Source organism: Furipterus horrens, unplaced genomic scaffold, assembly GCF_987537825.1.
Source record: "Furipterus horrens unplaced genomic scaffold, mFurHor1.1.pri manual_scaffold_3, whole genome shotgun sequence".
Taxonomy (NCBI): Eukaryota; Metazoa; Chordata; class Mammalia; order Chiroptera; family Furipteridae; genus Furipterus; species Furipterus horrens.
Window position 1 is genome coordinate 122,780,735 of NW_028327173.1, and position 243,793 is coordinate 123,024,527.

A 243,793-nucleotide genomic window follows, 5' to 3' on the forward strand; every position below is an offset into this window, starting at 1 on the left:
TCACTTCTCGTTCCGCTGCTGACAGCACGGAACGCTGTAAACTAAAGGCTCCTTCACATTTATTCATGCAGCTCAGCCCCTGCCCTGTTGATGTTTCTAAGCGGGCCCAAAGACAATTAAATGATGATTCATTCTCTGGGACTCCTGCTAAGGCAGGCTGCCTGGTGTGAGTGAAAACATCACTTAGCAGTAGCTGATCTTTCCCTTTGGTTGAGGCCCAAGCCAGACCAGGCATGGCTTTGAAGTTATTTCTGTCTCGGTGGATTAGAGGTATCAAAAGGAGCAGCTACACAAACCTTTTAACAAATATTTACAATCCTGCGCTAAACAACCTCCACCGTACCCTAACCTTTACAGTCTTGTGAAATGCTTGCCAACCTCCCTGCCAGACTTGTGCACTTGCCAGAATAGGAGAGGGCAGCAGCTCAAAGGAATCGCGGTACAAGCGGTAAGGCATCCACGTCCTTTGCTGCAGAGGAGACAGGCCTCTTGATGCTGGACTACCTGCAGCGGTGGACTCGCTTTCCCAGTCCTGTCCCTCCCGAGGGGAGTCCTCTGACCTAAGTGATGCTTCGCTTCCTCCAACTGTGCCAAAAGCTGGGCCAGAGGGCAAGCAGTGCAGGAGGGACTCCAAACAACAGGTTAAACTGCAAAAGAGTGCTTTTGTCAGTCAGAAGACTGCAATGCTTTGCATAGCATAGCTTCGCAAATGCTGTAGGGATTAAATGGATGATGCTAATGTGTTTTATATTTTTTCTTTTTTCAATTATCATTTATTCCCCTTATACTCTCTTCCACCTCCAACCACCCCCCTCAAAGACTCCTCACTGAGAGCACAAACATCTCATAAGAAAAATAGATAGAGAATAAAAGGGTAAATGAAAGAAGCCAGCAGATGAGATACCATGTTGATGGGGCAGAGAAGAGCAGTGGTCCAGCCCCTGACTCCTCTCCAACCCCCTCCCAGGTCCCCACTGCCCAGGACCGCCATACTTTACCCATGGAGCTTGCCCATGATGAGATACGTGAAGGGGACTCCTAGCAGTGGTCAGCATCGGTGATTCCCCCAAGTGACGCTAATCAGAAACAGAGGCCTCTAGCAGAGAAGTTACCAAAGGCAGAATTTTACAGGAACAGATGACAGCTGCTGACATAACAGGTTTGTTTATGAAGCCTTATGACATGGTACCCAGGGTCCCCCTAAACTTACCACGAGACCCTGAGGGGACCCAGATAGAAGCCCCACAGCAATGGCAGAGACACGAGCCAAAAGTTCGTGCTACACTGTTAACAGGACTAGCTGTTCCCTCTTGCAGGTGGGGCCCAGGAAATGCAAAGTATAAGTAGATGAACTAGGGATTTGGTGCCTAAGGTTGTGGTCAGGCACTTCATTCATTCATTCATTTATTCAACAGAAGTTGGTATTACAAAGCACTGGATTAAATGCCTTGCGAAACAAAAATAAATTAAACACAGGTCCTGCTTACAGTAGTCACTACTGTAAGTACACAAATATTTATAATACAGGTTATAAATGGATCATTATATAGTCACAGATAAAGTCTATGTTGGCTCAGGTCAGGGAGAGAGACGATCTCCATATTTGGGGAAAGATTTTGAGTTGGAGCCAAAAGCTGAGGTATAATTAATTGGGGCAAGAAGGCACAGGAGGTATTCTCAAGGAGAAGCAGGGAAAGATTGGACATGCTTAAAAATAAAAGCAGAGTGTTCCATATGACTTGGAGAGACTAGAAAACGTGATCAGAAAAGTGGGGTAGTCAGGAAATGGAGGGAGAACTGTGCCAGTTTGAGGAGTCTGATTTTCAGGTTATATATTAATTGGAAGTCATAAAAAGATTCAATAGCAAAATAATGACTTGATAAGATGGCTGCTTCACGAAGATCAATCTTTGTTGAACAGTCAAGAAAACTCATGTTTACCAGGCCCAGTTCATGATCAAAGTTCATAGCAACTCCTATTACAGAAATATTCAGTGGCATGAACAAGCAAGAAGATCATCAGTTATTAATCCCACACTTTTATCTTCCTACTGCTCAGAATACTCTATTGGGCCACTAAGTTTTCTGTATGTTCAAGAATAGCCTATGCCAATCATAATCAGGGAGCTCTGTCCTCTGGAGGGAGAGGCAGAGCAGAACACAATGCAACGAATAGCTAATTATTATGTATAAAATGATTCTCACACATGTACACTCTCTGGAAAGCCTTTCTGGATGCCCCACAATCTCTTCTCGCCTCAAATGGATGGGGGAGCTCTATTTCATGGCCCACAACCACCAGGTACACTATTTTAATTTACTCACTTTATAAAGTTATGAAGTCATTAATGCAGACCCTCATTCCTGAAAATTGGTGAAAATATATTTTCCTACAGGGGTATTTTCCTTGTTAATTGTGTAAAAATATTAGTAATAGCACATAGACATTGTAAGTCTTATTTTGAGACATTAAACATATGATTAACTCAATATACTTTATTTAACACATTTTAAGAATATAAAACAGGAACAATGATCATCACTCCATAAATTCCAGCCAACACCTATTAGTTGTACTCAGGCATAATAATCTCTACTTATAGGAAATGCTTCCTACAACCATTCATGAATTTTTTTTTTTAATTTCAACTGTACCCTATCTGCATATGGGTTGACCAGAAGTGAGAGAAAAGTTTACTTTAATCAGGTTTACTGTACTGCTGGATTAAGCTCTTTAAAAAATAAATTTTAAAACATTTTCAAGTTAAAAAAATAAAAAAGACAAAAATTAAGTGTAAAGATTTTTCTCTTTTCAAAAATGTAGAAACTATATCTTTATTTAGAAAATTAGAAAAATATATATATAAGCAAAATAAGGAAAAATATTTAATCCCTTCCCATTCAAAGATAATGACTAGTAATCCAATATTATATATATTCTTCTGGATACATATGTAAGTAAACAGGAGCATGTTGCACATTATCTTGTAAGTATATATTAAACAACATATTGTGAACATTTTTCTATAGAAAAATGTTCAGTTATGATATACAGTACTTTTTAATAGAGAAATAACATTTTATTGTATAAATATGCCATAATTTATTTAATGTACATGCTTTTGAACATTTAGAGTAGTCCCAATATTTTCATTTTAAAAGTTAAGCTTTTATGAGCATGCTATCAGTCATTAATCATTTCTTAGAACACATTCATTGAAGTCTACTCATTGAGGTCAAAGGCCAGGCATATTTTAAAGGGTTTTGATGAATATTGAGAAATCTTCCAGAAATCTTAGACCAATTTAATTCTCTTCTTACAGTAAACAAAACTGGCCATTTTCTTGAACACTGAATATTATTATTATATTTTATTCTTTATTTGAATATTTTATAATGGATATCATTCATGTAATATTTTCCTTTTAGAGTTACATCTGTCACCTATTTCAAAATTTGGATATTTAGAAATTTTCACTCATGTTTAACTACTCTTAATATATATGCTTCAAACATATTTTTAACAAGTTTTATCTTGTCATGTTTGCACAGTTTTTGGTACAGAGTAATTTCAATTTGTACATGGTCAAATCTATCCACCTTTCTCTCTTATGATTTCTGAAGTGTTTGTCAGTTTTAGAAAATCTAGCACCCACAAGATTAAATACACACTTATCAATTTATTTTATACTCTTCTATGAATTTTTGACATTTAAATTTCTTTAATTCATTTGGAATTTATTTTGGTATGTGGTGGCAAAGTAGTGTTTGTCCCTCTGTGTTTTGCAAGTAGCTCTCTAGTTGCCTCAACACTATTTGGTAAAAATTCCATCCCTTTTCGCTGTCTCCATTTAATTATGTACCAAATTTCTATAAATAAATGGACCAGTCTGAGGATTTCCTATGTTTTTCTTTTAATCAGGATTCTATCCCTCAGCCAGAACTGTGGGCTTGAATTTCATTCGGCTTTATAAAACCTTGTAAGAGCTGCTATGGTTTGGTGAAGTCTTCATGGCTGGCTTTGCTCTGTTCCAATAGAAGTTGTGCTAGTCTCACACACTTATCTTTTAACATGTTTCAATACGTTGTGAATTTTTCCAACCATTTAAAAAGGCATACAGATTAATAAAAGGAACACCCCTGTACCCACCATGCATGGAAAGACTTTTCTGAGTTTATTAATATCCTTACAGAGTATGTCAATATATACATTTGTTCAACGTTGATGGTGTTCAATATTATGTTTGTGAAGTTTATTCAGTTGGTTTATGTATCTCTAGTCTTTCATTTTCACTGATTCCTAATCCGTTGTATGAATGAAATGTATCATTTAAATTATTTATCCATTGCTTCATAAATGAAGTTGTGTTTTTCTTTTTTCTTTCTTTTTTTTTAACCCATGAACTTTCTTGTCCCTATCTGTATATCTACGTGTAGGAATTTGTCAAGGATGCATACTTATAAGTAGAATTGCTGAGTGTGGGATGTACACATCTTAAACTTGGCACTAGGTATTGTGCCATTGTTCTCCAGATCAGTGGTACATTTACTCTGCGAAACCGTGTATTTCCATGGCTCCACAGCCTCACCAGATTCTAGTGTTTTCACACTTTTCAACTTTTACCAATCTGATCAATTTATTTTCCTAGATGAACTTTAGAACTGTGTTGTCAAGTTCCAACAGAATTTGTAACTTTATATATTTATTTGAAAAAATTAGCACCTATTAATATTAATATGAACTCTTCCTAATTCAGAACATGATTCTTCTTTCCAATATTTGTTGCCTCTTTGTAAATTTTTGCACTTTTTAATAGTCTTGAACATTGCTTAAGTTAATTCATATGCTTTGAATATTTTGTTGCTATTGTGAATAAAATTTTTCAAAAGTTGATTTTTAAGTCAAAAATTTACTTTATTCTTTTATTGACTTTAAATTTAAGTAGATTAGTGTCCCCAAAAAGATGGAAAATAACTAAGAACAAATAGCTGAGCACATCCATAGCATTATCTAAAATGTCAAATAAAAGGTCAGCACTGAAATTAAATTTCAATACCATTATAAATGCTGCTGGTCCCCTTCGTTTGGTTTGACCCTCTCTCCAAAAGCCCTATTTTTTTTTAAAAACAAAAGTCACTTTTAATGGCTTCTTCTCCTAACATGTTTTTTTTTTTAATTCCCCTTATACCTTCTTCCACCTCCAGCCACCCCCTCCCCACAATCGCCACACTGTTGTTCATGTCCGTGAATCCTTTTTGTTTTTTGCTCAACCCTAACAGGTTTCTAACCTTGAGGTGACCCAGAATTCATCACAAGGAGGAGTGGGCAAAGGGTGGAAATTCCTGTGGGACCCCATCCCCAGGGCATTTCACATGACTTTGCAACCCCTTCCCAAGTTTTGCTAGCAGTTATAAAGATGGTGTTTAACTCTTAGCTTTAACCATACGCTCAAAACTCAAGGGCACAAAGAGAGCAAGAGTAAGAATAGGGGCTTCTACCTCTGCCCTTCCCTTCCTCTCTGGACATCCTCCCCTCATCAATAGGAGTCACCGAGCCCCTGTTATGGGCTGAGCGCTCAGTCTCATGCTCTTAGGTAAGGGAGGGAATATGAAAAGAGTCTACGATGTGGTTCCTGTTCTTAAGGTGCACTCTGTGTAGTTGGGAAGAGGATCAATGTACATGCAGAATTAGAGAACAAATCAGCAACTCTAAAGAGTGCTCTTTTTTTTCTATACTACTTTCAGCTGCGTCCAATTATAGATAAATAGATGTTTGATAGATACCTAGATAGATAGATGATACATGGATGGGATGTAGAAAAATAAATGAGAGGTAGATAGATGATGATAATGATGATGATAGATTAGATAGATGATAGACAAATAGATATCATAGATATATACATATAAGATAGATACATGATAAATAGATTAGATAATACATCAATGAAATAGAGGTGATGGATATAGAGAGATAATAGATGGGATACAGATATAAACACTATTTGGCAAACAGTTTCTGTCATTCTGTGATTTAAAATAATAGAAAATATCCTTTTAATACCATAAATGCACAGGGGACCTAATTTAATGCCACTGTGTCTCAACAGTGACAGCCAGGTATGAACATTACTTCCCTTTGGGCACAGAGTGTGTCCCTCCTGCAATCAGCACTCATTGCCCCCCAGCTGTGAGTGGTTCTGGACCACAGCACTTTCTTCTCCAAAGCTGTGTTGAGTCCCAAGCTCTGTTTAAGCAACCTCTGGTGAAGCAGGAAACTAACCTGCTTCTTGAAACTTTGAAAGGAGTAAAAGAAAAAAAAGTCCAGAATCCTGTGTACCTGGGATTAATTTTACCTCTGTTCAAAAAAAAAAATGATAATAATTCTTCCCTCCAGCCCATTGCTTTAGAATAATACTTGGAGTAACATCTACTGTGAGAGAGATTAGTCTGTTCATTTGTCTTGCATTATGTTGTACCTTGTGAAAGACCCAAATACAAAAAATATATACATAGTCTTGAAGATTAAAAGTAAATTGCAAGCTATTTTGATTCTTCAGAGGGACTTAATAGTATCACGTTCCCTAATCTTTTGTAGAGGATTTACAAAGTAGTTTCATAAATATGATCTCCTTTAATTCCCCAACAGCCCAGTCAGGTAGGCTGAACAGGTAATATTATTCCCACCAAATCCATAGGCCTTAAGGCTAGATGAAACTTGCAGACCTACCCTACAGATGAGAAAATAGTTCAGAGCCGGCGAGCGGGCACAACTGGTAGAGATAGGACTAGAAAAGCTAGTTCTGACACCCAGACCTTTCTGCTACATCATGATGCCTCATCTGTTTCAAGTAGAGAAGGCTAAAAAGGGATCACTCAGTCTGTAGATGACCACAAGGGAAGGAAGGCTAGTGATGTGCTTGGGGGTTTTCATAGAAGAATGTCTGTTTTGTGATCCCATGAGCTGACACCCTCACATTGAAGACCCCCACCGTGTGAGGTATAGAACTCTTAAATCTGTGCTTCATGTGCCAATCTGCAGCCGACGAAAAAGTGAAAGGCCCCTTTCCAACTTGCAGGGAACATTGGCTCCCAGTCAATGAATCCCACTGGCTTTCGCAGGGGATGCTTAGGTCTGGAATTTCAGCATCTGAGAAAAAAGGATTATCTCTGGGCTGACTGTGATGTATAGGGCCCAAACTTAGTCCAAAATCTTGAAACCTCATTAGAACAAATTCCACACATAAAGGAACCAAATTTTACAGTTGTCTTCCAGAATCAAAGCCACAGAATAGTTCCAAAATGGAGATTACTTTCTATCCCCTGACTCCTTCGACTAACTAACCCTGTGTAAACCCACTAATGAACTGACAAGGTGACAAACAAGCTAGGAAGGGAATGAGGACCATTTATTTTATCAGGAGACCTCTGAGTCTACCTTCATATTAAACAGCTGCCGTGAGAGATGCAAAGGTGAGACCAGCCACATTTAAGGCTTATACTGCAAACTCCTTCCTTTTCCGAGGTGGGGTGGTGTGTAGCCACCTAACTAAGCTCTTTACTTGGCAAGATACCAGGCTTTTGGAACAGACAACTGGGTCACCATGCCCTCGTGACATCAACACTGTTCAGACACTAGAGCGAGTAAGACCGGAATTTGATCTAAAGATTGGTTTTGGAGTGAACCACACTCAGACTGGAAGGCTGAGCCCTGAAAAAGATCTGTCTCGCCAGCTGGCCAAAATAAATATGTGCAAAAATAAAAGAAAGGGGGAGAAAAGCAGATTATGAATAGTTTTTCCAGACATGCAATTCTAAACCTAAGTCTAGATATGTACTTTAGAAAAAAAAAGCGCTTCAGTCTTTTGAACAATTTTATCTCTGGGAACAACCTTATTTTACTTTAAATTCACTTTGATTTTTAAAAATACAGAGTGAGATTAAGGAATTTATATGCATTTATGTAGAAGTTTATTATTCTGAACATCAAAGCACATTAATATAAGAATGAAACGCATGCCAGTTGATTATTACCAATATAAAACATACATGACTACCTTCTATATCCTGGCAGTTAACACAGATGTATTGTTGTGAATTATTGAAATTCATGTTCACGTTTGAAATTCCCCTTCCTCTTTGAGAGGTCAAATTTCCCCCCAAATAGTAAGTTCATTGATCACAAACATGTCTCAGATGCCTGGTATGTGCTATGTAATCCATTACTGATTCAAGACGTCTTGGTTCTTATGTTGAGGAAAGGAAGAAATGAAATAAAGTGAAATTCTCCTTAAGAAAATAAAGCTTGTAATAGAACTGACTGTTGACAACACTAATGTTTATGTGACTTAGAAAAGTGCACATCAAGTTTGAAGAGGTTTCGATGCTTTCATTAAGAAGAGGTGAGTAGCACACCTTCTTACAAAGAAGTCCTTTTTTTTTTTTTCTTTCTCCTAATATGGAACATTGAAAAATTAATCCCTGCCTTTGGTCATCTAGTAGTTATGGATTGAATGATGTCTTTTAACCCTATTGCCAAATCTGTTGCCCCCAGAATACAACAAGGATGCCAGCCTGTTAAACCAAGCATGCCATTGTCCGGGGACAGCCAACTGACCTGGAGTCTGCAAGATCCTTCCCCATGTGGGAAGGCCACCCTCCCCCCAACACCCCCACTCTTATTAGGGATTTCTGGACCCAAGGGTAGGTAGGACGACGACCATGTCCAGCTTGAAGCAGCTAGAGGAGCTTGAGACCTTCACCCATTGTCCTTTACAAGATTACAAAGGGTCTTAATATTTGGGGGGGGTAGTTATTTTTTACGAACCAGGGGTATGGACTTGGGGGGGATTGCTGGGGGAGGGAGATGCTGGGTGGAGGGGAGCAAAGGGGAGAAAATTGGAACTGTTGTAACAATATAATCAATAAAAAACATTAAAAAAAAAGAAGAGGTGAGTATTATTTTGTTTCTGCTCGTAATGAAAATGATCATCTCACTATACTTTGAAGTGGTAGCATGCATTGTTTGTTTTCAATATCACAGTCTCAAATAAAGACAACATCAGTGAAACAAAATCATCATGAATAATATATTATAATATGCTAGAAGTTTAACTGCAGTGATATAACTAATAAGTAGACCATTTAAAAGTAAAGTCTTCAATAGTAAAGAAATAATTCCTCTATATACCATATCATGTAAAATGCAAAAAGATAAAATGAACTACTCTCTTCCTCTGTTCCGATACTTTGGGACTAAGAGAGAAGAATGTTTACAAACATTCTATATCCTAAATAGCTTTTTAACAACACTGTTCATGTTTGGTTAAATTATGTCATATAAAGCCTCCCGGAGAAATGGAAAAGAACACGGTAATGAACAAGACATATCAAGTTCCCAAACTCCTTCTATGACCTTGTTGATAATGCTCATCCGTTACTGACCACACTTTCAAAGCAGCCATTCTGACCTTTTTAACGAGCATCTTTTGAGACTCACAACTGTCATAAGAGAAAAGAGATCTTAATAACCAAGAAAGTTAAGCCTCACACATTTAATATTGCATAATCCATTTACTGGGGAGTAGGAAAGATCAATATTCTAAATATGATCATCTCAAATAAGCTTAAATGAATGTTTTTATATTGGGATAAAAATGATTGAACCCTAAATTATTTTTAATACAAAGCACATAAACACTTCCTATTTTTGACAATCTATTTTAAAATGTTTGATTATGCCTTTGATGCCTGATGCATTTATTCATGAGTTATACTGTACATGAGAGTCTAAGAGACTATGTGGGTCCCACATACTATCACTAATTTTCCATATCAAAGGATATTTTTCTTCTCCATTACAAATTGAGATAGATTGAAAAGTACTCAGGAATATCAATCGTTATATAATCTGTCCAGCTTACTGTTGAATACCAAATTTCTGTACCCAAATAGCTAAAATAAATAAATAAATATATATATATATATATATATATATATATATATATATTTACTTATCTTGTTTTAAAAACTCAAATCAAAGAGATGTGGATTATAGGGATGAATATTAAAAACTTTTCAAAAACAAATCCATTCATGTTGTATTGATGTCACATCTCTATGCTTCATAGGTTTACTTATGTCTTAATTTGTGCTTACCCACATCAATGATGCCAGGTATTGTGGTAAAGCTCAGGTTCATGATGTTTCTTTAACAGTGTCTAGCACAATACAGCGCCCATTTAAGAAGATCCTTTGATGATGGTTACAAACCCCAGCAGAACTCCCAGCTACCACTAGGATATATTGTAAAAAAAATAATGTAAACAAACATAATCACCAATAACAAAGATTCTAGCACTAACTTGCCACTAGTTTTAAGTACTTTTTTTTTTTTCAGTAAAAAGGCAACTTCTGAGTCATGCAGAGCTTCTCAAATGTGAATGCACAGACACAAAGCACCTGCAGATTCTGATTCAGATTCAGATTCTTATTCCGATTCCGGGGTGGGGGAGGAGGTTGAGATTCTGCTTCTAACGTGCTACCAGGTGAGGCCAGTGATGCTGGTCCAGAAAAAACACTTTGTGGAGCCAGAGAGGACACGTATTTCTAGGAAACCAATAAAAAGCCCCAGCACCTTGCTGTAGTGTTCCTTGCATTTTAGTAAGTTTTACTGTAAGGGTGCTCATCCCAGACACTTCCTACTGTCTCAGCTGAATTAATGATCATCATTGCTCTGAAGACAGAAACTTCAAATGGAAAATATAAAGCACTAACAGCTTAGCTCTAATTTAAAGGAATTAAATCTATCCTTTTCCCACCAAAACATTCATTCGTTAATCAAACATCGGATCTGTTGAACATAAACCAAGTACTGTTGTCAGGCAAGACAAAATTTTAAAAGGAACAAACTTTGTATTTAAGAAAAGATGACATATCCTCCCCAAACACAAATAACTGTACCTCAATATGGAAAGGAATCATGTCCTCAAACAAGTGAAAAGCAGGGCCGGGGGCGGGGGCGGGGCGCTGAGGGACGCGCAGCCCTGTGACTCAAGGCTTCCCGAGGGGAGGGGCCCCACTCTGAAGGACGAGCTGGGTTGAGTAGGACAGATGCAGAAAGGGGTGGTCCACACGGTCCTCTAGATAGAAATGTGGGTGTTTTGTTAACATTTTTACTTCTACCAGCAAAACGCTTAACATTTAACATCTTAAGGCATGCTTTATTAAAAGGGTTTTCAGAACTTGAACCATTAGAGATTTTCAAAAAGCTCTCGAGTTCTCAAAGCGGAGTTTTCGAACCAGCAGCAACTCCATAAAAATGCAGGTTCTCAGTCCCCACCCGGACCTGCTGAATGAGAAACTCTGGGTCAGGCACGACCTAGGGTTCTGTTGTAAAAAGCCCTGAACAATTAAGTTGGAAAACAAGTGTACTAGGTCTTCTCTGCTTCAATATGAGTAGGCATTTCCTCAGGATCCTGGATTCCCCTCTTCCACCCCGGATAAACTGATTTAGTACCGTTGAGGTAAGGACTGAAGTATGCATTTTTATTGAATTTGTTGGGGTGACATTGGTTCACAAAACCATATGAAATATGCATTTTTAAAAAGCATCCCAGCCTCTCCTCTTCTGATACAGGTGGACTGCAGACCCACTTCTAAGAAACACTGAGTTTGAGTCTCAGAACAGGGATGAAAGAAAGAAAAAAAGGATGTGAAGAGAGTCAACAGAAACAGATAGGAAAGGAAGAGAAAGAAAGCAAAACTGCTCTGTGTTTATCCATATGAAACCAGGCAGAGAGTAAAGGGTTTGATTCTGAACGCTCTGGAAAGAATATTAGATCCAAAAAGCTGATACCTCAGTAACTCATGCATTTCATAAAGTTTGATGGACAGTTCCACAAGCATTTCTCAATAGCCATAAACAATTCTTCTTCTATAACAGAGGTCTCTGAGTGTGGCTCCTCTTGACATTACAAGTGTAGAGAAATCACTCGAGTTCTTCCCTGCCCGATGCCCAAGAATTTGATAAGCCATTGCGGTTTTTAAAGGACTGTCGTTTATTGCTTGTGGGTCACAAGAGAGCTTAATGGCAGAAATTACTCTTAAAGCCTCATCCTGTTTAGAGAGCTAGGTCAGCATTAGTCATTTCCTCTCAGAGGTTCCTTTCTGTTTCCTATAAACTTTTAAGTCAGAGAGACTTGGTATGTACAAAATCAAGTTCTGACTCAGTAGAAGCTACTTTATAGCATAGTGAGGTTAATTACTAGGTTTTAAGGTTGAATTTTATCTTCTAATCCTTCACATTTTAAAACAAAATTGAATTGCCAAAGAGAGGATAAAACATGGAGTTCCTGAAGTCCGTGAGGAGGCGTTTAATTTCTGGGGCACGAAGAAAAACAGGTCTGCTGAACATGCAGGCTGCCTCTGGAGGACGCCATTATTGAGCCAGGCTTTGGCGTCTGTCCGCCCTTCTGCGCTTTGGAGTCCGGGGTGAAGAGCAAAGGCCCGGGAGCCAGACTCCACCACCGCATAAGGAATGTGTGACTTCGGGCAAGTCACCTCATCTCTCTCCGCTTCAGTTTTCTCACCTATAAAACGGGCACGTAGGTCATAATAACTTCATGGAGTGGTTCTAACAATTAGAGAGGTAATACAGCATGTAGAAAATGTCTTGACACTTGGTAAGCCTTTAAATGTTTTTATTATTCCACATAGTTTATATAGCATAGAATGGATCTAAGTAGACATGAAGCTGGCACTTAAAATATTATATAAAAACACGTGTATTATTGAAAGTACTTTGAGAAGTGAATCATTCTTCACATAGTCAAGAATTCATTAGATTCGAATTCTAAAAAACTTCAGAGGAGCTTCAGCCCTTTTTCCCCCAGCTTTAATAGTATTTCCATTCCAAAGTATTCCTAAAACAGCGTTTTTCAATTTCTCAGGTTGCTTGGGTTTGTATTGTGGCTCCTGCCTTAAATGTAGGACCTTGAGAGGCTACCTAATCTCTCTGCACTCACTTCCCAATCTGTAAAATGGGCTCATGAGCAAGCACCTGCTGCAGAGGGAGCCTCGGGAACAGAGCTGTTGTGTCACTTGCTGTGGGAGGCGGCTGCTCCTGCCTCAGGGTCCTCGGCACAGAGGGATGTGAGTACTGACACCTCTGGGTCTGGGGCGCCTCCCAAAGCAGCTACTCAAAAGGGGCAAATGTCTCCCAAAGCTTGTTTTTTACTTTTCAGATTCATGAGAACTTTAATAGTTCTATTCCATGACATAACTCTCTCTCTCTATCCAATGTATAAAAATTGCTTTCTAGTTAAATTACTTAAATTTCTCCCTCCTCTCTTCCTCTAATACTCCTTGGATCCCCACTTACTCCCCAACAAGTAAGGACATCCCTTTAAGAAACCCTAGAGGAAAGTGCTATGCAAAAATACATTTTCACAACCAAGCTACAGTGCAAAATGTAGTGAAGTAAACTATTCAATTCTCAAATATTCTCTCCTCACCTTTCTACTCACCATCAAAGATCCAATATAGGATCTTTGTGTGTAAAAGCACAGCATAGAAATTGAAAGCAGGAGAAGCAATTCTAGGGAAGCCAGCATTCCGTGGAGGTGAGAATACTCCATGAAACTATTACATGACTCATACATAAACTATTCGGCATAAAATATCCCCAGGAGCATTGTGGTGAGATGTCTCCCACATTTCAAAAGCACAGAGTTGTACTACGGAATTTATAAAATTTCAGAAGAGGGTTCCAAGACTTTAATGAAAGCATTGCTCTATCATTTTTAAGGAAAGAAGAACTCATTTCTAGATTTTTGGGGAATGAAACACCTTAATGTGGACACTAAAATTTTTATCTTGGTCTTCAAATTTAAAAGAGAAATTTAGATTTGTTCATAGCTTATAATAAATGGTGGTCTCCCAGTCTAATAAATTCAGAAGCCTGTGATTTACAACAAGCTTTTAAAATAAACTTTCTACTATATAACCATAATACCATAAAACATTAAGTTAAACTCTCAATTATTTTTCTTTCTCTAAACATGAGTCAAGCTAAGTCGATTTATAGACTTCATAGCTCTCCTATGGGAAGGTTACAGAGAAAAAATAAATTCTTCCTGCAATGTCATCCGAGATCTATTCCTTAGGTATTAGAACCACATAAAGTAAAAATTGTACTTTAAAGTGTCCAATCGTTAAATGCATATACATTGTAACAATAAATGGAATTTTATAATTTATTAACCAATTGAAGTAAAATTAAGGAGCATTTTTATATTTGGAATGTACATGATTTTTTTCTACTTAATGATTTATTTATTTCTCTTACATGATAGTTATAAATTATACATGTCAGCATAAACCACTTGTCTCTTAAGATTCTTTTTTCTCTTAAAATGTGTGTCATGAACTTGATAGAAATGTTAACTAAAGTTTTCAGTGATTATTTTTTTCTTTTCATCAGAAGCTTTGGAGATCTTTATACTTTCGAAGAAGCAGAGCTTTAAAGTACAGTACAGCATAATCATTGCGCGAACATATGCAAACTAGTATCTTCTCCTTCAGCAAATAACATAAAATGTACTGCTGGGAAGATAAAAGACCTCAATTGACTTGCAGGTTTAAACAGCAAATTTTATATTTTCCTTGGAAATTTAACTATGCTTTTTACCCTATGTATTTTTTTAAAAGCTTTTTAAGGTTCACTTTTCCAGCCCTGACAATATCGCTTGTCCCACAAAGCGAAAGGTCTCTGGCTGGATGGCTGGATGGCTGGATTCCCCGTTAGGGCAAATGCGTGGGCTGCAGGCCAGATTCTCAGTTGCAGGCATGCAGCTGGAGCTGTGGGAAAGGCTACCCATCAATGTTTCTCTCTCACATCAATGTTTCTCTCCCTCTCTTTCTCCCTCCCTTCTCCACTCACTAAAAGTAAATAAATAAATTGCTTTTCTTTTTTTTTTTGAAGGCTAAGCTTTCTGAAGAGATGGTCTGGGTTCGTGTACCTGCGAAGCTTTGTGGGTGAGACCTGCCTGAATCAGGCTGTTACATGAGCACTGCTCACTGGCTTGAGGTCAGAGTTCACTGTAAGCACCCAGAGAAGAAGACTGCATCTTTTATAATCTTAAATGTTGCCTCAGATAAACTATTTAACTTAGAGGCAGGGGAGACATGTTTATATTTTTCCTATTAAAAAACTAAGACATGCTCAATGATTAAAAAATAAATCAATCAGAGAATGCAAAAGTGCCAAAAAAGTAAAAACAAAACAAAACAAACAAACAAAAAAAAAAAACTGAGGTTCTCTTACACCTTCCTCACTACCTCCACCAAAAAACTCTACACCAGCTGTATATTCTCCACAGGTACTCACTGTTAAAGGCTGGCATATAAAAGTTATTTAAGACTTTCCATGCAAATATAACAGGTATATTTTATATATGCAAAATTTTACAATAAGATAAAATTATATTATAAATATTGTTCTACATGTTCCCATAGAAAATTAATTTTTTATTAGATTTCTTGGCTAAAATAGAATCAAGAAGGCAAGAAGTGGATGAATTGACTAATGATTTAGTGGCTTAAAGCTATGATAATGGTATGCTCAATTTACCTTATGGGAATTTACCAACTAACAAGAGGTCAGAGGGGCAGAGTGTTCCTTCTACTCTTTAGAGCACCAGCTCAGCAGACAGAGCCAGGATCCTGCATATACATGTTTGCACTCTGACTATTCCCTCCTCCTGACCCCCATTCTAGGTTCAATACAAACCATGTCCCCTTGATGAGTGCAATCTCTAAAACAGGGTAGTAAATTAAAAATTTTTTAGGGTTTTTTATTTACCGTACTTGATTGGGTTACAGCTTAATTATGTCATAGCATCATCCAGTTATAAAAATGACAATAATTAGCTTGAGATGTTGATACATCATGATTTCAGGCATTTCATCCTCATCACCTTGACAGAGTTGTTTTTTAGCTAACTACTTGTTTTTATAGCTGACTGCTCTTGTTTGTTACATTTTTCTTTTTCCTAATTTCATTTTTTAAGCTTATTCATCTCATGTTGTGGTCCTAATGGGTGTGAGAGAGAGAGAGAGAGAGAGAGAGAGAGAGGGAGAGGGAGAGAGAGAGAGAGAGAGAGAGAGAGAGAGAGAGAGAGAGAGAGAGAGTTAGGCATCATGAAAGCTGTGTGGATGCTAAGGAACTCTTTACTCACAAGAAATGTGAAATAAAATAAAATTTAGGATTCATGTTGTCATTGCTTTGATCTTTGAAGATTCTGGGTTTGCATGGGTTCTCACAGGATGCTCACTTCATTGTAGAAGTGAATAGTATAAAACATAGCTGCAGTGTGTTGGGTCGTATTGTCTTGCATTATGAGTATCCAGATCCATATTTTATTTAAGTAAATTTATCAAATATTTATGAAGCTCCTGCTATGTGTCATGACTTATAGTAAGCATTGGTATAGAAGACAGATCTAATTCTGGCCCTCCTAAAGTTTTTAGTCCAGTGGGGAAGACAGCTGTGGAACAAGGGTATATAGACATGAAAGGTATTCCAAAAGTGTAGGCAGTAGTGCCTTGGAAGTGTGGAGTGAAATTATCTAAGCCACCCTCCCGGAAATGACTATTTTCAAGGATAAAGTAGCCAGCAAAGATGGGTGAGGATAAGAAATGTTGACTATTGGGACCACCTAGTGAATGGTCAGAAAGTGGCTGTTGTTTTTGGAAATCAATGATTGTAAGATATTGACTAACAAAGCCTTTTTTATGCTATTGGAGAACCTCTAAGGCATATGATCTTGTTCCAACATGCTAAGAATGTAGACCAAGACTCTCAAAGCACAGGATTATTGTTTCTGGTTCTGATCTACCAGTCCAAGTCCCAATCATCTTCTGTTTTTTGTTCATTCTCTTTCCATCACCCATCTCAACAGCCATTATATGTTTTTCCCTTCCTCATCCTAACTCTCTTCCAGCTACACCCATCAAGCAATAATACTATAGAATACAACGCTTCCCAAAATATGGTATAAGTAACTGGTATAAAAAGGTATTTAGGTAGAACAAGGACAAACTTTTTGACAATTATGCATTTATTTTTACAAATTCCTTCCTTTTAGATAAATTAAATTAATACTCACAAGTCAATTTAAAGAAATATATTGAATAAATAAAAGTAAAGCAACATTTAGGTAACATTGTTATAGTAGGAGTGCTCAAACTGATGATTTCACCTTTCTGTAACACATATTTCTTCTGTTAAATGTGAGTAATAAGACCTGCCTCACTGATATTGGTGAAATTAACATGTCTTTAATCCATAGCTGATTTCTGATGCGTGGTAAGTTTTTAACAAATGATAATTTCCTCTTTCTTCCCTTTCTTACTGTCTACATGCTGCCAGTTCTTAATTAGCTTTTACTATTAAGGATAAAATGTAAGATATTTCCTATTGACTATATTTCAAAATAGAAGCTTGAAATTATCATATAGTATATTTTCTGAGGTTAGATTAGATACATATATATACATATATCCATAGAAATAGACACAGATATACACATATACAAGTCAGTATAAAAAATGTGTTAAAAGACTGGAAATCCTTTTCTATACTAATGATCATTAGGCAGAGAGCTTTAATATTATTGTGATAAAAACTCCTTGATAGACTATGAGTTTATCTTGTTTTATTTCTCTCTAGGTGCAAAAGGAGGAGGAGGAGCAGAGGCTTTTAAACTAGGAAAGAGGTGGACTCTCAGCTCCACCATCTCCTAGCTGTGTGGCCCTGACTGTAAACTTGCCCTTCCAGGCCTTGGTGTTTTCATCTAATGATGCCCACTATCCTTCATAGCTGAAAGTAGACAATGTGTGTGAGGTATGGAACACCATACTTCGCTTAAAATAAGTGCTAAAAAGTGATTAGTATAGTTGTTAGTTTCAAGATTATCTATTGCTCATGACAAAACTATATGAATATCTCATTGCAGAAAAGACTCTATTAACTACTCATGAGAGAAGCCTTCAATTAATTTTTTTGAATCTTTGAAACAGTATCAGTCGGAGTTCATTATAGATAACAGAAGCCATTATTATTATTTTAAGCAGAAAGATATTTTACACAAAGTATAAATGCAAAGGTGTTATATACATCATCACTGGAAGGTCTAGAGAAGCAAGCTAGTACTAGACTGGGCCATCAGAAAAACAAAGCAAAAGAGGCCAGACTAGGGGAGAGGCTGTTCTTACATAAAGAAGAAACAGGAAGTCAAGAAATGGGCCCAGCAGCTATTGGTTCTGGGGAAATGTACAATCTGTCCAGGGTCAGGAAGCCAGGGCCATCATGCCTCACTCCAGAGTAGGGTTGCTACATAAAACAGAAGACACCAATTTAAATTTGAATTTCAGATCAACAACAAATAATTTTTGGTATAAGTGTGTCCCAGGCAAAATGATAGACTTATACAGAAAAAAAATTGTTGCTCTGAAATTCAGATTTAACTGGGTGCCCTGTATTTTTATTGCTAAACCTGACAGCTACACTCTGGAGCCACCCAGAGCCTACTGTTGTAACAGCAGCAGAGCGTGGCTTTGCATGATGCTGCCTCTTGTCAGTCTCAGGCTTGTATCAAATTGGCAGAAACTAAATCACATTGGGAATTCTGGCTGCAGAGATATTTGGGTGACACCACTCTTAGCTTTTCATTCTCTGTATTATATTAGAAGACACATAAGAGTTACAAAAGAACATATGAAAAACAGACAATTCAGCACAATAGTTACACAATAATATTGAGTAGTTGTATTTGTAGCTTGTTTTGTATTTAACAGATACATGTATCTTGAACATCTGTTACTTTTCAGGTATTGTTAAATGCCTGTAAACAAAAAAGGAGGAATTCTAAACAAAAAAGACAAGCTTCTCACAGAGCTTATATTTTAGTGAAGAAAAACATTAAATTAATACAACTAAACACAATTAATATAATTAACATAAAAACCTATAAATTACAGAAATGCATAAAATTGAAAGTAAAAGGCATTTATAATCGTACCATTCCTTCTTCAATCTTGATGCAAAAATAAAAAATAAAAATCCCCTTATCTTTTTCTTCTTCTAATTTTACCTACAGAAAAAATCATTAGTAAAAGGGGTGTGTGTGTGTGTGTGTGTGTGTGTGTGTGTGTGTGTGTTTGCACATACATATACTGTACATAAACTGAATCTGGTCACTAAGTCCTACAATGTTGGAAAGTACAAAGGCTCACCTCATCTGCTGAAAGGCCAATACTCACAAAGCTAATTAGAAAAAGATGAAATCCACATATCTCTTTCCTCTTCCCTTGGGGTCCTTGGAGCCTGATTCTGGGAGTCACTGCTTGGTCTCCATCCCCAGTCCAGGCACCTTCATCCCGCTGTTTGCCCCTTTACCTGTGCGATCTTCTCCATCAGAGAAGACTGGCATGGTCTGCATCAGAATGGAGCACATACAGGACACAGCAAACCTCTTCCTGGAGAGCACTGATCAAGCATTGATCAGTTTCCATATATCCAATTTTTATTTGCTGATGCTCAAATATCTCCAGTCCATTAAGGTGATGATGGAGGGAGACAACGAAAATAAAGGGGATAGAAACTTCCCTTTGTGTCTCTCTCCCTGCCCCATGCTCACCTTCTCTCTCTCACACAGTTAAGTCTTAACTACTTGAGTGGTAACTCCTAGTCTTCCGTGTCTGACTCTGACTACATGACCATGTTTTCCACCCATTTCCTCACAAAAACTCTGCTCCAGCCTCTCTCTAAACATGCTTTTTTACTTTCCCCTTCTGTCTCTCTGTCCCAACACCAGTATGCATGGGAGGCCTTATTGTTCAATACCCCTGCCCATGGGCCTGCACGCGGCTCAGGACCCAGCTTCTGTGCCCCTTCCTTGGTGTGAGAAAGCGGGGTGTGAGGTGGCAGAGGGAAAAGCTAGCAAAAGGTGTGTCTGGAGGAGGTTTCACAGTGGGCAGCTGAGGGGTCAGAGTTACCCTAGATGTTACACTAAATAAAAACTTTATACTGCTCTGACTCTCCATGGAATAGAATTAGAATAAAATGTACTAATAAACTGATAAAAAGAACTCATAAACTGACGGTTTCTTTATAAGTGTATTGCAGGCACCAGCAGTTCCAGTTCCTGCTTGTACAAGAAACAGCCCTGACCATGACTTCAGGTGATGCAGGTCCCCCAACTGCTGGAACTGGCGCTGACCATATCGGGACCAGCAAGGATGCTGCTCTCACGTCCACAGCCTCTCCCCAAATCTCTTTGTTCTGCTTTCCTGCTCCCTCCCTACAAAAGCCTCTGCCTGCTCTGAGATGTTAAGGTGGGTTTTTGAGGACATGAGTCTTCCTAAGCCATTGGCACTTGAATAAACCACTTTCCTTCTCATCAGCACCTGTCCCACAAGCTTGGCTTTTGTTCAGCAGGCAACCGGAACTGGGGCTGTGTTTCATAGAGAGCAGAGCCATAGGCAAATGCTTCTGTGCTGTGATTATATAAAGAAATACAAACCCGGGTGCAGGAGCAGAAACAAAAGGGAAAAATGCAGGAAAGAAAGAAGCACTAACACGAGGTAAGTTTTGAAACCGGCCACCAGTAAGTGCAGACTGATTGTGTAATCTCCCAGTAACATCCTCCAGGAGGCTGTATAAGCCACCTGTCCCAGGGCGCTCCACCAGAGATGCAAGGGAGAAGAGTCTCTCCACTAGTTCCTTTCTCCCAGCATCAAGTTCACTTGACAGGGACTTAGTTCTGCTGCATGGCCACAGTGCACATGGCTGGGCACCAGCAGAATCCCACAGCGTCCTACACCTCAGCACTGAGCAATGCCCAGGGCAATGGGTGAGGCACGTGTGGCTGTACGTGAGGTGAGGGGCTGTCTGTGGGTGTGTGAGGTTGGTCTGAATCTCGTCTGTGGCTAGGGCTGGGATCAAAGACTCCGGAGGTGAGTGAGGGCAAAAGGATCTGAGCAGCTTATTAAATGTGTTTGATTCACCATTGAAGTAACTCACTAATGATGACCTTATCCTCACATGGACACACATATCATGCCAAGAAAAATTTCCCCAAAGTGTGAAGCATTTTCACAGCATCTTATAAATGAATGCACCTTCCCTTGTGATTATCTAGCATGTCAAACTAAAATCAAAGGAAGCTGAGTGAATAGAGGTATATATTTTTTTCCATAATGCTTGATCTTGGTGAAAACAGGTCTCTGAGGACCTTGATAGGTACTGGAAGAATGAAACAAAGAAGGACAATAAATTGAGTGAAGTAAGCCTGAATGAGTTAAAAGTTAGGAGATCTTGTTACTATCAGTGAGATGAAGGAAAGGGGTTCTCTGGTTCACTCAGGGGATAGTCGAAAGGACTTCCAGTCAAGATGGCAGTGTAGGCAGATACCGCTCGCCTGCTCCCACAACCACATCAAAATTACAACTAAAATATAGAAAAACCACCACTTAGAACCATCAGAAAACAAGTTGAATGGAAGCCTGACAACCACTGAATTAAAGAAACCACATCCATCCGGGCTGGTAGGAGGGGCGCAGATGTGGAATGGGCTGGCCCCTCAGGTACCTGTGATGGATAAAAATTTGGGAGGGATATCTCGGGAGTGAGGAGTCTCATCCCCACACCAGGACCCCAGCCCAGGGTTCCAGTGCCAGGAAAATAAGTCCCTACAACTTCTGGCTGCAAAATACAGTGGGGATTGATTCAGTGGCAGAAACTGCTGGAGACCCAAGCAATTCCTCTTAAAGAGCCCACACATGGACTCACCTACTCAGACTCACTCCCTCTGAGCTCCAGCACTGGGGTAGCAGCTTGAAAGGCACCAGTGGTATACAGGGAGGAAATGAAGTGGCTGGCATCAGGGCAAGCAGAGGCCATTGTCCCTTTTCTAAAACCTCCACACACAGAGCTAGCAAGCTGGTGCCATATCTGAGACTTGATCAACTTGCTAACACTGTTTGACCCACCTTGAAGATCCCCAGAGACTCAGCCCCACCCAATTTATGGGCCCACCCAAGCTGCTTTTCCATATGAATGACTGGTCTGGCTTCTGCTTCACAACTTTCCAAATCCTGTCAAACAAGCAATAGCTGACCTCAGTGAACCCCAGGCCAGGCACTAGCAGTAGCCAGATCCCACAGCTTGGCTTCACCTGTGAATCTCCAAGCCCAGCACAAGTAGCGGCCATCTTAGATTGCTTTATAGCTCAGGCAGGGTGGACCCAGGTAAAACACAGGTGGGAGCTGACCTTGGCCTGCACCGCCCAGGAAACCCCATGGCCAGCACACTGAGCAGACAGCTACAGACCACGTCATAGCACCATCAGCCTGCTCCTGCACAGCTGATGCTCCCCAGAGGGTGGAGATTGGTGGTCAGTGGTGATAGCCTATCCTTACAACTGACTGGCCTGGGTAAATCTATCCCATTGATCTATCAACAGCAACCAAGGCTCAACAACAAGAGGAGGGTGTACTCATCCCACATGAAGGGCACACCTTGAGTGTCCAGCTTGGGTGAGAGAGGAGGCCGTGCCACTGGACCATACAGGACACCTACTATATTAGGCCATGCTACTGAGACAAAGTCAAAGCAGCTCTACCTAATACATACAAACAAACACAGGGAAGCTGCCAAAATCAGGAGACAAAGAAACATGGCCCAAATGAAAGGAGAGATCAAAACTCCAAAAAAAGAGCTGAACAAAATGGAGATAAGCAAGCTATCAGATGCAGAGTTCAAAACACTGATTATAAGGATGCTCAAGAAACTTAGTGAGAACCTCAGCAGCATAAAAAAGATCTGGTCAGAAATGAAGGATACACTAATTTAAATAAAGAACAATTTACAGGGAAACAACAGTAGAGTGGATGGAGCTGATAATCAAATCAATGATATGGAACATAAAGAAGCAAAAAAGAAAACAACAACAACCAATAGAACAACAAGAAGAAAAAGAACCCCCCCCCCAAAATGAGGATAGTATAAGCAGTCCCTGGAACAACTTCAAGAGGTCTAACACTCACATCATAGGAGTGCCAGAAAAAGAAGAGAAAAAGAAAGAAATTGGAAATCAATTTGAAAAAACCATGAAAGAAAACTTTCCTAATATGGTGAAGGAAGTAGACATCCAAGTACAGGTAGCACAGAGTCCCAAACAAGATGGATGCAAAGAGACCCACTCCAAGACACATCATAATTAAAATGGCAAAGGTTAAAGATAAAGAGATAATCTTAAAAGCAGCAAGAAAAATGTTAGTTACCTACAAGGGAGTTCCCACAAGACTGTCAGCTGATTTCTCAAAAGAAACTTTGCAGGCTTGGAGGTACTGGTGAGCAATATTCAGTCATAAAAAGCAGGAACTTACAGCCAAGATTGCTCTATCTAGCAAAGCTATCATTTTGAATCAAAGGGAAGATAAAGAGCTTACCAGACAAGAAAAAACCAAAGGAGTTCATCATCACAAATTCACTATTTTATGAAATGTTTAAGGGTCTTATTTAAGAAAAAGAAGATGAAAACTATGAACAATAAAAGGGCAAAAATACAAATCTATCAACAGTTGAATCTAAAAAACAAACTAAGCAAACAAGAAGAATAGAGACAGATTCATGGATGCAGAGAGCATTTTGATCATTGCCAGATGGGAGGGGGTGCGGGAATGAGTGAGGAGGTGAGGGGATTAAAAAATACAAATAGGTAGTTACAGAATAGCCATGGTGATGCAAAGTACAGTATAGGAAATGGAATAGCCAAAGAATTTATATGTATGACCCATGAACATGAACTATGGGGTTGAGGGAGGAATTGCCTGAGGGAGTGGGGTTGCTGAGTGGATGGGAGGCAAAGGGGGAAAATAAGGACAACTGTAAAAGCATAATCAGTAAAATATAATTTTAAAAAGAGGAAAACAAAAAAGTACTAATAAAAAAGATATTCTCTAAAGACTTTTTAGCTGTTTTAATTTACTTTTATTTGCCAACATGTATGAAGCACTAATCACAAGTGTATACAGATTTTTTAAATTTATGTTTATAAAATTACATTAAAGAGGCAGAGGAAGTAATCTCAAGGAATCAGATGTTCAGAATCTTTATAGGTGCTATCCTGGAAGAGAGCCAACTTGAAAAAAATGAGCATGTTTATCTGTTGGAAGAATATGAGTAACAGGAAGAATACAGGCCTGAATAGACATTGTTTAAAGAAGGAGAAAGGAGACATGTGTGACTTCAATTTCCTGATAGTCATCAGCTCTAAATTTATTTTTTAAAATATGGATAATGTTGAACACATTTTGAGTAGATATTGATAAAAAGGTTATTGATGTTTTTTCTACAATCATGCAGTACTATTTCAAAAGGAATTATTTTACTTCAAAGAAAATATTTCAAATGTTAATATTCCTTAAGAAACATTCTCATTTAAATTCTGCACCCTATGAAGAAATTCAATTATTGAGTTTTCCAAATATGCATAAAATGATCTAAATGTTTTAAAATTAATATGTAACATAAATGTTGTTAAACTGCATTAAAGGGTTATAGAGAAGACTAAACATAATGGATACAATAAGGAAGATAGCACAACCTTTGTTTGAAGCAATGAATACACATCCATTTCTGGTTTCACAGCTGTGTAAACTGCTATAGAAACCGCAGTCTATGTAACCTATTATTGGGCATATTCTTGAAGATATAGTGCTTGTTTATAGTCAGCCATGGCTTCCTCAATCACACCTATTTTGCCATGAACTTCTGCTCTAAGTTTATATATCAGAGCATCATTAGGCTTCAAAGATAGAGCTGAAAAGGAAAAAAAAATCAAGTTATGTTTTATGCTAACACTCAAAAAGTCTCATTTTTTTAAATAAAAATTTTATAATATAACATTAATATTATTTGTTTGAAAACATTTTTCTTCATTTGAACCTAATTTTTTAGTTATATTTAAAATATTGACTCTTTCTAAGGCAATACATTGGGGAAAGAGTACAATGTTTTTCTTTAAAAGACTGGCAGTGCTTGTGTATAGTTTTCCTAATAATATTCTGCATCTTAGCTTATCAATACTGTAAGTTATTACATAAAGGAACCCAGATTGATTACATTAAAAATATGATATATAAATTACTCGTTCTAATGTATACTTATCTGGACAAATAGACTTGATGAGTTTATTCTTTTGTTACTTAAAAATAAATACATCAACCACTTTAATCTTTCCCAAAACATCATAAAACAATACCTTTACTTAAGTCTTCCTCAGCTAGTTCATATTGCTTTAAACAGCAGTAGAACTGTGCTCTGTTAAAATATACTGCAGCCCAAAAGGGACAGCTTTCAATCACATTTGCAAAATCTTCTTTTGCTTCTTCATACTTCTTTAATATCATATTTATAATAGCTCGATTCATGGCAGCACATTCATTTTCTGGATCAAACTTTAAAGCCTTTGAGAAGTAGTCACTGGCCTATAAAATGTGAAGATGGTGGTAACTTGAATATATTTTAATTGGCAGCTATACAGCAATTTGAATTACTTTTACTCCTGATATAAAATTAAGGCCAATGGCATTTCCAGGGGCTCATGGAAGGATTTTATCCCAGATACAGATGGCAAGGAGGTGCACTGTCTGTAGAGAATGCAAAAAGCAGCAATAAAACTGACCGATAGTTGGTCTGCTTTTTGTTATCACCAGGTGTAGTCAACTCTAGGCAATGTCAGTAATAAAAATGAAAGGAGACTCAACCACACAATGTAATATGTAGATGATGTATTATAGAACTATATACTCAAAACCTCCATAAACTTATTAGCCACTGTCACTCTAATAAATTTAATAAATTAAAGAAAAATAAAATAAATACTCCTCTCTGTGAAAGTACCCTAGTGCACTGTTGGTGCAAATGCAGACTGATGCAGCCACTATGGAAAACAGTGTGGAGTCTCCTCAAAGAATTAAAAATGGAACTGCCTTCTGACCCAGTGATTCCAATTCTGGGAATATATCCTAAGAATCCTGAAACACCAATTCAAAAGAACATATGCACCCCTACATTCATAGCAGCATTATTTATACTAGCCAAGATTTGGAAACAGCCTAAATGCCCATCAGTAAATGAGTGGATCAAAAAACTATGGTACATTTACACAATGGAATACTATGCAGCAGTATAAAAGAAGGAATTCTTACCTTTTGTGACAGCATGAATGGAGCTGGAGACTATTATGCTAAGTGAAATAAATCAGTCAATGAAAGACAAATACCATGTGATCTCACTTACAAGTGGAAACTCATGAACCAACAAACTAACAACCAAAATAGAACCAGAGGCATAGAAACATGGAACACACAGACCACTATAAGAGGGAAGGGGGAAGGTGGGGACTGGTTGAAGGAAGGTGGGGACTGGTTGAAAGAAGGTGAGAGGATTAATCAAAGAACACATATGCATGACCTATGAACATGGACAACAGTGTGGGGCAGCCTGGGTGGAGGGGAACAAAGGCAGGAAAATTGGGATAACTGTAATAGCATAAACGATAAAATATTTTTTAAGAAGTAAAATGCTTCACTACTCTACCACCATCCCACAAATCCCACAGCCCTGTACAGCACTAGAAAAAGGTGAAAAGAAAAGAAAAAAGGGTCAAAATAAGATAAAATATAAGTTAGAAAATTAACACTTTTCATAGAAAAGCAGAGCTAAAGAGATAAGTAAACTTTGAAAACAAGGTTCTAAACCATACCAAAGAGGGATAAAAACTCAGTTATACTATGAAAAGCTATAAGGAAAGATAGGAGAAAATAAGTCCACTTGTCAAGAAGATCAAAGACTCTAGATATTCACAGCTCATCATGAAAATGGAAGGGACCCCTTCTAAGTGTGGTCCACAGACCAGTACTGAGGTCTTGATCAACAACAAATTAGAATTTTAAAAAAACCTGATCCTTCACCACAAATGGCTTGAGATGCTGATCAGACACCCTACTACTCAAGTCATGAACCGCTTCTCTAACTCCATGAGGAATGAAAATTTGGCTCCTACTTTAAAACTTCCCTAAAGGAAAAAATCATTTTCCACAATAGAGCTTGCTCTCTCCAGTTCCTTGCCACTTGGTTTTTCTCCAATACACCATGATCTGGCTTCTACCTACCTCCCCCTATTCTGTGAGTTCTGCTCTTTGTTAAGGTTGAAGGTGTCCTCAAGCCCAATGGACATTTTCTAGTTATTTTCTTCCATGACATTTCTGTGGCATGAACACTCTTGATCTTGCCTTCCTTCTTAAAACTCTCTCTGTTCTTGTAACAGGATGTCTCCCTGGATTTTCTCCTATCTCTCTGATCATTTTTTATCAATGTCCTTCACTGAACTATTTTTCTCTGTTTCTCAGGGATTTTTGTTTTTCAGTTCATGTCTATCACTGGTGAAATGAAACTCTGATAACATGGTAGCCAGGAGCCCTGACCATGGAGCCAGATTTCCGGGTTCAAATCCTGGCTTTCCCACTTACTGTTTCTGTGTCTTCAGGTGAGTAACTAAAGTTCTCTTTGCCTCAATTTTCTCATCTGTAAAATGGAGTTAACAAATAGAACTCAGTGTTGTTATGAGGATTAAGTAAAGTACTGAGAATGCTATGCAGAAGTTAGGAAGAACTCAATTATTATTGATATGTCATTTTTCCCAGTGTCTACAAATGAAGATACATCATGGCCCTCAGGCAGTATTTTGTAAACCTAGCTGTCTATGGCTTTTGAGAAACAATTAGCCTTTGTAACCCATCTCATTCCAGAGTGGCAGCTATTCTATGCTGCAGTTGAAGTGCAGGCAAAGAATCTGTTAAGATGGCAGCAGGACCGACCTCCTTCTGTTATGAGCTCAAAGAGAATTTACTCCTGCACAGAGGCCTGAACTCACAATCATCAGAAATGAGGCAAGAAAATAACTCTAAGCAGGGACAAGACTTCCTTCAAAAAGCAATTTAGACTTCATTTTAATTCACTAATACATGATTAACAAAGGTGACACAATAATACATCACAAAAGCATGACTACAATCAGGTAAGAGTAAATGTCTACCTCAGCTGAAAAGAATAGATCTTAGTGAAGCACAATAGTGTGCCTAACTTTGAACAATTTAACTTTCTATTAAAACTTCTGCAATATGTTACTTAGAAATGAAAGTGTATATATATGCAGCAATTACAAGCCAAAGACACTAACCACAATGGATGATGTTGATTTTTTAACAATTGGTCAAATGTCCTCATATTTGTAATTAATTAGAAAGCAGATTCAATTATTTTTAAAGTCTCCTGCAGTCACAATGCAAACACATAGCTCATCAAAATGTGGTTTAAAATCATCAAGTCACTAATTAATGATATAAGAAACCAAAACTCATAGGTGTTTTAACCCTCTAGAGATTATTTGCTCTGACCCTTTCTCCCGACCATAAATCTTTGTTCTGGTATAATCAAAAACAAAGCTGAGTGAAACAGAAGATAAAGAATTTTCCTTACAAAGAGGCCTAGAGCATACTAATACAACTGAATAACTATTCTTAAAGTCTGTCTGTCTCTGGAAGGAGTTTGCACTGTGAAACCCAAGGACAGAGGACAAAATACATTTTTGATAAAAATATTTGCATAGCTAATGTATCCCCAGTTGTGAAGACATAGAACCATACTTAAGAAAAAAATCAAACTACACCTTAGACTTAACTGAAGTTTCATGGATGATATCCAGAGTTAATGAAGACAAATATGTTGAAAATGTGAAGGTTTCCTTCTCATGTGGATGTGAAACATTTATGGGAACAGAATGTTGCCCTGGGCATCACATTTGTCTCCATTTCGTTAACTAACTCTATAGTGCAGGGAAGCATTGCTAGGACCCAGAGAGACAGCGGGCCTAAGTCTGATAAATTTTAAAGCAATTGACCCTGGCTTGTCAGCTGAGAGGAATATTAGCCTCCCACTGTCCACTGAGATCTGAACTACGACAGTCTCAGGCCTCACAGAATTATACCTCCAATAATTCTTTGTCCCAGCATGTAGCCTCACCACTAAGGTCAACCAGGCTCATCACAGGGATCAGCAGACTGCTCAGGGTCATGCTCTTACTTGGGAGAGAATAAGAGCTAAATGAAGGCACCAGAAGAAGACACAGAATGGAAGGGACATATTTGAGAAAAAATAAGAAGCAAAACTGACAGGATTAGATGAAGGAGGAGACACAAAGGAAGTTATGGTTGACACTGATGTTTTAACTCAGGTGACTATGGAAGATGACATCTTGAACTGAGAGACAGTTTAGTTTGTGTGAAGAAGCACTGGACTGGGGGTAGATGATACAGAAATTCTGTTTGGGCCCTCATGCACTTGTAAAATATCCCATTTTAGCAACTGGGGGGGGGGGTTAGGAGCTCAGATGAAAGGTGGAGGCTGACCTGTAGTTTAAACCTGGGTAGAGACAGGCTTTCTGAGTAAGGAAATCTACAGAGAAGAGGAGTAAAGAGCTGACAATCTAATTAGAGTGAGGAGATAAGAGATCAGCACAGACTTTCTGCCGAGATGGAGGCGTAGACAGACACGCTGCGTCTCCCTCCACAACTAAGAAGGAATACAGCTACCTCAAAACTAGAGACAACCAGAAGTTCCAGAAAATCAAACTGCATGGAAGTCCAGCAAACAAATATATAAAAAAGAAATACTCATCCAGAGAGGTAGGAGGGGTGGAGCTGGGGCGGAGAGGACGTGGTGTGCTTGCGGCGGGCAGCAGCGGTAGGCTGGCAGAAAGCGCAGTCACATATTTTAAAGTCACGAGGGACACCAGGGGAGCATTCCCAGCTCCTCACCAGACCTCACAGCTCACCGTCCCAACACTGGGGAAAATCAAGCCTCATTGCTTCTAACTGTGCAAACCAGTGGGGGTTCACGCGGAGGAAGAAACTGCCAGTCTTTCAGCAGAGTCTGCTTGTTTAAAGGGTCCCCACAGTCTTAGAATGTCCGCAGACCCACCCACTCTTGGAATGACGGCCAGGGCAGCAGCTAGAGGGGCGCCAGTCTGGTGTGGAGCTTGGAGAGGTGCTGGGAAAAAAGGCAAGTGCTGGGCAGGCGGCATTGTTCCCTCTCAGACCCCTCCCCCACATACAGTGCCACAACGTGGTGAAACAGGTCACCCTGTACTGACCAATCCCAAATTTTGTGAAGGAGATGAACATACAGGTCCGGGAAGCACAGAGGGTCCTGGGCAAGCTGGACCCAGAGGGGACCACACCAGGACGCATCATGACTGAGATGCCAAAGGTGAAAGATAAAGAGAGAGTCCTGGGGGCATAAAGAGAGAGGCAGAGAGTTGCTTACAGGGGGGTGCCCATAGGACTATCAGCTGATTTCTCAGAGGACACTTTGCAGGCAGGCAGGGACTGGCAAGCAGTATTCAATGTGATGAAAAGCAATCTACAACCAAGATTACTCTATCCAGCAAAGCTATCGTTTGGAATGGAAGAGCAGATGAAGTGCTTTCCAGACAAGGTGAAGCTAAAGGAGTTCATCGTCACCAAGCTATTATTATATGAAATGTCAAAGGGACTTAAGAAAAAGAAGATCAAAACTATGAACACTAAAATGACAACAAACTCACAACTATCAACAACTGAATCAAAAAAATAAAAACAAAATCCAACTAAGCAAACCAGAATAGGAACAGAATCATAGGTATAGGGATCATTTGGAGAATTATCAGCTGTGTTGGGGGAGGGGGTGAAATGGGGAAATGGTGCAAGGACTAAGAAGCATAATTGGTTGGTACAAAATAGACAGGGGGGTATTAAGAATAATATAGGAAAGAGTGAAGCCAAAGAAGTTATACACAGGACCCATGGGCATGAACTAAGGGAGGTGGGATTGCTGGAGGGAAGGGGGGTACTGGATGGAGAGGAGCAAAGGGGAAAAATATTGGGACTCCTGTAACAACATAATCAATAAAATATACTTAAAAAAAGAAGAGATCAGCACAGAGACAGCTGTAGAGTGATACAAAATAGCATTAAATTTGTGTAGAAAGGATTGTACACAAAGCAGTGTACAGTCAAGATCTCAATTTAGATTCATAACCACAAACCTCAAATGAGAGGTTAATGTTGTTCAATATCTATGTACAGTGCCAGGTGGGAGGGATTGCTGCGGGAATTAAAGGAATGTCTAACCAGTATACTGGATACTTAAAAGTTAATAGAAAATATTGATTTTGAACTGTAATTTAAAATTTTTTAAAAGAAGAAAATAAAGAATTGTGCAGTGAGAGACAAAAACAAAAACAAACAAACAAACAAAAACATTTTCTGCCACAGTTCCCTAGCATGTTCAGTCTTTAAACAAGCATTTCACATTTTCTCTTTTCTTCTCAAAAGTTCAACACCCTGTTCTCTTTTTAATTGTCTACCCTTAACTGATAACTGATACTAGTATTCCATAGAGAAAATACAAATAATAGAAGTGCCTACTGTCAGTATTTACCAAACTATAACTAACTGTTCCCTGACTCTCAGCTTTCCCTCACACCATAAAGCAGTGTGTCCTGCTCCAAGCAAAGGCCACCCCTGCAACTTCACACTCTAACTCCACCAAATTCTCAAAGATTTTGATCCTAATTATCCCTGCCACTCTCTCCTGCAATAACAATTTCTCCCTTTCTACTAGATCCTTGTCATTAACATAGGACCACAAATCAATTAGCCCTCATCTTAAAAATAAAAACAACAAGGACAAAAAAGCACTTATTAACCCACTCTAGTTATCACCCCATTTCATTACTCCTCTTCACAGAAGGATTTCTTGAACCAGTTGAACTGCCTCAAATTCTTCCCCTCACATTTTCTCCACAACCCTTCCCAGTCAAGCTGCTGCTCCACTGCTATTCCAATGATGTTCTTGCCCACATCATCAATGACCTCTTCCAAGCTCTTCTTCCTTGACATCTCAGCAGCATTCAACACAGGACACTTCTCCCTTCTTACAGCCCTCATGCTAAAGAGTGATATGCTCTCCAGCTTTTCATATCATCTTGGATAAATGCTCCCTTCTAAGTCTGCTTTCTGGCATCTCCTCTCTGCTTCACTTCTAAACATGGCTGCTGCCCGGGGCTTGCTCCTAAACCCCCACTCTCCACCTATACAGTACTATCTACCTGGGCAGATAAGTAGATGTAAGTTACATCATAAAAGAAGGCTTCTTTACCTTGTTCAGCTCTGTATTCTCAGGGTGTTTATAAATGCCAAGCACACAGCAGGTACATCACAAATATGTGGAGACAGAAAGAATGAAGAGCCAAGTGGAAACAGGAAATATTTGCTGAATTTTTCCAGCAAAATATAGACAAGAAACATAGCCTCTTCACACTTAAAGAAGCCCTAAAGATAATTTTATTAAGGAGTATGGTGACAATATTGGGTAGTGAAAGAAAATATAGAGGTGGCAGGTCTCAAAAAATGTAAACAATAAAAACAACTATTAAAATGAGTACATTTTCTCTGGCCAGTGTGTCTCAATTGGTTGGAGCATCATCTTGTAGACCAAAAGATCATGGGTTCAATTCCTGGTCAGGGGATATACTCAGGTTGCAGGTTTGATACTCAATCGGAGCGCATACAAGAAGGCAACCAATGGATGGTTCACATCTATGTTTCTCCTCTCTCAATCACTCTCTCTCTCTCCCTCTCTCTCTCTCTCTCTCTCTCTCTCTCTCTCTCTCTCTCTCTCTCTCTCTCTCTCTCTCCCTCCCCCACTCCCTCTCTAAAAGCAATGGGGGGAAAATGAGTACATCATTTTAGAAAACAAGGGCTGTGGAAAGCTTAGAGAAGCACAGAGCTCGTGATAGCCTTCCAAATCAGGGTAGGCTAGAGAGGACATATTGTAAAGCACTACAGCATGAGAGTGCCCACTAGGAAAGTTATGATGGCCACCCCCCTGTTTCCCACAAGAATGTCTGCTATCAGAATAGGAAAATAATTTATTACATTCAAACATGAATAACAGAAAAGTAGTTCACCTGTTTTTTGGTAAAAACAAGAATGAAAAATAACAACTTAGTTTTTGGAAAAATAAAAGCTCTTCAGAAAAAAGATTTCTACAATCTAGATAAAAAATTATAAAATTTCAAAATAAACTAGAAAAAAATTATTGTAGAAGCAATTGCATTTAAGAAAAAATAATTCAGAAATAAAGAATCTCAGGAAAGAGGTGTCCAGGAAAGTATGACATGGAAATGGTATGGGACTAGAAAAAATATTAAAAGAAACTCAAATTATAAGGTCTACAAGAGGACAATAAATATCTCAAAAAACACAGTAAATACAGATGTGAAGAAGGCAACAAAAATGAAAAACATTAAGAGATTAAGAAATGATAAAAATGAAGGAAAATGTTAAAAAGAGAAAAATAGTTGATATATAGAAGTCAAAGGATATATATATATAGAGAGAGAGAGAGAGAGAATTCTCAGTGAAGAAAATCAAAACTATGAAACAGAAAAACATTTTCCACTGAATTCAATAAAACTTTTTTGAAATCTACATATTAAAAACACACACTGTGTACTTGTTAAGTCTGACCTCAACAGTAAAGTCTAAGACGTACTTTGAAATAAAACCCTTGGTTATCCTAAGAAAAGTCACAAATAACAAAAATTGGATTTGCATCCAGCTGCTTGATATCAACAAGCAACACCAGAAAACAGTGAAACAACACAAGATATTCACACAAAGAAAGAAAAAGTGAGCTAAGGATTTTAAACCCAGGCATGCCTCTTTAGGATATAAAGGCTCTAGGCAAACAGTGATGACCACGAAAAAATTCAAGGAATAATTGTTTGCATGAGCCCTTTCTCAGGACTACACTAAAGGACTAATTTCAGACAACGAAGAAATTATTGGTTGGGAAGGAAACTGGCAAAAGGTCTGCTGATGAGAATTGAATATACTTAACTGGAGAACTAAGATGAAATTTTAAATGAGTAACAAAATAATATACAAATATTAAGTCCTCTGGGACTCACAACAAAATGGGAGAACAGAGACAGACAGTGGAAAGTATGTTGATACAATAAGCTCAAGCATATTTAATAATACAAATAGAAAAACATTTTTTAAAGAGAATACCATTAACTAAAATTGAATAATAGATGAGAGGGAGGGTAATTTATTATTGTTCATAGTAAAGATATTAAAGCACAGGAAATGAGGGTATAAAAGTACTTTTATAAAGGTAATCAGTAAAGAAAAACTGTAAACCTTCCTCAGTATCAGAAAAACTGAAAAAAATTAAACATACCACAGAACAAAATATCTTTAAAATACATGAAAATAAAAATATATGACATAAAATAACAGAACTAAGACCAAACATACTGATTATGACAAAACATAAGTATGTTAGGTAGCAGCTAGGAATGAGTGGCCAGAGGGGAAACAAAGGCCGGGCCCTCCCCATTACAATCTAACAAAGAACTTAATACAGGAGGCTGGAAGCTAAAGGAAGACATGGCTCACCAATTAACTCAGCAGGTCCCAAGCTCAATTTGATAAGATTGCTGGGTGTCCCAAGCATTGCAAGCAAAATAGCACAGAAGGAGTGGAAAGTCCTTGAGACAGTGCTGAGAAATGGGAACTCTGTAACTATCTTACTAAGATTGCTGGGTATTTTGAACATCAGAAGTGGGAATGCACAGGAGAAAGAGGGCGGACCTATTCTGTGAAAGAGGGGCATCTGTAACAATTTTGCTAAGACAAAGAACATTTACTTGTTTCCAAGATTTAGAAGGGGAAGAAGGAGGAATACCTCTGGAAGCCAGCTGAGGTATATAACCCCTGAACCCCAATAGTCAGTGTACTTAGATTAGCTAAGTGCCCACCTGTAGTCTCAGCTCAAGTGTACAAAACAAACTTACTAAAAACTTGTTTTCCTCTATATGCGGGGCACTAGACTAGCTGAGTGCCTGCTTACAGCTTTGTGCTCATATGTCTTTCATAAATAAACTTGCTTTCTCATTTCCACTACAGTAGTCCCTCGCTATATCATGGTTCACTTACTGTGGCCTCACTGTATTGAGGGGTTTTTAAAAATATTATATTTAATTATTTATTGCAGATTTTTTACTATATCGTGGGATTTTGCTGTACTCTATACGTATGTTGTTAAAGTTACGTAGGTTTAAGTGTGTAAAATAAATGTAAGCTTCCTACTTTGCACGGGGGTCTGGAACATAATACCCGCAATAAGTGAGAGAATATTGTATTCATGTTGTCTCTTGCTTGAATTCAACTTTTGGAGTGAGACAAGAACTGAAGCAGGAATAAAGACCTCCTGATTCTAGTCTCTATCTTTCCATAACAAATGGGCTTAACCTACCTATTAAAAGATAAATATTTTCAGCACACATTCATGATAAAAACACAAAGCAAAGTGGCAATAGAGGGAGCATACCTCAATATAATAAAGACCATATACGTAAAACCCATAGCCAACATTATACTCAACAGGCAAAAATGAAAAGCTTTTTCTCCTAATATTGGGAACAAGACAAAGGTGCCCACTTTCACCACTTCTATTCAACATAATATTGGAAGTTCTAGCCACAGTGATCAGAAAAGAAAAAGAAATAAAAGGCATCCAAATTGGAAAGGAGGAAGTAAAACTGTCATTATTTGCAGTTGGCATGATAGTGTACATAGAAAACCCTAAAGACTCCACTAAAAAACTACTCAACCTAATAAATGAATTTGGCAAAATAGTGGGATACAAAGTCAATAATCCAAAATCAAAGGCATTTTTGTATACTAACAATGAAATATCAGGAACAGAAACTAAGGAAAAAATCCCATTTACTATAGTAACATAAATAAATAAATAAATAAAGTACCTAGGAATAAATTTAACCAAGGAGGTAAAATACCTGTACTCAGAAAACTACAGAACACCGAGGAAAGAAATTAATGCAGATACAAATAAATGGAAGCATATACTATATTCATGGATTGGAAGAATTAACATAATTAAAATGTCCATACTACCCAATGCAATCTATAGATTCAGTGCAATCCATATTAAAATGACAATGACATATTTCATGGATATAGAAAAAAATTTCAAAAATTTATGAAACTAAAAATGACTCCGAATAGTCTTAGCAATCTTGAGAATGAATAACAAAGTAGGAGGGATCACAATACCTGGTATCAAACTGTATTACAAGGCCACTGTAATCAGAACAGCCTGGTACTGGCATAAGATCAGACACATGGGTCAATGGAACAGAATAGAGAGCCCAGAAATAAACCCACATCTCTATGGTCAATTAATACTTGACAACGGAGGGCAGGAGCATAAAATGGAGTAAAAATAGCCTCTTCAATAAATGGTGCTGGGTCCCTGGACAGATACATGGAAAAAAAATGGAACTAGACCACCAACTTACACCACACACCAAAATAAACACAAGATGAATAAATGACTTAAATGTAAGACATGACAACATAAAAGTCCTAGAGGAAAACACAGGCAGTAAAATCTCAGATATCCCACACAGCAATATTTTCACCAATACACCCTCTAGGGCAAGGGAAATAAAGTGAAGAATAAACAAATGGGACTTCACCAAATTAAAGTTTCTGCATGGCTAAAGAAAACATCAAAATGTAAAGTGAACCAACCATATGGGAGAACATATTTGCCAATGATTCCTTGGACAAGGGTTTGACCCCCAACATATATAAAGAATTCATACAACTTAACACCAGGAAGACAAACAACCCAACTAAAAAATGGGGAAAGGATCTAAACAGACACTTCTCCAAGGAGGACATACACAGGGCCCATAGGCATATGAAAGGATGCTCAACATCACTGGTCATCAGAGAGATTCAAATTAAAACAACAATGAGACACCACTTCACACCTGTCAGAATGGTCATCATTAATAACTCAACAAACAACAAGTGCTGGTGAGAATGTAGAAAAAAAGGAACGCTGGTGCACTTTTGGTAGGAATGCAGACTGGTGCAGCCACTGTGGCAAACAGTATGGAATTTCCTCAAAAAACTAAAAATGGAACTGCCTTTTGACCCAGTGATCCCACTGCTGGGATTATATCCTAATAACCCCAAAGCACCCATTCAAAAGAACCTATGCATCCCAATGTTCACAGCAGGGTTATTTACAATAGCCAAGTGCTGGAAACAGCCTATGTGCCCATCAGTAAATGAGTGCATCAAAAACTGTGGAAATTTACACAATTAAATACTAGGCAGCAGAAAGAAAGAAGCAACTCCTATGCTTTGGGACTGCATGGATGGAAATGCAGAGTATTATGCTAAGTGAAATAAGCCAGGCAGCAAAAGACAAATACCAAATGATCTCACCTATAAGTGGAACCTAATGAACAAAACAAATGAGCAAAATAGAACCAGAGGCATGGAAATGAGGAACAGACTGACAGTGAACAGAGGGGAGGGGGAAGGGGTATAGAGGGGTAAAGAAGAAGAAGGGTCTAGTCAAAGAACATGTATAAAGGATCCATGGATATGAACTCTGTGGGGGCGGGGGCAGGTGGGGGGGATGGGAGAACAACAGGGGAAAATTGGGACAACTGTAATTGAACTATAAAATTATATATATATTTTTTAAAGATAAATATTTTCAAATTGGTTTCTAATGCAAAACCCAACTCTATATAAGAATTACATCTAAAATAAAGGATTTTAAATGTTGGCTATTAAAGGAAGGGCAAAGGAAGACCAAGCAAAAACAAACCATGGAATCAGAGGATACAATGTTCATATCAGATAAAGTAAAATTTATTCTAACAGCCTTAAAGAAACAAAAAAGGGCATTTATAATGCTGAAGGCTCCAATATATAATGCATATGTAATATATATGAATATTTAAACATGAAGTAATGTAGCAGCAATTTTCATAAAGCAGAAATTACAAGAAATATAAAGAAAACTATATAGGACCAAACCAACAACAGGATATTTAAATTTTTTCAGTCCAAGATCAACCAAATGAAAAAAACCCAAAAGAATGGATATTGACTAATTAAAAATACAATTAATGCCTTAGATCTTATACATATATATTAACTCTATCCTGATAGCAGAAACTCTTCTTTGAAGAGGATCTGGAATATTTTTTTAAAGTTGCTATATATGAGACCACATTAAAACTCAATAAATATCAAAATTAGAAAATACAAAAGCCCTTCCACCTAGACATTTTAAATGTCCTATTAATTTATTTCTGAATCAAAGGGAAAATAAAATTACAGGTGCAAAATTTGGGGAAAACAAAAATTAAAGTTTCAAAGACCAAAATATCTGGGACAGTGCTTAAAGCAGCACTGGGGGATAAGGAATAACCTTACTCACAACAGAAATAACAGGGTGACAATAAATGAATTAAGCTTCTGACTCAACAAGATAGACAAAGAATAGGATGAACTGAAGGAAAACAGAACAAAAGAGTAAATATAGATTTGTAAAAATTAATGTTGAGTTTGAATCATGTTACTGCATTACAGTTCAAATAAAATAAATTTAAAATATAAAGTAATATCATCTAATGACCCCATGCTTTTATTTCAGACATTATGAATCAAGGTCCAAATAGACTGAGCTATCATATTATAAAACCAGAACATCCAAATCTCATTACCTCCAGTAAGTAACTGAAATACATAAAAGGTAGAAAGTAAGATGAGTTAATGATAATCAAGTAATCACATCATGAAAGAGGGTCTTAAAGGAAATCTAAGATCTGGCTCAGTAGCGGCAAAGAGCAGAGGATTCCAGGCCGGAAGCTGTCACAATGCACAGCAAGACAATTGCTGAGACCTGGGAAGTCCAAAATAATGTTTGCGGGACCAGTATTGAACTGGTGATAATGAGGAAAATAAATCCATAGAGGTTAAACCTGTAATAAATAATTATAAACTTTCTATGAAAGAGAACATTTTTTAAAGAGCTAATGAATGATTAGCCTAGAATATAAAGATTGCATTTTGAAACTATATATTTCAAAGAAAGCATTTAGTGTCAAAAAGAAAATGTTACGGAAACTCACATTACCTGGGAAAACTGCTTGTGGTGCAAGTAGATATTTCCTGCATTAAAGTAGGCCAGTGAGTATGTGGGGCTGAAAGAGATTGCTGCTTGGTAATCTTTCATTGCGTTTTGTTGCTGACCCATAAACTCATGAATCACACCACGGTTTGTTAAAAATTCTGCTGTAGTTTTGATCTGCAATGCAATGGTATGGTTATTTAGCATCTGGGAATAGTATTTATCTCCAATTTCATGTCCACAAAAAGGAACGTTATGAAATCTACTGTGGGAAACTAGTCACTTTATAGTGCAGGGGAAGCCGCATTAGAGCAAATATTTTGAGAAAGGGCTGGGTACGAAGCTGGTTCAATGGCAACACTTCGTTGATTTGATTGTTATGAAACAAATAATCTCAGTGCTTTATTCAGTTCCTTTCCAAAGAACAGACACAGGAAAAAGCTTGTCTGTTTAGCTCTGTTAAAGCTGGAAAAGAAATTAAATAGTTAACATGTTTATCTGTCCTACATAGTAGCAATTATCTTTCAGGTCGTTCCTTTTTGTCATCTCAAAGATTACAGCAGCTACCCAAATCTACGGACACAGAATCCAAAAATCTAGGGAAAAAAGAGAAAGGTTTTCTGTCATTGTATACAAAACCTGTGATTTTTATTTGCCATTTCTCCACAGAAGAACCTGGGGATTTATATTGTTCTTTCTCCAGCTTCTTCAAACCCAGAACATTATTTTATTTTTTGCATTCATTTTTATTACAAAATAATGTTGATGTCCCATGAAACTATAAACTGCATTTACTGAGAGAATCAACATATATCAGGAATTTGTTTTTTGAATTTTAAATGCATTCAGATTATGAAACTGACAAGCCATAGTAACTCTTTACTCTAGGAATCTCCTGGAAATACAAATATTATTTTCTCTACAAATTTTTTTTTAAGTAACAGAATTTTTTTACTTCACTCTATTCATTATGATGTTGATTTATGCTGATGATAATAATATTATCCAAGTAGATTTTTACCTTTATGGCAGTATTAATATCCTGAATTGCAGCAAAATTATTACCCATCTGAAGACAGACCACAGCTCTTCCATCATAGGCTAGGTAGCTCTTTGGATCAACTTCTATGGCAATGGTAAAGTGGTTCCAAGCTTTCTGGAATTTTTCTTGGGTCTGAAATAATTTTCCATTTACAGGAAATAGGAAATCATCCATAACATGGCAAATGTTTGATTCCAAATTAATCAAATAAAACCTTTAGAAAGGGTATATTTATACAGTGCTAAATCTAAGATATTTAAACAAGAAGTAGGGTATACTGTGAGAACATTCAATTGACTAATTACCTCTGAGTATTTACACTGAAATTTTAATTAATTAAAATAAATCTAATTGTCAGAGTCATCTCATACCATCTTGGACAACACACAGCCACCATGTGGAACATCTGTGATTTGGACTATCACCACAAAATTTAAATTTAGCTCTGCACTAACAGGCAGAAATTGTATTTATTTGCTTGTCATTGAATCTCCAGTTATACATAATATACCTAATATAATATGGGTTGAATACATAAGTGCATAAACTACTGATGTAAAACCTACTTTGATAAATTGTACCAGCATCTGGAATTTTAGGATCACTACACATAATCCATGGAATCTACCAAGTATCTATTTATACCAACCTTGGTGACAACTGGAAAACAAGAAAAAATGTCAAGAGAAGGGTATTGTGAATAGAATGATATCAGAATACTTCCTAACAAAGACCAACTGGCAACTAAATACCTATCACGGGAAGGCAGTGAGTTGATGAATTCAGTATGGTCTAGGACCTGTCCTTTATTCCTATGGGCTTAACAACCCAAATTGCCAGAATCTCAGAGGCTGACTCGCATTAACCAAGCTGAAATCAGTGACTCTTGCGTAATAAGACATACAACTAGTAAGATGCTCTTCTTTAACCAGCACATCTCCCTCTTTGCAAATTATGTGGAATTCACCATCATCAAGTTTATTTAATAAACAAAAAATCAGGCAAATTGAAATTGTTATTAAAATATTAAATTGCAAACAGCCTCACAATAGGATTACATCTGCCGTTTGTTCCAGACAATGTCTGCTTTGCTCACTTTCTTATCCCTAGTGTAAGCACACAGTAGGGGAATCTGTATTTGTTGAACAAATGGTCGCTCTTTTCCCTGAGCAGGATTTGGATGGGCCTCTAACACTCCCTTTTCAGTCTTACCTTCCCTGCGTCACTCCTTCCTCATACTGATGTGTTTTTCAATCCTCTTTCAGGTTGATATATACCCAGTGAAATCTTCATATCATAAAACATGAACGTGATGTCACTGCTTTGGTTGGTGATACTCACATTTCTAACTGGCTTGCAAGGCATTCGCCTCCAGCCATTATTCAATTCCCTGGCTTCACATCACTCTGCCTGTCCATAACATCCCATCCCCTGGACCCTCCAACACTGTATCCTACCCCCAACTTCTACCCCTGACTAATTACTAGTCTTTCATACCTCACTTTAAGTGTAAATTTCTTTAAAACACTACTTTACCCCTCAAACAAAGCTAGGTTTCCTTGTTACAAGTTTTCCTAAAACCCATCTTTTTCCTTTGTCGCACTTACCCTCCCTATAACTATATAATGAATCATATGATTGTGTGATGCTCATTTCTCCAACAGGTAGCAAACTCTACAGGAAGAACCAAGTATAGTTTGTTCATCATGTATACCTAGGCCTAGATCAGTTCCTGTCCTATATTGGGTGCTCAGTAAATGTCTATTAAATGCAGTAAATGATAATACATTTCATTGGATTGCAGTCAGTTCTAGATGTTTTGGGAGTCATCATGTCTCTTTAAATTGACTTTGCAAATTTCTAATGGCTAATTTTATGTTTAATTCTCAGAGGGCAATCTTATTTCCCTTATTAAGTTCTTGGGTGTACCTCAACATAACCACCAATCCCAACAACCTCTTCCAATATTATTAGTCTTGAATCAGCCAAACTCATTTATTTTTAAATGAAAAAAAAATCAACTTAATGGCAGATTATATATAAACAGAAATTTCTGCAATCTACAATAATTTGAACATACTTTTTACCTTGTTTAAATTTTTAAGTATTAAAAGGGATAAAAACAGTATTTAAGATGACTCAGTCATTTTCATGGAGAATACATAACTTTTAGCACTTTATTCTAAGACTGTCACTACCTCTTTTATTAGTGCAAAGAATTTGGTGAGTGTGTGGGTCAGGCCCAAGTGTTCCAGACAGCATGCAGAGAACTGATTGGCCTCACATAGCCTAGCACTCTTCCACCTTGCTGGAAAGACAAACGCCTTGTGTGTTGCCTTCCCAGTATGTTCTAATTCACTGCCATTTGGAAGATGATCTGAATTCACAAGTCCCTATACAGTGGTTGTCCGACTCACTGCACGGCTGAAGCCCACTTCAGAACTTTCACACATTGTTGGTTCCCTTTAGCTTTCCACTAATTCAATAGACAAAACCTATGAAGCCCAGGTATGAGCTAGTGAAACAAATGTTAGCCAGGTTCTTATCAGGCAAAATTTAAAGGTTGTCTCTTATGTATGGAGGTAAGGTAGAAAGGGGTGAAGGAATTAATACACTCGGATGCAAAAGCTTTTCATCTCACTGGCATAGCAAGACCTCAGATTGCTCCCCAGGTAGGCTCCCTGCAACTGCTTCCCACCACTGCTCTGGATACTAATAGTAAGGGAAAGGTAAAATGTCCCTAACCAAAGAAATAGAATGTACCCCCGTCACCAGTAAAGAGCCAAAAATGTTCTTTCCCTTGTCCAAAAGGTGCTTTCATGGTCCAAACTGTTCTTATATAATATTACCTGCAAATTATAGCCTAAACTAATTCTGGCTTTTGTATATGTTGGATTGAAATGCAACGCTCTCAGAAAGTCCTTCTGTGCTTCTTTGATGCCTTCATCATGACCATATTCCATGTAAGAATTTCCCCGTCCAATGTAAGCATCCACAAAACAAGGATTAATTTTAACAGCCTGGGTGAAGAAATTGACAGCTTCTTCGAACTCTTTGTTTCTGAAAATAAGTAAAATTATTGGTGCTTTCTAATGAGTTATCTAAGTGCTTTCCTGTATATAAAGTTTTCTTAAAGATTTGCACTGACCCTTATTAAAACTTTTTCAGTTTTATTGTCCATCACAGGAAGTACATGAGTCCATATGACCTAAGGAAGGCTGAAGGGTGTTTTTGAAGATTGTAGTAAAAGGAAAGAAGGGAGGTAAGAGCCATTTTCATGGCAGACTAAGCTGGGAGGATATTCTAGAGCTCTTTTTTCAGCATTATAAAAGGCTGAATGACATTCCCGAACCTGTATTTAATAGTTATCAGTGCCCGATACAGAAAAATATAAATACTATTATTGATGGAATACACTATTTAAATCAGATTATAATGAATATATGTGTATTTAATATTGTCTCATACAACAAGAGGAAACGAATTTTATACATGGGAGTCCTTACTTCAGATCTTCTAGAGAGGCAGGCCCTTTCTTTCTGGACACCAACAAAGAGAAAAAGAAGGAAAAGGAATATTTTTTATTAATTTGTAAATATATGTGACTAAATAATAACTTGGTTTTTCTTCCCTATTTACTCTCCTGTGGTGGGGTGAAGGCTTGTGAGACATATTTTTCATAAAGGAGTCATTTTCCATCTAATAGGCAAATCTAATCATTATATTTAATCTCAATTAACAAGGAGAAAGCTATGTTTTTATACCTATCTAGTTATTAGCACTGGCATTTATTGAGCATTTAGTCTGTTTCAACTGAATTAGCACTGGAAAGGGACCTTGAAAGCTACCAATCAAGCTCCTCAAAGCAGATGATAACCAAAAATGAAGTCCAGAGGAGGTGACAGTGTCAAAGCCAGAGACTCCCCAGCTCCCTGCATCAATAGGGAAAAAATGAAACAGACACCACTATAAAAACAGCAATTTCACTTTTCACGAGATGTGGACACCACACAGTGTCCTGGACATGGAAGCTCTTGTTAAATGATCCCATGGCCATGAGACGATGGGACAATGTGGCAGAGAATCTGTGTTCTGTCGGGATACATGTTCATCAACACATAAATTGTTAAGTATCAGTAACCAAAATATAAAAGTGTATTAAATTAGTTTTGATAAAATGAAATGTATTTGTAGAAAATAATGTGATCACTGACAGGGTGCGTGCATCTCTCATCAGCGCCCACTGACTACAGATCATGTGCTGAGCTAGCAGCCTGGGCCACAGACACAAAGGCCCACCACATTTTCTAAATCATTCATATACATGACCAGATGTGCCCTACTGAGTTGTACAAATAAATCATAAGTACCTCCCAAAACTAAAAAATGTGGCTTGCAGAGTTAAGCATTCAAAAATATCTTACATAAATATAAGAATAGTAAAATCAATGTGAAGTAATGAGGCTCTCCCTCTGTGACATTTTTTTTCATCTGAAGGTGCCTTTCCCAAAGAGATCTAAAAATTAACTCTAACACAACACTCTTAGTGACCAAATTGGGCAACAAGTAGGATATTCAGCCTAAGGAATGTTGTCTCTTAGCAACCACAAGAGTGAGAACCAAAGATATACAAAGGCATACTTTAAAAGTCTGCAACCCCATGAGTTCAAAGATCAAAGCCCTAAAATTTAAATATTTATTTCTTTTTAAAATTTTTTCCAACTGGGAAAATTCTTACTTTCCCCACTATAAGCCCCAGTAATGAACCTCCAATACTGAAAAACCATGCTGCTGTGATATCAGTATTTTATAGACTATCTTGAAAAGCAAAAATATTTTCCCTGAAATAAACATAACCAATCACTAAACACTTATTATTGTTAAATTCGGTAAAACCGTTTAAACTCAAAACACATGGAATTGGGACTGTGAGTTATGAGGGCTTTACTGTTGAATTAAATTCTACTTTTATTAAAGGACAATAGGGATTCTAGTCGACTGATGAAAGTTGGTTATTTGGAATTGCAAAGCAGTGTCAGCTTAAGAAGGCTCCGCCATATAGTATATCTAGTGATTACATTTCATGAAAGAGATTGGGAACTGACACACAGAGAAATTTACTGACTCTAATAGTTGCTAAACATAGGAATGGGGTTGAGAGAAATTTCGGAGTCTGTTTTTAATTGTATGAGAATGCAAGGACCTCAGACATTTTCAATCTGTACTCACCACCAAAGCAAACACATCAGTCATCATTATTCCATCTCTTTTTAAGAATGACAATTACTTAAAGAGATGGTTTGCACAAAGGTTGCTGGATTAAAATGGACAATGGTGTGACTATGTTTTGCTACCTATATAAAAATAAAGGTTCCAGTTTAGGCCTTTGAAACCAAAGACAACATCACGATTATGATATTATGATGTTGATAAAATAAAACAAAATCTAAATCTTACAGGGAAATATAGCTGTGCTATATCCCAAAAGGGGAAAAAAGGTTAATTTCCTAAATAATTCAAAATTTAATATTTATACACCCTAGTCTATATAGTTTATGAACTATTCTAATTTCCCCCTCCAGTTAATTTCTATTATTTCTCTTAAAAAATAATGCTGTAAACGATTTTAACCAAATGGATTTTATTCTCACATTTAAATCTTAACATGTTGAATTTCTATGCTTTTAAAAGCAAAATGACCAGAAATTAATTTTTAGATGCCAAATGTATATATATATAAATGTAAATATTATAGTTAGCAAAGTCTATGTAATATTATCTCTGAACAAATTTTAAACCAATTGTCTTTATTTTTTAGCCTTATGTCACTGTTCTTTTTTCTTTCTTTCTATAACCTGACTTATTCTTACAGTAATCCCAGAAATAGGTAATAATGTTTTAAGTAATATATTTTTGTATATTTTATTGTATTTTGTAGATATTTACTGATAGTGTCTTAATTAGTTTTAGATTTAGAATTATGTTTTCTAAATGCAAATCTTTTTGAAAATATCTAATTTTTGAAATCACACTCTCTTGTGGGAAACAGGCTTTTTAAAAGTTTGTTCCAGACTTCTGGTCAAGATGGAGATGTAGGTAGACACACTTCTCCTCCTCACTCAACCACAGAAAGAATTACAACCAGATCTCAAAAACAAATAACACCCAGAACCATCAGAAAATTGAGCTGTATGGAAGACCGACAATCATGGACTTTAAGAAGCCACATTCATCCAGATGAGAAGGAGGGGTGCAGTCATGGAGATGGGGTGGAAAGGCATGGAGAGGAGGCAATGGCAGTGGACTGGATGGTCCCATATTCATGTGTGGTGGATAAAAAGAAACTGCTGGATTTTTACCACTTTAAGGGCTCACGTGGGCTTAGAATCTATGCAAACCCCACAGCAGCAGCTAGAAGGCTGCCAATGGCATATGGAAAGAGGGTGAAGTGACTAGAAATGGGGCAAGTGCTGAGCAAATCACCAGAAGCGAGGTAATGGCATTGTCCCCTTTCTGAGCCACACCCTGCACATACACACACACACAGAGCCACAAAGCAATACAGTGGTTGCCCCACCCTGGCAACTACCTAAGGCTCTGTCCCACATAACTTACAGGTGCCTTTTCTACATAGGCCATGCTACTAAGTCAGGGAGTAAAAGCAGCTCTACCTAATACAAGGAAACAAACACAGGGACGCCACCAAATTGAGGAGGCAAAGAAATATGGCCCAAATGAAAGAACAAAACAATCCTCAGAAAAATAGCTAAATGAAAGAGAGATAGCCAAGCTATCAAAAGAAGAGTTCAAAAAACTGGTGATAACGATGCTCAGAGAACTTGTTGAGTATGCCACAAAAGTAGAAATGAAGGATACATTAAGTGAAATAAATAAAAATATACAAGGGACCAACAGAGAAAGGAAGGAAGCCAATATTCAAATAAATGATTTGTAACATAAAGAAGAAATAAACATTCAACCAGAACACAAAGAAGAAACAAAAATGAAAAAAGAAAAAGAAAAAAAGAGAGGGGAAAAAAACAAAAACAAAAAAACAAGGAGAGACTTAGGAACCTTTGGGACAACTTTAAATGTACCAACATTCAAATCATAGGATTGTCAGAAGAAGAGGAAAAGCAAGAAAATTACTTGAAAAGTAATAAAAGGAAACTTCCCTAATTTGGCGAAGGGAACAGACATACAAGTCCAGGAAGCACAAAGGGTCGCAAACAAGTTAGACACAAAGAGGACCATACCAAGACATAATTAAAATGCTAAAGGTTCAAGATAAAGAAAGAATCTGAAAAGCAGCAAGAGAAAAGCAGAGAGTTACCTACAAAGGAGTTCCTATAAGACTATCAGTGGATTTCTCAAAAGAAACTTTGCAGGCAAGAAGAGAGTGGAAAGAAGTATTCAAAGTGATGAAAAGCAAGAACCTACAGCCTAGATTACTCTATCCAGCAAAGCTATCATTTACAATGGAAGGGCAGATAAAGTGCTTCCCAGACAAAGTAAAGCTAAAGTTCATCATCACCAAGCCCTTACTACATGAAATGTTAAAGGAACTTATTTAAGAAAAAGATCAAAACTATGAACATTAAAATGACAAAAAAAAAACCTATCAACAACTGAATCTAAAAAACAAAAACAAAAACAAACTAAGCAAACAACCAGAAGAACGTAATCATAGGTATGGAGATCATCTGCAGGACTATCGACTGAGAGGGGGAAAGAGGAGAACAGGGAAAAGGTGCAGGGATTAAGAAACATATTTGATAGTAACAAAATAGACACGGGGATGTTAAGAATAGGAAAGGAATGGAGGATTCAAAGAACTTGGCATGACATATGGACATGAACTAAGGGGAGTATTGCTGGAAGGAAGGGGGGGTAACAGATGGAGGGGGGCAAAAGGGAAAAAACTGTAATAGCATACTCAATAAAATATAAAAAATAAAATAAATAAAAATTTGTTTCATTTTAGGAACAAAATTAATTCCTAGACTTTTTTCTTAGATGCTTTAAGCTATGCATGGTTTTATTCTATATATCACCCAGGTCCTTTCCCAGTAAATGGGCTTGAATCAGATGGGTGTTCAATGCCATGATGCAGATTTTGTTAAAATTCTTTATTAGAAGGTAGAAGGGTGCTAATGACACACTTAGGTGTGCTTCTCCACTTCTATACAGGGATTCTTTGTGTCTCTCCCCATCTTGTACTCTGTCACTTTCACATTTTCCTCTCTTCTTCTTCTATTATTACTATTAGATAGCCCCACGTGCTTCCACTTCAACATCAGTTGCACCCCATACCTGTGATGGCACATGGCAGTAGCTTGACAAAGGGTCACATTAGTCTTGCTTACCAGTGCAGCTTGTTTAAAATCCTGAAACAATTTCAAAAAATTTTTGTTAATTTTGCAACATAATCTTTTGTGCTTTCTTAAACTTCCCTCTAACTTTGGTTCTACCATGATTATACTTAACATAGCATTAAAATATATATCTATGGCCCTGGCTGGTTTGGCTCAGTGGATTGAGCGTCGGCCTGCGAGCTAAGTGTCGCTGGTTCGATCTTCCAGTCAGGGCACATCAGAGAAGGAAAACTCTGACTCCAAAAAACCTCCGCTGCCTTGCGGCATACCTCTTCCGGGGAAAGGCTAAGGGAGTAAACCCCGACAGAAAATCCGGAGCCGGAGTCCCTAAGGCGGTTGGACGTTGTAGTCAACACCGGCAACTCCTGCGGCGCACCTGAAGCCAAGCTGTATTGACTCCGTCTTTCCCTTGGACCCTTCAGCTGCGAAGAGAGGGGGGGTCTGCTGCATGGGCAACAGCAGACCCTCCATATCACCCTGCCCAGGCTCTGTAGCTTCAGCTTCACTGGAGAGGACACTCCAGCGTCATCACAAGATGTCGATTCAACACGGGAGGAGACAGATACCGTGTCACTCCCGAGTTGGACTGCACAGCCGTTCTCAGCGGTGCAGATAGACTCTTAAGAAGCTACACCATCGTCTCTCGAGACGGACGGCTGCCGACGAAAATATATATCTTCTTAAAATTTTCATTCCTTTTACTATCACTTCTAGTGAGAATGGATGGAGCAGAGGAAAGACAAACTGAAAACTCACTCCAGAGAGTGTACTACTAGTCAGCACTTCTCCTTTGGCTGTGTCCTGCTACATGTAATGAGATATCTCATTTACTTTTTATTGTTTTTTCCAAGTGCACACCACCAGCGACTTGCCCAACTAGAGAGAAATGGAAATCCTCATATGAGAATCTTTAGCATTGTAGGGCAAACACATGCCCAGGCCCAGAGAAGGGCATAACTGGACTTTTCTTGTGGATTAGCCAAGGTTGTTCCTACCTTTGGAATTCACACTTTTAGGGAGAAGTGTATCATTTTGTCCAGGGACCCTAGAAGCCTCCTGAGAAAGAGCAATGGAAAATCTCAAGTTTTTGAGTTAGGAAAGTTAGCTGGAATGGACCTGAACAGCCCTGAGAAAGAAGTTGTTTTAAGGGAATCAAGAGTCTGCAAGAGACCCTGCCTCTGGCCCTCCCTGAACACTCTCCTCTGGTAGACACCAGAGACACAGTGTCCAAAGTGCATACACTTTTCAAAGCCTTGCAAAACTATTTGAGACCTGAAGCAAAATGAGAACATCACTAAACTGGAATTAATAAAATATTTAAATAAATATCTCGTCGTCGTCGTCGGCAGCCGTCCGTCTCGAGAGACGATGGTGTAGCTTCTTAAGAGTCTATCTGCACCGCCGAGAATGGTTGTGCAGTCCGACTCGGGAGTGACACGGTATCTGTCTCCTCCCGTGTTGAATCGACATCTTGCGATGACGCTGGGGTGTCCTCTCCAGTGAAGCTGAAGCTACAGAGCCTGAGCAGGGTGATATGGAGGGTCTGCTGTTGCCCATGCAGCAGACCCCCCCTCTCTTCGCAGCTGAAGGGTCCAAGGGAAAGACGGAGTCAATACAGCTTGGCTTCAGGTGCGCCGCAGGAGTTGCCGGTGTTGACTACAACGTCAAACCGCCTTAGGGACTCCGGCTCCGGATTTTCTGTCGGGGTTTACTCCCTTAGCCTTTCCCCTGAAGAGGTATGCCGCAAGGCAGCGGAGGTTTTTTGGAGTCAGAGTTTTCCTTCTCTGAAATAAATATCTACGTATCAAAATATCATGTGAATATTCTGCTTTTTCCGGAAGGACTGCTTCAGCAGGAATCTTCATGGGCATTTTGGGTTGTAACCTCTCGTGATCAAGCTAAAAAGTGGAGGTATCATGATTCTCTCTGGAGTGTCAAAAGGAAGTCCCTCCAGACTCCCTTCCTAGAGGCTGGGACACCCACACCCATAGCCTGAAAGGGCCAGTCAGAGATCTGGTGTCCACCTGGAGGAAGGAGAGGAACTAGCCATAACAGACAGCCTCCCCCTCTCCCCTCCTCATTTTCCTTCTTCTCCCTCCCTCTTCCACAACCCTTGACTAGCTGTAGCAGAGGGAGGAAGATGTCTGTCTTGTGGGGGTTAAATGAGCTTTCTGCAAATATTGGAGGTGGCAGAGGGAGTAGCAGGTCAAGCAGAGCCTCTGGGATCCTACTGGAGGAGGAAGGTTTTAGTCAGAGACTAATCTGTGGAGGTGGAATCCCCACTGAGATTCCTGAAACTTATTTTGATACTAAATGGAACGATTTGGAAGTAAATAAGAAATCTGTTGTCTAATCATATATGCTACCAGATAACTCCCGGAAGAGGACTGTTTTTAAGTGGAGGCAAATGTACAAGTGAATTGAGATTTATTACAAACATTCCTATTCATTTGGGGGAGTTGTGAGGAGTGATCAAGAACTTAACAAGCTGAGAATACCAAGTTTAGTTTTGGAATGAGATAAAATTTATAAAAGTCAACCTGACTCTGTATACAAAATTATCAATAATAGACATAAATGATGACTATTATCAGTACCTAGAATAAAGCTAACATTTTTATGATTTTCTCTTCTGCATTAATTTTTCTCTAGTATGAGGATCATAATTAACAAACCACAAATAGTTACTTGTACAAAAAGCAAATTCCCTCCATTGAGTTTACTTGTAAGGACCTTTGCTTACACTGTCTTTCTTTCTATGTCAGAAGGTAGGCTCTTGGCTTCATTCCTTCCTTTCTCCTCTGCAAACTTGCTCCCTCATGTTCCTGCTGGTTTCTATGTTTTTAATCCTTGTTTCACTGCTGCTACCTAACAGACCTTCTTCCCTCAAACCCCGCCGCCTGCGAACTACGCATAGCCCTGTCTTTCTAGCTCCTGTCACTACCAACCTCCTTTTTCTAGCTCCTGTCACTACCAACCTCCTTGTTAGCACTCGTCTCCACATCTCCCAATTCCATCAACTTCCTATTATTTGTGTTGTTTAAATAAGGCCAATTTCATTTTGTTATTTGTAAATTGCATCTGAAGACATTTTTGTTTATTTACTTTTAGTCTTATCAAAGCGAGCCATGTACAAAGCATATATAGGGTCTAACAAAACTAGAAAAGTTACAATGCTTGCAATAATCCCCAGCTCCTTCTCTCCTTACCCCTGAGTCCCACTCCCCAAAAGCAATCCGTTTCACATCTTGCTGTTATTTCTTCTGCTATTTACCTTAAAATTTCAACCTAACATGAAGATTTTACCATGTTTAACTGCCCACAAAGGATAGAATTTAGCTATTGTCCCCATCACTCCAGATGCCTCCCTTTCTTCTACCAGCCCTGTACCTGTAACAATTTGTTTTAGTCTCCACTTTACTTCCCTCAAGTGTAGGATTCTTGGCTACATATCCATATTTAAGTTTAAGGCATTAAAACTCAGAAGGGTAGTTTTAGGTGCCTAAACATCTCTTCTCCATTATCTTTAACCTTGTGGAATTGTACCTTTTTTATTTCCTGCTGTCTCCCGGATAGGTTTTTAAGAGAACAAAGAGAGAAACAGATGTTCTCAATCCAACAGGCTTAACCATTAACTTCCTGAACAATGCCAGCCTACAGGCTGCAGTCTCCTTTCTCATCAAGGCGTTCCTCTGAAGGCCACACAACTCTCAGTTAGCTGAAGTTTTCAGCACTCATCCTATCTGACCTCTCTGTTAACCAGTAATTGCCACTAAAAATGTTTCCCTGGGTATGTGTTAAATGTGCTTGCTGTCTATGGGTTCTTCATCACTTTTGTATTATTCAGTCTTATGTTTCCTCATTGGTTCTTCCTCATTTGTTAATTTACTTTTTCAAATTAATTTTTAACTTTACATTTAAAAAATTTTTTTTGCTTTTAATTAGTGTTTGCAGGGCATATTTTTTCCCAGCCTTCTACCTTTCTTATCTATGTACTTAAAGTGTGATTTTTGTAGACAGAATATAGTGAGACTTTAAAACAAAATTCAGATCTGACATTCTCATTATCTTAATTGGTGTATTTTTTTTACCATTTATATTAAACATAACCCCTAAAATGGTCAGATATATGTCTACTTTCTTATTATTTGTTTGTTTTTTTTGTTTTGTTTTGTTTTCCCTGTCCAGGCTTGTTTTAGATTATTTTAAATTTTTTAATATTGCATTTTAATTAATCTCCTTTTGTTTTCATTTCCTTTTTGACTGAGGAGGTCACATCTGAGCAGAAACCTAAATGGAAGAAGGGTAAGAGCCATACACAGATCAGTGGTAAGAATGTTCTGTGGATAGACAATCACTTGTGTGAGGACCTTGAGGCAGGAAGAGAGCCTGGCATTTCCAAGGAATAACAAAATGCTGGGGTGGAGTGACCTAGTGCAGAAAGGAATGTTTGACAAGAAAGTCAGATCAGTGATCAGCAGTCACATCATGAAGGAGCTTGGATGGCAATAATTAAAAGTTCAGTTTTATTCTAAGTGTGATGGGAAGCCGTTGGAGGGTTCCAGGCTCTAACCTTGAGGGAACTATCTGGCTGCTGTTCGGAACGGCATGTACAGAGAGAAAGGAGAGCAGCAGCAGAGGAGGCTGATTGGGAAGCTCCGGCGGAAGTCCGGGGGGAAGATGGTTGAGGCTGGAATTAGGAGGAGAATAGTGGCAACAGTGAGAAATGACTGAATTCAAAATATGCTTTGATGGTAGAGCTCAGTGAACTTACTCATGAGTTAGATTGAGGGTATGAGGAAAGAGAGCAGTCAAGAATGATTTCCACTCAGGAGCTTCTCAAGGATTGGAAATCTGTCTTATTTTTCTCCATATCTTCAATGCTAATACCAATACCTGCCTTGTCTGAAAGAACAGGATTTGGAATCTGGTGAGACCTAAGATCAAATCTTGGCCCCGTGCTTCCTGGTTAAAAGATTACGTAATCTCTTTTGATATCAGCTTCCTCATCTGTAAATTACAATTTTAAATTGTGCAGTTTTTTTGAGAACCTGGTATGTTGATGTTAATACTAAATGAATTTTTACCATGTAGATAACACAGGCCCTTCATTCAATTCTCCAACAGCTGAGGTCTTTTGCTCCTGATTCCCATTTTCCTCACTTCTCCATTCCCAATACCGGCACCCAGAGTTCCATAACTTTCTTGCCTACTCCAGACAAAGAGGTTCTTTAGCTCCCCCCTCAGGAAATTCCAAACACTATACCTCAAAACCAAAACTCCTAAAGGAGTTCAGCTCTTGGAATCACATTTCATCATAATGCAAATTGCCTAGAATAAGTTTTCTCTGACATTTCCTTAATAACGAGTAATTCTGTGGAGCAGAATCTCAAAAGATGACTCCAGAAATAGAATAATAATACAAGCCATCTTTTGAGGTGAAAAAAGTAGGAAACACTGCACAGTATAATGTTCTGTTGTGGTTCCTCAGAAACAAAGACGCAAAACTACTGTTATTTAATGGCAAACTTCAAGTTGCTATTTAATTTGCTTTTACCTCTTAATCTTAATTACAAAGTAATTTAAAATAGACCATATAAGTAAGATTAAAAAATGAAAATGGTGAATTTTGTTCAATTTTTCTATAAAGACATTTTAACCACCTGTTTCTTTTTGATATATTGCAGATGCTGTCTTGTATTGCAATTCTACATGCCTGTTCCCACTATTCTCAAAGTCTATTTTGAGCAGTTATTTTCAACTCTATACAAAACAAACAGATTTATTTTGATATATTTTCAATGGGGAATGAAGAAACTTGTGAATAAAGAAGAGTTAGCACCCAACAACAAAGTAAACAATACATAAATCATTTTACTTGCCAAATAATTGAATTTTATGTATAGTCAAGATACACCCTTGGGGGAAGTGATAGTCTTGATATTTCATCAAATCAGAAAATTTATTTTTACATATTAGCTATTTGCCTATAATCCAAACAAAGTAAAAATACACATTTTTAATAAAATCTTATTAGTCGTTCCAAGTATTTTAATACAATTCTTGATAAAGCTGAGTTTTTGCTCATTAATATTGCCATTTGCTATTAAGAATTGTTCACTATTTTCAGAGGTGAGCATGTACACTCAAGCGGGTTCATTTTTACAAGTGAGCAGGAAGGCTTACCTCTAATGCGAAGCTGTACTGCTCTAGTTCTACATAGATGAGTCCACGATTAATGAAGGTGTTTAATGTCACAGTTTCTCCAGCATCAAGAAGGAGCACAATTCCATAATCTGTTAATGCCTAAAAATAAAATAATCACTTACCACCTAGATTCAACTCTAGAAGCTTGCTTTATTGGCCAAGGAAAAATGTTCCCATGCCCCAAGTAGGATCTCATAGTTACTACTTAATTTGACTTAAAATTTATGGCCCAAAATAATCACTTGTTAAATGTAAAAAGTATCTTTAACTAAATATTTTAATACTGCTACTTTGTCTTAGTGGCACTGACGGTGCTTGCACTTAATGTTATCTGTGAGTCACCTTAGCATTTTTGCTATGTATGAATTAGAAGGGAACATACAACATACAAGATGCTTCCCCTACTCAGCGGCTTTCCCACATGAGTGCTAACATTAAACCAGAGCTCTTGTTACCTTTTGAAACTTAATTTCTTTTTAGTATTTTATTGTTTTCCTCAGGGAAACCTGTTTCATGGAGGCAGAGCTTATCCATTTTTTTCACCCCTGTAAAGCCAATAACTAGGACCGTGCCCGCACATAATAGGCAATCAATAAATTTTTGTTGAGAGAATAAATCAATGAAAACAGATCTTAATAAAACTAACAAATAAGCACCTGTTGGAAAATTATTTTAAAATATTTTGATGTACTAGGATTTTTTAAAAGACATTAATCTTGGCTGAGAATTAACTCAGAGAACCTTTCTCCATTACTTTTATCTTTCTTTTCATTCATTGAATAAACAAATTTTTACTGCTCATCTACTCTGCATCAGGTACCAGGAGCACCCCAAATGTGAGTTGGAGCAGAATCTCTTAACTCATTTTTCTACTCAACATTTTGTCCAAAAGAATCATATGATTTCATCAGAAAAGGGCCAAATCTTATATGCCTATAACACGTGCTAAATGCAAATGCAAATAAGTAGCGTTTTACTATTTGCTCAGTGATTTTCTAGGATTTCATGATTCGGCACTCAAGTGTCTGAAAGAATTATACAGTTAAAGATCCTACATGCACACTGTGGCATAATTACTAGCAAACATTGCCAGGCATGTAAAATAATTAATAATACGTACTTATTTTAAAGAAAACTAGAATATTAGCACTACTCTTCTCCTAGAATCACAGAATATAAAATCTGTAAGATGCCTCGAAAACCACTAAGAAGCTGAGTACGTGACACAAGAGGAAACAAATAAAATGAGATGCATGCAGGTTAATGAGTTATTACTAGCTTTTCAGTCATGTAAGGTACTCAACACCAAACTTCAGTTTCCTCACCTGTAAAACTGGGGTATTAATAATTCATCATATTGTTGCAAAAATTCCTTTTGATGATATATTGATAAAGCATTTGGCCCAGGGCCTACCACATGATAAGCCCTAAGTGAGTGGTTACTGTTACTATTTTTATTAACCTAAGACAAGGTTATAGGAACCAGAATTCACCTTTTCTTAATTTTATTGAAACCATATCTTGGGAGAATGTCTAAGTGTATTTTCTGCAGAAAGGTACTTGGGTTTTCTCAGTGTGGCATTGGGAGGAATGCTGAAAAACAGGGGGAGGTAGACATAAAGGAAGGAGGTGACACTGTTAAATGACATCCGGTTCACATGCTGGCGGTCAAATGTTTTTACAAAGCCGCCTAAAGACTGTTAACCAGAAGCAAACAAACCTGTGGACACCAGTACAGGTCTTTACTCCCTGTGTGACTTGGATGTGTTTCTAACCTCTCCCTACTTTCATTTCCTCATCCGTAAAATGAGTGATTGGATAAAAGGGGTTGGGTCCATGGCAGCTCTGAAATAGCAAATATGATTTATTCTGGTTGTTAGGTAGGTTTTCATTTCCATCATTCACGGAGCCCTGGGCTCTGTTACATATCAGAGATAACAAAAATGGGAGTTCCCTGCCCCCACCCAGCCCATTGTTTGTGGCTTCAGAGTTACCCAGAAAAGGCAGGAGTGGGGGTGGGAGGGAGTCATCAAAGACACCTCCTGTGCAGATCAATGATCCCTTAATTAGACCTAGAATCTTAACAACTCCTTTGTTAAAAATTAGTTATTCATTTGTCAACATTTCTGGAGGAAACCTGATCCTCTGGTTACCAGGAATTCTATACCTATTTAGGTAGAAACAATGTTTCTCAGCTTCCCTTCCCTAGCAAGTGAATTTCTAAATCTCTAAATATCTTAAGCAGATTTAACTGCCCAGGGTTCAAGGAAATTGGGGGAGCATATCCACCCAGAACAGCAGGAATGTGATGTGGTCTTTTAAAGAATGCCTCATTGGCTACCAAAGTGGATGGAAGACAAGTGGACAACACAGAAAAAGAAGTGAGAGGATGAGACAGCTCACTGAGAAGACCACAGACCAGCTGCTCCCCAGTGAGGAATCTTGATTGGAAAAGACCACACTGACAGAGAGGGGAAAGAAAGGTAAGATTAGAAAACGTAAAAAAGGGCTTGCACAGGTAGAAGCTGGAGAGGACAGATAGAGAAAAAGGTTTACTGCAGCCATCAACTAGCCCTGCAAAAAGTACAAGAAATACTGGTCACTGGTCACTCACTGGTCACTGGAGCTGGAAACCATCACTCAAAACTCTCTGCTGCATCTGTAGTTTGAGCACCGTACAAAAAATACCCTAACAAGCTGCCCTAGATGATGTTGAGATTTTGAAGCAACATTATTGCTAATGATTACTGCATAAAAATTATGCACACAGTGTATCAGTAGAAACATTTATTCTAATGAGAAACTATGTAATGTATTTTAATTTATATATGCTTTTAAATGTTTATTGTAAGCATTGTAAAATCAATTTTTCATTTGATATTGTTGAGATTGTATGAGAAAATTTGGTGGGCACTAACAAAGAAATTAAACATACTTTGAAAAGTTTCTTTGGTTTCTCAAGTTGTGTGTGTGTGTGTGTGTGTGTATTTCCATAAGAACTATTTTTCAAAATTAAAACAAACAATAAGAAAATAGTTTACACATGTTTTAGATGTGTTTACAAATGCTTTAATATTTTGTTTACTAAAATAGTCATCTTACCATTTGAAGTTCACTTATCTTGGTATAACACAATGCTCTGTTATAAAATGCTATATAACTGTTTTTGTCCATGTTGATAGCTGTAGTTAAATCTGTAATCGCTAGCTTATAAGTCTACAAAGAAAAATATAATTAGTTGAGAAGGGTGAGTCATAATGGACTGAAATTTAATTGCAAAATAAATTCTTGATTCTATCAGAGTTTTTGGAACACTATGTAGCATCTGTGATATTAAGACCATCAAGTTAATCTTTCACAGAGTTAATTAAGAAGATCTCTTGGTAGGAATTATTATTATAGTTTCTGTTACTTGCAAATAAAATTAAATATATAAAGACCTTTAATTTAGATGATTATCTTATTGCCAATGTTGACATACAGCAAGTAGAAAATTATACTTCTTGCTGGTAAAAGAGAAGCAAGCCATATTCTCTAGCAAACATTCACCAGAGCTTGCTGCTTCTCTCACTCATACAGTTGTATCACATAATCGTCATGCTTTCTATCCCCATTCTCTTTTGTTTCCTCTTTGATGTTTTTCTGACACCTTAGATCATCCATTTCTGTAGATAGTAATTTCCAAGGAATTAACACATAATACAAGGTCTTACCCTTGCTTTAAGGTATTATTTGCAAAATATTTCATATGAAATAGTAACAAGGAAAGGAAAGAACAGAAGAGTAGGGGAAAATGAAGTATTCTATGAAGTATCAGATATCAATGCTGAAACCTACACATATCATTTAACCCAGTAACTTCCTTCTATGAATCTACTATAAACTCAAGCAATAACTGTGTTCTCACTGTATATAACTGTATTGTTTAAAATAATAAAATAGTAAAAAAAAATTTATAACCCAAATTTCTTCTACTAATTGAGTGGTAAAAAATAAACCATGGTAGAATATTCATTTATTAAAAATGATATCTTCAAAGGTTAAGTGTGAGAAGCAGGGCACAACACAAATTATATAAGTAGCATGATCCCAATTTTGGAAAATATATATCATATATTATTAGGAAAAAAAGACAACAAAAATACATCAAAATGTTCTCAGGAATTTTCAACTGTCGATGAGATAACAGGTGATTTTAGTCATTTTTATTCCTCCTCTGTACTTTCCAAATTCTTTATAATGAATACATACTACTTTCTAAATAATAAGAGCTACTTAAAATATTGATGTCAAAAAATCTCTATTTTGTAACCCACCTGATATATTGTACAAGAGTAAGGTGTTCTGTGTACCTCTGCTTCCTTCTCACATAGAAAAGGAAGCGAGTCTTTACTGGCATTTGAGCATCTACCCACTTTAAAATTTCCATAAACAAGAGAAGAAATTGTCCTACCTTGCTGTGGTATTTCAGAACTCCTCTGTAGATATAAGCTCGCACACTCTGAGGATAAATTTTGAGGGCCTCATTACAATTCAAGATTGCTTTGGAGTATCTGCCTTTCAAACCATAAAAGGCTCCTCGGCTTAAGTATGCCTTGCAGAGAAAGAAAGGGGCAAAGCCAGAATTGGTGTTATGGTAAGAGCATCGATTCTTTCAAAATATATAGTAGTTTGAACAAATATATGCCACCCAAAGAAGATATAAAATGTAGTCTTTTTTCCACTCTGTTAGTAGAAAAATTTCAAACATACAGAATAATTGAAAGAATAGTACAATGAACATTCATGTGCCTACTACCTGCATTCAATAATTATTAACACACTGGCAATATTTATTGCATCTCTTTTTTCCTGAGCTATTTAAAAGTAAGTTTAGACATCACAACAATTCACCCCAGCTCCCCAGTATGCATCTCCCATGAAGAGGACACTCTCTTGTACAATCATACTACCATAATATATCTAAGAAAATTAATAGTATTTCCCTAAAAACATCTACTATTTGGTCCATATTTAAAATTCATAGGCTTTCAATATCAGGATCCAATCAAACTTCACCTAGTTAATTTTATATTGACTCTCTAGTCCCTTAAGAGTAAAAAATAAATGTGATAGCAAAACAAGAACAATTAATAACATAGCATATAAAATTATAATTAATGGGTACATTAGAATTGTAACAACATCACAATTCACAAAATACTTCTACATATATAATATCCCTGTTGGAAATAATATATTTAGTTCAAGGGGAAATACAGATACAGACCTTATCAAAACAGTTATCTGAAATATAAGGTATAAATAACCAATTGTTGCTAAATAATAACAATGATATATAAAGGATTTAATAGTTTTAGCAAATTTATAACACACTCTAAATCACTGGAAATATTCATTTAAATACCTCATAATGTTTTGGATCGAGGGTAATTGCATGATTAAAATCCAGGATTGAGCTATCCTTGTGGAGTTTCACTTTACAAAGCCCACGCTGATAGAAGCCTTCAGCAAAATTAGGATTTGTTTTCACAGCTTTTGTAAAAGAATCAAAAGCCTAGAAGAGTGTATTGTTACAAAGCAAATGGTTTAATGGGTAGAATTTACTTATAATGTTAACTTATAATGTTACTGTATATAACTATTAGTGAAAGTTTTCCATCTTTTTTGGTCATTTTAAATACATTTTTCCCAGTGAACCTTGTGGAGCAAACAAAAGTATTATTTATGAACAAGTTAGGTTTATTATTATAATTTATAGGTCTTCTTACTCCCAAATTAATGTCTACATAATTTTTGTTGTTAGAGTAAATACTTTTACAGGGGTAATTTTAATAATTATTCTTCACATTGTGTTTCTTCAAAGAAATCACAACCAGTACATTTGTTTTCCATGAAGACATAAAAACCATATCAGATACATAGTTATGAAATTTCAGAACAACAGAACTCCAACATTTTTTCCAACTTGTAAAGCAAAGCTAGGTTTACTTTTGTTGACCAAAAGTACTAAAAACATGGAAAAACTATAATTAATCTTAATGGAACAACTAATCAAGTGCAACTCTTTTTCAAGATTAGAGATGCAAGTTTCAGACACTATCCCCTCCTATAAGGACAGGAATGGTGTGTGTGTGTGTGTGTATGTGTGTGTGTGTGTGTGTGTGTGTGTGTGTGTAGAGAGTGAAGAGAGAGAGAATGTGGAATACCCAACATTAGCCATTGGAAAATATCAATTATTTTACTTACTTATCATGTCATTGACAACTTTGAAATAGAGAATTGTGTAAAACAGCCAAATTCTGGATAAGTAAATAAAAATTGAATCAACTGGTTTTCAATGAATCTGGCCATTTAAATAACCAGTTTCAATCTGATTTGAATTATTCAGTTGTCATTATGAGAAATCAGTGTCCTAATCATTTCCCACTTATTCTACATTACAGTGAATCACTCAATTTAAAGTACTTAAATTTAATAACAAATGTATACTAATGTGATGAAATTATTTTGCTATAATAATTTCTTACAATTAGGTTTATTGTTGTGTTGAGAAACACACACTTGTCTTTAGAATACTGTTGACAAATAAACATCAGGTAAAGTGTGCTGGATAAATAAAACAAGGTAATTGATATTGCAGGGTGCACACTGACTGTAACAAGCCAAGCTCTTTACAAGAAGCTTTGGTCTCCTGTATTGGTCTCACCCTGTATAGGTAGACTTCAGAAAAAGAACTAAAGGCAAGCAATTTCAAAAATCACAAATAACCTGCATTTCCAAATATACAAAATACCATTTGAAAGTTGCCTTCATCCATGTAACAAAGACCCAAGTTATATAGACAGTCCACTGAAGCCTCTAAGGCATTTGGTCCTTTATGGGAATGAGCAAAGATATCCAATGCCTTTTTAAACATTCTCATGGCATCCTGCAATAGTGAAAGAGAGACAGGGTTGAGAATGTTTCTTTCTACTATTTACTTAATGTGGCAGCCTTAAGCGTTAAAAGGAATTCTGAGCACACAGCCCCACTCACACACAGATTTATCGGTACGCTGCAAGAAGAGGACCATGGCCTGTCTGATTGCATCAGGTGCCTATCCTGTAAGCCAGTGTTTAAGCAGGCTGACACACATGGACTCTTGTAACTACACTTTCTAAATTCTAAAAATTTATTTTTTTTAGTCTTAAATTAAACTTAAATTTATAGACTAGTTTATGTTCAATTTGCTGGTAATCTTCCTGAAAGGAATACAAGGTAGCTTTACAGCAGTAAAAAAAATCTCCAGTCCACCCTGGCTGGTGTGGCTCAGTGGATCGAGCACTAGCCTGCAAACCAAAGGGTTGCCAGTTCAATTCCTATTCAGGGCACATGCCTGGGTTGCAGGCCAGGTCCCACGTTGGGAGCTTCCGAGAGGCAACCACACATAAATGTTTCTCTCCTCTTTCCCCCTCTAATCCCCTCTCTCTAAAAATGAATAAAATCTTAAAAAAAAAAAAAAAAAAAAATCTCCAGCCCTGGCTGGTGTGGCTCAGTGGATCGAGCACTAGCCTGCGAACCAAAGGGTCACCAGTTCAATTCCCTTTCAGGGCACATGCCTGGGTTGCAGGCCAGGTCCCCAGTTGGGGGTGTGCCAGAGGCAAGAACACATTGATGTTTCTCTCCCACTCTTTCTCCCTTCCTCTCTCTCTAAAAATAAATGAATAAAATATTTTTTTAAATTCTCTAATGAAAATCTTATGTGCTTTTAGTCAACCTTTGTTTTGCCCTGATGTTCACTTAATGGAGTTCCATTGACACTAGAAAATAAACTAACATCAAAAATCATCCATCTAAATTAATCAAAATAGCTGAAACTCATTAATGAAAAAAATTAAATTTTCCAGATAGAAATGCCTTTTCATAATTAGCTAATACATATACATATCTATACAGAAACACAAATATTTGTGACTATTTAGCCCATTTGTATTTTATTTTACTTTTTTTTACACCAAATTTTTAAAAATTATTGTTCTATTACAGATGTCCTAATGATCCATGGCTGCTCTTCCCTGCCCCATCCAAATCCCTCTCCCAAAGTCAATCTCTACCCTATTATCCATGTCCATGGGTCATTTATACTTGTTCCATGACTAGACCCTTCCCCTTTTTTCCCAAATTATCCCCCTCCCCACTCCCCTCTGGATACAGTCAATCTGTGACTTGTTTCCCTGTCTCTGGTTCTATTTTGCTCATTTGTTTGCTTTGTTCATTAGGTTCCTCTTATAGGTGAGATCATATGGTATTTGTCTTTTCACCCCCTGGCTTATTTTACTTAGCATAATAGTCTCTAGATCTATCCATGTTGTCACAAAGGGTAGGAGTTCCTTCTTTCTTTCTGCTGCTTAGTATTCCAGTTTTTTGATCTACTCTTTTACTGATGGGCACTTTGGCTGTAGCCCGCACTTGGCTATCGTAAATAATGCTGCTATGAATATAGGGGTGCATACGTTTTTCTGAATTAGCATTTCAGGATTCTTCAGGTATAATCTCAACAGTGGAATCACTGGATCAAAAGCCAGTTCCATTTTTTGATTTTTTAAGGAAATTCCATACTGTTTCACAATGGCTACACTAGTCTGAATTCCCACCAACAGTGCACTAGAGTAACCTTTTCTCCACATCCTCACTAGCATTTGTTTGTTGATTTGTTAATGATGGCCATTCTGACAGGTGTGAGGTGATATCTCATTGCGGTTTTAATTTCCATCTCTCTGACGGCCACTGATGTTGAGCTTTCTTTCATATGTCTATGGGCCCTCTGTATGTCTTCCTTGGAGAAGTATCTGTTCAAGTTCTTTACCCAGTTTTTAATTGTATTTTTTGTCTTCCTGGTGTTGAGTCATAGGAGTTCTTTTTATATTTTGGAGATCAAACCCCTGTCCAAGGTATCATTGGCAAATATGCTTTCCCGTGTGGTCAGTTTCCTTTTCATTTTGATGATGTTTTCTTTAGCTGTGTAGAAGTTTTTTAAATTGATGTATTCCCATTTGTTTATCCTTTCCTTTATTTCCGTTGCCCTAAATAATATATTGGAAAAATACTGCTGTGTGGGATATCTGAAATTTTACTGCCTTAAGTTTTCCTCTAGGACTTTTATGGTGTCATGGCTTATATTTAAGTCTTTTATCCATTTTGAGTTTATTCTGGTGTATGGTATAAGCTGGTGGTCTAGTTTAATTCCTTTGCATGTACCATTTCAGTTCTCCCAACACCATTTGTTGAAGAGGCTATTTTTACTCCAGTTTATGCTTTTGCTCCTTTTGTTAAGTACTAACTGACCATAGAGACATGGGTTTATTTCTGAACCTTCTACTCTATTCCATTAATCTATGTGTCTGATCTTATGCCAGTACCAGACTGTTTTGATTACAGTGGCCTTGTAGTGTAGTTTGATGTGAGGTATTGTGATCCTTCCTACTTTGTGCTTCTTTTTCAAGATTGCTGAGTTTATTGGGGGTCATTTTTGGTTCCATATAAATTTTTGAAGTATTTTTTCTAGCTCTGTGAAATATGTTATTGGCATTTTAATAGGGATTGCATTGAATCTATAGATTGCTTTGGGTAATATGGACATTTTAATAATGTTAATTCTTCCAACCCATGAACATGGTATATGCTTCCATTTATTTACATCTTCCTTTACTTCTTTCCTCAGTGTTCTGTAGTTTTCTGAGTACAGGTCTTTTACCTCCTTGGATAAGTTTATTCCTAAGTACTTTATTTTTCTTCTTGCTATAGTATATGGGATTTTTTTTCTAGTTTCCATTTCTGATGTTTCATTGTTCATATACAAAAAGGTCTTTGATTTCTGAATATTAACACTATATCCCACTATTTTGCCAAATTCACTCATTAGGTCAAGTAGTTTTTTGGTGGAGTCTATAGGGTTTCCTATGTACACTATCATGCCATCTGCAGACAATGATAGTTTTACTTTATTTTCCAATTTGGATGCTTTTTATTTCTTTTTCTTGTCTGGTCACTGTGGTTAGAACTTCCAAAACTATGTTGAACAGAAGTGGAGAGAGTGGACATCCTTGTCTTGTTCCTGTCTTATAGCAGTCATGTTGTGGTGAAGTAGTTTCTTCTGTCTGTCCATGATTATAAGGCTTCTCTCCAGCTAGTGTTCAGTTGGTTATTCTGAATGATTTCTCCACAATAAAATTATAATTCCAGACTGGACTTGGGAGGAGGTTAGTGTAGCTTCCCCTTTCTCCTTCACCAACTTGGATCCTCCTAGTAAGCCCATTTTTAGTTATATTAAGTTGCTAAAGAAACAATGAGATTTAACTTCGATGTGCTAAGTGGCCACATTAAGTAAGTTAGCATTTTTTCCACATTTACAGCCCATCTCAACATCATCCTTCCATCCGTACTCTCAGGACATGACCTTGCTATAGGAAAAATCATGATTTCAATTTACTTCCTTTCAACTTTTCATGTATATATCTATACCTTCCTCCGTTTCCATCTTCTTCTTCTCTTTTGTCTTTGAATGGTGTCCTCTCTTCACCTTTTCAGAGCTAACTCCTCAGGCTGTGCCCTTGACCCTATCTCCTCCTGCCCTGAGCACAACCTTTTACTTTCTTCCTCCTTTGGATCTCTACCCTTTGACTGCTTCGTTGAGTCAGTAAAGTCTTTCATTCCATTTAAATTTAAATGTCCACTTCTCTCTCAGTACTCTGAAAAATCTTCTCAAAGCTCTTCGGGGCTTGCAGTTAAGGCATATTTATTTACATTCTGAAAATGGCACTGTGGCTACTGTGTAGATAAATGCTTAGAACAGTGCAACACTGTTGCTATAATTCAAGCAAAATAAAAGTATGTTCTGGACTAGAATATTGACCATAGAAATCAAAAAAGGAAGTAGATTTGGGGGATATTTAGAAAGTTCAACCAAGAGAACATCACTATTGATTGCATAGAAGAGGGCAATCAAAGGTGAGCCCAGTTTTCTAGAAGACCAGTGAGGGTAAGGGAGAAGAGATTAAATTAAATAAGTGCATTCCTAAAAGGAGTTCAATATCATAAAGGTGTCAGTTCTTCCTAAAATAATCTAAAGATTCAATAAAAGTCAGTTAAAATTCCAATGGGATTTTTAATCAGTCTTGACAGGCTGAATTTAAAATGTAGTTGGAGGAGTAAAGGCCCAAGAATAACCAGAAATTTCTCAGAGAACGAGATGTGGGCACTTCTTTTACCAGATATGAAGAATTACAATAAAGCTATAGTAAATAAAACATACTATTGGGCTACAAATTGAAAAAAATTGACCAAAGGAACAGAATAGTAAGAGAGAGCTCAAAATCAGATCCATGCAAAAATGAAAACATAATATGATAGATATCGCACTTCAGAACTTTGGGTTAAAGAGAACATTTCAGTAAATGATGCTGGAACATTTGAATATCCACATGGAAAAAACTGAAATACTATCACTGTCTCACACTCAAAAAACTAAAGTAGAGTAAGGTCTTAAGTAGAAAATGCAAAACTTTTAAACTTTTAGAAGAAAATATAGAAAATATCTTTATGTCCTTGGAGTTCATAAACAAAATGTTTTAAAGTTGTGACAACAAAATAAAAAATAGATATATTCAACCATATCAAAATTAAGAACCTCTGTTCCTGAAAGGCACCACACACAAAAATTAAAAGACAGGAACCTGCCCTGACTGGTGTTGCTCAGTGGTTTGGGCATCATCCCACAAACCAAAAGGCCCCTGGATGGATTCCCAGTCAGGGCATATGCTTGGGTTGTGGGTCAGTCTCCTGTTGGGGGTTGTGAGAGGCACTGATCAATGTTACTCCATCACATTGCTGTTTCTCCTTCTTTTTCTCCCCTCCTCCCCTCTCTCTATAAATAAATATTTTTTAAAAAGGCACAAATTCCAAAAAGATATGAATCATATTTAACCAACCAAGATTTAATAACAGAACTTCATTTTTAAATGCTTAAAATTGATACATACAGGAGTAAAAATGTGCATAGGAAACTATGAGAAGAGGAGATATGAGTGGCTAATTAACATATAAAAAGATGTTCAATCTTTGCCCAAACTGAGAAATATAAATTACAACCATGAGGAGACATCAGTTTTTATCCACCAATTGATAAAAATACAGTCTGACAACACCAATTATTGCACAGCAGCAATTTTCAACCATTTCCATCTCATGGCACACATAAACTCATTCCTAAAATTCTGTGACACACCAAAAAATATATTTTTTGCCAAAACAAAAAAGGTAGGTATAATTTTGATTCATACTCACTGGTTGACTATTGTGTTAGCTGTTGTCAGTTTTTAATTTGACAATCTAAGGGAAAAGAGGTTAGTGCCCCTGACTAAATAGTCTAAATAGTTAGGTGTTGTATGTTTTAAAAATTCTTGCAACACATTGGTTGAAAATTGCTGTCATAGAGGATGCAGATCAGCAGGAACACTCATAATGCAAGTGGGAGAATCCATTCATACAACCCTATGGACCAATATATCATCCTCTTGAAAGTTAGGCATGTACATTTTGTATATACCAACAATTTCACGCCTATGAAATTCTGGGAAATCCTGGAAAGTTACTCCACATGTTAATAAGAGACATAAAAAAGAATATTTATAGTTGCCCTACTTTTAAGAGAAAAACATTTTCATTTTTGTTTTAAAAATGAACTTATAATTATTTTTCAAAGAATCTTTTAAATTATTGTGATCTTTTCAATCATCACACATTACTAAGTTGAATGGGGTTGTGTTTTTTAAAGAGGAAAAAAAAGAATAAAAGGAAACAACCTAAATGTTAATTAACAGAAGAAGCAACAAATAATAATCTTGTAAAAAGACATATAAGTAGTCATTCTAAGCAAAAATATAAAAATTCTATTAATAGGTTTAGTAAACATTACTCAAGACTTTGTACCTTGTTTCTCTTGGCCTTCATTAGGGTCTTTGCTAATAGAGTATACATGGTGATCTCGGGCCTAGTCAAAGTGATCCCATCCAAGATCTGAATGGCTTTTTCATGGTTTCCACAAAATGAATAAATGAGTGCTTGCTGTATAGGACTTAACTCAATGAGACCTAACAGGAAAGGAAAGACTATCAATACCTTTGCCAAGTATCTAGGTTTTAGAATATATGTAATATTTTAAGAAAGTAAAGCAACTCAGTAATCATCTTTTAATATGAATTGACAAGTTAATATGATACTAAAATCTATTTACTATCAACAAATAATAAGATATTTTAATACAAACAAAAAATTTAAGTATAAGCCTGGTATTTCCTATAGTAATCTCTCTCACAAAATTCACTGTTATCTAACTATGACTTCAAGTGAATTCTTCAAGCTATCTGTACAGAGCTATTGCAAATAGTATAAAAATTATAAAGAGGTAATTTTTTTAAGTTAAGACAATTATAATCTTGCATTAATTATATTTACCTTTGTTCATTTCTGCTACTTGATAAATAGTGAACTTTGCAAGATCATAACACTTCATCCTTAGAAGATACTGTCCTCTGGAAGAAATAATACCTTTTTAATTCTAAGCAGTTAAAAAGAATTTTTCCACAATAAAGTTTCTTATAACCAGCTACTTAAACTTTTACATTTATAATACATTTATTTATACTTATATAAGTATGATAAAAACAGGGTGAACATTAGAAACATTTGTGTAAAAGCACCAATTAGCTCGGAGATGTGATGAGAAAATAATTTAGGAAATGTGTAGCTGAAAGATAAATACTCAAACCTTTTTGCAGTTAACTGCATTTAAAATGTTATACCCTGTTGCTGAGAAATTACTAAAAGATAAACACAGTTCAAGGGACATAAAAGTGGAAAAGTATTTACATAAATTGTTAAAAGGTGGTTCGAGAGTTTAAAAACAAAGTAAGCTGCCCTGACCAGTGTGGCTCAGTTGTTTGGGCATTGTCTTGAAAAGCAAAACTTCCCCAGTTGGATTCCTTTCCAGGGCATACACCTGGGTTGTGGGTTTGGTCCCCGGTTGGGGCACATACAAGAGGAAACTGATCGATGTTTTTCTGCCTCTCTTTCTCCTTCCCTTCTCCTCTCTAAAAATAAATACAATCTTTAAAAATAATAAATAAATAAATAAATAAATAAGTAAAACAAAGCAAGCCCTTGTCAGAAAACGTCCTAGTCCATTTTCCCATAGTAGCCCATTTCCCATGTTAGAGACTAAAGCATATTTTTGGTGATGATAACTCATAACTTGTAATGGGTCTCTTTATAGAAAGCTCTACAGCATTTTAAATACAATTCATTGTGCCACTTTTATTTCTTTTTGCACTGAATTGGCCAAGGTTTACACTTGCTGCCTTTGTGGACACAATCAAACAGCTACTCAAAATATGTTAACTTATTTTCTTGAGCTATGTGATAACTATATAACCAGTAATCTAGAGAGGCCTTTAATAGCTTAAAACACAGTGGCTGGGAGATGGCCGCTGCTGGAAGATTAACTAAAACAAAGTTGGAAGGATCAAGAGAGAACTTACAGAAAGATCTATTACTATGCACATACCTTATTATATATAATTGGATTCCATCTGGCTGAAGGTGGATAGCACAAGACAACTCTCTTACTGCCTTTTTAAATTTATGCATCTGTTGATTAATAAACAGAAACTTAGCTCATAATAACACTGACAGCTTCCATTCTAATGTTTATTCCCTCTCATTATTCAATACATAATTTTTCAGAAATATCTCCTAATACATGTTTTTTTTTTAAGAGTTATTATAGCAAATGGGATACAAAGAAGTAAAAACTTTGTAATGGAGTTTTTTGTTTTATTAAAACCACTTATCTTTAATTTTGAAGAATTTGTACACACACTCACATATATAACTTTACATAAACGTGATTATATCATACATTCTAGTTTGTTTTTCCTTTTAGTTTAGCTTTTCAGTTTTTTTCCCTCATCCATAACACCTTTTCCACCAAATGTTATTCGTGTTAATAAATAAACTAGCGTGCAAAAGAGGGTAAAATTAAAAGTCAATTCCACGTAAAAATTAGGGACAAAACACAGGCTTGCACTTAAATTAATAAGTAAATGAATGAATAAAGCAAAATCAAGAATTTTAAAAGATGGCCACTTAAAATCAATATAAACATTGTAAACATTGATTCTTTCCTTAATACTGGTCACTGAAGCATCATCTGGATTTGTACAAAGTTGGGGGCAAAAATCCATTATTACTGTGAACATTACAAAAGGAGGACTATGCAAACCCCAGCAAAATGAACCTGGACAACCAGCAACTCCTCTTACTCTGCTGACATGGGGATGCAAAGAGGAGAACGCACTGCTTTGTACATGGAAGTGGACAGTATCTGTTGAAATGATAAAAAACTATTCAGAGGAAATAATGGATGGGGTCAAAAAGAGAGAACCCTACAGGAGAGAATTTGAAATGTACTTAAATCAATTTGAGAATTTCTGTGTAACTTCAGGCCTGCTGCTTCTCATATTGACCCTGTTAAAGTTAGTGTAATTATTAAATCATCTATTTATGTCTCTTCCATCCATAAGTATTTAGGCATTGAGGAAACTCTGTCTGGGAAACATGAAGGCTCATTCTCTGATCTTTATGAGGTGTCCTGAGTTGGACTTCCCCAGACAATCTTACATCAGAGTCACCCTAGAGGCTGAATCTGCATAGTAGGTATGTGTATTCTATATCCACGCACACAGTTTGATCTGTAATTGTTTTGTTTACGTGGGATCATATTATTGTACACGCTTTACACACCTTTCCAAATTCTGTTTTTCTTTTTATTTATTCATTTTTAAATTTTTATTTATTAATTTGAGAGAAAGAGAGAGAGAGAGAGAGAAACATCAATTTGTTGTTCCTCCCACCGATGCCCCAACTGTTGCTTCTTGTATGCGCCCTGACTTGAGTATCAAGTATCAGGATGATACTCTAACCAACTGAGCTACCTGACCAGGGCCCTGAATTTTGCCTTTCTTATTCAACGTATCTTTCCCAGTCAGCTGACACAGTTCTTTTCTTAATCAAATGTATTGGTGTAACATTGGTTAATAACATTATATAAGTTTCACGTACACAATTCTATAATACATCATCTGTATGTTACACCATGTGCTTACCACCCACAGCTAGTCTTCTTCTGACATATGATATAGCACTAATTATTTTTTAACAACTACATAATATTCTGTGTGTGCATATAACACAATTTACTCATTACCATACAGAGGTTTCTGCCTCCCCGAGAGAGAGTCTTTGAATACATGTCCTTATACACTGATATTACACTGGGACTTTGGTTTCTAAGTGCATTCAAAAGAAATTCCAAAAGCCCTCAGCTTCAACAACATGTAGTTAAGCCAAAGGACCACATACCACAAGTATGCCCGTCTCTTCCCCAGCAGGAGCCAAGGGCAAACTTGCCCTGGGAACAACACTAAACCTGTCCTGGGTCTCCTACCTCTGTCCTCAAGGAGCTAAGAGCTTTGAATGGGACTCTAGTCACCCTGGGTTCTGAGAGGTAGACAATGATAAACAGAGCCTCTAGCCAACTCCCAGTGGACAAGTAGTGTGAGAGAGAGGGAAAAAAACTTTGTTATTTTAATACAGTGGTTTTGAAATGGGTTTTTTGTTTGTTTTGTGGGTGAAGGTATTTTGTTTTTGTAACTTTATTTTTCCCCACAGTATAAACTAGCCTATCCTGACTGAAACCAGTGTGACTAAAGGACTTGTAGGGGAGGAGGGCAGAAAGGTAATGAGCTAACTCACATGGGCTCTTGTAGGACTTTGGCTTTTGCAGAGTTTGGCTTTTATTCTGATTGCAAAGGGAAGCTATTGAAGGATTTAGGGCAAAGCAGTGAAATAATCTGACATGTTATAACAGGATCACTATGGCTGCTGTGTTGAAAATTCATCAAAAAGGTGTAAAGAACAGAAGCAAGAAGACCAGAAGGCTACTGCAATAATCCTGATAAGAACTGACAAAGTTTTGGACAGGGTGGTCAGTGGTGGAATAGCAGAAAGGGAAATCTATTTTGAAAGGTAGAAACAACAGTTAACAGTGTTTCTGGAGAGTCAAGTTTGGCTGGCGTCAGCTAAGACTCCCTATTTATTGTATTGTTTGAATTTGTTACACCAATGATATATTAATTTTTTAATTTAAATAACTTATAAATTCAAGCAAAGTCTAAAGGAAAGTGTGAGTAGGATCTCATTCTATGAGCAAAGTCCATTCTACAAATCCATCCACTAACACACACACAACTGACAGACTCTAAAATGTTAATAGCAGTTATTTTAGATAATAAAATTACGAACAGTTTTAAATTTATTTCTACTTATATGCAAATAAAATTATTATATGCAAAAAGTATATGTTACTTTTGTAACTAAGAAAAATGAGTATTATTTTTTAAAAGGAAATAAGAGACAAAAATTCATACCTCTTCAATATAGGATTTATTACTGGGCAATTATAGTTAATTACATCTACTTAATATTTGTTGCTTATAAATACATTAGCCTCTATAATTGGTGAAATATAAAGTTACATTCAGCAAATATCCAGAAAATTAAAACTTTTTAAAAAATCAAGGTTCTCAAAACTTAAATACCTTATGGTAAGCTTCTGCACGACAAATATAGCTTTGAATAGATGAAGGATCAAGTTTAAGAGCCTCAGAAAAATACCAAGTGGCTTCAGTATACTTATCCAAGTGTAGCAGATGTATGAGGCCAATATTTACATAAGCCAAAGTAATAGTTCTAAAAAATGAGAACACAAAATCTTGTTAGACATTTTAATCATTCCAAATGTTCTCTAATTATGAGTGAACCTAATGCAATGCATCAATATGTAGCAGAGTTTTTTAACGTCTTACCAAAGCAAAGTAAATTAATTAATACTCTCTGTTAAAAATTATAAACACTTATATAAAATCCTTAGCAGGGAATCAACATTTGTTGTTCAGGAATGGAATTCCTGAAGTATTCTAAACTCCTTAGCAATACTTAACTCTTCCTTGACTCAACTCTAAAGTTTTTGTCTCACATATTTGCCATGAGTAACAATGAGAAACAATGATAGTCAAGGCTTGTGGTTAAATATCTTCTCCACAGAGATATTAACCCAGCTTACTCCTATAGCAAACAAATGTTTGCTTGCTTAGAATCAAACCCGCTTTGATATATAAGTGACCTTAGAAATTACCTTATTCAATGCCTCTATTTTAAAATGAAGGAACTATATATCCTACAGCCCAGCTTCACAGAAGCTCTGCCCCTTTACCTAAAAAATGCCGAAGTTTCTACTGCCCTTGTTTTTGCCTTTTTGCAACTGATTCTTGTCTTTCCCTTCCTGGCTCAAAACCATACAAAAGAAAACCACTGTGGCTATTATGGAGCCATGCTCCAACACTTTCTTAAGACAGGTTCAAAATTTACCTTATTGATAAACTAGGTAAAAAAGTCTGGTGGTTGGCATGGAATTCACATGATTTATTACACTTTCTGAAATCTTCCATTCCAATAAATGTTTCATTGGGGTAAGGGGGGGATTATTTAATTTGTTTTTCCAGTTTAACTTCTGACTAGTGTGTGTAACTCTCAGTCTGTATTCTTTCCCATACCTATGTTCTAAATGTTATTGGCTTTTTCCTTTTGCTTTACTAAACAAAATGAATTCAGAAGTTCTAAATAGAGGTTTCCTTGTATCGAGTTGTGTGTTGTGCATAGCAACAATATATCAAGCAGAATATTTTGTCATTATTTTAAAACTTGATGACAGTATTCCCTAAAATTCACTTCGAAAAGCCCTAATGTGGGCATCCCAACCTGCTTTTAAAAACTTATTAATTTTTTTATCCATGGATTTAATTCCTTACAAACTCATTTGATCTCTAAAATTTTCAAAAGCATCTGAGGCACAGATGTCAACAACAGGTCTTAATTTAGAAGTAATCTTATTTTTAGAAGTAATAGTCTATTCTAGCATGACTTTATAATTGTCTCATTTTTACCAAGTTATTGATGAAGGGTAAAAGCTTTTTCTTTCATTTTGTTCTTTGTAAAACTTTATACAAAAAGGAGATTAGTAAAAATAAAAAGGGAAACCTACCTTTCTAGAGAAATAACAGTTTCAAAGTCACAAATTGCCAGCAACCAAAGTTTTAGGTCTGCATAGAGTAGGCCCCGATGTAGAAAACAACCAAGATTCTCATAGCCATCATTTATGAGAACTTAAAAGTAAAAACATATCTCTTATTCGGGTTCTGAACAATCACATCAGTTATATTTTAGTCTATATCTTTTCTACCTTTCTTGACATTATAGAAAGCAAAACATATCTACAAGTGTACTTATCTGAAGAGTAAAAATTAGTATTCACATAAAATGTATTTGTTCATAAGTAACAGTGGGGTTATCATGATTCAAAAATCCATTAGAGCTGGAAGAAATCCTGTTAGTAATCTAGCATAGCCCACTCACTTTACAGATGAACGGATTAAGGTTCAGCGGAATAGGGCTAGGTACATTGACCATGATAGTGATGCAAGCCAATGGCAAAGACAGAGATAGAATCTAGAATCGAACTTCTGACTCATTTCAGTGATCACAGTCAGAAGGGTGCCATTGATACCCCTAGTGGAAGATAGAAAGACATTATTTTGCTAATGGCAAAAACAGGCTCTAGTATAAGTCCAGATGGGAGCATGTGGCAGAGTTCCAGCTGACACACATAAACCAGGGTTGGCAGTTCAAAGAGGCTACTACACAGGAAACAGAACTTGGGGTTAAGACAGGTAATTTGTCCCAAAAAACAGAAGCATGGGAAAAAAAGAGCCTCCTCTCAATACTCCAGGTTTGTGACTCTCATTGTTACCAAACCAAAGTGGGGGTTTGGCTGCCCACTGCTACCAACAGGCAAATTCCAGAGGCAGAGGTTGGTGAGAAAGGAAAGAGGTCTTTTATTCAAAGGCTGCATAATCTGGGACAATGGCATACTCTTGTCTCAAAAACCCACCCCTTCCGAGAAACCCAGAGGAAACCCCTGCCATCCTCAACCAGACCAAAACCAAAGGAAGCATCCATAGTTCCTTCTCCCATTTAATATGCCATCTCCCGGGAGCCACAGGTGGCCACTGAGTGGTCATCCAGGCAGACCTCAGGCTCTCTCGTAGGCACTGGCATGTGGGACAGGTGTCACCATTAGCCACGCGGCTTCCAAGGCCAGAAGTCCCTGTAAACACACAAGCCTGTACATTCACAAGGTGGGCCAGAGAGCCATTCCTTCCTTCCCTTGGTTTCATATTAGTTTCCCACGAAGGCCTTCCCAGCCTAAATTTCCACATACTCTGAGAGGGTCCAGTCACCAACCAATCCCTTCTTTTCCCCAGGTTAGACTGACAGGTTACTTTGAAACAGCACCTCCCCCTGTCATCATTTTGACTCTATGGCACAGGTGCCTGCCTTTCGCTGGTCCCACCAATCAGGTACCAGAAGAGGGTAGAAGGGCTTTTTCCCCTATCCAATTATTTTTGCTAGTCTTGCACATGCGCAGTGCATATCTCCCCCTGCTGCCATCTTGCCCTGGGGCAGAGGAGCTGCTGCCAGGCTATCTGTATCATCATCAGTAACTATTATAGGTGTCATCTCATGTCTCCTCACTTACTGATTCCCCTTTCACTTTCAAAAATATGCTAGTAAATTAGATGGGTTTTCCACAATATTTGATCTATGTCTTCTTCTAAGATTCTCAAGATTGTTCTGGCTAAGAAGGGAAAGTTTTACCAAAAATATGCATTGTATTCACAGTCTGGAAAACAAATATTCACAGTAATAGATTTTAGGAAGTATACATAGTGCAAAACAATGGTCATACAGATTAAGTAAATAATCACTTGAAGGCAATCTTACTGACTGCTCAGTTCACAGTATAATTGACTAGCAAGGAGAAAGGTGTCTGCAGTTTGGTGGTTGCTCTAGAAAAATGGAAACATTCCTCTTAAGAAAAAAATATTAGAATTACTTAATTTCTCTGTACCTAGGTTTTCTCATCAGTAAAAGGGGGATGATACTAATACTCTCTCATAGCATTAGTATCATCCTAGGCAAGGATTGAAACCCAAACCAAGCTGGTCTGCTCTGAATAATTAAATAACGAGATTTTTGTATTATTATGATAACTTAAAAAAGAGGGGGTAAGAATCCCAAAATATGGAGAAGAGGGGAAGATGAGAAAGAGACCTTCAGAGGTCACGATGAAAGGGGTTCAGCCAGATGGCAGATGGACAGAGCAGACAGAATTAGATAAAATTACAGAAATAAGGGCATCTGACGTTCAAATTTAAATTGTCTATGCTAACATTATCCTTTGAACCCTAAAACACCCAGTAACAGACTGTGGCCACAAGAAATGAGTGGGTAAGCAAAAGAATGGAGAATCAATCAGAGGGCAGAAATCAGCTACAAAGATTACAAGAGAATTAAACAGGAATCTGCAGTCCCCTCTTCAAAGAAAACTGTGAAATAGAGCAGTAGACTCCTCTCAGCACACAGGCTAAGATCTGAGTTATTTGAATATTCATGGCAGGGTGACCTCAAAAAGAAACTGGACTTAGAGACATCAAATAACAATCATCTTAGACTGCCTGTCCTGAACAGCTCTGTATTCTCCTTGTGACTCTAGTTGCCTCTTAATCTCTAGATATTGTCTCATCTAGGATTCTAGCACTTTGCACCCCGGTGAACATAGTCACGTTTAGAGTGTTGGGTGGAACTTGCCAGTCATGATGTGCTAATATATTCAGTTTGGGACTCCTTATTGAGCACTTACTCTAAGCTCAAAATTGTGCTGGGCATATTGCTATACCAAGAATGCACTGATAAAAGGGTAAGGTGGAGATGGCCACTTTTAGCTGTTGCCATCCTCTTATTGAAGATTCTCAAAACCCATTTTTAGTCTAAGGACTAAAAAAGTCTGGATTTGACTAATCTATGGGCTGGACCTATGCAGTAGAACATGGCCCACCATGCACTACCATTTTAGCAAGCTGACAGAAAATAGTCCTAAATTTCCAGAAATATCCTCAGAACTCAAGATACAGAAAGATTTTTTTTACGTAATATTTTATTTTTGCCACATTTTCACACATTTAAACACACATTTAGTCACATACATTAAAAGGGCATATTAAAAAAAACTTTTAGCTCAACTATTTTAGTTTATAAGTAAATATGAATATATATATACACATATATGAGAGGTCTGTCCAGAAAAAGTCCAGCCATTATTAATGTAAGAAGGATGGTCTGGGAAACATCAATGTAACCTGGCAGCCAAGGAGAGTGGACTGGATAGCACATGCACGAACAATGATGACTTCAATGTACTAGTCAGTGGGGGTGGTAAATACCACTGAGTGGGTCTGTGTACTTTGTGGCCATTGCATTCAAAATGACTGAGCAAGTAGAGCAACAAATATGCATCAAATTTTGTGTTAAGCTTGAACATTCCTTTGTGAACCTACTTGGATGATTCAGAAGGCCGCAGCTATGGGCAACTGGTGACTAGCAGCTTCATCATGACAACTCCCCACTCATGCATCATGTCTCATGCAGGTTTTTTTGACAAAACATCAAATCACTCAGGTGATTCAGCTCTACTATGGCCCAGGTTTGGTGCCCTGTGACTTCTGGCTTTTCCCAAAGTTAACAACACTTTTAAAAGGGAAGAGATTTCAGACCAGCCATGAAATACAGGAAAATACAATGGGGAAGCTGATAGCCATTGGGAGAACTGTGTGAGGTCCCAAGGTGCCTACTTTGAAGGATACTGAGGTGTCATTGTCCGGTGTACAATGTTTCTTGTATCTTGTACCTTCTTCAATAAATTTCTCTGTTTTTCATATTACATGGCTGGATACCTTTAGGGAAGACCTTGTATACACACACACACACACACACACACACATGCATATATATGTATATAAATGTACATTATGTAAGTGTATATATAACTATATGATAATATGTATTTTACATTAGTCACCTTACATTAGTTTTCTACTCAATGAAAATGATATGCTGATCCCCAGATCAAATTCCTATATATGTGCACATGAAGAAAAAGTACCTGAAACACTATAGTCCTGCAGTGCTCTAGTAGAGTTACTCTTTCTAAATAAACAGGCTCTATAATACAAAGCTAACCAGTTATTGGGATCTAAGTGAATTGCAACTGAAAAATCTTGAGTTGCTTGCTTATAAAAGTGTCGTTTAAAATATGCTCTCCCTCGGTAGGTCCTAGAAAAAGAAAAGAAGTTCATTTTAACATGTATTGCAAAATATATATTTACCCTTTTTAGCAAACCTATACAATTTCATATTAATAATTGGTGATTATGTCTCCTTGCTTCCCAAGAAAGTTGATCATAAAGTTAATAGCAAGAAGGTATAAACTTTTTATAAGTAAATCAATCATACTTTATTGTGTGTAATTATATGCTTATTAATAACATACTCCATATTAATCATTTGCATATTAATTTTATTAATTTCATAACATTTATCAGAGAGGTGTGTCAATAAAATAATATGAGATTTTTAAATTTTTATTATTTTTGAGTATCCAAAATGTAAGGCTCTAATTTATATGAGATTGTTCTGTAGAAAAATCAAACAATTCATTTTGAACAAAATGTGCATCACTGGGTAGAATTGTTACCATATTTTTATCTCTGAGACTGAAGATATGACCAAATAAAAGGGAAGCTGCTCTACATCAGTTGTGTGAATTGGATTGTATCTTCATTAACTTTGACTCTATTCTCAAAATTATCACAATATATCTATTCCTGAAAATCTCATTTTCAATTACTTAATAATACAAAGCAAATCAATTCTTAGAGACAAAGGAAAAACAGGAGGAATAGCTGGTAGGTGGCCTGCTCTGAAGAAAATAAAAACAGGGGGAAGATAAAAGAAACTAAAAAATGATATATTATGAAAACAACAATAATTTTGAGAGACTGGTAACAGAGGTCTTTCAAAAGCACTAGGCGTCCTGAGGTACAGGATATTTTATCCTGGAGCAAAATATGTTTTTACCCCATCTTTAAAAAATGAATGACTTATTTTCTAATGAATATAAGAATTTTATATTTATTTTTAATTATTTCTGATTGCTAGAGAATATTACTAATTATTTTTCAGCAGATAGATGATTCTGAATTTAAAATCTTACAGAATAAACCTCTAATAATATTTTTGTGGGATGTCATTAAACCATGTCAATTCTTCAGATATACTGACTTTTTCATCTGTTTCTTCTTTCATTTCTACTGCCTCAATTCCTCAGACCCTCATCTGAAGTATTGAGCTGAGGTGACCCTCAGCTCACACCCAGGCTACTATTTTGTCCATTTCTAGTTCTAGAATGATAGGATTTGGTCATCAGAAAATGAAGATCTCTTTAAACATACACACACACACATTTTATAGTCCCCTGTTGACAATGAGATAAGGTCAATTTTTTTAAATGAGCTATAAGCCTCTCCCCCATCATAAGATAGCAGCATCTTACAATATCTTTAGTTAACAACGTTCTTGTTCTTCTCCAACTAATTTGATGCCTTCCTACAACTAATCCCTCTTTAAATCAAGAAGTTGGCAACCAGAATAGATCATTACCTAGGGAAGAATTTTTAAAGAGTTCCAAAAAAGTTTTCCATTCACATGCGATAATTTTAGAAGTGAGTTATTTTGAACTTTCAAAGAACAAAAATTATCCAGCCCTAAAGGACATCTTTCTAAGATGAAAGGCATAATTCATTTTGAGAAAGTAGGCAAATTCTAAAATAAATATCTGACTATGAAACTAGTGAACAAACTTACTATGAATATAGATGAAAAATCATAAAGTAAAGACAAAGATAAGTTAGTATAGTTTAATAATATTCTATCTAAATATATATATTTTTAGCATTATTAATATATTTTTAATGTGTTTTATTGATTATAATATTACATTTGTCCCAATTTCCCTTCCCTCTGCTCCCCTCCACCCGGTGGTCCCCCTCCCTCCAGTTGTCCCCCCCTTTTAGATCATGTCCATTAGTTGTGCATACAGTTCTTCTCAACCTCTCTCTGTCTATTCCATTCCCTCCTACCATGATCCTTAATTCCTATATCATCTTCCTCCCTCTCCCCATTCCCCCTCCCTGTTGACCTCCCCCCAATATGTTCCCCATACCTATAGTTCTTTTTCCACTCTCGTTGCCTGTTTAGTTTGCCTTTGTTTCAATTCCCTAGCTTCTGTTGTTTCTTGTGATGCAGTTTTCATTTTAGATTTCATAGTCTTGATCCTCCTTTTTCTAAACCAGTCCCTTTAACATCTCATATAACAGTGGTTTGGATCTAATGAACTCTTTCAGTTTTATTTTGTCCTGGAAACACTTTCTCTGCCCTTCTATTCTGAATGACAATTTTGCTGGATAGAGTATTCGTGGTTGTAGGTTTTGGATTTTCATTACTTTGAATATTTCTTGCCAGTCCCTTCTTGCCTGCAGGGTCTCCCTTGAGAAGTCAGCTGATAGTCTAATTGGGACCCCTTTGTACATAATTCTTTTCTTCTCTCTTGCTGCTTTTAAGATTCTCTCTTTATCTTTAATTTTTGACATTTTGATTATAATGTGTCTTGGAGTGGTTCTCCCTGGGTCCAGTTTTTTTGGAATTCTCTGTGCTTCCTGGACCTGTAAGTCTATTTCCTTCCCCAAGTCTGGGAAGTTCTCCTTTATTATATTTTCACTCAATTTTTCAAGTTCTAGTTCATCTTCCTCGCTCTCTGGCAAACCAATGATTCTTATGTTGGGCCTTTTATAGCTGTCCCAGAGGTTTCTGATCCTCTCATCGTTGCTTCCCATTTCCTCTCGCTGCATTGGTTGACTGCTTGTTCCTTCTCCATATTCCAGTTTGTTGAAATGAACTCTGGATTTTTTTTCCTCACCATCTGTCTCGTATGTGGTTTTGGTCCTTTCGTTATGAGTGTTTTTCACTTCTTTCTCATCTTTTTCCAGATCTTTTGTGAATTCTGTAAGCCACCTGATAACAATGGCCCAGAACTGAGCCTCTGACAGGTTTCTTATCTGTTCATCTGTCAGGTTCTCTATCTGTTGCCTGGTGAGCTGTGCCACCGGGATTTCTATAGTTGTCTGCCTCATTTTGACAGATGCGTTTTGTTTTCTTGGGCCGGCTGTAGGGGGCAGTGCCTGTGTACTCGTCACGACCCAGCGACCGGCACCTGTCTGCGACCTATTTCGCAGCCCTGTGGCGCTCTCTGTGGGGGCGGGGGTCCAAGATGGATTCACACAGTTATTCCGCTAGGAGACCGGGATCCGTCCTCCCGCCCCCCTGGGCCTCACTGTTCAAGGTGATGTGGTGGCTGCTTTCCCCAGCGTTGGGGTCGCGAGCTGCCGGGGGTTCGACTGCAGCGGGGATTGTTCTCCCTGCCACTGTCCCTGGTGCGACCGCAAACAGCACCGCCCCCTTTTGCTCCCCCTACCTGCCCAAAGGGCGCCGCTGGTTTATAACTTCATACGTTGGGCTTCCATGTAGTTTTATTTTCTGGATTTTCTAGTTATCTTTTGTTTTGAAGTAGTTGTATTCCTCTCTAGTTGTAGAGGGAGACCGAGCGCGTCCGTCTAAGCCTCCATCTTGGCCGGAAGTCCCTATCTAAATATATAATGGTCAAAATGTATTTATCCTTCAAAATCAGTCTATTAACATGAGATTCTTAAAAGTAGATCACAGAAAAAAATTAAACAGGAATAAAAAGATATCCTCTTGAAATAATTGAAGAACACATGGCTCAAAAATTACAACTATGATAATTTTTTTGGTAAAAGCCAAAGGCATTTGCATTAAATCCAAAAGACGAAGATTCCTTTTATCACTAACATTATTGTTAAGTTAAAGTCAATGCAATGATTAAAAAAGACTTGGGAGATTAGAGAACAAAATGTGGTAGTATATGAAAACCTGAAACTCCGTCTTCCCACAAAAACAATGGATAAACCAGCAAAAACTGTCAGAAATGTTTTTTTGAACTCTGGAATCTAATAAAACAAAAACAAAAAACAGGGGAATGCTTCATAAATGGGGGTCGAAGGGGAAACTACCGAATTTTAGTAAAGGGTCTCTGTGGTCCTCTAACTTAGCCTATTTCCCTCTCCCATCTCCCAGCTCAGTGACGGCCTTAAGAACAACCTGCGTTCCTGGTGCAGGTCACCAGTACAAGAGGGAGCAATACAAATCTTGTTCTCAAGGAATCGTAGCTGTGTGCTGGACCTCTCTTGGTGGTTCGTTGAAGGATTGGCTCAAAGGTTTCCCTTTGTTCTGTTTGCCTTGGACCTCTCTTGGGGCTGACGCGGCTTTCTGGATGGTATAATATTTATCAAAAATATTGAAAAGCAAGTGTATTAACTGCTGCTATCTGCAGCAAGGGATAACCGCTGAGGCAAGCAGTAGGAAGGCCAAACAGCCCAGGAAGCAAGAATCTAGAGAAGGAGATACCTAGGGGGGTGAGGGTTGTAGAGTTTCCACATACTCCAAGGACTCTAAAAGGCCACATGCAAGCCAAAGGCTGGATGCATGCACAGGAAAATAATGAAGAAAATGAAAATTCAAACCCAGTGAGTTAATGTTACATGCCCACTAGGACTGCTAAAGTTTGAAAGTCATAATAAAAGCTAGTGCAGGTGTGGAACTCGTGTAAACTACTGATAGCACAATCACTTTGGAAAATGGGTTTGGCCCATTAGCTGAATACTGGCATACCCTATAAACCAGATATTCTACTCCTAGTTGTACATTCAACAAAAATGCACATACATATCAAGACCTCCAGGAAATGCCTGAAACCATGTGTTTTTTCTTATAATACACACCTATAATAAAGTTTAATATATAAATTAGGCACAGTAGGAGATTCACAACAATAACTAATATTAAAATGAAATAATTATAATGTTATACTATAATAAAAGTTATGTGAATGGTCTCTCTCAAAATATCTTATTGTACTGTATTCACCTTTTCATTTAAAAGAAGCACTTTCTGGCTTCTCTTTGGCATATCTGAATTGCCAACACCACTGCTCTCGCACTTTGGGGACATTATTAAGTAAACTAAGGGCTCTTGAGCACAAGCACTGTCACACTCAGTCTGATAACCCAGACGGCTACTATGTGACCAACATGCAGGTAATGTATGCAGCGTGGATGGATACACTGGACAAAGAGATGATGCCTGTCTCAGGCAGGACAGAGCAGGACAGCCCTAGATTTCATCACACTACTCAGAACAGCATTCAATTTAAAACTTATGAATTATGTATTTCTGGACTTGTCCATTTAACATTTTCAGATTTCGATTTACCACAGGTAAATGAAACCAAGGAAAATAAAACCTCGGATGAGGGAGATCTACCATATGTGTGTACCAAGAGACCTATACAAGAATGTTGAAGGAAACAATATTCATAATCATCAAAAACTAGAAACATCAAATGTTCACTAACAGTGAACTGGATAGAGAAATTGTAATATATTCATGCAGCCGAATAGTATAAAAAATTAAAAGGAGTAAACTAGAGCAATGTGTAATAGTATATGATATTTAGCAAAACAAGCAAAATGTGAAGGAATACTAGTGTATGATTCTATTTATATAAAGTTCAAAAACACAGGCAAAACTAAGCTAAGAATACTTGGCGACACATACTTATGTGATGATGCTATGGAGAACTACAAGGAAGTGGTTTTAAAAAAAGTCAGGACAGTGGTAAGCTTCTGGGGGAAACAAAGGCACAGTGGGTTTCTAGGGTGCTGCAAATGTTTCTTGGCCTGTATACTGTGATAAGTCATTAAGATGCACATTTGTGTTTTGTACACTTTTGTGGATGAATGCTTTATTTTACCAAAAAAATTTTAATAGTAAACAAATTGTAAGTGAAAAAGATAAGCAAGTATAACTATATACACATTTTTAAACCTCTTCATTACAAAACTTATATTAAAAGAAAAGCAACAAAATGAGAACTATGTTATGCACAATAAGGTGGAAGAACCAACTTTAATATAAAAGTTACAGTAAGATATTACAGAAATCTATATAATCAGCTCTCTGTAGTCAATGAACACCACAGATATAAAAAGATATTCAAAGAATAAAAACATAGGGCAACACATTAAAAATTAATAATGTAACTAGTATTTAGAAAATGCTAATGAAACTCTAAACTGTCATTTATGCCTAATAAATTAAATTAACCACAACTGTTAGTATGTAGGTAGAGATGTTCATTCACTGGTAGCACTGAAAATAGATACTCTATTTTAAAAGGGCTATCTGATGTATTTCAAGTAATTTTCTTTCCTGAGAACATAGTTCAAAATATTATAATTCCAAAACCCACATGTAAAATAATTCTTACCTTGCTTGAGAATTTTGGGGATCTATATCTAACAAAGCTGTAAAATCCTGTATGGCTGCATTCCAGTTTTCATTTTCATAGTAAAACATTCCACGCTTTGATAATGCATCTGTTCTTTTGGAATCATAAAAAATGCACTACATGGGGAAGGGAGGGGTGGAAGGAAGACACAAAAACATATCGCATAATGAAGAAAAATAACAAGAAAAGTATATAACTCTAGCAAATTAAATAGACAACACATTTTAAACTTTAGATTATATAAAAGCAAACTACTTCAGATGCAAAAATTTTGAGATTTGCATTTAAAACCTACTTCTTCAGGAAATCCACTTATCATCAAATTCTAGAAAGAGATGGTTTTCTAAGAGAGAGAGAAAAAACAGCATATGCAAAAAATCCAAGGCTTTAGCCCATTGAAATTTTTACTGATAAAATTTCATTAGTGAATCTTTAGCATTATATTGGATCTATCAATTTATCCCAATTATATATATCCCCAGAATTTCATCCAAATTAAAGATAATACATATTAGACCACATCAAGGTTGATTCAATCAAATAAAATATGGGTTAATCTGGTCCCTAAAATGGTAAAAACAAATGAATTGGTATTGGCATGATTCATTTATTTCACATTGATATACAAGCAATAGAGTGAAAAGACTAACTAAATCATTGTATACTTAGTTATAAAGCTCTTCATCTACTGACAGTGGGGAAAAAATGGAGCACAAAGATTACCAAGTATTTTTAAAACAGGAAAAAAAAAAACTTTAAAGATTTTGAAGTTAATTTGACCTCAAGTTACTTCATTAGTCAATTTTTAAACTATTAGTGCTAGATGGAAGAAATTAACCAAATACATAATCTAATGATTTCAATATCTTCAAAAGAAAATATTTAAAATATTTTTTTCAAGACCAGAAGTTACCAAAACTTACAGTATTCTCTTGAAGCTAAAATAATGTCAAGTATATGGCTAACCATCAAAGACTAAGAGACAGGGCAGTTGGAAAAATGAAAGTAAATTATTGAAATAATTTTTAAATTTGCAATTGTACTAGAACTAAGAATTTAGAGTTAAAAGGCAGATCAAAGTTAAAATTCTGCTGCAATCTGAGGAATACTTTGCCTGATTCTAGCGTCTCAATGTACAATTCAGCTAAAAGCTCACGTCCTCAAGGGAAATCCCTGATATTCCTCCTACCAAATATAAATTACTCCCCTGTTATTTTTATTTCCATTATAGGAGTCATCATAATTTTAAATTATATATTTATGTATTTATTTCCTTAATATATGTCTTTTAATCCGTATTCAGGAAACATGTCTGTTTTATTCATTAAGATTTATTTAATATATTATAGAATGCCTTAGTCAATAAATATTTGTCTGTGAATGAACGAATGAATGAATGAGCAAACGAGCGAGCACAGCTTATTTGGAAACAGATGAGTTTGCTGGAAAGAGAATCAGCTATGTGTCAAGAGTTAAGTAGAAACTGGACTTTCTCTATTGTTTGAAAGGAATAAGCAATTTTCAAGGGTTTCTTTTACTACTGTTTCATGGTTGAAGAGGAGAAAGCTGGAAGACCCAAGTGCTCCTCAGAACTGTAAATCCATTAATTGACTAATAATAATAGTTTTAAAGATTTTACATAGTGTTATTATCAACTTGGGTAATGAATGCTCTAGGTCTCAACCTATAATAAATTAGTTTTGATTATACAACATATATAAAAGAACTTCGACAATTTGCTGTAATATTTGAATGAGAATAGCATAATCTAAAATATACAAATAATGACAGCATTATAAATGATAGAACTTACTCTAGAAAAGTCATCGATGGCTAGCACTTTGTTTGTTATTTCATGCATCTCACCCCTCCTGAAATATATGTCAGCATCTGTGGGCTTGCACTTAATTGCCTGAGTATAGTTTAGAATTGCCAGAATGATATTGTTTTTTTTCCTGAAAATTTCTGCCTTTGACAAATATACCTCTAAAGAAAATATAAAAGGTACAACGTTAGTGTTACAGTCCTTTTATTAACTGTGAAATTTTTTAAAGAGTAATCCATCTTTCTCTAAAACTGTAGTTTTGGAATAATGTTTCTCTATTATACTTCCTTAACCATTTATTGCAAGGTTTTTTTTTTTTTTTAATTTTCAACAATGCAATATTTGTTCTCCAAGTCTGGATAAATACTCATTTATGGTTAAAGCATTTTCAATTTCAATTTGAAGTAACAAAAATTAACTATTACTGTTTCGAACATATGAAATGTTTCATAATCTGTTAGTGTTTGTAGTAAAAAGTTAGATTTCGATGGCACAAAATTTTATGCAGTTTTAGCAAAGATCAGCAGAGATCAAAAAACATTTATTAAGCTCATGCTACATTCTAGGAGTATGTTGTGGATGCTGAGGATACAAAGATGAGTATGACATTTTCTTATCCCCAAAAAGTATCATATGTATTCAGTTATTCAAGTTGGTTAGAATATGTAACATAAGGGCAAATGTGTAGATTTCATCCAACCAAGTCTTCAGAACACTTCAACTAATTCAGAGATTTGTGGTCAAGAAAAGACTTGTGAATCACTTCTATAGCTAAAATTTTTAAGTACATATTCTCATGGAATAAACAGTAAGCAACAAATTTATTGTAATGTACACCAAGGACATTAATATATCAAACCATGGTGAGTATTTTAAAAACAATATAAGATCATACAAGTCTTAAATTTATAATATCAATAGTCGATTTAACTTAGGAGTGTCACAGCCTGTTTGGAGACCTAGGTCATTTGATTTACATATCTTTATAATACCAGTGAAGGACCAAAGATTAGGTAAAGATATAATTAATATAACTGTATAGAAAACTTACCTGCATTATTTTTATTATATTTATTTATATAATTCAAGTCATCCAAAGCTTCATTAATTTTATCTTGGAAAAGATAAATGAGATGTCGGTGCCAATAGGCATTGAGAAACAATGGTTCCAAGAGTATAGCCTAGAAAATATATGTATATATTCAATTAGAGTTGATTTATTTAAAGAAAATATTCTAGCAAATTTCAAACACTATCGATCCCAACGGCTTCATATGTGTATGATATAAAACAGTACCTCCCAATTTGATAAACAAAATCTACTGCTTTTAATATTTCTTTGAAAATGTGAACAAATATAATTTTACAATCCTAAAGGACACTACAAGTCCATTGTTCAAAATTTTAGTAAAAATTACTATATAATTATATGCACATAAATTGTTAACATTGTTATTTTGATTAAATAAAACTTACTTCCTGTAGATCAATCATGGCACTCTGTAATTTTCCCAGTTTCCTGTACAGAGCTCCACGCCTACAATATGAAAATGCAGGATATATTTTCTTATTATTTATTTCTTCAGTTAAGATCTCCACTTCGGATTCATAATGTTTAATGACCTCTGGAGGAAGACCAGACTTCAAAGAATCACTCAGTTCTGGTTTTGGTGGTTCTATCACTTTGTTAGACAAGTCTTTCTGAACAAATATTTTAACAACTTTCTCTTTTGTGGTTGTCTTCTGAGGTTTATGCTTAGAGAACATATCAAGTGCCCAAGTTCGAGGGTCACTATTTTCTGGAATCCCTCCCTTACTTTGGGCAAATTTGTCAAAATTTAAAAACGAAGGTACACTGGGACACTGAAGTGGACGTTCATATAATGGAAGTTTGAGGAAAAATTTCTTCTGTCCAGGAAGTGTTCCATGAGACATTGACCTAGTTTTTAAAAGAGTGATTTTTAAAAGAGTTATTTTTAATTTACATATTATTCTTATAATGAAAAAGTCAATTCAACTACAGACAAAATTACTATTTCTCTGTTGTGAATCAGAATCACCCAGAGGCTTGTTAAACACAGATTTCTGGGGTATTAGCTGGATTCAGTGGTTACAATTACTATAATAAAACATAGAGATAGAATGGTAATCATAGGATTTTAACTCACAAGGATCTGTGGCAGTAACTAAATGACCACAGGTCCTTAGAAATGAGCTAGATGGGCAGCCTGCTAAGGTATTCTTTGACTTATATAGGTAAAAAAATTCTAGGTCTTCTAGATATTCACAACCTCTTACCCAGCTCTCAGACCAAAGCCAGTTCACAATCCCAACCCTCTCACTTGATAGGAAGGCCAGAATAGGTCCCATTGAGGAAGTATCTTCCTATGTGGTCTAGGTGTATTTAATTAATTATCTTCCAAAAACTTTCAAAGATCTGGGAAACAGAAAATACCCAAAACTTCTGGGGCTTATTAGATACTGGCTCTAAACTTATAATAATCCACAAATACCCACTGTGGATGCCACTGAAGACCACCAATCAAATTAGGGAATTATGAAGGTTAAGTGGTAAAAACAATTTTGGCCTGAAACCACCTAACAGTGGATCTAGTGAGATATGGACACATTCTTGGATAATTTCCCTAGTCTCAGAGTGTGTAGTGGTAAAGAATCAACTTAATAACTACATAAGCTATACACTGAGGTCTCTAATGGTAGTAAAGGTCAAGTGGAAATCTCTGGAATGGCTCGTTTCATCCCATATCACTATCCAAGATAGTGTATTAAAAGCTATACCTTACCATCAGGAAAATTACAGGTTAGTGGCACTAAGAAAAATATGTCACCTCTTGCTGTAGAAAATAAATTCTGCCACTCTTGGGGGTATAGCAGAGCAAGATGGGTCAAGAAAACCAAGACCGAAACCACAGATTCACTTTCAGGAGCAGGCCAAGTTTGAAAGTATTGATAGTAGAAGTCAGAAATGAGTGCAATTACACAAGCGTAAAGGTCTAATTTAAAATGGTAAGAAGGACATTTCTGTGTTAACCAAATTAAGATCAATGAAAGAAAGATATCAAACTATAAAACTAAAATTATTTTTAAAGTTGCTCCATAAACTTGTTTTAAAATAAAATTATTTCATAGCAATACTTCTGTCGTGAATTAATATAAGATTTTTGTTTAGAAAAAGTAGGAAAACTGTACTAATGTATTATATTAGATCACTCTTCTGGTCAAGATGGAGGCATAGGTAAATACGATTTGCCTCCTTGCATAACCACAGCAAAAATTACAACTAGATGGCAAAACAAATATCACCTAGAATCATCAGAAAATCAAGCTGTATAGAAGTTAAAGAATTCACATTCATCCAGACAGGTAGGAGGGGCACAGACTCGGAGAGGCACAGAGAGGCACAGAGACATGGAAAGGGAAATTCCACACCCACGTATGGTGGATAAAGATCAGGAGGGATATCTCGGGAGCGAGGGATCCCAGCACCACAATAGTCCACCCAGCCCAGAGTTCTAGCACCAGGAAGATAAGGCATGATAACTTGTAAAAGCCGTTGTGGGTTGTGGTGGGGGAAGAAGCTGTGGGATTCTCAGGAGTCTCCCCTTAAAGGAACCGCAATGAATTTAGGATTTAAGCAGACACACTCCTTCTGGACTTTAGCACCAGAGAAATAACTGGAAGGGCACCAGTGGTATAGGGGAGAAATTGAAGTTTCTGGCATCAGGGCAAGTGCTGGGGGACAGCTTCCTCCAAGACAAAACTCCAGAGGCCAGTAAGTATTACTGTCCCCTCTCTAAACCCTCCCCCACACAGAGCCAAAGGCATTTACACAGCAATTACTGAACGCTCCACCCCATAAAACTTACCAGTGCTCTTTTCTACAATAGGCCACACTACTAAAAATGGGGTTAAAGCAGCTCTACCTAACACACAGAAACAAACACAGGGAGGCTGCCAAAATGAGGAAACAAATAAATATGGCCCAAATGAAAGAATAGAATGAAACTCCAGAAAAAGAACTAAAGAAATGTCAGATGCAGAGTTCAAAACCCTGGTTATTAAGATGCTCAAGGAACTCATTGGGTACTCCAATAGTATAAAATGACTCAGGCAGAAATGAAGGTTACACTAAGTGAAATAAAGAAAAATTTACAGGGAACCAACAGTGGAGTGGATGAAGCCAAAAATCAAATCAATGATTTGGAAAATAAGGAAGAAAAAAACATTCAATCAGAACAGCAAGAAGAGGTCACATTCAATATGGCAGAGGAGTAAGTGGAAGCTACACTAACCTTTTCCCAGGACCAATGTGGATTACAACTAAATTTTAGTAAATAAAAAATGCAATACCTGAGGTAAATAATACACTGGAAGGAATAAACAGTAGGCTAGGTGAAGCAGAGGATAGAATCAGTGTTTTGGAAGATAAGATAGAAAAAAATACCCAGGCAGAGCAGCAAAAAGAAAAAAAGAATTTAAAAAAATGAGACAAGCTTAAAGAAACATTTGGGACAGCATGAAACATAACAACATCTGCATCGTGGGAATATCAGAGGAGAAGAGGGTGAGCAAGGGATCAAGACCTATTTGAACAAATAATGACCAAAAAGTTCCTTAATCTGGTGAAGGAAAAAGTCACACAAGTCCAGGACACTCAGAGAGTCTCAGACAAGTTGGACTCAAAGAGGCCTACACTGAGACACATTATTAAAATGACAAGGCTTAAAGACAAAGAGAGAATCCTAAAGGCCACAAGGGAAAAGCAGGTAATTACCTATAAGGGAGCACCAATCAGACTGGCATCTGATTACTCAACAGAAACATTTCAGGCCAGAAGGGAGTGGCATGAAATACTCAAGGTGATGAAAAGCAAGGACCTACTACCAAAGCTGCTTTACCCAGTGAGAATATCATTTAAAATCAAAGGAGAAATAAGGGGCTTCCCAGACAAGAAAAAGATAAGGGAGTTTGTTAACACCAAACCAGTACTGCAACAAATGTTAGAGGGCTTGCTTGAAAGAAGAAGGAGAAGGAGAAGAAGAAGAAAAGGAAGAAGGAGAAGGAGAAGGAGAAGAAGGAGAAGAAGGAGAAGAAGAAAGAAGAAGAAGAAGAAGAAGAAGAAGAAGAAGAAGAAGAAGAAGAAGAAGAAGAAGAAGGAGAAAAAGGAAAACAATCTAACAATAAAATGGTACTACATATGTATCTAACAATAATCACCTTAAATGCTCTGACCAAAAGACATAGGGTAGCTGAATGGATAAGAAAACAATACCCAAGCAATGGCTGACTTCTGGCCCAGATGGAGTCATAGGTAGACACACTTTGTCTCCTTCCACAACCAAAAGAAGAACTACATATACCTCAAAAATTAAAAAACCAGAACTACCACAAAATTAAGCTGCATGGAAATCCAACAAACAAAAATATAAAGAAGCAATACTCATCCAGACAGGTAGGAGGGGTGGAGCTGGGGCAGAGAGTATGTGATGTGGTGGTGGTCATGGCAGCAGCAAGGCAGTGGCTGTGGCTGGCAGGCAGAAAGAGCAGTCACAAATTATAAATGAGGGAGGGACACCTGGGGAGTGATCCCAGCCCCAGACCAGACCAAACAGCTTACAGTTCCAGTGTCAAGGAAAATAAAGCCTCATTGCTTCTGACTGTGAAAAACAGTGTGGGCTGGGGCGGTGGAAAAAAATGCCAATCTCTCAGGAGAGTTCATTTGTTTAGAGGGCCTACGTAGTCTTAGAACGTCCACAGACCCACCCACTCTGGGAACCACAGCAGGGCAATAGCTAGAGGTGAGCCAGTCCCATATGGGAAGCAGGTGAAGTGCCTGGAAAAGGGGTGAGTGCTGAGCAAGTGGCATTGTTCCCTCTCTGACCCCTCCCGCATACAGCGCCACAACATTGTGAAATGGCTCACCCTGCACTGAGGAATGCCTAAGGCTCCCTCACTTACAATGTAACAGGGGCAACAGCTCTACCTAAGACACAGAGACAAACACAGAGGCTGTCAAGTTGAGGAGACAGAGAAGTATGGCCCAAAAAAGGGAGCAGATCAAGGCTCCAGTGGGAGAACTAAGCAACAAGGAGATAGCCAACCTAATGGGCACAGAGTTCAAAACATTGGTGATAATGATGCTCACAGACTTGACAAACATGCTTGAGTATGGCAAATGCATAAGGGAAGAAGTGAAGGCTATGCTAAGTGAAATGAAGGAAAGTCCACATGAAACCAATGGGGAAGGGAAGGAAATCAGGGTTCAAATTAACAATGTGGAGCGTAAGGAAGAAATAGACAACAGAATAAAGAAACAAGAATTGAAAAAAAATGAGAGGCTTAGGAACTTCCGGGACAACTTTAAATGTACCAATATCTGAATCATAGGGATGCCAGGAGGAGAAGAGGAAGAGCAAGAAAATAAAAATGTTTTTGAAAAAGTAATAAAGGAAAACTTCCCTAATTTGGCAAAGGAAATAGACATACAAGTCAAGGAAGCACAGAGTCCCAAACAATTTGGACCCAAAGAGGACCACACTGAGACACATGATAATTAAAATGCCAAAGGTGAAAGATAAAGAGAGAATCTTAAAAGCAGCCAAGAGAAAAGCAGAGTTACCTACAAATAAGTTCCTATAAGATTATCAGCAGATTTCTCGAAAGAAACTTTGCAGGCAAGAAGAGAGTGGAAATAAGTATTCAAAGTGATGAAAAGCAAGAAACTACAACCTAGATTACTCTATCCAGCAAAGCTATCATTTAGAATGGAAGGGCAGATAAAGTCCTTCCCAGACAAGGTAAAGCTAAAGGAGTTCATCATCACAAGCCATTATTATATGAAATATCAAAAGGACTTACATAAGAAAAAGAAGGAGATCAAAACTATGAACATTAAAATGAGAACAAACTCACAACTATCAACAACTGAATCTAAAAAATAAAAATGAAAATAAACTAAGCAAACTACAACAGGAACAAAACCATAGGTATGGAGATCATTTGGAGTGTTATAAGCTGGGAGGGGGAAGAGGGAAATGGCACAGGGATTAAGAACCATAATTGGTAGGTACAAAATGCACAAGGAAGTGTTAAGAATAATATAGGAAAGGTTGAAGCCAAAAAACTTACATGCATGAGCCATGGACATGAACTAAGGGGTGTAGGATTGCTGGAGAGAAGGGGGTTACAGAGCAGAAGGGGGCAAAGGGGAAAAAATTAGGACAACTGTAATAGCATAATTAATAAAATAGACTTTAAAAAAGGGAAGAAAATGAGACCCATACATATGCTGCCTCCAAGAGACCCACCTCAGATTGAAATATACACACAAAGTAAAAGTATAAGGTTGAAAAGGATATTTCATGCAAATAGAAAAGATAAACACCTGTGGCAGCAGCACTTATATCCAACAATATAGTCTTTAAAGCCAAGACTATAGTAAGAGACAAAGAAAGACACTACATAATGATAAAGGGAACAAACCAACAAAGGATATAACAATTACACATACAACACAGGAGCACCTAAATATGTAAAGCAGGTTTTGATGGACATAAAAGGAGAGATCCACAAAAATAAAATCATAGTTGGGGACTTTAACACTCCTTTGACTTCAATGGATAGATCTTCCAGACAGAAAATCAACACAGAGACAACCGCTTTAAACAACACACACAGATCAAATGGATTTCACTGATATCTTCAGAGCATTTCACTCCAAAGCAGTAGAATATACATACTTTTCAAGTGCACATGGAATGCTTTCTAGAATAGACCACCTATTGGCAGACAAAGCATAAATTTAAGAAGACTGAAATCATAACAAGTATCCTCTCTGACTACAATGCTATGAAACTAGAAATCAATCACAAGAAGAACACTGAAAAACATGCAAAGACATAGAAGCTAAATATCATGTTATTAAACAATGATTGGGTCAACTATGAGATCAAGGAAGAAATCAAAGGATACCGTGAAACAAATGAAAATGATCACACTAAAATCTGTGGGGCACTGGGAAAGCAATCCCAAAAGGGAAATTCATAGCATTACAAGCCTATCAAAAACAAGAAAAAGCTCAAATAAAAAATATAACCTTACACTTAAAGGAACTTAAAAAAGAACAACAAACAAAACCCAAACTGAGTAGAATGAAGGAAATAATAAAGATCAGAATAGAAATAAATAAAATAGAGTCAAAAAAAAGATACAAAATATTAATGAATCCAAAAGCTGGTTCTTTGAAAAGATAAACAAGATTGACAAACCTTTAACCAGACTCACCAAGAAAAAAAGAGAAAGGACCCAAATGAATAAAATCAGAAATAAAAGAGGAGAAACAACATCTGACACTAAAGAAATGCAATGTAAGAATATCATGAACAATTATATGCCAATAAACTGGACAAACTGGACAAAAAGGATAAATTCCTAGAAATATACCACCTTCCAAATATAAATCAAGAACACTCAGAGAATCTGAATAGAAAGATTACACCTAATGAAATCAAAGCAGTAATCAAAAAACTCCCAACAAACAAAAAACCTGGACCAGATGACTTCACAGATGAATTTTACCAATCATTCAAAGAACAATTAACACCTCTTCTTCTCAGACTATTCCAAAAAGTTCAAAAAGAGTGAAGCCTCCCAAACTCATTTTACGAGGCCAGCATTATTCTAATTCCCAAACCATATAAAGACAAGACAAATAAAGAAAATTATCGGCCAATATCCCTGATGAACATAGGTGCTAAATTCTTCAACAAAATATTAGCAAACTAAATACAGCAATGCATCAAAAAGATCATACACCATGATCAAGTGGGATTTATTCTGGGAATGCAAGGTTGGTACATTTGCAAATCAATAAATGTGATTCACCACATAAACAAAATGAAGGATAAAAACCACATGATCATATCAATAAATGTAGAAAAAGCATTTGATAAAATCCAGCATTCATTTATGATAAAAATTCTCAGCACAGTGGGAATACAGGGAATATACCTAAACATAATAAAGGCCATATATGATAAACCCACTGCCAATATCATACCCAATGGGCATAAACTACAAGCATTCCCTTGAAGATTGGGAAAAAGACAGGGATCTCCCCTTTCACTTGTCTTATTGAACAAAGTACTGGAAGTCTTAGCCACAGCAATCAGACAAGAAGAAATACAAGGCATCCATATTAGAAAGGAAGTAGTGAAACTGGCTATATTTGCACATAACCCAAAGATTCCACCAGAAAACTACTAGAACTAATAAATGAATTCAGCAAAGTAGAAGGACACAAAACTAATATCCAGAAATCAGTTGCATTTCTATATACCAATAATGAACTGAGAGAAAGGGAAATTAAGAAAACAATCCTATTCACAATTGCTTCAAAAAGAATAAAATACCTAGGAATACATCTAACCAAGGATGTAAAAGACCTGTCCATGGAAAATTATAAGACACTGAAGAAAGAAATTGAAAAAGATACAAATAAATGGAAGCACACAGTGTGTCCATGGATATGAAGAATTAACATCATTAAAATGTCCATACCACCCAAAGCAATCTATAGATTCAATGCAATTCTTATCAAGATTCCAGTAATATATTTTATAGAACTAGAATAAATATTTCAAAAATTTATATGGAACCACAAAAGGCCCTGCATAGCAACAGCAATCCTGAGAAAGAACAACAAAGTTGGAGAATTATGATACTTAATACAAAACTATATTACAAGGCCATAGTAATAAAAACTGTATGATACTGGCACAAAAACAGACACACAGATCAATGGAACAAAATAAAGAGCCCAGAAATAAACCCACACCTTTACAGTCAATTAATATTTGGCAGAGGAAGCAAGCACATACAGTGGGCTACAGATAGTTCATTCAATAAATGGTGTTGGAAAGGTGCACACCATCTTCTTATACAACACACAAGAATAAATTCAAAATGGATTAAGACTTAAATGTTAGACCTGAAGCCATAAAAATCCTAGAAGAAAAGATAGGAAGCAAAATCTCAGATATTGCTCATAAAAAGTTTTTATCAGATATATCCCCTAGGCAAGGGAAACAAAATAAAAAATAAACTAGTGGGATTATATCAAACTGAAAATATTTTTCCCAGCAAAGAAAAACGTCTACAAAATTAAAAGATAATGCACAGAATGGAAGAACATATTCACCAATACAGCTTATAAGGGGTTAATATCCAAAATTTCTAAAGTATTTACAAAACTCAACAGCAAAACAACAAACAACCCAGTTAAAAAATGGTCAAAGGACGTGAATAGACATTTCTCCAAAGAGGACATACAGATGGCCTATAGGCATATGAAAACATGCTCAATGTCACTAATCATCAGAGAAATGCACATTAAAACCACAATGAGATATTACCTAACACCTGTCAGAATGGCTATCATCAATAAATCAACAAACAACAAGTGCTAGCAAGGATGTGGAGAAAGGGGTACCCTTTCACACTCTTGGTGGAAATGCAGATTGGTGCAGCCACTGTGGAAAGCAGTGTGGAGATACCTCAAAAAAAAAAAAAAGGATCTGCCTTTTGACCCAGCAATCCCACTTCTGGGAATATATTTGAAAGAACCCAAAACACCCCGATGTTCATTGCAGTGTTACTTACAATCACCAAGATATGGAAGCAGCCCAAGTGTCCATTAGTAGATTAATGGATAAAACAACCATGGGACATTTACACAATGGAACACTACTGGGCTGTAAAAAAGAAAAAAAATTCTACCCTTTGTGACAGTATGGATGAACCTGGAGAACATTATATCAAGTGAAATAAGCCAGTCAGAGAAAGACAAATACCATATGATTTCACTCATATGTGGAATATAATGAACAAACTGAACTAACAAGCAACTGAACTAACAGAGATTCATAGATGGAGAGCAGATGATAGCTAGTGGGGGCGGGGGGTAGAAGTGGAGGGAATGAGCAAAAATGAAAAAGGACTCATAAATATGGACAACAGTGTGGTCATTTCTAGGGTATGGGGGAGTAAGGGGACTAAATGGTAATGGAAAAAATACAATAAAGATTAAATTTTTTAAAAGGAGGAAAACAAAAACAGAAAAAGAAAAAAAAATTCCAAAAAATGATGATAGCCTAAGGAGCCTCTGGGACAACTTCAAATCTACTAACATTAGCATCATAGGGGTGCCAGAAGGAAAAGAGAAAGAGCAAGAAATTGAAAACTCGTGAAAAAAATGATGAAAGTAAACTTGCCTAATCTGGTGAAGGAAAGAGACATACAAGTCCAGGAAGCACTGAGTCCCAAAAAAAGATGAACCCAAAGAGGACCACAAGATACATCATAATTAAAATGCCAAAGGTTAAAGAGAAAGAGAAACTTAAAAGCAGCCAAGAGAAAAGCAGAGTTACCTACAATGGAGTTCCCATAAGACTAACAGCTGATCTCTCAAAAGAAACTTTGCAGGCAAGAAGGAACTGGAAAGAAATACTCAAAGTGATGAAAAGCAAGGACCTGCAACCTAGATTACTCTATCCAGCAAAGCTATCATTTAGAATGGAAGGGCAGATAAAGTCCTTCCCAGACAAGGTAGAGCTAGAGGATTTCATCATCCCCAAGCCATTATTATATGAAATGTTAAAGGGACTTATTTAAGAAAAAGATCAAAACTATGAACAATAAGGCAAAAAATTCACAACTATCAACAATTGAATCTAAAAAACCAAACTAAGCAAATAAGCAGAACAGAAACAGAATAATAGATATGGAGATCATTTGGAGGGTTATCTTTTGGGAGAGGAATGGGGAACAATGGGGGAAAAGGTGCAGAAATTAAGAAGTGCTAATTGGTAGGTACAAAATAGACAAGGGGATGTTAAGAACAGTATAGGAAATGGAAAAGCCAAAGAACTTACATGCATGACCTATGGACATGAACTAAGGGGAAGACTGCTGCAGGGAATGTTAGCTGCCAGGTGGAAGGGGGCAAATGGGGAAAAATTGGGACAACTATTATAGCATAAGCAATATAATATATTAAAAAAATAAGTAGTAAATAATTAAGTAAGGAATTAAAATTATTTTGCAGAGTAAGGACTAGATTTAGGGCCCTGACTCTCTTCTACCTACTGGCATGTTTTAAACATAAACAAACTTCAAAAAAGAAAAGATCAATATTTACACAGTTTGTTTTACTGCCTCCACCTCTACCTCATCATATGGTTCCTCTCACGGCTTTGGGTAGTCTGTACAAATTTCAAATTCACTTATTAATAAGCACATAAATCTCTTTAAATCAATAATTTTATAATCATAATGATAGATGGTCAGGAAGCAGTAAAACACCCCACCAAAGCAGTGTTGAATCTGCTTATACCCTCTGTATAGGTAGAAGTCATTTTGGTCACAGCCCAAATGGTGCTATGTAATAGTCTTTCTAGGACGGTGAAGATTCATAAAAGAGCAAATGTATCAGAACTATCTGATTCTGATCTAAACTATTTTTCAACTTAGAAAAACCTACCTAAAGTTTTCTAAAGATGGCCTAACAAAAAAGCTTCCAGACATATTTTTGCTGGGGAAACAAGCCTAAAATGTGTGCAGAGAACACAGTCCTTGAATGGCATTCTTCCCTAAGGTTGTGTCTACTGTATTCTGTCACTTACACTCACATAGGGATATTCTCCAGTCTCCTAGTCTTCTAAGGGACAATAAGTCACTACTCTAAAATATAATTAACTCTTTTTCAGAACCATAAAGTCTTTATAACAATAAAGTGAACAAAATATTTTTGGCTCTCGTATCAGCAGAAAAGTCTTTACTTTTCTGAACAACATAAGTTTAATGAAATTTTTTGCTGTCATTTGGGTATAGCAAAAGGGAACAAAGCCCAGAGCTTCTGGAAATCATTTTGACAGCTCTTGGGTCGTAAGAAAGCTCCATCCTGAACACTAAAATATTAACATACCTGGACTTTCAGTTGCCATTACTTTAGGCCCCTCCATATTTTTAAGCACGCTAGATACTTATTACCTCCAAGTAAGAAGAAAAGTTATTTGTGTTAGGGCTTATAACACACACACACACACACACACACACACACACACACACACACACAGCTTGTGTATATGGTTTTGTTACTCGACTCAATAGTTTAAAATTTTAAAAAGTTAAACTCCAGCCATCTATTTTGACTTTTGAATGGGTAGTATTTGTTTGAAGCAAGGGTTGGGTTTTGGTCCTAAATGACCTCAAAAACATAACTTTGTAGAGTTTATTTCTTTCTACTAAAAGATGTCATTTAGCCACTGAATTGTTTTAGTCTTACTTCATATACTTACATCAGCCCCACCTTCAATAAATGAAATTACAAAATTACAGCCAAAACCACAATACATTTTTTTAAACTATAAAATCATTGGTTAAATAAGACCTTTTTAGAATTGTTGGAGGCTTGGATAACTCATCCAACACAACCATAAGTTTAGTGAATTTCAATTTTTTCTTCCACTTCATCTTCCTTTTCTTGGGATAAACAATGTAACTGATGCCAGCTTTTCTAGATGCTTCAATGAGAGAAAGAGACAGACCCCTGATACAGGGATTGTCCTGCATGGTATCTAAGATGGTATCTATGTTTTCTTTCACAGAAGTGGTTTCCTCAGTTTCATTTTGCTCAATCATCCGACGATGTTCCAACTCCTTTGCTTTCTGAAACATCACCTCTTTTATATTGTTTTGCATGTCATCCTTAACCTCAAACGGAGCTATGGTCTCCTCTTTCCTCAATTCAACTGCAGATTTTACTCTCTTATTAATGAGGAGACAGAGAGACAGGAAAAAATAAAATCAATTTAGTTGCTATACATTTAAATTAATTCAGTTACAATTACTATTAATGTAGTTTGGCCACTAATCCTCAGAGAAACGAAAATTAAATCACAATGAAATGTCACCTCACACCTGTCAGAATGGCCATCATCAATAAATCAACAACAACAAAATTTTAATCATGTACTCTTGATGTTTTTTCAAGTCAGTTTATAAAGTTAAAATGGGGATGTAATGTGCAGCATTATAGTATAAAATACTGTCTTGTAGATTTGAAAGTTGCTAAGAGTATGGATCTTAAAAATGTTATCACAAGAAAGTAATGTGCAACTATACGGATGGATGTCAACTAGACTTCCTATGTCAATTTCTTCCCCACATATACAAATATCAAATCATTATGATGTACACCTGAAACTAATATAATGCTATATGTCAACTATATTTCAATCAAATAAATGTTAAGAATAGTGTCAGTGTTCAGGGATACAAAACAGAGGAACGGAAGAGTCAATAAGAAAGGAGAATGTCAGAAATGAAATGAGAAGCAGGCTAAAGCTAGGCAGGTTAAAAGCAAGTTAGAAGAAACTAATGTGGTGAATCAAGAAAGTTGACTGTCACATATTTGGGGGGGAAAACATCTGGGAGCTAGGTGTCAGTGCCACTGAAAGTAAGAACCAGCCACTCAAAAATGCCTACGGATTCTTGGTAAAGAGGAAAGTACATTTCCTGGTAAGAGGAGGTGGGGATTTAAATACTAGCTCTGCCATTCATCACTTTCTGACCTTTGCTTTTTCATGTATAACACAAGGATAATATCTGTCTCACCATCCCTCCCATCAGGATATTATGAAGATTAAACTGAAATAATGTTCATAAAAATGCTTTAAAACTGTGAGCTCGATGCAAGTATAGGTCAATATTATAAGTAACTTGATTTATATATGCCAGGTAAACTATAACTATGAGACATTTCCAAGTGCTGTTGAAAATCTTGGAACCATGAACCATGATCATGCATGGGCTACCAAATACACTCTCCCATCCAAACTTTCAGTCGACTCTGGATGAATCAACTGACTACATATTTCAAGAAAGCAAACAAAAATAGAATAGGTTTTGAATATTAATTGTAAGATAAAGATTTCCTTTGAATAACAAAAACTGAAAAATCATCACACCTTTAATTGTAGAGATTGTGTGCTGCAACTTTTTTGGATTCTTTCAAGTGATGAGGATTTTCTTGGGAAAAATAACTGAAATAATAAAAATGATAATTATACATTGACTGTAGATACTATGTGTCAAACTAAAATATCATATGACAGTTGACTATTGGTAACTGTTTAGGTAAATTAACAAAATGCCAAAAAAGAGTAATTAAAATACAGGTTCTTACTGATTTTGAAGTCATTGAATTCACAGAGAAGAGCAGAACTTAAAGTCCTCAATTAATTTCAAAATTATTTTTTAAAGTTCCCTAGTTTGTACCTGCCATGTGCCAGGTGCTGTACTGCAAAGCTTTCCGGTGACATAAGTGGCACAGGTGTGTGTGAATGCTCCATAGATATGCTGAACTATTCATTCCCTTAGCCCTGGGGTTGTGATCATGGAACCTGGAGTAGCTACTCTCCCCTGAACAGTCACCTCTAGCCATGTGTAAACTCTACTTTCTACTACACAGAACCACACAAATGCCATCACTTACTATGGGAATTATTACATTAAAAGAGTTGGGAAGTACATCAGTATGTTCCACATCCTTGACCAGTACAATGGTGGAAAAAGACATAAAGAAATAACTATAATTCAGAGTGATTGTGGCAATGACTGTAAAGATGGCATAAATCAGGTGTGAAGAAACACAGGAGAGGTCAATTCTGAATGGGAAAGAACTTGAACAGACTGACTTAAAGATGTAGCATCAGGTTGACCTGTGAAAGGCAGTGACATTTCTATGGACTGAAAAGGGATTGAGAATATATCAGGCTGGTGCAATACCCTAAAGAAGGGCCTGGAATTGTCATGGTGCTAGGATCGTGGTTCCCAAGGACTCTGATGCAGACAGAGTACAGGGTTCATAGAGGCTACATGGAGGCGGAAGTATAATGAGAAGCACTGAATGGTACACTAAGGGATGCTTCTGAAATAATAAAGTCATAATACCTAATTTAAAAAAAAAGAAATACAGTTTTGGCCAAGTTATAAAAGTTGAGCATTCTAACTCTATTTGGCAGGTGAATTTATTTGGCAGGTGAATTTGTTGAGATATATGTAACATAATCCTCCCTGTGTTTTAAGAATATAGCAGGGGGCAGAAAGGAGGATGGACTGGAGGAAGCAGCTACTAAACTGGGAATTATCTGACAGGTAGATATAGGTGATGCTACTACAGTAGTCTAGGAAGTGCAAATGGCATTTCAAACTACAAAGGGTCCTTCATTGGTTCAACTGTTTTGTATGTGATGGTCACTGCTCTAGCTGCTATGGATTAAACAGTGAACAAGAATGATATGACCCCAGGCTGGTAAGGACTATGAAGATCAAATATACAAAAGGACAAATATTTAGTAATACAAGGAAAAATAGCAAGAAAGTGACTTATATTAAATAGAAACAATATCCCTTCCAAAAAAAATGTATTACCTGACTCTGTGGGAAGAGGCATGGACACATCATGAACTTGGTTAACTGACTAGACTAGAAATTTGGTTTGTCCCAGGGAACTAATACTCTCTGCCACGTAGCACTCAGCATACCAAGATATCATCAAAGGGGGTAGAGGTCTAAAGGCACTAATGAGAGAAAAAGAATTGTTTCTTGTTTGTCCCCATAACATTCAGGGCACTGATTAGACCAATTATATTAATTTTCTACCTTTATTCTTCTCTCAATCACTATCTCTTTCTCCCTGACTGTATTTATTATTTAATTCATTTACTTGGATGCACTGTAATGATAAAGATGAGCATGAGTTTAATTGCCATTTAAGAGGATCATGTTTACTCTGTTTCATGGTCACAAACAATTCTCCCATTATAAAAAGATCTATAAACATGTTCCTTTTATCATGTAAGACCTAGGCAATAAGTGACAAATGAGTACAATACCAGAAATTTTAAAATTTTTAGGAAAACTTATAGCAGATAGCTGCTATTGATTAGTAAGTAACATCTTTGGAGTGCTATAAAGACAATGCATTTGAAAGAGAGGAAATGCATCCTCAGCAAAGATACCAGTCAATGTCCTGAGGCACTTCCTGGACTGAGGAAGCACCAAGAAATAATTTCCAAGATTTCTAGAAATAATATCTGAGCATATAATCAACCAACTTATAATTCAGAATAAACATTGTACATACCTTTGGACCTCTGCTATGCTGATTTAAAGTAATGACACTGTCCTTGCTTTCAGATGAAATTTTCTCAACTAAGATTCTGCTTGTTTGAACACTCTGTGGGGAAAAGATGTTTTAAATTATATAGTGAAATACTTTTAAAAACCTATGATCACCATTGCTTTACAGTACAACATTATAACAAAAAAGAAATGTATAGAAAGGGTAGAATTGTAGGAAACATTCACCAGGGATGCATCAAAGTCCCACTACAACCTTAGTATTTGACCAAAACCCTAAATTTGGCTTCAGCATTCGCAGTTAGTCAAGTAGATAGATTTATCTATACTTTTTTCTGGCATCCCCAATCTTAGGAGCAATCAATGGTCCTATAATCACATAGGTTAGCATTGAATCTATGCAGCATGGCAACATCAGGGTTATGAATAAAACATAGCATTTGGATTGATTGTCAATGTTACTGTTCACTGTAAAATACAAGTAAGCATTTTAATTGTTAAATGAAATAAAAATCTCCTTATAATTCAGACACTATCAGTAAACTGTTATATATGCATGTTTATTTTTGTATGGGTAAACTGCTGCAATGACTATAATTATTAAATGTGCTACTTCTCTATCCTGAATCAGATCTAAATTTGAGAGCCTGCTGGATTCATGATAAAATAAATTATGCTGCTCCCTAGTTTGCTGAAAATTTTTAGGTCTCAAACAATTTTAAAATTTCAAATTCAAGAAAATATTTATTCAATAGGAAATTAGCTTTAAAAAGTATCATGTGATTATCACTGAGAATGGAACAGATATGAAGAAGGCTATGGGTAATTTAGGATTCTTCAGCATTTATTTATTTCTGTCCATCCTCTTGTGTTGTATTTTCAGAAAGTAGCTAGAGCGCAATGCAAGAAAATTACCAGACATTGCAGAAAGGGACTTGGTCAATTTCATCATTATTTTTCAAAGACAAACTGTAGGATACACAAGAAATTTTGGAACTATTTTGTCATATGCTTACACAAAATATTCAAATATGATAGAATAGTAGCAATTACATACATGAAAGTGCATTTAACAATAACAAGGACACAAACCTCAATACTGCAGGTTCTCGAATAACATTTTATGACATTGATGTGATGCCATAGGAACTTAACTATGTTTATATCAATTAGCGTACAGTAAATTAGTTTTGTGATATGTTATTTTGCTTAAAGTCACAAAACCTTCCACAATGTCAAATGAAGACTTACTATAGTGTACTTTACAGATTTTAAAACATCAGCACTTACTCACAATCAGTGACTGCTTTTTAAAAGAAAACATGGTTCATATGTTGGAATCTGCCAAGATGTCACCCAAACTAATTTGTTCGATAGGGCAATTACAATACTGCTTACATGATATCTGACGTAAAAATTCTTCTGCTTCACTCCAAGGATATTGCAGAAATTGGTTATGCATGCAATAAAAGTTAGGATGTAGTTGAAAATGAAAAGAGTTTTGCTACCTTAGATGTCAATTATGACTTCTACTTCGATTTATGGCAGGCTAGGTAATTCTGCTAAAGACAACTAAGAAAACTACATGCAGTATGAAAAGCATAATCTTTCAAGCAGCAAAGAGCTAACAAGATAATAAAGAGATACTGGGCCAAAATCTAAGAAAAGGCAAGAACCAGAAAATTTAACTCCAGTATTCATGATGCCTTTATTCTCAGGATGTTTGCTAATACAGCTGCAAATCTGATACGCAGATATGCAACTTCTTGGAGCAAGGGTGACAGAAATTAAGGACCAGAATCTACCTGATGTACCTGAAGTGTGAAGCCTGATTGCATATATATTTGTAAATATTTAAAATATACAAGTATTGAAGGCTACGAAGATATTACAGGGCTATACTCTCAGATTAAGAGTGAATGAAAGAAAATAAATCTTTGTGTAGGCTTTCATCTGGAGCTCTGTCATGAGGGTGGTCAGAGAATATCAAGCCTCAACCTTATAGTAATGCTGTCTTTGAGTGGTAAAGATTTGATGTTCAGACAGAAAACTTTTCGTGGAGAAAGAAACCACCAGTCTAGGTCTCAAATACTTTCTAAAACTAATGGCTTAAATACAATGATAAGCATTTTAAGACAGACAGGTACACAGAGAAACAAAATACCACAAAATAACAGATTTGGAGAAAACATGTAAATTCTAAAAAGAAAAATACAAAACCAAATTTAGAAACACAGCAAACAAGTTTAACAGTATATTAGACACAACTAAAGAAAAAAATCTATGAACCTGAACTATATGATAGATCAAAATAAGTTATCTGGAGCCCAGTAGCAGGAGGGAAAAAAAGGAGTTAGCCATGGCCGGATAGTTCATTTGGTTTAGCACTGTCCCATACACCAAAAGGTTGTGAGTTCCATTCCCGGTCACTCATATCAATGTCTTTCTGTCTGTCTCTCTCGCTCCCCACCCCCTCTAAAATCAATGAACATATCTTCAGGTGAGGGTTTTTTTTTAAGGTAGCTAATAATGTGATTAAAGTCCCAGAAAATGAAAAAGAGAATGAACAGGGGGAAAATTTGAAGACATAATGACAAATTTTTTTCACAGCTGATGAAAGATATCAAACTACAGATTCAAAATTCCGGTATTCCAAAGCGTCATAGATAAAAAGAAATCTACAACTAGATACATCTTAGGGAAACTGTAGGAATAAAAGAGAAAACCTTAAAAGTAATCTGTTTGAGGAGAAAAAGAATTTATTTTCTTCAAAGGATTCATACTTAAGAATCACTTTTAATAACTGTTGAACACTAGAAAATAGGGAAACACTATTACCATGTTAAAAGATAATGTTTAGAATATATATTTTGCCCAGGTAAAGTATTCCTTAAGAAGGAAGTAATATAATGACATTTGAAACAAAGAAAAACCAGGTTTTTCAACAACTGCAGATTTCCCACTTTCTTTTAAAAAATTCTAAAGGATATACCTTGGGTAGAAGGTAATATGATTATAGACAGAAAGCTCTGCAATGATAGAAGAAAAAGAAAAGAAAAGAAAAAAGAAAAATAAAGTTAAATACATGGGTAAAATATAAGAAATATTTCATAAAATGATAATAGTTGGGTGGTTTTAAAAGATGAGTATCTAAAAATATTTGAAAGTAAGAACATTTTAAGTCAAGAAGGGGTAAATGAAATTAAAAGGTTTTAAAGTCATTGTATTTTCCTAAGTATTGATAAAGATATTAATTTATATTACATATTTATTTAAAGATGTACAACCTAAGAAAACCACCATAGGAATAAGAAACAATAAAAAATAATTTCCAAGCTTTTTTAACAAAGATGGTGCCCAAAGTGAAGAAGGAATCCCCTTCCCCTCCCAAAGCCAAAGTCAAGGCAAAGGATTGAAGGCAAAGAAAGTAGTACTAAAGGGCACCCATAGCCACATAAAAAGAAGATCCACATGTGACCCAACTTCAAGAGGCCTAAGATGCTGCAGCTCTAAAGACAGCCTACATATTCTCAGAAGAGCACCCCCAGGAGAAAAAAGCTTGATTACCATGCCAACATCGAGTTCCCCCTGACCACCGAGTCAGCAATGAAGAAGATAGAAGACAACAATGCACTTGTGTTCATTGTGGATGTCAAGGCCAACAAGCACCAGAACAAACAGGCTGTGAAGAAGCTCTATGTCATTGACGTGGCCAAGGTCAACACCTTGATCAGACCTGATGGAGAGAAGTGGTAGTTGCCAAATAATCATGGGGATGTAAAGTACAGCTTAGGGAATAGAGTAGCCAAAGAACATATATGCATGACCTATGGACATGGACAATGGTGTAGGGATTGCCTGAGGAAGTTGGGGAGCTGGGGGGAGGTTGGCAAAGGGGGAAAATTGGGACAACTAATAGCATAAACAATAAAATGTAATTTAAAAAAAACAATCGCATATCAAACAGGAATTGGTCAACTCTCTGCCCAGTCACTGGCTGGGATCAGCCCAGAGGAAGTGGCCTTGGAATAAATGTCATGGTAGATATATTGACTGCAGCTGGAGGCTGATGGTCAAGAATGCTCCTCCTAACACATTCTCTTTTTAATTTTTAAAATATATTTATTGATTTTAGAGTGGAGGGAGAGAGAGAGAGAGAAACATTGATGTGAGAGAGCAACATCGATTGGTTGCCTCCCATATGTGCCCAGACAGGAGATTGAACCTGCAATCTAGGAATGTGCCCTGACCAAGAATCAAACACCCAACCTTTTTGGTGTTCCAGACAATGTTTCAACCAACTGAGCCATACTGGTAAGGGTTCCCAACAGATTCTCGAAAATGTGAAGATCATGTTTTTTGTGGATACCACACTACTTATGCAAATTAATTTCACCAATCTTGTACATTAAGACAATCTTTTTATATGCTTTATGCTATTATCTTCTTTTTGGTTCATGGTGTCTTTTCCCCAGAGAAAATACAATTATTATTTCCTTAAGTAAAAGAGAAGTTTAGAATATACTTAAAAAAAAAAAAAAAAAAGGAAAGAAAGCAAGTGTATACAATAATCTTCTCAGATTTAACTACACATATTTTGACCAGGGATTCCAAATAGGAAAATGCACATATATATGCAAAGAAATATGTACAAGTATGTTTTAAGTGAAAACAGTCAAGATGTGTAACAGCATAGACTACATGACTCTACATATGTAAAAACATTAATTTGAATACAACTGCATTTCATAAATGAAAATGTCTGAAAGGATACATACAATGCACTTAACAATGGTTAACTTAAGGGAGAAGAGATCTGGGGAAGGACAGCATTATTGTTTGAATTTCTTTTACAAGAAAGCATTCATACATTACTTGTGCAAATTCTTAAGTGATTTTAATGTCTCACACTCTAACAATAATATTGCAAAAGATAATAATGATTGTTTAACAAAAGACAGAATAAAGATAAAATGTTTAAGAGAAAGAAACTACGAAGTAAAACAGTATGACCAAATTACCATATGTCAATTATATGGCTCATCTAAAAACAAACAACCAAGAAAAGGTTAAAATAAAAATATACCTGAACATAAATCAAAAAGAACATAGGGTGGGCTGGCGAGGTTAGAGATTAAATAAACCAAAGTCAGTCACTTAAAACTGATGAAGCAGCCCTGACTGGCATGGCTCAGTTGAGTGGGCTTTGTACTGTAAAACAAGGGGTTGTCAGTCCGATTCCTGGTAGGGGTACATGCCTAGGTTGTGGGTTCAATCTCTGGTCAGGGCGCATGTGAGAGGCAACCAATGAATGTTTCTCTCACATCAATGTTTCTCTTCCTCTCTCTCTCTCCCTCCCCTTCTCTCTAAAAATAAATAAATATTTAAAAAATTGATGAGATGGAATTCATGATATGAACAAGACATTGCTAAACTCATAATAAAGATAAAACAGCTTCTAATCACACAAAGTAAAAACTATTAGTAACATATGGGGAAATGGACAAAATACAACTGCACTGAAAAATACCGAACGGTTTTTTAGATCAAATGAAAAAAGTGTGCCACAGAAAAATGGAATAATATAACAATATAACAGCTGTGTCTATTATTAACTGAGCACTTGTTATTCTTCAGGCAATATGCTACATAGTCTCATTAAATCCTCAGAACAAACACTTTACATACAAAAAAACTGAGACTTTAAGAGGTTAAGCCACTATAGAAGGTTATCATGGAAGTAAATGAAATTAAAGTCCAAGATGGTTTGATTGCAAAGCCTGTGCTCTGCTTAGTGCTGCCCCAGTGTTGGTCACCACCAACAATACCACTGAACTAATAGGTACTATTGGGATGTCTGGTACACCACAAAGCAAGTATAATAAATTCCAAGAAACTGGTATTTTAAAGACTAATAGTACCTCGTGTTAATAAGGACTAAGAATAAAATTTAAACAAAATAATTCCAACAAGTTTAAAAAACACTTTCTCACACAAGTAATATATTGAAAAGATGTTGAAAACTACAATAGAAATTTAGAAAATAAATGAATACACTCTCAATAAAAATTTATGAAATTAGGTCAAAGTCTTACACAGAGAAAACTCATAAAGTTATGTATATTAATTAAAAGGAAGAAAGATAAAGAAATTAAATGTTAAATTCAAAAAATTAGAAAAATGCCCAAATATAAATGTCAATCTTCTATGGAAAGCAGAAAGCCAATAACCAAAAAGAAAAATTCAAAGAGAGGTAACAAAATTCAGAGGAGCAAAAATTGAGTTAATACTTAAACCAAAACTTTCTTGGCCAAAGATGCCATCATTTGACCCCATTTTTTTTTTCTGGATGACTGGCATGACAGCTAACAGCTAGGTGACCATACATCATAATCACTGTTAAGAAAAAAATTAAATGGATGGTTTTATACTGGTGAGAGTACAGTAAGTAGTTCGACAAGTAGAGACTAAAGCATTTGCGAGTGAAAACAAATGAGAAAAGACCACAAATATTAAACTAGTTTCTAAAAAAAAAAAAAAAAAAAACTACTCTAGTGAAGAAAAATACCCTCAAAAACATCATTAGAAATGAATAACAAATTATGCGGCATCAGAAATGGAGACTAAAACTGAAGCCAGAATATACACAAATGCTGTGTATAACATAAATTTCAATTGAATAAATTGTTGTCTGTAAGGATATATATTACCAATGGACTCAAGAAAAAACGTTAAACATGAATAACCCTTGAACTAGAAAAGAAAAATTTTAATTGTCAATTATCTTTCCAGGCAGTAAATTCTTCCAAATTTTCAAGATTCTTTCTATGCTATATAAATTCCAGAATATTAAAAAAGGATGAACTACTACTCAATTAACAAACAAGAAAAACCCTGACAGCAGAATTTAAATAAGGAAAAAAATACATTACATGCAGGTTTCACTCATAAGTATGAAAGGTCTTTCCAGAAGGTATTCAGCCATGTAATTTGAAAAAGAGACATTAATTGAAGAAGATACAGGATACAAGAAACATTGTACATAGCTATGACAATGATGCCTCAGTCCCCTTCAAAGTAGGCACCTTGGGACCTCACACAGTTCTCCCAATCACCACCAGCTGCCCCATCATATTTTCCTGAATCTCACTGATGGTCTGAAATCTCTTCCTTTTCAAAGGTGATTTTCATTTGGGGAAAAGCCAAAAGTCACAGGGCACCAAATTTGGGCTGTAAAGGGGCTGAGTCACCTGGGTGATTTGATGTTTCACCAAAAAGCTCTGCACAAGACATGACATATGAGCAGGCACGTTGTTGTGATGAAGCTGCCAGTCACCAGTTGCCCATGGCTGCAGCCTTATGAATCATCTGACTAGTTTCCATGAAGGAATGTTCAAGTTTAATGCAAAATCTGATGCAGATTTGTTGCTCTACTCGCTCAGTCATTTTGAATGCAATAGCCACACAGTACACACCCTCACTCGGTGGCGTCTACTGCTCCCACTGACTAGTACAGTGAAGTCATCATTGTTCACTAATATGCATTCCCATCCACTCTCCTCGGCTACCAGGTCACATCAATGTCACACAAAACATTCTCGTTATATTAACAATGGTTGGGCTTTTTCTGGACAGACCTCATATATTAAAAATAAATTATTGCCTAACATAATTCAACACACTATTTAAGAATAATACACCATGATCAAGTAATCCAAGAAATCTCAAGATGTTTCAATATTGACATTCTAAACACACAGTATCAATAGGTGAGATATGTATGGGATTCCATCCCTGCCTTCGTTGCAGAAAAGCTAAGAGGTAAACTGATGATCCTATTTCAAGCAACAGATGTGAACAGAATTTCTTTCATTTAATCTTACTTCTGACTTCATAACATTATTTTTTATTATGCTTGCCCTTGATTTCCTTAATTATTTTGTTTTATCCTTTTCTGGTATGCCTAAAATTTTGTGCAATTAACATAATCCTAAATACTATTAAAAACTTATGCACAATGATGTTCATCACACAACTTAAGAGGAAAATATGAGGAAAGGAAAAGGAGGTAAAGGAGAAAGAAGAAGATTGAAAGAAAAGGGACCAAAAAGTAGCAGTAATAGTCTTGAGGGAAAAGAACAATAGATAATTTTGGTTTTCTTTTATTTTTCTAATTTTTAATATAATCAGTATAACAAAATTAGAGCACACAAACACTCTTTACAAGAAAAAATAATTATATTTTGTAGTAGTAAGAGTTTTTTAACATTAAATAAACTAAAAATGCACTTTTTCCCATTTTTTTATTGTTGTACTATTACAGTTGTCCCATTTTCCCCCCATTGCTCTCCCATGCCCCACCTACCCACTTCTCCCATAGTCAATCCCCACCCTGTTGTCCAAGTCCATGGGTCATTTATACTAGGTCTTTAACTAGACCTTTCCCTTTCTTCCCCATCTTCTTCCCCTCCTACCATCACTCTGGTCACTGACAATCTGTTCCTTGTTTCCATGCCTCTGGTTCTATTTTCCTCATTTTTTTTTGCTCATTATGTTCCTGTATTAGGAGAGATTATATGGTATTTGTTTTTTGCCACCTGCATTATCTCACTAAGCATAAAACTCTCCATATATATTTACAAGGGTTATATCTTCTTGATGGATTGTTCCATTAAATACTATGAAATGTTCTTCTTTGTCTTTTTATGGTCTTTGTTGTGATATCTGTTTTGTCTGATATAAGTATTGTTACCCCAGCTTTTTTTTTTTTTTTTTTTTTTTTTTTTGATGTCCATTTTCTTGAAACTTTTTTCCCATCCCTTCACTTTAGTCTGTGTAGATCCTTTGTTCTGAGGTGGGTCTCCTGTAAACAGCATATATGTGGGTCATGTTTTCTTATTTATTCAGCTACCCTATGTCTTTTGATTAGAGCATTTAATCCGTTTACATTTAAGGTTATTATTGATAGGCACTTATTCATTGTGATTTTTTTCCTTTGTACCTGTGTTCCCCTCTCTCTCTCTTTTCCTTCATCTTCTTAAAGCAGTCCCTTTAGCAGCTCTTGCAATGCTGGCTTGATGGAAATGTATTCCTTTAGCCTTCTTCTGTCTGGGAAACTTCTTATTTCACCTTCCATTTTGAATGACAGCCTTCCTGAGTAGAGTATTCTTGGTTGTAGTCCTTTGCTTTTCATTGCTTGGAATATTTTTTGCCATTCCCTTCTGGCTTGTAGTGTCTCTGTGAGAAATCTGCTGATAGCCTTTTTGGAGCTCCCTTGTATGCTATTAACTCTTTCTCTCTTGCCGCCTTTAGGATTCTCTCTTTGTCTTTGAATGTTGCCATTTTAATTATGATGTGTCTTGGAGTGGGCCTGTTTTGGTTTATCTTCATTGGGACCCTCTGTGCTTCCTGGACTTGAGTGACTTTTTATCTCATCAAGTTAGGAAAACTTCCTTTCATTACTTTTTTCAAACAGGCTTTCTATCCCTTGCTCTCCTTCTTCTCCTTCTGGTATCCCTATGATGTGAATATTATTACATTTCATGTTGTCCTGCAGCTCTCGTATACCCTCTTCAAAAAATATGTAATGTTTCATGACTTTGCGTGTCATCCTTGCACAGGGGTCATACTAATTCTTCTCAGTATATGTACTGCCAAAGTGAACACTAAGAATGCATTTTTAAAAGCAAATGAAAATCTAAACAACCTTAGTAGTTTTATATCTTGGAACCACAGTCAAATAAAATACCCTTTCAAAAGAAAATTTGAATGGCTAAAATAACATAGATCAGTACAACATTTTTTAGAAATATATATATGTGTATACCTTACACATACTTAAGGGTTTATAAATATATGTGTACATGCACATACAAATAATACATACATATAATAATTATGTATTATATAATTTTTATAGTGTCATTCAATCATTCTTAATTATGGCAATAGTTGTCTGACAAATTACATATCAACTGTCCAGTAGAATTTAATCTAATAATCAATTATACAATTTAATTATTAACAACAATAGAGAAAATTCATTTAGGATATTACCTCATATTTTGAATATACTGTTTTCTTCATGACAGATACTGGAACAGAGAACTTGGGTGAAGTTAGATTCCAGAACAACTTTGTAAATCCTGGATAAGCAGACACCTTTGAAAATAACATAAAAGGCTATTAGAAACTAACAAATTATCAGTCCCTAGGGTAAAAACCCAAGCTCCTATCAAAATCATATCTAGTTGCCCAGAAAGTGAGGTGATGGATTTCATAGCCTCTGAAAGTCTGAAAAAACTTTTCATAATCAACAGATCAGCAAAATGTAAAGTTGGAAATTTCAAGTGGTGCCAAGATTGTGGAAAAATTAGTAGAACTGCACCACACTGGAGGCAAATTGGCCATTTCTATTACAGCAGGAAATGTGCATGCCAGATGATCCAACAATTTCACTTCCACCTATACAGTCCAAGGAAATTTTCACATGTGTGTAAAAAATATGTATAATCATGTTCATACTGCATCTGAAATAGCAAAAAACAAAGCCCAGTCTCAATGTCCACTAACAGAGGAATAGATGAATAAAAAGTGGTATATTCACATAACTAGACACCAATAAAGCCATTCAAGTGCTACTGTATATGGCTCTTAGTAGTACAGTACAGAAAGACACATGCAAAATAATGTCTCAATATAAATGTATAAAGAACACACAGAACTATAGTGTTTATTGTTTAGCATCACAAATAAACATAGTAAAGTATGAAATCATGGACTAGAAAGACCACAATTATAACAGTGACTGCCCTTGGGTAAGGAAGAAGAGAAACGGTACAAGTACAAGGACTGAATTATTTTTAAATTTCTTGTATTTAAAAAAATACAAAACAAGTATAACAAAATGTTAACACTTATAAATCCTTGATAACAGATCCCCAAATGTGTGTTAGTTTAGTTTCTGTAATTTATTTATAATTTTTAAAACTTTTCCCCAATAAAAATTAATCGGGCAAAGGAGGATTTTTAGGGCAGTGAAACTATTCTGTATGATGCTGAAATTGTGGCTACATGACATTGTGCATTTGCCAAAACCTGTTCAACATTTCAGCACAAAGAATAAACTTTAATGTGTAAAATTTTTTTACATTGTTAGGATGTCAAGAGAAATCCCAAGATGGAATACAGAAGGTAACAAAACAATCTAACTATAATATAAATGCATGAAACTACCTCACAAAAGCGGGTGGGGCAAAAAGTTGCTGACCTTAGTAACTTGGAAATGAGTTGATATATAAAACTAAAGGCAAAAGAAACTGTACATAACACCGTACTTTAGTTGATACAGTATTCCCACACTTATCGCGGGTATTACATTTCAGACCCACTGCGAAGTAGGAGACTTACATCTATTCTACACTCTTAAACCTACGTAACTTTAACAACATCCATATACAGTACCACAAAGTCTCACAATATAACAAAAAATCCGCGACAAATAATTAAATATAATATTTTTTAAAATCCCGCGATACAGTGAGGCCGTGATAAGTGAACCGCGATATAGCGAGTGACTACTATAAAGTTGTTTCCCATAGAAAAACGTGTTAACAATTATGATACAGTTATACATGTATACTTCTATATTTGAACTGAGCAACTGAGTAAGTGGATGGAGAATGGTAGGATCCAGGTTTGTCACTGGAATTTGAAAATAAGTGAGGGAGGAGGCTAGAATGATCTATGTAGTAATGAATTAGAGTCGGAGACAACAGTGTGAACTCATGTTTAGCTTAATTTAGACACAGATAGTTATGTATAGAAATATTTTTAAAAATGAGTATTCATAGGAGTTAGTATACACACATAGGCTGTATTGACTGAGAAGGTCTGGAAGCCACAATGCCCCAATAGCAGCAAGCATACCTAATGCCCAGATCCTGGTTGCTAATTACAGTCTTTAATAAAGGGAACTGGAGCTTCTTGTAGAAATTGCTGATTCCATAAACTGAAGCAGAAAATATACAGGATGAGCTTCGAGCATCTTGTATTGCAAGAAATTAAGAAGGAATTTTTAAAATCCCACAGTTATGGGGTATGTTGAAGGGATATAGGATCCAGCCATAGCTCGAGCAATTTTAGCAAAATATGATATTAAATAGTATTAGATTATAACTTGAAGTATAACATAAATATCCATGAGTCATACTGATATAAATAATTGAATATATAAATGGAAATAATATACAAATCACAAATTTAAATTAATTTTTGTATACACTGAGCCCTCAAAGAGGCAGAGTATAACTCCACAGTCCTTAAATGTGAGCTGCACATAGTGACTTCCAAAGAAAAGAAAAACTTTATGATGAAGAAACCTGGCAAATGCTACCTTAGGCAGGTGATCAAGGTTAACATCAACAGTGATAACTCGTGTTGGTAATTGGAAGCCTGGCATGACATGATGAAAATGGCACTTTATCTCAGTGGTCTTTAATAGGGATTACGTTGAATCCGTTCTATTCCTTTCTGAATCTTTCTATTTCTTTAAATATGTTTCAGATGTGTTCATAATTGCTTATTGAAGCATTTCAATAATTGTGGCTCTAAAATCTTTGACAGATAATTTTAGCATGCCTCTTTCCAATGTTAGCTTCTCTTAATTGTCTCTTCACATTCAGTTTAAGATTTTCCTAGTTCTTTGTATGATTAGTAATTTTCAACTCAAATTTAGATATTTTGGGTTATGCTATGACATGCTGGATCATATTTAAACCATCTGTTTTAACTGACATTCCACTGGGTCTCCTCTGATATCAGCACAGTGGGGAAGGGAAGGAGTGGCTCATTACTGCTGGGTGGGGATGAAAGTCCACGATCTCCCTGTGGTCTCAATGAACAACATGGAGGGGAAACCTCATTACCACTCTGTTAAGATATAAGCCCCGGTTCAACACTCAGCCTACTTTGACACCACCCTGGCAGGGGTGTTTAGAGCGCCCTGTTATATACTGATATATTTTTGTTTCCTGATTACCAGCCTTCTCAGCTCCAAATCTAGAATATAAGAAGAAAAAAAAACAAAAATCTAGGAACTAATTCAGAACCATGTCATTTCTTAGGTCCTAAACTTCCTAGTTAGGGTGCTTCAATCTCTCCATTTTTCAGACTCTTTTAGGTTTTTAACATCCAGGGTTTTTAATTGTACTTAGCGGGAAGAAGATAAAAGTAAACGTAGTTATGCCTTAACTTCCCCAGAAATGGAAGTCTCAAAACCATCTTTCAAAAAAGTCATTAAGTTAAGGCATATTATCAAAGGAGAATATCCACAATTATGTCAAAAAGCTATTAAAACAATCTTTCTTTTCCCAGCTATCTTTCTGTGCAAGACCAGAATTTTCCAATCAAAAAAGCTTACCACAAAATTGAATATAAATACAGACATGAGAATCCAGCTATCTTTTATTAAGCCAGACACTAAAGAGATTTGCAAAATAAGTTACACAATCCTACTTTTCTCATCGAATGTTTTGTTTAAAAATATAATTATTTTTCATAAAATACGTATTTTTGTTAACATATGTGATTTTATTACTGTTATTTTTAACAAAAACTAACCATTTAATATTTTCTCAGTTTTAATTTACAATATTGTAAATGTCAATAGATACAACCCACATAAACAATTATTAAGGTCATTAATAACTTTCAAGAGTACAAAAAGGGCCCTGAAATTTTAAAGTTGGAGAACCTGTAAGGTAGATAAAACTAATATTAAAGGAAGTTCTTACTTCCTCTCCCAAGAGTTGTAGATGTGGTTCGTGAGCATGCTGTCTAGTTCCTTGTGCCAATTCAGATGATATCCCTGGTGTTGTTGGAAGGAAAGGAACATATGCTTGCTTGTCACCCATAACAGGGATTCCTTGCAGTATTCTACAGTGTAATTGAAAAAATAATTTAAGTCATTGATAAAGCAAAAGGCATTTATTGTTACAGTATTCCCTCACTTATCGCAGGTACTACGTTCTAGACACCCTGCCCCCTGCGACAGATGAAAATCTGTGAAGTAAGAACCTTACATTTATTTTAGTATTTATAAATAATTTAAGGCTTTATAAACCCTTCCCACACACTTATAAACCATTCCCAGTCCCTTATTAACTTTTCCCACTCCCTTATTAACCTTTTCCACACTTTTATAAACACTACTTATGTTCTTAAACATATTCTACACTCTTAAACCTACATAACTTTAACAACATACATATACAGTACCACAAAATCCCGCGATATAGTGAAAAATCCACGATAAATTAAATATATTTTTTAAAATTCTGCACTAAAGTGAGGCCACGATAAGTGAACAGCGATATAGAGAGGGACTACTGTATTTCATATATCTATTGAGATAAATACATAGAAATGTTACATCTGTATTAAATAGAGATTGTGGATAAATTAGATAAGATTGGCAGCCCCGGTTCCCATGCCCTCCCTGTGCCCCCTTACCCAACCTTGCAGCTGCTTGGGAGATTGCGATATTCTGAGCGGGGAGCTGGGAGGTGGGAGTTGCCTGTGATCACAGAATGTGCCAGCCCAAACTGCGTTCGGCCTCGATCAGCCAGCTGCGAGATAAACAACTAAATTCAATAGTTTCTTTTCTCTTCCCCCTATAAAGCAAGGCACTTCCCCTTTAGGAGGCTGGATTCAGAGTCATTCGCAGCATGGCTTCCTCCCCGCTTGCTAATTCCCTCAATAAACTTCTTTTCTTCTGCTTGCTGTGTCTTGATGGTTCTCTGAGCGACTCCATTCTTACATGATGGTGCCAAAACCCGGGACTGGGACACCGGCTCAATCAGGACTCCCGAGTCGGACTCGGCCTGAGGCGGCCCCAATCCTTGGACCTGGAGTCGCTCAGACCTCCATGAGTCGGTGGCTTGAGCTTCCCCTCTGGCTTGCTAACCGCATCTGCCTCCTTTTTCCTCTGACCCCTCCCCCAACTGCCATTTACTCCCACTCAACACCGGCCCTCGAATTCACAGGTGAGTCTCCGCCTTCGTTTCCTCCAGTAGTTGTTTCCTGGTCTATCTGAGACCATTCCAGGCAGTCCGGCCCTAAATCTGAGCGCTCAGTCAGAATCACTCCCCGGGTCAATCTGGACCCTCTCTCCAGGGCCTGATGAATCCCAGGGATTACTGGGATAAATCAGCGCCTCCCTTCTCGGCCTTTGGCCTCTCCACCCTCGGGCAGAAATGGGGACGCTCATCTCCACAGAGTGCGGAGCCAGAAACATGGGCTTGGATTTGCCCTCCCCCTCCTTCTCGGAAACCACCAGTCCCTCCCAACCAAAAATAGCCCTCTTGGGTATTTAGCCCATCATCTCAGACCTCTCCAACTAAATGGATAAGTCAGGGCACTGTTGCGTGGTCACAATGTCCTCTAAATAACCAGAGTCAGTAGCCAAAAAAATGGCACACTTAACTTCAGAGTTCTCGCAGACCTCCAGAACTTTCTCTGGCAGTAGGACAAGTGGTCAGAATTTCCCTGTGCTCAGGCTTTCTAGACTCTTCAGATCAAACACTCTGCAAACAGCTCACTATCCACCAAATTCTTCTTATCCAGAAAAAGTCACCTTCCTCTCGACCTTCCGCACCCCCTCTAACCCATTCTCCTTCTTCCTTGCATAAAGAATTATTCACAATAAAACGCTAACACACAGGATTTTTAGCAATAGCCAAAGCAGTTATTTATTTACAGACCTGCAGCTTTGGGCGCAGCCAAGGACCAAGGGGGCCGCCTGGCTGCATTTTCCCATTTCCCAGGGTTTAGTAATGTACGTCCTCCCTTCAGATTTCAGATGTCCTTTGTTCTCAGAGGCATTTGTGCTGAGCAGCGGAATGCCCCTTTTCTATGCTAATATTGTTAACTCTGGCTCAAAAAAAAAAAAACCCTAATTACATTTGCTCTTTACTGCTAATTATATTCTACTTTCGTTCCTGCATCGCCGAGCCCTACGCTCCTGCCTCTGTAGCCACCAGTGCCGGATCGCTCCCCAGTCGCGCCGCAGCCAGGCCTGTGCACGGTTTCCCCTCCCTGCTGCCATGCCGCCTGCGGGCTCTCAGCTGTAAGCAAGCGCAGCCCGCAGGTTGCCAGGTGGGAAGAGGTGGAGGGAGGACCTCGATGGCCTAGGCTGCGCCGCTGCAGCTGCAGCCGCCACCGCAGCCCCTGCCGGGTGGAACCCGCTGGGCCAGCAGAGGTCAAGGTCAGGACCCCACCGCCAGGGGCCAGGGCGACCCCACTGGCAGCCAGGCCACCCTCCCTGCCGCTGTAGCCCCCGCGGCTGTTCCTCATCCTTCCTCCTCCTTCTTCCACCCCCGTCTCACGCTACCACCTTCTCCCCATAGCCAATCCCAGGGGCCCATCCCTACCTCCCCTTTCCCAGGTCCCTCCCCACCTCTGATCAGCTTCGCCCCTGTAGTCTCCAACCGCCCCCCCACCCCCGCCAGGTCGCTGATAGAGATGGCTCCATGTGAATACATGTCCCATTTCCTTATGTATCTCCTTGCTGGGATGCACAAATTAGGCTTTAAAGCTACCAGCTATGACAGAACTCTCAAATTTATCCAAATCCTAATTAAAAAATCCAGCCACCTTCTTAACAAGGCTCACAAAATCTGTCCAATGATATACCAATCTAAACCCCACTTCGCATGAGGAACACCTCTTTTTACACATCCACCTCATGAGTCAAGCGGCCCCAAACATTCAAAAGAGCTCCAAAAGTTACAGACGAACCCCCAAACCCCCCAAAGTAAACTTATTCAGGTTGCCTTCCAAACATATAAAAACCGGCAAGAGAGGAAAAAGGAGCAATGGAAACGAAAATACAAGCACTCTCTTTTGCTGGCTAATGCCCTAAAAAACTCCAAAAAGCAAAAAATAAACTAAAGGGCAAAGCCTTCACCATCAGGCAGCCTCTGGACCCCTGTTTTTGGTGCAGTCAGAAAAACATTGGACAAAGTGTTACAGAAACAGGGGTGTCCAAAAACAAACCCCAGAGTTTGTGGCTGGGGGATGGGGAAAAGGAAGAAGCTTTTAAGATGCCTTTGCATGCCTGGGGCTAGTTGCTAGTGTCTTTGTTATGCAAAATGACTTTGATACTTCCCAGGCTCAAGAAGATGGGAGGAGTCTTGAACTGTGGGATGGTACAGAAGGAGCCTACAGAGCCTGCGGAGGGTTCTGTGAATGGTCAGAACTGGTTGCAACACCTACTGTGTCAGAGGACACAGTCAGGGATACATAAGCAGCTCTCCAGCTCTCTCACACTCTCACACTCTCGCACTCTCGCTCTCTCACTCGCTCTTGTGCTCTCCCTCCATGTGGTTTGGAGGAGGGGGCTCTCCAGATTGCTTTCTCTCTCATGCTCGCTCCATGCTGCTTGGTGAAGGGGACTTCTCCATGTGGTTTTGAGAGCTAGGTTCTCAATGCAGATTAAAGAAGCTGAGTTCTCCATGTGGTTTTGAGAGGGCTCTCCAGGCCACTTTAAGAGGCTTTTGCCATGCGCTTTTGAGAAGGAGAGGAGATCCATGTGGTTTGCAGGAAGAAGGCAGTTTACAAGGAGGCTGAGAATCCACCCGGTTCTGCAGTAAAAGCTGGAGGGCACCACGGCACAGAAAGGACCTCCCCAATCAGATTTGAGTGATTGGCAGCTACTGGTAAAGCTGAACTGTGCCTAGGAAGTAGGGAAACGGTGTTTCTGACTTTTCTAAGGCTGGCCTGGTTTGCTAGAAGGAGGCAGAACTATGTGTTTGTGGGTATTTTAAAGAACATAAGACTCAACAGCAGAAATGCGCAAATAATCTAAATCTATTTAACTGTTAAACAGTTCTTTTTCTTTTCACTAAACTCTAGTACTGAGAGTTGTAATTCTGGCGGTGGGCAATCGGGCCCCTAACTAAACGGCCTGTGGGTTCTGTTTCAATTGGAGCAGCCCAGAGGTTCTGTTACAAAAGCTCTGTCCAAACCCCTACCTATCTCTTCTGGGTCCCTGCTCTCTCTGTCAAAAAACAGGTCATTGGAAGGTGGACTGTCCATCGGTCTCTAAACCAAGGGACTAGACTGCCTATCCCAGCAGTGGATCTGGAAAGGCCTCTCTATCCCAGACCTCCTCAGACTTTCCACCGCCTGATGGGCCCGGTTTCAGAAGCTCTGCCTTTCACCATCACAACAGGTAAGCTTGTCCCCTTTATCCTTAATACGGGAGCTACGTATTCTGTCCTGCCCAAATTTTCGGGGCTCCTAACTCCCTCTGCCATATCAGTTATAAAAATAGACAGCAAGGCAACCCAACCCCTAAGTACCCCTTCCCTAATCTGTTTCATTAGACATCAGGCATTCACCCACTCCTTCCTAGTACTGCCCTCACCAAATAATCCCACCCCTCTCATTGTTCTTCTAATTTTAGGGCAGTCCCTTCACATGATCCCAGACACTCCCTTGCCATCCTGGCTAACAGCAGTTAATCCCGATGTCTGGGACACAAACAATCCTTCCGTCACCTCTCACCGTGCTCCGGTCTCTGTAACCCTAAAGAATACCTCCCATATCCCCAACAAACCTCTATACCCATTAACCCCCTCGGTCTTAAATGGTCTGAAGCCTATTATAGACTGCCTGCTGGAAACAAGTCTGCTTCGCCTGCTGCCTCTCCCACCAATTCCCCCATCCTAGCAGTAAATAAATAAAATTAAATTAAAAACAAAAAACAAACAAACAAAAACAGATCTCACCGTCTTGTCCAAAATCTACGTACAATCAATGAGGCCACCGTCTATCAACCCCATCATCCCTAACCCTTATTCCCTCTTGTTGCGCATCCCACCTCAAACCTCCCACTTTACCATCCTAGACCTCAAAAATACCTTCTTCCCTATCCCACTCTCCGCAGTCTTCCAAGACCTCTTTGCCTTCACCTAGACCGACCCAACCACAAAAATAACCAAACAACTGACATACACGGTCCTGCCTCAATGGTGTTCAAATAATCCCCACCTCTTTAGTCAAGCCCTAGCAGCCGACTTACAGCAGCTTGACCTTTCCCTAAGCGTCTTCCTACAGTACGTAGACAATCTCCTCCTCTGCAGTCTATCTAAAAAAACCTTTCTTGTCTCCATACTGCCCAGGTCCTAAACTTTCTTGCCAGTTGGGAATACCACATGTCATGAAACAAAGGCCTATTCTCTCAAACTCAGGTCAAATATCTCGGATTCTCCATCACCCCCACTCATAAACACCTAACTCCAGAAATACAAAAACCTAATAACTACCTTCCTCCTGCCCCATACGAAGCAGAAACTCCTATCATTTTTAGGCCTTGCCAATTTTTTCAAAACTTAAATACCACCCTGGCTGCTGTGGCTCAGTGGATTGAGCATCGGCCTGCGAACCAAGTGTCTCTGGTTTGATTCCCAGCTAGGGCACATGACTAGGTTGCACATCAGGTCCCCAATTGGGAGCGTGAGTGAGAGGCAACCACACAGTGATGTTTCTCTCCCTCTCTTTACCCTTTCCCCTCTCTCTAAAAAAAAAAAAAAAATAAACAAACAAATAATTAATTTTAAAAAACAAAACAAAAAGAAACCCCAAAACTTAAAATACCTAATTTTAAATACCTAGCCAAGCCTTTATATCAGGCAACAGCTAGAGATTTGTCTAAACCCCTAGAAAACTTGCAAGCCTTCCTTAAACCTTTCACCACACTCAAAATAACACTCAACCAAGCCCCAGCCTTAGCCCTCCCAAACCCAAATAAACCTTTCCTCCTATACACCGACACAAAAGATAGCTTTTCTCTCAGGCTGTCAGCATAGCAATAAAAACCAGACCAACGGTTTATAACCTATTTTTCCAAACCACTCGATTCCCTCTTCCTAGGGTAGCCAGCCTGCCTCCACGGCTTAGCAGCGGCAGCAATTCTCAGTCAAGAAACCCTAAAGTTAATTCCCTTTGCCCAGAAAACAGTCCACTCCTCTCATACTATTTCCGACCTACTAACCCACCAGTCCATCGCTGCAGCCTCCCCTTCCCGAATGCAGTTCTTACATGCCCAACTACTTCAAAATTCTCAAATCTCCCTACATAAATGAGCTCTTCTCCTCAACCCTGCCTCATTACTTCCCCTCCCCAACTCTCACACCCCATACCCACGACTGCACTCAACACTTCTCCTTTTTACATCCCTTCCCCAACATACAAGACACCCCACTACCCCAGGCAAAGTCCTGGTTTATAGATAGGAGCTCCTACAAGACCGGCCCAAAAGGAGCAAAATATACTATCACTACCCTCACCTCTGTCATTAAGTCGAAACACTTGCCCTCTGGTACCTCTTCCCAACAGGCATAACTTATTATCCTAGTGTAGGCCTTAGCCCTTACAAAAAGTCATCAGGTCACCATATACACTAACTCTAAATACACCTATCACATCATACATTCATACATAAAAATCACCCAAGCCCAACCTTCCTCTAAATAAGCCTTCCACGGGCCCTACTCTTTACACATCTCGTCTCACAAAAATTTTTATTATGTGAAAAGTTCCCCCACACTATCTCTCAGTTTCTAGAATGTATCTCAGATGTCTAGCTGCAGGGCACTCTCAGCAACTACACCCCTGACAAAATTTACTTTTACACTTTCATCCTAGTTCTATCCCTCGCTAGCTTACTCGAATCACTGTAACCATACTAACTCCCCTCACAATAACAGTTATCACCCTTCTAACCTTTACCACCTCATCAACAACCTTTAGCACCCACAATACAGCAAATAGCATGCTTAACCAACAAGACTAATTACTAAATCTTCCCCCACTCCTTCCACCACCCAGACATTAAGGTAACTGCCTTCCCACCCAATCTCACCACCTTATATAACCTTACTGCCCATTTTCTCCCATCCCCCTACTACATGGGTTCAGCAGATCTCCCTAAAGGAGCCCAGCCAGTAGCCACCATCACTCATATTATAGGTCCTGCCACTCTGCATCTGCTTCAGACATGTCAATGGCACCCACATTCAGCCTCGCTTCTTAGGCACATTCAACCCTTCCCTTCTCTGCAACCACACCCTACACCTAGCCTTCATACACTATAAAGGCCAACCAAAAACTCCTACTCATCCTTACATATTAGCCCAAATTCACAATCATACCAATACTTCAAATTTTCCTGCTACCTCTACATAGATCATAAATGTTTGATTTAACCAATACAGCCAAACATTTCTTCACAAGATCCTCCATAATATTTAATACCAGTAAGTAAAAAACAAAACTCACCCCAGTTACATTGCCATCATGAAAGCAAAACATAGCACTACTATTTCCCTTCAAGGGACGAAATATCACTTCCTATATAGCATGCAAGCATACCTAATAACTCCTCCTTACTAGACTAGCACCTACATAATAGTCGCTCTAATACTAAATACCTCTATACTAATCCCCCAGCAAATAGCCACTTCCAAGGCAATCGCCAACCTTGGCTCCTTCCTGAAGACCTCCCTCTTCTCCCACCCCCGACACAAATGAGACCAGCAGTAATCTGAGTTTAGCGGACATATGTACAGCAACCCTATCCTTAAACAACCGAAACAGAGCATTCCATACATAAAAGCTTCTTCTGGTTTGTAAAAATACCCCAATTAAAAAACATCAGTACTAAATATCTCTTTATCCCTTCAAAAAACTTAAAATGCCACCCTCCAAACTCTAAAAAACAGCAAAAATCCCTAAACACCCTAGCAGACATAGTTCTCCAAAACAGGAGGGCCCTAGACATCCTCACAGCCAAAGCAAAAAAATCTGTGCCATACTAAACAAAACCTACTGTTTTTACATTAACAATACAGGCATGATAAAAATTTTACAAATACTTAAAAAGCACATTAACATTATTACCCAAGCTAAGAAACAGGCATATGGAAAATACTAGTTCAGAACCCCCCTCTCATACTTCTCCTCTCCCTTCAAGGCAATCCTAGTGCCTTTCATAACCCCACTGCTTCTCTTCCTATTATTTCTCACCCTTGGCCCTTGCTTCCTCAAATCGCTAGTTAACTTTATTCAAAAAAACGGTCCAATCCATGACAACCTCCACCATGCATAATATACTCTTTTTAAGATCTTTCAGATATCAACCCTTAGCAAGAGATGACCCTAAGCCGGCAGTCAATCCCCTCTCATCGCCCTAACTCCGCAGGAAGTCATTACAGAAGAGAGAGATTCGATGACCCCTCTCCAACCAGTCTCTCCCCCCCCCAAAAAAAACACACCCCACCCCTCGCCTCCTTTTATTAAAACAAAAAGGCTAGAATGACAGCCTCAGTTCCCATGCCCTCCCCCTGCCTCCTGCCCTGCACTTGCAGCTGCTTAGGAGATAGCAATATTGGGAGCCGGGAGCTGGGAGCTGGGAAATGGGAGTTTCCCATGATCACAGAATGTGCCAAACCAAACCATGTTCAGCTTTGATCAGTCAGCTGCGAGATAAATGACTAAATTCAATAGTTTCTTTTTTCTTCCCCCTATAAAGCAAGGCACTTCCCCCTTAGGAGGCTGAAGTCAGAGCCATTTGTGGCATGGCTTCCTCCCCGTTTGCTAATTCCCTCAATAAACTTTTTTTCTGCTCGCTGCATCCTGATGGCTCTCTGAATGATGCCATTCTTACAAAGACAAAATGGGTAATAACTTTTTAAATTATTTTTTATTCTAAATAGATTTAAGTCATAACCTTCATGATGGTTTTATTTTATTACATTAGAATAATAAATTCATCCTATGAAAATCTGATTAAAAAAGAGATTAAAAGCTCTGCACCTTCTGATCACTAACCTGTTCCCTACTCCAAACTCATAGAAACTGCTTTCAGGGGAGCAAGATGGTGGTGGAGTAGGAGGATAGGTCACACATCTACTCCCAGAACCAAACTGGAAATAAAACTAAAAAGAGGACCAGTCTCTGAAATAAGCCAAAGACCAACTGAAAGGGACTTTTAACCACCTCCAGACCAGTAGGAAGGTCACAGTTGATTAAGAGACTGGCCTCGGTCACAGGGGATCTCCAGGCAGAGGTGGTGGGAGCTTATGCTTCAGGGGAGAGAAGCCAGGTCCATAAACAGGGGCTCCCATACTAGGGAGCCCCTGTTCTGGGATCAGCCAACCATGCAGCACCAAGTAGTGAAAGGCTGTGGGATTTTTGACTCCTGCTGGAGTCAAAGTCACTATTTTGTTTCTTTAATTCTTAAAGGGACCAAAGCACGGGTTTTGTGTTTGCAGCCAGTCTTGGGCCCCAGAGACAGAAAGGCAGCACCTAATGCAGTCACATGAGGAGAGTCTAGAGTGGGAGGCACTGGGAGGAGACATTGGGGAGCAGCTGTGGGGCTTTCTGTGCCGCGATATACCCAGATTCTTCAGCAGCCATCTTTCCTGAGAAGAGCAAGACCCTCCCAGGGGAAAAGCAATTACCCTACCCTATGGGACACCACCTCCCCAATCCTCTGTAATCCTGCTTGCTCCATGCTGAATCTTTTTTTCTTTCTTTTTATTTGGTTTGTTCATTTTTTTGTTCTGTTTTATATGAGGTTTTTTGGGGGGTTTTATTCTTTCTTTTCTCCCATCCAGCATCTTAACCTCTGCTAAGGAGATAGCAACATATGCAAACTCAGCAGGTAAAAGAGACTGGCTGTAGGGTGCAACCATTCCATATACTTTCCTGAGAAAGAGATTGTCACTTCTTCCTCACAGGAGAGCCATAGAAACACCCTCCCAGTTTCCAGAAGACCCAAAACCTGGACTCTGGAGGCCCCACTAATTAACCTACTAGGGGCCCCACCCAGCTGAGTATAGGGAAATAATCCTGAAAGACTCAAGACTAGTAGCATGGGGGCCAGGGAACACACTCACCATCTTCCCTGAAATTTGAAAGGCACTTGCCATGGGGGATCCAGGAGTCCCATTCTCCTGATACCACCAGAAGCCCTCTCAAAAACAGTTGGGTCTATAACCAATCCAAGACTGACAGCAGGCCAGCAAGCGGAGACAGATCCTGTGGTGACTTGTGTTTGCTGACACATCCTTGGACCAAGTGCTGATAAAACCCAACTTTATGGAGCACCTTGGCCCATCCTAGGCCCAGCCAAGCCCAGAGGAATCAGCCACAAACTGTGGATCACTTGTAGCTTTGAACAAGTTGCCGAGGGCTAGACGTGGACAGCACCTGACACTGGCTTACACCAGCATGAGACACATCAAAGCCATTTCCAAAGGGAGAGCTCAGCAGACAAGTACTAAACTCTACTGAGACAATTATCACTTTGTTCTTTTTAATATTTTGGTTATTTTTTTCTTTTCCATAGTCTTATTATTTTTTTCTTTTTTTCTTTCTTCTTGTATTTTTGGTGCTCCATTTTTTCTTTCATATCCTTACTTTACTTTTACTTTTGATTACCCCATTGTTGCCTTCTGCTTTCCTCTTCTTGTTTTTATTATTATTTCTCTTTATTTGTCCATTTTTCCAGTTTTCCTCTTTCAGTTCACTAGTCACATTAGCACTTGACCCTTTTCTCATCTCATACTCTCTTTTCTTTCCTTTGGTCTTCTCTTATTCTATTTCTTTTTTCTTTTTGTCTCCCTTTCTCTACTATTCAATTTCTCCTCCCACTTCTATTGTTTTTTTTCACTTCTGTCATTGATATTTTTGTTGTAGTTAGGACGTGTTGCTTGTTTGGGCTTTGTTTTTGTGTTGTTTTTCTTTGTTCTATCAATGGCATACAACAGATGGTAGGGGTAGAGCCTCACAGATAAAGACCTGGAGGTAAAATATAACCAACAAATGGGCCAATAAAAATCAGGGCTCAAGTATAAGGGAGAGTCCACATAACTCACACCACACAAAGAGCACTCCTAGACCATCCAGATCAGGAGATTAAGGAGACTGCACCACTGCATATCACAGAACTGCTACCACATAAGGCTAGCCCACAAGACAGGGGGTCAAATCAGATCTATCTGATACATAGAAACATAAAGAGACAACTAAAATGAGGAGACAAAGAAACAACCTCCAAATGAAAAAAGGAGGACTCCCCACCCCCTGAAAAAACATAAATGAAATTAAGGCAAGCAAATTACGAGACAGAGTTCAAAGTAATGGTTATAAGGATGCTCAAGGAACTTAAAGAGAAATCGTCGTCGTCGTCGTCATCGGCAGCCGTCCGTCTCGAGAGACGATGGTGTAGCTTCTTAAGAGTCTATCTGCACCGCCGAGAATGGCTGTGCAGTCCAACTCGGGAGTGACACGGTATCTGTCTCCTCCCGTGTTGAATCGACATCTTGCGATGACGCTGGAGTGTCCTCTCCAGTGAAGCTGAAGCTACAGAGCCTGGGCAGGGTGATATGGAGGGTCTGCTGTTGCCCATGCAGCAGACCCCCCTCTCTTCACAGCTGAAGGGTCCAAGGGAAAGATGGAGTCAATACAGCTTGGCTTCAGGTGCGCCGCAGGAGTTGCCGGTGTTGACTACAATGTCGAACCGCCTTAGGGACTCCGGCTCCGGATTTTCTGTCGGGGTTTACTCCCTTAGCCTTTCCCCTGAAGAGGTATGCCGCAAGGCAGCGGAGGTTTTTTGGAGTCAGAGTTTTCCTTCTCTGATGTGCCCTGACTGGAAGATCGAACCAGCGACACTTAGCTCACAGGCCGACGCTCAATCCACATCAGCATAAAAAAGGACACAGAAACTATGAATAAGGACCAGGTATAAATGAAGAATGCAATATCTGAAATGAAGGATACACTAGAAGGAATTAAAAGCAGACTAGATGAAGAAGAGGATCAAATCAGCAATTTGGAAGATAAGGTAGAATAAACACCCAGTCAGAGCAACAAAATTTTAAAAGACTAATAAAGAATGAGAATAGTTTAAGGGAGCTTTGGAACAACATGATGCATGACAATATTTGCATCATAAAGATACCAGGATGAGAAGAAAGGGATCAAGAGGTAGAAAACCTATATAAATAAATAATGACAAAAAACTTTCCTAATTGGGTGAAGTTTGAAAAAGTCATGCAAGTTTAGGAAGTACTGAGAGTCTCAGTCAAGATGAACCCAAAGAGGCCTACACCAACGCACATCATTATTAAAATGGCAAAATTTAAAGGTAGAGAATTTTAAAGGCAGAAAGAGAGAAACCGTAACCTACAAGGGAGCTCTGATAAGGCTGTCATCAGATTTCTCAACAGAAACACTATAGGCCAGAAGGAATTGGCATGAAATATTTCAAATAATGAAAAGCAAGGACCTGCAACCAAGACTACTCTATTCAACAAGGCTCTCATTTAAAATGGAAAGCCAAATAAAGAGCTTCCTAGACAAAAAAAAAAAAAAAAAGGCTGAGGGAGTACATTTCCACCAAACCAGCATTAAAGAGATGCTAAAGGGACTGCTTCAAGAAGTAATAAAGAGAGAGGGACACAAGCACAAAGGGAGAAAAGGAATTACCATATTTTTCACTCTATAAGATGCACCTGAACATAAGACGCACCTAGGTTTTGAGGAGGAAAACAAGAAAAAAAAAATTTGATCCAAATGGTATACTAAAATATTTAATAAAATATAACAGAATAATATTTCAACCATGGAAAGTAAACAGCAGTCAACAGCAGTATTAAGAAGTATCATCACTGTCATTAACAAATGAGGAGAGACTTTAAGGTTCAAGTGCTCTTCCAGTTTTCTGGGAACCACAAGAACTCATTATCGCTAGTGTCAGAATTTATGAAGCTCAGTTGCTCACAATCACTGATATTACTTTCTTCACTATCTTCATACTGACCAGGCACCCTGAGATTCCGCAGTAAAGTGGGATATTTAAGTGTCCCCAGGGGTTTTGCGTGGGTCCACTGCTTCTTCTTTTAACTGCTGTCACCACCACTAACAGGTCAGTTAATACACATCACAATCTGTGCTGCAATATTTGCTCCATAAGATGCACAGACATTTTTCCCCCACTTTTGAAGGAAAAAAAAAAGTGTATCTTATGGAGCGAAAAATATGGTAATAAGTACCTCTCAATAATATCTTAAAAATAAATGGACTAACTGCTCCAATCAAAAGACAGGGCAGCTGAATGGATAAGAAAACATGATCCACATATATGCTGTCTACAAAAGACGCATCTCAAAGAAAAAGATTTACACAGGCTGAAAATAAAGAAATGGAAAAAATATTCCATGCAAGTGGACATGAAAAAATGGCAGAGGTAGCTATACTTGTATCAGACAAAACAGATTACAAAACAAAGGCCATAATAACAGACAAAGAAGGTCCATACATAATACTTAAGGTTCAGTTCAACAAGAGGATATAACCCTTATAACATATATGCACCCAATATTGGGGCACCTAAATATATAAAGAAAATCCTGAAGGACTTTAAGGAAGAGCTAAACAGCAATACAGTCATAATAGGGGATTTTAATGCCCCACTGTCAACAATGAACAGATTGTCAAGACAAAACATCAACAAGGATATGGCAGTATTAAACAACAGACTAGATCAAGTGGATTTAATTGATATCTACAGAATATTTCACTCCAAAGAAGCAAAATGTATATTCTTCTCAAATGCACAACGATCATTTTCAATGATAGGCCATATGGCAGGACACAAAATAAACCTTAACAACTTCAAGGAAACTGAAAGCATATTAAGCATTTTTTCAGATCACAATGACCTGAAATTAGAAATCAACCTCAAGAAAAAAACCCAAAACATTCAAATACATGGAGGCTAAATAACGTGTTATTAAATAATGAATGGGTTAATAATAAGATCAAGGAAGTAATCAAAAAGTACCTGGAAACAAACAAAAACATACACACAACAACCCAAAACCTATGAGACAAAGTGAAAGCAATGCTGAGACGAAATTTCATACCATTACAGGCCTACCTAAAGAAGATAGAAAAATCTCAAATAAACAACCTAACCCTGCACCTAAAAAGCTAAAAGCATTTCCCTTAAGATCAGGAACAAGACACAGGTGTCTGTTTTCATCACTCTTATTCATGACAGTGCTGGAAGCCCGAGACACAGCAATCAGACAAGAAGAAATTAAAGACATCCAAATTGGAAAGGAGGAAGTAAAACTGTCATTATTTGCAGACTATGTGATATTGTACACAGAAAACCCTATAGGCACCACCCAAAACTACTCAATTTAATAAATTAATTCAGCAAAGTAGTGGGATATAGAGTCAATATTTAGAAATTGAGGGCATTTTTACACACCAATAATGAACTCAATCAGAAAGAGAAAGTAAGAAAGTAATTCCATTTACTATAGCAACAAAGAAAGTAAAATACCTTGGAAAACTATATTCAGAAAACTATAAGCCATGAAGAAAGAAATTGCGGAAGATACAAATAAGTGGAAATACATACCATGTTCATGGATTGGAATAATTAACATCATTAAAATGTCCATACTAACCAAAACAATCTATAGATTCAAAACAATTCCTTTCAAGATATCAATGGCATATTTCACAGATCTAGAAAATATATTCCAAAAATTAATGTGGAACCAAAAGTGACCCTGAATAGCCTCAGCAATCTTGAGAAAGGATAACAAAGTTGGAGGAATCATAATACCTGATATCAAAACAGCCTGGTACTGGCATAAGAACAGACACATAAATCAATGAACAGAATAAAGAGCCCAGAAATAAACCTATGTCTCTGTGGTCAATTAATATTTGACAAAGGGGGCATGAGCATACAATGGAGTAAAGACAGCCTCTTCAAAAAGTGGTGTTGGGAGAACTAAACTGGTACCTGCAAAAAAATGAAACTAGGCCACTATCTTACACCATACACTAGAATAAGTCAAAATGGATAACAGACTTAAATATAAGTCATGACACCATAGAAGTCCTAGTAGAAAACATAGGAAGTAAAATTTCAGATATCTCATGCAGTAATATTTTTGCTGATATATCCCCTAGGGCAAGAGAAATAAAGAAAAAAAATAAACAAATGGGACTAGATCAAATTAAAAAGCTTCTGCATAGCTAAAGAAACCATCATCAAAATGAAAAGGGAACTGACTGCATGGGAAAACATATTTGCCAACGATACATCAGACAAGGGTTTAATCTCCAAAATATATAAAGAGCTTATATGACTCAATACGAGGGACAAATGATACAATTAAAAAATGGGCAAAGGACCTGAATAGCCACTTCTGCAAGGAAGGCATACAGAGGGCCCATAGGCATAAGAAATAGTGCTCAATATCATTAGCCATCAGAGAGACACAAATAAAAACCACATGAGATATCACTTCATGCCTGTCAGACTGGCCTTAATTAATAAATCAACAAACAACAAGTGCTGGTGAGGATGTAGAGAAAAGGGAATCCTAGTGCACTGTTGGTGGGAGTGCAGTCTGGTGCAGTCACTGTGGAAAGCAGTATGGAATTTCTTCAGAAAACTGAAAATGGAATTGCCTTTTGACCCAGTGATTCCACTGTCTGGATTATACCTTAAGAATCTCAAATCACCAATTAAAAAAATACATATGCACCCCTATGTTCATAGCAGAACTATTTAAGTAGCCAAGTGCTGGGAACAGCCCAAGTGCCCATCAGTGGATGAGTGGATAAAAAAACTGTGGTACATTTACACAGTGGAATACTATGCAGCAGAAAGAAAGAAGGAACTCTTACCTTTCACAACAGCATGGGTGGAACTGAGGAGTATTATGCTAAGTGAAATAAGCCAGTCAGTGAAAGGCAGATACTGTATGACCTAACTTATCAAAGGAATTTATTGAACAAAATTAACTAATGAGCAAAACAGAACCAGAGGCATAGAATCATGGAACAGATTGACAGCTATGGGGAGGGGCTGGGTGGGGACTGACTGAAGGAAGGTGAAGGGATTAGTCTAAGAACATATATGAAGGACCCATGAACATAGACAATGGTGTGAGGATTGACTATGGAAGTGGGGGGGCAGGCTGGGTGGAGGGGGCAAGGGGGGCAAATTGGGACAACTATAATAGTATAAACAATAAAATGTTTTTTAAATAAAATAAAGAAAGAAAATGCTTTCATTTCTTAGACTAAGGCAACATATCAACCTTAGCAGAACTACCTTCTCACATTAAAGTTTTCTCTTCTTGATTCCTATCTTGCCCAGATGAACAGAAAACTGTTGTAGATCAGATCTTTCCTTCTACGCTACAAACTGCATTTTCATTAGGACATATATGAGGTACCAAACTTATCAACAAAAGCCTTAATGAAGTCATAGAGATAAACTAAATCAAAATTCAAAAGCAAAATATGTCACTAATGGCTGACTTCCAGACTGCTTGACAATACCTTAATTTTTGTGTCACAGCATTTACTGTATAAGAAATATAAGACCGTGGGAGAGAGGGGAGGTGGGAGGAGCAGGGGAGAGCAAAGGGGAAAATGGGACAACTGTAAGAGAAAACAACAAAAAAATAAGTAAATAAAATAAAAAAGAAATATAAAATAAGTGTAAAGTGAATCTACACAGACTATAGCCATATCAATTTCACAAGGAAGTATTTAGAGTCAATGTTTCCTCTAATTTTTTGATATATGACTATATGAACCATCACATTACAAGCCACCAATCATGAAGAGTAAGCATATACAAACCCAATTGACTTTAGTTACTTAATAACATACTGAAACCCTCAAATTCCATACAAGCTATTTAAAAATAACAGGCCCACCCAAAGTTAGGCTGGAGAAGATAGGGCTTTGCCACAGTAGTCATGGAATAAAATTTCCTATCTTACCTAGTCAAATGTTTGAATTCAAAGAGAAAGTCAATTTCCAGCAAGGTAAATATAGTAGATTACCACTCAGCACCCAATCCATTCTAATTCTCGTGTGCTTTTCTAAACTGCTGAGGACAGACAGGTAAAACTCTTCTGCAACCAAGGTCCTAGGTATGATTTAAGATCCACTAACCAGAGGTACTCACATACAATTTGAAAGACAGAAGGTCCTAATGCTTTTATTGGCAAGCAGTCATGACGAGAACTGTGTATTCCAGTTACCTTTTGGGTATGTGATGTGGGCGGGTGTTTGTTTTGTTTCTTGTTTGTTTGGTTTTTTGTTGGTGAGCATATCAATAGGCATAGTGTGACTTCAGCCAAAAGCTGTGACAGAAGCCATCTGACCCCACAGCTAAGGTGGTGTGTTGCAGTGTTAGCTTCCAGATTTCTTACCTTCCTGACTAGGCCAGAAGGAGCTGCACCCAGCAGCCAGCTAAGCATGCTGCGTGAGTCAACCCTGGAAACCCTCCCTGCATGGAACTTATTTTTCCCATCTTTCCATTGATTTTTATAAGCAGTGAATTCCTATTACTAAATCCCCTTTTGTTTAAAATAGCTGAAATATATATTTATTTCTGCAATCGTGTCTTGACTAATATATTCAGGCAAAACAAAGAACAGGGTGAAGTCCAGGGGCTAGAAGACTGAGCCAGGAAAGAACATACATCAGGATCAGTAAAATATTTGTAAGATCACGGAGTAGAGGAAGGATTTGAGAAACTACCTCGAGGCAGTGCTGTATTTTTATCTGGTCCTAAACCAAAACCAAGGTAGAGTCGTTCGCAACTTACTGTCTGTTCACATTTCAAATGTGCACTGAAGAAAGAGGAATACTGGCTGATTGGAAGGCAAGTGAAAGAAGTCATAAGTCATTGGACACTTTGGAGTACCTAGCTCTGGGAGACATGAACGGGGAAGCTTAGTGGAAAGGCTACCCAAGGTTAGCAACTATTCTTGTATGACAAAGATGAATCACTTAGAAATTCTTCTCCAGATTTCCCCTGCTTCCTTCTTTATTTCCAGAGGAAAGAACCAATCCCTTCTAGAGTTCTCCCCTTTGGAAAACACCACCATTTCAGTTGTTCAGACTGAAAATCTCTTCAACTCCAGGCTCTCCCTCATTCCCAACTGTAATCACCAGTTCTGACCCTCCTCCATCCACAGCATTTTCTTTCATCTGAGTCCTATGATGTCATCTTTGCTGGGCCCTTACCTCCAAATTCTCCCTTCTGAAATCCATGCTACACACCCCAGCCAGAGTTAACATTAATCACCTCCTCCCAAATACTTCAATGACTACACGCACAGTAAACAACCCAAGCTCCTGTGCCTGGCATTCGGTGTCCTCCAGTCTAGATGCCATCTACCCTGCCAATCCCATTTCCCTCCCCTAACACCGGGCACAACCTACATTCATTCTCCAACATGGACCCTCAGTGCTGAGATTACTGCAGGCACAAGAGGGGAGATCGCAAACTAAATACAACACAGTATGGCTATAAAAATGATGAAAACAATGCTTTCAGATCTCAACTCCACCCTGAGACCTTACAATATCCCTCTGCCCAGTCAAAATTCATCTTCACGTCCCGAGTTTTCCTGCTACATTTGATCTGCTCTTTCATCATAGAACATAAAATACATTTGATTCTGTATATCTTTCTCAGAGTAGATCATAGGCTGGTATGGGGGGGAGGGGGCAATGTTCATTATTCATTTTCTCTTTCCCATGGATGCAAATGTATTAGCTACTGCTGAATTTTGGCTGAGTGAAAAAAATTCAACAGCAAAAGTCAATCCCAGACCCTGTCTTGGGGAACTGAGAGTTATGGATCAGCAGTGGTTCTCAAAGTGTGTTCCCTACCCAACATCACTAGCATCACATAGGAACTTTCTAGAAATACAAAATCTGGAACCTCATCACACCTAATTAATCATAATCTCAGCCACCTGTGTTTTAACCAGCCCTGAAGTTTGAGAACCACTGATGTGCTGCAGCCTTTCCTAAAACAGCCTGATTATAAGAATATGCTGGGAAGATTATCAAATCTACTGCTTCTCAGATTCCTCCTCTAGAGATTCCAATTCAGTGGGTCTGAGACAAAGCCTGAGAATGGATACTCCTGTTTCAGACATTCCAGTGTGGCCCTTATCCTCAGGTAAAGCCTAAAATAAAATCACTGATATCGTTGGAAGAGCTAGCTTTTGGAATGAGGCTAAAACCCAGGATCTCAGCCCCAGTTTAGCCATTTGGTGTGCTATGTGGAGAAGGTCACTTCTCTTTCCTAAGTCAGTTTCCTCATCTATATATGGTAAGAGTGACTTGGTCTTTCAGGGTCTAGTTTTCAGAAATAATATATGTATGAATGTGTACATAGTACATTCTCGGCGGTGCAGATAGACTCTCAGGAAGCTACGCCATCGTCTCTCGAGACGGACAGCTGCCGATGACGATGATGACATGCTCAATAAGTGGTTGATATTACAATCATTATTGTTATTATCATTGAGGAAATTGAATGAAGGAAATACTCTCATCCCTCTAGAGTGTGTTCAAACTCCTTCCTAGTCAATATCTGCCTCCCATGGGACCAGAGACATAAAATGTATTTCTTATTGTAGGCTGCTGTCAAGGAAGTTTGGGAATTATTTGTTCTAAACTGTGAGCACTCACTGATAATCTCTGCGCACATATTCTGTGAGTTACATAAAAGTCACTGTGAGCTCCATCCTGTGAAGAATGGAGGAGAGTTCTCTCTCCAACAAACCCTTCCCTCCTAGGAGTGACTCTAATAGTGTCCCCCATTATAGCGTCACTCTCCTTAGTGAATTTATTTTGCTCCTTGGGGCACAAAACCTGGGTGAGGCTTCACAGGATGTAGCTCAAAGTCACCTTTATATAACTCAAAGAAAATGTATACAGGGGTATTTTAAAAACACTCATGTACAAAAGTTTCACCAAGTAACAGTTATATCCAATAGAGTATTCTATTCCAGGCATTTTAAAAAGTTTTGGTAGCAAGCCACTAAATTGATATCACAGCCCACTTATTGGATCAGTCTAAAATTTAGAAAACTTACCAAAAATGTTGCTTGAAAAGCAAACTTCTAGATCTAGAAAAGACTTTAGGAGTTCACCTTCCTGAAAATGTTAAACTACAACTAATTTTTTTAGTATAGTCTTTAACATATGCATCAGTGGTAATGAATACTTTGAATATATTTTTTTAATTCAGGGGATATAGTTTTAATAACATAATAAATCTAAAGAAGAATAATTGTATAACTATATAATTTATTTTTACAAAATATGATTGGGGGTATTTTTTAATCATTGTAATTTCACTGCTACATGCAAACAGTGACATCTGGTGGAATAATATTGCTGTGTTTTAAAAGGATTCCGGCTTTTACATATTGGCAGTTATAAAATCAGATAAATGTCTAATTCCTTTATTTTTATTTTTATTTTTTGGTATTTCCATATAAAAATACCCAAAATACACTAATCTAATATATTATCAAACACTGATAGCCCATACTGGAATGACTTTTTGTCATTCCAATCTGTATTTTTTTTTAATGTGTATAAGACTTACTTAGGTAGGAGCTATTGTTTGAAAATGGATATAATAGAAATCAAATTCAGGGTGCTGTTAATTATAGTCTAAATCTGCCACCAATTCTGTTTGGGGATACAGAATATTGTCTCAGTTTCCTCATCTGTAAGCATGAGAAGTTTAGGCTAGGGGAAGGCTAAGATCACTTATGGCCCTGATACATGCGCTTCTGTGACACATACCACTAGCTGGACCACAAACAAGAATTAAGTCTTACATGTTTTGCCATGGTATCTTGGGTCATTGTCTGGATTGAGCAGCAAGGAACAAGGCCAGTAAGGGGTAGGGTAGGGGGCAGGATAGGACTGGACCTGACCACTGAGGAATGGCAGGACAATGCAGGAAATGGGGTGGTGGGGGAAAGCCAGCACCAGGTAGCCACGTTGGAAGGAAATGTAGAGTAGAAGACAGAACACAGCATTCCAAACGCAGGACAACAGACCACAGATGATGCACCAGGAGTGGCATCAGAAAGGCCTAGCATGGGACAATATCACAGTCCAGTGAGGGGCAACAAGTGATGGGAATACAAAACCAGGCAGTATTTCATGAAAGCTTCCAGTAATTAAGTAATGAACACCAGGGAAGGCTCCCATAGTTATCAAGACCCCAGCCCTGGCCTAGAACTCAGAAACAAGATTTCAAATTCTAAGAAGAAAAAAGTAATTTAAGATAGAACGCCTATCCTATTATAAGCAGAAACTCTGCTTCTAAAATTGGTCACAATGGATCAAATACAAAACAGCAACAGTGAGTAAAATATGATTATCTCAGATTATTTAACTAGAGCCCTTTAGGCTCTTCCTAGCTCATACCAGTGTTGGTTCTGAAAAAAAGATGAGAACAAGTATTCAGATGAAGCATAAAGAGAAAAAGAGAGAGAGAGAGAGAGAGAGAGAGAGAGAGAGAGAGAGAGAGAGAGAGAGAGAGAAGTGAGGGTATTCACAAGTTCACAAAACAGTGGGATATAATGGACCATACTTAAAGTCACGGAGACCTGGGTCCTGGCTTTTGCCGGCTCTCTATATATGGACTAGACACTTAATCTCTGAACTGCAAATTCTTTACTTGGGAAATGGAATGATTTTATCTGCTACATAGAGTTGTGGTTAAAACTAAATTACATAATGAATATACCTCAATGATTTTCTAATAGACACTTCTCTTTTTTCTTTTTAAAATATTACTAACCAATTTGTATGGTTCAGTTAATATCTTTTGAATGGAAGCATACTTTATATAGTTGATATGTAAATTGTAAATAGTAGAGACAGTGAGTCAAAATAATTACCCAAGTTCCTGCCTTTCCATTTTAAAATAATATCCCCAAAGGAATATAAACTATCAAAACATCTTTAATGTCATTTTTACAAGATGTGTGCATATATATATATATATATATATATATATACCTGCATGCACAGATAAAAAGCCCAACATAATCTTTATCATATAGAAAAACCAATAGTAAAGGTCAGCCTCTACTACAATAATTTTAACAATCACAGAGAAAAATTGTAGAGACAACATTTTCAGATCCCACCCCACATTATTGCCAACAACTTCCAGGATTCCGAATGACTAAATTAGTAATATAAACCTGCATCTTCTGCTTCTCCTACTTAAGGTTATAAAGTAGTATTCTAGGGGATTCCTGTCAAGATGGCATCATAGGCAGACATGGCTCACCTATTCGCACAACCACCTCAAAATTACAACTAAAATATAGAACAACCATCAGCCAGAACTGTCAGAAACGAAGTTGAGTGGAAATCTGACTACGGAATTAAAGAAAACACATCCGTCGAGATGGGTAGGAGGGGCGCAGACACGGAAAGGACTGGTCTCTCAACCACGTGAGGTGATAAAAATTCAGGAGGGATATCTTGGGAGGGAGGAGTCCCAGCTCCAAACCAGGCCCCCCCAACCCAGGGTTTTAGTGCCAGGAAGATAAGTCCCACAATTTCTGACTGCAAAAACCAGCAGGGATTGAACTGGTGAAAGAAGCTGCAAGATCCCCAACCAGTTCATCTTAAAGAACCCACACATGGATTCACCTACTCAGACTCACTCCCTCTGGGCTCCAGCACTGAGGTAGCAACTTGAGGGGTATCAGTGGCATACAGGGAGAAACTGCAGTGTCTGGCATCAAGGTGAGCAGAAGCCATTGTCTCTTTCCTAAATCTCACCCCCACCCCAAGCCAGCAAGCTGGTGCCACAACTGAGACTCCATCAACCTTGCTAACACTGTGACCCACCTAGGAGATCCCCAGAGACTCTGCCCCACTCAACTTATGGGCCTACCCAAGCTGCTTTTCCAAATGAATGGCTGGGTCTGGGCTCCTGCTTCACACCTTCCTAAATCCTATCAAACAATCGGCAGCTGGCTTCAGTGAGCCCCAGGTCCAGCACTACCAGCAACCAGCTTATAGTCACAGCTTCACTTCACCTGGGAATCTCCAAGCCCAGCACAAGTATAATAGTAGCCATCTCAGGTAGCTTTATAGCTCAGGCAGGGTGCCCCGGGAAAAACACTTGATCTTCACTACCAGGGAACAGCTACAGACCAAGTCAGAGAACCACTATCCTACCCCTGCACAGCTGATCCTCCACAGAGGGTGCAGGTTGGTGGTCAGTGCTCACAGCCAGTTCTTGCAGCTGACCGGCCTGGATAAATCCTTCCCATTGATCTACCAACAACAACCAAGGCTCAACTACAAGAGGAGGGTGTACTCATCCCACACAAAGGGTGCACCTGAGTACCCAGCTTTGGTGATAAGGGAGGCTGTGCCCCTGGACCCTACAGGACACCTACTACATTAGGCCACACTACCAAGACAAGGAGACAAAGCAGGTCTACCCAATACATAGAAATAAACACAGGGAGGCTGCCAAATTAAGAAGGCATAGAAATATGGTCCAGATGAAAGAACAGAACAATACCCCAGAAAAAGAACTAAATGAAATGGAGATAGCCAACCTATCAAATACAAAGCTCAAAGCACTGGTGATAAGGATGCTCAGAAAAATGATTGAGTGTGGCCACAGAATAAAAGACAAAGTGAAGTTTATACAAAGTGAAAAAAGAAAAATATAAAGAGAAGCAACAGTGAATGGAAGGAATCTGTGATTCAAATCAATGATTTGGAATAAAAGGAAGGAATAAACATTCACCCAGAACAGAAAGAAGAAACAAGAATCAAAAAAAAAAAAAAAAAAAAAAAAATGAGGGTAGTATAAGAAGATTCTAGCATATCTCCAAAAATGCCAACATCTGAATCATAGGGGTGCCATAAAGAGAAGAGGAAGAACAAAAAATTGAAAACTTAGTTGAAAAAAATAATGAAAAACTTTCATAATTTGGCAAAGGAAATAGACATACAAGTCTAGGCGAGTCCCAGACAAATTGGACCCAAAGAGGACCACACCAAGACACATCATAATTAAATTGCCAACAGCTCAAGATAAAGAGAGAATCTTAAAAGCAGCAAAAGAAGAGAGTTACCTATAAAGGAATTCCCATAAGACTATCAGCTAATTTCTCAAAAGAAACTTTGCAGACAAGAAGGGACTGGTAAGAAGTATTCAAAGTGATGAAAAGCAAGGACCTTACAACCAAGATTACTCTAGGCAGCAAAGCTATAATTTAGAATGGAAGGGCAGATAAACTACTTCCCAGACAATGTAAAGCTGAAGGAGATCATCATCACCAAGCCCTTATTATATAGAATGTTAACAGGACTTACTTAAGAAAAGAAAGATCAGAATTATGAAGATTAAAATGACAACAAACTTGCATCTATCAACAATTGAATCTAAAAAAAAACAAAAACAAACTAAGCAAACAACCAGAACAGGAACAGAATTGTAGGTATAGGTATGGAGACCCTTTGGAGGGTTATCACCTGGGAGAGAGAAGCATAATTGGTAGGAACAAAACAGACATGGAGAAGTTAAGAATAATATAGGAAAGGGTGAAGTCAAAGAGCTTATATGCATGACCTATGAAAATGAACTAAGGCGGGGAATTGCTAGAGAGAAAGTGGATAGTGGGCAGAGTGGGACAAAGGGAAAAAAACTGGGACAACTGTAACAGCATAATCAATAAAATATACTTAAAAAAAACAAGTAGTATTCTAATGCCTCCAAGATGAACATTCAAGAAATGCCACTTAAGTCTATCCAATAATATTAACTTTGGGCAGCCAGAAATGCCCTACCTTCATTCAAAGATGAGTATACAAAAATCAAATATCAGTTCTATGGAGAGTCTGAAAAGTATAAGAAAGAAATATATCATTCAAAAAGTCATATAAAAAACATATTTTGAAAAAAGGTGTATTATATTACAGAAATTAAAAAGAAAGATTTGTTTTGTCCAGGAAATTTTTAAAATGCTGTCACAAAACAGGTAACAGATAAGTTCAGATAAGTTGAAAGACTTAGTTTTATGCCTGGCTGCTGTGGCTCAGTGGATTGAGCGTCTGCCTGTGAACCAAGTGTCGCTGGTTCGATTCCCAGTCAGGGCACATGACTGGGTTGCACGCCAGGTCCCCAGTTGGAGGTGCATGAGAGGCAACTGCACATTGATGTCTCTCTCCCTCTCTTTATCCTTTCCCCTCTCTCTAAAAACAGATAAATAAAATAAAATAGAATAATAAAAAAATAAAATAAAGTAACCTTGTTAAAAAAATCATCTTAAAAAAAAAAAGACTTAGTTTTCTTAACAGGTTGAAGAATTAAGAAAAAATAGAAAAATGCTATAGCAGTATTAAAATGGTAGTTAGAAGGAATATTTAAAATTTGCAACTCAGAAAATGGAACAAAGGTTTGAGAGATGATAACTGTCGAGGACAGATAATGAAGATCCAATATGTGGCTAATTGATATTCCTGAAGAAATGCACGAAATAGATTGGAAACACTATTCAAAATAAAACAGAAAAAGTCCTAAACTGAAGAGCTGCATTTGCATATCAAAACAGCTTTCTGTGTATCAAGAAATATTAATTAAAAAGCAATACACTCCCAAACATATGCTAGTGATATTATTTAATTTGAGGCAAAATTTTAACCCCTATAAGCAACTAGGAATGGAGGAGAAACAAATTACATGCAAGTAAAAACAGGCTGGCTTCAGATTTCTATCTTAAAACATTACATATCAGATAATAATACAAACAAAAAACACACAGACAAATGTTGCCAAATATGTCATTATAGGAAATAGCAAAGAAGCAAAAAAGAGAAAGAAAATACAAAATAAGATGATAAAAACAATACCAAGTATGTCTGATATGACAATAAATTAACAAGGAGTGGTCCAATCTACTACTTAAAAAATTCTGATTGACTTAAACAATATTCAAGTCCAAACAATCTGTAAGGGACATGAATAAGAAAGATTACAGATAAAAAGCATGTATCTGACTTAATGTCCTTTTCAAGGTCTTGTCCAAATTCTGACTGACAATTTCTAGGTTTTCCTGATTAGTTCTTGTGCATACAGTTTCAATCAATACACGTTCCTGACTTACTGCTCCCTTCATTGCTTTTGGTAAACACCAGGCGTCATAATATTCAGTTGGCATGAACAGGGCAAGGATCAGTTCTTCCGTATTTCCATTTAACTCTGATCTGACACCTTTGATTAAATCCTCCATAGGTGGTCTTGGTCAGGATTGTGGTCACTCAAAGTGACATTGTTCTTGTACAAATAAAACAGATGTTCAGTCAGATGTATCAGAAGACCCGGCACAATGACTGCAAATGACCTGAGTGGAGATTACTGAAGGCTTCATCTAGCTGATGTGGGCCAGTAGGAGAATTGTTTTTAATGCATGAAAATATTCAAAGCTTATCCTTCAAAGCAGTGACTGACTTGCATGTAGCAATATCAACCATCATCTAACCAAAATAGCTTTTTATTAAAGACTGCATGTGGTTATTGCTTTAATTCCAATGTGATTTTTTCTCTATATACAATCAATGTAAAGCCATATCATAATGATGTAGTATTAACTCAAGGTTTTTAAAATATAATTTTCTCACTGCTCTTATTCTAATCAGGACACCAACTTGACTAAAAATCACAACACTCCCAAATAAATAAATAAACAAAAGGAAAAGCAAACATATACCATATAAATAAAGCAAGAAAAAAGACAAAGAACAGTTTCACTTTTTATGAATTGTACAATCTACCATGAAAACAGAACCACAATGAACAGTTTCTTTAATTTCCTTCAACACAAAATTGTTTTATATAATCACATATCAATTTATATATTCAGTTCTACTTCTTTCCAGCATCAACAGCTTTACCACATCTTTATCATACTGCAATCCATCCCATCACTGGATGCACCACAAAAAGTCTTCCTTTGATGAATACTAATGTTGTTTCTAATTTTTCGTTCTTATAAGGACAATAAACATCCTTATGCCTTTATCTTAGTAAATGATAATCATTAAGATATAAATGGTATTTAAAGCTATGGTGCAGGATAAGAGATCAGTTTGAGAGTGTGGTAGGGTAGAAAAGAGGTTCTAGGATAAGCCCTGGGCACTCCAATGTTTTGAAGTCAAGAGACGATATACCAGCAAGGGAGACTTGAGAAGGCATGGCCAGGGAGGCAGGAAGAGAACAAGAGAGAATGTGGTATCAAAGGTCAAGGAGTAAATGTGTAAGAAGAGAATATGCAACTGTGCAAACTGCTACTTAAAAGTCAAGATGAGGTCTGTGATATCTTAAAGCAAATTTAACCATGTCATTCTTAAAAAAAAAAAAAAAAAAAAAAAGCACTATCAATGGCTTCCCAGTATACTGTGAATAAGAATCTCCCCCTCAAGTCCTCGCACACACATGTCCTAACAAGTACATACAGGGCATTTATAAAATGCTACATAATCAGCCTCTTGCCTCCTCTCCAGCCTCAATTTCATTACTTCTCCTCCTGTTCTTTAATACTGTACTTCCTTCCAATTTTCAGTTGAGTTCCAATTGTCCACAGCAGGCACTTTCAAATTCCAATGTACATAAGAATCATCTGCATTTATAACAAGTTCCCAGGTGATGTTGGTGCTTCCAGATTATGTGCTGTTAGACTATAAACTATACTTCTAAGTAGCAACGACCTAAAATACATTCTTTCCCCTCCTCCTAGCTATCTTCTATTCATTTCTCAGATTTCAATTTAAGTATTATTTCCTCAAACCCCTCAAGATAATGAGGGACTCTTCTTCCATGTTTCCACAGCACCCTGCCCATCTTCATATTAACTGTCAGGTTTACAATAATTAATTCACTACCTTTCTTCACTGTTTGTCTCCAAGTTTGCTGAGGGCAGAGATTATGTTTCTCTTGTTTGTAGATGTTTCCCTGGTGCCTACCTCTATGCCTGCCACATAGCAAGTACACACAAAATATTTGCTGATCGATTTAAGTAACTATTCAGATCTGTATTTCTTGGCATGGAAAGATAATCACAATGTAGTAAGTTTTAAAAATAAGAACCATGGATACAGAGAGCGTTTTGATGGTTACCATATGGAAGGGAGGTATGGGGAAATGAGTGAAAAGGTAAGGCCATTAAGAAGTACAGATAGGTACTTACAGAATAGCCATGGGGATGTAAACTACCGCATAGGAAGTGGAGTAGCCAAAGAACTTACATGTATGACCTATGGATATGAACGATGTTGTGGGGATTGGCTGAGGGAGTGGGAGGTGCTGGGTGGAGGGGGGTAAAGGGGGAAAAATTGGGACAACTGTAATAGCATGATCAATAAAATATGATTAAAAAATAAACACCCAGAAAAAACTGAAAAAAAATCAAGTTACAAAATATATCCCAAATAAACATGATTTATTTGCATATAGAAAGTCTGGAATCATATATTTAAGGTGTGATATCAAGATTAAAAAAAAAAGATTTTAAGTAATTGTTTTTCTTCTTTGAATTTTCTTGCATATTTTTTCATATTTGCTAAAATATTGTATATTTATTATTTTGTATCAAATTAATAAATGAAATTAAACACTGAATTCTGACACTTAAACTTTAGTTTTCCAAAACTGTTGTAGTTGCTGTTGTTGTTTTTTTGAAACTTAGAAAAACTTTTAATGTAGAACGCTTTGCATTTTGTTTCAATTCATGTCTGCTAGTTTCTCTTTTTTATTATAAATTAATTGACATATGAAATATGATATAATTAATATGTCAATAATAATTGATAAAAATGCATCACAAAAACTTCTAAGGTTTTTACCAAGATATTGATGTGTACTTAATATGTTGTTAGTTCTCATATGCATATGAATGTTCTCAACTGTACTTTCTTTTCATTTTCTTTTCTTCGCATTATGTCTCAATATATCTTCAAAAATACTTTTGTTTTTAAGCAGTGTATATCATATTGTTTAAGAATAATCTCTTCTTATAAAAGTTTGATTTCCACTTCTTTTAAGAAAATGAAATGGTTTGCATTTATCATTAAAATATTATAAAGCTTTTGTTTTTGTGCTTCTGAGCATTATCTTTAACATGTTCCTTTGCATTTTCAATAGCTACTTGTATTTCTTTTTCTATACAGAATTTTTATTTTGTTTTCCTATTACAGTTGTCCCATTTTCCCCCCATTGCTCCCCCCCACCCAGCCCACCCCTTCTCCCTCAATCATATCCCTCCCCGTTGTCTGTGTCCATGAGTCTTTTATGCAGGTTCTTTAAACCCTTCCCTTACTTATCCCCCTTCTCTCCCTCCCCCCTCCCCCCTAATAACTCTTATTCTGTTCCTTAGTCTACTTAGTTCATTTGTTTATGTTGTTCCTTAGCTGTTGTTTTAATGTATAGTACTAGCAGTTTGTCACACTTAAAAACTTTTTTTGATTTATTTATTGTTTTTCTATTACAGTGTCCCACTTTTTCCTCCATTGCTCCCCCCACCCAGCCCACCCCTTCTCCCACAGTCAATCACCACCTTGTTGTACATGTCCATGGGTTATTTATACTAGCCCCTTTACTAAACCTTTCCCCTATTTACCCCCTTCTCTCCCTCCCTCCTACCCCCCTGGTAACTGATACTCTGTTTCTTGTTTACATGCCACTGGTTCAATTTTGCTCATTTGTTTGAGTTGTTCATTAGTTTCCTGTATTAGATGATATTATATGGTATTTGTCCTTTGTTGCCTGGCTTATTTCACTAAGAATAATTCTCTCTAGTTCAGTTCATGTTGCCAATGGTAGGAGTTCCTTTGTTCTTTCTGCTGCATAATATTCCATTGCGTAAATGTACCACAGTTTTTTGATCCACTCTTCTACAGACAGACAATTAGGCTGTTTCCAGCACTTGGCTATTGTAAATAGTGCTGCAATGAACATAGGGGTACATAAGTTTTCTTGAATTGGTGGTTCAGGATTCTTCCTGTATGATCCTAGCAATGGAATTACTGGTTCAAAAGGCAGTTTCATTTTTAGTTTTTTGAGGTAATTCCATACTGTTTTCCATCGTGGCTGCACCAGTCTGCATTCCCACCAGCAGTGCACTAGGATTCCCTTTACTCCACATTCTCCCCAGCACTTGTTTGTTGATTTGTTGATGATGGCCATTCTGACAGGTGTGAGGTGATATCTCATTGTGGTTTTTATTTGCAGCTCTCTGATGACTAGTGATGTTGAGCATTCTTTCATATGCCTATGGACCCTCTGTATGTCCTCCTTGTAGAAGTGTTTGTTTGGGTCCTTTGCCCATTTTTTAATTGAGTTGTCTGTCTTCTTGGTGTTGAGATGTATAAGTTCCTTATATATTTTGGAGATCAATCCCTTGTCTGAGGTATCATTGGCAAATATATTTTTCCATATAGTTGGTTCCCTTTTCATCTTGCTGATGTTTTCTTTTGCTGAGCAGAAACTCTTTAGTTTGACATAGTCCCATTTGTTTATTATTTCCTTTATTTCCCTTGCCCTAGGAGATAGATTGGTGAAAATATTGCTACATGGGATTCTGAAATTTTCCTGCTTATGTTTTCCTCTAGGACTTTTATGGTGTCACAGCTTACATTTGTCTTTGATCCACCTTGAGTTTTGTCCACATTTTTAAAAATATGAGTAGGAATTTCCAGTATAATTCAAACCTGAGTTAAAGCTAGATCTGCTGATCTATAGAGCCAGCACTGCTTACCACCAGAAAGCTGGCTAGAAGGGGTACCTGATTTCAGAAGGTTAGCCAATTTTTGTAGGACAGCATTTTTGCTAACTCTCTTTATTAATGGTGGGTCTAAAAAACACAGAGGCAATTTTACAGAGACTAGTCAGTGACATAGAATGTAAGTCCATAAATAGACTCAATAACATATTATAATTTAAGGTCTACAAAGCTGGCATTACGAACTAGTGAGAAAAAGTGCATTTATTAAATAAATATTATTATGCAATTGGCTAGTCATTTGGGAAAATTGTAATGCCTATTCTTCTTATGAAATTAATAATAAATGGATCAAATACTTAATTTTTAAGAAGAAAGCCATAAAATCAGTAGATGAATATGAGAATATATTTAAATTTAAATGTAGAAAAGCTTTCAAAGAATATCAAGACTAGAACACATAAACAATTGTTAATTTTTACTATATAAAAGTTAAAACTTCTATATGCATAAATAAACCATAAACATCCTGAGAAGCAAACAGCAAAGTAAAAAAGTCTATAATGTATAACAAGAAATTAAAACCTTCAGTATAAAAAGACCACTTATCAATACAAAAAAGACGAACGGACAGCTCAACAGAATATAAATTGGTAATTCTCAAAAGGAGAAAGAACTAGCCAAGAGACATCTAAAAATGTGTTCACCCTTACTGGAATAGAATTTAAAAAAATAATAATTTTTTTCATCAGATTAGAAAAAATAAAGAAGATCGTCAATTAGTAGTTTGACAGTATGAAAGGAAATGAACAGTGTAATCAATTGTTGGTAGGTGTATGAGTTGGTATAATTTTTCTGGAAAGAAGTCCAGCAATACACATCAAAATTTTGAAAATAAAAGTGTATTAATTAACTCCACAGCTAGGAATTTTCTTACATCACTGCTTGGTTAAGTTAGTGAATAATAGGAAATAATTTATATATTCACACATAACCTTGAGTGAAAAAGATCCTTCTGTAGAATGCCACACATGGTTTAAGCACATGCACATACAAGAGATGTTCAGAAGGCTGTTCACCAATGTGTAACATTAACCTAGGTGTTTAAATATTTTTAGTAGTTTCCCTTATTTTGAAACCCCAAATCTAAAATTTCATGCCAAGGATTCTAACTAAATGTCTATAAAGTTCTCTATAGAATACAGACATTTTAAAAGCAAAAATATGAACAATATAGAGCATTTTATAGTTCTCATAAGAATTGCTGCTTAGCAAAATAAACTTAAGTTTGAATAATACATTGCTATTTTTTAAATAAACTTAAGTATGTACCCATGCTCTTTCATTCAAATATCCATGGTGTTTGCCACAAATAATAATCACTAGATGCAGAATTAGGAAAGCATGAAAACTGTGCAACGCAAGTGTTATTATGCTTTGTTGTTAACAATTTATTGCACAGAAAACCCAAAAAGCCACCACATAAAAGGGCATTAATTTTCTGTTTACAATTACCTTTCTTAAGAACACTTACTAGTTTAGAAAAAAAGTGTACATTATTCTGAACTTGTAGGTTCATCAGGCAGCTATATTTTGAAAGGTTAAGCTATGTTTAGCAAGGTAATCCTCAAGAGTTGGATGCCAGAGAATTAGATATTCAGTACTTAAATGAACTTCTTATTTGGTACTTAGGAACGATTTGCCGAGAATTAAATTATCATCATCAAATAGAACATTTATTGACACTCTTAAAAAAAGAAAGTGAGACCTACTTGAAGAAAATAATTTTACAATTAGAAAGAAACCAGTATTTTTTTAACACTTTGCATGACTAATAGAAGCTGTAACTCCCCAAAATGATCTTTTGCTTGCAAACTAATGGTGGAAATGGCACGAAATAGTAGTTTCATGACTACTAGATTATGTTTATGTCTTTATTTTTTATTCTCAGCTTTAGGCTTTCAATAGAGATTCCAAAGATACTGGAGAAGTTTTGAAACTTCCAAAATTCTTTGCATATAATTTTTTTCAAAAATTTAGAAAGCATTGACTTGATAAATAAAAACTAAAAGGCTTAGATGTATGACGTTATAAATAACAAGTCATTAAAAAATATCTTTGCCTAAATATAAAATATACATGAGAATGACCTTCATCTGGGAACCTAAATTGAATCTGACTGTGATTACTAAACAAAAAAACCAGATGATTTTAAACCATGAAATAGGGCAGTTAAGTGTTACAATTTTTACTAGAAGTCAAGTTTATGACTGTGGACTCAGAATATACCATGAAAAGAGTGGATAAGTTACGAATAATTTTGTGATATTGTAATTAGAAGTGATATTTTAGAATATTATTCTACAAATCTAAAATAGTTAAAATATAATATCAAAAACATTTCTATTTAAACTTGTTAATATTTAATATTCTTAAAATGTGTAGGAGATGATTCCTAGCATATCCACTGAAAAGCATGCACTCTTGATAGGCAGGTGACATCACCCCGAAGGGGTGAAAATTAGTGCCTTGTGTGGGTGGGGGGTAATAGAGGCTTCCTCTTAATGTGTATAGAACACAACTATACAGGACCATAAACAGATGTACAGTATATCTGGGGTATTAAAATTTAGTAAGGAAGGGCTATTAGGAAAAAAAGTCTAGAAAGTCTCTTTAAGGGGTTGATAATGAAAAAAGCTTTAGAAAAACTAAGTTAGACACATCTGGATTCTAATCATTAATCAGAGATAAGAACTTGGGCAAGAATCCTGATGTTACGGAGCCCAAGTTTCTCATGAATAAAATGGAAATTATGACTTCTCACTTATAGTTGAAAATGTGAACAGGAAAAATGCAGAACACAGTAGAGGTATGATTATGGCCAAACAAATGTTGGCCCTCTTCCCTTTTCTTCTCTCTTTTTTACTCTTCGCCAAAGAATACTCAGATTCAAAAGAAAGTAGGACACAAGAAGAAATGGAAGAGACAGCACAGACAATGACTTTTGTACATGATCTCTGCACTCAGGTGTGCCCAGTGACAGTGAAATCTAAGACTGGCTTCAGATCCCAAATCTGTGATTTTCTTAGTTGGGTCAGTCTGGTGAAGTGACATGACTTTTATGAGCCTCAGTCTTCACATCTGTACTCCAGAGTTGTTAAGAAGAACAAATGAGACAATGTATGTGACACTCTTTGGGAACCATCAACCACTAAACTAAAGTTACCTTATGATAGGGCATGGTTCGTGTTAATGATGGCAGGAAATGAAGATACTGACTAGACTGCATGTATGTACTGGGAAGAAATGAAAAAGAATGAAAACTGCTCCTCTCTAGTGTCCAAGAACAAAATCAAGTCTTCCAATCTAAACCTCAAATGCATGATTTCTTTGCCAGTTTAAGTCTAGTTTAAAACAAAAGTCCCAGTAGAACTCTTACCTATCTCTTTGCTCTTCATCTGTGGAGTGATCATCTAAGAAGGACTTTCCAAATATTCTGAGTAGAGTATCGTGGCCTTTCTTGTCAGCTGTATGATATACCCGAGAAGCCAGGTGCAAGTCGACAGGCAGTACCCGGTCTGGGACAGTGGAGCACAGATCGTGCAGGGTAGAAGTGGAGTGGTCTTGTGGTATTCTGCAACAAATAAAGTGGCTTTCCTTTACCATTGTGTGGTCTTTTGATATAAAATACATTTACACTGACAGTTTAGTTCGGGTTCTGAAAAAGATGCCTAAATGTAGGAGATGAAATTTAAAATTATAATAATGATTTATAACAAAGTTAACATCACAATCGCAGGCCATTGACCAGATCCTCAAAGTCATATATCCAACTGCCTGCTGATGTCAACCTATGTCTTACAGATACCTCAGAATCAACAGATCTAAAAGCAAACTCATTATCATCCCACCCCAAACCTCTTTTCTCTTGAATTCTGTAACTCAGATGGTGATACCATATCCAGCCATCATGCATTACTCTTTTGCAACTCTGTCCAAATGCTAATACCCTGAAGAAGTACATTATCCATTAACTAGCATCAACAGAACCCTAGGTCTAAGTTCATGCGGTACCTCCTTTATACTCTGCGGAAACTTGCCTATCTTAATCCCCAGCTTCACTTGCCACCTAATGAACCAATACTTGTTGAGCACCTACCATGTGCCAGACTCTGTGCTCTGTGATTTACACATATTCTATCTACAATGAACCTATATAGAAGGTATTATTATCCTTATATCGGAACATGCTTATTTTGTATAAGTCACAAAATTAGTGAGTGGCTACTAGGATACAAACTCAATGCTGCTGACTATAAGCCGATTTTTTTCCTATTATTGCCTCTTACTGACCCCTGAGTTGGAAACAGCCCTTATCTAGTACTACTCTATCCCAACCACCCTGCTTAAGTTATACTCTTACATTAACCAAGTGATGACCTTCTCATGAAATCAAACAAACTTTAGATATTTAGACTGTGATCTCTATGAAGCTACAGATGAAAATATTGGTGAGCCTTCTTGAAATTGCTCTTCCTCCCTCTGAGAACTTTTTAAAGTCTGCACTATCTCAGCTCTACATCTGCCTCTCAAATTAATCACAATTTCAGTTGGTCACTGGCTCTTCTTTCTCCATCTCCTAAACTGGGTGTGGCTTCTAAGGTCAAACATTTTTTTCTGCGTTGAAAAGATCAGCATCAGTGTCTCAGTTATTTCCTCTGTGCTGAGAGCTCCCAAATCTTATCTCCAGTATCACCACCTCACCCAGATTCCTCAACATCAAGATATAAAACATTGGACCCACCTTTGACTCCTCTTTCCCTCACCTGCATATCTGATGAAAGCCAGAGCTTCTCCCCTGCACAGGGTTGCTCAAGTGTGCTCCTCTCCCCTCCTCACTTCCAACTTAGTCAAGGTCCTCAGCACCTCAACCTGCATTAGCGACAGTCTAACGCCAGTCGGGCTGAGCAGTGCACCCTCTTTCTCTTCCCCTCTCCGATATCTCCTGTGAAATTCTATCACATTGATCTTTAAATATTCCTTTACCCAGAATGATGGTTCTTTGTCACTTGCTGCATTCACCTAACTTCCTCTCTCTAAGTCTCAAGGCTCCTGACATCTGGCCCCGCTTCTAACCTAGTGGTTAACAGGGTAGAGTGCAATGGAGTCAGACTGCCTTTGCTCAAATCCTGTTTAAAATTACCCCATGATCATAAGCAAATCGATTGATTTCTTTACATCTCAGTAAATTGGGAATAACAACATTAGCACATCCTGGATAAAATTACTTTAAAGAGGGAAGGAGTGAATGCATCGAAAACAGCGTCTCTCACATGGCAGATGTTTGCTATTATTATCAGGCTCCAGGACAATTCACAGGATCGGCAAGACCTGTCATTTCCTTCAGTGATGAATAGAATGCTGCCTCTCCTTTTGTCGACGTCTAAACATCCTTAAAACAACATCCCCAAGACAAACTTTTCTGCAAAATTTAATGATTTTCCTTTTTTATAAATATATGTTTTCATACACTGCCCTGTTCTCATGCTGCCCATTCTGACCAATTATCTAATAGGTTAATGCAGGTCTGCCCAGCAATTGCTTTACATAATATAAAGTAGCATAATATAAAGAATATAATCTTTGGCGTTGGCAGTGCCTGGATCAGAATCTCAGCTCTAACACTTGCAAACTGTATCACTAACTTCTCTGAAGATCTGTAAAATGAGAATAAAAATCCCTAACTTCTGCCTTAGTAATTGATGACAGTGCTTGTTTTATTTGTATTGCTATAGTTATTAACTTCTACTGCACAGCACCTAACCTGTTGCTAGGCATTACTGAATCACTAACAGAGAGCAGTTTGTGTCATTTCTAAAATAGCACAGGGCCCAAAAAGAACAGAACATGAAACTTGTGCATGTTCAAGTGGAGGAGGATAAAGAGAGGAAAACCTAAAGCATTTGACAATGCCTGAGACAAAGAGACCTAACTGGAGGAGTGAAAATGGGTGTCCAGGAAGTAGGGATCCCAAGAAAGAACTGGAAAAAAAAAGGGGGGGTGAGGGGGAAAGGTGAGCTCTGATGTCAAACTCATCTACATCATCATTCTGTCTGGGACAAGTCCTGGCTAGTGGAATGCACTTGAGATTACATTACATTTTTTTTTCCTTAACAAAGCAACACAGCCAATCTGAATTCCTACATTCGCGTTATACTCTAATAACATAGATTTGTAAGTGAATATCCCTTGGTTACGGAGCTAAACAACACTATATTTTCAAAAGAGGGCTCAATTTCCAAGAAAAGATTTTAATTTAGGGGCTATTCACAGGTGAAAAAAGTTAGGTAAAAAAATTTTTTTTAAGATTAAGAAAATAGAGGCAAGGAATAAAAGATGTTCAGAAACATTTTTCTAGAATTCTCTTTTATTGCAGAAGTTTTTTAATATCAGAATTCTTTTCTTCTGCATCTCATTATTTCTAAGGGAAATTTCTGATTTTAGTTTTAATGAATTAACACAGTACTATATATATCCAAAAGATCTACAAATATTTTTGGCATGCTCAAGAAAGGCTGTGTGTTTTCATAGCATGGTCTCCTTAAACAGGACTATTTGTCATTCTTTGAAACACTAAGACATAAAAAAGAAAAGACTCTGGCTCTGTGTGTGGCCATGCTACTTTGCTTAATGCACTAAATGTAAGGTTTTTTAGGGGAAAAAAATCAAGAAGTTTCTGCTTCATTGATAATCTGACAGTAACTATTTATTGAAGGTAAAATACTTGTTGTCTGCTGTCACTATTTGTTTTAATACATAATCTTGCTAACTAAATGAGCTTAAAGCAATGCAGATAAGCAATGGCATGTACAGGGTCACTTAAATGCCAATTTGACTCTTTCATAAACTTTGGAATTCTTTTCCCATGAGTCCATTCCCAGCTACTAAATTGTGAGTAATATCCATTTACAAAGTTCAGGCTGGCCATAAAAAGGTTGTCTTCCATGTCCAGCACACCTTTCAGCGCCCTAAGCCACAACAAAAGCTAATAATTAAAGCTTCTTTAAGCCCCCATAAACAGTTAAATGAAGAAGAATCTAGAATAAACCAACCCATAAAAATCCAGTGCTGAAATAAGGAGAAAATCTGTTTCAACATGGTGAATGGCAAAAGATAAACCCATAAATCTAAACTGCATTTACACACTATTATATAAATTGTGGTTACGTCCTGGTATAATAAGAAAGTCCATTAAAAATGTGGTGGGGGGAATAAAGCATGACATAATAGTAGAGGATAAAAAAGTTATCTAAATAACAAATTCTATTGGCCTATGGAAATTCTGTGTTGGGTTGTCATTTATTTTATTTTACAAAAACAAAATTAACTAATATAATAAGCAGTTAATCTAAAATAAGCATTACATAGACTGAAAGAAATTAAATCTAACCGGTTAACATTTACTTTCTTTAGTCTCGCAAAGAGCTATTTTTGTTATAGCTATTGTTATGTTATCAAACCAAGTACCTTGATCAAAAGTAGAAATAAAAATATGGAGTAAAAGCATACATGTCCTAACTGTGCTACTTGCCACCAACTCTTCTGTGACAAGGTTTAATTTAAATCTCATATACACATTTCAAAAACATTCAATTTAAAAATGCATTTTCAGGTATCAGTGCAACTAAATAACTTCTCTTCAGACAGTAAAGTTTGAAAATTTCAGTTACTTTTGTTTTAATAGTTTTTGATCCTGCCGGGGTTTTGTAGACTTCCTTTGTCGTGGAATTCTTAATTTAACTTTTAGTGTTGGCTTAACTCCTTTTCCTCTGATTTGCAACAATTCTGATGATTTCACCTTTAAAAAATATAAAAGTAGGCTGTTAAGAAAACTTGTTAATGAGAATTAGATCTTTCATATTTAATGGTCCATCTCATATTTAAACTCCTAATTTCTATGTATATTTTATGACAAAATATAAATCCTAAAATTGAGTTGATATATTCCTCTAACTCCCTAAATATTTACATATATACCTTCAGAGCAATAAAAATATTAATGCCATATTTATTTATAATATTTTAATTGCCTTAAAACTATTAAAGAAGAAATATATTATTTTTTCCTCCATAGGCCTACTCTTCTGGGTTGGTATTTATACTAGGACTTATGCTTAGTCTCTTAAAGTTTGACATGACTGGTGGTTGCCAGCACAAGGCAAATGAACTTTAGTGCTTTATATACCTATTTTGAGCAATGTTTATTAATTTGTACTTCCTTACCGTTGTACTCTTTCCTATTTTGACTACTTGAAAAAAACAAATGCATGTCTATCTCTTAAATAATTGCATTTTAATCATTATAGGTATTAGGTGTATTATCTTCCTATATTTCCTAGAAAATTTGTAGAATTCATGGTGATAGTTCACCTAAAAATATTTTTCTTCATGGTTTATTCTGTATTTTTTAAAATTAGATTTAAGAAAGAAAGTAGGGTGGCTTTCCTTGGAGAAAGCAGAGAGATGTGGCTGGATAAGTATAAGGAGACCAGAAAAAAAGGGAGCTTTTAATAAATGAGGCAACCAGTTTGGGCTCAGTGCTACAGTAAGGAGAGAGCTGTTGCAATTTCTTGAGTAAGAAAGTGATGACAAATAAGGAAAGCTCAGAGTACAGATCATTCCATCTCACCATCCAGTTAATGTTTAAATTCCCTCTACAGTTTCTCCACCAAATGGTTATTCATTCTGGCTTGAACATCATCAGGAACAGAGGACTGGGAACTCTGAAACTCTTCTGATTGTTAGAATTTTTGCTTGTTTGTTACAGAACCTAACAACACTTATCCACTAGTCTCAATTCAAACCTCACAATCTAACTCTCTTCCTTTTGACAGACAGTGAAATATTTGAATGCAGTTGACTCCTCTGGACCTGCATCCTCCACTCCCACCCCCAGCAAACATCCCCAGTGCCTTCAGCTCTACCTTACATGCCATAGGTTTGAAAACCTGTGCTTTGTCACCTGGAATGTTCTCTTTCGTCTCCAACGTGTCAGTGTTCCTCCTGGAATTGTATACCCATATCTGAACACAGATGTGATCAGATCGACCAAAATAAAAAAAAAAAAAGATGATCCTTTTATATAGTATTTGTCAATCAATGCAAACTATGATTGTATTTGTTTCCCAGTCACTAAATTATAGCTTAAAACCCTGAAGCCTTTTTCACATTTGCTCTAAGTCCTATCATCCCATATCTATGCATTTCGTTTGTGGACCCAAAGGCAGAACTATATATACATTTATCCCCATTAAATTTCACCTGAGATCTGACTAACCAAATCTTACCAGTCACATTTTGAATGTTACCTGCAAATCCAATCAGTAAATTTTCCATAATCTCTTCCAAATTATTAGCAGATAGGATGAATTGGACACAGCCATAGAGCAGACCACAGGGGTTTTCATGGTGAAGAGTGCATCCTTTGCATAACTGAATACAAATCCACCTATCCACCTAGCAGTTCACCTGACTACAGTCTTGTCTACAAAACTGCAATCGGGAGGCTTTCATAAATGGATGGCTGAAATCCAGAGGATAATAACAACAACTAATGTGCGTGTTCTGAGTTTTCTTGTATACCAGGCTCTCCACCATGATACTGTTGTCTTGAATTTCAAGTCTAACACTTTTCTGATGCTCAGTCTAGTAATTCTAGGAAAAGAAATAAGGTTAGTCTTCCATGGCTTGTCCCTTAGGGAAGCTACACTGGTTCCAAGTGATTACTGCTTCCCTTATAAGGGTTCAAACACAATTCTTTTAATGATGCATTTAACCATTCCAGAATTTTGTCTTAGATTAATCATTCGATACAGAAACCACAACCCTGACCCTTAAAAAAATGAAACTCAGGTTTGCCATTGTCAGTCTCCAGGCATCTAACACCTACATCTCCCACTGCAGCAGCTCCTCAAAGCCGCTGCTGACAGGGCCTCAGCAGGCTTGAACCTATGTATCTAAGCCACCAGGCTCGGGTAGCTAAGTTAACTCTTAGAATCTTTAACAATCTTGGGCTTCAGGTTTCTTTTATCAATTCCTTTTCTCTGCTTTCTAAACTAAAGATCATTCTCCTTGTCAAATTTAAGAAAAGCAAAGTACAGATTTTCCAGCTTCCTTTTCTCTTTGTCATATTTGTGTTTATTTAAAACCTCACCTTTTTTCCAAAAATAAATTAAGGCAGCTCTGTCATATGTTGTCATCACACTATTTATCCAAAGTGACAGGGTTATCCTTCCTTTTTTCTCTGTTTGCACCAAAACTAACACAAAACATACTTTTTTAATTTCAGTATTATTCACAGGCCTCAACCCATTCCGGAGCTTAGCCTTCTTGATATAATTGTTATAGCCACATGCCACTTTTATGTTTGTCTATGGATATGTATTTCTTCTTTCATCTTTTATATATTTTAAAAACTGAGTGCAATAGAGAACTCCTAATTATTTCGTGAGAATTTGGGAGATCTTAGGACACCCTGCATCTCTTAAACTTCCTTCCATTTAGAATCTCAAGATACATATATACAGTCTTTTTTACAGATTTTTGACATTTTTCATCCTAAAATGCTCAACAATCCTCTCATGGGCTCTTGTGTCAGTCATTTCTTCACAGAATCTCCACTATCTAATTTTTACTCTTTTTGTTGGTCATGACTTAGACTAGAGTCTTAATAACCTCTATTTTACTAATGAGCTTGCAAGAGTAGAAATGGTCAATAAAGTACAGGTTGATCAAATTCTCTACTTTGTAGCTGAATGAGACCTTTGCGAGCAGTAAAAGTCCTGCATTGCTCCTTTATCATACCTCTGTGCTAGTTCTGTTAGCTATGGGCTATGCCAAAAAAAAGATCCTTAAAAAAAAAGTGATCTTCTTGTCCCAGTCTGCCAATCTGGCCAGGCTTGCTGGAGTTTATTGTCTCTCATTCCTGTGTCAGAGATGTTAGAGACTAACTTCATGGCTTCAAATGTCCAAACAGGGTAAAGTTCATGAATAATAACTGCTCTTGAGCTGTTAAGATAAATCAATACATGCAAGATACTTGGTGAAGACTTGGTGGGATGAGTCATAGGAACACTTCCAAAGCTATCTTCTGTGGCTTTTCTGCTGTGCCCCACAATATCCCACAACAATAAACCATAAAGTCTGATAATACATACTCTTCTCCCCTTGAAACACCTCTGTTTTCAGTTTAGAGCTCTCTTAATCCATTCTCCAAGTCTCTCTCATCAAGCCATTCCTCCTACTCTCATGAGGGACATTCCATCTTTTCATTTTTGCTGCTAAGAGTGTGCTCTTGTACTTAACCAGACACCTGTTAATTGTTGTTATTAAAGGGCAATGCCAATAAGTAGTAAAGAGTGAAGGTTCCAGAATTAAACAACCTCAGTTCAAGTCCTGACTCTACAACTTAACTAGATGTTTGTACTTGGGCAAGTTATTTATGTTCTTTATGATTCAGTTTTTTCCAACTATAAAATGAGGGTAATAATAAGGTTGTTATTAGAAAAAGTAAGATAATGCATGAAAACCACTTAGCAAAGTGGTTCACACATAGTCAATGTGCAATAAAGTCTAGTTATCTAAGGAAAGGACTGCCTCTTTTTATAAAAAATGAATAATTTGAGTAACTTCTTAATAATATTTAATAGCAGCCACACAAGCCAAATGAATTAACATTTGGGGACTTTTCTAATAAGGGATTTAAATTCCTGACAGGCTATGGTAGTTAAACCACTGTCCAGAAAATCCATTGCATTCTTTGACACATTTAGTAGCTAACCATTTGCCTCTCATGCCCACATTTTATTTCCAAAGTCCCAATTTTCAGGTAGAAGAATAGATAACACTACCTGTGCCCACCAGTCTAACACTTTTTCAAGATGTCATAGTCTTCAGAGATGCTCTCTGAGGTCTTCACACTTAGAAAGTGTCAGCCTAACACAGAGGATTCACCTGGAGGAGTTAGCAATGAGGGGGTTCACATAGCCTTGTCAGGCTTCACTTCATACCCGCAGCACATGCTTGAGAAAGACAGCATGACTGCTGACGGAATCGGTCATCAGTCACAGGGCAAGTCCCTCCTCCCTGAGAGCAGGGGGAAATTTTCTCTGCCCAGCTATTACTGTGGATCTTGCTTATTACTTGTTATTTTTAGAGGATTAAAATGCTAGTGCCTTACAGGATGAAACTAAGAAAGAAGGGCTTGAAAAATAAAGAAGAACCAGGAGGCAACTGCACTAATCCAGACATAAGGTCACCAGGACCCAGACTAGGATGGGAGCAACTGCAAAAGAGAAGAAAAAATTATAAGCAGTAATGTTTAGAAGGAATCTAGGCCTTGGAGGCTGATTATATGTGAAAGAAAAAAGGAACAGATAAATTCAAGGTTTCAGAGTTGGAAGTTTTGGGCAAAAGTTGAAGAGCTTGGTAACAGCCCATTGACTTGGGGGAAGCATAGTAGAAACATGGTTATTGGTGGGGAGAGGAGGATCCAAAAAAAAAAAAAAAAAGAGGGATTGGCCAGGAATTTTATTTACCCAAGAAGTGGTATCCATGTGAATCAGTCAGAGAGAACATCCCTTGTGATAATCAAAATAACATGTTGTGTTTCAGGGAAAAGTGGCTTTTTTATAAATCCTAGTAATAATGTATCTATTCTTTAATAACAGAGAAGGAAAACTCTGACTCCAAAAAACCTCCGCTGCCTTGCGGCATACCTCTTCAGGGGAAAGGCTAAGGGAGTAAACCCCGACAGAAAATCCGGAGCCGGAGTCCCTAAGGCGGTTTGACGTTGTAGTCAACACCGGCAACTCCTGCGGCGCACCTGAACCCAAGCTGTATCGACTCCGTCTTTCCCTTGGACCCTCCAGCTGCGAAGAGAGGGGGGGTCTGCTGCATGGGCAACAGCAGACCCTCCATATTACCCTGCCCAGGCTCTGTAGCTTCAGCGTCATCGCAAGATGTCGATTCAACACGGAAGGAGACAGATACCATGTCACTCCCGAGTCGGACTGCACAGCCATTCTCAGCGGTGCAGATAGACTCTTAAGAAGCTACACCATCGTCTCTCAAGACGGACGGCTGCCGACGATTCTTTAATAAACTCATTTAAGTCAAAAAGTGACAAATTAAAGAACAGTACTAAGTAAACACTAATAAGGTCATATGTAAATATGGTAACACTTATTTAAATTGTACATCAATAAAATGAATCTGGGAAATATTCTCACAATAGGAAAACACTTCAGGGTTAGGATAAACCTAAAAGGGGCAAAGTTATAAATGCTACAAAGTACACCAGTCCTGGTCCCAGGGCTACAGTTTCCAATTCCCTCAGGATGGTAAGGGGAAGACTTCGTGAATTTCTGAGAGCACTGACGTTCTTCCAGTCTTAAAAATCTGTCTCTTCTCTGATTAGATTTGAGACTTAAAGTCTTCAAAAACAGATAGTCCATTTTCCCAAATGGACAATTTGCACAGCTGAGGCCTCTTTTCAGGGTGAACTGCCTAACGTTCTTTGGCCCTTGCCTAGGCCATTTTCTCACACCTGCACATATTCAACTCTCATAATTCTGTTGTCAACATAAAGTGTTTTACCTTTAAAGACATGTGTTTGGCTGCTTTTGAATCACCTGTGGACCGTTTATCTTCCAAAGATTTAATTAATTCATCTGCTGGCCGAATTTCTGAAGTTTCTTGAGATTTAAATAACATACTTTCTGCTTCTAAGGCTCCCCATTCTAACATATCCTCTTGTTCAATCTGGAAAGTACTTGATGCAGCTTCAGAATATTTCTCCAACTCGTTCTGTTGGAAAACGTATATGTATAAGAATGCTTTTTCTATTGATCCTTCTGAAGTTTTGTCATATAATGTTTTCTCTCTGAAAAACAAAATTATAAAAGGCATGAATAAAATTAAAAAGAGATAGTAAGTTTCCAATGAAAATTTACAAAAAGAAACTCAGATTGGCTTAAGAAAAATATGAAGTCTGGCAAATTATTTTCCTCAGCCCTTGTCTTAGAAATTAAAGTTACCCCACAGTTATTATACACCAACTCTGAGGACTCCAATCTGACCCTGACTATATTCCACATTCATACAGAATCAAGGTCCACTGAAACATTTAACCTCTGCCCAACCTGAGATTCTCCAGTCCTGAGAAAGAGCTTGATGCTCTTCTAGAACCCTGACTTCAGGTAATCAGAGAATAGTCCAAGAGACCTCAAGAAGACTACAGGGACACCCCAGTTTTATCCCAAGCCCAAATAAAAACTTCTCATAAAATATCACTTCTACTCCTGTTCTGAGCTCCTTAAAAAGCTCTTACTCTCATCATTCTTATTTAACATAGTTCTAGAAGTCCTAGCCAGAGCAATCAGGCAAGAGAAAGAAGTAAAAGGCATCCAAATTGGGAATAAAGAAAAAAAAGTGTCACTTTTTGCAAATGACATGATTCTGTATATAGAGAACACTAAAGTCTCCTCCAGAAAAACTGTTAGAAACAATAAAAAATACAGTAGAGTTGCCAGGTACAAAATCAATGTACAAAAAAACCACTGCATTCTTATATGATAACAATGAAATTTCAGGGGAAAAATGAAACAATAATTCCTTTTGCAATTGCAACAAAAAAGTAAAATACCTAGGAATAAAGTTAACAAAGGATATGGGGGACCTATATACTGAAAACTACAAAATTTATTCAAAGAGATTGAAAAAAGATGCAATGAATGGAAAGACCTTTTGTGTTCATGGATTGGAAGAATCAATATAGTTAAAATGGCCATATTACCTAAAGCAATATACAGGTTTATTACAATCCCCATCAAAATCCCAATATCATTTTTTAAAAAAGAAATAGAACAAAAATAATCATAAGATTTGTGTGGAACCACAAAAGACATTGAATAGCCAAAGCAAACCTGAGGGGGGAAAAAATGAAGCCAGAGGTATCACACTACCTGACTTCAGATTATACTACAGAGTGACAATAATCAAAACAGCATGGTATTGGCAGAAAAACAAACACACAGACCAATGGAACCATTAAGAGCCCAGAAGTAAAGCCATATGTGTATGGTCAAATAATTTTTGGCAAAGGAGCCAAAAACACACAGTGGAGAAAAGAAATCCTCTTCAATAAATGGTGCTGGGAAAATTGGAAAGCTACATGCAAAATAATAAAACTAGATTACAGTTTGTCTTCATGTACAAAAATTAATTCAAAATGGATCAGAAACCTAAATATAAAATTTGAAACAATAAATTATATAGAAGAAAACATACAAACTAAACTTATGGATCTTGGTCTTAGAGAAGATTTATGAATTTGACCCCAAAGGCAAGGGAAGTAAAGGCAAAAATAAATGAATGTGACTATATCAAACTGAAAAACCTCTGCACAGCAAAAGAATACAAGAACAAAACTAAAAACAACCAACCTAATGGGAGACATTTGCAAACAACAGCTCTGACAAAGGTGTTCATTTCCAAAATATATAAAGAACTCATACAATGCAACACCAAACAAACAAACAATCCTATTAAAAATGGTTTGAGGACCTAAACAGACACCTTTTCCAAGCAGAGATACAAATGGCCAACAGATATATGAACTTCACTAGCTATTAGGGAAATGCAAATCAAAATTACAATGAGATACCACCTTACACCTGTTACAATGGCTATTCTCAACTAGACAAGTACCTTCAATAGATAATTAGATAAAGAAGATGTTGTGCATATATACTATGAAATACTACTAAGTCATAAGAAAAGATGAAATACTGCCATTTGCAAAATATGACTATAAAGATGCTCTCCATTTGCAAAATATGGGTGGACCTTGAGAATATTATGCTAAGCAGAATAAGGCAATTAAATAAAGCTAAGAACCATATGATTTCATTCATATGTGGGATATAAAACTGAAACTCATAGACACGGACAACAGTATGGTGGTTACCAGAGGGAAGCGGGTTGGGAGGTAGTAAAGGGTAAACGGAGCCAAACATAGGGTGACAGAAGATGATTTGACTTTGGATGGTGGGCACACAAGGCAATATACAGATAATTTATCATAGAGATGTACACTTGAAACCTGTGTGATCATATTAACCAATGGCACCCCAATAAATTTAATTTAAAAATGGCACAGCCACAAAAGAATGTCTCACTGACTTCATCTGTATCTCACCAAGTTTTAAGGAGAGCATCTTTATAGTCATATTTGAGTATTACCCAGTTTTAAACCAAGATTAGTTGGGGTTGTGGAGCACTAGCAATGAAAATTCACTGCCTCAGGTTAGCAGATGATAAAACCAATCTGACTTACATAAAAATATGAATTCTATAGAAAGACTTAAAAATGCAACTGTATCTTTGTTCTTTGATATATTCAATTGTTAAGTAAGATAAATGGTAAAGATGGCATATGGTATCAAATGCTATAGAAGTTTACTTATAAGCGAGGGATGGCTGAGTCAAGAAATTTGTTTGTAAAATACAATTTGAATCTGGAGCTACTAGATGGTGTTATGGAAAGAGTACGAGCTTTGTAACCAGATAGAAATTAATTCAAATCCTGGGTCTGTCAATTAATAGATGTAATATTGGTCAAATTACTTAACCCTTTTTTGGCCTCATTTTCCTCTTTGATCAAAAGAAGTTAATAAATCCATTTCATAAAAATGGCAGAATAGAGCCTTGGCCAGGTGGTTCAGTTAGTTGGAGCAATGACCTATACACCAAAAGTCTGAGGGTTCAATCCCTGGTCAGGGCACATTCTTAGGTTATGGGTTCAGTCCCTGTTTGCAGCACATACAAGAGGGGCTGATCAATTTTTCCCTCTCACATCATGTCTGTCTGTCTGTCTGTCTGTCTATCTGTCTCTCTCCGTCTCCCTTCCTCTCTCTCTAAAATCAGTAACCATATCACTGGGTGAAGGTTAAAGAAAAAATGGACCTTGGCTGCATGACTCAGTTGGAGCACTGTCCCATGCATTGAAAGGTTGCCAATTTGATTCCTGGTCAGAACATATACCTAGGTTGTGGGTTCAACCCCTGGTTGGGGTGTGTATGGTGGGCAACCAATTGATATTTCTCTCACTCATCTCTCTCTCTCTCTCTCTCTCTCTCTCTCTCTCTCTCTCTCTCTCTCTCTCCTGCCCTCTTCCTCTTTCTCTAAAAATCAATGAAAACATGTCCTCTAGTGAGGATTTTTTTTTTTTTTTTTAATGGCAGAATAGCCCTGGCTGGTGTGGCTCAGTGTGGTGAGTGCTGGTCTGCAAACTGAAAAGTCTGTAGCTCAATTCCTGGTCAGGGCACATGCCAGGGTTTTAGGCCAGGTCCCCAGCTGGGGTTGTGTGAGAGGCAACAGATCGATGTTTCTCTCCCTCTTTTCCTCTCCCTTTCCCTCTCTCTAAAACATAAATAAAATATTTTTAAAAGCATGTTTTCTTTTTAAAAATAAAAATAAATTTACAAAATTAAAAATGGCAAAATAGACATACTGGGATGTGTTTTATGAACCCTATACTGTCTGCCAATGACAAATTCATTCATTTATGTACCATAGCTTTTAGCACTGCTAATTACTCCCTTTCTTTTGAATTTCTCTGTTCCCGATTTCCTCAACAAACTCTCCCAGGGTTCTGGTTTGGGAGACAGAATTGGTGAAGGTATCACTCTCCACAATAGAAAATAGAGGAAGAAAAAAGCTTGATGAGAGGATGACGGTAGTTTTCCTGCTGCAGCTGAGCCCCTTCTGGACTCTGCTCAGCCTCTCCTCCTCTGCAAAGTCTCCTGATCTTATCACTACTCTGTGCCGTTCCTCTACTGTAGCATGTATCACTATATTACAATTGTCTAAATAATCATTATCACAGGCATAATTGTCAATATATATGAGGATTAGCTCATTAAATTTTAATCTTCACCACAACTCCACGAAGTCAGACTTGTTTCTAACCCCACTTTATGGATGTAGAAACTGAGACTTACTGAGATTGAGTAACCTGCTCAAGGTTACACTGAGAGTAAGTGGCAGAACTCTAATTGAACCTAGACAACCTGATTCCAAATTGTACTCTCTTACCCTCTTTCTCCCCCACCCAATATCTGAGTGGTTCTCAAAGTGTGGTCCACAGACTCCTGACAGTCTTCAACAGCCTTTCAGGGATCTGCAACATCAAAACTATTTTCATAATAATACTAAGGCTTATTTGCCTTCTTTACTGTATTGACATTTGCACTGATGATGGACAAACAGTGGTGAGTACAACAATGAACCAATACTTTTCAAATGATTAACACATGAGGTTACAAAATCATGCAGGGGTTAAAGATCCATTCAAAGAATAAGGTGGGTCAATGGATTTTAATGTAATGATATACGATAATATCCAATAAGTTCCTTTATCTGGTTTCAGATTTCCCACTGCAATGATATTTAAGAAAATACCACTAGTGAAGTCTTAGTGTCTTAACAAAGAAAAATATCTATAACTATATTAAAAAGCTCTTAAAATATGGCTTTTTAAAAAATTTCAGACCAGACTTACTTAATATACTTCAACCAAAAGACCATATACAATAGACTGAATGCAAAAGCAGATATGATAATCTAGCTATTTATTAAATCAGATATTAAAGAGATTTCAAAAAAATGTAAGACAGTCCTACCCTCCTCACTAAATTGTTTTGTTTGGGCTAATATTATATCATTAAAATGTTTTATATTAATATGTAATTTGTTTATTATTTTAAATAAATGAATAAATATTTTATATTTTTCTGTTTTAATTTCTAATATGGTAAATATTGGTTGATGTAATCCACATAGACTAAAACTCCTTTGATTCTGTAAAATATTTTTTAAAGTTTAAAGGTATCTGAGACCAAAATGTTTGAATACTTAAGAACTTTATAAAGTTTGTAAGTTCCTTTTTAAAAATTGTGTCACACCGATATTTTATATCTCAACTACTTAGAGCATTGAAGATCCTCTGCTTTTATTTGTGAATGAGTGAATGAATAAGTGAAACAAAATTATATCAGTGTTTTCTCTACTATGTAATTAGTCTCTATTTAGCATATACGTAAAGGCTATTTAGAATAGTCTCTATTTGGAATATTTTGTTTCCTTATATATTGGTCACCATGTGAGTTGCTCAAGGGAAAGAACTATCTTTTCTATCTTTGGATCAACTACAACTAAAACAATGTCTGCCACATTATAGGGGAAAAATGAATGAATATATTCCTTGATTTTTCTATAAGTATGTCAGGATATAATTCTCCATGATCACTCAAAATCTATTATATTTTAAATGGTGGGTACTTAAAAAGTGATATTTCATTAAGAATGCTCTTTTGCCCCTTTGTCCTACCCCCCGCTCCTCCAAAATATTTTTTTTTTAAATGCTCTTTTGTAAAGAGTAAGTTCCATCAGAGAACTAATACACTTCTGGCCCATGGACCTGAGATGTCCCCAGTTGAGGCTGCCATGCACTGAGTGCCACTTAGAAAGTACAGGCCTTCTGCGGACAGGAGCATGCCAGCCACTGCAGCACAGATTGATCTTACCACTAAGGTCTAGAAGTCTAAGGAACAAGTAGGATGAACAGATAGAATTCTGCCCTCTGGCACAGAGTAGGCACCCCAAAATATGTCTGGAATGAAAGATACTAGAGGGGAGCCTAATTTTTATCATGGCCAGTTGCCAACTTAAAAGGTATTTTCCCTCTAAAGGAGTGGTAAGTTTCATCTGAAAAAGCCAGTGGCCAGAAGAGATCCAGTGATTGCTTGTAAATGTCAAAGTTGAAGGTATGGTTCCCAGAGAATTACAAATAAATCAATCTTTTTGTTCAAATCTTTATTTTAAATCATGAAGATGATGTCTAAGGTAATAATTGGCTTTTTTAAGTTTCCTTCAAAATGCTACTTCCTATACTTTACACAAATATGTAGGGAATAGTATTAAGTTGTCTATTCTATTAGTGAAGATTTCTATTTTTCTACACCTAATATTGTATTTTCAGATTATGATACCTCTTATAAACTTGGAGGTCAGAGGTTTTCGTATCTACCTGTAAATGGTGTTACTCAGAGGTACTACACTAGATGCCAGTGTTAAGCCCACAGCATATGTGGTAAAGCTTTAATATTGATGCATCTACATATTAGCACCATACATGCTAGGTCCTAATGCAGGTGATGAGACTATGAAGGGTGAAAAGACATGGTCTCAATCCAGAAGCTTCTCAATCTCTAGTAGTTCAACCATGTATAATAACTAAAATTACCAGATCCATGACTTTTGTGAATATCCCATACACTCTCTAAACACAATATGCTATTCTTAAGATAAAGTTTGATCTGAATTTTTATGTACATGGAGTCATATTTTCAGGAACTAAAGGAGCCTGCTATTTAATAGTATAATTTTACAATACTTGGAAAGGAGTTGATTGTCATGCCACCATTTGTTTTACATAAATATGGATTACTGTAGAGAGAGACACTTCCCATTCACAGAGGATGTGTTCCAGGTTGCTTTGAATCCCATAAATATTTTGACAATGATGGATGAAAAGGAGCTTTATTCCTGAAACAAACTCCTGTCACGAATTGTCCATATTTTTCTACAAAATTCCCTCCTTGTCAATGCTTTTCACAATCCTTCTAGCTAAATAAATAATAATGTGATGCTTTCTTAGAAGCTAATACTTTTTTATTAGATGCTGATTCTTTCACCTTATTCTTCAACTACCTTCTAGATCTGAATGTCTCTAGATCAGAAGAATTGTTAAAATCTTTCCCTTCTGAAAAAGTTTGGGACCTTATCTCAGAAGGTCCCTGATAGAAAGCAACAGTGAACCAAATAGCCAAACCTTTCAATGTGGTACTGGATTTGATGTGCTTACAGTTAAACAAACCTCTAAAATAAAATCAAAGGAGTTTTTAAAAAATATTTTACTTATTTATTTTTGAAAGAAGGAAAGGGAGGGATGAAAAAAGAGAGGGAGAGAAACACTGATGTGAGAGAAAAGCATCCCTCCCATGTACCCTGACCAGGTCCGAATCTACTACCAAGGCATGTGCCCTGACCCGGAATTGAACCAATGACCTTTTGCTTTGCAGGACAACACCCAGCCTCTGAGCCACACCAGTCAGGGCTCAAATGAGATTTTAGAAAAATTCTCTAGAAAAACATTTGAACAACAGGAGGCAGACTATTATTTCAATATAGGCAAGAAGTATTTTTATTAAAGACTTTACCATTTGAGATTCCTCAATACTTATCTCTAATCCTTGCTCTGTTTGCACTTGAGATGTTTTGTGCCAGTACAATTTTCCCATTAAAGAAATATCCTTGAAGGAAAAAAAAAACAATTAAAATAATGTCAACTTTAAATGTCATTGAGGCATATTATTCAATACAGCAAAATGTTAGTCAATATAGTTCACTAAATGAAGACTATATAAAGGAGAAATATACATGAGTCAATATAATACATCAAATGAGAGATGCAGAAGAAAAGATACAATTTTATGGCATTTTAAATCATGATCTCTATAGCTATATTATCAGACTGAATAAGACAATTAGGTAATATTAAATTAGATAATGTAAAACACTGCTATGAAATGGTTACATAAGAAAGATAAAATCAAAACTAAAATTTAATTTAACCAAGAGCAAGAGAAGATATAAATATACTTAAAATTTTAATAGGTATAACTGTTAGGGTCATTTTTGTCATTATTAATGCTAATTTCTATGATATACTCTCTACTCAGCTGAAGCAGTAAGAAGATAGCACACTACAATGTTTAACAATGAATAGGAATAAAAGGACCGAGCTACTGCCCAAACTGTAAAGTCACAGACAAGGCATCAACAGGCAAGTTATTTTGCTAACCTTCGTCTCGTTTTAACATGATTAAAACTGTCACTTGCATACATGACTCTTAAAGGCCCCTTTCTTTTCTAGCCTTCTAATAATGTCAATAGCAATATATGAACATGCACTGTGCTTTAAAACTCTGCTTTTCAACCTTTTCTTTTCTTCATTAAAAATATCCAGCTGAGGCCACTGGCTTCTACTCTACTTTCTTGTCATAAGTAACTATAAAACCAGACAAAACATAAGAACAATTCTTTTAGGGTTGGACAACGGCAGTGCAAGATTGATGACTAAGAGAATGGATGCAAAAAAAGGCTAAGAGCTAAATTACCCCAGATTTCTTTCTTACACAATTTCCAGACCATAACGCAATGAAGGGGAAACCATACAGAGCCCAAGGGTCCTACTGAGTTGAAGAAACAGAAATTATATGTAGGATGACGACCATGTCCAGCTTGAAGCAGCTAGAGGAGCTTGAGACCGTCGCCCATTGTCCTTTACAAGATTACAAAGGGTCTTAATATCTGAGAGGGAGGGATAGTTATTTTTTACGAACCATGGGTATGGACTTGGGGGGGGGATGCTGGGGGAGGGGGGTGCTGGGTGGAGGGGAGCAAGGGGAGAAAATTGGAACGGTTGTAACAATATAATCAATAAAAAACATTTAAAAAAAAAGAAATTATATGGAGAAGACAAAAGGGTAGAATTTGCTAAGCACATTGCGGAGAGAAGGGAGCCACATGGTGAAAGAGGCTCCAGAAATCTGCAGAAACCCTTTAAAGGGTCCTTGACTCTTGCTGAACACCAATCTGCTCATGCAGTGGTGAAGCTTATGAGGCCAAAGACAAACTTCTATGGGGTGGGGTGGGTGGCAACTACCAAAGAGCTGTAAGCCACAATTCCCAGAGCTCACGCAAGCTAGGAATTATTATCTCTCCCATCAGACATAAAGAGTACATGGCACATTCATCACAAACCTCAGAAGGATCGTACATAAGTAGTAGTGCAAAATTAGCCCTGAAGTAAGGCTTTTTTGGACTTTAATAATATTTTAAGTAATACTTCAAAAGATCAAGGTGATCTTCAAGTAGCTTAACTGCCTATCAGATTAATTTCTAATATTTTTAATGAAGACAACAAAATCCAGTACTCTGCTATGTAAAATTCATAATGTTCATCACCCAATCATAAGTTACCAATTACAGAAAATTCATAAGTATGTGATATATAACCAGGAGAAAAACCAGTAGGAAAAAATCCAGATATGACAGAGATGTCAAAATTAACAGACACAGATCTTGAAATTTATAATATAAATATTATAAATGTTCAAAGAGATAAATATAATGAGGAGGAAATGTAAGGTATAAAATCAGAATCAAATGGAACATCTACAAAAAACATACATTTAAAGTAAAAGTTTCACTAGGTGGCATTAATAGCAGAAATGACATTGCAGAAGAAAATATCAGTTAATTAAAGACATAGCAATAGATACCATACAAAATGAATTACAGAGAGATACTGAAAACTGAAACAAAATGAATAAATATTCAATAAACGTGCATTTAATTAGAGTTCCAGAAAGGGGGTATGGAGGGAGCAGAAAATATTCATACAAAAAGTGGTCAAAATGTTCCAAATCTGATGACAACTAATGCAAGAAGCTCCTTGAACTCCAAACAGAATTGCACAAAGAATATTGTGCCAAGCATATTATAATCAAAATGATGAAAACAGCAATAAAGAAAAAATCTTATAAGTATCCAGAGAAACATCAAATACAAATAAACAACAAATTACCAGTGACTAATTGCCACGAATTAATGCTGCAGACTTCTTGTCAGAGCTATACAAGCCAGAAGACAGGAAGCAACATTTCAGAAGGAAAACAACTGCCCACATGGAATTCTATAGCCAGCAAAATAGCTTTCAAAACCAAAGGTGAAATACTTTTTCAGCAAACAAAAGGTGAAAAAAAATTCATTATCATCAAACCTGCATTACAAGAAATATTAAAGAAAATTCTTCAAGCAGAACAAAAATGATATCAGATTAAAACTTGAATGTTCACTGTGAAAGCAAATGGTAGAATGATAAAAATGTGGGTAAATAAAAGACATTTTTCCCTTTTTAATTATTTCTTTAAACTATAATTGACTGTTTAAATACAAATAATAATGTATTGTGAGATTTATAGTATATATACATGTGAAGTATGCATTAATGATAGCACAATGATGGAAAAAGGGAAAAAAATATACTGCTGTAAGTTCCTTATACTATATGTGAAATGGTATATTATTTATTGAGATAAGTTAAATATATATATTGAAAACCATATAGCAGCCACAAAAACAATAAAACAGAGAGGTAAATATGCAGATCATACGGAATGGCATAAAATACTAAAAAAGAAAAATCAAAAGATGGCAAGTAAACAGGAAAAAAACAAAGAACAAATGTGACAAATGGAAACCAAATAACAAGATAATGTCAATAAATCTAAACGCAACCATATCAATAATTGCATGTCAATGGTTCTAAAAATTTTAAAGACAGATTGTCACACTGCAGGAAAAAAACAAGATTCTACTACATGATTGCTGTAGGAGACCTACTTTAAGTATAAAGACATAAATAGGTTGAAGTATAAAGACATAAAAGGCTGAAAGAAGATTTAACCAGCAAACATTAATCATAAAAAGAAATGGAGTGGCTATAATTATATTAGACAAGATAAGCCTCAAAACAAGAAATATTAGCAGGAGAAAGAAGATTGTTTAATAATAATAAAAGTGTCAAGTTTCTCAGAAGACATAAAAGTATGCACTAATGACAAAACTTTAAAAAGCATAAAACAAAAAGAACTGAAAATACAAACAAAAAATTTTACTATTATAGTTGGAAATTTCAAAGCAAGACTATATCTGGTTCCAGAGACTTCACTTTTCATAAATATACTAGCTAGACAGTTAATGTGAAATGGGGAAGTCTGAAAGATATTCCTTACAACCGTTTAGGTTGAATTATATATCTTTAAAGTATAAAAGGATGACAATAATGAACACCAAATTCAGAATATTATTCACATCTAAAGAGGGAGAAAATTATTGGAAAGAAATACAAAAGGGGGCTTTTATTTTACTTGTAAGTTTCTATTTATTTAAACAATCTGAAGTTAATATGATAAAACATTGAATTTTGAAGGATCTGAGTGATGAGGACTTTTTCTACAGTTAAAATATTTCACAATAAAAACACTTTAAATGAACTTCTCAACACATTTTATGTGAGTAACATAACAATGTTAAAGATGAATAAAATATATTTTAAAACCCCTATAATTTACCTCACTTATAAACATATATGCAAAAATTTCAATTAAAATATTTGCAAATTAAGTTAATCTGTGTATTTATAAACTACATATTTTTAATTACAACTTACATTCAATATTATTTTGTATTAGTTTAAGGTGTACAGCATAGTGATTAGATAATCATATACTTTACATAGTGTTTCCCCTTATATTCCCAGTATTTGCCTGACACCATACACAGTTATTACAATATTATTGACTGCATTCCCTATGCTGTACAGAAACAATACATCTTGATCAAGGAAATTTTTCCCAAAGCTACATGGAAAATTCATTGCTAGTTTATGAGACTAAGAAATTAACATGAAAATTTATATGATCATCTCAATAACTGCTGAGGAAAATAAGTAAAATTCAATACCTATTTCTGATTAAAAGTAGAAAAAGAAGAAAACTTACTTAACCCCACAAGAGATATTTTCATATTCCTGCACCAAACACTGATTCTTAATAAGGAATGACACAGCTCAGACCCAGTGCAACAAGAAGATAGTAAGTGATAAAAATAACATAAGAGAAATGACCAAAGTGTCACTATTAATAGGTTAATAGATTATTATCTGTGTGACCATAAATTTGGTGGGAAAGAAGAAAATCAACTGAAAAATTATCAGACCAAAGTAGAGGTACTAAGCATATTTAAAAGTTCAACAAATAAAATTTCAGACCATCAATAACCAGTCAAGATCCCATTCCTAATGAGCCACTAATACAAGCAACAAAATGAATGAATCTCAAAAACATGTTGAGCAGGAAAAGCTAGGTTAAAATGGCATCAGAATAGCCAAAAAATCCTCTCCTATGCACCCTTAAAAGTAACTATAAAAACAAAAATATATGAAAACTTAAAAGTATTTCTCTAGTAAGTCTACTGCCTCGACTTCTTCAAGAACAGCTTCTACTAATTGATTTTTTTAATCTTTCCTGTGCATGGAACATACAGTTTATTTTCTTGCCTTATAATTTTATCCACCACACATGAGTGCGGGACCACCCATTCCACCGCCTATCCTCGCCTAGCTGCGGGGCTGCGCCTCTTCGGACCTCTCCCTCTCTCTGCATCTCTGTCCCTCCTACCCATCTTAATGAATGCCACTGCTTTAAATCCTTGGTGTCAGACTTCCAAACAGCTCACTTTTCTGATGGTTCTGGGTGATATTTGTTATGTACTCTAGCTGCAATTTTTCCTGTAGTTGTGCAAGAAGGCAAAGTATATTTACCTATGCCTCCATCTTGACCAAAGTTTCTAAAGTTTCTAAAAGTTACCTCCACAACTAAAGCCACCTTCACAGATGTTTTCTTATTACTCAGGAAATTTCAAGGGTTTTAGGAGCTGGGATGGGATGGGATGAAGAGCAAATATTATATGGATACATATATCTTATTATAAATCACAATATTACAAAACCCAAAATCAATTTATTTCCCTAGCCTGAGTCTTTTTAACAGCACAAGCCAGTCAGTGCGGTACACCGTCAGGTGGGAGCTCCTTGCAAGCAGGGGCTTTACTGCAGGCACTGCAGGGGCGACCTGGAGAGGTCTCACAGCCTCACTTCTCCAAGTGTGGTCCAATGTCCGGTGGCGCAGATGCTCAGGGGCTCAGGTCCCACCCCAAACCAGCGAAATCAAAACCTGCATCCCCACATGATTCACAGTGTGGATCCTGAGAAAAAAAAAACACATTAATTTTACGTGAACCTTCAGCTCTGGCCTCCTGAACAAGGATCTGCTTGTTTATGGGTCTGAGTCAACTACTAGAGAAAGCCTTGGTTTTTCCCAACAGACTGAGACTTGCCCTGTCCAATCAGAATTCACAAATTGCATCCTCATTTACATAAAATGGACCTAATTGGGAATCTGACTGGGAACTTTTGCTATAAAAGATGGTCTCCACTTTGTCTCAGTGGAACACAATTTAGGTTGCTACCTGAATCTGTGTCTCCCAGGCTGCAGCTCCTTTTCTGAAATAAATGCTTATTATTCTCAGAAACAAACAAAAAATCATTGAAGGATAAGGAAAAAAATGACAACACCTTGAAATCCCAAAGAAATAAATTTTAATAAACTGAATCGCATGCTCAAAAGATGCAAGAAGATATGAATTCTATCAAAACATACAGAAATCCATGCAGAGTAAGGAGAATGTGGTAAAACAAGAGCAGGATGAAAATGAAACTAAAACAATAAAACAGGAAGGTCTGAAGGAAATAAATCACAATGATAGCATTAAAATATTTAAATATTAAATACTATATATTAAAAGGCAGAGTTTTTAATTTAATAATGAAGAAAATTAAATCAGAAGGTAGAGGATAAATGATAAGGTCTTCCAAAATATAGAGGAAAATGACCAAAGGAGGGGCAGGGAAGGGAAGCTATTAAAAGACAGTGATAAAATCAAAGAGAGAAAATTGAGACAAAGTGGGGATAACTGATGTTTCTGAAGACAAAAGTAAATGAATTATAAGCAAAACTTAGTGGCTTGATAGAAAAAGATGTAACTGACTTAAAAACAAAAAAGGTTTAGGTGAGTTAAAGAGTTTGCATCGTCATGTTCGGTGGGTGGTGGGAATCAGTGAAAGTAAAAGTATTCCTAAACATTTCTATAAAATATTTAATTAGAAATATAGCAAATGTCTGAGCTTATACTCAAAGGAAGGAATTCTGACATATTCTGAAAGCGAATGATGACCTTGAGGGAAGTGCTCCTGTGGCCAATCTGGGCAGGAAATGCTTGATTTAACCTTAAGAAATTCATTAATTTATAAGTCAAAAATTTTTTACAAACCCTATAATCATCTCCATGGTAGTTTCATGGGTGAATCACATGAAAGGCTATATGATGATTTGGTTGAGTACATATGCTCTATAGTCAGACTGCTTGGATTCAAATTTTAACTCAGTCACTTTAGAGCAGACTTGAACAAGTTACTTAATCTCTGGGCCTGAGTTTTGTAAAATAGGGATAATAATAGTACATATCTCACATATTCATTATGAGGAATAAATGAGGCAATACATGAAAACAGAAAATATCTCGTATATAATAATAAAAAGGGGGGGACCAAAAAAACTCTGAATAATTTTCTGGAGGGCGGCACTGTTGTAGTACAGGCTTTCCCCATTAGGTTAGTGTTCTAGGAACCCATCTGCAACAGCGTACCAGCTGACATTGTTGTGAGAGGCTGCGTTCAGCTTCAGTGAATTTTTTTTTTTTTAAGACTCAACACGTTTGCCCATTTCATGATGGGTGATTTATGAGCTCACCTGCTCACATTGCACTGAGTGTTCAGCAGTTTTTAAGCAAAAATAGGCAACTCCAGGGCTCCACCCTCCCTATTCACCAGATCTCTCCCTGAGTGACTTTTTTGTTTGTTTGTTTCCCCAGATGAAAAAGTCCTCAAAGGGAAACATTTTGCAGATGCGAAAGAGGTGAAACATAAAATTGCAGAAGTACTAAAGGCATCGAAATTGATGAGTTCAAAAACTGTTTTGTGCAGTGGAAAAAATGCCTCAATAGGAGTATTGCATCAAATGGAGAGTACTTTGAAGGTGACTGAAGTTTAAACAAATAAGAAAAAATGCACAATTTTTATAAATAAATTCCAGTTTTGTGGGGTCCCCATTCATAGCTATTATTATTCACATTATAAAAAGCAAAATAAGAATGCTTGCTGTCCCCATCATAATTTGACATATACTGATAATTCTAGATATGAAACAGAAATAAAACATAACATTTTAAGAAATGAGTTAAATTACTGTGATTTAAAGAGGATATCACTATATGCTTAGAAACCCCAAAAGAACCTATAGCAAAACTATTAGAAATAAGGTTATTTAGACTGGAAATCAATTCACAAAAAAACAAATAGGGTGAGAAAGGAGAAAAAATCACAAAAGCAACAAAAAATATAAACTACCAAAGCAGTGCTTTAATAAATGTGAAGAAAACTAAAAATCTTTATTAAGATGTAAAAATTGCCTTTAATCAGAAATCTTGGCTTTGGGAAGATGAAAATCAAAGAGAATTTTTAAAAAATATTTAATATTTTGTCTAGCATATATTAATTCTATCTTAACTACAGTGAGTGTTATATTTCTACATCTTTCAAAGGACTGGCACAATGTTGAACAATTTTTTTAAATACTTGAAAATGTATAAAGGCATGAGCGAGCGATCAGTCCAATTTAACAATCCTGGATACATTTTTCACATCTTTCCCAAAGCAATTTCTACCTGTGGAGTCTAACTTAGAACCCAAAATGTCAAAGCTGGAAGGAACTTGAAAGAAGTAAAGCCTAAAGGAAGCCCAAATTTTATGGACACTGAACCCAGAGCTTTGAGTCCCAAAGTGTGTGCTGTGTATTTGGAACAAAGTACCTGGTCTTTCCCCTAAACTGCTTCAAGCAGATGGACCAACAACAGAAGCAGCAGTGTTCCTCTGGCTTATTAGGCAAGCCCATTATTTTTCAATCACCTTTAAAAGAAGAGATGGGGAGAGTAACTTCCTCCCACTCTTTTCCTCGTGGAATCCAGGTTCTCCCCAAATGAATCTGGCTTCAAAGACAAAGGCCAAAAGAACACTTCTTACACATACCCTTTTATGATTTCATCAGCACTTACTCAGGTGCATTGCCTTCAAATAACTTACTATGAAGTTCAAGTTTCAGAAAGGAGGAAAGAAAAGACATTTTTATGGCCCTAAATAAATACTTGTCCACACAGGTTACTTTCTTGAGAAATGGCCCTGATTAGTACTGACTTTCTCATGCACCCCCCAGGCAAAACCCTGCAGGCATTGGCCTGTAGGATTCTGCTCACAGGCACAAAAATGTGGCAGGGCTGCTTTGCATTCATCCTTAACCACATTTGACTTTTTTTTTTTTTTTTAATTAGACATTTTATATGATAGTTCTGGGTGGCTGAACCCTGTATTCAGTAAACTGTCAGTTCTGAAAAATATAATTTGAGAAAAAATAAAACCCCAGAACTTCACTGGCTGCCACATAAATTTAAACATCAAAATTGCTACAGTCACTATCTATAACTAAGTATATAAGGTATCTTTTCTACAAAGTCCTAACAGAACATAGTCCATTAATTAAACCTGTTCAAAAACCAAAATATTTCCAGAATCACTATGTTTCACATAGATTTCCACTTTTTATATCACTTTTCTGATGGGTGCCTTATCCCATAAGACTTTATACTGCTTTTTCAAAAATAATATTGAAGCACTTATGAAAAGCATGTTTAATCCAAGTCATCTAAAACAGTTGCAACCAGAAAAATATTTCCAAAATATGAGCAAGCCTATGGTCAGCCTTGGTCTCCTTGTCATTCATACCAGAGAAGACAACATAAAATCTGGGTTTTTTTCTTTCTGAACCATAGATAGTTTTAAATCAATATGCTTGTGTCTAGGTTATAGTATCTACCATTTCAGATATGACATTCCTTTGACGTAAGCGCTGACTACTAAGTGAATTATGGTCAGCTCTGTGAGCAGCACTGTGCTGCAGTACTTTGGGTCTAGGAAGCCAAGAGAAATATAAAGCAAGAAACTTTTCCTCAAGAAGATTAGAATCTAGTTAGAAAGGTAAAAATAACAAACTAGAAATAATTTTTTTTAATACAAAGCAATGTATTCAATCATGCACAATCATTATCCACAGACCCCAAGTTCAATAGGAATTCGGTTTATATAGAGAGATGAGAATAAAAGTATAAATATCAGAAAATGCATCAGTTCCAATCATGCCATTGAGAAACAAATTTGGGGAAGAGGTGGGTTCTTGGGCTTCAGGGCAGGAAAAGAGAAAAGGAAGAACAATGGTTCTCACTTGTTATCTTATATAAGACAACTGAAAATAATTAGGTACTTGCGTCATTTAATTTCAAAAGATCTAATATCTCTTTACTTTATTTAGTAACAGGAATCTAGGAAACTAAAATTTTCAAGACACAAACTAAGGAAGGATAAGTGAAGACATTTGTTACTGTTTCTCTAATGGCACTAAATCTGAAAAACTGTTTTGTGGTCCCTAACTCAAATAAGGTCAAATAACTTTTTAAATGTTTTTTATTGTAAAATCATTCAAGATATTTTAAGTAAAAAAACCCCATAAATTAATATGCAGTTAATATTCAGCAAAAACATTTGTAGTACCATTTTCAGATCTTATTACAAAAAGGCTCTGGTAGCCATTTGTCCAAGATGGTCCCCAGTGATATCCACCTCCTAGAACTCATGCCCCTGAGTAGTCCCCTCTCAGTGAATAGGCTGACCTATGCTGTCAGTAAGATGTAGCAGAAATGGCAGCATATGGCTATAGCTTAAAAGATACTGCAGCTTCTACCTTCTTTTCTCTTAGATGACTCGCTCTGGGGGAAGCCAGCTGACATGTCATGAGGACACTCAAGAAGTTCTATGAAGAGGTCCATGTGGTATGAAACTGAGGTTTCCTGACAAAACCAACACCAAATTGCCAGTGACTGTGACAGATCTTCCAGCCCCAATCATGTCTTCAAATAATGACAGCCCACAAAAGATCTTGCCCACAACCCCAGAGGTTCTTGAGCTAAGCTACAACTGGATTCCTGACCCACAGAAACAAATGCTTATTGTTTTAAATTGCTAAGATTTGGGGTAATTTGTTACAAGAAAATAAATACTTTTAAAAGGCTCTAAAGGAAACTATGGCTCTTCAGATATTTTGTAGCATTTCCTAGAGAACCTAAGATCTCAAAAATATAATTATTATTTATTTAGAAAGATACGTGTTTTCTTCCTTCTAATCTATTATTCCATATATTTTCTTAGCCTTTTTAAAGATATGCATTAAGAAAACTCATTAAAAAGTGAAGTATTTGGTACCAGATCATTTGGCCCAGTCCAGGTAGCTCAGTTGGTTAGAGCATCATCTCCATATACCAAAGTTAAGGGTTCGATCCTGCCTCAGGGCACATACAAGATTCACCCAATGAATACATAATTAAATGGAATAATAAATCGATGTCTCTCTTTCTCTCTTCCTCTCTTTCTCTCTTCCTCTCTCTCTCAAACCAATTTTTTAAGAGTATGTGAATATACCCTGAGTGATACTTAATACTCCTTTCTTTGACCCACATAATTATCTCATACACCATGAAATATTATAACATTTCATTACAGATGTTCATAACTTTAAAAGACATAGCCTATGCACCATTACTACAGTATTTGTGAAAACCACAGAACCACAAGAATTAAAGAGCTTACTAGAGGCAGGATATGTCATAAACCCACACCAAAAAACATGGTTCTCTGTTTTATTATTAAACAAAGCTAGTTTTGTAAGTAGCCTAACACAAATTTATAAATAATAGCATCTAATCTATGTTTGTATGTTAGGTGATGTATATAGCTTTCTCAGTTAAGATGAACAATGACTGATGAACATTATCCAGAAGGAGCGTGTATAATCAGCCTTCAGTCATCTCTTCTCCACACTAAATTCCAGCTTCTCCAAACTTTTCTCATATGCATTTGAAAGTGGAAATAATAAATTTTCAGAAGAATGCATGTGTTTTTTGAAGCCTCATCTTACACATGATTTCATAACATAAACAAATGCTTCAGTAACAAAATTCAGGTCTCCAAATGGAAGCAGATTTTTGTTTACATCATTTGATACATATCTACTTAACAAGTAACTATGAGTACAAGGAATTCTGTGGAGTAATGTGAAGGATAAAAGGGCAAAAAGATAAATAACCTTGCCTTCAGGTTGTTTACAGTCTTATAAGACAGATTCAGCATTCCTTTGATCCATCCAACTAAAAATAAAAAGACAAGTAAAAGTCCAGCCTGATCACTTAAGAATTCACAGCCTAGATTAACATATACATTGGTGTGTACATAAATAAAAATAATGCATGTCATAGGAGAAGCAAAAAGTAAACTTGTATCATGGAATTGGGTGAGAAGGGGTAGATTAAATAGATTTAAAATAGAAGGCAAGTACTTCCTTAAAATTGGTCATAAGGGAAAGGAACTAAATGTGTCCAGTGTATACAAAAGTCATTTCATGTGGAAAAAGACTCTAAGCAGATTTTCACATCTTCTCTCTTCTCTGGGGCAGGCAGACATGTGCCTCTCACTGTAGATAAGCAGGGTGAGGCTGGAAGGTACCTTCACATTGGCTCCCTCACTCTCTACCCTCAGTTCTACTTCCAAGGGATGATGATGAACCCTGTAGTGCTGTGTGCTCACTTGATTCTCGTAAGATGTCTTTGCTGATGGCCAGATTCCAATTCAGAAAGAAAATAACCCAATTCATCTGATTTATAAGAAGTTGTACAAACTTGTACTGCATTATCTACATCCTTAATTTACCTCTTCCCATTTTGTTAATTTCCGAGTCAAGAAAGTTAATCTCTGGGCAGAAACAAGGAGTTTATTCAAGTCATCATGTGATTCTCAGTCATCAAGGTTCTCAGGTGGGAGCATCAGAAATGCTCTTGTCATGTGGGAGGTGCTGAAATGCTGGCAAGATTCATAGAATCAGTGGGAGAGAGACTAAAGGAGTCACAGGATGAAGAAACTGAAACATCATAATAGTTTTTCAGCAAGAAGAGACTTGCCAGGCTTTCTTATGATACAATGGTCCAGAATGAATCATTATCATCTCTCCTACGCAGAGATGATGTGTCCAGGAAGTTTTAAAAGTGCAGTGGATGATGGCTGGTATGGTAAATCACAATTCTTCACCTCTCACTTTATCCACACCCTTTGCTATGTGACCTTTCAGTTTTCCCATCAGGAGGCAAAGATATATTCCTACTTCTTGACTCTGAATTCATCCATGTGACATGCTCTGAGACAGAAGTAATGATGTACCAGTTCCAATCCTAGTGCTCAAGAGGTCCTGTGTGCTGTTCTCTCGAGCTTCTGCTATCACTGTTAGAAAGCGATGCTTGGTCAGAACAATGGTTCCAGGGTGAAAACATGCATAGATATGCTTGGTCTAGGTGTTGGACCCAGAGGAGACACATGGAGCAGAGCTGCCCCAGCTCAAGTCTCCAACTGACCCACAGACACATGTGCAAACCTATCCTAAATCAGCTGACTCCAACCAATTAACAGATTTGAGAGCTACAATAATATAGTTTTAAGCCCCTGGAATTTGAAAGTTGTTTGTTACACCACATTAGCTGACCAATACAGCTGGTGAATGACATTTGATGGCAAGAGAAAAGTATGAGGCTAGTAAGGTCAAATCATGAAGGATCTTCTAGTTTATTTATGCTTTAGACTTGGACTCTATCCTGTGGTCAGTAGGGATCCAGCCAAAGTTTTAGTGAGAAAATAACATTATACAAGTACCTTGTGGAAAAGTTCAGTTTGAGTAAGTTGGTCCTGAAGATGCTCCCTGGATCTAGGTAAAAGCTGATGAGGGCCTAATTTAAGGCACAGTCAGTTGCAACAAGGAGAAGATTTAAAAGAATACTTCTTATTAATTCCTATTCTCCATTCCTTGTACAATTCTTGTAGATCAAAGGAAAAGATTAATAATAAGTAACCCCCAAGTTTTTGAAATATAAGGGAGCCCTAGCTTGGGTCTAAATGAGATTCAGATATGTTTGAACATACCTGACAGTCTGATGAGACAGACAGATGTCCCAAACATCTCATTTGCATGAGTATGGAGAGTCACCTGGGGCGGGGGGGTGGGTTATGGGGGATGGGGAGAAGAAATTAGGTATGATGAGCAAAACCCCATAAGAAAGTCCTGGTCTTCTGAGAGAGGAGACAATTCTATTTCTCAGATTTGTCTCCTGGTCCAGCCAAGTGGGACTCAAGTCTGCTTCACAGTAGGTATATGCTGGGCCAGGGAGGGGGCTGGTGTGGAGGGGACACCAGAAAATGAGAATGGTTGCTATAGCCAATGAAAGAAGTAATTAAAACTGTCCCATTGAGAGATTAAGAACAATCATCCTCCCCAAACAGACTCTGCCCTAACCAGGACTGACTTATCCAATAGACTCAGTAGGTACAGTATGTAGTACCCATGATTCTACAAAAATGTTTTCATTTTCATTTCTTTTAAAATAAGAAGAAAAGTATATAACAACAATTAACATGTAATAATGAATATAACCTGAACTGTATTGCTCTAAATACCAACACAGTCATAAAGCAGTTTTTCATATTCATGGCAAAAGTGCCTAGAGCTCATGAAAGCATAACTCCGGAACCCCGAGAACCCTGAGGTACAGTGGACATTAGCAGGATGGGGTTATGGAATTGTCCTTCCCCACCTACACGCTCAGAAGATATGAGTAGTAAATTACAAGGCCAGAAGCAGAGGAGGTAATTAACAGACTGATAGCAAACAGTTGGGGGTTATCTTCCTTGTTTCCTCTCCTCAGGGAGCCCCTGCTGCCTGACAAGGCATCCCCCACACATTATGGTAAGAGAGCCACCACCAGAGCCACCACCGGAAAGAAACAAGTATCCTACCCAGCGGCCTGCGCAGACACTCTGCTTGCATTGCTATGTAGTGTGGTGATAGGTTATTGGAAATACACTTCAAGTCAGCGACTTTCAATTTTTTAAAAGCAGGATCCTTTTTCAAACAAATTCTTACTTGGCGGTCCAGCACATAATGCAGATCCACAGGGAATGTTGCAGTTATGTGAGGGCTGACAGAGTGTCCCAAGAGCCAGCCCTGCCCCCAGTCCTCCCCTCCTCACTCCACAGTACTCTCTGGGACACTGGAAATCACTGTTCTTGCTAAGTTACAGGGGAATGCAGATTGGCTTTACATTTAGAACTCATTTTATTTGCAAGTTGCTTTATAACCATATAATCACTTAGCTCCTCTAGATTCAACTATGTATACTGGGAGTAGGGAAAGAAAAGGAAGTAATCTATTTAAGTCAAGGCTCTGTGTGCATGAGATGAAGAGTTTAACTGGGCTGCTGCCTAAGTCAGTCTCAGTTCCTGGTGCAGCCTCAGAGGAGGTGCATCTCACTTACGAGTGATTCTGGCTTTAAGGAGAGGTACAGCCCTAAACCTTAACCAGCCAGGTCATCTTGGGCTCAGCTTAGCTCCACTGGACCTCTTTGGAGACCATGTGGTCATCTCACATGGCCCCTTTTCCTTCCAGATGTTCAAGAGTAATTTGTTCATCATTTTAAACTTATGTGCCAAACAAACAAACAAACAAATAATCTTAAGCGCTGATTTGGGAACCTGACCCTTTCATAACGTAAAATTCCATATTAACTTTCATCCTGAAATTTTTTGATTTTCAGAAAGTCAGCAGTGGCTTAAGCGCCACTTGTTTTCTCAGCCCCCTTTTCCATGTTAATACCATGAATAACATGTCTGAAGTAATTGGCATAACTAATAAAGTAAAAAAGTTTTGATATTTGATTAAATATCAGTTTTGTGAGACTAAGATCTAAATTTTAGAGTGGAAGCACAGATATATTCTAAAAAATATCATGAGCAACAAGAAAAATAAAATACCTAGGAATAAACTTAACCAAGGAGGTAAAAGACCTGTACTCAGAAAACTACATAACATTGAAGAAAGAAATTAAAGAAGATACAAATAAATGGAAGCATATACCATGCTCATGGATGGGAAGAATCAACATCATTAAAATGTCCATACTACCCAAAGCAATTTATAGATTCAATGCAATCCCTATTAAAATACCAGCAACATATTTCACAGACCTAGAACAAATACTTCAAAAATTTATATGGAACCAAAAAAGAGCCCGAATAGCCACAGCAATTTTGAGGAAGAAGAACACAGTAGGAGGAATCACAATACCTGATATCAAACTATACTACAAGGCCACGATAATCAAAACAGTCTGGTACTGGCATAAAAACAGACATATAGATCAATGGAACAGAATAGAGAGCCCAGAAATAAACCCAGGTTCATATGGTCAACTAATATTTGACAAAGGGGGAAAGAAGATCAAATGGAGTGAAAAGAGCCTCTTCAACAAATGGTGTCGGGAGAACTGGACAGGGACATGCAAAAAAATGAAACTAGACCACCAACTTACACCATACACCAGAATAAACTCAAAATGGATCAAAGACTTAAATGTAAGCCGTGATACCATAAAAGTCCTAGAGGAAAAAATAGGCAGGAAAATTTCAGATATCCCACATAGCAACATTTTAACTGATATATCTCCTAAGGCAAGGGAAATAAAGGAAAGAATAAACAAATGGGACTACATCAAATTAAAAAGTTTCTGCTCAGCTAAAGAAAACATCAGCAAGATGAAAAGGAAACTAACCATATGGGAAAATATATTCGCCAATGACATCTCAGGCAAGGGATTGATCTCCAAAATATATAAAGAACTCATATGACTCAACACCAAGAAGACAGACAACCCAATTAAAAAATGGGCAAAGGACCTGAACAAACACTTCTCCAAAGAAGACATACAGAGGGCCCATAGACATATGAAAATATGCTCAACATCACTAGCCATCAGAGAGATGCAAATAAAAACCACAATGAGATACCACCTCACACCAGTCAGAATGGCCATCATCAACAAATCAACAAACAACTTGTGCTGGAGAGGATGCGGAGAAACGGGAACCCTGGTGCATTGCTGGTGGGAATGCAGACTGGTTCAGCCACTGTGGAAAACAGTTTGGAATTTCCTCAAAAAACTAAAAATGGAACTGCCTTTTGAACCAGCAATTCCATTACTGGGATTATATCCGAAAAATCCTGAAACACCAATTCAAAAGAACCTATGCACTCCAATGTTCATAGCAGCACTATTTACAATAGCCAAGTGCTGGAAACAACCTAAATGCCCATCTGTAGATGAGTGGATCAAAAAACTGTGGTACATTTACACAATGGAGTTCTATGTAGCAGAAAGAAAGAAGGAACTTCTACCATTTGCAACAACATGGATGGAACTAGAGAGAATTATGCTTAGCGAAATAAGCCAGGCAACGAAAGAAAAATACATTATGCTGTCACCTATTACAGGAAACTAATGAACAACACAAACAAATGAGCAAAATTGAACCAGAGGTATGTAAACAAGGAGTAGACTAACAGTAACAAGGGGGGAGGGGGGAGGGAGAAAAGGGGGTAAGAAGGGGAAGTGTAAAATCAAAGAACATGTATAAACGACCCACAGACATGGGCAACTGAGTGGGGACTGAATGTGGGGGAAGGGAGGGGCAGGATACAGGGAAGCAAGAGGGGAAAAAAAAAAAAGTGAGACAACTGTAATGGAAAAACAAACAAAAAAATTTTTTTAGTGGGGGAAAATGAAAATATGAAGAATGGAAATGCCAGTTCAGTGAATATTAGGACAAAGATTTTCCTTCACGTTGTATATTTTTCTCCCTATTTGATCTCTCCAGAGTTTGGCATTCTAAACAAGTAAGTAATGACTTAAGTTTCTTTGCATAGACCTAATAAGACCAGTTGTTAATAGAGGTTCCTTTTTCTGACCAAGCCTTTGACTGGAATGTCAAGCCTAAAGGAGACATGCTTGGGCTCATGTTGTTACCAAAAAGCCCTAAGGAACTGGGAATGACTTTCAAAGGTAATAAAAGCCCGCGAAATAAAAGGCCTGCTGCCATGGTTGGTTGTGCGGTCCACAGCAATCTCTCCAGGGAAGGAACGAAGGTTGTTTTCCTGAAAGATGGCTAGAAGGGACCTTAAGGCACAATGGAAAACCAGAAAGACTTGGAAAGGACAGGTGTGTACAGGCAAGGATGAATGCCAGGTATGTGGCCCAGCTTCTGTGCACTGAAGAGCAGACTGAGGGCCACCCTAAATGTTCCTTGGGTAAGTTCCAGCAAAACAGAACTAAAGATCATAAGTGATCATTTGCTGCTCTTGTTATGTTTATGCAAATGAACAGGATAAATTAAAAATGGACTTAATGTAGTCCCTTTAAAGACAAGGAGAGTAATCTTAGGGAGAAAAATCATTATTCAAGGAAAATCACAATGATCAGTGGCAGACTGTAAAGTAGAGCAGCTAACCATCTTAAAAGTTTCTTCTCATTTAAAAAATGGTTTCACTTGAAAATTAAACCATATCTGTGATATCACCAAAGAGATTCAAGTTGCAGGCAAGTAGAATGTCAAGTGCCTTGCAACTGGATGTCTTCCCAATAAGACAGTCTTACAGATTTAGAGACTTTTTTGTTGGTTATGTTACATAAATTAACATGTGTTTTCTGTTTTCAAAGGGCATAAGCCTATGACCACATTACCTGAGTGATTGTCTGTACGCATAAGCCTCACTTAATCCTCTCTGCAGCGCTGCCTCTGGAGACTCAACAGTTTGGCTGAACTAAATGGCTGGGTTGGTGAAGAATGGGGTGGTCTGTGGGCTTCACTTTAAAACTGAATTCTCTTTTCTATCCTAATGGCTTGGACAGAAAGGGCCCAGAGGTCTGAGAGGGGGGAAACAGAAACTATTTCCCTCAGCCCAAACTAAATATAATGGGCAAAAGGGTTTTGGACAGGAGAGATGTGCCTAGCACACCTTCCTCCAAAGAAGCCCTTTTTTTTTTTTTTTTTTCTCCTAATGTGGAACATTGAAAAATTAATCCCTGCCTTTTGTCACCTAGTAGTTATGGATTGAATGATGCTTTTTAACCCTTTTTGCCAAATCTGTTGCCCCCAGAACACAACAAGGATGCCAGCCTGCTAAACCAAGCACGCCGTTGTCCGGAGACAGCCAACTGACCTGGAGTCTGCACAATCCTTCCCCATGTGGGAAGGCCACCCTCCCCTCCACACCCCCACTGTTATTAGGGATTTCTGGACCCAAGGGTAGGTAGGACGACGACCATGTCCAGCTTGAAGCAGCTAGAGGAGCTTGAGACCTTCGCCCATTGTCCTTTACAAGATTACAAAGGGTCTTAATATCTGAGAGGGAGGGATAGTTATTTTTTACAAACCATGGGTATGGACTGGGGGGGGGGATTGCTGGGGGAGGGAGATGCTGGGTGGAGGGGAGTAAAGGGGAGAAAATTGGAACTACAGTAACAACATAATCAATAAAATATACTTTAAAAAAATAAAATAAAAAATATCATGAGTTTTCATAATAATTCCATTTTACATACATTTCAAAAATAAAGGTAATATACTTTTTCATACATTTTGCTTATCCAGGGATTTTCCAAGAAGAAAAAACCAAGAGTAGACAAAACTAAAATGCCCCTACTGAAGGCTCCCCACCTCACACACATTTTGAAATAACAATGACCAATTTCCGTATGTTGTCTCTTTTGTTCAAAAGAGAAATATATAATCACATAGAATGACTGACAGACTCTTTCACAATATAATGTAAAGTAAGTATTGACAGATAAGCAGCGCACCAAACAAATATGGCCCATTCACCTGTTTTTGTTTGGCCCATGAGTTAAGAATGGTTTACACATTTTTAAATGGTTAAGTCAAAAGAAAATAATATTCATGTCAAGTGAAGAATATATGAAATTCAAATTTCAGTGTTCATTAATAATGTTTTCAATTTTATCTATAAAAATTGTGGAAATTTATTTTCTCTCATTATATAAGTACATAAATACTATCCTTGATTTTGCCTCTTGGTCCACAAAGCTTAAACTATTTACTACCTAGCCCATTACAGAAAAGGTTTGGTGACCCCTGATGTAAATGACTGATAAGTAATAAGAAATCATCGCTCTGTGAGAAAAATAAATCTCTTAAGGGAACCAGAGGAATGAACTCTTCATTCTGGAATTTCAGACAAAACAAATACTTCAAGAGTTGGTACATATCAAAAGAGAGATCAACTATCTCCTTAAGTAGAGTTACATGGGTTATGCTGATTTTGTCACCTCATTACATACCATATTGTCTGAAAAACTGATGAACTGCGATTGCCCCTTAAAATTAATTTCACTGAGAGTTTAGGGCCAGGAATAACCACTCTGCTTTTCCCTTATTCTTTAATTTGACAAGATTTTTATTAATCAAAATATTTTACAAAAAATGGTATCTGTGGAAAAATCTATTTAATGACAAATAATGTAGTAAATAATTTTCAATTCATATCAATATACCTTCTCTCTTTTTTTTTAGATTGTTAAAATCATTTATAGTGGAATACTCTGTTTCCCAAATCTACCAGGCCCTTTCTTGGCTCTCAGTGCCCTTGCTTATGCTTATCCCTCCATCAGGGACTCTCCTTCCTCTTGTGGTGGTTTCCTTGTGGGTTGGGGAGAGAAGGGTTTCTTTCTTTCTTTTTTCCTTCCTTCCTTCCTTTCTTCCCTTCCTTCTCTCTCCTTTTTTTAAGAAAGCTTCCAAACCTTTTGAAAACCATTTTTGAATGAAATGCTCCCATCCTGAAAGCTCACTCAGAATTCATTGTTCCCACAGCACATTACTTGTCCTCCATTTAGCATTTATGCCGTTCTATCTCATGAGAATGTTCTTAAGAATCTATCACCTCTAGTTCTTTACAGATATCAAGAAGCTGGTTGTATTCTGGTGTTCCTCACCTCTGGAATGGCATCCCACAGGAGCCAGATGCAAATGACAGGAAAGGAGGAGCTGTCCTTGACATCTCTCCTCTCCCCAATGCAATTCATCACTGAATCATTAAATTTCTGACTAAATATTTCCAGATCTCCACTGTGTCTTCTTTATTATGACCCATAACCAATCTCACCACTTCCCACCACAGCCATTCATTCCTCACACTACAGTCAGAGCAATCCTCTTGAATCAAGGTCAGATCAATATACACACACACGCTGACATCCATGACTAGTTCACCTCTCCATAGCACAGGCAGTCATAGCACTATGTGGCTTGCAAAATTGTTAGTGTTTGAAGCCTGTCTCTCCCATCAGATCAAAAGGGCAGAGACTGTACCACAGGGCCTGGCATACAGAGGCTGCTCAAAGACGTTCCATGATTGCATTAATGCTGGGCAACATCTTATTCTTCTTTGCATCCTCGAGGCTGCTAAGTACTATTAAGAAGCCATTTTGGAAGTCACGTAATTCTTTAATTTCTGGAATTGCCTTTGGAAACAGTTTGGTAACCAAAAATGAAAAATGAGTTCTCTTCTTTGCTACACCTGGATTTTTGACCCACAGTGGGTTTATGACAATCAATGTGTTCCATCAAAGTCACTTAAGATATTGCTTTAGAGGATTGGAAGATGGCGGAGGAGTGAGGAGAGGCTGCACTTTCTAGCTACCTGTCTGTAGTTTGGACTAATTGCAGACAGAACATCTCAGTTAACATCTGGATACTGGCAGGAGTTGAGCCATGGCACTGCTGGATCAGAGAAGACCATCTGGGAGCGAGGGTCTGCTGCATGGGCAACAGCAGACCCTCCATATCACCCTGCCCAGGCTCTGTAGCTTCAGCTCCACTGGAGAGGACACTCCAGCGTCATCGCAAGATGTCGATTCAACACGGGAGGAGACAGATACCGTGTCACTCCCGAGTTGGACTGCACAGCCATTTTCGGCGGTGCAGATAAGACTCTTAAGAAGCTACACCATCGTCTCTCGAGACGGACGGCTGCCGACGATCTGGGAGCGACCTGTTTGGTGAGGATAGCGGAGGAAAAGGGGACAAAACGGGATTCCTGACTGGGGCGGCTGCCCGAGCTGTGGCTGGAAGTACACAAAGACTTCTTAGTGACCCCAGGTTTCCCCAGAGAGGAATCAGGAGGATAGTGGGGCTCTGCCTGCTGACAGAGCCAGGAGTGGGCCAGGTAGCATCTGGCGCTGAGAGACAAGAAACAGCGTACTGCTGTGTATGTAAGAACATGTTTTTCCTTTTTCTTTTTCTCTTGTATTCTGCAGAGAGGGGAGGAGAGGTTGGGGGTGGGACAAGGTTCTTGAGGCGCACAGGCGCAGAAGTGTACTTGCCCACTCCCCAACCCTCCCCCTGGGATGCGCGAGTGCGCACAGGGAGGTGCCCCCCGTCCACTGGCCCAGGCGCGCAACCAAGTCGCTGGCCGCCACGTCCAGGTGCCCCTCGGGCCTACCCCAACAGGGACAAAATCAACGTGCCAGCCGTCAGGCACAGATGCCCACCTCCTCCGTGCTCAGGTGTCTGCGGCCCCGCCCCAACAGGTGCAAAATCAAGCCACTGGGCATGCAGGTCACCATAACAGGCACCCCTGGCCCGCCCCAACAGGCGCCAAACCAACACGCCGGCCACTTGCCCAGGCACTACTCGCACATGCCCAAGCGGGAGCAAGAACAGTGGGCGGCTGCAGCTCACAGACGCCCACCTCCACCAAGCACAGGTGTCCAGGGCCCCGCCCCTACGGGGGAAAAACCAAAATCCCTGGGCACGGCTCAGCAGGCATGGAGCTATCATGCAGGCCACCACGCGCATGTGCATGTGCGCATGCAAGCACCCTGGCCAGCTCCAACTGGCACCAAACAAACACATCGACCATGCACATGGGTGTCGCCCGGGTGCGCGACCCAGTGGGTGCAACGCTAGCGCGCCCAACACCTCACGCAGGTGCACACCACTGCCACCGCACCCAGGAACCTCTGGCCCGCCTCAATAGGCGCCAAACTAATGCACAGGCCACTGTGCCCAGGTGCCACCCAGGCATGCACCAGTGGGTGTGAAACCAATTCACCACCCACCCAATAGGTCCAGAACAAACCCGCCCGCCAGCAAGTAGCAGCCTCCCCCTCCACAGAAACAGGAGAGCAACCAGTCTGCCTCGGACCCACCTGCCCCGGTGCACAATGGGTCCACTCGCCCCTGGCCTTCACGAGGGAAGGCACTCAACTCTGGCTGAGGACAAAGGACAGTAAAATGAACTAGAGACACTTTATAATAAGTTTTGGCTGCTGGCTCTTGAGAAAACGCTGGGAGAGCAGTGGACTACGTCCCAGTACAGAAGCATCCAAGTGCTACAGGAGAAATCACTTAAGCAGACTGGTCCCCTTCAAGTGGGGTCAACTGGAGACAGCAGCTCAACAACTGTATACAAGAAGTTCACACCATAAAGGCAGAAAATAAAATTAGATCAATCTAAGAAGCAGAAACAAGACCAGTGCCCAAAATGGGGAGGCGGAATAATATCCCACCAAACAGAAACAACACTCCACCAAAAAGAGGAATTCCCAGAAGGAAGGATAGACAACATAGAAGCAAGCAAGCTATCAGACATGTAATTTAAAACAATAGTAATGAGGAAGTTCAATGAACTCGACAAACTCAAAAAAAATTATAACAATCTCCAGGGGAGCTATAAAGAGCTCCAGAGAAGCTATAAGGAACTTACTGAAAACTGCACCAGCATAAAAAAAGGACATAGAAACTATCAACAAGAAACAGGAATAAATGAAGAATACAATTTCTGAACTGAAGAATGCAGCAGAATCAATCAAAAGCAGGCTAAACAAAGCAGAGGACCAGATCAGTGAGTTAGAGGACAACATAGAAAAAAATTCCAAACAATACAACAAGATGAAAAAAGACTTAAAAAGAGTGAAGAGGCTTTAAGAGAACTGCAGGACAACATGAGACAAAACAACATTTGAATCATAGGGATAAAAGAAGGAGAAGAAGAAGAGAAAGGTACATAAAACCTGATTGAAAAAGTAATAACAGAAAATTTTCCTAACTTGATTAGAGAAAAAGTCATGCAAGTCCAGGAAGCACAGAGGGTCCCAATGAAAATGAATCCAAAAAGGCCTACTCCAAGGCACATCATAATTAAAATGGCAACATTCAAAGACAAAGAGAGAGAATCCTAAAAGCAGCAAGAGAAAAACCGCAAATAACATACAAGGGAGCTCCAATAAGGCTATCAACTGATTTCTCAACAGAAACACTACAACCCAGAAGGGAATGGCAAAATATATTCCAAGCAATGAAAAACAAAGGCCTACAACCAAGAATAGTCTACCCAGCAAGGCTCTCCTTCAAAATGGAAGGTGAAATAAGAAGTTTCCCAGACAAAGGAAGACTAAAAGAATACATATCTACCAAACCAGCTTTGCAAGAGATACTAAAGGGAATGCTATAAGAAAAAGAAGAAAAAGAGAGCGGGAGAGGAACACAGGAACAAAGGGAAATGAATAAATACCTATCAATAATAACCTTAAATGTAAATGGATTAAATGCTCCAATCAAAAGACATTAGGTAGCAGATGGGATACAGAAACATGACCCACATATATGCTGTCTACAAGAGACACACTTCAAAACAAAAGATTTACACAAACTGAAAGTGAAGGGATGGAAAAAAATATTCCAAGCAAACGGACATGAAAAAAAGCTGGAGTAGCAATACTTATATCAGACAAAACAGATTTCACAGCAAAGGTCATAAAAAGAGACAAAAAAGGACATTTTATAATACTTAAGGAAACAATCCATCAAAAAAATATAACCCTCATAAACATATATGCACCCAACACAGGTGCACCAAAATATATAAGAAAAATATTGGAAGACTACAAAAAATATATCAACAGCAACACACTCATAGTAGGGGACTTTAATACCCCATTGTCAACAATGGGCAGATCTTTGAAGCAAAGGAACACTAAAGATATTGAGATATTGAACAACACTCTAGACAAAATGGACTTAATTGATATACATAGAACTTTTCATCCCAGAGAAGCAAAATATACATTCTTTTCAAATGCACATGGGACATTTTCAAAGATAGACCACATGGTAGGATACAAAACAAGCCTCAAAAAATTCAAAATAATTGAAATTATATCAAGCATCTTCTCAGATCACAATGCCCTGAAACTAGAAATCAACCTCAAGGAAAAAACCCAGAAGCATTCAAACTCATGGAGAATGAATAACATGCTATTAAATATTGAATGGGTTAACAATGACATCAAGGAAGAAATCAAAAAGTTTCTGGAAACAAATGATAATGAACACACAACAGCCCAAAACCTATGGGATACAGCGAAAGCAGTCCTGAGAGAAAAGGTCATAACAATACAGGCCTACCTAAAAAGGATAGAAGAATCCCAAATAAAAAATCTAACCTTACAGCTACAAGAACTAGAACAACAAAAAACAAAGCCCAGAACGAGAAGAAGGAAGGAAATCATCAAAATCAGAGCAGAATTAAATGACATAGAGACTAAACAAAACAATTCAAAAGATCAACAAAAGTAGGAGCTGGTTCTTTGAAAAAATAAACAAAATCGACAAGCCTTTAGCTAGGCTCATCAAGAAAAAAAGAGAGAGGACCCAAATAAACAAAATCAGAAATGAAAAAAGGAGATATCACGACCAATATCACAGAAATACAAAGGATTGTAAGAAATTACTAAAAACAACTATATGGCAAGAAACTTGACAACCTAGATGAAATGGACAAATTTCTAGAAACATACAATCTTCCAAAATTAAATCAAGAAGAAGCAGAAAGCCTGAACAGACTGATAACAAGGAGTGAAATTGAAACAGTAATCAAAAAACTCCCAGTGCACAAAAGCCCTGGACCAAATGGCTTCACAGGTGAATTTTAAAAAACATTTTGGGAAGAACTAACACCTACTCTTCTCAAACTATTCCAAAAAATCCAAGAAGAGGGAAGACTCCTAAACTCTTTCTATGAAGCCAGTATTACCCTAATTCCAAAAGCAGGTCAAGACACAACAAAGAAAGAAAACTACAGGCCAGAATCACTGATGAATATAGATGCTAAAATCCTCAACAGAATATTGGCAAACTGAATCCACCAACACATTAAAAAGATCATACATTATGATCAAGTGGGATTCATCCCAGGGATACAAGGAAAGTTTAATATTCGCACATCAGGAAACATAATACACCACATAAACAAAATGAGAGACAAAAACCACATGGTCATATCAATAGATGCTGAAAAGTCATTTGATAAAGTACAACACGCATTTATGATGAAAACACTCAGCAAACTTGGAACAGAGGGAGCATACCTCAACAGAATAAAGGCTATATACAAGAAACCCAAAGCCAACATCATATTCAATGGACAAAAACTGAAAGCATTCCCCCTGAGATCAGGAACAAGACAAGGATGTCCACTCTCTCCACTCCTATTCAACATGATCTTGGAAGTTCTAGCCACAGCAATCAGACAAGAAATAAAAGGCATCCAAATTGGAAAAGAAGAAGTAAAACTGTCACTATTTGCAGATCACATGATAGCAGCGTACATAGAAAACCCTACAGACTCCACCAAAAAACTATTTGACCTAGTAAGTGAATTTGGCAAAATAGCAGGGTACAAAGTCAATATTCATAAATTGAAGACATTTCTATATACCAACAATAAAATTGCAGAGATAGAAACTAAAAGAAAAGTTCCATTTACCATAGCAACAAGAAAAATAAAGTACCTAGGAATAAACTTAACCAAAAAGACAAAAGACCTGTACTCAGAAAACTACATAACACTGAAGAAAGAAATTAAGGAAGATACAAATAAATGGAAGGATATAGCATGTTCATGGATGGGAAGAATCAACATCAATCATTAAAATGTGCATACTAACCAAAGCAATTTATAGATTCAGTGCAATCCCTATTAAAATACCAGCAACGTATTTCACAGACCTAGAACAAGTACTTCGAAAATTTATATGGAACCAAAAAAGACCCCAAATAGCTTTGGCAATCTTGAGACAGAAGAACTCAATAGGAGGACTCACAATACCTGATATCAAACTATACTACAAGGCCACTGTAATCAAAACAGCCTGGTACTGGCATAAGAACAGACATATAGATCAGTGGAACAGAATAGAGAGCCCAGAAATAAACCCAGGCCTCTATGGTTAACTAATATTTGTCAAAGGGGGAAGCAATGTAAAATGGAATGAGAAGAGCCTCTTCAACAAATGGTGCTGGGAGAACTGGGCAGTGATGTGCAAAAAAATGAAACTAGACCACCAACTTATGCCACACACCAGAATAAACTCAAGATGGATCAAAGACTTAAATGTAAGACGTGACACTAAAAATCCTGGAGGAAAACATAGGCAGGAAAATTTCAGATATCCCACGTAACAATATTTTCACAGATACATTTCCTAAGGCAAGGGAAATAAAGGAAAGAATAAACAAATGGGACTACATCAAACTAAAGAATTTCTGCTCAACAAAAAAAAACGTCAGCAAGATGAAAAGGGAACCAACCATATGGGAAAACATATTTACCAATGATACATGAGATAAGGGATTGATATCCAAAATATATAAAGAACTTACACATCTCAACACAAAGAAGACAGACAACCCAATTAAAAAATGGGCAAACAACCTAAACAAACATTTCTCCAAGGAGGCTATACAGAGGGTCCAGAGGCATATGAAAAAATGCTCAACATCACTAGCCATCAGAGAGATGCAAATAAAAACCACAATGAGATACCACCTCACACCAGTCAGAATGGCCATCATCAACAAATCAACAAACAACAAGTGCTGGCGAGGATGTGGAGAAACGGGAACCCTAGTGCACTGTTGGTGGGAATGCAGACTGGTGCAGCCACTATGGAAAACAGTATGGAATATCATCAAAAAATGAAAAATGGAACTGCCTTTTGAACCAGCCATTCCACTGCTAGGATTATACCCAAAGAATCCTGAAACCCTAATTCAAAAGAACTTACGCACCCCTATGTTCATAGCGGAGCTGTTTACAATAGCCAAGTGCTGGAAACAACCTAAGTGCCCATCTGTAGATGAGTGAACTAAAAACTGTGGTACATTTACACAATGGAATACTATGCAGCAGAAAGAAAGAAGGAACTCCTGCCATTTGCGACAACATGGATGGAACTAGAGAGAATTATGCTTAGTGAAATAAGCCAGACAATGAAAGAAAAATACCATATGCTATCACCCAATACAGGAGACTAATGAACAACACAAATAAATGAACAAAACTGAACAAGAAACAGAGTAACAGTTATCAGGGGGGAGGGACAAGGGAGGGAAGAGGGTAAGTAGGGGAAGGGTTTAGCAAAGGAACTAATATAAATAACCCATGAACATGGACAACGGGGTCAGGATGGGCCATGGGAGAAGAGGTGGACTGGGTGGGAGGGTAGCAATGAGGGAAAAAGTGGGACAACTGTAACAGAAAAACAATAAAAATATAAATTAAAAAATTAAAATAAAAAATAAAAAAAGATTGTTTTAAGTGACATTTGGTTGTTTCCAAAAAATCCAGCCTACCCACAAAGTTTTGACACTTGCCAGGCACTGGTGAATACTTTACAGAGATTATTTCATTTAGTTCTCACAGCAAGCTTAAGTGGTAGTCGTTATTATTATGCCAACTTTACAGATTTAATAAAACCAACGAACTAAAATTTAGAAAGGTGGTTAAGAGTCTGAAGATGTGCAGCCTTGAACTCTGGACTCTAAAGAGGAGTGATTTTGTCAAAAGTGCCCATGAACGGAATATTGAGTAGTGATGTATCGAATTAATGTTTGTCTTTGCATTTCCTGAGAATCCACAGTCTTATTTATCTTTTGTTAGTTATTGTTCAAAGTATTTGAGGCCCCTTCATGATGCTGAGTCATGCTGAATAAACCTGGAAGGAGCTATTAGGAGAAGAAAAATATCAAGCAGAAATATCACATGCCTTCATTATGAATATAGCAAAAAGTTCAAGGGAAAGGAAGATTACCTCAAACTGACACAAAATTAGTTCTGGAAGGAAAGATTAGACCTGATTGGTTTTTCATTCTCACAAATTCAAGGTATCATTACTCATTAATAACATGGTAGTGAAGTAGCAATATAGAAATTAAAACACAAGGCTTTATTTTAAAACTCCTGGAAATAACTTAAAATACAGATTAAAGTGAAAATAGAACAATTAATATGAAACACTATCCATTTTGTACTTTCCTGTCTTTTTTAGTTTTCTTCTTCTATTCAGCTTTTCTATTTAGATAAAAATAATTATCAATTTATGTTTTATCACAAATATTATCTTTACAGTATCAAAGTTAAAGAGTGATATTTGGCTATGATTCTTGCTTTTCCAGTCTTTATGTTAAAACCTCTGGGCCTGCTACACTAGACAAGCAAGTGGTTTAACAGATGGGGGTTGGGGGGAGGAATGGGGGTCAGTGGCTGTAAGGCAGCCAAAATAACTCACTCATAAGATTCTCAAGCCCATCCACAGAATGATGAAATCATACACTTAGTATGAATTTAGAAATTACTTAAGTAATAAATTGATAAATGTAAAAGTATAATCTCCAGGTTATATTTAGGAAATTATAGTCAATTGTAAATCTAGCATCATTCCCTGTGGATTAGAAAACATTTTTCATGACAAAAGTACCTGATTTACCTATGTTTCTGAGAGTACTATTATATAAACTAATTTAACTTTTATCTGCATTCCAACTATATATTTTCTCTTAAATTCATGAGTCTAAAATAAAAAGGAGAAAAGTTATTTATTCCTGAGCTACTTTACTCACTGAGTGACAATTCTGTCAGTTACAACTTCTGTTTTCTTAAAGTTATGTTTAATATCATCTCAATAAAAACAGAATGTCTAAAAAGCATTTAAAGAAAGAATTACCTTAAACATGTTCTAAGTGTAAAAAGATATTGCTTTAAATAAATATTATTCTAGTTGGGAACAAATATATTAATGGAAGTTTACTTTGGACATGATTTGATAGTATGGACCTCAGAATGTATTCTACAAGACTGTCATTTATTCTTGTGTTTCACTATTGTTAACAGATATAAGTTGCCAGTATATAAACAAATAAATAAAATGCACAGTAAAAACAACAAACATTGATAAACTGACATAAGAATGTCTTATATTTTCTCACTATTTTATCAAGAACTCTCTATATGGACTTCCGGCCAAGATGGAGGCTTAGACGGACACGCTAGGTCTCCCTCTACAACTAGAGAGGAATACAACTACTTCAAAACAAAGGATAACTAGAAATTCCAGAAAATAAAACTACACGGAAGTCCAACATATGAAGTTATAAACCAGCGGTGCCATTTGGGCAGGTAAGAGTTAAAGAGGGCAGTGCTGTTTGCGGTCGCACCTGGACAGCGGCGGGGCTGCGAGGAATCCCGGCTGCGGTCAAGCCCCTGGCGGTGCGCGACTCCGGCGCTGGGGAGAGCGGCCGCCGCATCGCCTTGAACAGTGAGGCCCAGGGGGGCGGGAGGACGGATCCCGGTCTCCTAGCTGAATAACTGTGTGAATCCATCTTGGACCCCCGCCCCCACAGAGAGCGCCACAGGGCTGCGAAATAGGTCGCGGACAGGTGCCGGTCGCTGGGTCGTGACGAGTACACAGGCACTGCCCCCTAGAGCCGGCCCAAGAAAACAAAACGCATCTGTCAAAATGAGGTAGACAACTATAGAAATCCCGGTGGCACAGCTCACCAGGCAACAGATAGAGAACCTGACAGATGAACAGATAAGAAACCTGTCAGAGGCTCAGTTCTGGGCCATTGTTATCAGGTGGCTTACAGAATTCACAAAAGAGCAGGAAAAAAATAAGAAAGAAACGAAAAACTTTCATAACGAAAGGAACAAAACCGCATGCGAGATAGATGGTGAGAAAAAAAAATCCAGAGTTCATTTCAACAAACTGGAATATGGAGAAGGAACAAGCAGTCAACCAATGCAGCGAGAGGAAATGGGAAGCAACAATGAGAGGATCAGAAACCTCTGGGACAGCTATAAAAGGCCCAACATAAGAATCATTGGTTTGCCAGAGAATGAGGAAGATGAACTAGAACTTGAAAAATTGAGTGAAAATATAATAAAGGAGAACTTCCCAGACTTGGGGAAGGGAATAGACTTGCAGGTCCAGGAAGCAAGGAGAGTTCCCAAGAGACTGGACCCAGGGAGAACCACTCCAAGACACATTATAATCAAAATGTCAAAAATTAAAGATAAAGAGAGAATCTTAAAAGCAGCAAGAGAGAAGAAAAGAATTATGTACAAAGGGGTCCCAATTAGACTATCAGCTGACTTCTCAAGGGAGACCCTACAGGCAAGAAGAGACTGGCAAGAAATATTCAAAGTAATGAAAATCCAAAACCTACAACCACGAATACTCTATCCAGCGAAATTGTCATTCAGAATAGAAGGACAGAGAAAGTGTTTCCAGGACAAAATAAAACTGAAAGAGTTCATTAGATCCAAACCACTGTTATATGAGATGTTAAAGGGACTGGTTTAAAAAAACAGAAGCTAGGGAGATGAAACAAAGGCAAACTAAATAGGCAACGAGAGTGGAAAAGGAACTGTGGGTACGGGAAGCATATTGGGGGGAGGTCAACAGGGAGGGGGAATGGGGAAAGGGAGGGAGATGATATAGGAATTGGGGATCAAGGTAGGAGGGAATGGAATAGACGGAGAGAGGTTGGGAGGAACTGTATGCACAACTAATGGACATAATCTAAAAGGGGGGGACAACTGGAGGGAGGGGGGCCACCGGGTGGAGGGGAGCAGAGGGAAGGGAAATTGGCACAAATGTAATATTTTAATCAATAAAACACATTAAATCTGAAAAAAAAAAAAAGAACTCTCTATATGTAACCACATTTTACAAAAATGAAAGCCCAGAAGTAAAATAAATCCTATTATAAGACCTCACAAAGATGTAGAAATTGGAAGTATCAATCTCCAAAAGTGGGGGTATAAGTGGGACTGAAAACTGCTTTCCTGGATCTCCTTCCATAGAGCCCCAAATTCTCCCACACCGAAGCAGAAGATGGAAAGTGTTGAAAATAAAATATGCTAGCAGGAATGAATATTTGAATACAAAGCAAGTTCTTCTTTGTTCTTTTTGTCTCTTGCTCTCTTCCTTTGTAGTTTGATGACATTCTTTAGTGGTATACTTACATTTTTCTTTCTATCTTTTGTGTGTTTTTGTTTTATTTTTGATATAAGGCTTATATATAACAACTTATATCTATAATAGTCTACATTAAGTTATAACAACTTACTATTCTAATGCTCAATATTTTTACTCTACCCTATGTTTTATTTTTAATATCACATTTTACATTGTTTTATCTTGTGTATCCCTTAACTTATTATTGTAATCATAGTTATTTTTACTATTTTTGTTTTTAACCTTCATACTAGCTTTATAAATGATTAATCTACTACCTTTACTATATATTTATTTTTCCAGTGAGATTCATTCTTTCATATGTTTCCTTGTTACTAATTAGTGCCCTTTCTTTTCAGCTTAAAGAAGTCCTTCTAAACATTCCCTGTAAGATTGGTTTAGTGGTAATGAATTTCTTCAGCTTCTGCTTGTCTGGAAAGCTCTTTATATGCCCTTGGACTCTGAATGAAACTTTGCCAGGTAGGGTATTAAAGGTTTTTAAAAAATTCTTTTAGCACTTTGAATGTATTCTAGTAACTCTTGATCTTTCTTTCTTTCTTTATGTTTTATTTTTTTGTTGTTCAATTATAGTTGTCCAAATTTTTTCCTCATTGCTCTCCCCTGTCCTGCTCATTCCCCAACTCCCACAGCCAGTCCCCACCCTGAGGTTCATGTCCATGGGTCCTTTACACCTGTTTCTTGACTATACCCTTCCTCTTCTTTCCCCGCTTCTCTCCCTCCTCTCTTTCTTCTGGTCACTGTCAGTTTGTTCCTTATTTCTATGTCACCGGTTCTATTTTTCTCATTTGTTTGTTTTGTTCATTACGTTCCACTTATAAGTGAGATCATATGGCATTTGTCTTTCCCCACCTGGCTTATTTCACGTAGCATAATACTTGCTAGGAAATTCTCTTTTGTTTTAAATCTCTTTATGGAACTCCTATTATTGAGATGTTGGTCTTCTGGAGTGATGCTCTTATTTTTATATATTTCCCTCTCATTTGCCCCCTGATTGTCGTCTCTTTGTTCTAGGAGTTTTTCAGCATCCATTTATGATAAAATCTCTCAATAAAGTAGGTACAATGGGAACATATCTCAACATAATAAAGGCCATATATGACAAGCCCACAGCTAACATTGTAGTCAATGATAAAAAGCTGGAAGCCTTTATCCTAAGATCAGAAATAAGACAAGAATGCACATTCTCATCACTTTTGTTCAATATAGTATTGAAAGTCCTTGTCAGAACAATTAGTCAATAAATAAGAATAAAAAGCATTTATATTTAAAGAGGAAGTAAAACTGTCACTATTTGCAGATGACATAATATGATATATACAAAAACACTGATGACTCCATCAAAAAACTGTTTGAAGTAACAAACTAATTCAATAAAGTTGGAAGATACAAAATCAACATGCAAAAATCTGCATCATTTCTATGCACAAATAATGAACTATCAGAAAGAGAAATAAAGAAAATGATCCTATTTACAATTGCATCAAAAAGAATAAAATACCTAGACATAAATTTAAACAAAGAGGTGAAATACCTGTATATTGAAAACTAAAAAAAAAAAACATTAATAAAAGAAATTGAAAAAGACACAAACAAAAAATATACTCCAATAAATATATGAAAATATATCCATGGTAATAGATCTGAAGAATATTGTAAAAATTCCCATACATACACAAAGCAATCTACAGAATCAGTGCAATACCTATGAAAATTCTAAACACGTTTTTCAAAAAAATAGAACAAATAATCCTTAAATTTGTATAGAACTACAAAAAACTCTGAATAGTCAAAGCAGTCTTGATTAAAGACAAACCAAGCTGGAGACATGAGGCTCCCTGACTTCAAACTGTACTACAAAGCTATAGTAATTAAAACAGAATGCTATTGGCATAAAAGCAGACACATAGATCGGTGGAACACAATATAAATAAATCCATGCATATATGGTCAATTAATTTACAACAAAGGAGCCAAGAACATACAATGGAGAAAAGGCAGACTCTTCAATAAATGGGGTTGGGAAAACTGGACACTCACATATAAAATAATAAAACTAAACTACTGTCACACACCATTTATGGACATTAACTCAAAATGGATTAAAGTCTTGAACATAAGACTTGAAACCAAAAACTCCTAGAAGAAAACATAGGTGGTAAGTTCCTTGGCAGGTGTTGCTGATGATTTTTTTAATCTAACACCAAAAGCAACAAATACAAAATAAATATGTAACTACATTTTACTAAAAAAGTTTCTGAACAGCAAATGAAATCCTCAACAAAATGAAAAGGTAACCTACTGAATGGATGAGAATATTTTCAAATCATGTATGTCTGATAAGGGGCTAATATCAAAAATACATAAAGAACTCTTACACTCCAATAGCAAAAAAAAAAAAAAAAAAAATTAAAAAATGGGCAGAAGTAGTGGAGATAAGTGAAAAGAGGAAAAGGATTAAGATTACAAATTGCCCATTATAAAAGCAGTATAGGATGTAAACTACAGCATTATATTGCATAATAGTCAATAATACTGTAATAACTACGCATGGTGTCAGATAGATATTAAGACTTATCAGGGTGATCACTTCATAAGTTATGTAAATGTCTAATCACTATGTTGTACACCTTAAACTATAATATGGTATGTCAAGTGTAATGAAATATTTTAACTATAAAAAATAAAAACAAAAAACATGAGCAGAAGATCTGAATACACATTTTTCCAAAGAAGATATACAGATGGCCAACAGGCACACAAAAAAATACTCAACACCCATATCATTAGAGAAATGCAAATCAAAACCACAGTGAGATATCACCTCACATCTGTTAGAATGGTTATTATGAGAAAGACAAAAATAACAAGAAGTGGCAAGGATGTGAAGAAAAGGGAACCTTTGTGCACTGTTTTTGGAAATGTAAATTGATGAAGCCACTAAGAAAAACAATATGGAGGTTCCTCAAAAAGTTATAGATAGAACGACTATATAATCCATCAATTCTACTTCTGGATATTTATAAAAAAAACTAACAAACATAAACACTAACTCAAAAAGATATATACACCCCATGTTCATTACAGCATTATTCACCATAGTCAAGCTATGTAAACAAACTGTGTCTATGCACAAATGAATGTATAAGAAATTGTGAGATATATACATATACATACACATATATTCAGCCTTAGAAAGAATGAAATCTTGCTATTTGGGACAATATGGATGAATCTCAAGATCATTATGCTAAGTGAAATAAGGTAAAGAGAGAAAGACAAATATCATTTGATCTCTCTTGTATGTAGAATCTAAAAAGCAAAACAAAAACTAAGTTAATAAATACAGAGAAAAGATTGGTAGCTGCCAGAGGCAAGTGTTGGGGGGTAAAAAAAAAATGTTAACTGCTTTTTTTTTTCTTAGTTTAAATAAATTGTTTAAAAATAGAAAGAAAGGGCTACTGGGGGACCACCACAATTTAATGAATAAGGGACCGTGTCAAATTATGGCATTGTGAAGTTCCAGAAAACTTAGGGTAATAAGTATTTAGAGCAGGGAAAAGGTCATTAAAAAGAAACAAAAATGAGAATATCACTGAATTTCTCACTTGCAACCACAAATGTCAGAAGATGATGGAACAATGCTTCCAAAATTCTGAGTAAAATGATTTCTATCCTAGAATTCTATGACCAGCCAAACTATTTTTTAAGTGAAGGTAAAATAATGAAATTTTCAGAAGTGAGATCTTAAAAAAAAAAAAAAAAAAGTACTTTCCATTGTTAGGGATAAAAAAAGCCAGTGACTCTCAAACCAGTAGGAGATAATTAACAGATGACTCCTGGAAAAGGGGTGAGAAAATAACATTCTGCAGCTCCTCACACATATCTCTGGGATCAAAGGAAGGAAGATTCTCATCACCAAACACAGAGAAATGGGAAGATGTAGCTAGATAACTTTGCAAATAAGTTGGAGATAGACCTATAACTAGATTACCCTTAGTTAATCACACCCTGAGTTAAGTAGCTAATTGCATTAGATTGTGAACCCAGATTAAGCAGTAATGGAGAAATGGGGGAGGAGAGGGGAGGGGAAGCTAATCGCATTAGTATAAAACCAGTTTATTTTGTCTACTTTACTCACGCATGTCCCTGGCAGGCTGTGTGCCGGACTCTGCAGACTCGTGAATAAACACTTCACTTTGCAGGTCAAGTCCTGTGTCCCAGTGTTTGATTGTGAGCGTTTCTCACACCATGTATCCTTTTCTAGTAGTTGGTAAATCAAGAAAGAGGAAATTTGGGGGTCCAAACAGCAGATGATGAAGGCCAATGCCAGGGCCACAGCTAAGTAGTGACCCAGAAAGCAATGAAACCTGATTCTACCAGGAAATCAAAGAACTCCAAGATGAATGTCTTTGAAAAGAACACAAGAGATTATCTGATGTGTCTGAACATGTCCAGGGGGCATTTATAGTTGTATCAAAGAGCTTAGGGATAAATTAGTGATGTATAAATAGAAAACCAAGTATTTGAGAGGAAAAAAAACTTTGCAATCATCAACTCTAGGAAAAAAGCACATATTCAAGAAAGGAAGAGAAACCAATAGGTGCAATCTAATATGCAGAAAAATCAGAAACTAGCAGCATTCAAATATGATTTTAAAATATAAAGATATATATGATGAAATAGCTAACAGTTTGAAAAATAGTTCTCTGTGGGAGGTTGGAATGGGAGGTATGACAAGATTTGACAAGAAACTGTTGTTGTAAGCCCAGTAGTACTACGTGACTTTTTCAACTGTGTTGATGCATTTCTCACGCCAAGATAAAAATTAAATTAAAACAAAAAAATAAAACACAGCAGTTAATCCATTTCTTCTTTTACCTTCAAGCTCTCTCCTCCTCCTCTAGGTTTTTACCCTTAGCATATAAACATCCTTTCAAAGAAAATCCTATATAACCTCTTACAGCCAATCTTACTGCAAATTATTCTCTAATCAGCTCCCCACCATCACCCCTCAACCTGCTGAAATGGATGAAGTGTTACAGAAACAGGGGTTTCCAAAAACAAACCCCAGAGTTTGCAGCTGGGGGATGGAGAAAAGGAAGCAGCTTTTAAGGCATCTTTGCATGCCTGGGGCTAGTTGCTAGTGTCTTTGTTATGCAAAATGGCTTTGATACTTCCAAGGCCCAAGAAGATGGGAGGAGTCTTGAACCGTTGGATGGTATGGAAGGAGCTTACAGAGCCTGCGGAGGGTTCTGTGAATGGTCAGAACTGGTTGCAACACCCGCTGCGTCAGAGGATGCAGTCAGGGATATATAAGCAACTGTGGACATTTTGGCTCGGGCTCTCTTGCTCGCTCTCGAACGATCCCTCCATGTGGTTTGGAGGAGGGGGCTCTCCAGGCTGCTTTAGGAAGGGCTCTCACCATGTGGTTTTGAGAAGGAGAGGAGATCCATGCGGTTTGCAGGAAGAAGGCAGTTTACAAGGAGGCTGAGAATCCAGGCGGTTCTGCAGTAAAAGCTGGAGGGCGCCACACTGCAGAAAGGACCTCCCCAATCAGATTTGAGTGATTGGCAGCTACTGGTAAAGTTGAATTCTACCTAGGAAGTAGGGAAATGGTGTTTCCGACTTTTCTAAGGCTGGCCAGGTTTGCTAGAGGGAGGCAGAACTATGTGTTTGTGGGTATTTTAAAGAACATAAGACTCAACAGCAGAAATCCGCAAATAATCTAAATCTATTTAACTGTTAAATAAACAGTTCTTTTTCTTTTCACTAAACTCTAGTACTGAGAGTTGTAATTCTGGCGGTGGGCAACCGGGCCCCTAACTAAACAGCCTGTGGGTTCTGTTTCAATCGGAGCAGCCCAGAGGTTCCGTTACAGAAGTTGAACTATATGAAATTGCTGATCTGATCTTTTTTTTAACTTATAAAAACAGCAGTTTCATATGGTTCAAACTAATAGCTTGCTGTCATCACCACCACCACCACCACATTTGGAACTTGTCACTCAATTTCTCTCGTTCTCTGTTTCATTTGTTCCCTGCTGTCCAGCCACCCGCCCTGCCTAAACTCAGGCACTCTTCATTTCTCTCTGGATTAAGGCTTCAGTCTCCTGACTCTTGCCTCCCACTGGTCCATGTTGGCACTGCTGCCAGAATCATCTTTCTAGAACATTCATTGTATCCCAATGCCATCAGAATCAACCCTAACCCCCTTCCTGTGGCCACAAGCAGGCCACTGCCTGCCTCTTCAGCCTCATCTCCTTCCAGTCTCTGCCCCACCCCTGCTTGACCCCAACCTTGCACTCTATACCTGAGTCATATGAAACAACTCACATGCAGAAATGTTCCATATGTGTGATTATATATAAATATGGAACCTAGGTACATAATATATACAATAATATATTTCTAATATTCGGCACCTTGAAGGCACTTTGTAAATGTTTATGAAAGGAAAATTTAGTGTTTTCATAAATGACCCAAAAGGGAATCATGGATGAAAAAAATAAACATTCAATTTCTTCTGAGAGCCAAGTGAATATTGAAAATGTGGACTATGTTTGCTTAAATATTCAAATACATACTGACAAGAAACTAAGAACTTGTAAATTGTATTGGGAAGGGGAGAGAGAGGAAAGAATGAGAGGAGAAAAGAGGAAATAGGAATGGGAAAAGGAGGGAAAGAGAGGAGTCTGTAAAAAAAATAGCTTCACCTCAATTTACAATGTAACAAGTGAAGGAAATTTACAAACATTACAATTAATCTGTGTGTGGAAAATTGTTCTCCATTTTCCAAAAAGTGATCAAACTAAGACCTTATGGTTTGCCTTAAAGAATATATGCATTAAGTATCGGTACTTTTATTAGTTTTCTGGGGAAGAAGTACGTCATTAAGTTTTAAAAGCTGTCTAACCAGTTCTCAAACTAGCATGGTATCCAACAAAAGTTTAATTAGGTTTTGAGTTTTGTTTAAACTGACAGCTGTGGTTCAAAAAGCCCCCAAGGTCAAGGTATAGTTTGCATCTTAAATGATCAAATTGCCCAAAGGTATTCTGTGGTTTTACCGGTTGTTTTTTTTTTTAAATCTGATTTGCAACATATCTAGTTAATAGTTCTATGCTAAGAATATGGCTATTCAAATGCAAAATCGTTTTGCAGTATCTCTGAATCAATGAAAAAAAGAAAAGAAAGCAGCTATTCCTCATATACTCACTGTGCAGACATCCTGCAACCTCACAGATCTGTTAGACGGGAGCAGGATGTGAGCCAAAAAGGCCTTAGAGCAGGCAAAAGAGATGTCAGCAAAGGCCCTGCAGAGAGAGGAAGCTCACACACTTTCCCATAGGAAAGCTGCTGAGGCCCTCCCTCAAAGGCTATTTACTCTTGCTTTACAAACAATATTACCAGGCTTATTAATCTACTTTCGAAACCTAGGGCAGAATAGAAACAAGATATTAGGAAGAGAGCTGTAGAAGAGGACTACTTACTGCAGTGTACTTAAATACTGACTGCAAAGCTGAGACTGTCAATCAGCCTAGTGGGAAGGAGGAAACAAAAAATATGAAAAGAAAACAAAAGAAGTCAAAGTACATCTATTTTATATAGGGTGTGAGGCAAACACTTCATTCGTCCAGTGAGACCTTTGAGCGTCGCTATATTATAGCACAGTACACAGAACCAACATCCAAAATGGTGCCCTCTATCCTCAAGCAAACAATCAACTTAGCACCTCTGCTAGGACTTACCCGAGCTGGGTGATATGAACGCAAGGACGAATAAGTCCCACCTGCTTTTACACAGGGAAAAAGCATAACAGATTTTAGACAATGTTTCTACTGAAAAAGTAAGCATTAAAAGGGGCATATTTGTCCTCAAAGAACTGAACGCATAATTATTAAGAAAATTCAATGCCAGACAATTCATTTCTTCCCCTTATGTCTCTCATGCCTTTCACGCTGCTGTTGCTGTGCTGGAGCTCAAAGAGAATGAGTCCAAGTAAATCTACGCGTGGGCCCTTTCAGAGGAACTGCCTGGGACTCTAGCAGTTTGTCTTTCACAGCCTCAGTCCCCTCTGGTTTTACAGCCAGACGTTATCGCTTACCTTCCTGACACTGGAATCCTGGGTTGAGGGGCCTGGTGTGTGGCTGGGACCCCTCACTCCTGCAATATCCCTCTGATTTTTATCCACCACACGTGGATGTGGGACCAGCTTGTTCTGTGTCTCCACCCCTTCTAACAGTCTCGATGTGGTTTCTTCTTTAATTCTGTAGTTGTAGGACTTACATTCAGCTTGATTTCTGACAGTTCTGAATGATGGTTGTTATGTAGTTTAGTTGTAATTTTGATGTGGTTGTGCGAGGAGGCGAGCCTTGTTTACCTATGCTGCCATCTTGTCCAGTTTCTTAACTAATCTTATGTATCAGTAAGTGTTTCTATACCCTTTCATTATCAATTAAGTGAAATACCCATCATCTTCTGGAGTCACCGATTAAAAATTGTTGTCCAAAAGAAAAAAGGAAAGAAAATTCAGCATCTAAAATGATTCATTTGCTAAGTACCCTCATGATTGCAGTTACAATGTATTTAAAAATCTAGGTTAATTATGTATTAGGTTGTAGAACCTAAAATTCATATATTTTCAAATAACTGTTAGATAACATGTTACATCAAAGAACAGAAAGGTAGTAGTTAGGGCATTTAGAGTTTGGTCTCTCTGCTCCACCACTAACTGTACGTGGCCTTGGCAAATCACTTACTTCTCTGAGATTCTCTTTACCTTTCCAATGAAGGTTCTGAAGAGATAGTTTTGACATGTCCACTGATGTTTCCCTCCAACCCACATATCTAATACTCTCCCTTTAACCAACTTGGACATTCTGGGCCCAAAATCTCAGGTAAAAGGTGTTATTGCATAACAGAAAGTAAAAACAAGACTCTTTCCTTGGTTCCAAAAATCTGGGGACCTTGTGGAATAAAAGAACATGGGATTATGACTATCAATTTGAGAGAAAACAAGATGAGTTTATTTCAGTAATATCTCTTCTCTCTGCAGCTAGAAAACAAGTGAATTCCTGGGCCAGCCAAAGTCAGCGGGGAAGTGATGAAAACACAGATGCTGCTGGGTCCCTGGGACACGGGCTCATACCCAGCACCCCAGGGCTAAGCCTGGAAGAAACAAGATCTGAGAACATGTGCTAGGGAGGAGCCAAGAAGCAATAAGATCCCAGAGAAGAACCGGCCGAGTGGGAGTCTCCATCCAGGCAGATGGAGTATTACATAATCTCTCAGAGTTCACCAGGCCCCCGCGATGGCTTGAGAACAGCAAAATGACTTCTGTATGCCCAAGAGTTGCAAACACAGAGGGGAAAGCTGGGGAAACTGAAAGAGCTTTAGATGTGGCAATAAGGGTCAATTCAGCAGAGACCCGAATGGACAGACGATGGAGGGAAGATCTGTCCACCAAATGACACCTGTTGCCTACCATCAGGGGCAATCCAAACACTTCTGCCCACTACATCATGGTATTAGAGTTGCCAGAGAAAACACAATACAGTCAAGCACTGATGGAAAAATGTTGCATAAAGAGACAGAGCAAGATCAGCTTTCATCTCAGCCATCAGTTTGCCATGGCCAGGAGCTCCCTCCCAATAGCAAAATCATTGACTTTCATATACCACTCTTGTGCTGCAGAACAAAAGGACCTGTCCCATCGCTGTAGGGGACATATATATTAGTGGGGCTGGTCAGGTGCCATAAGACAGACACTTACACAGGACAAAGAAGAATACATTGAGTCTCAATGAGAAAAGGCATTCCCACACAAGGTTGCAAGCCCAGCAAGAGCTGTGAGGACTCTATCTCCCAGGAATGAGGTTCCCAGGCCCAAGATCCATTCTTATTGGACAAGTGGAGATCAAAACACTGCATGCCTGGAACTCTTTCCCAATGAGGTCTATCTAAGTGGACCACCAGAATGAAAGTATAAATGTCTCAGCAGAGGTCGGAACGGCACATGACTTCAAGGAATGCTGTACATATTTCAGCGATGGTCCTCACAGAATGGAACGAAACTCCTTATTAAGATTAAATTGAGTTCTAGAGAAATAAATGTATTTCTTGAGCATCTGTGTTTGGAGACTGAAATCCAAACCCACTATATTCTGAGATGGACTCCATAGCTACAGAATAAGAATAATCTGTGAATAACTTCATGCCAATAAATGTGGGCAAAGTTAAATTAAAGTTATTTTCTAGAAGTGCATGTCACAAAATTGATGGGAGAGGGGTGAAAGGGAATTTAAAGCCTGAATAAATTCATAATCATTAAAGAAACTGAGATGATTTGTAAAAATCTCTTTATCCAAGACACAAGCCCAGACAATATTATAGGTGAAAATCACTAAACTTCCAAAGAACAAATAATCCCCCTCTTATACAAACTGTTTTTAGAGAATGGAAAAAAATATAGAAAAACCCAACTTATGCAGCCAGTACAATCTTGATACCAAAAATGGACAAAAACAGTATAAGAAAAATGGTGTACACCAACCTCATGTATGAAAACAAATGCAAAAAACCCTAATAGAAATTCTCAGTGTATAAAAACATACTGTAACATAACCAAGAATGTTTTTCCCAGAATGCAAAGATAATTCAGATGGACTAATATATGATAATAACAGATTGAGGAAAAGTACGATTATTTTGATAGAAGCAGAAAAAAAAATTCAACACTCATTCATAAAAATTAGTAGCAAGCTGAGAAAGGAAGTGAAATTAATAAAAAGTATCTATCAAAAAGCTATAGTAAAAATCATACTTAGTGGTGACACTAAGAACCAAGGCTTTATTTCATAAAGTCAGGAATAAAGCAGGGGTGCTCATTACCACCACTTTCATTAAACAAGAAATTCTACAGGAAAATTATTAAAATAAACGTGAGAGTTCAGAGAGGTTATGAGATACATGATCAATATATTAAAACCAATATGGAAATAAATAAACTATAAATAGAAAATACATTCCATTCACAAAATCAATAAAAGCTTTAAGATAAGTATGTGTGTATAGTTAAATGTTAATAGTTATAATGTTCTCATTAAACCTTACAGTCTTCACCTTACCTGACTTTGCAGAATTTGACAGTTATTGCATACTTCTGGAAATACTTTCTTCACTTTATTTCCAAGACACCATACACCTTCTCCTGGTTTTCCTCCCACACCTGGCTTTCCTTCTCAGTTTCTTTTGATCATTCCTCCTCTTCGCTCTGCCTCTAAACAATGGCGCACCCACAGGCTTTTAGTTCAGCTACATTCTACTCCTCAGCCATCTCTTCCAGTTTAATAATTTCAAATACCATCTACTTTCTAATGATTCCCAATCCAATCTTTCCATCCCTAATCCCCCTCAAACCCTAGAATTATAACTAACTCCCTACTGGACATCTCTTTCTGGAAGTATTTTAGGCACCTCAAACTTAACAGGTCCTAAATCAACCCCACAACCTGGCTCACCTTTGGTCTTCAAAATTAAAACAACAACAACAACAACATAACCAAACCTATGTTCTACTAGTTAACTTCACCCATCAAAAATCATGGAGTCATCCTTGACCTTTCTCTCTCCACACATTCAAACTATAAGCAACGTTCAAAATTTATGCTAAGCCAGGCCATTTCTCACCTCCCTTTCACCATCACCAAATTTGGCCCTAACCACCATCTCTCTCACCTGAGTTATTGCAGTTAGGCACCTAACTGGTCTTCCTTTCTCTGCCATTCCTCCCTGTATACTCTGCTGTCCACACAGTAGTCAGATGATCATTTTAAAACAAGCTCAGATAACGTCATGCCTTTGCTGAAAACCTTCCGATGTCCCCCAGTGTCACTCAGAATGAAATCCAAAATTCTTACCATGGCTTACAAGACTACCCTCAGTGATCTTCAGCAGAGAGGATACTGCCCCCTAGGGAGCATTTATACATTACCTGAGGAGTGGGGCAACATTTTTGGCTCTTACAATGGGAAACTGCTACTGGCATTTAGTGGGCAAGGAAAGACCACAGATATGTTAGACATGCTGCAGTTCACAGAACAGTTCCACAAAACAAAGAAATGCCCCACATCCTGCATAAATATCAAATGTCTGCAAAGGCTTTCATGGGAAAGAAAAAAACATTTTAGAACAGAGACAGAATCTAACTTCATGTTATATATTTAAACATAAAATATTGTCTTTATTTAGCCCACACTATATTTTCCAGGAATGCAACTACTGTGTAAACTGAAGGAAGATTGTATTTTGTTTTACTGGGAACTTAAAAAAGATTTTCTTACCATTTTAGAATACTACTAGTAGAGGCAACTCTGCTAGAAGTACTTTATTCACTAAAGCAACAGTTTCATTCTGCACTGGTGGAAGTTGCATATAAATACAGAGAATACATGAAGCTCATTTTGTAAACTTAGAACCAAATGTAATTAACTTGGCAGAGGCATACAAAACAGGAATAATGAATATTTAATTAATTTTTTAAGTTTTAAATATATGCTATTGTCAATCTATATAATTTTAAATACTTTTAGCACAATGATAAGTTTTTTATGAAAATTACACACTGAAGTTATTTAATTTTGAATGATGTGTTGTTTTGTTTTATTTTCGAACTGTCCACAGAGGTCTACGTCTCTACGTTTTCTTGTATTACTTTCTTTTTTTTCCCAGTCCATTGTGTAGTCTCATCATTTATCAATGGATATGGTTTCCTAGGTCCTTGTAAGTTCCAGAGACTGAACGTGTCCTGATACAGAAATTTCAAGTTTGAAAACATGGGGCTTTTTAAAGATATATACCACATTTTTCGCACTATAAGATGCACCTGACCATAAGATGCACCTAGGTTAAGAGGAAAGCAAGAAAAAAAAGATTCTGAACCAAATGGTGTACTAAAATATTTAATAAAATATAACAGTAATATTTCAACCTTGTAAAGTGAACAGCAGTCAACAGTGATATTAGGAACTATCATCACTCATTAACAAATGAGGAGAGACTTTAAGATTCAAGTACTCTTCTAGTTTTCTGGGAACCCCAAGAACTCATTATCACTAGAGTCAGAATTTATTGGGGCCTTTAGTAACAGGCATTTAGGGAGTTAAGAGGTATCACTAGTTGTAACAGTCACTGAGAGTATCACTATCTTAGTTACAGGTTCTGGCGGACTACCCCCAGTGCCTGTTCCAACTAGAGATACCCCTTTACCCGCTCAGTGCCTGTGTTACTACTAGAATAGTGACCCCACCATAACTCCCTTTATATTCTACAAACTTCAGCATTTATGGCTGCTCACCCAGTTACTGCTGGCCTCCTCACACAGAAATCTGGTGTGCACTGGAAACAGTATGGAGGGAGATGAGACAGCTGTAGCATCTATCGGAGCCAGTAGCCAGCCAAGAACATGTTACTTAAGCTCCATCCATCTGCCTCTCGTGATTGGCAGAGCTTAAGACACAGTGATTGGTGATTGGAGGCAGTTCTACTCACACAGACCCCACCCAGTGTCAAAGACAATTGGCAATTGGCACTGTGCCTCAGACCCATTATTAGCCTCAGCTGATTCTACAGGTCAGCCATTATAGCTGGGAGTGTCAGGTGGCTCTCTGCACTCTCCCAGGTCCCAGGTGATGGGCAGAGGTGGACAGCAACTGACCAGACGTCCTGAGATTCAGCAGTAAAATGGGACATTTAAGCATCCCCAGGGGTTTCGCGTGGGCCCACGACTTCCTCTTCTAACAGATGTCACCACTGCTAACAGGTCAGGTAATACACATCACGGTCTGTGACGGAATATTCATTTCATAAGATGCACAGAAATTTCCCCCCACTTTGGGGGAAAAAAAAGTGCATCTTATGGAGTGAAAAATATGGTAATTCGTCACTTTGCCCCATGCCACAGGAATTTATTCTGAAACTACACTTATAAAGAGGCCTACCTAATTTTCTCTATTTCAGAAGTCTTCAATTGGTCATAGCATACAGCTCTACTTCACCTCAATTTTCCTTTTTTTTTAAATATACACATACATCTAGTCTGCTATCATTCAATCCTGGTATGTATTCTAGTCCCGCCTGCACTGTTTTTTCATTTTCTGGTCATTCTTATATTTACAGTTGCTTACATTCCTACCCAAAACACATTTATTATCAGTAGATAAAAGCAGCTAACAACTTCTTCCAGTGTAGTCACTTACAACTATAAATTATATATCACTCTTATTTTTCCTTTATGTTATAAATAGGGCACTATATTAATTTTTAACATTCCATGGGTGGGTAGATAATAATTATTCATTTTATTTCAGGATAGTAACAGGGCAAAATATATGCAAAGTATTATATATGCAATAAGATGGGAGGGCTGGGTCTGATAGTACTGAGAACCACTGTGCCAGCTGATCTGGTGCTCTGACTTTATGCCCTACCATGCCCTCCAGCCAAAGCCCCCACCTTGTTGTTCCTCAAACTCAAAAGGAACATTCCTGCTTTGGAGGTGCAGCATCTCTTCCCTCTACCTAAAATGATTGATATCTTCCTCCGTACATGAACTGCAGAGCTTACTCCCTTACCTCCTTCAGACCTCTGATCAAAGCCATGTTCTCTTACAGTCCTTTCCTGACCACCTGATTTAAACATCTCTCCACCTCCTTGTGCTTTATCTCTCATATCCTGCATTATTCTTTTTTGTTACTTATTACCACCTGAGAGACTTAACTGATTTGTTTACTCTCTGCCTCCTCTCTCTAAAATGTAAGCCCCAAGAAAGCAGGGACCTCATTTGTCCATTGCTGTTTCCCAGTGTTTTGTATAGTGCCAAACATAATAGGCACCTAGTAAAACTGAGTAAATACCTTATGCCTGTAAGAATGGATATTATCAAAGAGTCAAGTAACAGGTGTTGGTGAGAATGTGGAGAAAAGGAAACCCTCATGCAATATTGGGTGGAGATGTAAACTAGTGTAGCCCCTGTGGAAAACAGTATGGAGGTTCCTCAAAAACTAAAAACAGAACTACCATGTGACCAAGCAATTCCACTTCTGGGTATTCATCTGAAGAAAATGAAAACACTAATTCAAAAAGACATATACACCCCTATGTGCATTGTGTAATTATTTACAATAGCCAAGATATGGAAGCAACCTAAGTCTTCATCAGTAAATGAATGAATAAATGGATGTGATAGATATACATATGTATCTGTACACATACACATATATACACACAAATTGGAACGTTAGTCATAAAAAAAGAATGAAATCTTGCCACTTGCAACATGGATGGACCTAGAGGGTATCATGCTGAGTGAAATAAGCCAAACATAAGTACTGCATGATTTCACTTCTATGTGGAATCTAAAACAAACAAACAAAATAAAAACAAACTCATAGATAATAAACAAATCGTTACAGAGGGAAGGGAGTGGAGGATGAGTGAAAAGGTGAAGAGGGACTATAAGTCAATAATATTGTGATAACTTTGCACAGTGACAGATGATTACTAGATTTAGTGTGGTGATCACATTATAAGGTATATAAATTTTGAATCACTATATTGTATACCTGACATTAATAAATTATATGCCAACTACAGTTTAACTTATTTTTTAAAAAACTGAATGAATAGATGAATATTTTAAAGGTCAAATAGTGTGCTGGTAGGAGCCTGAATCCAGTAAGTAACTGGGTCCAAGTCTCTTGTTCGCAATAGAGACATTGCTGTTACACTATTAAATGTTTGGGATACTGAATATGCACTTAATATTTCATTTGAAGAAAGGTTTTCACAACTGAAAAGTACAGTATTCCCTCACTTATCGCGGGTATTATGTTCTAGAATCCCCCCACCCCACGATAGGTGAAAATCCATGAAGTAGGAACCTTACATTTATTTTAGTATTTATATATATTTTAAGGCTTTATAAACCCTTCCCACACACTTATAAACCATTCCCAGTCCCTTATTAACCTTCCCCACACTTTTATAACACTACTTATGTTCTTAAACATATTCTACACTCTTAAACCTCCGTAACTTGAACAACATACATATACAGTACTGCAAAATCCCACGATATAGAGAAAAATCCGTGATAAATAATTAAATATATTTTTTTAATCCTGTGATACAGTGAGGCCACGATAAGTGAACAACGATATAGAGAGGGACTACTGTACTGGAAAGCTATTGGCCTTTCAAATTGGCAGATTCAAATTGGCAGTAATGCACAATGCTGATGAGAATATAGGGAAACAAACTAGTAGTCACTGTTTGTGGGAACGCAGGTGATTCAACTTTACTGAAAGGCAATGTGAATCATGTACTAAGAACCTTTAAAAAACGCAGGTATTTAACATGTGTTGTTTTACATAAGATCAGTTTACTCCCACAATATTATAAGGTTAGTATTATTGACTATACTTCACAGATGAGAAAACTGAGGCACCCTGTCAGGGTCCCCCTGGGGAAGTATCGAGACTTGGAGCCCCATGCAGGCCAGGCAAAGGAAATGAAGCCTGTAAGACCTGACCGGAAAACTGGGAAAGATGGGTGCATACGTGTCTCAGTGCTATACCCAGTGAACCCCGGTGGGAAATTGGGCCATGAGAAAATGATTTATGTCCTTTGAAGCTTTCCCTGTTCTTTTACCTCTCTTGACCACTTTATCATACCAGCAGCAAAGGTTTTAACTTTAACTCAAAATGAACTCACCCTCCCTATCTTATGGCCAGCTGAAGTCTTTGTGTCCAACACACCCTGACCTGAGGGAGATCTCATGTTCCTTCAATTGTTATCCCTGAACAATATCTGTTTTCTGTAATCAACACTGCCCTTAAGCTCACTGCACTCAGTAAAAGACCTTGGAGGAAGGCAATTGCAGCTTTTGTCTCTCAGACATTTGCCGGCCTTCTCACCCCTAACACAAGCTGCCTGGGAAGTCTTCATTTCATCTGTGACACCAGGGGATCTCTACAAGTCACGGGTCCCCAACAGCACCAATAACTTTAAATAACGAATAAGTTACAAATCAAGGATCCCTATCAATATCATTAAACTGCAATCTCAGGGCTTTCACCACCATCTTCCATTATCTGCTAGTTCTCTTGTTATGTGATCTAACTTCTTAACACCAAAATTGTGGCACATAAATTTTTTCAATTATTCAGGCCTAATACAATGCTAAACTTTGTAGGTACTCAGTAAACATTTGTTGGAAGAGGGAATAACTCTTTGAACCACAAAAGTCTCCACAGAAGGTACATGACCCATAGAGACTATGCCAAAAACTGCCCCAATGTCTCTTCTACCTTCTTCCATAATAACAGAATGTGAACCTTGGCACACAGTTGCCCAGAAGAGTGGCTTCATTTTTTCCTCTTTTGTAGCTAGATGTAGTCAACTTTTGGCTAATAAAATATACCCAGAAGTGGTAGGCAACTTCAGACACACAGTTTTCTTATTCAAAACCTTCCTGCTAGCTGGAATGCAATATGATGGTCAGAGCAGCTATACTGGATCTTGAGATGACCTTTGTAATGAGGGTCACAGTCAATGAAGCAAGAAGACGGCAGGATACTGGATTCCTAACTCTGTCAAACACTGTATCAGTCCTACATTCTGGTTTACATGACCTTGTACAAGAAAGAAATAAATCTGCATGTTGTATAAGTCACTATCATTTGGGGTTTTCTGATTATCGACACCCATTAGCTTCCCAGAACTAGTTCTATTAGGACTGCCACTTACTCCCATTTCCTTGTTACTTGATACTTGGCTAAAGTGATTTGGCATTGTACTTGTGACAGCATATATGAATTATGCATTCCACTTAGCATTTTCAAAGATTCCACTGTAAATGGATATTGAATAAGCTTTTTCACTTAACCCTAAAAAGCAGTAGAACAGAGCCATGCATAAAAAACCATAATTCAGTGAACAGTTTAATAATCACTTTTCAGAGTAATAACTGATTGCCAAAGACTGTACATCTAGGCAGGTCTCAACAGTATAATGAAATCAGAACAATGAAAAGTGTCTCAGCTGTCTCAGTCTTTCATTTCTTCAGAACCCTACTGCCAATGATTAAGAGATGAAGAGCCTGAGACTGGAAATGTTCTTCAGGGGAAATCTAGCTGAAATGATGAGGTCTGGCTTTATTATAATCTCCTCCTGTGTGCCTAATAAATTTATAGTAAGCCAAGCAAAGGACAGGAATTTCATTTATTATATTATCTATGAGATGTAAAGAGAAGACAGACTACCAATTTAAATGGTGGGAAAAGGGGGAAAAGGGGGAAAAGGGTGCAGGAGATTTAACTTATCAAAACTGGTAAAATCTGATGACCAGTATGCTGATTAATAGTTAACCACGTGATCACAGCAATCCTATAGCCTTACTTAGATAATGTCTAAAACAATGGCTCTCCCTCCTGGCTTTTGGGAATTCCTGGTAAGGTCACTGACCCAACACTCCATTCTCTCAAGTCGAGAAATCTCAACAACACCCAACCCACCACAGATAACGAGATATAAAGTATGTTAAAAGTAGACCTTCTTCCTCAAAAGAATGGGGACTCATAACCTAAGCCAATTGGGCTAAAATGAAAAAGTATTTGTAGGCATTTCTTCTTTGATAATGACTCTAAGATTTCAAAATAAAATAAAGCTAATGAAATAAAGTACAACTGGGTTGGTAGGTTACTCTGTCTTTATTTCACATGAGAGATGGTTGTTTAGACACATTGGCAGATCAATGGCACTTGACTGAATGCAGTAGTTAGTTATCATAAAACCAGAAACTTCTGTCATTACTACCTGTAATTTGTCTCACATATGCTCTTTGACTTTATGACACAATATACAGTGTCTTATGTGCCCAGTCCGAGTCCCATCCCACACCCCCCCACCTCTACCACCACCACAGGGCTCTGTGAGCAGTAAATCCTTGCTTCCTGCTGACCTCCCCCAGGCTTAAGTGTGCTGGGTTCAGAAGCCAGCAGCAAGAAGCTACGGGTGGTCATCCCAAGAGAGGAGAGTGTGGTGATCCTCACACTAATGCAGAGTCGTCACAGGGATACGAGAGGGGAGAAGTCAGACAGTGAGGGAAAAAAGAAGGGAAGGTGGAAGCAGAGAGAAAGAAGTGCCATCCACATGATGTAACAAGAATAAGAACAATTCTTGTTGGGCTGTCCAAAGAACTAAACAGGTTCTGGTCCCAACTATCTAATTAGCTGTATGGCCTTCAAATTTCATGCTCTCTCATTGGGTCTCAGTTTTGTTATCTCAAATACAAAGGTAATTAGATTACCTTCCAGCTCCAGACACTATTTTAATTAAAAATAAAGGTAAGGGAACACTATGGAAAAATTTATCACCAGGACTCCAAAAGTTCTTCTCCATAAGATAAGAAAACAAAGTAACACATAAATTTTATGGAATGAAAATGTATTATTTTTAGTTTCAATGTAACAGACTAAGAATTTTTTCCTACTATGCTTTAAAAAAGCAACAATAAACATGGCTGATTTTATCAAGCCATCCTTCTCCAATATGGTGAGACCACAGTTTAGCACACTTTGTAGTGAATGAAGGAAACCAGGTACTTGAAAAATAATAATATTTCTCCCAAGATGAAATATATATCAAGATGAATTCAATAATGTGCTGCACAGTCTATCATACTGCTTTTGTTTGCTATGAGAGATGCTTAAACATGACTGTGGTTGGCTAGTTCTCAAGATTTTGATTTTACTGTCAAAACTCTTTATTTACCTATCCTTATTAAAACCCACATGTTTACTTATTATGCTTTAAAACAAGCATTGTAAAAAAAACACACCTGCCTAGCTTCAGGCTGTTTACAACTACAGAATAATGGACTTAAGTCACAACCAAATACTGTACTTTTCAATAAAAAAAGAAAGGCTTCCCATGTACAGTGAGTCAACAACATGAAACTGAACAAGGATATTTAGTTAGTTCAATCTGCTGTCAAGGTAGCCATATTATTCTAAGCCCTGATATCAACATTACATTTTTAAAAAACTTTTAAATTGTACAAAGTCCTTCCTCTTGTTTTACACAAAGTAAATAAAATTATGACTTGAAAATATCACCAAATTACCTTTAAAGTAGATTAAAAGTCTACGATGTTAAGGTGGCAATTAGTGCTGGATTTTAAATATGCAGTTTAACACCTAGTGCCCACCTCAACTTCCCCTGAAAAGGATTCTAAGTTCTAAAATCAATCCTTAAAGTTCATAAGCATTAATAAGGACTACATTAGAAAATCAAAATTATAATTGAGTTATGTATTAAAAATCCACAAAGGAAAATGTTTTTATCTCATTCAAATAGCTATACTTGAAATAACCAGAAAAAAAAATTATTTTGTCAACATTTAAAAATTCTTCACTTTATTTCATGTGTGTTTATACCCTGATATATGTGAAAATGGATCACTTTCATGATTCAAATGTATTTGTCCTTTATAGTCTAAATTAAGGAACTTTATTATACAAGTGGACAAAAGGCAAAACTTATTTTTGGTCAGTGTCTGTACTAAGAATCAGAAAAAGTACATCTGAATTTTTACAATAAATTAGCATTTCATTGTTCAATTAACTCTGTATTTCAATCCTGAAGGAAAATCTTCATGAAATAAGTTTTTGAATAAACAACTTCTAGCTTGTTTAAACATCATTACTACAATAAAACTGGCAAAAGAAATACAAATTTTTCTTCAACAACTAATATAAATATTTTATTTTTCATGTTTAAAAATGAATGAAAATTAAATACATAAGCATTTTGTAGTTTTTAAAATCATCCAAATATTATCTGAAAGATTTTACAACTTCACAGAAAATAAACTTTAAATTAAGAAACTTCTTGCTAGCTTAAAGTATTGATACCATACAAAGGAGTGTGTGTAATAAAAGTGTAATAAATGTACCTGTCATTTTGAATAGGAAAAAAAATTGCCCAAATTAGTCTCTCCCAATTGTACTGGTGTCATTTAAACAATGCAGATTGCTTTTCTTTGCCCTGATCATGATAGGTCCCCTGATTTATACCTCCAATGAGCAAAAATTTGTTCTTGCGGTAGGGAAAGATAAAATTTGAAAAGCAAAGAGCCAAGAAAATGTATTAATACAATACTAAGGGGACTTCTGGTCAAGATGGAGGCATAGGTAAACATGCCTTGCCTCCATGAACAACTATAGCAAAAAATAGAGCTACACTACAAAACAAATATGACCCAGTATTGTCAAAAACTCAGGCTGTGTTGAAGTCCAACAACCAAGGATTTAAAGAAGCCACATCATCCAGACAGACAGGAAGGGCAGAGAGGTGTGGAGATGGGAATGGGCAGTCCCACACCAACATATGGTGGACAAAAAACAGAAGGGATACCTTGGGAGCAAGGGATACCAGCCCCAGGCCAAATCACATAGTCCAGGGTCCCAGTGCCAGGAAGATAAGTCCCCATAACTTCTGGCTGTAAAAAGCAGTAGGGGTTGGGGCAGCAGAAGAAACAGGGTTTTCCTAAATGGCCCGCAACAGACTTAGGACTCATGCAGACTCACCCTGTCTGGGATTCAGCACCAGGGCAACAGCTGGAAGGGCACCTGTGGAATATGGGGAAAAAGTGAAGTGAGAGTGGGAAGACAGCTTCCTCACAGGCAAAACTCCAGAGGCCAGATAGTTGCATTGTCCCCTCTGTGATCCCTCCCACACACAGAGCAACAGAGCAGTGACAGGGGTTGCCCCACTTAAGGATCTGACCCATATAATTTAACAGGTGCACTAAGACAGGAGTCAAGGCAACTCTACCTAACACACAGAGGCAAACACAGGGAGGCTGCCAAAATGAGGAGACAAAGAAATATGGTCCAAATGAAAAACAGAACTCCAGAAAAAGAACTAAATGAAATGGAGATAAGCAACCTATCAGACACACAGCTCAAAACACTGGTTATCAGGATGCTCCAGGAACTCAATGGACACTTCAACAATATAAAAATGACCCAGGCAGAAAGGAAGGTTGCATTAAGTGAAATAAAGAAAATTCTACAGGGAACCAACAGTGGAGGGGATGAAGCTGAAAATCAAATCAATGATTTGAAACACAAGGAAGAAAAAACATTCAATGAGAATAGCAGGAAGAAAAAAGAATTTTTAAAAATGATGAGAGGCTTAGGAACCTTTGGGACATCTTTAAATATATCAATATACAAGTCATAGGAGTGGCCAGGGGGAGAAGAGGAATACCAAGAAATTGAAAACTTATTTGAAAAAATAATGAAAGAAAAATTCCCTAATTTGGTGAAGGAAATAGACAATACAAGTCCAGGAAGCACAGAGAGTCCCAAACAAGTTGGACATGAAGAGGACCACACCAAGGCACATCATAACTACAATGCCAAAGGTTAAAGATAAAGAGAAAATCTTAAAAGCAGTGAGAAAAACATACAATTACCTACAAAAGAATTCTCATAAGACTGTCAGCTGATTTCTCAAAAGAAATTTTGCAGGCTAGAAGGGACGGGCAAGAAGTATTCAAAGTGATGAAAAACAAGGACCTACAACCTAGATTACTGTATCCAGCAAAGCTATCATTTAGAATTGAAGGGCAGACAAAGTGCTTCCCAGGCAAGGTAAAACTAAAGGAGTTCATCATCACCAAGTCATTATTATATGAAATGACAAAAGGGAATTATATAAGAAAAAAAATCAAAAAAATGAATTTTAAAATGGCAATAAATTCACAACTATCAATAACTGAATCCAAATAGCAAACTAAGCAAACAAGCAGAACAGGAACAGAATCATAGGTATGGAGATCATTTGGAGGTTTACCAGTTGAGAGGGGGAAGGAAAAAAAAGGGAGGAAAGGTACAGGGATTAAGCACAAATTGGTAGGTACAAAGTAGACAAGGGGATTTTAAGAACAGTATAGGAAATGGAGAAGCCAAAAAAATTATATGGGTGACCCATGGACATGAACTAAGGAGGGGAACTGCTGAAGGGAATGGGGTTACCAAGTGGAGAAGGGCAAAGGGGAAAAAATGGGACAACTCTAACAGCATAATCAATAAAATATATTTAAAAAATAAATAAGTACAACACTGTGGAATAATATGCAACTATTTAAAAGAATATATTAGAAGCTATACATATTAACATATCTCATTGATATATGTTGCAGAATGTGTATTGTTATTTTTATAAAGAAAAAACATATACATATGTATGTACACATTTGTAATAAAGAATTAAGATAAGTGTAGGATAAAAATCAGTAAGTATTGGTTACTGTTTGGGCTCTAAGGAGGGCTTAGAAGAGAACATTTGTTTCTTATGTTGAAGAATCTGATAACATTTTAATGTTTTTATTTTGACATAATTATAGATCCATATTCACTTGTAACAAATAATACAGAGATATCCCATTTCCCTTTCCCCAGCTTTCCCCAGGGGTAATATTGTACAGAACTGTAATACAAAACCACAACCAGGATGCTGACAGTGATACAGTCAAGACAAAATATTTCCATCACCACAGGATTTCTCATGTGCCTTTCTAAAGCTACAACACCATTGCCCCCACCATCCCCTACAACAAGCCCATTTCTAACCCCTGGCAGATGCAAACCCGTTTTCCATTCCCATAATTTTGCCACTTTTAAAAACATTGTCAGTGGGGGAAAGATGAGACAGCTGTAATAGAACAACAATAAAAGAATGGGAAAAAATATGTTGTACAAATAGAATTATATAGTATATAACAAAGTGGGTTTTTTTTGTCTCAGCATAATTTTCTGAAGATTCATCCAAGTTTTTGCAGGTACTAATACTTCATCTCTTCTTATTGCTGAGTAATATATCCATTTGTCCGTTGAAGGACATCTGGGTTGTTTCTAGTTTTTAGTTAACTAATACAACCCACTATGAACATTCATCTCACATTTTTATTTAAATATAAGTTTCCATTTCTCTATGATAAATTCACTACTTTATCCCACAAATTTTGACATGTTGTATTTTTATTTTAATTTAGCTCAATGTCTTTTGTTTTTTTTCAGTTCCCTGAGACATTTTTGTTGATCCACGGACTATTTAGAATGGTATTGTTTAGTTTCCAAGTATTTGGAGATTTTTCTATTATCATCCTATGATTGATTTCTAGTTTGAGTCCATTATGGTCAGAGAACACACTCTGCATGATTTCTTTTAAATGTATTGGGGTGCATTTTTATGGTTCAAATGTGGTTTTAGTGGTATGTTCCATAGACAATTAACAAAAATGTGTATTCTGATATTGTTGGGTGCAGTGTTTTATAAATGTAGATTAGATAGTTGGTGGTGTTATTGAGTTCTTCTGTATCTTTGGGGAATTTTTGTCTAGTTTTGCTACTAATTGTTGAAAGAAGGATGTTGAAGTCTTCAACTATAATTGTACATTTGTCTATATCTTTTCAGTTTTTGCTTCACATATTTCTAGCTCTATTATTTGGTTCATACACATTTGGGATTGTTTTGTCTTTTGGTGGACTGACCCTTTTATCATTTTGTAATGCCCTCTATGTCTCTGGTAGTTTTCTTTCTTATGAAGTGTACTTTGTATGAAATGAATATAGCCACCCCTCCTTTCTTTTAATTAATGTATACATGACATGTTTCTCATCCTTTAACTTTAAAGTGTCTGTATCATTGTATGGAAATGAGTTTTTTGTAGATAATATATACTTGCAAATGTACTTGCCAATCTTTGTCTTTCAGTTGATGTATCTGAACCAATTATATTTAATGTAGTTATTGATATGTTAGAGTTTGACATTGTCGCTTTATTTTTTGTTTTCTTTTCGTTCTGTTTTTTTGTTTTGTTTTCTTCTGATTCTGTGTTTTGTTTTTCTTTTTACTTTTACCTCTCTTCCAATGTTACTTAATAGTGTATAGAATTCTATTTGATTTTTCTATCATTTTTTTTTGTGAATCTCTTTGTATAGCTTTTTAATTCATTGCTCTTAAGGTATTATATTTTATACAGATAACTTATCACAGTATACTGGTATTGTCTTTTTCTAATTGGAGTGAAGCATAGAAACCTTACCTCCTTTTACTTCTGTTTTACCACCTATTCATAGCTGTTGTAAACATTTCCTCTGCATACATTTAGAACTACACAGCAGTGTTCATTTCAGTCTCAACCATCAAATTTAGAAAGCTGAAGAGGAAAAGGAACATCTATTGTATTTAGCCATAATTTTTGTTGTTTATTGTATTCTCCCTTCCTGGTGGTTCCATGAGTCCTTTTTCCACTTACTTCCTTTGTGTTCAGGGAACATCCTTTCAGCATTCTTTTAGGGTAAAACTGCTAGTGAATAGAAATGTAGGTGGACAGTGCCTTCCTTTCAGCACTTGAAAAATGTTGTGCCCATTCTTTCTGGTCTCTATGGTGTCTCATGAAAAATTCACTGTCATTCAAATTGTTTTTCCTTGTTTCTCTCTCACTACTTTTAATATTTTCTTCTTTTTCTTTAATTTTCAGTTTGACTATTATGTTTTGGTATGAATTATTTGGGGTATCTTTGCTTTGTGATTCACTCAGTTTCCAAGAGTTTGATGCCATGAACATCTTTTGTTATAGTCCTACAGGTCCCTGAGGCTCTAATCTTTTCTTTTTTCATTCTATTATCTTCCTTTGTTCAAATTAAGTTGTATTGTTCTACTTTCAAGTTCAGTGATTCTTTCCTCTTTCCTTTCCATTCAGTGATTGAGCCATCATCAAAATTTTAGTCTAGTTATTATATTTTTCTGTTCTAAAATACTTCCTTGGTTCCTCCTTATATCTTCTATTTCTTTACTGAGATGTTATATTTCTCTGCAAGGACTTTCAATTCTTTCATTGTTTCAAGTGTGTTCATAATTGCTATTGAAGCATTTTTGGAGGCCACTTTAAAATCTTTGTCATATAATTCTAACATCTCTGTCTTCTCAATATTAGTATCTATTATCTTTTTTCTTTCAAGTCAAGATGTTCCTGGTTCTTAGTATGTCAAGTGATATTCCATTGAGACATGAATATTTTGGGAAGTATGTTATAAAATATTATTTATATTTTCTGCTTTAGCTGGCTTCTTTTGACACTGCTTTCATGGGGCAGTCAGGACAGGACACAGGCTGCCTCATCACTGCCAGGTAGGAGTAGTAGTCCAGGTTCCCAGCTTGGTCTCTGTTGACACGAAGGATGTTATTGCTGGGAATGAGTAGGAGTTATGGCTCCCGTGAGGCCTCTACAGACACAATTCTAGTTGGGAGGGATAGAAATGTCTTATTACTATTTCCCAGGTGGCCTCCAGGGGCACATGAGGGAGAGAGGGAGGATAGCATCTTTACAGTCAGGCAGTGTTGAAAGTCTTGACTCTCCACTGATTCCACCACAGATTGTTACCCAGGGAGAGGATTTGGGGTACCTGTTACAACCCTGTAATATTAAAAGTCCAGGCTTCCCACCCAGCCTCACCTGGTGGGGATGGGGATGGGCCATAGGTTTTTCTGCAGTGTTTTGCTAGAGTAGCACAGTTATTGCCTAAAAGTCTTGTTTTGCTAGGCTGCCCTTTCTTAATTCTTTGTCTAAAACAACCAGGCTTTTGTTGAAGCTTTTCTGTCTGTACCCATTGGCATTCTACATTGCCAGCATCTCTAGCTCCAAGTCTGAGAATGTGTAGCAGAAAGATACCTTGAGAACACACCACAATGTAATTTGTTGGATCCTGAAGTCCCAAGCCAGTCTGTCTCCTTCTCTCAAACTTTGGGAGTCTTCTCACATATGTCATATATAATGTCCAGGGTTAGTACTTAGTTGTACTTAGTAATAAGAATAGGAAAAAAATACATTCATTTCGTGTTCCCTGAAGTAGAAGTAGAATAAGTAAATAAAACATTTTCTTTTTTTTATTAAATAATTTATTTATTTTTAAATGTTTTATTGATTATACTGTTACAGTTGTCCCAATTTCCCTTCCCTCTGATCCCCTCCACCTGGCAGCCCCCCTCCTTCCAGTTGTCCCCCTCTTTTAGTTCATGTCCATTGGTTGTGCATATAGTTCTTCTCAACATCTTCCTATCTACTCCATTCCCTCCTACAATGCTTCCTAACTCCTGTACCATCTCCTTCCCTTGCTCCCTTACCCCTCCCTGCTGACCTCCCCCCAATATGTTCCCCATACCTATAGTTCTTTTTCCACTCTTGTTGACTATTTAGTTTGCCTTTGTTTAGATTCCCTAGCTTCTGTTGTTGGTTGTTGTGATGCAGTTTTCATTTTAATGTTCATAGTTTTGATCCTCCTTCTTCTAAACCAGTCCCTTTAACATCTCATATAATAGTGGTTTGGATCTAATGAATTCTTTCAGTTTTATTTTGTCCTGGAAGCACTTTCTCTGCCCTTCTATTCTGAATGACAATTTTACTGGGTAGAGTATTCGTGGCTGTAGGTTTTGGATTTTCATTACTTTGAATATTTCTTGCCAGTCTCTTCTTGCCTGCAGGATCTCCCTTGAGAAGTCAGCTGATAGTCTAATTGGGACCCCTTTGTACATGATTCTTTTTTTCTCTCTTGCTGCTTTTAAGATTCTCTCTTTATCTTTAATTTTTGACAATTTGATTATAATGTGTCTTGGAGTGGTTCTCCCTGGGTCCAGTTTTCCTGGAACTCTCTGTGCTTCCTGGACCTGTAAGTCTTATTTCCTTCCCCAAGTTTGGGAAGTTCTGCTTTATTATATTTTCACTTAATTTTTCAATTTCTAGTTCTTCTTCTTCGCCCTCTGGCAATCCTAAAATCCATATGTTCAATCTCTTATAACTGTTCCAGAGGTTTCTGATCCTCTTCTCACTTTCCTTGCTTTCTGTATCCTCTTTCTGCACTGATTGTTCCTTCCCTATGTTCCAGTTTGTTGATTTGATCTCTGGATTTTATTTCCTCACCACTTGTCTCATATTTGTTTTTGTTCTTTTTAGTATGCGTGGCTTTCAGTCCTTTCTCGTCTTGTTCCAAATCTTTGTTAATTCTGTAAGCCACCTTATAACAATAGCTCTGAACTGAGCCTCTGACAGGTTTCTTATTTGTTCCTTTGTCAGATTCTTCATCTGTTGCCTAGTGAGCTGTGTCACCGGGATTTCTATAGTTGTCTACCTCATTTTGACAGATTTGTGTTTTGCTTTGCTTCTTGAGCAGGCTATAGGGGGCAGAGCCTGTGTACTCATTACAACCCAGCGATAGGACAGGCAGCGATCGCAACCTTTTTCCATTGTGCTGTGGCACTTTGTCGTCACTACCCAGCGACCAGTGGCAATCTGCAACCTATTTCGCGGTGCTGTGGCGCTTTGTGTGGAGGCAGGGGTCCAAGATGAATTCCTGCCATCGTTCTCCACTGGGAGACCAGGATCCGTCCTCCCGCCCTCTGGGCCTCACCATTGGAGGCAATGTGGTGGCTGCTTTTCCCAGCGTTGGGGTCACGAGCTGAATCCCCTCTTATCTAGTTCATGTTAAGCCATTTTTGTTTGAGTTGTATGACAAAAATAACTACACATAAAAGAAGCAAAGATGGACTGGCTCCTCCAGCCTCATTTAAGAACCAGAAGGCAGCCTCTGAACTCTAATCTTAATATATTTATAATGTATTTTGTGAGTGATGATATTGAACTCAGTAAAACAAACATAAGACTTTATAACATTTCTAATGCTTCTGCTATAGTGTATACATACTATTTAAGCCAGTAGTTCTCAACTGAGTTGAGGGGATGGGGGAAGTGATTTTGCTTTTTTCCCCAGGGTCTCATTTGGCAACATCTAGAGATATTTTATTATTATGACTTCAGGGGGAAGGGGACAGGGGGATTGTGCTATTAGCATCTAGTGGGTAGAGGCCATGAATACTTCTAAACAGCCACTCACAATGAAGAATTATCCAACCCAAAATGTCAATAGGGCCAAGATTGAGTAACCCTGGTTCAGATGTTCGATAGCTAAATTTAATCATCAGGTATTCTGTGCACCTGTTGGTTAATATAATTATTTATAGAACTCTGAACCCTAGGTCTAGAGTGCCCTTTCTCAAGTTCTAAACAGAGATAACACACTCTGCAGAGAATGTCTTATCCTTTGCCTTTTCCCTCTAGCAATTGCTGTGTGGCTCCAAGTTAACATGTCTAAAATGAAGAACCACTTTCCTTGCTTATCCTGGAGAGAATGTTGTTTATATAAACTCCAAATGTCTAAAACAAATTTCCCTACTCTGATCTTAAGAATTTTTAAATCGTAACTGAGACCACATTTATACTTACATTTTTGTTGCTATGTCTCACCTACCCAGCCACAGCCATTTCAACAAATTCCCCATTGTTCCCTTCTCAGCCTAATAAAACCTTCTGGAATCACTTTTATTCAAAATTATGCAAATCGTCATCTTCTGGAATTGTTGGGGCCAGGAGAAGGGAGTTTGAAATATCAACCAAGATTACTCTATCCACCAAAGCTGTCATTTAGAATGGAGGGGCAGATGAAGTGCTTCCCAGACAAAGTAAAGCTAAAAGAGTTCATTTTCATCACCAAGCCATTATTATACGAAATGTTAAATAAACTTATTTAAGAAAAAGAAGATCAAAACTATGAACACTAAAATGACAACAAACTCACAACTATCAACAACTGAATCTAAAAAATAAAAACAAAATCCAACTAAGCAAACCAGAATAGGAACAGAATCATAGGTATGGGGATCATTTGGAGGGTTATCAGCTGGGAGGGAGAAGAGGAAGAAATGGGGAAATGGTGCAAGGATTAAGAAGCATAATTGGTTGGTACAAAAGAGATAGGGGAACTTATGAATAATATAAAAAGGGTGAAGCCAAAGAACTTATATGCACGACCCATGGACATGAACTAAGGAGGGTGGGATTGCTGGGGAAAGGGGGGTACTGGGCAGAGGGGAGCAAAGGAGAAAAAAATTGGAACTATTGTAACAACATGATCAATAAAATATACTTAAAAAATATAATAAAATCTAGGCAGCACTAGCCACTGCGGAAAGCAGTATGGAGATATGTCAAAAAATGAAAAATGGGTCTACCTTTTCACCCAGCAATCCTACTTCTGGAATACATAAAGAAACCCAAAACACTAATTTGAAAGAACATAAGCATCCCTGTGTTAACTGCAGCATTACTTACGATCACCAAGATATGGAAGGAGCCCAAGTGTCCATCAGTAGATGAGTGGGTAAAACAACTATGGGACATTTACACAATGGAATACTACTTGCTTGTAAAAAAAGAAAAAAATTTACCCTTTGTGACAGTAGGGATGGACCTGGAGAACATTATGCTAAGTGAAATAAGCCAGCCAGGGAAACTACACAATTTTATTCATATGTGGAATCTAATGAACAAACTGAACTAATCAAAATATAGACAGATTCATAGATAGAGAGCAGGATAGCAACTGCTGGTGGGGTGGGTAGAGAATTGAGCAAAAAGGAAAAAGGATTCATGGACATGGACAATGGTGCGGTTATTGTGGAGGCAGGATGGGGGTATAAGGGGACTAAATGATAATGGGAAAAATACAATAAAATATTTAATTAAAATTAATATTAAATTTAAAAAATAAATTAAAAATCTAGACCACTAAAAATAGAATGGAAGGCAGAGATAGGACTGAAGCATTTCATACTGGTCATTCTCCTACATAAAATAATTTAGGTAATTGAAGTAACAAAAAGAGAATACACAAGAGGAATGGAATAACAGAAAATAGAATTCTCTGACCAGTGTTCATTTGCCATTTGATACTGTCCCTTCTTGTATTCTATTCTATTTGAACCTTTCAAAATATATTTTCTCTCAAGGACCCTTGTTCTGAAAGTGTAACTTTTCCCAACTGTATAGGACCTCTAAGCCAGTATCTAATACTGCCCCTCTTCACATCAAGTACTTTGACTCTGTCAGAGAGTTCCTTCTCACAGGGGCAGGCACTGAGGCCTTTGTTCTCTCTTAAGGCTTCTAGTTCATATCCCTGATTCATTTTTCTATTAGACTCATAGAAAACATAATTAGAAATACCCATTGTTGGAATGGCCCAAGCAATCACACTGATCTCACTCAATAACCGGTAGGGAGGTATGGATCTTAATGGAAAACATTTGTCCTACTCTGCTGATAAACATAGGTCAAAGACAACACTGGGAAGTCTTGTTCTTACATGTTTTTGTTTCCCTAAGGGGATTTATGATCACATTCTTTAAATCACAGCCAAGAGTGTATGCTGAACCTGAAACTATTTTAAAGACAATGTGACAGCAGTATTCTGTATACTAACAAGAGGTTTGGAGCTGCAGCCAAGAATAGTAAAGTATCTTCCCTCCTACTGTCATTCTCATTTCCATTCTCAAAAATGACTCTCCTTTTTTGCTCTTTCTCTCCCCCACCACACTTCCCACTTTCAGTGGCGAACCTAGATTCCCTTATTATTTTTGTTTTGAATGTTCCTGCCAGAGCAAAATCTAGATAATAAGCAAAAATGTTAAACTATGAGCCTATCTAGTTTTGCTCCCTGCCAGAGATACATCACAATCAACAAATGGACAGTCCTGCCATGATTCCAGTCCAGTATCTGGTGTGGAGAATGCCTGGGGTGGAATCCCACCTCTGCCATGCATTAGTTGCTAAAAAGCCTCCTGTGTGAAATGGGGCTCTTACCAGTGTCCACCTGAGAAGTTGTTTGGACAAAAATGCACATAAACTGTGTCCCACAGTGCTTGGCACACAAGAATCACTTATAATCTCTATAATTGGGAAGGCCTAGAAAGTAAAATTTTTAAAACATTTTAGGAGAGGATTCCAAATGGCTGCAGAACAGGCAGAAACTACACTTGCCTGCTCCTAGCGCCAAACTAGATTTAAGGTTAAATCATAGAGCAATCAACCTGAATAATCATCTGAAGTCTAGCTGAACTAAAATATTATAACCAAGGACTTACAGAAGAAGCCACACATAAACTGGTAAGAAGGATGGAGATGCAGAAAGGGCTGGCCCGTGCACCCACCAATGTGTGGCAGCTGAGAAGCAGGAGAGATATCTCGGCTGAAAAAATCCCTCACCTCAGGTACATGGGTCTCAACCCCATGTAGGAACCCCCAACTCAAAGCAACAGAGATGGGAAAAGGAGTTCGCATAGCATCTGGTGGCTAAAATCAGTGGGGATTCAATCTGCCTGGGAGAGAAACCCAGATGCCACCTTCCCTGGGTGGAACACTCTTATTCTTACAGCAACAGCCTGGGGAGAAGAGTGCCAGGTCCTCCAGCTGCTGGCAACACCACTCTCCCATGCTTGAGTCCTGCAAAGGAGTCCGCTGGCTGAATGCAGCAGGACCTTTGGGAAGCTCTTTTTCTGGTAAAGTTCTTTGTGGAGACTCAGGAAGAGACTGAACTGTGTAGCTTTGGAAAGGAAACCATTCTTCCCTACCTCAAGTGCATAGCCAGCAAGACCCTCATCCCAGCCTCTTGAGTCACTTGGCCTGCCTTTCCACTCCCTGTGACCCTACCCTACTGAGTTCCACCATGAAGGTGGATCAGAGTGCCACACAGAGCTAGAAGTTTTGGAGCATGTCTTCCAGGGAGACTTTTAACCAGGAATCAGATGGGCAGGAGCTGGGCTGTATGGCTACATTGCGGGGGCCTAGGGGACCACTCCTTTCTCCCCTGCAAGCTTGGCATGCACTGTTCCTCCAACAGGAGACTCTTTTTATCTGTCTTTCCAGCAGCTGGGGTCCCTACCTTGCTGAGCTCAGCTCGGTGGGGGTGGGAGGGAGTGCTGCTCAAAATTGGGACATTCAGAGTATGTCTCTCTTGGGGGCTATTGTCTGGGACCTGGACAAAATGGTTGGGCCATTCCTGTGGGCTTGGTCAGGACCACCCCAATGGGAGACTCTGGATCTGTCTTCCTGAGCCCTGATGGTTCTATGTTGCCGAGCTTGCTCCTGTAGAGGGAACAGCTGGCTGTACCCAACCTGAACCTGCAGAGTGCTCCTCCTGGGGGAGCTGGAATTGGAGACTCTGGCAAAGTTGCCCAGCTCTACCAAGCTTACACCTGTGGAAGGGTCTGTGGGTTGAGGCAAGCCAGGGTCCACTCCATAGTCTTTCTTCAGAAGCCTCTGGAGGAACACCAGAAAACCTCAGAGGGAGGTGGAGTAAGTGACAGGTGAAAGCAGACCTCAGGGAGCCTCAATTCTTTTAGAGATCTTCCCTCAGTTCTAAGCTTGAGGAACTCAACCTTATACACAGACTAGCCCCTGCTATGCATACCCAGGTTCAAGAGATGCAGCCACAAACAATAAATAGCATGGGAGCTACAGACAGGTTAGCCCAAGGGGGGGTTACACACAATGTCTGACATCAAACAGTACCTGAACCCCACTCAAGTGGACACAGAACCAACACAACCAGTGGTGGGCTTCAGACCAGACCAGAGCTTAACCCAACTAGCCACACAAGTGGCACACCCAAAGGGGGATTCTGGAAGGCAACAGACTATGCTGGGAGCAACTCTGACTGGAGGCGGGCAGCCCCCGCACAGCAACTCATATATGGTGATTGAGATTTATCCTTATAGTCAGCCAGCCTGAAGGGTTAACTCCACCCATGAAAGTGCCAACAGCATTCAAGACTTAACTACAGCCCTGGATGATGTGGCCCAGTTGGCTAGGCATTGTCCTGTAGACCAAACAATACAGGTTTGATTCCCGGTCAGGACACATGCCTGGGTTATAGGTTCAGTCCCCAGTTGGGGCGTGTACAAAAGGCAACCAATAGATGTTTCTCTCTCACATCGATGTTTCTCTCCATCTCTGTCTCTCCCCTTTCCCTTCTCTCTAATCACTCTCTCCCTTCCTCTCTCTCTCTAAAATCAATGAAAAAATGTCCTCAGGTGAGGGTAAAAATAATAATAATAGCTTTAAAAAGACTCCACTACAACAGGAGAGGGCACATAACCCACAGGAAACATTTCTGGAGCACTGCACTCAGGTGATCTGAAAGATTATGTCACTGAGCCCAACAAGACACCGACATCACAAAGCCATCATAACAAGTTTGGGAGTCAGAGCAGCTCTACCTACTACATAGAGACAAAATGTAGGGGAAAAGAAATATGCCCCTAATGAAAGAACAAGAAAAATCCCAAGAAAAATAATTAAATGAAATGGGAGCAACCAAGATACCAGATGCGGAGTTTAAACCAATGGTTATAAGGATGCTCAAGAACCATAGAGGAAGAATAGATGATCTCAGTGAGAACTTAAAGAGATAGTAAGCATTAAAAAGAACATAGAAACCATATAAAAGAATCAGTCATAAATGAAAAATACAATATCTAAAATGAAGAATACAGTGACAGCAGGTTAGATGAAGTGAAGGATCAAATCAGCCATTTAAAGGACAGTAAGTACCCAAGCAGAGCATCAAAAAAAAATTTTTTTTTTAATTTTAAAAAGTCTAAGGGACCTCTGGGACAACATCAAGTAACAATTCCTGAATTATAGGGGTACAAGAAGGAAGAGAATGAGCAAAGGATCAAGAAACTATTTGAAGAAATAATAGCTGAAAACTTCCCTTACCTCATGAAGGAAAATGTCACACAAATTCAGGAAGCACAGAGAGTCCCAATCAAGATGAACCTAAAGAGGTCCACATCAAGATACATCATAATTTAAATGGTAAAATTTAAACAAAGAGAGAATGTTAAAAACAGTAAAAGAGAGACAGTTACCTATAAGGCCACTCCCATAATGCTGTAGGCTGATTTCTCAATAGAAACACTTCAGCCTAGAAGGATTGGCAAGAAATATTCAAAGTCATGAAAAGCAAGGACCTACAACCAAGACTACTTCACCCAGCAAGGCTATCTTTTAATATTGAAGGTAATATAGAGAGCTTCTCAGATCAAAAAAAGAAAAAGAAAGGAGTTCATTAACACCAAACCAGTATGGCTAGTAATGTTAAAAAGCCTGCTTTAAGAAGAATAACAAAGAAAGAAATAGAGAGAGAAAGAAACATAGGTATAAAGAATAAAATGGCAATAAGTACCTATCAATAATAACCCTTACTGTAAACAAATTAAATGCTCCAAACGACACAGGGAGCTGAATGGATGAGGAAATAGGACCCAAGCTGTCTACAAGAGGCCCACCTCAGAACAAAAGATTTACACACAGACTGAAAATGAAGGGATGGAAAAAATATTCCATGCAAACAGAAATGAAAGAAAAGCTGGAGTAGCAATACATTAGAAAGAATAAACTTCAAAACAAAGACCATAAGAGACAAAGGTCATTACATGGTACTAAAGAGATTGATCCAGCAAGAGGATATAATGTTTTAAACATATAGTCATCAAACACAGGAGCACCTAAATATATAAAGAAACATTAAGGGAGAGAGCAACAGCAATACAGTCATAGCAGGGGATTTTAACACCCCACTATCATCAATGAATATATGTTCCAGACAGAAAATCAACAAGGCAACAGCAACACTGGATTGAATGGATTTAATTGATATTTACAGAACAATTCATGCCAAAGCAGCAGAGTATATATTCTTAAGTGCACATAGAACATTCTCAAAGACAGACCACATGTTAGGAAACAAAATAAAGTCTTAATGAATTCAAAAGGATTGCAATCATATCAGAAAGAAAAAAAATGTAATGATCCCATTTACTACTGCAACAACAACAGCAAAAAATAAGCTACCTAGGAATAAATGTAACCTAAGTGGCAAAAAACCTGTATTCAGAAAATGGTAAGATACTGAAGAAAGAAACTGAGGAAGGTACAAATAAGTGCAAGCATATACCATGTTCATGGTTAGGAAAAATTAACATCATTAAAATATCCATACTATGCAAAGCAATCTACAGATTCAACAGAATTCCTATGAAAATGCCAATGGCATATGTCACAGATATAGAACAAATATTCCAAAAATTTTTATGGAACCACAAAAGATCCTGAATAAAGTTGGAGGTATTACACTACCAGATATCAAATTATACTACAAGGCCATAGTAATCAAAACAGCCTGGTATTGGCACAAGAACAGGCATACAGATCAATGCAACAGAACAGAGAGCACAAAAATAAACTGATGCCATTATGGTCAGTTAATATTTGACAAAGGAGGCAAGAACATACAATAAGGTAAAAAACAATTTTTCAATAAATGGTGTTGGGAATTTGGACAGATATATGCAAAAAAAAAAAAAAAAATGAAACTAGCCCACTACTTTACACCATGCACAAGCATCAACTCAAAATAAATTAAAGACTTAAATGTTAAGTCATGAAACCATAAAAATTCTAGAAGAAAATGTAGGTAATAAAATTTCAGACATTTCTGATAGCAATATTTTTGCTAACATACATCCTCAGGCAAGGTAAACAAAGGAAAAAATAAACAAAATGGAACTACATCAAACTAAAATGTCACCCAAGGACATTTATTCATTACTTTTGAGAGGACGGGAGAGAGGGTTTAGAGAGAAGGGAAGGAGGAAAGACATAGAGAAACATTGATGTGAATGGGAGAACATATTTGCCAATGATACACCTGATAAGGGGCTATATTCCAAATATTTAAAGAACTTATACAACTTAACGGCAAGAAGACAACACAATTTGGAAATGGGCAAAGGATCTAAATAGACATTTCTCCAAGGAGGACATACAGATGGCCAATACACATATGAAAAAATACTCAACATCAATAATTAGCAGAGAAATGCAAAGTAAAAGCACAATGAGATATCACTTCACACCTGCCAGAACAGCTATCATCAATAAATCAACAAACAATCACTGCTGGCAAAGATGTGAAGAATAGAGAACCCTCATGCACTATGGGTGGGAATGCAGGCTGGTGTAGTCACTGTGGAAAGCAGTATGGAGTTACCTAAAAAAAATAAAAAATGTAACTGCCTTTTGACCCAGCAATCCCACTTCTGGGAATATATATGAAGAAACCAGAAACACTAATTTGGAAGAATATATGCACCCTTATGTTCATTGCAGCATTATTTGCAATAGCCAAGATCTGGAAATAGCTGAAGTGCCCATCAGTAGATGAGTGGATAAAAAAGCTTAGGTACATTTACACAATGGAATACTACTTGGCCATAAAAAAGAAGGAAATCTTACTTTTTGTGACAGCATGGGTGGACCTGGAAAGTTTTATGCTAAATGAAATAAGCCAGTCAGAGAAAAACAAATACTGTACCACATAATCTCACTTATATGTGGAGTCCAATGAGCAAAATAAAGAGATGAACAAAATAGTAACAGAGGCATGGTACATGGAATAGACTCACAGCTGTCAAGAGGGTAGGGTTCTTGGGGGACTTGATGAAAGAAGGTGAAGGGATTGGGCAAAAAATGACATATATATATATATATATATATATATATATATATATACACACACACACACACACACAAAACATACACATACATAAAACACAGAGACACAGACAACAATGTGGTGCTAGCCAGAGGAAAAGGCAAGTGGGCATAGATGGAATAGATGGAGGTGGGCAAAGGGGATAAATGAGGATGTAAAGAGACTCTGCTTTGGGCGATGGGCAGATGATGCAGTATGTAGATGATGGGTTGTTTAGTTGTACATTTAAAACCTGTATGGTTTTGTGAACCAATGTCATCCCATTTAATTCCATTTAAAAAATTAAGAGAATGATTTTCACTGAAAATATTACAGAACTCTTATAAATTCAATGTCTTAATAGTAATACATTTATCTTCTTAGGATATAAATTCACTGCTAAAAATGCTAAAGTGTAACAGAAAAAGATGTTTTTCATATAAAACATCTGTTGTCTTATTTCAATACTAAATAACCACAAAGGCTTTGAAAGGAAACGTTACCAGTGATGTATTACACGGATCTACAGTTCATGTTCATTGAACCAGTTTTTGAAATAACATTTCAATTTCTTTCCCTTTGAAAAGAGGATACCCTCCTTCGATGAAAAATTCAAAAATTCCAATTCAAAATTCAAAGATCTAGAATAACACTCCAGTGTTCCGCCTAGCCTGTCTAGCTTATAACACACCGTATGCACCGTAATATTTTATGTATATATCCTAAGGCTGCATTGACCCAGGAGAACTATCACTCTCCTCTTTAACCTACTTCCATCTTAATGTCGTAGTTCTGGCCGAGGACACTCTGTATGAGGTCTCTGATAGTCTGGTCGGAGGCCAGCTGCGCCTCGGACTGCAGCGAGGCGATGATCTCCTCTATGGACGTCGGGACCACGCGCGCGGGCAGCGGAGCCTGGAGTGCGGCCTCCGGCCTGTCGCTCCGCTGCACAGTCTCCTCGTCTGTTTTGGAAAGGGATCCGGCCGCGCCCTCGCTCCCGCAGTCGGTGCGAATCCTCACTCTCCTCCGCCGGGTGGCGGCCTCCGCCTCGCCCTCCTCACTGGAAATCAAGCTGCTCTTCCTCTCTTTGGCCGTGGGGGCCTCTGAGCTGGGAGCCGGCTCCTGCTTCGCGTCGCGCCCCCGGGCCGGGTCGAGGACGGGCTTGGCAACTGAGGGCCTCGTGCTCCTCCAGCCCCTGCGCGTCGCGGGCTTTCTCCTGGGCGCAGGCGGCGGCATCAGGACCAGCGGTCTGGACGTTCCGGCTCTGGTGGCAATGACCGGCAGCTTCTTCAGGAGCCGGTGCCGGAGGAACGCGGAGCTCCGCAAGTAGAAGTCCTGGGGGTGAAACGACTGGGTCTTCCCCGGAGAAGCGCCCTCGCTCCAGCCCGGGGGGCAGGTTGCACCTAGGAGCGCCCGCTGCAGTGGGGTCGCAGCGGAGGTAGCAGGGCCTTTAGCATGAGGGGGCCCTGATGACTCCTGGGGTCCAGCGCAGGAAACTCTCCCCTTCTCCCCAGACCGGGCCGGGCCAGGGTCCTGGAGGCTGCAGACTGGGACTTCATCCACAGCCGGCTTGGAGGCCAACTTCTGCTTGAATCGGAGAAAATCCTTTCTGGTCTCCTGGCGAACCTTCTCGAGCTCTTTAAAGATGTACGATTCTTCTTTGTAGTTCAGTCCAAAGTGCTTCGAAATCGCGGACATCTTGACTAATTCTTCCTGTGAAATAACAATATATTAACAAATAACACAAGAGTTCTGTTGACAAAATTCCAACTCAAAAATAGCTTATCATGTGGAATGCTCACTGTGCTCCCTGACACACCAATGGGTAGTATGAATTCATATCATTTTAAAACCAACCACTGACCTTTTCACAGGAACCATGAAAAACTTGTAAAGTCTCTTGTAAAAGCTTTTTTTTAAGTGGGCGTTTCTGAAACCCCTATTGGATTTATTGTAACATTTCTTTAGACTATAGTGTTCCACTCCCATAGTTTAGAGACCACAGTACACAAAGGCACAGAAAACCTCAAGTAATCCTGGCAGGACAGCACTTTTCACTTTCTTCTCCAGCTACTTCTCCATATCTCCATCCCTTAACCTATCCACTGCTTCCCTCAGTGTGTCACCTGAGCTACAGCAGCCACAAGGTAGGCTGCATGAATAAATATTTTTAATTTTACTGAAGGATATAAAAGAAAAACTCAACCAAATAAAGAGCCCTGGCCGGATGGCTCAGTTGGTTGGAGCCTTATTCTGTACACCAAAAGGTTGTGGGTTCGATTCCTGATCAGGGTGCATAGGTTGAGGGTTTGATCACCATTTGGGGTGCATACAAGAGGCAACCAGTCATGTTTCTCTATCACATCAATGTTTCTATCTCTCTAAAATCAATTTTTAAAAATAGCCTTGGGTGAGGATTTAAAAATAATAATAAAATACAGAGACAGTTAAAGTTCCTTAGTGAGGGGACCAAATATTTAAATTATATCCATCTTCCCAAAATACTTTATTAGTTTAATGCTCTCATAATCAAAATCTAAAAATAATATTTTGAACTTTGAAAAGTAATTCTGAATTTCATTTGAAATAATAAACAGGGTAGATTAGCCAAATTTTTGAAAAGGAAAATGACAAAGCACTCACCCAACAAGATAATTAAAACTTACACAGATACAAGAATAAAAAATGGAAACACTACTGCTAGAATCAACATATAGACTGAATAAGCAAAAGAATTAAGAATAGTATGGCTTATATTATAAAGACAGCATTAAATTGGTGATAAATGCAGAAGTACTAACAAATTGTGCTGAGGTAAATGGTTGTCCATAGTATGGGGGGTAGGGAAGGAAATAACATTTCACTTTATGCCATGCTTCAAAATACAATGAACTTACGATTTAGATGTGAAAAATATTTTCTTGTTTTACTTTACATTTCTTTGCTTAGCACCTATCCACATTTCTTGGTTCAATTTCTCTATACAAATTCCTAAAATAGTTATTTTTACAATTAAATATCTTCACTTGTCATGTAGTATGTGAAATAGGAAGAAAACATCCTATTTAGCCTTATACTTAGTCATATTACTTTTAATATCCAAAATATCCACTGCAGGTTCTCAAATCCAAGACCCTCCAACATGATAGAGCTCTCATCTGGGAATCAGTGGGCCTTCTTTCCTTACACAGCTCCACCACTGACCAGACCATAACAATTCAATTCCATCTGTAACAAGATTTCTTATTAAAAAGTGAAAATAATAACCATTTGCCTCTTTTCCAGGCTATAGTATATGAACATTAGACATGATTTCTAGAGTCTTTAAGGAAGTTTCCTTAATTTAAAAAAAATTCTGTGTAACCCTCCAAACAGTGTTTTGGCTATTATTGTCTGCACAGGTGGTAACAGGCCCATACTGACACCATCTGCATTTCTTCCTATAAAAGACTAAAAGGTGGTACCAGGAACAGAACACAGACCAGAAACACATTAATACCTGATGAGAATTTGACTTGACTTTCCCAACTGTACTTCCCTTTTGTTTCTTAGTTCCTGCTTTGTATTCCCTTCCAAACCTCTCCCAGGCTTGCGGTTTGCTCTTGAAGTTTAACAAGTGTTCATTGTTCAACATTTCTCAGCACATTCTCTCAAGTTCTTCACAGGAAAGTTGTTCTTTATATGTAAAAATAAACCAATAGGAAATAGAACTTCTAAGTTTAACAGGAACTTTTATTATATTTTCAAAATAGGTGGTATCCCTCTGATGGGCTGGTTCATCAAAGAGGGTGGTGCCTTTACAGTCCCCATCTACCTCTCAACACTGTAAAACATGTAAAATCATTTTTAAACATCCAATCTCCTAGGAAAAATAACATGTTCTCTTTTGCTGGGTAATAATTTATGAAAAAAAAAAAAGATTAGGTCTGGTTTGGAGATACTCAAGGACAAATAATGTAGCCACCCTGAAAGGAGAAAGTATTTATCTACATAAGATATCAAGCCTGCTGCTCACAATCCAGGTTGATTAAGTTTATGCTGTACTTTAAAATGGGACAGAGCATGCTTGAAATCTTTGCAATGTGAGCAATAATTTCACTGTCTTTTTTCCTAATTATTGGAACTCAATGCCTTTTCCTTCCTGCTATCCCAAGAGGTTCTGGCTACTTGAGGAGTGAGGTAAGTCAGAAAGGCCAAGAGCCAGGTTTCTCTCCTGTCACACAAAGTCTGGTCAGACATGAGGAGGAAACTCACTGGCCAAAAATTGCTAAATGTCCAGGAAGGGCTACCTGTGTAAATGCTCTAGGCTCTGGAACAGGTTGCTCTCTGGTTCTTGCAGGTGTGGCTGCTCCTCCTATTAGAACAGAAGATCCCAAACTCTATTTTAGACTCTAACTAACATAGAAATAAATAGAGCAGACCACCAGATGACTTGGCTGTAAGCTACATGAATACTTCACACAGGGAAATGAGTTCTTCATATGTTCAGCCTAGTTTACAGAGTAATACACTGGAAAAGTATTACCAGAGTCATACATTGGGAATGGAACCAAAGCCAACTGATTATATGGATGACTTCACCTTGACCTCCTCTACTATATGGTCATGGGCACCTCAGTCCACTAAGGACAAGATTTAGGTTCTCTTGGCTCCACAGCCAAATAGCATCTCAACTCACCTCCTAAACTTCACACGAACATCAACTTCTAAAGCATGTCACTAAAGGTCCAAAGGAAATATTAAGTGCAAGGACAATCTATCTCATCTAGTAAAATCA

The 243,793-nt window shown here is 37.4% G+C and overlaps 1 protein-coding gene and 1 pseudogene across 1 annotated transcript; both read right to left on the reverse strand.

Annotated features, from left to right (window-relative positions):
* Positions 1 to 24,608: 24,608 nt before the first annotated feature.
* On the reverse strand, positions 24,609 to 242,721 carry TTC6 (tetratricopeptide repeat domain 6). The gene is made up of 32 exons (XM_090270118.1): positions 242,516 to 242,721; positions 239,788 to 240,729; positions 169,517 to 169,609; positions 161,832 to 162,041; positions 155,906 to 156,033; positions 151,615 to 151,809; positions 117,267 to 117,408; positions 113,530 to 113,634; positions 103,478 to 103,570; positions 101,298 to 101,372; positions 99,719 to 100,095; positions 87,727 to 88,189; positions 87,302 to 87,431; positions 86,239 to 86,411; positions 84,405 to 84,541; positions 78,048 to 78,217; positions 74,031 to 74,151; positions 72,529 to 72,679; positions 69,435 to 69,517; positions 68,327 to 68,403; positions 67,802 to 67,962; positions 61,629 to 61,763; positions 60,240 to 60,389; positions 59,286 to 59,426; positions 57,935 to 58,048; positions 54,812 to 54,931; positions 48,564 to 48,637; positions 43,100 to 43,310; positions 40,230 to 40,382; positions 39,215 to 39,385; positions 25,329 to 25,554; positions 24,609 to 24,886 (listed from the first exon to the last, which is right to left on the reverse strand). Exons 1-32 carry the CDS (start codon positions 242,648 to 242,650, stop codon positions 24,756 to 24,758), a joined length of 5,787 nt encoding a protein of 1,928 aa, XP_090126244.1. The 5' UTR covers positions 242,651 to 242,721; the 3' UTR covers positions 24,609 to 24,755.
* On the reverse strand, positions 113,049 to 113,139 carry LOC150015855 (U6 spliceosomal RNA; annotated as a pseudogene).
* Positions 242,722 to 243,793: the final 1,072 nt, after the last annotated feature.

Bases quoted from the DNA above. Each gene is read 5' to 3' on its own strand.
- TTC6 (XM_090270118.1), bottom strand. From the start codon at position 242,650: ATGTTGAACAATGAACACTTGTTAAACTTCAAGAGCAAACCGCAAGCC. The intron at 88,190-99,718 runs GTCTTATTTAAC...TTTAAAAACTAG, and splicing joins CCTCCAACAATTCTAAAAAG to GTCAATGTCTCATGGAACAC. The intron at 67,963-68,326 runs GTAAATATAATT...CTTTCCTGTTAG, and splicing joins AGTAGCAGAAATGAACAAAG to GTCTCATTGAGTTAAGTCCT.